The sequence below is a fragment of the Myotis nattereri genome (genome assembly GCF_964212035.1).
Source record: "Myotis nattereri genome assembly, chromosome: 5".
NCBI lineage: Eukaryota > Metazoa > Chordata > Mammalia > Chiroptera > Vespertilionidae > Myotis > Myotis nattereri.
This window is the reverse complement of record NC_138080.1, coordinates 81,841,672-82,087,487: the sequence shown is the minus strand read 5'-3', so window position 1 is coordinate 82,087,487 and position 245,816 is coordinate 81,841,672. Positions and strand designations below refer to the sequence as shown.

Sequence of the window (245,816 nt, the reverse complement as noted above, 5' to 3'; positions counted from 1 at the left end):
TTTCCCCATTTTACACTGAGGAAAATGAGACAAATATTGTTCTTTCACTGTTCTGTATAAAAGTGAGTTGCATTATTTTTAGAATAAAGTAATTCACCAAATTTTGACCGCCACTGATTTACTAGGTTCTGAGGAAACACTGGTGAGTTTTTTAAAAAAATTTTAATTGAATTTAGAGAGAGAGAGAGAGCAAAGGAGAGGGAGAAATAGAAACATCATGAGATACAGCATCAATCAACATCCATCTGAAGCCTCATGCACGCCCCCTACTGGCAATTGAGCTGGCAACCCGGGCATGTGCCCTGGCCAGGAATCAAACCAGTGACCTCTTGGTGTATGGGTCCACACTCAACCACTGAGCACACTGGCGGGGCCCAACATTGGTGAGTTTTAAAAGGTGTTCCTTGATCTGGCTGGTGTGGGTCAGCAGTTAGAGCAGAGGTTTGAGGGTTCAATTCCCGGTTAAGGGCATGTACCTGGGTTCTATACTGCCCGGTTGGGGCACGTGTGGTAGACAACCAGTCAATGTGTCTCTCTCACATTGATATTTCTCTCTCTCTCTCTCTCACTTTCTTCCCTCCCTTCCACTCTCTCTAAAAAGCAATGAAAACAAAAAATAGCAGAAGTTCATAAATTTGAGGCCCAGAAACTCGCCCGAGTCTGACAACCTCAGTGGATCTGGGATTCCATTCCTGGCTGTCTGAGCAGGGTGAGTGTCCTGCAGGGTTAGTGTATTTAACACTGAGCTACATTAACATCTTGGGGGCAGCGAGAACAGCACCAGGTGTTAGACCTGTGGGGTCAGATTGGTCCTGGGTTCAGCAACCTTGGTACTTGAGTTCTGGCTAAGAAAGAATTCAGGGCCAAGACTCAAACTATAAGAGAACATTCATTTAGAAAATCACAGAGGTAGAAGTAATTTGTAGAAGTGGGCTTAGGAAACAAGTTATAGAGGTAAAAGAAAGGGCCCTTAGAACTTAGAAGTGAGGAAGGTTAAGGTGACGTGCCTGGGGAATAGGCAGGAGAGTAGGAAGGGAAAGGCCCTGGCATGTTCCCAGGAGGGAGAGCGCACTGGGTCCTCCATCCTAAGGGTTTTAAGGATGAAGATTTTAGGGGAGGTCCCAGGGGAAGATCTCAATAGCATATTCAGTAGTTTTCCAGGTCTAGATCTCTACTGATTGATTGGTCAGTGCCAGGGCAGGAGGGTCATTATTCAATGCAGCTGGTCCTAAGGTTAGCCATGGCATTACTTGTCTGGTTTTGCTGTCTGGAGCTGAAATAAACCTGAGGCCTAGATGTTACCTCTAGAGAGGAAAGGTCAGGAGGTCCAAACCACATGGCCGGTGATACGATAAGGGGGAAAGATCATCCTGCAGATGAGGCCTCACCCTACCATTGCCCATTGCTAGGCACTGGGGCTTCCCACCCTATGGAGCTTTCTGTGCCTGGACCATACTCCTTGCTCTGCTCACATCTGTCTAACTGCCTACTACAACCTGGCCTGGCCTTGGGCATGGCTCAGGTAGCAGGGCATTTCCAACAGGACACACAGGGGGAAATGAAGCCTTCTTTTTTTGATTGGGGATGGATATGAAGCTATTTCTGGAAAATAAAAGAATTCAAACATTTTTCACATAAGCTCTTTCCCCAGAAATTTAGAGGTGGAGAACTGAAAGGGACATTGTAAAAGTGTTAACAAAATAACTTCCATGGCTGAAAGCTTTTTTATTTTATTTATTTTGTAAAGCGTTTTTAATATATTTTATTGATTCTTTACGGAGAGGAAGGGAGAGGGATAGAGAGTTGGAAACATCGATGAGAGAGAAACATCGATCAGTTGCCTCCTGGACACTCCCCACTGGGTATGTGCCTGCAACCAAAGTACATGCCCTTGACCAGAATCGAACCTGGGACCCTTGAGTCCGCAGGCCGATACTCTATCCACTGAGCCAAACCGGTCAGAGCAGTAAAGGGTTTTTAAAAAAATATTTTTTATTGATTTCAAAGAGGAAGGGGGAGGGAGACAGAGATAGAAACATCAATGATGAGAAAGATTGACTGCCTCCTTGTGCCTGCAACCCAGGCATGTGCCCTTGACTGGAATGGAACCTGGGACCCTTCAGTCCGCCAGCTGACGCTCTATCCACTGAGCCAAACCAGCTAGGACTGAAAGCTTTTTCAAAATAAAGGTGTTTATGCTAGCCAGAAAAGGACCAAGCCCTGAGGCATGAAGTCTAAACCACCAGCAGCATGGCTGGGTGGAGAAGGCAACATGTCCATTATCCTGGAGTTGACAGGCTCTTTTGTACATTATGTTTTGGGGAAGAAAGATGTAAGTTGTTTGAAAGAATTTACATTGGGCCCAACTAGTGTAGCTCAGTGGTTGAGAGTTGAACTAGGATTCCTGGTAAGGGCACGTGCCTGGGTTGGGCTCGATCCCCAGTAGGGGGCATGAAGGAAGTAGCCGATCAGGATGTTTCTCTCTGGTTGATGTTTATATCTCTCTGTCCCTCTCCCCACCCCCCACCCCCACCCTCAATCAATAAAAATAGTTATATATATATTTTTTTAAAAAATATATTTTATTGATTTTTTACAGAGAGGAAGGGAGAGGGATAGAGAGTTAGAAACATCAATGAGAGAGAAACATCGATCAGCTGCCTCCTGCACACTCCCCACCGTGGATGTGCCCGCAACCAAGGTACATGCCCTTGGCTGGAATTGAACCTGGGACCCTTCAGTCCGCAGGCCTACGCTCTATCCACTGAGCCAAACCGGTCAGGGCGAAAATATATTTTTTTAATAAAAGAATTTACATTGGTTATAGATAAGGGGAGGTGAGGAAAGGTGAAGTGGAAATAATTCTATGATAAGGTGCACAGTCTGTAAAAAAGAAATATTTATTGCTTTTAAAAAAAAAAAAATCCTCAGCCCTAGTTGGTTTGGCTAGTGGACAGAGCATCAGCCTGCGCACTAAAAGGTCCCAGGTTTGATTCTGGTCAAGGGCACATGCCTGGGTTGCAGGCTTGATTCCCAGTAGGGGGCATGCAGGAGGCATACAATTAGTGATTCTCTCTCATCACTGATGTTTCTATCTTTCTCTCCCTTCCTCTCTGAAATCAATAAAAATATACTTTAAAAATCTTCTAAATTTATAAAAGCCCAGTGACTGGAATGGTGGAATGACCAGAATGACCGGAATGACCAGTGGCTATGATGCACACTGCGGCAGCCAACCACCCTGATCCGGGGCCCCACCCCCACCTGGCCGGCCCGGCCCCCAACACCCCAATCAGGGTGGGGCTGGCCGGCCAACCACCTGCAGCCCCTCCCCCTGCCCAGCCCAGCTCAATGGGCCCCCATTGGGGTGGGCCAGCCGGACCCCACCCATGCACAAATTCATGCACTGGACCTCTAGTAAATAAATAAATCCTCACCTGAGGATATGTTTTGATTGATTTTGAGAATGAAAGAAAGAGAGAGAAACATCAATCAGGTTGCCTCTCCCACACGTCTCAACCAGGAATCAAACCCACAACCTAGGCATATGGCCTGACTGGGACTAAAGCCCATAACCTTTTGGTGTATGGGAAGATGCCCCAACTAACTGAGACACCCTGCCAGGGCAAAATATTTACTACTTTTGCTTGGTTACAAACCACAGTCCTAAGTGTTCATGTGTGGGCAGGGTGCAATGGTCTGCTGGTTGGATGAGCATCTGGAGGGAGGTGTATTCAAAACTCCAGCACACATTCAGGAATGTGAGCAGTCTTTTGTTATTTGGTCCATAGCTATTAATTGGTTAACTATTCCTGTCTCTTTCTCTCACTCTCTGGTCACTGTAGTTTTTAGTTAGAACATTTCAGAATTTTTCTCTTGTCAAAGGATAAACCCTATCCCACCCTCTGGGATACTTTTTCTTTTTCTTGTCAAAACAAGTGAATTACTAATTAATCCTCACTTAACATTCATCCAGCCCTTCCTTCCTAGGACACAGGAATTGTGTTGGGGGAAGGCAAGGGAGAACTAGGTGAAAGTGGGAAATCTATTATAATAAAAACATAATATGCTAATTAGACCGGACAGCCAACTGACCTTCTGGACATCATTCTGGAGGTGCTTCCGGATGAAGCCGCAGCAGTGGGGGCCTGGGCAGAGGTGGTTAGGGGAGGTCAGGCAGGCAGGCAAGCAGTTAGGGGTGATCAGGCAGGCAGGCAGACATCCCCCAAGGGATGCCAGATTGTGAGAGGGTGCAGGCCGGGCCAAGGGATCCCCACCCGTGTGCATGAATTTTGTGCACCAGGCCTCTAGTTGTATTATAAATATCTAGTTTCTCAATTTCAGAATGGGGAAATGAAAACTATAAGAGTACAAGTGGCTTGGCTAATGTGTTTCTATTAAACACCTCTACTTAGGAAAGCTATTAGTTTCAATTAAAAAACACATTTATTAGAGAGAGAGAGAGAGAGAGAGAGAGAGAGAGAAGCATTGATTTGTTGTTCCACTTATTTATGCCTTCATTTGTTGATTCTTGTATTGCCCTATCTCCAGGAACCTTGGCTTATCCAGATGATGTTTTAACGGAACTACTCAGCCAGAGCTTGAAACCTAGAACTGTATTATTTATTACTAGAGGCCCAGTGCACGAATTTATGCATGGGTGGGGTCCAGCCACCCACATCAGGGTGGGTGGGAGCTGATCAGGGGCGGGGCTGGTCAGGGGGAGGGGCTGCAGGCAGTTGGCCAGTGGGCCCCGCCCCCTGGTCAAACTCCCTGTTGAACTCCCAACAGAGGGGACAATTTGCATATTAGTCTTTTATTATATAGGATTATTTTTATTGATTTAAGAGGGAAAGGAAGGGAGAGGAAGAGAGAGAGAGAGAGAGAGAGAGAGAGAGAGAGAGAGAGAGAGGTGGGGAGTGACCAGAAAGAAACAACCAGTTGTCTCCCTCACCAGGGCAACCTGGGTATGTGCCCTGACCGGGAATCAAACTGGGGATGACACTCAACGAACTGGGCCACACCAGCCAGGGCAAAAGCTATAACTTTCTTAATCAACAAAGTTAAACAAAGAACAAGTCAGGAAATAAAAAGGGGGAAGGAGAGTTGTTCTTCAGATAAATTTCCTTCCTTGAATTTATTTCCAGTCCTTCGAGTCAATAGTTGAAGTTTGCAATCTCTTCAACAAAATATCCAGTTAAATATCCAACGATAATCAGGGGATTGGACTTGGATGACAGGAGGTTAATAGTAACCACCAAGACTAGGGAAAAGTCAAGGAAACTACCCAGATTGAGTCGTGGAACATAGGCAGGGGAGGCAAGAGTCCTGGTGGGCTGGGCCAGCCAGGCTCAGTGGTTGAGCATCCACCTATGAACCAGGACGTCAGGGCTGGATTCCCCCTCAGTGCACACCCCTGGGTTTCAGTCTTGATCCACAGACATGCAGGAGGCAGTTGATCAATGATCCTGTCTCATCATTGATGTTTTTTTAAAAATATATTTTATTGATTTTTTACAGAGAGGAAGGGAGAGGGATAGAGAGTTAGAAACATCGATGAGAGAGAAACATCGATCAGCTGCCTCCTGCACACTCCCCCCTGGGGATGTGCCCGCAACCAAGGTACATGCCCTTGGCTGGAATCGAACCCGGGACCTTTCAGTCCGCAGGCCGATGCTCTATCCACTGAGCCAAACCGGTCAGGCTCATCATTGATGTTTCAATCTTTCTCTTCCTCTCTGAAATATATATATATATATATATATATATATATATATATGTAATTTTTTTGAAGGGTCCTGGTGGGAAGCACCGGGGATCTTCCTTTCTCCAAACCCACCAGACAAGCCTGGGGCTCCTGAGTCATCAAGACTGCCTGGGGCAGAGCACACTAGAAGTCCTGCGGGGATCCTTCCTGTTAGGCCCCTCCTCCCAGCAACATCCTTCGTTGCAAAATTTCCGAGAAGGTTATAAAGAATGGACTGGCGAAGGGAGGTGGGGAGTGACCAAGGTTCACAGAGGAGGGAACACAGTGACGTTCCTGGGGTTACAAAAACCCTCAGAGGCTGCCAAAGGGTGTGTGGAGCTTGGAAGCCGCCATACAGGAAAGAAGCCAGAGCCCTGAGGACCTATCGACCATGGTGAGTGTACGGTCTTGGGGCCGAACAGGGGCTACTCGAGGAATCCCAGGGGCCGCTGGGGTCGCCCTGACCTCCGCTCTCTTCCCAGGCGCGGGCACCCTGTCGGCTGCTGCTGCTGCTGCTGCCGCCCCTGCTTCACGTCTGGGCGACCACGCCAGAGCCCTGCGCGGTGGACGACGACGATGTCCGCTGCGTCTGCAACTTCACGGATCCGGAGCCCGACTGGTCCAGCGCCTTCCAGTGCGTGGGTGCCACGGAGGTGGAGATCCGTGGCGGTGGCCGCAGCCTGAAAGAGTTTGTAAAGTTCGCCGGCATCAACCCGAAGCAGTATGCTGACGTGATCAGGGCTCTGCGCGTGCGGCGACTCACGGTGGGTGATGCGCAGGTTCCTGCTCTGCTTCTGTTCTCCCTCCTCCGTGGGCTTGGGTCCTCCCGCCTCAACCAACTAACCCTCGAGGACTTGGAAGTAATCGGCCCGACGCCGCCACCGCCTCTGGAAGTCACTGGACCTGCGCTTTCCAGCCTCAGTATCCGCAACGTGTCGTGGGCGACAGGGGGCGCCTGGCTGGCCGAACTGCAGCTGTGGCTCAAGCCCGGCCTCAAAGTACTGAACGTTGCGCAAGCACCCTCGCTCGCCTTTTCCTGCGCAGACCTCGGCGCCTTCCCCTCCCTCACCGCCCTAGACCTGTCTGACAATCCTGGCCTGGACGAGCGCGGGCTGACGGCGGCTCTCTGTCCGAACAAGTTCCCGGCCCTTCAGGAGCTAGCGCTCCGCAACACTGGGATGCAGACCCTCGGCGGCGTGTGCGCGGCGCTGGCGGCGGCAGGTGTGCAACCGCACCACTTGGACCTCAGCCACAACCCGCTGCGCGCCACCGCACCGGACGCTCCCAGGTGCATCTGGCCGAGCGCCCTGAGCTCCCTCAACCTGTCATTCGCTGGCCTGGAGCAGGTGCCTGCAGGACTGCCGGCCGAGCTCAGCGTGCTTGATCTCAGATGCAACAGGCTGAACAGAGAGCCGCAGCCAGATGAGCTGCCCAAGGTGAGGGACCTGATACTGGCCGGGAATCCCTATCTGGACCCGAAGAACTCTGGTGTGGTCACAGCCTGTGAGCGTTTGACTCAGGCCCTGGGGGTGTCAGGAAGTATCTTGCTGCTTCAAGGGGCCAGGTCCTTGGCCTAAGGCTCAGGAGAGAAGAATGGATTGGCTCAGATTGCCCTGGTTCCCGAGGAGCCTCCTCGGGACCTCTCAACCAACCACTTCTCTGCCCCCAATTCATTAAAATCTTAAACAACGGTCCTTGTCATTCACTGAACAGGTGTTTGCTGGGTGTCGGCTATGTGTTGGGTACAGTGCTGGGTAGGGAATCCATTATACTGAGACTTTTTTTTTATCCCAACTCCCCAGAAACCACACCTAGCTAAGTAAAGGACTTCAGGGGCAGAGAGGCAGGGAAACGTTGTCTATCTAGGACTGTGTAGAAGACATAATGAGTTTCTGTGCAATCCAGGCTTTCTGCGCAGAATACTGGTGCCTGTGTTAAAGGAAGTTGGAATAGTAAATAAACTAGGAAGATACATTCCTCCCTGTGCATTTTCCATGAGCCAGCTAGTCCCTTACAAAAACCCAGGGCCATTTGCTTTCTCTTTCTCACTCACTCTCTCTCTGTGTCTCTGAGAGAGGAGGGCAGCTATGCCAGCTTTTCTACATAAACTCTGAGTTTTATATTTTAAGATTTCTCTCCTGCCAAACCGGTTTGGCTCAGTGGATAGAGCATCGGCCTGCGGACTGAAAGGTCCCAGGTTCGATTCCGGTCAAGGGCATGTACCTTGGTTGTGGGCACATCTCCAGTAGGAGGTGTGCAGGACGCAGCTGGTTGATGTTTCTCTCCCATTGATGTTTCTAACTCTCTATCCCTCTCCCTTCCTCTCTGTAAAAAATCAATAAAATATATATATTTTTTAAAAATAGATTTCTCTCTTGCTGTGGCTTCCACTGTGACATCTGATGCGGAATTTGGGCAAGGGAAAGTGATGCAAGATGCTGTCATTAAACAGTCCATCTCAGAAACACAGGTTTTGTGATTGTGTTAGCATATGTGTGTGTTGGGTAACTGTTTCAGGCTGGCTTTTTGATTTGCAAATAGAATAACATCTTAGACCTTCACAGCTTCTTAGATCCATCACAAGGCAATTAACAAGATGTGCCCCTGATCCACATAATCTGAGACCCAGGACATCAACCAAGAGGTGCTGTTATTCTTTCTAAGAGTTCCTTCTTCATTAAATCTAGGAGGCTAGATACCTGCCTCATAGGGTGGGAGGAGGCTTGCAAGCACAGCTCTTCAGCTTGCCCCAGTGTCCAGAACCACACTGATAGGAATGGAAAATGAAAATTAACTTTGATGGGAGTGTTTCGTGGGTCACTCGACCACAGACTCAAAGAATCCTCGGAACAGCTAAATAAACTGCCAACCTCAGTCAGGAAAACCCACTGGCGTATCCTAAAGGGGACTTCATCCAGCCTGTTGGGACATTTCTAGTATCAGAGACTTAACTACGCTAAGCAGTATCTGACATTGAATAGCTCTTTACCAAACAGTTATCGAGCCCCTGTGCTGGGAGCCTGGTGTAGAAACATACATCAGAAACATCCGTGCCCTTGGAGAACTCTCAATCCAGTAAGGGAGACATAAAAGGCAGTTTTGATTCAATGAGTGGGAGGGATCAACTCTATGAGGGAAGGTGTGGTCCTCTGGAAGGCTGTACAGAAGGCAAGACATTTAATATGGGTCTTGAGAGGTGCATGCATTTTCTCAGGAAGGACAGCCCAAGCAAAAATGGGCAGCATGTTAAAAGGCTCAGAAACCTGAAATTATATGGCCAAATCTGGGAATTATAACTGATTAGGTAGGGCTGAAGATCATGGTGATGGAAGCTGAAGCACTCATTCAAGTGCTTATATGTGTCAGGCACTAGGTTAAACCCTGTGAATATTGTAGGAATAAAGCAGAAGTTCTTGTTTGTACAGAGTTCAGATTCTAGTTGGCTGGTGAGGGTGAGAGGAAGATAATAAACTTATCAGACTTTGATAAGTGCTATGAAGAGAAAGGAGACAGAATGTTGAGGATTGATATGTTATATAGGATTGTTAGGGAAGGCTTCTCTCTGATAGAGGATTTTTTACAGATATGCGAGTGAATTGGGAGAGAGAGCTTGAGAATATTGGGGGGAGAGGGGGAGGCGAAGCAAGTACAAACATTCTGAGGTCTTTGAAATGTTCAAGAACACTATAAGGAGGTCAGTGTGGCTGAAGGCGAGTAAGCAGAGGTGGTGGGGAGAATGGTAAGAGATTGGAGAGTAGCAGGGCCAGATCATGTAGGGCCTTGTAAAGCAATGCTACTCAAAATATGGTCCAAAGCAAGGGCAGCCTGCAAATTGTTTATTACTGCACTATGCGAGACAAGTAAAAAAGTCAAGAATAAGTATTATAAAACTTTATAAAATTTCACACTGCATATTTTATCATAGAAATATGATAAAAATATTTCTATTATATTTTACAAAAGTATCATCTGCAATGGATTGGAACTTTAAAACAAAAACTTGGTCTCCTTGGAACTTTAAAACAAAGAGAGTTTGAGAAACACTTAAATATGGAGCCATCTCTCTCCTCTGACTTTAGAGGGCAAGTTTTCAGTCTTTCACTATTGAGTATGTTATGTTCACTGGTTGGTTGGTTTTTAATTGATTTTTAGAGAGAGGAAGGGAGAGAGAGAGGAAGGGGGAGAGAGAGAGAAAAAAAAAGATGTTGATGTGAGAGTGAAACATCAATTGGCTGACTCCTGCACAACCCCTACCAGGGATCAAGCCCACAACCTGGGCAAGTGCCCTGACTGAAAATCAAAACAGGGCAAGCTTTCAGTACATGGGACAACACCCAACCAACGGAGCCACATCAGGCAGGGTATGTTCATTGGCTTTTGTTGTTATTGTTTTTGTTAATCCTCACTTGAGGATATTTTTCCATTGGTTTTTAGAGAGAGTGAAAGGAAGGGGGAGAGACAGAGAGAGAGAAACACTGATGTGAGAGAGACACATTGATTGGTTGCCTCCTGCACACCCCGACCAGGGCCAGGAGTCGAGATTACAACAGAGGTACATACCCTTGACTGGAATCGAACTCATGACCCTTCAGTCCACAGGCCGATGCTCTATCCATTGAGCCAAATGGGCTAGGGCTCATTGGTTTTTAAGATGAGAGAAATAGCATGGCTATATGCAGATGGGAATAATCTAGTAGAGAAGAAAAACTTGATGATTCAGGAGAAGGATGAGAGTCATGCTGGAGGACTGTCCTTTGAGCAGATAAAAGGGCCTGGTGCCTAATTCACCAGTGGAGGGGTTAGCCTTAGTGCCAGCCTAGAAGCAATCAACTTACAGTCCAGGCTGGAAGGCAGGATGTCTGGGCAGAGATATTGGTGGGTAATTGTGGTAGCAGGAGCGTGTGGAACTTCTATGAAACTGAAGCTCTAAATACAGATCTCCAAATAGCAGGCACCTTCTCATTATTCAGAAGTCAACTCAAATGTCACCTTATATGAAGGGGCCCCTCATACCTCATCATTTTCTTCATAGTTCTGATCTCACATGGAAATAATCTTCTGTATTTAAATCTTTTTGTTGTTGCGCAGTACTGTGCTGAAACCTCCACAAGAGCTGCAGTTCTGCCAGCGTTGTTCACTTCTGTGCCTGGCACATGGTAGGTGCTCCATAGACCTTTATAAAATAAATAGAAGCCCAATGCACTAAGATCCGTGCAAGAATAGGCTTTCCTTCCGCGCTGGCGCTCCCGGGGAGGCGCGGAGGGGAAGAGGCCAGGGGAGCCAGGCAGGCGGGAAGGACTGGAGAGGTTGGGTGCACTAGTGGCTAGTGTGTTTCACTTTCCCATTGTGAAAGTGGGATGCAACTGGCCCCCTTCCTCATCCTCTTCCTCCTCCACCCTCCTCCTCCTGCCCGCTGGCCCACCTCCATGCCCATCGCCCCTCCCCTCTTTATTTGATGAGATAGGGAGGAGGGAGATCTGATAATTTGGGTTACTGTGTAGGTGGCCCCTTTCATCTATTCAAAACAAAGCTGAGCTGCCTTCCACTGCCGCCATGGCTGCCACCATCGCCCCTTGGCTGGCCCTGGGCTCCTGGGGTGCACTAACTGTGCACCGAGCAAGCTCCCGCACACGTCAGCGCCTGTGGGGCTGCTCCAACACTAGGGTTTTGTTTACCAGAGCAGTGGGGTAGGGGTGGGGTAGAGGGAGATGGCAGACACCGGGAGCTATGACCTCAGGCACCAGAGGGTTGCCTCTGAGGCCAGGGGCTGGGCCACAGGGAGGCTGCAAGGATGGTTGACAGGTGTGGAGCATGGCAGAGAGCCCCTGAAGAGGTGCGCTGCTCAGAGGCCCGGTGAGCTGCTGTCATCTTTGTTGGGTTAATTTGCATACTCACTCCTGATTGGCTGTGGGTGTCGCAAAGTAATGGTCAATTTACATATCTCTCTTTTATTAGATAAGACTAGAAGCCTGGTGCACGAAACCCGTGCATGGGGGAGGGGGTGTCCCTCAGCCCAGCCTGCACCCTCTCCAATCTGGGACCCCTCGGGGGATATTCAACTGCCTAAACCAGCAGTTGGGCATCCCTCTCACAATCCGGGACTGCTGGCTCCTAACAACTTGCCTGACTGCCTGCCTGATTGCCACCTAACCGCTCCCCTGCTGGCATGATTGACACTTAACTGCTCTCTTGCAGGCCTGATTGCCCCCAACTGCCCTCCCCTGCAGGCCATCTTCTGACAATGTGGGGCGGCCATCTTGTGACAACATGGGGATGGCCATCTTGTGATGGTGTGGGGGTGGCCATCTTGTGGTGGCCATTTTTTCATGATGTGCAGGTGGACATCTTGTGACAACAAGGGGGTGGCCATCTTGTGATGTGAGGGCATGAGGGTCAATTTGCATATCACCTCTTTATTATATAGTATTGGTTGAATGAATGAGAGGAGTAGCCTGAGGGCTTTATTGCTGCCATGAGTTGAGAAAACAATGATGTACTTCACTAAAATCAAATAAAAAGATTTGCCTAAGCTGAGGTTGGAGGCCATAATGTACATGTCGTAGTTCCCGTTGCAAGGCATGTAGTGTTGTTTTTTTATCTGATAATGTACAGCAGCCTAAAGGCAGGATTCATTAAAAATTGGGGGTGGGTGCACAGGGCAACCCTAGTGAGGCCCAAAGATTGAGTAAGTTGTACTGCTAAGGGCAAGGCTGAAAATTGTGCCCTAGATGGGAAGGAAGTGAGACAAGGAGTGGTGATGAACTAAGAGGAGCAAGGCATCCACTTCCACATGGCACAATGAGATGGGATATCCGGTGTGGTGTAACACATTTTATACTTCAAGAGTAGAATTGGAGATCATAGGACTTTGTTTTCCGAGCCAAAATCAGTCTTCTTATAGCTTCCTCTTTTGTTCCTATCCTGTCATCTGGAACCGCCTAGACATCAGTTCATTTCCTCAGAAATCCTTGTGCCCAGAGTCAAGAGCTTTTGTTCCCTCCCATAGAGTCTTCTTTTCTGCAACACAACCTCCTCTGCCACTTCTTCTCATGCTCAGATCCCCCTCATTCTCTAGTTCACGAGAGGCCCTTTATGAGCCACTTAGAATGATCTGAGTTGAAAGTTGAACAATGACTTTGATATTTTAATATTTAAAATTTTTCCTAGTTTCCTTTTATAGTGTGGTATAGTGTATGATAGGTATGAAATTGTGGTTATGTATACTGTGGTTATGTATACTAGTAATAAGAAAGACTGCTTGATAAAGACATCCAAGAAAAGAAAATTTCAGTCCCATATCTCTCATGAATGTGGATGCAGGAACCCTCAACAAAATACTAGAAATCGACTCCTGCAATGCATAAGAAGAATTATATACCATGGCCAACTGAGATTTATTCCAGGAATGAAAAGTTGGTTTATATGTGTATATACTTGCAGTGAACAACCTGAAAATGAGCATTTAAAATTCTATTCACAATAACATAAAAAAAGAATTTATTTAGGATTAAATATAACAAAAGAAGAGCAAACTTACACTTCTAAAACTGCAAAATATTGTTGAAAGAAATTAAGGAAGATCTAAATAAATGGAATAACATTCCATGTTTTTGGATTTTAATATTGTTAAGATGTCAATTCTCTCTTAATTGATCTACACAGATTCAATAAAATTTTTATAAGAATCTAAGCTGAGCCCGGCTGGCATGGCTCAGTGGTTGAGTGTCAACCTATGAACCAGGAGGTTATAGTTCGATTCTCTGTCAGGGCACATGCCTGGGTTGCAGGTTTGATCCCCAGTGTGGGGCGTGCAGAAGGCAGCCGATTAATGATTCTCTCTCATCATTGATGTTTCTATCTTTCTCTCCTTCTTTCTTCCTCTCTGAAATCAATAAAAAAAATTTTTTTAAAGAATCTAAGCTGACTTTTTGTATAAATTGAAATGATGATTCTAAAGTTCATATGGATTTCCAAAGATGCTGAATAGATAAAACAATTTTATAAAAGAAGAACAAAGTTGGATTTCAAAACTTACTGTGAGGCAACAGTAATCAAGACAGTGTTGGCATGCCATCCTTGGGGCACACCCACTTGAATCTCCTTTTCGAGTGAATTTTCTTTCTCCTAAACTTTAAAGTCCCCACAAGACTTGCAACTAGGGGAACCATGGGTAGTGGCAGCTCATCCCATGCTAACCCCCTGAACCTGTCGCCAAAGCCCCCTTTTCTCTGACTTTTCAGTGAGCTGACAGCAGCCTCACTTTGGCTCACTTCTGCCCCATAATGTTTCTAGAGAGCCAAAGCAGACCTTTCTAGTCTCTCTCTTGTTGCTTTTCTATCCTTTTCATGGCCCCCAGATTTAATAAACGTACTCTCTCCAACACACACACACACACACACACACACACACACACACACACACACAGTGTTGTCCTGGAATAAGAACAGAAACCAGCAGAAGAGAAGTGGAGTCCAGAAATAAACCCATGTTTCTATGGGCAGCTGTTTGTTTGTTTCTTAAGCTCACCCGAGGATATTTTTCCATTGATTTTTAGAGTGGAAGAGAGAGGGAAAGACAGCGAAATATTGATGTGCGAGAAACACATCAATAGGTTGCCTCTTGCACGTGCCTGACCAGGGCCTCGGCTGGAGAGGAGCCTGCAACCACAGTATGTGCCCTTGACCGGAATCGAACCCGGTCCGCAGGCTGACGTTCTATTCACTGACCCAAACCAGCTAGGGCTGGACAGCTGATTTAGGCCAGGATGTCAAGAACATTCAGTGTGGAGAGGCTAATCTTTTTTTTTTTTTTTAATATATTTTATTGATTTTTTACAGAGAGGAAGGGAGAGAGATATAGAGAGTTAGAAACATCGATGAGAGAGAAACATCGATCAGCTGCCTCCTGCACACTCCCCACTGGGGATGTGCCCACAACCAAGGTACATGCCCTTGACCAGAATTGAACCTGGGACCCTTGAGTCCGCACGACGTGCTCTATCCACTGAGCCAAACCGGTTAGGGCGAGAGGCTAATCTTTTTAACAAATGGCACTGGGACACCTGGATATCCAGACACAGATGAATGAAGTTGGACCCTTACCTCAGACAATAATAAAAATCAACTCAAAATGGACCAAATAACTAAATATAAGACCTAAAACTGTAAAGCTCTTAGAAGAAAACACAGAACTTAATCTTCATGATCTCTGAAGAAAAAAAATTATAGACTGAATTTCGTCAAAATTAAAAACTTGTTTATCAAAATACATTATCAAAATGATGAAAAGACAACCTACAAAACTAGGAGAAAGTATTTGAAAATTATATACCTGATCAGGTCTAGTATCCATAATATATGTAGAGCTCCTACAACTCAGCAACAAAAAAGCCAATAATCCAAATAAAAAATGGGGAAAAGACTTGAATGAGCATTTTTCCAAAGAAGATATACAAAAGCCTGACAAGCACATGAAAACATGCTCAACATCATTATTCATTTGTGAAATGCTAAAAGACAAACAACAATTAAAAACTTGAGTAGATATTTCTATGAAGAAGCTATACAAATGGACAACAAGCATGTGAAAGAGGCTCAAAATCATTGTCCATTAAGGAAACACAAATAAAAAAAACTCAAGGAGGTACCACTTCCCACCTACAGTCTGACTCTAATAAAAATAGCAATAACTGTTGGCAAGGATGTGGAAAAATAAGAACCCTTACACATGGCTTGTGGGAATGCAAAATGGTGCAGCCACTGGGGAAACAGTTTGGTGGTTCATCGAAAGTTAAATATATAACTACTATGTGGCCCATCCATTCCATTCCTTAATATGAAATGAAAGACGGATGTTCACATAGAGCAGGGGTGGGGAATCTTTTTTCTGCCAAGAGCCATTTGGATATTTATAACATTATTCACGGACCATACAAAATTATCAACTTAAACATTAGCCTGCTATATTATATTTGGTCAAACATTTAATTAACTCACTCCTAATGCCTTACCAAGGCCAGATGATTTCTCTGGCCTTGTATGGCCCAAAGAGCCAGACATTCCCCACCCCTGACATAGAAAAATGAAAATAAGAAAAATAAAAATAGCCCTGGCCAGGTGGCTCAGTTGGTTGAAGCCTCATCCCCTACACCAAAAGGTTGCGGGTTTGATTCCAGGTCAGAGCACATACCTAGGCTGGGGTCCGATCCCTGGTCGGGGTGCATCTGGGAGGCAACCATTGATGTTTCTCATTCACAGTTATCTCTCTCTCTCTTCCTTTCTTTCTCTCTCTTAACAATAAAAAAAGAGAAACATAAGTTCACACAGAAACTTACATTTGTAACAGCATTATTCATAATAACTAAAAGGTGGAAGAAACCCAATGTCCATCAATGGATGATGGATAAACAAATTGTGGTATATACACACAACAGGATATTATTCAGCCAAAAGGGGCGTATGCTGATTTATGCCATAACTTTCACAGACATCAAAAATTAGTGCTAAGTGAAAGAAGCCGGATGCTAAACGTCACATATTGTACAATTTCTTTCAGATAGTATACCCAAAATAGGCAGATCTATAGCGACAGAAAGCTGATACCTGGAAAAGGGAGACAGGGAAATGGGAAGTGATTACTTCATGAATATGACTCATTTTTGGAGGGTGATGGAAAAGTTTTGAAACTAGAGAGAAGTGATGGTTGCACAACATTGCGAATACACTAAATGTCACTGAACTATACACTGTAAAATGGTTACTTGTATGTATTGTGAATTTCATCTCAATAAAAATAAATCCAGCCCTGGCCAGTGTGTTCAGTGGTTAGAGCCTCAGTCCACACACCGAGGGGTTGTGGGTTCAATTCTCTGTCAAGGGCACGTTACCTGGGTTGCAGATTCTTTCTGGTTCCTGTAGGGGCACCTGCTGGAGGCAACCAATCAATGTGTCTCTCTCACATTGATGCTTCTCTCTCTCTCTCCCTCTCCCTTCTTCTCTCTCTAAAATCAATTTTAAAAAAAGAAAAGAAAAAGTTAAATATAGAATTACCAAATGATTTAGCAGTTTCACTCCTAGGTATGAAAACATATGTCCACACAAAAAAAATTGTATGCAAAGCTCATAGCAAAATCTATATCTATAAAAGCCTAATATGCAAATTCTCCCCTCAGGAGTTCAACCAGGAGACCAGAAGTTCAATCACTTGCTATGACATGCGCTGACTACCAGGGGGCGAGGCGGAATGAAGGGAGGTCCTGCCTGGCAGCCAGAAGGCTCCTATTGGCCCTGAAAGCCAGTCAGGCCTAGGGATCCTACCCATGCATGAATTTCATGCACCAGGCCTCTAGCTGGAGTCAACCCAAATGTTCACCAATAGACGAATAAACAAAATGTTGTATGTCCATTTCTATATAATAAAGAATTTAGTCAGTTATTCATGGTGGTCCCTGATAGCCTATGAGTCTCTGCCTTTGGCTTCTTCAGATTTATACCTACAAATAAATGTTTTACTTTACTATAATAAAATGGTAGGTATAGGGACAATCCTGAGTTCTGTGAGTTGTTCTAGTGAATTATTGATCCGGAGGGAGTAGTGAAAACCTCCCTCCTCAGAGGGGCCTGGGGCCCCTCAAGCATGCAGCTGGTGCTTGGCATAAGAGCAGTCTTGCGGAGCTGTGCCCTTCACCTGTGAAGTTCGGTGCAACTCTACATAGTTGTTGTGAGGAGAAGTGGAATTTGCTAGAACAACTCTGACTCACTGAAATACTTGGTTTGGGAAGAGAAGGGATAAAGGGTGGGGAATAAGGAACCTTGATTCCTGGGTGTCCACAGGTAATCCATGGTACAGAACAGCAGCCTGAGCCCACACAGGTTGTTAATTTCCAACAGTATGACATGGAAGCCAGAGTGCCAGTAGGGACAAATTCTCTGTACAATAGCCCCGTGTGGAGCGCACACTGGAACTTAAAGCAAAAGCCCGTGAATGCCTCTCAGTGGTGATTGCTGGGACATTGGACCAAAGAATTTCCATTTGAGGGAATATTACTAGCTTGCAGTCACATTAACTGAAACTGCTCCTATACCTAAAACAGAAAATAATCTTAAACATGAAATACCCATGATATCCTCACACCCATGACCTTTTCTAATGGGTAGAACAGTGGCCATTAGGACAGTGCCCAGAAGAGTTCCATAATAAGATGCAAATTGTTTGTGTAGGAACATGCTATTGGGAGAATGCAAAGAAATATCAGGTTCCTCAGCAGGTATACCTTTTCTCCTAGGACTGACTTTGGAACCACCTGAGGAGCTACCAGATTCTATCACCACCTGGACAGTCTCCTATGAGCTGCTCTCTATTGACCAGCAAAGAGCTGCTTGGTTTATAATAGCAGTTTCAAAGCGAACTTATGTTTGTAAGGCCAGCACTCTGGTTGAAGAAGGTAAAAAATCAGCTCAGTAGGCTGAAATGCAGGCTGTTTGTCCCTTTGTTTGGGTTTTTTTCTGACCATGAAAAATAGTGTCATAAGTCAGTAAGAAATGGCCTGCTCATATGGTTAGGTAGAAGGGCAATGGAAAACTGGCCTACTAAGGGGATGCCCATATGGAGCATAACTCTATGGAAACCCCTATGGAAATTTGAAGGATGCATTAAAGTAAAACATGTCAATGTCTAACAGAAGAACAGTCTTCCAGGATTGGAAGGTGGTTGGAACCAGTGAGTGGATTTCCTAGTATCTCCCTTGAGGTGGTCACCTGGGTCCATGAAATGGGTGGACATGGGGCTGCTGCAGTAATGCAGAGATGGGCTGAACAAAGCACAAAATGCCAACAAGAACTGTTCTGTCTGCCAACGAGAGAGAGAGAGAGAGAGAGAGAGAGAGAGAGAGAGAGAGAGAGAGACGAAAGTGGCGCAGTGGTTGAGCATCGACATCGACCTATGAACCAGGAGGTCATGATTCGATTCTCAGTCAGGGCACATGCCCGGGTTGTGGGCTCAGTCCCCAGTAGTGGGTGTGTAGGAGGCAGCTGATCAATGACTCTCATCATTTATGTTTCTATCTCTCTACCTCTCCCTTCCCCTTTGAAATCAATAAAAAACATATTTTTAAAAAAGTAAAGTGGCTTTGGGGTAGATTCCCTAGGGGGAAGGCCGTACACATAATTGGCAAATGGATTACATTGACCCAAAGCCAGTAGCCCTGGGGGCTATAAGTGGATCCTGACAGGAACTGGGACTTTCATACCTAGTTGTAGTTGCAAATGTTTAGATGATTGGAGCAAAAATTACTGTATCAGTTGGGAACATCAAGTTACCCTTCTTCAGACCAAGAACCTCACTTTATAGCTCATAGTGTCCAGCAGTGAGCCAAGAGATAGCACATCAAATGGACATATTATGTTGTATATCATCCTCAGAGTAATGGTTTAATAGAGAATTGGAATGAGCAGTTGAAACATTTGTTGTTTAAGATGTGGGGGAGGAGAGGCGATAAAGTCAGGAAGGGCTTACATACATGCTTTCCTGAGGGTATGCTCACACTCAACATGAGAGTCCCCACTGGATAGATTTATCCACTTTGGGGGGGATCTGGGGAATAGAGGGTGAGGGAGGATGTTGACATGACTATAATATTCTTCCCCTTATCATCTCAACTTTCTTTTTTCCCACTTGAGTCCCAGGACCAGGAATGCATCTGCAGGTATCAGAAGCAGGATGATCCCTAAGCAAGAAACTGTGGCCATACCTTTAAGCCTGTATGCCAGAATTCCTAAGAGCATGATAAGATAGACTGTGATTTCAACCCATATGACAAAATTGGAGTTGACAGTGTATGTTGCTGTGTTGCCTAGATAGTGGTCTAGATAGCCCGTTAGTTCTGTATCTCTGTAACCCTACTTTTTTGTTGTTGTTGTTGTTAATCCTCACCCGAGGATATTTTTCCATTGATTTTTAGGGAGAGTGGAAGAGAGAGGGAAAGACAGCGAGAAACATCTCACGGTGTGTGAGAGGAACACATCGATTGGTTTCCTCCTGCACAAGTACGGACCAGGGCCTGACTGGGGAGGAGACTGCAACCAAGGTATCTGCCCTTGACCAGAATTGAATCGAATCGGGGACCCTTTGGTCCGCAGGCCCAGGCTCTATCCACTGAGCCAAACTGGCTAGGGCTGTAACCCTACTCTTTATGTACTGAGGAAAAGGCACTTACTAGACAGGTATTGTTGCCAGCAATTTGGACCAGCACTATAGCCAAACCTTACATTTCTTCCAAAGGTGGAAACGTTTGGGTAAAAATGGAAAAAATGAGAAATAGTAGTAGCTGCGGGTAAATGACTAAATAAGTGGGTTCTGCAATGAGGGAAATCCAGTATTGCGCTAACCCTTGGAAAGAGGCTCAGAACAAACCGGACAGGGCAAAGCTGTTAGTTTTTAAAGGGGTGATGACCTTTTATAAATATATACTGAAATAGCTATGGATAAAGTAATAAGATGTCTGGGCTTTGCTTCAAAAGAATCATTTTGGAGCCCTGGCCGGTTTGGCTCAGTGGATAGAGCGTCGGCCTGCCCACTCAAGGGTCCCGGGTTCGATTCCGGTCGAGGGCATGTACCTTGGTTTCGGGCACATCCCTAGTAGGGAGTGTGTAGGAGGCGGATGATTGATGTTTCTCTCTCATCGATGTTTCTGACTCTCTATCCCTCTCCCTTCCTCTCTGTAAAAAATCAATAAAAAAAAAAATATATATATATATATATATAAAGAATCCTTTGGGGGTGTAATGGTTTAATAGAGAATTTTGGGGGTGGCGAGGGAAAGAAAGGGAAGGAATAAAACTGGTCATTAGTTGATAACTGCCGAAGCTGGGGGCTTGGGGGTCATTATATTATTCTCTACACAGATATGTTGAACATTTTTTTGTAAGAGGAAAAAAGAAGAATCCCATGCAATGTTCTAACTCAGAAAAGAGGGGACTGTCACATCCTTTGATAGGTTATTACTTAGAGGCCTCGCCCAGAGATCCTCAGATCAGAGATGCATTATTGAGGGGAATCTGAGAGGCGTGGAAGCCATGGAGTATGGAGAGCTCAGGGGCTGGTTGGGGCCAAGGCAGTTCAGCCGCTGCAGCCGTCACCGACAACCCACAGGCCATGCTCACCGTGGTGGTGGAAGTGGAGAGGGGGAGAGAGTGTGGTAAGAAACCACACACTCATTATCAGAGGTAGTGCAGCTTGGGAGAGCCTCCTGGGAGAGGGAGAGGGCTAGACCATCTCAGGATAGGAAACTGAGGCAAAGGTTGAGGGCAGGACTCAGGAGTCCTGGGAGCTCAGTTTCCCTCATGAGAGTTGATATGAAGTCCACCTTTCTTAGGCCCTGAAGAGACCTGCCACCCCATACTCCCTTTGGAGGGGCCCAACAGCATCTGCCTGCTTCAGCCCGGGACTCTGAAGACACCGGTGGAGAGGGGATAAACTATGGGTGGGGCAGGGGAAGGAGGGAGGAACATTGCTGACCCCAGCTCTGCCCACAGGAACAATGCATCACCCTTGACAGAGTCCTGGGCTCTGATGCAGCCCAGGTAGGGGGGTCTGGTAGGGCGACGGGAGCAGGGTGGGAGCCCTCAGGCCCCTGGAGCCCAGGTTGCTGAGTGCTTCCAGAGCCCTTTGCTCAGGCCAGGCTGTGCCTGTGTCCCCCTGCAGGAGGCAGAGGAGGAGCTGCTAGCATGAGTCCAGCGCACACTGGGCTCTGTTGGTCGAGGATACAATATGGCCCTGCTGCTTCAGGGTCGGGAAACAGGGGCACCCCTGCTTGTGCCTCAGGTGAGTCCCAGAGGAGCCACAGATACAGGAGGCTGGGGTGTTGCCTCCTCTAGGGCACCTTTAAGAACCTTCCTTTCCCCACCATCTAGCTGAACTAGATGTCCCTCCTTGAGGCCCCTGTAGAGCCCTCACAGGATGCTTGGCCAGGGTCCAGTTATGCAGCTGTTGACAGGTCAGAGAAGGTAGGAGGCTGGGGCTGATGGAGTGAGGGACAGGAAGGAGTGGTGTGCAAAGATCAAATATCCAGGGAGGTCTAATTTTCACCGTTCTTGATAATACTAACAATGATAATAAACTTGAAAGTTTTGGGGTTCTTTTGGGACTTCATCAAAATGCCCCAAATCAAAATGGCTGCCTCAGAACCTCATGGGCCCTGCCTTAGCCCACTGAAGATGTCTGCTCAGTTGTCCAGCTTGCTGTGAACTGTGAGGCCTGGGCCTATTTCTGTTCTGGACACCATTTCCTCAACACCAAGCACAGGGCGCAACACAGATTTCATCCTCAGGAAATCTTGAAAGATGTTTCTTGGTCAATCTCTTTCTCAATTGCCATTGAACCCCCTTTTTTCCCCCCTTTAGCTGCTGCAGATGCTGTTTGAGGAAGCTCTGCCTCTTGGGAGCTCTGATCCTGTGCTTAGTACTCGTAACCTGGTGCAGTTGAGACCCTGGAGGAAAGCGAGACCTGGGGAGCCAAGGCTGGAGGGCAGTCGGAAGAGCCTGGGTCTAGCTCCATTCTGCTGTTCACCAGTGTGGGCTTACCTTTCTGGGGTCTCCCTTTTCCTGCCTGAAATGGCTGCATTTTGGTGCCTTGCTTGGCCCACAGAGCTCCAGCATGAGGATCAGGTGAGCTGAAGGCTGGGAAAAGGCTCGGTCTGTAACATCTGTTGTGTTTGTGTGATCCCAGCTCAGCCTTAGCGGGAGGACTCGGGGCCTTCCCGCTCCAGGGACAGAGAACCTGCTGGTGCTAGACGTGGCCCCTCTGCCCTTGAGAGTGACCAGGGCCCAACAGGGTCGAGAATGTTTGTCTTAAGGCAGTACTGACACCCACAAACCAGACCCTTGGAGGTTTCCCCCCACTGCCACCCCAGAGGAGAGAATCTCTGAGCTTGGGGTCTTGCATACAGGGCTCAAGTTTGCTCCCAGGGCTCCATCTCACCCTCTTCCCTTCATCCCATATCCCCATTCCTCTCACTCGTCTCACCCATCCACTTAGTAAGTATACCTCTTCAGCTCAACCATTATTATTCTGGGTGATTCAAGCATCTCTCTGAGCAGAACTTCAGTTTCTCCATCTGTACAATGGGAGCAATCCCAACTACCCTGTTTGCCTCACTCGGCAGATGACAGGACAAAAAATAAGGTCAAGAAGATGAGAGGCTTTTAGGGGCTATACTGAGCTTGGAGCCTTGGGGATGATTCTTACAAGCTCTTGGGATCCCCATGGGCTCCTCAGGCAGAGGTTCTGGGGAGCTCTGGTGCCTAAGAGTGAGCTCAGCCTCCCATTCCTCCAGGGTGGTAGAAGGTGCCCATGAGGTGGAGGTGTCTGACTCAAGAGCTGGCTCAGAACTGTATTTGCGGGCCACAGTGGGTGGAGGCAGGCGAGGACAAGAGGGTACCTGTCACCTCCCACCTCTTAGACATTTGGCCTGATCCTAGCCTCTCCTCCACAGGGCCTGCTCTCTGTTTAATGTCACTTTGTCCCACCCAGGGCCTGACCCTCCTAAGGGTTCTGGGACTCAGAGTGTATGGCGAGGGGCTTTGAGGATCTTGCAGCTCCCAGGAACCCTGTAAGTCTGACAGCTGTGGGGCTAGACAGTTGGGGTGACTGAAATATGAATGTCGAGATCCAGGGCAGCATCTGAGTCTTCTCCTTTCCTCACCTCCAACAAGCTGAACGACTCTCTTTAGCAATGGACCCCCTTAGCTTTTGCTGATCTGGGAATATCTTTTTTTTTAAATATGTTTTATTGATTTTTTTACAGAGAGGAAGGGAGAGGAATAAAGAAAAACATCGATGAGAGAGAAACATTGACCAGCTGCCTCCTGCACACCCCCCAATGGGGATGTGGCCGCAACCAAGGTACATGCCCTTGACCGGAATTGAACCCGGGACCCTGCAGCCCATAGGCCGGCACTCTATCCACTGAGCCAAACCGGTCAGGGCTGATCTGGGAATATCTTAATTTTTCTTACATTTTTGAAGGATAGTGTTGCCAGATATAGAATTCTTAGTTGACAGTTTTTTTTTTCTTTCAGCATTTTAAACATGTCACCTTATTGCCTTCTGGCCTCTATAGTTTTTGATGAGAAATTTGTTTTAATTTTATTGAGGATCTATTGTACATACAAATTGCTTCTCTCCTGCTGTTTTCAGGACTCTGAGTCTGGCTTTTGACAGTTTGATTGTAACATGTCTTGATGTGGATCTCTTGGAGTTTTTCCTCCTTGGAATTTTTTGAGCTTCTTGGATGTATAGATTCATCATGTCTTTCATAAAACTGGGGGGATTTTTGAGCAGTATTTCTCCAAATATTCTTTCTGCCCCTTTCTCTCTTCTTGCTCTGGGCTCCCATTATGCATATATTTGTATACTTGATGGCATTCCACAAGTTTATTAGGCTCATTTTCCTCAATCGTTTTTTCTTTCTGCTCCTCAAACTGGATAATTTGACCTCTCTTTAAGTTGGATGGGATTCTTTCTTGCGCCTGCTCAAATCTGCCCTCTAGTGGATTTTTAATTTGTTATGGTACTTTTTTTTTTTAATTGATTAAGATATTACATATGTGTACCCTCTACCCCCCCCCCCCCCGCTCATCCCCTCACCCCCCCGTTGTCCGTGTCCATTGGTTAGGCCTATATGCTTGCATATAAGTCCTTTGGTTGATCCTTCCCCCTTGCCCCCACCCTCCCCTACCTTCCCTCCAAGGCCCGACGGTCCAATCAAAGCCTCTCCATCTCTGGATCAGTCCTTGTTCATCAGTTTATGTTGTTCATTATATTCCACAAATAAGTGAGATCTTGTGGTATTTATCCGCTCTCCAGTTCCATCCATGCTGTGGCAAATGGTAAGAGTTCCTTTTTCTTCTTCCTCTTCTTAAAGAATACCTTTCAGCATTTCATATAATGCTGGTTTGGTGGTGATGAACTCCTTTAGCTTTTTCTTATCTGTGAAGCTCTTTATCTGACCTTCCATTCTGAATGATAGCTTTGCTGGATAAAGTAATCTTGGTTGCAGGTTCTTGCTATTCATCTCTTTGAATATTTCTTGCCACTCTCTTCTGGCCTGCATGATTTCTGTTGAGAAATCAGCTGACAGTCGGATGGGTACTCCCTTGTAGGTAACTGACTGTCTTTCTCTTGCTGCTTTTAAGATTCTCTCTTTATCTTTTGCTCTTGGCATTTTAATTATGATGTGTCTTGGTGTGGTCCTCTTTGGATTCCTTTTGTTTGGGGTTCTCTGCGCTTCCTGGACTTGTAAGTCCATTTCTTTCACCAGGTGGGGGAAGTTTTCTGTCATTATTTCTTCAAAAAGGTTTTCAATGTCTTTCCCTCTCTCTCCTTCTGGTACCCCTATAATTCTGATGTTGGTACGCTTGAAGTTGTCCCAGAGGTTCCTTACACTATCTTCATATTTTTTGAATCTCTTTTCTTTTTTCTTTTTCGGTTGGGTATTTTTTGTTTCTTTGTATTTCAAATCTTTGACTTGATTCTTGGGATCCTCTTGTCTGCTGTTGGATCTCTGTAAATTATTCTTTATTTCAGTCAGTGTATGCTTAATTTCTAGTTGGTCCTTTTTCATGTCCTCCATGGTCTCACTATACTCCTTGAGGGATTCATTAAATTTATCGGCGGTTTCCATAAAATTCTTGACAAACCTTATAAACGTGGCCTTGAACTCTATATCCAGTCGTCTGCCCTCCTCCGTTTCTGCCAATTGTGACCTGTTTCTTTGTCTCCGCATTTTGGCTGCTTCCCTGTGTTGATAGAGTGGCCCTGCGCGCCAGGTGTCCTGTAGGGCCCAGTGGCTCAGCCTCCCCAGTTACCTGGGGTGGACACTCTTGGTGCACTCTTGGTGCCTTGGTTGATGTAGGATCACTGGGAGGAATTGACCTCCAAGCCAATTGGCTGTGGGAAGCAGCTGTGTCTGAAGTGGGAGAATGGTCCCCCTCTGACCACTGGGTACAGTGGCTCCTGGATCTAAGGAGGTGCTAATTCAGCCCCTGCCTGAGGCCACACAGCCGGAGCCACGGAGAGGCTCAGCTGTGAAGCAATGCAAGCCGCTGCGGGGCCTTGGGCCTTCTCTTGGAAGTTCTGGGTCTGCTTGGCTGGGCTGTAGTTAGGTACATTCACATGCAAAAGCCTCTGCTGCAGCCTGGGTGGGGCGGGGTCTCAGGGAGTCAAAAGGGCGGAGAAAGAAGCTATGGCTGATTCTCCGCGCCCGGAGTCGCGCGTCTCAGTGTCCCGGTAACGGCTGCAAGCACCTCTGAGGGAAATCCGCCCTCAAGTTCGCCCGCTGCCGCCTGACAGAGCAGCCTCTCCCCGTATGAGTCCTGGGTCCCCAGAGACTTCCCAGAACCGGAGTTCAGAGCAGTCGGGAGCTTGTGATTCAAAAAGACAGCCGCGTCCTCAGGTGACCCCCCCTTTCTGCGCGCGCGAGCCGCCGCCATACCTCTGCACTCAGCCTCCGCAGCTCCTCTGGCTCTCAGCGTGCTTTTCTTGTCTTCTAGTTGTAGAAATTACACTCAGCCAGCCTTCCTGTTGTTCTGGACGATGTTTGCTCCGTCCTTTGGGATATTTATCAATTGTTGTGGGAGGCGACTATTTCCCGGTGTTTATCTATGCCGCCATCTTAGTTTTTCTGTTATGGTACTTTTTAGCTCTAGAATTTCTATTTTAAAAAATAATAATTGCTCTCCTTCTATTGATATTTTCTCTTCACTGAGGCATCATTTTCTTTAGTTTCCTGAGCATATACATATAAGATAGTTGAATTAAAGTCTTTGCCTAGTGAATTTAATGTCCATGCTTCCTCAGGGATAGTTCCTGTTAATTCCAATGTTTTCCCTATGAATGAGCCATATTTTCTTGTTTATTTGCATATCTCACACTTGTTCTGCGGGAGACTGGCCAATCTGAGTAAGGTTTTAAAGATGGTATTCTTCACTGTGTTGGTGTCTTAACTCTCCGTCCTTCCCCTTGGTGCTCTGAAATTTTGATTATGGTGATGTGGTGACTCTAAAAACCAGATTCACCTTCTCTCCAGGATATGCATTGTTGCTTGTTTTGGGATGGAGCCATCTGTTTGCTTAGTTACTTTTCCAAACAACTTTTGCAAAGACTGTATTCTTTGTGGTTCCTGAAGTCTCCATTCTAATATTAGTGGTGAGCCAGTGACCTGACACAATTCCTTAAACTCCTGGGAGAAAAACAGCAGCAGCAACAACAAAAACTAAAGGAAAAAAAGGAATAAAGAGAGAAAGAAAAGGGAAGAAAAAGGAGGAGGAGGGGTAGAGTTTGAAGGAGGACAAGGAAAAGAAAAAAAATTCCCTAGGTTTCTGCAGATTGCCTCTGTGTTGGGTCACTCCTATGCTTGCTTAGTCAGGCCATTTATAGTTCCTCCTTAGCCTCACTTCCTGCTTTCACTGAGCCTAAAAGTCAGCCAGAGGTGAAAGCGTAGGGTCTTTTCTGAGCATGCATCCTGCCCTGGGCGCCTGCATGGCTTTCTAGGTTCCCCAGTACACATGGGAACTTTTTAAAGACCCCCCCCCCCCCGAAATCTCACTCCCCAACTTTTCCTTTGAATCTTTCACGTATCTATTGTTTACCCCAACGATTATTTTTGCTTGTTCTTTCATCTTTCAATGTTTTGGGGGAGGGGTTATATTTTAAAAACAACGTTTTCAATGTTTTATGTTTGGTGTAACTGCTCTGCCCTGAAAGAGTTCCAGGATGAGAGAAGCAAAGGGAAGCCTCTTTTGTCAGACTTTTGGGGGAAAGCGCAACCAGTCAAAACAGACAAACACAATTCCTTGGGAACAAAACCGGCTCTGCTCCCTCCAGAAACAGGCAGCCCCACCAGAAATACAAGACCACCCCTGTGCTGGGGAGGAGGTTGGGGCTAGGTAAGTTAAGATGCCACAAAAATCTCTTACCATATTTAAGTTGCCTTTCTCCTGGATAAGCAGTCACTTGGTTGCTATAAATCTTTGACTGTTTCCCAGAGTGCTAGCAAAGTTGATTTTGGCCATTTTTGCCAGGTTTCTGGGGAGAGACCGACCCCCAGAGCTCCCTATTCTGCCATTTTTGTTGATATTATCTTGCTTTGCCATTTAAAAATTGGGTTATTTGTTTCTTTCTTATTGAGGTGTAAGAGCTCTTTATATATTCTGGATACAAGTGCATAGTCAGATAGTCATTGAACATTTTTTTTTTTTCTAAGAGAATGTATTATTTAAATCTGTCTGTTGGTGCACAAAAGTTACTGGAAATAGTCAAACTTTCCATCAGAGTGTGATTTGGGATAGTTTCTTCCTCCAGCCACTGGTGGATGGCTTTCTTCCTTCTGCCCTCTGGCAGAGACTGCCCCCTGCTGCAGGTGTGGGCTGGTATGGTTGTTCAAGAGGAGCTGGAGGTCTCTCTGCTCTGGATTATCTCATGGCTCCTGGAAGGAATTAACTACAAGGTATTTTTCTTTGCTTGGACCCTCAACGTGGCCTGGGGTTAGGGGAGGGAGAGTGTGGGGTTCTTTGGGAAGCTCTGAGATCTGGCCTTAGGCCTGCTCCACCCTCTCACCAACCAGCTAAAGCCCCAACACTAGCCCAGAGGGCGTCTGACTCTCTGGAAGGGACAGGATTCAGATAGGTCCTAGGGTGGCCAGCCTGCAGAAATCTGGAGAGGCAGGGCCAATAGTAAAAGCAACCCCTCATCCTTCAGAGGCCTTTAACAGTTTACCAAGCACTGACTAGTATGTTTGGTTCTTACTAAAATCCCATGAGGCAGATCTAATTTACAGATGAGGAAAGGGAGGATCAGAGAAGGAAAGGTACCCATTAAAAAAACCTACAAAACTCAGGCCCCTTGACTGTCTCTAAAATCAACAAACATACATTCAGTTGGCCAGCACATTCTCAGACCTCCCCCAGTGTGAGGCCCTGCGGACCGTGGAAGATCAGTTGGGCAGTTCACACCCTCAAGGATAAAGCAGTGAGAGACAGACCTATGTTTATAGGCCAGTCTGGTATCATGATTAAGGGCACAGACTTTAGTGTCAAACAGACCTGGGCTTGACTTTCAGCTCTGCCAGCCACCAGGAAGTAGCTGATCTCTCTGAGCCTTAGTTGCTTTGTCTGGAAACTGTGGGGGGAGGTGGGATAAAATTTTAGAGTTGTTGCCTCACTTGAGTGTTGTGTGGATAAAAAGAGGCACCCATAGAAAGCTTAGCACAGTGACATCAGGCACATGTAAAAAGCCTAATGGGTATTAGCTGTTTTGAGGTGTTAGCTGTTTTTATGAGTAGTGCAATTATTGAAAATTCAAAGTATTACAGGCAGTATGCTTTGGAGTCCAGAGGAAGGAGTGATTCACCCTGAGTGTCCTCTTACTAGGTAGCTCCCTAAGCTTGTTCCGGGCTGCGCTCTTGGGGGCTGCCAGAAGGAGGATGCAGGTGAAACAGGCGGAGCCCACCCTGTGGGATGCGGCAGAAGAGGCCCAAGCCCACCAGGCCGGCCTGAAGAGCCTGTGTTCAGGTCTCCTTGGGGACCCCCTGACAGATGGTGGGCTCAGCCAGCTGGGCAGGGCCCTGTGGGAGTTACAGGTGAGCAAGCAAGGTGAGCTCTGAAGGTGCCTGGGCCAGCAGTGGCCAGAGCCCACCTTGAACCATCTCTTCATAGGATTGTAAAAGTCTGGAGCCGGCACCCAGGAAGCCGTATGCTCAGAGGGGTTAAAGCTGAGGCTGTGATGCTCCCAGAACCACAGTGCATCTTTTTATCCAACATCTTAGGAGCCCCACTGATGTCTGTCTGCCTTCCTTCCCTCTGTTTACATAGTTCTATCAGGGAGCTCTTCCTTTACTCATTAATTAATTTTTTTCACATATTTTTATTGATTTCAGAAAGGAAGGAAGGGAGAGAGATAGAAACATCAATGATGAGAAAGAATCATTGGTCGGCTGCCTCCTGCATGCTCCACACTGGGGATCAAGCCCGCAACCCAGGCATATGCCCCGGCCAGGAAGCGAACCTGGTTCACAGGTTTACACTTACCCACTGAGTCACGCCAGCTGGGCCTCATTAATTTGTTGATTCCCAAACATTAATGACCACTCACCATGTGCTGGTCATGTAGGCCCTAGGAAATCCGGGTCCTCATGGAGTGTACAATCTGTCGGAGAGAAAGATTACAACATCATATCAGTTCTCTAAAGGGCTTGTCAGCATAGGGTTCTATGGGGCATCTAAATTAGTCTTGGCAAGAAAGGGAAGGAAGACTTCAGGGGAAGTTGATTGCTGGCGGAGGAGGTCAGCAATGAGTGAAGAACATTCCAGGCAGAGAAAATGACAAGAAAAGTCTCAGAGTAAATGAGTGCTTGATCTGTTTGGGGACTGCAAGCAGCTCAATCTTTTGAGAATAGAGTGTGATGAATAGAGTCAGGAGAGAGGGCTGGAGAGGGAAATAGGGGCTAGGTCATACAGGGCTTTGTAAATCTATTGAGATGTTTGGACTTTATCTTGAAAGTCAAAAGGAAACCACAGAAGTATTTCAAGCAGAGGACATTGCCCCCCATTTTCAGGTGAGCAAACTGATGCTCAGAGAAGGGAAGTGACGAGAGAACCAAAGACAGCGCAGGTGCAAATGCCAAGGACTTAGACTCAATGTGTGGTGCCTTCATCCTCCCAGGATGCATGCTCGCTCTTGTGCAGAAGGGGGCGCTCTCTCCCAAGATTTGCCACAGGGTGGCTGGAAGGCTGCTCCGTCCAGCTTTTCCTGTTTTTCTTTTTTCCTTTTTATGATTACTTACAACTTGTTTTTACAGCCCTGGGCCTTGGAATTAAGCATGTAAGCTCCCATTACTGCTCAGTGCTTTGGGTGCCTTATCCCATTTCATACTCTCTATAACTTTAATCAGCTCCATGTTATGGATGAGGAAAAATGGAGACTCAAAAGAGTATCACCTGCCTGAGGTCATGCAGCTAAGAAAGGGAGGGGCTGGGACCCTGACCAGTCTGATTTCAAAGCCCTGAGCTTAACTCAGCTGTCCTTCCCACTCCTAATATCTTCTCAGCAGGTGAGAAATTCAGAAGCAAGCCACAGCACAGGCCTCCTGGGGGAACCCCAAGGTGGGCCTGGGGCTTGGGGGTGGAATTGGGGGTCTTCACCTTTGATTTACTTAATTGCATTTTCCTCCAGTGGCAGGAAGGACAGCATCTCTAGGACCTGGGCTCCACCAAAAGCATCCTTTCAGGGACTCTGAGGAACAGGTTCCCTCACATACCCCACGAAGGTGTGCGGGGAGTGAAGAGCTGCAGTTGCAGAGCCCAGTTAATATGTCTCCGGCTTACCCTGCCCCCAACATTAGGGAGAAATATTGAACTTGTGGCAAATAAAGGACCTGAAGGTCTACTGGATCCCGAAGGGAGGGGCACGGGAAGGGACTGTTTTCCTACTGGATTAGGAGCATGCAATCTTTAGGGCCTCCGTGGCATCTATTGGAAGAGCCAATATTTTTCCTCTCCCCCCATGGCCTTCAAATCTCTGTCCAGACTACAGGCTCTTCCAGGGCCATTAGGTCTGGGATGTAGTTCTGGGAGAATCCCTGGGAATGGGATTCTGTTGGAAATGTTGGGCCCTATGTCCCAATGCCGTGTGCATACATGGCTTCTGGCTGAGCCTGGATTGATGCCACGTAGGCCTGACAGGCCCCAGATGTGGCCCTGCAGTTCTTCCTGGCCCAGGCCCCGAGTCAGAGGCTGCGGGCACAGCACCAACTTTAGATCCAAGAGGAATTAAAGCATTTGGGACAGGAGGAGGCAGGAGACCAGGTCAAAGTCCTGGTGGCTGGGGAAGGGGTAAGGAGGGTCATGTAGAGGATTTGAGTCTTCTAATTGGGCCAGGCACTATGCCGGTGCGCTGAGATCCGGTGTCAATCACAACAGGCTGGGCCATACCCTCTCTCCTGGACCTCACAGCTTTGCGGGGGATAGATGAGGCAATTCTTAGTGCTAAGTGCTATGATGAGGGGAGTAGGGGCTTGTGGGAACAAAGAGGTGTACCCGACCCAGGCGGAGTGAATCAGAGATGATGGCATCCAAGCTGAGAATTAAAGGACAAGTAAAGCAACCAGGGGGATCCACTAGGCTCTGAGCCCCACAGGGGCAGTCTGTGCTCATCACATAGAGGCACTCGGTAAATATAACTTGTTGGAACAAATTAAGAAACAAAATTTATGTGCATGGGGCATGGGGGCGGAGTGGAGAAACATATGTTCTAAGAGACGACAATACTGTATGAGGAAAGGTCCAGAGCCAAACAATGGAAAATGGGTTCTGGGTATTGCAAACTGGCTGGAGCCTGGCAGGTGCATGGTCAGAGGCGAGTGCCATGCCTCTGAATTTCGACTTTATCCCAGGATGGTGGTGAACCGTTGAAAGGCATGTCATCTCAGCTCTGCCCCTCGCTAGCCATGTGAATCTGGGCATTAAATCATTCCTCTGATCCAGTTTTCAAATCTGTAAAATGACAACTACCTCATAGGGTGGTCCTTGGATAAAATGAGATCATACACATGAAGTGCGTAGGCCAGAGTGGGCACACAGGCGGCACTCAAGAAAAAGTAAGTTGCCCCTTGGTATCCATGGCAGATAGGTTCTAGGACTTCCATGGATACCAAAATTCACGGGTGCTCAAATCCCTTATATGAAATGGCACAGTGTTTGCATGTAACCTACACATATCCTCCTGTAGACTTTAAATCACCTTTAGATTACTTATAATACCTAACACAATGTAAATGTTATGTAAGTAGTTGTTATACTGTATTGTTTAAGGAATAGTGACAAGAAGAAACACTTGGTACATGTTCAGTTCAGACATGCAGCCACTGTGGGCCTAACTACATAGTACAACATCAGCAATAATGGAACATTAAAAACAATATATTTTTTCAATCTGGGGTTGGTTGGATCCGTGAACGGGATGTGGATCCGAAAGGCTGTGTGACTGTGTTATCACTTAAGGCCTCCGAGAAGAGACAGCGGTGGCACCGGGAGCACACAGTGCTGAGGCTCCCGCGGGAGGCCTTCGGGCTCAGAGGGACACTGCGGAGCAGGACCCGACAGCCCTCTGTGACCTGCATGTGCAGGCCACCCGAGCACAGACATGCCACGTGTTACAGGTTAGTAGGGACGGAGGACGGGCCTTGAGCTGGTTACCATGCTGGCTAACTGACAGACACCTCTGAATCTGGGCACAGGTGTTGCAAGCCTGGCAGGAGCCGTGGGAGGAACAGACCATGGCCAGAGTATCACCACCGCAGCCTGCTGGCTGGCATCCTGCAGGACACCATAAACCTGGCTGCACAGAACCAGGAGCTCCGGCAGGTTGCAGACTAGGCTGGGGCAGTCATGCTGGACCCTTGCCCTGGGGAGAAATATGGTGATCAGGAATCCTTCAGGAGCAGTTTCCTCTCACCTTTTCTTTCTTTTTAAATTATTTACTGATATTAGAGAGAGATGAAGCAAGGGGACGGGGGTGGGAGGTGGGGGTGGGGAGAGAGAAACAGCGATTTGTTGTTCCACTTATTTATGCATTCATTGGTTGATTCTTGTATGTGTCCTGACTGGGGATTGAACCTGCAATCTTGGCGTATCAGGACAACGCTCTAATCAAAGGAGCTACCCAGGTAGGACCCGCTCTCCTTACTCTTTGTTGTTGTTAATCCTCACCCAAGGATATTTTTCCATTGATTTTTAGAGAGTGGAAGGGAGGGTGAGAGACAGAAACATCAACGTGAGAGAGACACATCCATTGGTTGGTGGCCTTCTGCACGTGCCCTGACCAGGGCCAGGGATTGAGCCTGCAACCCTGACTACCCTTGACTGGAATTGAACCTGGGACCCTTTAGTCCGCAGGTTGATGCTCTATCCACGAAGCCAAACTGGCTAGGGCTCTCCTTATTCTTATAAGTACCGCGCGCTAACCGATTGCGCCACTGGAGCTTCAGACTCTCCTTATTCTTAAGGATCCTAGAAGAGGAAGTTGGGACACAATAACCAAGCTAATCTTCATTATAATTAGTACCATCACTAACCACGTCTCATTGTACCAGTCCCTGCTAAGCACCTAATATCTATTGTTTCATTTAGCCTTTTCTACTACCCCAAATAATTGTAAGGCACCACTGACCCCCATTTCTGAGCTAAGGCAACTAAAGCTAGGAGAGGTTAAATATATGCCCAAGGGCAGTCAGTTAGTGACACAGAGTCCAAATTCAGGTCTAGTTTGCTATAGCTCTACACAGCAGATAGCAGTGGTTCACAAACGGCAGTGCATCCGTCACCTAGGAAGCTGCTTAAAAAAAAAAAAAAAAAGCCCGGCAGGTGTGGCTCAGTGGTTGAGCACCAACCTATGAACCAGGAGGTCACGGTTCGATTCCCGGTCAGGGCACATGCCTGAGTTGCAGGTTTGAGCCCCAGTGTGGGGTGTGCAGGCGGCCAATCAATGATTCTCTCTCATCATTGATATTTCTCTCTTTCCCTCTCCCTTCTTCTCTGAAATCAAGTACAAATAAATTTTTTTTAAAAGGAGGAAAAAAATAAAAAGATTCCCTAACCCCACTCACTAAGATTCTGCTTCACTATGTCTGAGACTTTCTAAAAACAAGTTTACCAGGTATTCTTCCATGGGAGCAGGGCCTGGCATTCCTCCAGCCAAGAGATCAGATGGCAGGCAGGAATATCAGTGAGGGGTCCAGAGGAAACAAGAATCGTAACCACATTGAGTCCTGAAGAGTTCTCTGGCCTAGAGTCTAGTTTGTCCTGCTGGGCTTGGTGTCTTCTAGTCCCAAGATGCTTCCAAATTCCCCCGCACCCAAGATTTATGCTTCAGGACAATTTCAAAAGTTCTGTGACCGAGAACAGTCTTGGCTCCATGGAACCCTCAGAGGAAATAATGCTTCTGGCAAGAGTGAGGGAGAAAACAGCCTTTTCTCCTAGTCTACCAGTATGTTATCCCAGGATTAAGATACTAAGGGCACCAGGGGAATGAAATTGTTGGAGAGGAGCTATGCAACACAGAAGACACAAGACAATCATGATTGACTGTAGGAATCGCCTACACTCCAGAATGATTTATTAAGACCTTATGTTATTGCTTATGCAGTCTGACATTGAGCTATACATGTTTCCCTGTGCTGGTCCCAGGTCACTCTGTGCAGAGCTTCTGTGGCTGTTGGGAGGTGGGACACTGCTAGGCAGGGGCAGGACCTAGAACAGTAACTCCTAGGAGCTGTAGAGGGGGCATTGGGCTTCAAGAGGGTCTTTGGGTGAGTAGAGAGATCAGGAGTATAAGCCAGAGCCCAGGGGAAACAGTTCCTGAGATGAGCCAAGCCCCAGCCCCTCTGGGGTTTCCAGAACAAAGGCTGGGTGTGGAGAGCAGCTCTGTGGAGGGAGCAGGGATGCACTGTCTCCAGGCGACCCTGGAGCTGCAGGAGCTCAGAATGGCCAAGGTGATGGGTGTGGAATCTGTGGCAATTGGGCTTTCCTGTAGGACAGGGGTGGGGAAGGGGGCAACTGCATTCATGCAGGATAAGACAGGGAACCTGTTCCATCAGAGACGGGGTCATTTCTCAGGTGTAGGTATGATGCTCCCTTAGTTCCCTAGTCTGGAAGAACTTGGGGGCGGGGGGGCGGGGACAGGGGAGGGTGATGTTTAAGAGTTTCCAGTTTCCTAACCAAACCCACTCTACAAGCCTCTCAGGGCTATACCTTCATCCACCCATCTGGTTGCTCTCACTTCCCCAGCTTTTCTCACAAGGCACTTGTAACAGGGCTGCTGAGGGAAAGGGAGCTGGGAGGTGGCTCTGATGGTAACGCCCAACCTCCAGGGTCAGGAGTCAAGGTGGTCAGGGGCTAGTGGCTGCCATAGTACAGGTGCACTGCCAGGCCAATGAGCAGAGTGGCCAGGAAGAAGGCGGCTGGGAGCTGCAGCCGCAGCAGAGCCGCTGAGAGCACGGCGTTGACCACCAGCGAGCAGGACACCACAAAGAGGCGTGTGATGCTGCTGCCGTGCTTCATGACAGCCGACATGAGCAGTCCATTCAGTGCCTGGCTGAGCACCACGAGCGCTGCCCATCCTGAGAAGCCCTCCAGGAGGCCTGGGCCGGGGCCGCCACCTGCATGCAGACCTAGATTCAGGAGCACACCGAACGTGTAAAGGAAGAGGTTCTGCAGTGCCAGGGGCAGCCGCTGTCGCTTCATGAGCAGCTCTGTGTACACGGAGGACAAGCCTGAGATGAGGCAGTACAGGATGAGGAGCAGCAGTCCTAGTGGAGTGATATGCAGGGGCATGGGGCCGGCCTTAGCTGCTGGAGGGGGCCCAGGGAGGGTGCTCCCAGGGTCCTGGAGGCCACCAGCTGCATAGCAGGCCCCCGCTGCCATCAGCAGCAGCAGTGCTAAGCCCTGGCGTGCAGAGAGGCGGCGCCGGAGGCAGAGGCAGTAGAACAGGGCCGTGCTTCCAATCTTGAGATTGCTCAGCACCTGGTAGGTGCTGGGGTCCATGTATCGTTGAAGATAGATCACCAGGTTATTGTTAGCGCCGTAGAGCAAGGCTGGTAGTGCAAAGGGGGCAGCCTGGCGCCAGGGCGGGGCCCCCCGGGGCCATGCTTGCCGGCCTACCAGGAGGGAGAAGGCGCACAACAGTAGCTTGGTCAGCTCGGTCAGCAGCACAGCTGAGGAGGGTCGGAAGGGCACGCGGCCATCCACATGGCACAGTGCCAGCAATGGTGCATGGGCACCGTACATAGCAGTGGACAGGAGTAGCATCAAAGTCCAGCGGGCCTGCCTGGGACGGCCCAGGCCTGGCACTCCCCCGTCCTCTACACTCATGCCCACATCAGGCCCTGGGTGGCCTGTGTAACGAACAAGGGGCAGTGAGGATGTGACACATTTGAGGAGAATCAAGATATGGAGTTGGCTCCCAGGAGGCAGGAGCTGTGGTACGTCAGCTGCAAACTCCACACTTAGGGTGGGAAAGGTCTGGTGGCCTTAGAAGCCACAGTCTTGGGATCAGTCCCATTGGGTCAGGGAGGGAAGGAGGTATGGAGGATACTGGCTGATGAGCCACTACCCACCCTCTGCAGGAAGGGAAACAAGGATGAAGGAGGCAGGAAACTTGGAGACAGTAATTGGGTGACAGCCAGGGAAGCCAGATATGGTGTCTGTGGTCGAAAGGCCTCCACCTGCAGGCCCCAGCTTCTCATCCTGCCTCCCCCACAGGATCCAGAGCTAGTCGGGCCCTTTCCGCAGCGACCGCAGATAGTCCCTTATTGTCTTCTCCACATTGGGCACAGCATATGCCTGAGCTGCATAAATGCCAGTGCAGGTGCCCACAGCAAAGCCCAATACCGCTGATGCCCTCAGTTTGGCCACCACATAGCCAGCCAGGAAGCCTTTGAGGAATGGGGAGGACAAGAGCGAGCCATCCTGTGGAAAAAGATTCAGGAGGAAACTCAGTAGGTTCTCCCCTTCTCTAACCAGGAGCTACTTGATCTGGGCTGCGAGCATCCCATCACCTGCTCCTTCTTACTCTGGAAAGTTGTAGTACGCTCTACAAAGATTTTCTCAAGGTTCTGGAGGCAGAAAAATAACCTAGGAGTTCTGATCACATAATCTCAGAACCCTGGGGCTAGGAGGCTCCACACACAGAACCCTACTGCCACAAGGCCACAGAGGAACCTGACCCTGCTTGCTTCTCATTTCCTAGCATGCTCACCCACTCCTGCGGCCAAACTGAACGGCTTTCACCTCCATGCTCATCATGCTACTTCACACCACAACAACACTGCATATGTTGTTCCATCTGCCTGGAATGTTCCCTCCTCCCCCTTCACCTAGTTAACCCCTATTTATGATCCCAGATCAAGTGCCATTTTCTCAGGGAAAATTTCCTTGAAGTCACAGAGAACAGGCCCTCAATAAGCATTTACTGAATAAATCTCTACCACCCATTCAAAAGCATACTGGGCAATGAAGCCTACAGGGGGTGGCGTCAGAGGCAGTGTTACCTGGCCCACACCACTTCTGACTTCGTCTTCCACACGCTGCTGAAGGCGCTCTAGCTGGTTCTTGAGAAAGGCCAGGTCCTTAAGCTTGGGCAAAGAGTCCTACGGAAAGGGAGAGACTGGCTCCAGCAGACTGACCTAGCCCCATCCCCTGCTCCAGTCTATCAGAGGCCGGGGAGGAGGTGGGATGGGTTGAGCCTGAGAAATCTCTTTACATAAATACCTTCCTCAGATGACACTGGTAAAGGAAAAAAGGGCATTGAAAAGGATGGAATTCACACTGGGGCCAGGGAGGGGGTGACAGATGGATGTGCATCAGTAACTTACAGGAACTTCATAGAGTAAGCAGTGTGTAGGGAAAGCGGGAAGGGCAGCTAATTAGATCAATCAGGAAAATACTAATGACTTGACTATAAGCTATGTGGAAGTGGAGACCAGTCTGTCTTGTCTACTGAGTCCCAAGTCCTAATGCAGGGACTAGCAAGTACTCAGTAAATGTGCGAGTGGTGCTGAGTTTCAGATCAAAGGTAAACAATGGCCCAAGGCAGCTCCCTGGACAGTTTGGAGGTAAATCTGGGTTCTGCCCGGGCTTCCCCCGCTTTCTCCCCCAAGGCCACCCCAAACTGAATGTGTGCCTCTGCATGCTCGCGGGAGGTGGCAGGGGCGGGGCACGGCTGTCTGGAGGAGTTTGGGTCAATGAACGGAGAGATTCTGACGCATAAAGTATGAACTTCAGTGTGTGCCAGCGAGTGTTTGAATGAGGGTGTGTCAGTATGAATCGGAAACAAGGTGTCTCTGGGAGGGCACATTCCCAGGGCTAGGGAATGGAGCAGAGTCAGGAGAGTGTCAGAGCGGACGGGTTTGAATGTGAGAAACCAGGTACTGCGATGGACCCGGAGGGGCACCCTGGCTCCTCAGCTGCTTGCCCCCCGGAGTGCTCCGCCCATCTACTCCACACTTCTGCCGCGGGCGTGAGCACAAGTCCACCCCCAGGGAAAGCAAGCGGCATCTCACCCACGCGTTGTCTTTCCCCGGGACTGAAAAGGTGTGGATACCACGCCGACTGCAGACCACCCCATGGTCACTCACCTTGTCATCCGCCATCTTCCCCCGTGGAGCTTGTTGCGCAGGCGCAGCCCCGCCTCCCCTCCCTCATACCAAGTGCCCATCATTACTGAGGGCGGAGGCACTTCCGGGAGATTTTTTTGAAAGGTTGGAGGCGCTTTCTTAAAAAAATTTTTTTAAAAATGTATATAGAAATATATTTTTATTTCAGCGAGGAAGAGAGAGATAGAAACATCAGTGATGAGAGAGAATCATTGATTGGCTGCCACCTACAGGCCCCACACTAGGGATGGAGCCTGCAACCCGGGCTTGTGCTCCGACCAGGAATCCGAGGGTAACCTCCTGTTTCCTAGGTCCACGCTCAGCCCTGAGCCGGGCCAGCTGGGTCGGAGGCGCTTTCTTGGCAGCGGAGCTCAGGCGGTCTTCTGCCCACAGGTACTCCCACGTGACTCCTCCTCTCGGGTCTCAGCTGCGCGTGCGCGCGCACGACCTGGGCGTGCTGCTGTCACCGGTGCGCGTGAGCGCCCCGCGCACTTTCGCCTGGTGGGTCACCCGCCGCTTGCTGAGCTCACAGTTGCGTGGTGGTGTCGGCTGGTGCGCTGGCCTCGGCGCTCCTCCCCCGGCGCCTACACCGAACCGCGCACCCACTTGGGGATCCAGACGCCTGTTTACGTGCGCCACCTCTCGGCGCGCGGCGCCGCTCCTCCCGTCATATTTCAACCCCGGGACGGCCCCTGCTCCGCCCCGTATTTGTGTGGCGTCCGCTGGCCCGGTGACTCCGGCGCAGAGGCTGGGCTTGTCGGCGCAGCAGCTCCAGAGGTCGAGCTGGGCTGAGAGTGCAGGCCGGCAGAGGCCGGCGGGGCCGCGGTCGGGGCTATGCTGGGCAAGGACTACATGCTGGCCATAATTCTGGTCAACTGCGATGGTGTGCACGGAGGGGTCCGATGGGAGGGAGGACCGGGAATTGAGAGGGGAAGAGGGAAGGTGAAGGGCTACCCCAAGGCTCAAACTCAGGGAGGAGGGTAGGTCCTGGGGTGAGAACCAGGGTACAAATGAACCCTGATCTTTGCACTGTAATAATATCCAAGATTGGGAGCCTGGACCGTCTGCCTGGACCTCCAGGATAAGGGTTGACAAGGTGTTATTCTGCATCCACAAATATGCCCTCCTTCTCCAATCCTGTGTTCCCCCTCCTCGTTCCGTGTTCCTGTAGATGACTTGTGGGGGGACCAGAGTCTGGAGGGAGAGCCGGGCCTGCCCCCTGGCTGGAGAAAGATCCACGATGCTGCAGGTACTTACTATTGGCACGTACCAAGCGGTAGTACCCAGTGGCAGCGCCCAACCTGGGAGCCAGGAGATGCAGAGGAGCCAGGCACGGTAGGTGGAGTGTGAGGAGGGGGCCTGAGCCCATGTGTGGACCTAGCCTGCTGCTACACTGACTTGGCCCCCTCTCTGCAGAGGCCGGAAGGGATTTGGGGACTTCGGCCCCCCAAGGGGAGATCCTTCTCCAGCCTGGAGAGCTCACTGGACCGGAGGTAACAGGGATAGGCCAGGCCGGCCAGGGGGTTCCATGGCCCTCAGAGATGCAGCTGGACCCACAGTCTGCTTTCCAGCCCAGGTTCTGAACTCTGACTCATGCTTTGGCTCAGTATTTTGAGTTTTGGTCTAGTTCCAAGCTCTTTTGCCACATGTTCTTTTCCGTATGCTGCGTCCTGACTTGCCATGTTCTGGACCTTGGGCACTGTCCTGTGTTCTAGGATCTCTTGTCCCCATTTGGAGCTCTGGTTCACATTTTGAACCCTGCTCTATGTTTACAACTTTTATTCTATGGCCTGTGCCCTGATTTTTTCCTCAGATTCTAAGTCATACTCTTTATGTTACATTTGTTCAATATGTCCTGGGGCCTCCCTGCTCTGGTTTTATATTTGGGACTTTATATTCTGGGTCTTATCCCACACGTTTTGCCTACTAAGTAGCCTGTGCCTCCCCAGTGTCCCTTCTGTAGGAAGTGTGGTCCCTTACCAGCTCTGCTCTGTTCCAGTAACTCTCTGTCCTGGTATGGTGAGGAATCCTACATCCAGAGCATGGAACCAGGGGCTAAGGTAGTGACTTGGGCCTGAGGGCCAGCCCATGGCATTGGGGAAGGCCCCAAGGGAAAGGTCAGGGGTGGGATTGGGCTGAGCAGAGATGATCAAGGGAGGGGGTATCAGAGGGTTTGTATGGGTGTAGCCTGTGGCATCTACCCTGCTCCACCTCTACTCACTTGGGGCCCTTCTGTCCTTTCTCCTCACCTGTCAGTGCTTTGCAGTCCGCTCTCTGGGCTGGGTAGAGGTACCCGAAGAGGACCTGGTACCAGGGAAGAGCAGTATTGCGGTCAGTAACTGCATCCAGCAGCTGGCCCAGACCCGCAGCCGGAGCCAGCCCCCAGCTGGTGCCTGGGGCGAGGTGAGCAAGCCAGCCCTTCAAGGATTCAGCTCAGGGTCCAGTAGAGGTGGTTGTCTCTGAATTGTCTGTTCCCATGGCAACCACCTTCATCTGAGCTCTGTGCTGCCCTCTGTCCCTGGCAGGGCCAGAACATGCTAATGATCCTGAAGAAGGATGCCATGAGCCTGGTGAATCCCCTGGACCACAGTCTGATCCACTGCCAGCCTCTGGTGCACATCCGTGTATGGGGTGTGGGCAGCTCCAAGGGCCGGTGAGGACCCCAACATCCCCTCAAGTGAAAGTTGCTCCTTGCGCCGACTGCAGGCTGTGCTCCCCACTGATGCTGATCCCTTGTACTTAAACCCTTGGACACAGATCCTCTGACATGGATCCAAGCTCTGCCTTCCCTGCCTGGTGCAGCCCTGGTTGGGGAGGGTGGGCCCAGCTCAGCGGGGACAGATGGGGGAGAGCCTGAGAGGCTGAGCTGATTCTCTCCTGTGCTCCCACATGCTTCCGGAACAGTGATAGGTGAGTGACAGCCAGGTGCCTTGAGCCCCAGCCCTGACTTCCCTGTCCATCCTTTCCATATCCCTTGCCTGACTTTCTAGCCTCTGCAGACTGCCCCTACCCAGTCTCTACCCCAGCCCCATCTCTGACCTGCCAGGGACTTCGCTTTTGTGGCGGGCGACAAAGACAGCTGTATGCTCAAGTGCCATGTGTTTCGCTGTGATGTCCCTGCCAAGGCCATTGCCAGTGCCCTACATGGGCTCTGTGCTCAGGTAAGGGCCAGGAGTGGGGTAGGGAATGTGGGATGGAGCTGGGTGTGAAGCTGCCAGGGGGGTTGGGACTCCCTTACCTCAACTCCCTTCTCCCTGTGCCTCAAGCCAGCTGCATTTTGTTGCAGATCTTGTCAGAGCGCGTTGGGGTCAGTGGTGATTCCCCTTGTTGTTCCCTGGACACCATCTCCCCTGAAGATCTGCCGAGGCAAGGTATGGGGAGGGAGGTCCTGTGTTGCAGCCACAGACTATTTTAGTGAAAGATGGGAGGGGGTCCTGGTTACTTAGTACTTCCTTGGAGATACGGGACTTTGGTTCCAGGAATCCAAGCCCTGGACTGGAGGCACGTCCATGGTCTTTTCTTCTGTCTCTGCTTGCTCCAGCTCTCTCAGAAGGCTGGGAGAGGGGTTGTTGAGAGAGCGTGCAGGCCAACAGGCTGTGTGTATTTCAGCGGAGCTGCTGGATGCGGTGAGCCAAGCTGCTCAGAAGTACCAGGCACTGTATATGGGGACCCTGCCAGTCACCAAAGCCATGGGTGAGGACTGAGGGGGCTGGAGGGAGTGGTGGGCCGCTAAGGCAAGGGGAAGGCGGGTGAGGCGGGATCTACGTTTCCCAGCGTGCTTCCATGGCCCTGTATGGCCTGGATGTACCACCTTTCCCAACTCGGGGTTCTAAGCCCAGCCCCAGGTGTTCTCTTCTCATCGCTCTGAATTCCAAGACAGGGAGAGGGGCCTAGACACTCCCTGCAGATTCCTTCCTTCTTATGTCTGGGAGACACCATAGTGGGTATGTCCCCCCAGGAATGGACGTGCTGAACGAGGCCATTGGTATCCTCACCACCCGAGGGGACCGGGATGCCTGGGTGCCCTCCATGCTCAGTGTGTCTGACTCTTTCATGACTGCACATCCCATTCAGGTACCAGAAGGTGACGTTGGGCTGTGCGGGGGTGGGGGGGCAGGGATGCTGGGTATCATGGCTTGCTCTAGGAAAGAGCTCAGTGGGTCCACCTGTGCCGAGCCCTCTAGTGACTAGGCCTGGTGTGGGCAGGCAGAGGCTGATGCGGAGGAGGAGCCGCTATGGCAGTGCCCTGTGCGCCTGGTGACCTTTATTGGTGTCGGCCGCGACCCGCACACCTTTGGCCTCATTGCTGACCTGGGCCGTCAGAGCTTCCAGTGCGCAGCCTTCTGGTGCCAGCCCCATGCAGGGGGACTCTCCGAAGCTGTGCAGGCTGCTTGCATGGTGAGTTAGGGGTGGGATGGTGGGTGGGGTGGCCCTGCAGCTGCTTTGTACTGGTGACTGGGGCTCAAGATTGGCAGCCTTTCCAGAATCACAAACCGTTGATACCAGGGTTGACCATGATTCTTAGTATTTTATTTGGCCCTCATGCTCTTCTGAATAAGTTTTAATGAGTTGCCAGGACATTTCACACAATAATTGCTATTCCTGTTTTTCTTAAACTGTCAGAATCGTGCATGCATTTCAACATTGGGCTGGAATTGTGTAGGGGCTGCCCTATCAGTTGGCATTGTCTTTCCTTTTTTTTTTCATTTAGGTTATTTCCTGGTATCTGTGGGCTTTTAAATGTGGAATGTTCTCACTCTTCATTTTACTCACTCAACAAATATATGAATGCCTGCAGGGATCATACCTGACCCTGGGAATTCAGTATTATAGAGGGCATGGCCTTAGGTTAAAGCAGAGACAGACCAGAAAGAAGTTGTACACTACAGGATAATGGAGGAGAAGGTCCGTTCAGGGGTTCAAGAAGTCTCCCTGTAAGAGGTGATAGGAAGTGGAGAGCTGAAGGTCCAAGGAAGAAGTTAGCTACGTGAGGAGGAGTAGGACAGAAGGTGTGCCAGGTACAGGGAACTCCAGCTGTGAAGGTGAGAGATGTTAGTTAGTGTATCTGAGAGACTAGTGTCTCTGGAGTGCTAGTGGGATGGAGTGACAGATGGGGGCAGAAAAAATGGCAGAAACCAGGTCATGGAAGAACTTATAGGTCAGGGGGATGAGTTCATTTTGCCCGGAGGCATTCTGAGCCATTAAAAAGTTTTGAACAGTTTTGGACAGTGAAATCAGGTTTGTAGATTAGGAAGACTGCTTAAGCTATAGTGTAGGTAAAAGATTTGGAAGACACAAGAAGTAGGAAGACCATTGAGGACCCTGCTGAATTCAAATGAGAGAAGATTGGGGCAGTTGCATGGGGAATGGAGTTTGAGTGGAAGACCTCCTTGACTAGGGAATCCACTCTGCTAGGGGCTAGTCCGAGAGAGAGAGAGAGAGAGAGAGAGAGAGAGAGAGAGAGAGAGAGAGAGAGCGCAAGCGAGCATAGTGGTAAGGTGACAACATAGTGGTAAGGTGTGGTTAAGAGCACAGGTCTGTAGTCAGACAGACTAGGTTTGAATCTCAATTCTACCATTTTTTGGCTAGGTGACCTCGAAGTCATGCATTCTTTCTAAATCTCAATTTCCTCATTTGTAAAATGAGGATAATAACACCTGATAAATAATTGGATTGTTACATTATACAAAGCATTTAGCACAGTGTCCAGCCCCCTTAAATGCTCAGTAAATGTCAAGTGTTGTTTTTGTTCTTGAGCTACCTGGGAATGCTGTAGATGTGGTGGACTACGAGCCTCATATCAAACTGAAACCTTGGCCAGTCCCCTGTCCTGCAGAAGCGCTCAGGGAGTCCGAGGCAGAAAGGAGCTGGATCCTCACATACCCATTCTCCCTAGGTTCAGTACCAGAAGTGTCTTGTGGCTTCTGCATCTCGAGGCAAGGCCTGGGGTGCCCAGGCCCGTGCCCGCCTGCGACTCAAGCGGACCAGCTCTGTGGACTCCCCAGGAGGTCCCCTGCCTCTCCCCCTACTCAAAGGTGGGGTTGGAGGTGCAGGGGCTGCCCCTCGAAAGCGGGGCATCTTCTCTTTTCTGGATGCCTTTCGAATGAAACCCTCTCTGCTCCATATGTCCTAAATGGATCTGGGAGGACCGGGGTAACGAGGCTCTGGGTCCATGCCCAACTCTGTACCCCTTCATTCCCCAGGGACATGTAGCCTCTCACCCTTTGGAACCTTCTCTGCCTGTCCCTCCAACCTTGTGCACCCTGTATATTTATTGCCCAATTTATTAATTGTTTATATGGATAACTGAGAGGCCCTGCACCACATCCTAGGACCCTGGCTCTCCTTTCCCTGGGTCCCTGTGTTCCTTGCCAGCTTTGGACAGTTGGCTCTACCTCAGCAACACTTTATAGCAAAATAAGTACAAATAAAAATCCCTCAGTGACCTCACTGAGTGTGAGTATACTGGGCCTGGGACAGGGTTGGGGGTTAACCTGTATGAAGTGGGTGTTTGTGTCTGTGCTTGGTGTTGGTGGCTGCCTATAGTCACATGAGGGCATGGGTGTGATGGAGATCTGACTTCATTCAATAAATATATTTGCTAATGTCTTCTCTATCCCAGGCACTAAACTAAGCATTGGGGATAAAATAGGGTTTCCACTTTCTGAGACTAACAAGGAGGAAGAAGAACAAAATAGAAGATAGTATATAGTACAACTAGGAAATCTCAGAGGGTTGTGGGAGCTCAGACGAGACACAACCTGGCCTGAAGCAGGATATACTAGGCTTCCTGATGAGTTGATATCTGAGTACTGAAGGAATTTTGTACTAGTAATCAAACCTAGAATATATGTGTAGAGGCAGTGGTCAGAGGTGAGGTTCTAGAGCAAGCATGTCAAACTCAAAGGCTAACATGGGCCAAATAAGTTTTAAGATTATGTGGGCTGCAAAAAAACAAAAGCTTCAATTTTCATAGAAACATAGGTTTATTTCGATAGACATGCAGACTACAAAGGGCTGAAATAAATGAGTAATTATTAACATAAAATAAGAATATTTTAAAAAAATTAATATTTTTCTTGAACATTAACTTACCAGACACTGAATAGCTGCACAAATTAATAAGCGTAATGCAAATAAACCTATTTTTCTTGTTCTCTGAAAGCAAAATATTTCCTGTTGCGCACACCAAACAAGTCAGTCAGTACAAGACTAATGTCGCGGCAATCTGCTGCTAAAATATTTGCTGCTAGTGTTAGTGGAGAGATGGTGCGCCGGCGCGTAAGGCGTGTAAGGGAAATGAATGCAACACAATTATAGTAATCAGTCATTAGCGGACGTTATAGTTCATTATTAATAACTAGAGGCCTGGTGCACGTGCACTGGTGGGGTCCCTTGGCCTGGCCTGTGGGAACTGGACGAAACCGGCTCTCTGACATCCCCCAAGGGGGTCCTGGATTGCGAGAGGGCAGTTCTCAGGTGAGGCATCCTGGAATCGGGCTCCCTCTCTGGTTCCGGCCAGTCGGAGGACAGTCGCTTGGGCTTTTGTATATATAGATTATGTATAACAGGATATTGTAAAAATTAAGTTATGAAATTTTTATCAAAACATTTCTTACATACCATTATAGTGGCTGGGCCGCCGCGAGTTTGACATGCTTGAGTCTACCTGCTGGGTCCCAGGGGAGCATGTGGGCGGGCTTCTGGCCGTTTAAACTTGCTCCTGAGAGCGCCCGTGGGTCCAGAGATTGAGGGTAGGCGGGCTCCGATAGCGCCGCCTCCTGGGAGACAACCGCATTAGGTGCCCTGAGTTCAAGGCTCGACCCTTAAAGAGCGGGTACCGGTGCCGCCGCGGCGGGTGCCGTCCAGAACGGCCGTCCTACCGGGAGGTCTCCCGCAGCCAGTCGGGAGGGGCGTGGCTCGGACGTGCGCCCGCCCCGGAAGTGACACCCTGCCACGCTGGCGGTGCGGAAGTGGAGATGGCGGAGCTTTACGTTAAGCCGGGTGAGCGGGGCAGCGGGCTGGGGGCGCTGAGTCTCCCATTGCCCGGGCCGGGGGCGGTGACGGCGTGGGGTGCGGGCCCTCCGGCTCCCCTGGGCTCGCTTTACACTCGCCCTCCCCCCTGCAGGCAACAAGGAGCGCGGCTGGAACGACCCGCCGCAGTTCTCCTATGGGCTGCAGACCCAGGCCGGCGGACCCAAGCGCACCCCGCTAACCAAGAGGGTCGCCGCTCCCCAGGATGGAGCCCCCAGAGGTGCGTGGGGGTCCAGGGCGCAGAGGCCGGCCGAGAATGGGCGGTGCCGGGGATAAGCTTGTCCCGCGGTGAGGAGAGGTTGGAGCCCCAGGAAGGGCCTCGGGGCAGGCCCTTTTCTGAGCCCCTTCTCTACTGCCCAGGTCAATAAATGGTACGTTGGTTTCAAATACTCTCTTTATGCTTACATCCAAGGTGATCTCATCAGACCTATGGTTTTGATGTAATTTTTATTGTCACATTATTTTCAAATTTTATTTCCTACCCTGATCTCTTCCCAGAACTCCATAGTGATATATCCATTTGTCTGTTCTACATCTTCACCTGGCTATATAATAAGCATCTCAGACTTGGCTTGTTATTCATTATCATCTACTGAGCACCAACTGTGAGCCAGGCATTGAAGAAGACAAAAAGGTTTCTGCTTTCATGGAGTCCACACTATAGCTTTGGAGATACACAAATGAATAGTGGCACTTCAGCTGAAATCTGAATGATGACCGAGAGCTATCTACCCAAAGATCAGGTGCCAGAGCATTCCAGGCATTGGAAACAGCTAGTCACGCAGGGGTGGGCAAACTTTTTGACCCGAGGGCCACAATGGGTTCTTAAACTGGACCGGAGGGCCGGAACAAAAGCATGGATGGAGTGTTTGTGTGAACTAATATAAATTCAAAGTAAACATCATTACATAAAAGGGTACGGTCTTTTTTTTTTTTTTTTCAGTTTTATTCGATCCCGCCTGCGGGCCGTAGTTTGCCCACGGCTGAGCTAGTGCAAAGGCCTGGAGAACACATTTGGCAAACTTGGAGACTGGCTAGAGCACAGTGGGTAGGGACAGAGAAAAGCAGGCAGGGGCCAGGTCATAGTTGGCTTTGTAAGCCAGGATAAGGAGTTTGTATTTTAATCTATGTAAAGGTGGAAGCCATTGAAAAGTGTAAAATAGAAGAGGGCTGCCTTTTCCCCTGAGCAGTTCCCATGCCAATAGGTGGGGGTGTGGCCCTGAGGAAGAGGCTCAGATTCAGCTGTTTCGGCACCCCTCTGTTTCCACATGTAACACTGGAGAGGAATGAGGTAAGCTAGGATTTCTTAACCTTGGCACTATTGACATTTGGGGCCATATAATTCTTTGTGGTGAGGGACTGTCCTTTTGCAGCATCCCTGGCCTCTACCCCCTAAATGCCAGCAGCACCCATCTAGTTGGGACAGCTATTGGCATCTTCAGACATTTACCCTGGAGGCAAAATCTTCCCAGACTGAGAAGCACCGACTAATTTACATTTAAAAAAATATCACTCTATCTGTTGTGTGGAAGATTTTAGGGAAGAAGTGGAAAATTTAGAGACTATTATGGTAACATAGGCAAGATTTAATGATGGGCAAGGATGGGAGTACTAGAGGTGGTCGGAACTAGATGGATATGGGATGTGTTGGAGAAAGTCAGTAGGAGTGAGTAGGTGAGGGAAAGAAGAATCAATGTAACTGAATTTTTGCTTGAGGAGTTGGCTGGTATTGTTCACTGACTAGAGAATAGTGGTTTGGGGGGCGTGGGAAGGGAAAGCAAGTTTTCTGTCTTGGCCATGTTCAGTTTGGGCTGCTGTTTTGGGGGAGAGGTATAGGCCAGAATTACAGAAATGAGTCACCATGATATGGATCAGATTTGATGTCATGGATTTGACTAAGTTACCTAGGGAAAGTGTGTGGATAGAGGCCTAAAGAGGATCTAAGAGCCCTAAGGCTCTGTAGCATTTCAAGATTGAGTAGAGAAGGAATTAGCAAAGGAGATTGAGAAACAGCCTAAGAAAAGTAAAATTTATTCTGGGAGAGAGTAAAATCTTTTTTGTGTGATTTTAATTATTTTAGAGAGGAAGGGAGAGGGTTATACACAGAAAAACATCAATTTGTTGTCTCCTGCATACCCCCTACAGGGATCAAGCCCACAACCTGGGCAAGTGCCCTCTTGGTTCATTGCTGGATGCTCAACCACTGAGCCAGGCCAGAGAGTAAAATTTTAACTGTGATGAATGCTGCTGAGAGATCAAGTAAGAGAAAAGGGACTGCTAGTTTTGATGTACATAGTGATGATTGATGACCCTAAGAGCAGTATGTGGAGTGATGAGAGCAGAGACCCTGCTGGGATGGGATGAGGAGAGAATGTGAGAAGAGCGAGAAGTAACTATAGCCCACTCATTCAAGAAATTCTGCTTGGCCCTAGCCGGTTTGGCTCAGTGGATAGCGCGCCAGCCTGTGGACTAAAGGGTCCCAGGTTCGATTCCAGCCAAGGGCACATGCCTGGGTTGTGGGCTCGATCCCCACAGCGGGGAGCATGCAGGAGGTGGCCAGTCGGTGATTCTCTCTCATCATTGATGTTTCTATGTCTATCACTTTCCCTTCCTCTCTGAAATCAATAAAAACATTTTTTTTTTTTTTAAATTCTGCTTGAAGCAGAGATGAGAAAGGGCGTGGGTACCTGAAGATGGAATTTGAGGTAAGGGAGGGTTTTTAAGGTAGTATACTTTGGTGTGTTTGTGTGCAGATGGGATGGTTCAGTTGAGAGGGAGAACTAATGGTGCAGGAGAAAGGGGATAATTGCAGAAGGCAAGAGAGGCTGGGTGCAGAGTTCAGCTAGAGAGATGGCCTCTGATAGGAGCAGAGACCTTTCATCTTTTGAAAGAGGAAGAAAGTAGCCCTAACTGGTTTGGCTCAGTGGATAGAGCGTTGGCCTGCGGACTGAAAGGTCCCAGGTTCGATTCCAGTCAAGGGCATGTACCTTGGTTGCGGGCACATCCCCAGTAGGAGGTGTGCAGGAGGCAGCTGATCAATGTTTCTCTCTCATCGATGTTTCTAACTCTCTATCCTTCTCCCTTCTTCTCTGTAAAATATCAATAAAAATATATTTAAAAAAAAAAGAAAAAAAAAGGAAGAAAGTGGCCACTAATGTGGTTGAGTTAGAACTGGTAGTGAGAATATGAGAGTTCCTGTTGAATGACTACTTTCTCAGTGAAATATGAGGCAGCATCATAAGTAGAGAGACAGCAGGGAAAGGTAAAGAAGGGGGCAGGCCGAAACCGGTTTGGCTCAGTGGATAGAGTGTCGGCCTGCGGATTGAAGGGTCCCGGGTTCGATTCCGGTCAAGGGCATGTACCTTGGTTGCGGGCACATCCCCAGTAGGAGATGTGCAGGAGGCAGCTGATCGATGTTTCTCTCTCATCGATGTTTCTAACTCTCTATCCCTCTCCCTTCCTCTCTGTAAAAAAATCAATAAAATATATATAAAAAAAAGAAGGGGGCAGGGTAGAAAGTTTAGAGGAGGTAAGATGTGAAAATACTTGTTCCAAAGAGTGGAAAAATGAGCAAAGTATAGGATTTCCAAGCAGCATTGGATACCTTTTGAAATCTGTAGCCGTGGATTTATTTATTTAAAAATTTTTTAAAAATATATTTTTGTTTCAGAAAGTGAGAGGGAGAGATAGAAACATCGATGAGAGAGAATCATTGATTGGCTTCCTTCTGAACGCCCCCCCACTTGGGATTGAGCCAGCAACCCAGGCATATGCCCTTGACTGGAATTGAACTCGGGACCCTTCAGTCCACAGGCCAACGCTTTATCCATTGAGACAACCAGCTAGGGCTGTAGTCATGGATTTAAAGTGGTAACTCCTCAGCATGGTTTTATTTTTCCTCCCAACAAGTGTAGGCAAGTTGTGTTTACCAGGAAAATGGGACAGTTAAGTGAGGTAAGAGTGTTTATAAGGCAGTGATTTTAATGTCTGGTTAAATCTGAGTAGCTGAGCTGGAAGGGTAGAAGGGGTGATCAGATTTTGGAGATGGTTCAATGCTGTTGGGAACACAGCAGAGGGGAATGAGGCCGAGGTAGGGTGGAAAAAATGATCACTGAAGGTGAGGAGGTCAAGAAACCGAGGCCAAATTATTCAGTCCCCACCTCAGAGATTTCTCCTGACCCTCCCCTCCTCCCCATGGGACCTCCACCCCCTTCATGTGGATGTTGATGCCTAAGACTAAATTCTTGGTCTTTCTCCTCTAGTCTTTTTCTGTAGTGGTTCCACCATCCCATTACTCAAGTCAGAAATCAGGTCATCTTTGACTCCTCTCCCTCACCCCCAATCCACCAAGTCCTGTTGTGTTTCCCTCCTAAGTAAATCGGACCACTCCATTTATCCTCATCTCTGGTCTTTCACACGAGTCCATGCCAGCTTCTTCTCTTTCCAGGACCACTACTCCATTAACCTCCCAATTGGTGTCCCCGCCTCCATTCTTAACCTATTCTCATCAATTTTTCAGAGCATACAGAATTAACATCTTGACTTTTCCTGCCTCTTGGGCACTGCCCTTACCTCTATCTAGTACTTGTTTCCTTTAACTTTTCATGGCTGCATCTATCTCATCCATTAGTTCTTAACTTTGTGAGTGCTTTTTGCTACACACTAATCTAGCAGTTGTATCTATATTCTTTTTGTAAAATATATTTTTATTTATTTCAGAAAGGGAGAGGGAGAGATAGAAACATCAGTGATAGAGAATAATTGATCAGCTGCCTCTTGCACACCCCCTACTGGGGATTGAGCCCTCAAACCTGGGGACCGTTCAGTCACAGGCTGATGCTCTATCCACTAACCGGCTAGGGCCTGTATCTATAGTCTTAATCATCACTGAAACTTTGTAAAGTCAGTGCTATTATGGTAATATCCCCATTTTATAGACGAGGAACCCAAGCTCAGAGGTTAAAAGTAACTTGCCAAATGTCACATTGTGGGTGGGCTGGAATAAAATTAGGTGCCCTTCTAGGTAGGTCCCTGTATTCCTCTTATTCACTTGATCCATTTTTTTTGTAGCATGCAACATAATTTGGTGATTTTTCTTGTCCCCCCTACCCCCCACTTCCTCTAGAATTTAAACTCTCTGATATCAGGAACATAATATGCCTGGTTTACTACTCTCGCTGGTGCCTCACACATTGTCTGGCACATAGTAGGGACTTCATAAATATGTATTTTTCAGTGAATGAGTTGTCTCAAGAGAGTTGAGCTTCTTACAAACTATTTCAGCAGCTATGCCTGTGTTTGTTTGATCCTGCTTTACCTTTTCAGTTCCTACCTCAGAGACTTCTCCTGGGCCCTCCCCAATGGGGCCTCCACCTCCTTCAAGTACAGCTTCTAGGCCCCCAGCTGTGGGGAGTTGTCCCGCCTCCACTGTGGATCCCATAGATTTTCCAGTCATTGAGTGTGAGACTCTGTTGGAAGATGTGCTGAGACCTTTGGAACAGGCATTGGATGATTGTCGTGGCCACACAAAGGTAAACCCTGGCACTCTGGTGGGATGATGGGTAGGGTTCCTATTGACAGCCAGATGCAGGTATGGCTCCCAAAGGTAGACCCTGTGATCCTATGGGCAGTGGCTCTTAACCCGTTCAAGTTATGGACTCCTTTGGAATCTAAGGCCTTCCCAGAAAAATAAACACAGGGTTTCAGGAGGGTTCAAGGCACTTCTCGAGACCAGTCAGAAGAGGCTTGTGGGTATGAAAGTTGAATTTAACTCCCATTAGTGATCAACAGCCTGATTATGATACCTCTAGGCCATTCAGAGCAGGCCTTGCTAATTTTGTGTTCAGGGAGGGAGGGAAACCCTCTTTTTCTGTCTATAGTGTTTAAGTTCTCTGGAGACAAGGGATTTGAGGAATCTTAAAGGAAAGTAGCATAGTAATTTTCACCTGTTTGGTTCTTAGTTTCCTTATTTGTAAAGTAGCACTATAAAATGAGTTTTTGAACGTCTAAGAAAGCTTAAAATTCTCACCTTACATGCATTTATCTTGAAAATAGATCTATAAGTTTCATCAAATTCTTAGTGGGCCTCTAATCTTTGGGTAAAGAACCAGAACGCTAAGATTAAGTGTTAAGTTCCTGGGCCAGAGAAAGCAGGTGCTTCCTATGTGGTGCTAGGTTTCCTTTGCCCCTGTTGTGGCAGCACTGACTTGCAGGGCTTTCTGTCTCTCAGAAGCAGGTATGTGATGACATCAGCCGACGCCTGGCTCTGCTGCAAGAACAGTGGGCTGGAGGGAAGCTGTCAACGCCTGTAAAGAAGAGGATGGCTCTGCTGGTGCAAGGTATCGGTTCCTTATCCTGCCGTAGTTGGCTAAGCTGGAATAGGTAGTGAGATTTTGAGGGGAGGAGTGGGAGCTGTCTGTTGCCCCAGACTGCTTGCTCAGCCTCTTTCTCTCCTCAGAGCTTTCAAGCCATCAGTGGGATGCAGCAGATGACATCCACCGCTCGCTCATGGTTGACCATGTGACTGAAGTCAGTCAGTGGATGGTGGGAGTTAAAAGATTAATTGCAGAAAAGAGGAGTCTGTCTTCAGAGGAGGAGGCTAATGAAGAGAAAGCTGCAGCCACATCTGAGAACCAGACCGTACCAGAACAGGATCCATAATCCTATGGGTTCCCCAGACTCACCTCACACCATCTCCTATGCCTTGGCATGGCAGGCCTTGTCTCCCTTGGCTCCCTCCTAGCACTTGGGAGACTGTCTGCCCTGTTGGGTTCCTTGGCCTGACCCACCTCTGGGGGAAGAGGTCCCATCTAGACCACAGGGTGGTCACTTGTCTTCTCTAACATATGTTTCAATAAAAACATCTCAATGTGGCCCCTGGTTAGGAGATAAACCCTTCTTATGCCAAACTGGTCACTTCTGGCTCGCGCTGCACCCTGCAAACTTCTGTTCTTCCTCCATTCATCATGAATGGCCTTACTGGGCATGACCAGATTACTGTCTTGACACTTTTTCCCAAATCAGAACTAAATGCATATCCCTTGCTGGGCTGAGTAACCCTATCTTTGTATGATTTCATTTCAGCATGAGAACAGAGGTTCAAATAGCATGGGAGGAATTTTCCCTCAAGAAAAGATTGCCTTGTTTGCACTGTATCACTCTTGAGTATGCAAGAGATTAGAATCAGATATTAGAACATAGCTAAATACATTGGAGGAGAAAAAGACCACATTCCTGAAATATGGGATCATGACTTTTCTTGGGAGAGGGGATATAATTATGACTCTATATGACTTAGAAATTAGCTGCTGCCTCAGTTTGGGCCTCAATGTGGGTTCTAAGGTCTATTCTTTGAAGATAAGAGTCAGGTTGAGGGGGCCTGTGAGAAGGTCTAGAGCAGGCTTTCAGTGCTGGAATAAGGAGATTGGAATTGGTATTTATAACTGGGAGGCAGAAGAGGCATGGGGAGAGATCAGAGGTGTCTAAAAGGTTAGAGCAGTGCCTCTTTTTTCCTGGTTTGGTATGGACGGAGGGAGGAGTAATGCGAGAGGCCTGATTTTAGGAAGGCTGCAACAGCCCTTGGCAGGGGTCAGGCTAGTGCTGTTTATGATTTGATAGCTTCTGTAGCTTGCCCCCATAGCCTGCCACAGGCTCTAATTGCTTCTGGAAGTGGGCTCAATCTGAATTGGGAAGTAACTGGACCTCTATTCCTAACCAGGTCTGCTGGGGCCCTCAGCTGTGTGGCTGGGATGGGAGGATTAGCATTGAGAACATTGGAGCCAAGGCATTTCTTTGAGTATTTTACTAAGCAGTGAGACAGTGACATACTCCATTCTCCCAATCCTCGCCTCAGCCTGAGAGTGGGAGGCTGGGGGTTGAGAGGAGTGCCTACAAACCGAACAGAAAGTAGAGTTAAGGGCTTGGCAAGGCGCCCACTCCTTATCCTTGGTCTAGCTGCCTCAGAACTAAGGGAGGCCCAGAGCCAAGCACTCCCAGATTAGATGAGGCCAGCTGGTCTTTGGATACCCCAGGAAGAGGTGGTGGCAGCGGCAGCATGAGGGATTCCTGTAACTCCACACACAGGTCATCTGCACTGGATTAGATGTCCATTTCAAATTGTGCGTCATCTGGAGAGAGAAAAGGCAGGAGGACTGGTTGCTGGGCTGAGGGTCTACACCAGGGGTCCTCAAACTTTTTAAACGGGGGGCCAGTTCACTGTCCCTCAGACCGTTGGAGGGCCGGACTATAGTTTAAAAAACTATGAACAAATTCCTATGCACACTGCACATATCTTGTTTTGAAGTAAAAAAACAAAACGGGAACAAATACAATATTTGTATTTGCATGTGGCCCGTGGGCCGCAGTTTGAGGACCCCTGGTCTACACACTCAGCTTTAGTGCAGAAACCACTCAGACTTGAACCCCCACTCTAAACCAGGGTATTTGGACTCAGCCATTTCTTAATTTTAAGTCAGTTCCTGCTTTCCTTACCGGGTATCTCTTCCTCTGTCTCCTTCTGTTCCTTCAGCTCCTCCAGCTTGGAGGATGGGGCTGTTGGAGGAGTTGTGACCCCGGGAATCTGAGGGAGGCAGCAGGGGGGTGTCCGGGCAATGGGCGAGTTCTTGCACTCCAGCAGGAACTTTCTGTCGTAGATGATCCTGGTGCCTGTCAAGGGGTAGGGGCTACGTAAGAGGCAGGAGCTTGGGTACAGAGCTGTCTGGGGCCCCAGAAAGGCCTTTTGGGGACCTTGGGGGTCACATTTCCTTGTGTTTTAAAGGGCTACAGCTCTGCAGTCCAGCCAGGATCTCAGGTGATTAGCATTCACAGCACTTAAAGGTTTCCAGTCCTAACCAGGATATGGCTAAGCAAGTGGGCCATCCCAGCTGGCCCAGGCAGGAGCTTTTGGTTTAGGCCAGTGGTCGGCAAGCTTATTAGTCAGCAGAGCCAAATATCAACAGTACAACGATTGAAATCTCTTTTGAAAGCCAAATTTTTTAAACTTAAACTATATAGGTAGGTACATTGTTATTAACTTAATTAAGGCTACTCCTAAGGCTTAGGAAGAGCCACACTCAAGGGGCCAAAGAGCCACAGTTTGCCGACCACGGGTTTAGGGGAGCTTCAGGTCTTGGCTCTAGGTGGAGAACCAAATTTGGAGCTCAGGTACTTCAGGCTGCTCTTTTCTGGCTCTGCAACTTCATTGCTGTTTCACACGGTGGGGCCTAGACTTTCAGCCTTAGTTGGATCAGGAAACCAAATAACAGATGTGAAGGCGGCTCACCCAGTGTCACCTGGGCTGATATCCTGCGGGGAGGAGCTGTGTTCCGAGTGAAACGGGGACATACTGTTCTTATCCTGACCCCTCCCAAGTCCTATCAGGCTCAGCCCAGCCTAGAGGAAATTGGCACCTAATCTTGTCCTCAAAGGGCCCTGCCCTTGTTCTCAGCCCTCCCCTCAGCCTCCACGTGGCAGGAAGCCCTGGGTGGGAAGCCCAGCAGCTCATAATCCCAGGCTGCTTGTCCAATCAAACAGCCGCCAGCCAGCCAGCCACAGATAAACCGAAGCCCAAGCCCCTGACGGCCCGATCTGGCAACTTCGCAAAACCTGGTGATTCCTGCTGAAGCCACCCTCAGTTGGGGCTTCGGCCTCCCAGGTGGCAAAGTCGGGAGAGGCGGGTAAGCAAAGCGCCCAGAACCCAGGCCAGTGAGGATTTCAGCCCGAGTCACCCGGAAACTAGGCTTGGGCTACACCCGCCCTCCTCCACCTTCCCCTAGCCACAACCAGCAGAGGGGCCTGCGCACGAGTGCAAGTCCGCACCGCCCCCACCCCTGCCCCCACCCCTGCCCTCCACAGCACACACGCGCTGTCCAGCCCGCTCCCTGAGGACCCCAGCCCGGCCTGCTGACCTCCCGGGGTAGTGGCGTATAGCGTGCCCCCCGGCGTGGTGCTGTAGCAGTCGGGCAGCCGGTCTCTGCCCCCGGGAATCGGGCAGCTCGTGAACGTGGACATAGCGAGCGAGATGAGCAGGAAGGCAAGCGGCTGAAGACGCGGAGCGCAGCAGTCTGAGGCGGACTCTGCCGACCACGTGCGGCCGCAGCCACAACATTCGGTCGACGTCACGCCCGGGGCGGGCCACCGGCCGTCACTCAACGTGAGGTTCCGCCCTCGAGGGAGCAAGCCCGTGGCTCAGTAAAAGTTGGAAGGAGTTCTTTTTTGGCCCAGCATTGATTGGCAAGCCACCCTCTGAGTCCTGCAATCGCTCAGTTATTTACTAGTCACTGTTTACAGCTGGGCGCTGGGGACAAGTGAGGCACACCTTACTGCCATATATTAATTCACCCATTCCTTTTAAACAGTTTAAGACAGTAAATCACATTTTACAGGGGAGGAAACTAAAATCCTGAGATTAAGTCACTGGTTCAAAGTCACATATCTTCTAGGAGCCCCAGGAAGCTGGGATGCAGACCTGACTGTATCTGATTCCAGTGCCTGTGCCTTTCAGCGCAGCTGAGTACTGCCTGCCATTAATCAATTACAGTACAGGGTGAAAAGTGCCTTGAAGGCCTGGTACACAGCTTGAAGGGGGGAGGGCAGGCATGGAGGGTGGGTTTTCTGGAAGGAGTGATACCTGGAAGGATGAATAAAGGTTGGGGGATAGGAGAGGCCTGCTCTTTGATCTGTCAGCCACAGCTAACCTAACCTGAGGAAACTAAGGAAGGGCAGGGGGCGAGTGACGAGTGCTTGTTCCTTCACTCTCTGGAAAGGAAGGCCAGAGAGTCAGGCCTTAGAAGGTTTTTTGATGCACACAGTGATATAAAAGGAGGAAGGAGAGGTGGTGGGAGAATAAGTCTAGTACCTATATACACTAAAAATCACTTCATCCAGTTGTTTTCTGGCTTCTTTAAAATCAGTGTACCTCCACACCCCCTACCCTCCAAATAAAGTACAGACCAACTGACTTCATGCATTTATCAATATTACTTCAGCTCTGGCTTCGTAAGATTTCCCCTTGGCTCTGATTCCTTCACTCATTAATTAAAAAAAGAAAGACTATTTTACAAGTCAGAGCTTCTCAAACTTTAGTGCACATAAATAACTGGAGAGCTTGTTAAAATGAGAATTCTGGCCCTATCTGGTTTGGCTCAATAGGTAGAGCGTAGGCCTGTGGACTGAAGGGTCCCTGGTTTGATTCCCGCCAAGGGCACATGCCTGGGTGGGGGCTTGATCGCCAGGAGGGGGCGTGCAGGAGACAGCCAATCAATGATTCTCTCTCATCATTGATGTTTCTATCTCTCTCTCCCTCTCTCTCTAAAATCAATATATTCTTTTAAAAAAAGAGAATTCTGAAAAAGGTCTGGGGTGGGACTTGAAATTCTGGGTTTTTAATAAGATCCTGGGTGATGCAGACCCTTGGTTCAGCAGGTCCTTAGAATCACACTTCAGGGATCAAGGATCTATATATTTTATGTTCTAAAGATGTTTTTAAACCTCTTACAAAGTAGTGTATACTTAAATAAAGTGTCTTAGCAGTGCTGGAGGGTAAAGCGTGGGAGCAGATTACGAGGAGCCATTTCTGACAACTAAGCTTTTAAGCAAGTAAGTAGTCTGGTGGGGGGAAGGAGGGATGGGATGGAGAACAGTGAGACTGAAGGTGAAGACTCCAGTCTAGTGAAATGGGGTAGGCAAAAGGGCAGTAACTGTGAGGATTGAGAGAAGTGGAAGGGATCCAGATAAACAGAGGAGGAATGATAAGGTGATTGATTAAGGGTAGGGTAAGGGGGAGGGAGATAAATGAGGATAAATCTCCCAATCTCCTGACTTGAGATCTTTGTAGCTAGTAATACCACTTAATATAACAGAGAACACAAGGGAAAGGTCTTATCTTATATTGGGGATGTCTGATGTGCATGGAATGGAGAAGCAGAGCAAGGAACTAGATACACTGGTCTGAAGTTCAGAGAACTTTGAGCCAATGATGCAGATTTGAGTGGAGTGAAATCCTAGAGCAAGGGGTAAGATATCATTTGGTGAGAAGATAAACGAAAGAGGCCTGGGCACATCAACATGTGGAGGAAGAGGATTCACCAAAAGAAGCTGAGAAAGATCAGCCAGAGGAGGAGAACTAGGAGAGAAGTGTAAGTGGCTTCCAAGAAGGATTAGTGTGGAAATGAGGTCTCCCTTCTGTTAATCCATACTACAAAATAGCAGCAGCAGGTACTACTATTATAAGACTGCTGGTAGAAGCTTACTTTTCTTGAGACACTGTGTGCTGTAAGGGCTAGGGAACTAGAGAATAGGTAGTGGCTTTAGAGAAAGCCAGATCATCATCTATGCAATATGGATCAATACTGATTACCTATTATAGAGTATGGGAACTTTAAAAAAACAAACACCTATACCTATGCCCCAAACCCAGAGATTGGCCTAAACCTACAAGGAAATATCAGGTCTCTGCCACCAGACAAATTACAGTTGACCCTTGAACTGTGCAGATTTTTTTCAATATACAGTCTGCCCTCCATATCCCCAGGTTTTGAATCCACAGGGCTAAACAGTATGCATTATTCGATGCCATTTTACATAAAGGACTTAATTAAGCATCTCAAATTTTGGTATCCAAAGGGAGTCCTGGAACCAATCTTCTGTTCATACACCAAGGGACAATACCATCAAGATAAAACGGGAGTTGAAAAGTAATCAGAAAACAGGTTTGCAATTGGATCATTAGATTCTTGATTTGTTTTCAAAATTAGGTCTTGAATCCCAGGCTCCTGCCCTTTTTTGGTAGTGGTCTTAACACACTTAAGTTGTGGATAATTAAAACCATCTTTTTCTCACCCATTTCCTAACAGGAGTTTGAAGGTAAAGGAACCTGCTTGTTGACAAATGGTGACAAATCTTTGAGAATGAATAGAAAATGCAGCATTATCAGAGCCCCTCACCCCAGGGCAGGGTCCACTGGAAGACGTCACAACCAGCCACACTTCTTGGTAGAAGACATCTAGGGCTAGTTAGAGAACAAGGTGTTCAGAAGCTGTTTTCCTACAGGCTTGTTTGCCTCTTCCTGGGATCACAATGTGGTCCAAAGGTCTTACTTAAAGAGTGGGACAGAACCATGTAAACAAAACGCGCCTCTCTGTTTGGCTTGAAACTATATGACCAGCCTTTCCCCTCTACAAGCTACCTCAAGCATACGATGACCCCCTCATATACTAATTTTGAGGTCTGAAGGAGGATTTGACCAGAATCTATAAGAACAGATAGAAGCTGTAGTTCCAAGTCCTGAGATTTCTTACCTCTGGTTAGGAGAGGGCACGATTGGCTGTCCAACTCTCTTCTTCACTCTGGTTAGCTGAGGTGGTGGGATTTCCCCTTTGAGAGCAGGGATTGAAGGAAGCAGACTGGCCTATAAAAGGGCAAGTCAGCACACTGTAGCCACAACAGGTTTATAGGGTCTTAAAACATCAGCAATTTTATTTTATTTTTACATTGGATTTTTTTTTTTTTTTTTTTACATTGAACACTACTCAAATAAGTGGGTCCAGAAACCTTGATCATATCATTTTATTCCTTGAAAGAGGTGTTATTCTCATAGGGTTTGATCTATGTCTCAGCAGGATGTTTCTTAATGACTTGAGGGCTCACTATTGATGTGCAAGGTTTTCTTCTTCCTCCACTAAAATCTCAAAATCAATAATGGACTCCACAACAGCAGGCTTTTATTCCATGTGAGAATCAATGGTAGGAGCTCTCAAACTTTAGCAATGTAAACACTTTACTGGCTTCCAATATTCTGGAATATACCATATATTCTCATTCACAGGAAAAGGGAGAGAATCTGTATTAGAACTAGGAGACTATTGGGTTCAATATGTTCAATTTCATTTTCAGATGAGGAAAGTGAAACCCAGAAATAAGAAATGATTTGCCTAAGGTCATATAGCTTCAAGTGGCAGAAATGGAAATAATTTAGGCTTCTGACTCTGGTTCCACTGTACCCAGGCTGCCTCCCCCAAAATCCCTTGTATATTTTGTATCATGGTATCTCCCCTACCAGGTAAGTATCCCCTTTGTATATTTTGAAAGTAATTAAGTCCTTACCTGAGCTAGGTTTAATCCAAGGTTCAGGTTGGTAAAATAGCAGTGAAGTAATACCAGGAAGAGGCAAGACAGAGGAAGAAGAGGTTATAGCAGGCAAAATGGGATGGGGAGTAGGCTACTGGGATCCAAATGGTCAGAAAGAAGGCAGTGCTGGTAAGAGGCAGGGAGGAGGATAAATAACTACTACTAACTACACAGCTTCTATTTCTTCCTCATTCTTCTAGGGGGTTTCTCATAATTGCCTCTCTTTCTCATGGGTTCCAGTTCCTGAGCTGAGATATAATTTTTCATTCTGTTGTTCTCAAGGTGCAGAAGATAGGGTAAAGGGCTCTTCCAGATAATTCAAATGTATTATAGATAGTTAAGATAGAACAAAACTCACCTTTTTGTCCCAAATAATAATTTACTTAATATCATCTCTCACTGGTATATGTTTCATCAAGAGTCATTTCATTCATTTCACTAATAATAGGTGATTTTTTTGTTATTGATAAATGGAAACAGCAGAATATGTAGGTGATCAAAGGGGTCTTTTACCCTCTTTAAGGTAAGGAGGTCTCTTGAGAACACGATGTAGTTTTCAAGCACGACAAAAGGCAAAATCTTCCAATACCAGTGATATATATGCTCCAAATCCACTCAAATTAGAAAATAAGGCATGAGCTTAAGGAAGTTCTCATATGTAAGATGATATGGAAGACAAAGAAGCAGGTATGTCCCACACAGAATAAACATGCTGTGTCTCATCTAGTGGTGGCTCTAGGAGCCAGGCAGAGAAGATTAAGAATAACTGTTGGTATAACAGTAGAAAAGTGCTGCTTGCATGGTTCTACCCCTAATGACTATTTTTCTGTGCATCCTTTTTTTTCTTTTTTTGGTTGATTTTTGTTGTTATTTTTTGTCTGTGCATCCTTCTTTGCCTTGATATGAGCTTTGGCTTCTCTATCAGCCTCAAACATTTTCTTGCTTGCTTGCTTGATTTATTTAGTTATAATTCTCACCCGAGGATATTTTCCCCATTGATATTGTTTTTTATTTTTAGAGAGGGTGGAAGGGATGGGAGAGACAGAGAGAAATATCGATGTGAGAGAGACATATCACACATTGATTGGTTGCTTCCCACACAAGCCCTGACCAGAGCCCGGGATCAACTCTACAATCAAGATACATGTCCTTGACCAGAATTGAACCAAGGACCCTTCAGGCCTCAGGCCAATGCTCCAATAACTGAGCCAAAACAGCTAGGGCAATGGTTCTTTTTTTTGAGAGAGAGAGAGAGGATAGGAGAGAGAGTGAGAGAGAAACACTGATTTGTTCTTTCACTTATGTGTGCATTCATTGGTTGCTTCTTGTATGTGCCCTGACTGGGGATAGAACCCACAACCTTGGCATATTGGGATGATGCTCTAACCAACTGAGCTATGCAACTCAGATCCTACTGCATCAGATTCTCGGCTTAGCCTATGGTTTGGCCAAAGCAGTAAATCCCAGTATTCCTACGGTTAGCTTGTTAAACATATTGGCTCTTCATACTTGGGACTAATTCTGAAACTAAGCCCAGAATTAGTCACATATTTATAAGCATTACTCAGCTGATTCAACAATACAACAGAATTATAGGAGCCATCTCTGACCCCTTCTATGTCCCAACCCAAACAAAACTTAAAAGACATAAAACCAAAATATTTAGATTAAAAAGTCAGGATGCACAAAAGGAGCCTGAAGTTGATAGTTGGGTGTAGTTTGTTCAGTATCATCTGATTGAAATCCTATTGTTCTTCATGACATATTCATGATCCATAAAGAGCTAAAACTTGTCAATGACCTATCAATCTGCTAATGTCTGATAAGAAACATTGCAGGGGCTTGAAACTTTTTCACTTATAAAATGATATGGAAGAGAAAGAACAAGGAATGTTTAATATAGAATAAGTAGATAACTAGTCTTAAAAGAGCGTTTTTCAAGGCAGTTTGAGAATGGACTCTAAAGTGTAAAATGTGAGAAGCCTCTTACAAATATAGTACTAACAACCTGGATTAATAAGACTGTGGATTGGGTGGTACCTGCATGACTACTGAAAGGATCACACCCCACTTCTAAACACTGTTCATCTTTTTATTGAATATTCTGGTAAATATTTCACATTAATACAGGCTACATTAAGTAGAGCCACTATATGACAAGAAATTTACTCAACTTTTTCCTTTTAAGTATGTAAACAACTGTACATGTATTTACCACCCTAAAAGGTAATCATCTAATTCTCTTCTTCATAAAAGTAGCATTCAGTATGTTTAGCCAAAGCACTAAGTTCAAAAATGGCTAAACTAACCACAGAACATAATCAGGTGGATAGGAAATCACTTTGTTCTTATACAATGGACAATCAAATTTCCATTGCTAAAGCCTCCGAGAAAATTTCTTAGTTAGGCACATTAAAAAAAAAAAAAATCCCCGGGGTTCTTCCAAGATCATAGGTTTCTCAAACAAGGCTAAAGAATAAGACCTTCTAACTTAGTTGACATATTTGAGATGCATGTTTCCAATATGAGGTGCCCACGTGCCAGGCCAAATCTGAAAAGGGGGAGGAAAAATTGGAATTTCTAATTAGGAATCTTTAGACATTTACAAAATGAATATATAAATGCAATGGCAATTCTGTTTCTGCCTAGGAAGAATACATACACATGAAATAAAATGCTGAGTAGCATCATCTTGATATTGAAAAACTTAATTCAGAACAAGGTAATCAGATGTCATGACTTGATATTTAGAACTTGTACTACCCAAAGAATGACATGAAAAATCTGAAAAAATAAAAGACTATTAAGTCAATTTTACCTGCTGGGCATCAGTGCATTCAGTTGAATTTTGAATAACTTTTATCATGGGATTCCAAGCAGGATCTGGGTTATGAAGTCCATTAAATAGAGGACCTCCTGGAACATCAGCAAGCTGAGGATGAGAGGGTATTATGGTGCCTCCATACATGGAAATTGGCAGACCCTAAAACAGCAGAATGAAAGGTTTAACCATCAAGTAATTATAAAAATGATTCCATAATACCAATCTCTTTAGTTTTCCTTCATTCAAAGAACTCCAGAGGATACTGTAAGTTCAGCACGATACAGTGTTGAGAAACCAAAAGTGGTTATCTGCATCATCAACACTTTTCAACAAGAAGAGAAAAAAACAACTAAATCCACTATCAAATCATTAGGAAATTTCCTATATTTGATGAACACATAATACCTCAATTTTACCATATTTTAGTTTCACTAATAAGCTTGTACTAAGAAGTAAGGTGGAACTCTATATGACTGCTTGCAGCCATAACCTGGCTTTATGGCAGGCAGAAAGCTCTCAGAGCAGACAAAAGGGCATTAGGAAGCTGGCAGCCAGCTTTTTGAGGGGGAGAGGCTGCCCTAAAGCTGTGGCAGCAAAATCCAATTTCTCAGACTTTCTGGGAAGATGGGGGCATCTTCAGGATAGTTTGAGGACAAACTACTGGAGACAACACAATCCACTCTTGAAATTGGATAAAGGATCTGGCAAAGTCATGGAAACAAACTAGTTCCACCAAAAGGGATAATTATTTCAATACAAATATTCCTTAACATGTGACTACATTGGCTGGCAAAGAATTGAACAAGTTACAATGATATTTGTCAACTCACTTTAGAAAAATCCACAAAACTGCTTGCCATAGGCTGATGAAAAATGTTAGAGGGGGCTACCATTCCAGAATCATCTCTTTCCATTGGCTGATGCTGGGAGAATGTGCTTGGGTCTGATAATTGTTGATGCATTGGATGGTTCCCTATCACAGACTGTGACCAACCTGATAAGCCTTCTGGAAAGAAGAATTGAAAACAGGGTTTGATATTTATTTGGGTAAAATAATAAACATTACCACTTGATATTTTTTCATACTAATTTTACCAAAATGATTCCCCTGAAGATCTCAGGGTATGTTCATAATAACCTCTTCAAATAAAAACAAACAAACACCCAGTTCCTGGAAAACTGGGTGAAGTCCTTTGAGTACCCAAACAGTCTACCTTGTCCAAAAGATTAGGTGCTTTGAGAAAGAACTCAAATGATTGTCCCATTTTACATGGAAAAACTTGAGAAAGAAAGGAAATACACTTTGAATCTTTTACTTCTAATCAATTCTCTATTTGTTATTTTATACAGATCACATATTATTATATATTACATATCCTATATAATAAAACCCTCATATGCAAATTGACTGAACAGTGGAACGACCAGTTGCTATGATGCACACTGACCACCAGGGGGCAAATGCTGACCGCAGGAGTGCTGCTCAGCCAGAAGCTGGCTCACGGCAGTGCTAAGAACCCCTCGGAGCATGTCCGACTGCCTCCCAAGAGGGCACAGGCCAGGCTGAGGGAGCCCCCCCACCTCCAGTGCACTAATGTTGTGCATCGGGCCTCTAGTATTATATAAAATATAACATAACATTCCAGACCCTGAGACTGGGTTGAATTCTTCAAAAGTATAAACACCACTACTGATTGTTAAGTGTTGAAAATATATATATTTTTAATTTTACTTTTAAGGAACTAAGTTTTAATGGCAAAATCCCACAATTTTCTTGAGATATCCCTCCAGACAGAGGGCAAGGTAACTGTACCTGACATGGCGTTGACACCAAATGACCAGATTCCACTGTGTCCAACAGGAGCGACAAAACTGGTCCCCACAGGGGCTTGTGCGACAGACCCTCCTTGCCGAATCCGGGCTAGTCTCTCTGTTCCAATGGGGGGAGGTATCTTTCGATCCTGACTGGCATTGCCTCCTTTTGGTTGGCCCAATGCTGGTGGGGCAGAAGCGGCTGAAAGAGGTGAAGATGATCCCGAAGAAACAGATGGAATAGGAGAGTCACCTGGTGGCAAAATATTTCTCTATTGTTTTATTACATATAAAAACTAATGATAAGAATATGAGAAACCTTGTTGGAAAGATCTATTCCAAAACATAGGTTCTGTAAAGAAAAATTCATAATTTTATAAGATCATTCAAATGAGAATATATAAGTTCTATAAACAATACCCTACACTACCTTCTGCCTATAGGAAGTATAAACAAATAGTCTAAAAAAAATTCCCAGATTTAACTGAGCAAGGTTAGGAAAGAAGGCTGTATTTATTCTTATTCTAGTTCTAAATTATCTTATCAAAATATATATTGTCATATTTTAAATTAACTTAAATGTGGCAATGTTTGCACAGTACCTAGCATACTGTCTGGAAAACAGCTGGTGGCCCTCTATACTTATTAGTTGTTTTTATTTATTTTTCCCTTTCTACAGTCCTTTTCTTTTCAATAAGGAAGAAAAGTTAAATATTAGCAAAGCATCAAAGGATTCAACTCATGGCTTTGTTTCTTAATGGGGCTGTCAGGTAATACGGGAAGGATTCCTCATCAAAAGGGCCAATACTCACTGTCTACCTCATGATGCTCATTAAAAAAATAAAAAATTAAAAAATCCTGTTCAAGCACTGTTAGAATTTCATCTATTCAAAATATTGAAATAAATAAGTCAGAATAGAGGTATACTTTTACTTATAAATTGCAATAATGCCTAAAGTGTAATATATAAATAAATGAGGAATCATACCATACTGACCAAATACATAAATTCAACTTCTTTTCAGACTTAAGAAATTATTTCACAATACTGTCCCCAAACGGTCCTTTTATAAAATTACTTTAACTACCTCTTTTCTTGATCCAAGTCCCAGTGTAAACATTTCTGGCTTGGAAGAAGAGCTTGACTCTTCTCAAGTTTCCTATCCTACAAATGACTGACGATTTTTGACATGACTACAGTACAAACCTTAGGTATTTGCATACTATTTAGAATACTAAAGTTAAAATATAGGGCTCCCTGAAACAAATGGTTTAATAACTTATTCAAGACTTTTTGGGAAGAGTTCCTCCAGGATCCCTACATGAGTTTGAGGCGCTTGTCCAAGGATGGGGAGAAAAATGTTGTCTGTTGAAACTAGGAGTCCCAACAGGAGCTGGCCCTTGCAGGAAAACGCGTGTTCCTGGTATGCCGGAAAAACTTGTCAGAGGAGCAGAAGAGGAAGATGGGGAGCTGCCTGATGGGTCAATGGATGGTAACCCTGAAATAAAACAGGCCCAAGACATCCAAATTAGCCAAGGCTTTAAAATGGAAAATTCAAGGTTCAATTAATTCCTTTTTAAAAAGGAGAAAGCATGTAGTTAATTTCATAGATCATAGCAAAAATAACCCATTTACTATGTGCTGTATGGCCCAAACCAATTTTTTTCTTGCATTCCAGAAGGATATCACTAAACAGCACTAGACATAGAAAAGTGATGCCAATGTTTAAGAATGGCAGTTACCAGCTAGATCAGTTTTCACTGGAGGGGACATGAAATGAGTGTATGTTGTGACTAAGTGGTACCCATCAATAACTTCTGCTTTTGGGGAAAATCTCAAAGCGCAGCTGTGCATCTATACTGTAGTCATTTTTTATGGAAGATGAATAACAAAACCTACTAATGTTTCGTTCCTAACAGGGAGGAAAAGCATACTATTAAAGATAATTCCAGTATGCCATCTGATAAATAAAAACCAGTTACAAATTATATGAAAGTTTTTATCTAGGTTGTATAAGTTTAAATTAACAGTCTTCTCAAATTCCATTTCTTTCTCTGGAGAAGGTATTTGGGAAAGGGGACAAGGGTATGGAAAAGGATTATAGGTGCTCATTTCAGGAAAAAGTAGTTAATATCAACAAAAAACTGTCAAAATTTCTTTCAAGCTGGTATTATTTATATTTAAAGTATATAATTCAGAGGTTTGTCTTTAAATTTTTTTTAAAAATATATACTTTATTGATTTTTTACAGAGAGAAAGGGAGAGGGACAGAGAGTTAGAAACATCGATGAGAGAGAAACATCGATCAGCTGCCTCCTGCACACCCCCTACTGGGGATGTGCCCGCAACCAAGGTACATGCCCTTGACCGGAATAGAACCTAGGACCCTTCAGTCTGCAAGCTGACGCTCTACCCACTGAGCCAAACCAGTTAGGGCGAGAGGTTTGTCTTTAAATTCTATAATTCACAGGATTGTGCAACCACCACAATCAATTTTAGAACAATTTTGCCTACCCTAAAAGAAACTCTGTATACATTACCTGTCAATCTCCATTGTCCTTTACCACATATCCCCACCTCTAAGTAGCCACTAATAAACTTTCTGTCTCTATAGATTGCCTGCCTATTCTAGAAATTTCATATAATTGGAATCATACAACATGTGTTTTTTGTGACTGGCTTCTTTCACTTAGCATACTGTTTTTAACGTTCATCCATGTTGTAGCATAAATCAGTACTTCCTTTCTTTTCTTTTCTTTTTTTAATCCTCATCTGAGGATATTTTTTCCATTGCTTTTCAGAGAGTGGAAGGAAGAGAGGGCAGGGGAGGAAGGGGGAGAGAAAGAGAGGAAGAAACAATGATGTGAGAGAGGACACATTGACTGGTTACCTCCCACAGGTGCCCCAACTGATGCTCTAACTACTGAGAAACATCAGCCAGGGCAGTACTTCCTTTCTCTCTATTATATCTATCTGATTATATAGAAACTAGAGGCCCGGTGCATGGATTCGTGCACTGGTGGGGTCCCTTGGCCTGGCCTGTGCCCTCTCGCAATCTGGGACCCCTCGGGGGATGTTGGAGAGCCAGTTTCGGCTGGATCCCCGCAGGCCAGGCTGAGGACCCCACCGGTGCGTGAATTTGTGCACTAGGCCAGTTTTGGCTTGATTCCCGCAGGCCAGGCTGAGGGACCCCACCAGTACATAAATACATGCACTGGGCCTCTAGTATGCATATAAGATTTTTGGCTAATCTCTTCTTGCCCTCCGCCCTTCCCTCTGAGATTCATCAGTCTGTTCCATGTTTCCATGCCTGTCCACTGTGCATTTGCCTCCTGATGGTCATTGCGCGTCATAACTACTGGATGGTTGGGTGGTCACTTAGGCTGCACCCTCTCACAGTTCGGGAGCTCTTGGGGGATGTCTGACTGCTGGCTTAGGCCTGTTCCAGCAGTCAGACATCCTTAGCACTGCCATGGAGGCGGGAGAGGCTCCCGCCACCGTCACTATGCTAGCCAGCCATGAGCCTGGCTCCCCACAGGGGGAGTGCACTGACCATCAGGGGGCAGCTCCTGCACTGAGTGTCTGTCCCCTGGTGGTCAGTGTGCATCATAGTGACCGGTCGTTCCGCCATTTGGTTGACTTGCATATTAGCCTTTTATCATATAGGATTATGATTATATCTAATGTATTATAATAAAAATAGTATCTCATTATATAGACACTAGAGGCCCAATGCACAAAATTCTCCCAGCTGCCGGCACTGGCTTCCTTCTGGCACCCAGGACCTGGGCTTCCCTCCGGCCGCTGTCAGGCACCTGGGAACTGGGCTTTCCTCGTAACCCTGGCTTTGTGTGGAAGGTTGTCCAATCTAATTAGCATATTATGCTTTTATTATTATAGATACTATACCACATTTCGTTTCTCCACTTATCATTAGAGGGGCAGTGGGTTGTTTCCACTTTTTGGCTATTATCAATAATGCTGTTACGAACATTTATGTACCAGTTTTTGCGCAGACATTTGTCTTCTCTTAGGTATACCTAGGAGTAGAATTACTAGAACATATGGTAACTGTTTAACTTTTTGAGGAAATGTCAAACTTTTTCCAGTGGCTGTACCATTTTAAATTTCCACCAGCAGTGTTTGAGGTTTCAAATTTTTCATATCCTTTCTCATCTTCCTAAATATTTTTATTTGTAAACTAGAAGAGTAAATTATCCATAGAGAAGAGCACCAGTAAAAGAAATAGTACAGGCAATTAAAAAATGTTGACCCCAGGATTAATGCTTGCTTTTTTATTATTATTTTAATTAGCAATAAGTTATTTTGATATTATGGATCTGAATAATTCAGGTCCCAAAACCAAACTAAATAGATGATTTCCTTTACCCCCCCCACCCCCCCGCTCCGAGACATTCATAATCTGTACATTTTCTGAGATGTAATATGTGAAGTCTAAAGGACTCAAACACTGGAAAATTAGAACTCTGAAGTCCAACTCTGGCTAAGGTACTATATAAATTCACGTATTAGTGGCAGTCAAGTCAAGAATTAATAATGCCTTCTATCACAGCCTGAGCATTGGCAATGAATTCTTTTATTCTGGGGCCTTTGAGAACCTCAGTTTCCCCAAAATGAAATGTTAAATATATAAAAAAGAAAAAAAAATCCTAAGATAATATTTTGGACCATAGATGGTCTCATGTAAGGTTGTATTTCTATTTGAAAGAAGATACAACAGCTACATTTTCCTAAAAAAACAAGTAAATGAAACATATCAGATATGAAAGCTAAGGCTCTACCATATCCATAAACTCACAAATTTTAAACAACATAGATCAATTCATAATTAGCAAAAAAGGAAGGATAGTGTATGGGACAGTTTTCCAACTGGAGTAAAAATGTTTAGTGGCAGTAATACTTACCCCTATTATATGTCTGCCACAGTTACTAATTGGTTTTTCAGAATAGTGCAGATTGGAGTAAAATTTGGCTTTTAGAATCCAGAAAATAGATTCTGGTTTTCCAAATATCTCCACGCCAACACTGGGCTTATATATTTCTTATAACTCCTCAGCAACTAATTTCTGATTTTGAGGAATGAATAGCTAAATCTAAGCTGGTCTTTTTAAAATAAAGAAAAATGAATGGATTCCTTCAACCAGCTCCATCTAATGTAAATAACAGAGTATTATTAAACAACATCATTTAATATTTGATCTGAATACCCAAGACTGGAAACAAAGAATGAAGATTATGGACTGGTACCTAAACACCTTTGTAACTCAAACGTTTTAAATCTGAGAAAAGTAAGCAATCGCTGTGAATTAAAAAGTCTGTAAACTTGGGAGTCCCTGAAGCATCCTATAAATCTTGTTTTATTAATATTATCTTATACCAATCCTAAGAAAATGGATTGACACAAGGTCACTGATATGAGGGACAGAGAGATCAGATAAAGAGCATAAGGCAGCTCATCATATGTGACTGACTGACTTACAGCTACTTTTTTGCCTAATCAGCAATCATTAAAGGGTCTTTACTATTTATGACACATTCTCATTTCTTTAAGATTATGCAATATTATGTACAAAATAAACTCTTTATTATTATTTTAGAATATTAGAATATGCTGTTAGAGCCACAACCTGAGCTGCAGTGATAGTTATAATAACTTACCAGCTGGGCTAGTAGAAACTCGCTGGGAAGGTGGTCTGAAGCCAGGTGCCTTAGAGTTGTCAGGATGCACATTTTCCAAGTGTCCAAGTACAGAGTTATTTAGGAACGCTGACTGAACAGTGAAAGAGGCATCTGCAGCAACTCGTGAGGATAGTGGAGCATCTCCCCATCCCTGGTTAGCTGGCACCTGACTACTATCAAAAAGACTACTGAAGTGATTGAAAAGTGTGGCTGGGCCAAATGTCGGCGGCAACGATTTATTTGCTGGGTTAATGTGCATCTGAGAACCATTCATAATGTTCATGGCTGAAGAAAGCTGCACTGCAGCTGGTGGGCCTTGAGGTGGTGTTAAAGGAACTGGATTTGTAACAAAAATAGACTGGGGATCCTGGTGTAGAGTAGCATTTGGAACCATGGAGTAAAAAGAACCTCTGGGCTGCATTCGATGAGAAACTCGAGGTGCTGGTACAGCTAATTGAGGTAAATTATTGTTATCCTGATTATCAGCAGCAACCAATCTTGGTGATGCCAAAGTCAATGGAGTAGGTTCTGAATTAGATGAAAATGGCATTGACATAGGACTTAATTCAGACACACTGGATGACGGGGCCTCCTCCTGGGTGTTGTTAGCAGGAGTGGGACTGTTGGATGGATGAGTTTCTGGAGCTCCTGGCGTGTCACTGGCAGAGCTAGTACAGCTATTTGCCGTTGAAGATGGCGTACACAGGTTTGCCGTGGGTTGGTCCTGTGTGGACACTTTTTCTTTTGGGGGTGGCATGGCAGAGAAAGACTCCATCTTTTGTGAAGAAAGTTGTGCTTGAGGAGCACTTGTAGGTAGAAATGTGGTGGGAACTTGTCCACTAGTGATCGGCGCAGAAGAGACTGAAGGCAGGGAACTACAAGTGCTTGTCACAGAAGAAATCACTGTTGCTGGAGGACTTGTCTTAGGCACACAGGCAAACAACTGCTTTCTGACTGAGGAAGGAGTCCGGGTGTTAGTCACACACAGTTGCTGACTGGCAGCAACTACAGAAGGGACAGTGATAGGACAACTGGCAGTGGCTAGTCCAGCAGACTCAGAGGGTAAAACAGTACCATTCTGGTTAGGTAGACGGCTTGTAGAATTATGCTTGGGAGAGCTATTTGCGTTGCCAGGATTCACAGGTCTCACTGGGAATGGTCCCCAAGTATTAGGAGAGGGTGAAAAGGTTCCTCCAAACTGGGCCATGGGTAAGCGAGGATGCCGAATCTGTTGCATAGTCTGAGCAGCCAGGAGAGCAAAATGAGGATGGGGATAGGCTAAGGGTAGAGAAACTGGGAAAGAAGAACGTACATTTGTTGGAACGTTCTTGTTAAGTTTATTAGTGGCCTGGAACGTAGATAATGTTGTTGCCTGTGAAGTTACAAGAGTTGGAGCACCTAAGGGAAATGCATTTTTACTGGAAGCTGCTGTGGTGCCTACTCCAGACGAGAAGTTTGCATGGATGGACTTGGTGCTGGTAGGTGTTCTGATATGATTTTTAGGAATCAAGTCTTCCAGTTCCTTAGCAGGATCTTGAATAAGTGCATTGATAAGTTGAACTGCATATCTTGTTGATTCTGTACCACCCCTGGGGAAAAAACAAAAACAAGATAAATAACATAAAAAAACAACAACAGGTAATCTTTGCCATGAAAGAAAATTCTTTATTCTACTATAACTAACAAAAGTATGCTTCTAATAAAATTTAATTTCTATATAGAACTAGCAATATACATTTTCTACAGTTACCTTATTGTGATCATTCTCTCGCCATTCTTATCTTTTTGCTTATCCACATCAATATGGGCACCAGTAACATCTTGTATTGCAGTGATGTTGCACCCTCCTCTTCCCATTATCCTGGAAACCACTGAAGCTGGAACAGATAATTTCTTTGACCTAAAAAACAAAGACTACACATGAGCTTAAGCGTTCAAATTTGCCTGAAATATCACACGTCAGCCAAACTGTAGTGACCATATGTATTGACTCTTTCTAAATTAAAATAATGCATACCATATTGTTAAACTTCATACTGAAAAACAGTGGCTAGCTTATCAATATCAACAAGTTATACTTAGCAGTAAAGAAGAAAGTCTCAGATCTGAACTACATAAAAAGCAATTCACAAGTGGAGCCTGGGACTTCCGCTTGTGTGTGAGATGAGTGGTTGCCAGAGAGAAGACTAGAGGCTGATAATGGGATCTGACAAGATGGCCCGATGGCCCTGCAGGGTTATCAACCCAGTGTTTGCTGGCACAACCAGATGAGAATAACACCCATTATTTTCAGGTGGTCATTGTAGACCCTAGAATTCCTCCTTTAAGGGAGAGACCTTTAAACTTGAACCTTCCTTCCAGAAGAATACCCAATGGCAGCTCCAAAATAATAAAAAATTATTATTTTAATGTAGACAAGTTGGGAAGAATATATTTAGATATTTTGAAAGCTAGAGCATGGAGTAGGCTATATGCCATGAATAATACTTAAATCTATCTGATCAAGTGTGCATCCTGTCTCCTGTTTTGACAAGACTTCTTCTTTGCATTTATGGACACAAAATCTTAGAAATATTACAGAATAAAAGCCCAGAAACTTCAGTCCTTTGGTGATTAAATGCACATCTGCAAATCTATGTCTGTCCTGATTCCCTGTTGTAAAGTGTGAACAGAGGCTAGAAGTATCATCTGGATTGTGTATGACATTTAAAAGCAGCGACCTTTCACTGCTTTTATTCATTCCGCCATCATGGCTTAAGTATAAGGCAGTGTGAAGGTAGTTATCAGGGTTAGCTGTAGGAGTGTGGGTGTTTTTCTTTTTTTGAGGAGGAAGTTAGTTTTAAATTTATAGGCTCCTTTCCCCCCTTTTTATGATGATCTAATTGCATTAAAAGCAGATAATCAGTTTTTCAGAATATGCTCTCTAGCCAAGTCTAACTTTATTTAAACGTTATAAATAGATAAGCTAGATGTCTGAATCAAAATGGGACCATTAAACAAACATCATAACCCTAATAACATTGTGATTTGCTGTCAAGTATAGAATCTTCCCTTTAAGAAGAAACTTGTGGCCATTTTGTAAACTACATCTTATGTTTTTAAAAAATTTTTGTTTTAATAAATACTTTTTGTTATTCTAAACCTAATGTTTGTTGTTTCCTATAAAATATGCATGCAAAATTTATACATTACTTCTAATTTTGCTTTAGCCTACAGCAGGGGTCCTCAAACTATGGCCTGCAGGCCACATGCAAATACAAATATTGTATTTGTTCCCGTTTTGTTTTTTTACTTCAAAATAAGATATGTGCAGTGTGCATAGGAATTTGTTCATAGTTTTTTTTAAAACTATAGTCCGGCCCTCCAATGGTCTGAGGGACAGTGAACTGGCCCCCTGTTTAAAAAGTTTGAGGACCCCTGGCCTGTAGTTTAAAATAATAACTACATTCAAATTATTCATTAATTAATTGGTCTATGTAAGTTAAAAAGATAAGACAAATTTTTCTTACCTTCGTACAACTTCTTTCCACCCTTCTTCTCTTTTTTGCCCCCTTTTAGGGCTAGTCAGATTCAGCTTTATGTTTGGAGAGTTTAATGGCAATGACACTGACTTATAGCTTGTTGATAAAGAACTAGAATTCACTTCACCTTCAGGTCTGAGAAGAGAGAAATAGCAAATCCAATAAAAGAAAAATTTTAAGTTAGAAAATCAAGAGATTATTATGGACATTATGCTAAAATACTTGAATTAAAATTTGGCACATCAAATTATCAACAATTCAGAAAAATAGAAATAGGACAAAGAGTCCAACATCTATTTTAGTATAAAAATGGACTTGGAAGTCAAAAGTTGTACTATCCTATATAATAAAACCCTAATATGCAAATCGACCGAATGGAGGAATGATCAGAGGAATGACTGGTCGCTATGGTGTGCACTGACCACCAAGGGGCAGATGCTCAACGCAGGAGCTGCCCTCTGGTGGTCAGTACGCTCCCACAGGGGGAGAGCCGCTCAGCCAGAAGACAGGCTCATGGCTGGCAAGCACAGTGGCGGTGGTGGGAGCCTCTCCTGCCTCCGCTGCAGGTGGGTGGTAAGGAGCAAGGGGTCTTGGACTGCGAGAGCCCAGGACTGTGAGAGGGATGTCTGACTGCCATAAGGGGATTGGGCCTAAGCCAGCAGGCGGACATCCCCTAAGAAGTCCCAGACTGTGAGAGAGGGTGCAGGCCAGACTGAGCCCGCTCCCCCCCCCACACACACAAATTTCATGCACTGGGCCTCTAGTAATCAATAAAAGTGACATAGTGAAAATCAAGATATTGCTAATATTTTCAACTTCAAAATGAAATCATAAAAATTTTTAATAATCTCATTTTATAATCAGCACATTAGGACATTGATAAATTTCACTTTTGAATACTGAAGACAGATAATGAGATGGATTTAAACTGTTAACACAACTTGTGCTTGAAGAATAAACCTCAACTTATTGTGCCAAGCATGGAAAAACAACAACAGGTGGATGTCGAGTTAACATATTAGAAAAATTTACCGTGTTTGAGTTTTAGAAGTGGCAGTACTTATTTTTTCTTCTTGGGAATGGAGTAGCAGTGAGGGGTATCTCCTATCACCAGAGGAATTCACATCCATACTGAAGTTTAATTCTTGGCTTTTACCACCACTGCTACTCTCACTGTTGCAATCTGTGCTGTCCAAGTTATCTGAATCACTGTTCCCTCCTGCACCACCACCTCTGGGTTCTCCATTTATTTTATTTTTGTCTGCCTTTTGCTGTGTTAAGGATATATGTTGTTCTGGTAATATTAAAGGTGCAGTGGGAGGGGTTTCTTTTGTTTTGTTCTTCTTATTTTTCCTATTGGTGCTGGGGGTTGTCACCACATTAGCCCTTTTTTTCCCAAACGCGTTTGTGAATGTTGCAGATGTTGCAGAGATTCCAATTGTGGTGGTGGTGGTTGCACTAGGAGGTTCTATGGGAACTTCTTGCTCCACTGAAATTATCAAAAAGAATAAAGATCACATTGAGAGCCACAGATCTCAAAATAAATTATTACATATATACCTGTAACATTTCATAGTAAGTTAGTCCTTTACTCATATTTTCCTTATACCTATATTTACTAGTAAATAAAGAAATCTTGCCCTTGCTCAGTGGTTAGAGTGTTAGCCCAAGGACTTAAGGGTCTTTGGTCTGATTCCAGTCAAGGACACATACATCAGTTGCAGGCTCGATCCCCGGCCTGGGTCAGGGTGTGTGCAGGAGGCAACCAATTGATGTGTCTCTCTCTGTCTCTCCCTCTCCCTTCCACTCTCTCTAAAAATCAATGCAAAAATTTCCTCAGGTGAGGATTAACAAAACAAACAAAAAAGAAATCTTTACTGTTGTTAGAACAAATATACTATATCTTATTTTGATGTCTAAACTGGTATAAAACATTCATACAGTTAACACTTTTAAGATCTGAAATGTTAGTCTCATGAACTAACCAAAAATCACAATATAGTTTAAATTTAGAAAAAATTTCAAATAGGATTTTAGAATTAGAATTCAAATATAGCAAGATTATTTGCTTACTACAAGCACTGTATAATAAACAACTCTTTGCGAATAATAAAACCCTAGTGCTGTAGAGCTTTGTGCCTGAACCTTAGCTAAAAATTTATTGAGGAAACAGACCTCTCCAATTTTCCAACAGGGGGTGAGGGGGAAGGAGAGAGCAGAGAGGAACCTGGCATACCTCTTTCACTGTATTGTTTTCAGGACATACACAATGTTTTACAGGGAGATTTAAATTACAATTGAACTTCCTCAATTAATATGTTTGTCTCCCCCCCTCCTATTTCTCTATATCACTTTACAATGTAAAATGTTTAGAAATATTTACTATGAGTCAATTGTCAATTTCAGATTAAAGTAATTGAATATTTAACTAGAATTAATTACATCAAAGGTATTCAAAATGAAGTTGCTAAACAGGAGAATTTTATCACTAATTTGATGGGTCATTTCTCACCATCTTCATCATTTTCCTCTTCATCTTCATCCTCTGGTAGTTCTGAATTCTCCTTAGGTTTGTTTTCTTCATCTTCTTCCTGCTTCCTTTTCTGCTCCTCTTTTTTCTTTTTTCTCTTTTCTTTTCTTTTCTCTCTTTTAGCTGCAAGAGCCTGCTTTCTGCTCTCCTCTCTTGACTGAAATAAAGATGTATCATATTATCAACAAAGCAATAATTTAAAATCAAGAATGAAATGATATTTCTGTTTATGATATGAGGAGTTTCCCATGAATATCAGTTTCAAAACACATTTACAAAAGCAACAAAAGAAAAAATATATCGCTTCTCGGCCTTTTGGCTAAGATCAAGTGCAAAAGAAAAAATAAATAAACCGGACTTCATGAGAAATAAAAGTTTTTGTGCTTCAAAGGAACCATCAAGAAAATAAAAAGACAACCCTTAAAAAGGAAAAAAAAATTTCAAATCATACATCTGGCAAAGGGCTATATCAAGTATACAGTAGTCTCCCCTTATCCATAGTTTCATTTTTTGCAGTTTCAGATTTTTGCATATGGCCTGCAAAGCCTAAAATATTTACTATGTGGCATTTTATAGAAAAATTTGCCGATCTCCTATGTTAATAAGAAAGGGGCTGAGGACTGAAAGAAAAGACTGTATTTTCAATTAAAAATCATTTCCTCACTCAGTTGCCATAAATCCAGTGGGCTATTTAGGGAATTGCTGACCATGTATGTCCCTGGGTAGTTACAAAAAAATAAAAATTAGGATGGGACCTTAGCTGTCATCTAACTTCAAACTTCTTTTTATTTAAAAATGAAGACAGCTTTTTTCCTTCTTATTTTAACTGTAATCAAGTTTATCATGAAAGTACTAGCCCTAGCTGGTTTGGCTCAGTGAAGTTTATCATGAAAGTACTAAAATTTAATTCCCTAATTATTAAGACTTTAACGTTTACAGTTTTTCCCCTATTATAAGCAATAGAACAATGAATGACCTTATATACATTCACATCTTTGAGCATTTGTCTATCTTAGATAAAATTTCTATAAGTGGAATGGCTAGAATAAGGGTATTCACTTTTTTAATTAATTAATTTGTCAAATACCTCTGTTAATAGTTATACTAATTTATACCATACATAAAGAAATCATACTAGAGTGCTAATTTCTCCATACCTTTGCCTCAACAGCTATTACCAGACCTTTAAATTTTGACAGTCTGGTAAAAAAAAACCTTAAATCACTCTTTTATAGTGCATTTCTTTATTTATAAAGTTAGGCATTCTCCATCTATTGACCATCTATATTTATTTTTCTCTGAATCATTCCTTATTCTGAGCAAGTTCTCTTTTTCTCATTGATTGGTAAGCAATCTTTCCTTCTGTTTTTAGCTTACAAGTTTTATTTTGTAATTTTTAAACTAAGAACTGGCATTTTCCAAAATGATTGTATCTTTTTTCTTCGTTTAATCAACAAAATATTTTCAGGTTAAGCTATCTCTTGCATTCCTAGAATGACTATTTGATCATGGAGTTTTTTCTTTTAATATAAATTCTGGATTTAATAACAAATCCTCATTTCCCTGGTAAACAGACTGAGCCTCAGAAAAGTGATCTTGTTTATTTAACTTTTTCCATTTTACCACACATTCTAGGCTACCTGACACTTAGTCTTTGAGGATATAATAAACCACTTATAGCCCAGATCTTATAATAAACAAATGACTTCCAATGTTTTACTAAATTTTTCTTAGACTAATATTAAAACCACTTAGGCAGTAAGTATCATTTGGTAAATTGTGATCTGATTGAAAACTAGACCTCACTTATATGGTTCAAAATATTTTTTATGAATGACAGGTTCAAATTAAAAATTAATCTACTAATCATTTCCTTTGAAAAATATTTTGTTCAAAATATTGGTCTATAGGTGGCAAATTTACCTTAGATTTTCAATATTTTTATAAGGAAAATTATTTTTCCCACTCACCTTTTCCAGATCAAGTTCCTTTAAAAGAATACTTGCATTCTTGTTTGCTTCCGCAGCCTGTTGGTCTTTAGCCTTCACAATTGTCTCAACACACTGATGACACTTTTTCAACAGTTCCTATAGTGAAAAATGGAATTATTTCAATGAAGGAACACGTAACATACTAGGCCAAATAAGACGAGCTGATTAGCATACCAAAATCCAGGGCTTAATTCAAATAAATAAATTAAATTATCCTTTGAGTCTAGTCATGAATCAATCTTCAATTAAAATAAGGAACTACTCCCTAAAAACTTTATATGTTCTCAGAAAACTTTCTAAATTGGGCTAATGGTCTAGTAATAAATTTTGGCTGCAGTCACTGTAATTATGGTTCAGAAAAGTAAGGGAATCATTTATCAGAAGTATTATACCCAGCCCTAACTGGTTTGGCTCAGCGGATAGAGAGTCGGCCTGCGGACTGAGGGGTCCTGGGTTCGATTCCGGTCAAGGGCATGTACCTGGGTTGCGGGCACATCCCCAGTGAGGGGTGTGCAGGAGGCAGCTGAATCGATGTTTCTCTTTCATCGATGTTTCTAACTCTCTATCCCTCTCCCTTCCTCTCTGTAAAAAATCAATAAAATATATTAAAAAAAAAAAAAGAAGTATTATACCCATTCTCTATTTATAAATGGAGAAACTAAAGTATAGAAAGACGAGGTGGTTAGTCTCATAGAGGACAAAAGAAAAGGTCTGTAACTGCACATTTTAGCACATAATTCCACAAAAAACAAAAATGTGCTCTAATAGCATATTAAACCTACCTTATCTGTAATTGTTGCTATGTATCTCATGCATTCTATATCAGAAGGGAACTGATTGACTTCTTTCACCAAATATTGAACAACTTTTACATGACCCTGTAAAGAGTACAACAGAAAGCACACCAAAAAATCTCTTAAAATTTATCCATATGCTTAAAAACTTAAGAGTAAAAGGTATATTAATACTTTAAGATAGTTTATTAAATTACAAATTGAAATTATAAAAATAAAATCAGTGTTGAGTTTATAAACAGAAAGATAAGTACAACATGCTCGGGAATATATGGTGGACCAAAAGACATTTCTCCTGAGTTTAATATGCCTATTTTCCATGGAAAGTAGAAAAGTTTTTGTAAATTAGTCCTAAAAACAAAGAGGATGTTCTAGATTCCAAAGCATTATTTTGGCTCTCACCTTACTAAACAAGGTAGATTGCCTACATTTATCTGAGTCCTATACCTTGACTCTAGAAAGAACACTTCCTAATTGTCATTATCAGAGAATGAATAATTTGTAATCAATTCTATTATAAAATAACCAAACTTGCATAGTTTCCCCTCCTATTAAGGTTCTAAGACATCCTCAAAAATTGGTCTGGTAGTGACACAAAACAGAAAAGTGGTTGCCTTCAAAGCAGGGAATTAATTGAACACAGGCACGATAAAACTTTCTAGAATGATGGAAATATTTTATATCTTTATGGGGTTTGAGTTACATGGGCATATGCATTTATCAAAACGCATTAAACTATGAACCTCAGACTTGTGCATTACACTGGATATAAATTATACCTCAATTAAAAGGAAAGAAAATTTTGTAAAAAGAATTAAGTCTAGAAAATATCTTAAGATATTTTTGTAAGACATATAACTTATACTACTCTCATTCAATAGCTATTTAGTTACCAGCTATTATGAGTTAGGCACTGTGCTAAACAACTGGGTATGAACAGTGGTGAAAAAGTAATGAATCTTATTGTTCATGGATCTTCCAGCCTAGTTGAGGAGATAGACATTAAAAAAGTAAACATGTAGCCTTGACTGGTTTGACTCAGTGGATAGAGCGTCGTCCTGCGGACTCAAGGGTCCTGGGTTCGATTCCAGTCAAGGGCATGTACCTTGGTTGCAGGCACCCAGTAGGGAGTGTGCGAGAGGCAGCTGATCAATGTTTCTCTCTCATCGATGTTTCTACCTGTCTCTCTCCCTTCCTCTCTGTAAAAAATCAATAAAATACATTTTTAAAAAAAGTAAATGTATTTGAACATATAAACTACACATTTGGATGAGGAAAATAATAGTGTACTATAAAAGAGAAGAGGGACCTTTTCAGATTGGGTGTTACAGAAGAACTCTTAACATTTAAAATGGGAGCTAAAGGGTAAGTAGAAGTGAGTCAGGTGATGCAAGGGAAAGACATTTTGGGAAAAGAAAACCAGTGAGAAAAAGACCTGAGGCAGTTAAAAATTTATTGCTGAAGTGTAGTGAGCCAAGGGGAAGGGTAGTATAAATGACTGGTCTGGGGAGGCTGGCATGAGCCATATCCTACAGGGCTTTGTAAGCCATGTTAAGTCATTTATAGTTTATCATAAATGTAATGGGAGGGCTTTTAAAAATATAACAGATAAGTGAGCCTTTATATATATATATATATATATATATATATATATATATATATATATATATTATAATAAGTTTTTATTAAAGAGTCCACTCATTTTTTTTCCTCCTGAGGTAGAGAAGACATCCATCTGCATATAATAACTGCCCTTAAATCTAATGCTTTATGTACAATGACATAACAAAACTAGTCTAGACACGAGTTAATCTAATAAAGTTGCTTGTAGTGAGCTACCATATAGCTATTAGATCTGGCTACAAAAAGTGAAAATATAGCAGTTATTTGTATATAGATTTATAGTCATTTATCCAAGGTCAATTTATCTTTCTTATATGGTTTTAACTTAGAATTGATTTAAAATTATTAAATTTCGCCGAAACCGGTTTGGCTCAGTGGATAGAGCGTCGGCCTGCGGACTGAAAGGTCCCAGGTTCGATTCCGGTCAAGGGCATGTACCTGGGTTGCGGGCACATCCCCGGTGGGGGATGTGCAGGAGGCAGCTGATCGATGTTTCTCTCTCATCGATGTTTCCAACTCTCTATCTCTCTCCCTTCCTCTCTGTGAAAAATCAATAAAATATATTTTAAAAAAAAAAATTATTAAATTTTATCCCCCCTCACCCATATCAAATTACCTTCCGAAATGCTGACATAAGAGGTGTGATTTTCCGGTTATCTGCAGCATCCACATCAGCACCTGCTTGCACCAGCAACTGCACCACATCAAAATGTCCACCATTGGATGCCAACCAAAGTGGTGTGTTTCCCTTCTTATTATGAACATCAATATGGGCTCCTCTATAAAATCAAAAGATGTTAATGTAGTTTGTTTCCTATGAGAAGAGGCAAACTTTTTCTATTTTTCTCTATTTGTCTTTTATCTGTTACAAAATATTATGTAAACAATCTGTTCTTTAAAATGTCAGTAAAGTAGAACAATTTTATTAGCTTTAATGGCTCTGGAAAGTGAAAGCAGAAAGTTCTATATATAAATAAAAAATTTACCCACCTACTAATGAGGAGCTCACAAAATTTATAGTGACCTTTGTCCGCTGCTATTGTTAAAGCAGTATCTCTTGAGGAAGGCACAGGGGGGGCATTGACGTCGGCTCCTTTATCAAGGAGAACTCTCCCAACCTCAGCATACCCTCCAGAAGCAGCTTCCATCAAGGGGGTAAGACCAGTCTGTTTAAACCAAAAATTATTCAAGTAAATTAATATAACTTTTCAAAAGGCTAAAACAATTGATTTGTGTTTTCTATTTGTTATTTTATCTCACAAAACAGCTAAGCAATATTCACAATCTTAAATTTCACTAAACAGCAAGTAAAAATTGTTAGATGCAATTAGACAAGCTAGAATGAATTAACTTATACAACCACATGCTAAATTAAAACAAACAAAACAATTTTATAACTTCTATACTGTTATAAATTTATGCATGAGACCTTAACTTCTCTGCACAACAAATAAAGATATTAAAAATGAATAAAAAGTAAGTAAAGCACAATGTTTAATGGGAAAACTTTTTTTAGATAATACTTTATCTGAGAACGCAGTTTGCTAAATACCTCAGGGTAAATTCTTTCAATCCTATTCAAATTTAGGTAAAATAGATTGAAATATCATATATTTTATTCATGTCTTTTGTTCATGACATTTTTGCCAAAAGATATTTCCTACTGGTAATATTTCTAAAGTAAGATGATTCATCTAGGACTTCTAATAATCAAGTGGGTCACACTGAGTATCTGTAATATAAAAGATAAACTGGATAGCAGGAAAGGCTCATCTCTCTTTGTGCAATGAAAAGTTTTAATGAAATTCAGGGAGAAAAAATGAGATTTTCATTCAAACCCTTCCAACTTGAAATGACTACCAGCTTAGCAATTGTCTGATTATTAAGAATTTTACACAAGTTACATTTTTCTAGAGTTCTAAGTACTTAATAGTTCTAAGCCAAAAAAGAATTCGAAACACTGACATACTCTTACTTTCTGAATGCTAAATAGTCATAAAATTGTCAGAATTTGGCTATCTTAAATTTATAATCTATGCAGTAATTTAAAAAAATTGATTTCAGAGAGAGGAAGGGAGCGAGAGAGAAACATCCATGTGAGAGAGAAACACTGATTATGATTAGTTGCCTCCCACACACACCCTGATCTGGGATTGAACTCACAACCTGGGTATGTGCCCCAACAGGGAATTGAACCCGCCACCTTTTGGTGTACAGGATGATGCTCCAACCAACTGAGTCACACTGGCTAGGGCTGTGCAGTAATTTTTTGGATTGGCGTTTTTACCATTGGTAAGCACATGCCTTATTAAGGCACATGCCTCTTTAAAAATCTACATTAATGGGCTCTATAAAATAATCTTACTACTCAAAAATATCTTACTATAAAATAATATTACTACATTCAAAAGCTGCAAATTAGAAGATTAAGAGAACCGCTCAAACCTGAGATTGAAAAAAATACTGATTCTATTTTCTTCACTGTCCTTAATAAAAGTCATGAATAGTGATAATGTGTTACCACTGTATAGCACAATTCTCCAATCTTGCATTAGGGCATCAGTTTTAAGTTATGACAATTTAAAACAGTACATCAATTTGAGTTGAAATGCTATTCTTCTTCTACTAGAAATATATCTGATGTAGTTGACAAATTATAAAGTGCTTACCTTTGCTCTATGCTCAACATTGGCTTTTCGGTCCAGAAGCAAACTCACTACTTCTGCTCGACCTTGAAAACAGGCCAAGGTGAGAGCTGTGTTCCGATTGGTCTCTATTTGGGCGTTAATGTCTGAACCCATATCAAGCAACAATTTCACTGCAGGAACATGTCCATTCATTGCAGCCAACATCAGGGGAGAAATACCTAGTTTACTCCCAGTCCTCAGGGGGGAAATTAGAAAATTAAAATATGTTACCTGTTGTTTTTTTAAAAAAGCATAGAGAACGTAAAGGATGAAAATGTTTCAGTAAAAAGAAACCAATGAATGATTTTATTTGTTTAGACTAATAATTAGAAGTAGGAAAATCTTACAATTTACAACATAATCCTTATTTAGAGTTATAAATTTTCAACTATACATAACCACGTACTTTCTGAAGGAGACCTCTTTAAAAATAGTCACCTTAGTTGAAATAATCTGTGATTATTTATAAGCACATTACAGGAAGAACTGTTGGCTCTTGTAACTTTAATACTATCTTAATTAAAAATGGTGTCTATCCAAATATTTAGGGGAAGACACTTATTCTAAGTAGTAACTTATTAATCATGAGTAAAAAACGAGATAGGTGATAGATACCTTGAATTAATTTCTGCCCCAGCATTAAGCAGAATCTTAATGATATTGACATATCCTCCAGATGCAGCTAGACTCAGTGGTGTATAATCAGACACATTCCTATGTTCTTTATTTGCACCTCGAGCCAGCAACAAATCTACCACCTACAAAGTAAAATGTGAACAGAGAATTCCAGTTTACACCAAGGGCTCAATTTATCATTAATTAGACTTTGTATATTCAAATATCAGCATTAGGGAAATGGATTCAATTTCACATCAAGGAATTCAGAGGTTTGAAATCCCAATTGTACTGAAATCAAAAGTTACTCTTTCTATTCGTCAATTGTTGAGTAACCATTTGCATTTCATATGTTTTAGGATTGTGGTTCACTCATCATAGGCATATTTAAAATATAAGGAAACATATTTACAAAATGAAAATTAACATTAACACACCTCCTGACGTCCACCAGAACATGCCAATGAAAGTGGAGTATCCTTAGTTCGTTCAGACTGTGCTTCTATATCTCCACCTTTATCCAAAAGGATTTCAACAACTCCAACATGCCCTGCTGTTGCCGCCAGGATCAGTGGTGTGAAGCCTAAATCAGAAAATAAAACTCTCAAACAAATTTGTGGTTTTTACTTATTAAGCCACTGCTTTTATTTCTTGATTATTTTAGTAGAGAAAGTCTTTAGGGCAGATACTTATAAGTATTTAACATAAAACTGCTCTAACCTCTAATTTGTTTGTGACAAAAATCCATAAACATCTATAAAAAGGAAATACTAAGTCAAAGATAACTATTACAGTTTATACTCATAGTGAACTTTGAAACCGCTGCATGCTCAACTTTTGGATTAAGGAGAAAGGAAACCTGTACTTCACTGATAATTTATAGTCAAATTTCTGGAGAATAATTAGGCTCTGTAGATGAACAAATCTGGAATTTCAAATTGAAATATGCTTATCCATCTTTTCACTGAGACAGTCTAGAAACTACATAATGACAGTGAAAAAACTTGATGTAACTACACTCAGACTATTTATTTATTTATTTATTATATATTTATTTATTTTATTTATAATTGACCTTAGAGAGGGAGGAAGGGAGATAGGAATATTGATGTGAGAGAGACACATTGATCAGTTGCCTCCCACATACATCCCAACTGGGAATCCAACCCATGACCGTACATAGGATGATGCTCTAACCAACTGAGCCACACTGGCCAGGGCCAGACTTTATTTTTTTTGACTGACATTCCTTACCTTTTTTGTCTCTGTGTTCGATTTTAGCATCTCGTGCAATGAGTACAGATACGAGTTCTTCATGGCCACCTGCACAAGCTAATGTTAATGCTGTGTCATGATTGCTCTCAGTCTAGAAGGGGAAAAAATAAATTAGATTTTGTTTTTTTACAACAGGGTTATCAATTGATGAGCAAATATTTTCACAATGAATATAAAATGATAATTTTCCTTTCCAAACAAAGAAAATAAAAATGTGCAAAATAAGTTTAAATAAAGCAATATACTCACATGTGCATCAATGTCAACTGAGGGATAGACAGGGGGCAATGACTGGGAAGCCACATTGCTTGGAGACTGTGAACAGGGTTCAGGTGTAAGACATTCTGTGGTCTGAGAGGAACTGTTTGAACCAGTGGGCACTCTGCTACTCACAGCTGAAAAACAATATCCATATTGCTGAATTCTACTAAAAGAGTAGTCATTTATAATATACAAAAAAATACAGAAAATATAAAATTCTGTATTAGTAATATAATGTAGTAACTAAATCCTAAGCTTTGGAGTCAGATGAACCTATTGGAGTTTCAATTTTTCTTAGGTGTAAAATGGGGAGAATAATAACAATACCTGCCTTGTAAGGCTGTTGGAAATACTCAGAATAATGCAGGTAAAATACTTAGTATAGTGTCTGTTATTGAGTGCAAATGTAACAAATGGTAGCCTTTTACATTGTTAATAGAGAAAAAATAGTTTCCTTTAAAAAAGTAAAGACTTTCTTAATTTATAAAAGGCAATTAGATAAAATATCCTGAGAACAATGCAAAAAAGGGGAGAACAAGTTAGAATATTTATCCCATTAATAGCAGAGAGCATTTTTTAAAATTCAATATTTGCTTTGAAAATTTGCCACAATGAATCAGTGTCTGAAAATCAAACTATTTTTCAACTGAACATTGAAACTTTTATTTTAGATCTCAAAATCTGGTGTTTGGAAACTTTGTTAATTGAAATGTTACCTTTATGTCTATATATTTCTTACATTTCATTAGAGATGAAGTTTGCCTCATAGAGAGGGAAATAGGACCTATCTGAGAGGGATGCTGTGAATTGTCTGTGAGATAATTTATAAAAACATTTAACACAGTGTTTGGCATATAGTAAGTACTCAATAAATGTAATTATCAGATATTTTATAGAACTTTCAGTACTATTATTCACTAATTTGAAAAACATTACTACTTAAGAAGGAAAAAAACTCAGAAAAACACACAATCATTAATAATATGGAAAAAGACAACAAGGCTTCAGTAATGTCAATAAACAAACTTCTATCACCCAGACTGAAAGTCAAGAAAACATATAAGTCTTAAAGGGAACTATAAGCATTTCAAATGTTAGAGAATATTTTCTCTCTAGAATTTTGATAGGACCCCAATCACTTGCTAAGGTGTCCACAAGTGTGAATGAGTTTAGTATATTACTTTTAAAAATAACAAATTTTAAAAATGTTCAGATATGTTTCCATATGAGCTGTCCTCCCCATCAATATATATAAAATTATCTTGGCAATATGAATTTCTGCAGATTGTCACCACATAAGTATACATAATTTAAACTATCCATTTACAAATAGGAACGATTATTATATATATTTGTTTCACCTACAAGAACATGCAAATGAAAAAAAGTTTAAAAATTTTTATCATTTAATGAAATAAAAGCAGATATTTGTTATTCCTCCTCAAAACAGTTGATATATTTGGAAAATAGCTCTAGTAAGCAAGATTCTAAAGATGATACATAGCACCTTTATAATAAAATTTTTACACTGGTCTCATAATTATTAACATACACCTTATTGAAGAACTACTTTTTAATCATTATTAATTTTATTTATTCATGTTACCTCTTGTTATATGAAAAACAGACATTTAAAAAATTTTAAACATTTGACTAGAGTGCTGTGCCAGAATGTGATGTTATAAAAAGACTTCTTTACAGAGTTGACTTTAAAAAAATACTTTTGTGCATTTAAAAACTATGACAAAAAATGTGTTGTCACACCAACTATTGTACATTTTCTACATCATTATTTTAGAAACATTTTTTCTACCTTGCAATAATGACAATCAGCAACATTTCATAGAAGTGACTTTAATAGGCTTAATTACATACAAAAGTTATAAAGATAAAAACTAGAAAGTAGCAAAGATTTAAAGGTACATGTGGAATAAAGGTTTTATTAAGATAAATTTACACCAAGACTATAACATTTTCATAAATCCTAAATTGTTTCCTACCTCTGAATAAAATGTCTCTGAAAATGACTATAATTACTATCACAAAAGTCACATAATTCAAATTAAATTTATGCACTACCCTAAAAAGGTGATAAAAGAACTAAGGATAATATTCTACCTAATTCTTTATAAAATTTAAGACAGTTTTGTAGGCAATATGGAAGATGATAATAAACCTTGCTATACAAAAACCTCAGATACTAGGTTTACATAAGCTATGTTGTAGGGTTTTAATAAATTAAATAACTATAAATTGTTTTATTTAATAGTAACTATTAGTTTCATATAAATAAATAAAAATCTATGAATAAAATATTAACATCTATTAGAGGAAATTATTATTTAAAGGCATTTCATTGTAAGTGCCCTAAAAAATAAGAGAGTTTCCTAATTACTCTTTTATTCTTAAGCCACATTGACTACCACAGTATTATTTAAAGTAAAATACTTTTGAATTGGAATTTGTTGTAAAGAGCCTATTAACATGCCAATAGCAATAACAATGTGCTAAAGTCACAAAAATACATTAGCCCTTATATGCACATCAAATCTTAATATAAAATAAGAAAATGTTATTTAATAGAATTTAGAAGTTTTGAGAAAATATCTTTAAGATAAATTGAGAACTTCAAGTTGAATCAGATGCAAGCATATTACATCTGTGGTTCTTAAACCTGGCTGAACTGACTTTTGACTCTTGTTACTTACTAGCAACTTAATTTCCATAAGCCTCAGTTTTTTAAAAGAAAAACAGGTGGGAAAAGTATTTTATAGGATTATTATAAATAGTTCACAAGACAATGTACATAAGCATTTAGCACAGAGCTTAGCGCATGGTAAGTACTCAATAAATTGAACAGATATTAGTTAATTTTTAGCCAATGTTTTTTATATATTCATAATGAAATTTTTACTAATGTTTCTAAAACTGCTCAATGGTCAAAGCTATTTTGAATTCTTTAAATTGCTTTGAATTCCCAGACCTCAGTTCTAGATATTTGAATCATGTAAAACTGAGGTCTGGACATGAAAATCACTTGTTATTATGATAAACTGTAAAAGTCCAATACTTTCAGAAGAAAAGGACTTGAAGAACCATGCTCCCAATCAAGATTTTACATACATTTTGTCTGGGACTAAATCAAATATGACACAAATAAGACTATATACTAAAAGACTAAGTTAGTCAGCTAATCAAGTTGTGACATTAATAAATTATGTATCTACCAACTCATCATGATAAATTTTGAGAATAAAACTGCATTAAAGAAAAAATACTCCTATATTTAAAGAGTAAATTTATTGCTATTATAAATGAATATTTTCTGGAGTATAATTGCAAGATGTACAGTATTCTCTCCTTTATTAAATACAAGGCTTGAGAACTAGATTTAATTTAGGTAAAATTAATCACATCTTTGGTCTCACATATAATCCTACCAATTTCAATGTATCATACACTTGTAGAATTAGGTATTCACCATTCATCCTTGTCTAATTTCTTTAACCTTCAAGTAAAAAAATTAAGAGAAACCTGGGCTTAATGGAAGTTTTTTTATATGAACATAATTTTTATATTTATTGGCTGATTTACAAGTTAAAGTTTATTAATAAAATAATATTACATAATATGGTGGACCAACTATCACTAGATATTAATGTCTAACAGAAATTAAATTTTATTAGTTTCTATTAACATTACATATCATTAAAAGATGTTTTCTAAATCAGCTTTTTGAAGTTTTATGTTAACTTTGTAAAAGACCACTTCAATTTAACAAATACTTTGGTGAAATAAAATTTAACCTCCCCTACAAAACTATCGGACCATCCATTTACCACCATAAAGTTCAAATCCAGAAGTTTACTTTTAGAGCTGTTTCTACAGTCTTTAAAAACAACAACCAAACAAGTCCTAAGTTACAACAATACTAGATCGATCAGTAATGTGGGTTTCATGATGTAAATTGAGTATTTAATTAGGAACATTACAATGCTATTTATAGAACCTTAAAAATGTTATTCCAGGATCACTAGTTTTATTATTATTATTCATAATCATACTGCACACTCCAATATATACTTTTTCCCAGATTAGAAATAAGAGCTATAAATAAACTCTGAGTTTATTTATAATTTATAACAACTCTCAATGCTAATGACACAGTTAATTTGAGTTAAATGGCTATGGGCTTAAGATATAAAAACCTAAATTAAATAATCCAACTCCTTAAAACATTTCCCAGCATTTTTATTTTCTTTACAAAAACTAAGATATTCCTCCTCTGCACAGTGGTACCTATATTTCATATTAGAGGAGCCTCACAGGCTGTATTACAATTCTATAACCACTGAAAGTCATACACATGCCCCCCAAAATTCCTGATTTAAGTAATCTTATTCCACATTTTTAAAGATTCAGTAAAGATTAGGAAGACTAAAGACTCACAAAAGAAGAAAACTGGGATAGCATAATTGGGATGGGAGGAGGGAAGGAGAATATGACAAGAGGAAACAGACAACAGTTAAGGAAAAAAATTTTGCAATCGAGACAGAGGACTGGCCTGCCTTTGAATATCACTCCAGCTACATCTTAGTTCTTGGTCTTCATCCACTGTCAACAGCCATTCTGGCTGCATTTCTGAACTGGGCTCTCATGGAGGTGATACATTCACCAGCCATCTTTAGGAAGGTAAATGATTAATTGCACTGTTTTCCCACTGCTGCAAGGACAATGAAAGGGAAAGTAAACTTGTGTACCTCATTTCATATCTAGTTGTAATTTTCCACAAAAAAAAAAAAAAAAAAGAAAAGAAACATACTTTAAGGTTACCAGGTCCTTTTTTATTTTTTATTTTTGTGTGTGTGTATTATGTCTGTCTGTGTGCTTTCATCAAGACAGTTAATATAAAAATCCCAATCTCCAAATCATCATCAAGTTGACAATAATTTCTAACTTTAAATATTCTAACCACAAATACTGTATCAACATGGAATGTTTATAGTTTTCTCTGAACATCCCTTTCAATTATAAATATTTAAATTGATCTAATAAAATTATAAATAAAGAAAAAACAATGTGATTTAGAATTCTGATTTCCAAACATAAAAATCACTAGCAGGAAAATTTAATGTATAATCTTTTGTGAATATCTCTAAAGCCTACAAAGGAATTCTATTTTGAGATCTCCTAACCAAGACACAACACAGGGTGATTTTGACACCAAAGGTCTAAAGTAAAGGATCATGGCAGCTTTATTTCTTTGCCTTTGTAAGTAACAAAAAGAAGAGGGGCAAACACACTTTTGTGTGTTAGAGCTTAATTAAAATCACTTCCAAAACACCTCAGGAAATAATTTTACAAAGATCATTCTAAAACATAAAAGTACAAAGTTGGTGTTTTTGGAGGGCTGTGTAAAGAAGTTGAGCACACAGATTAAAGAAAAATTATTACAGATATATTTCTTAACCCACCTGCTATCAGGTCATCAAGAGTGTCGGTAAGCGTCTGGGCTGGAGTTGCAACCATTAGTCCATCTGGTTCTTGAACTAACAGCCCCTGATCATGTCCAGTAATAGCAATCTGTGGCTGTCCTATAATCTGATGATTACCTGATATTTTGTGAAGTTCAAGAGAATTTGTCCCATTAGAACCTAAGTCACTGGAAAAGTTACACTGTGGAGATGATAAAGGCTGGACTGGGACAAAATCAATTTGTTCTGCCGATGGTGGAGACTGTTGCTCATCATCAACATCATTATCTTTAAATAAGATTGTGTCAACCTGAGGTAACTCTGAAAAGTGATCCTCTAGAAGACTACCATCTCCTTCCCCTTCTGGGAAGACTCCTCTATGAGAGCACTGCTGGTGTAGAGATACTGTGTCTTTCTGACCTTTGGTTTCCAAGTATTCTTTGGTAAATTGTTGCTGTGTTTTCATCTGCAACTGCCTTTCCACTTTCTGCAGCTCTTTCAGTATTTTCTTCTTCTTCTGGACTTGCTCTTCTCTGTTCTTTTTAAGTTCTTCTATCTTATCTTTGTTCAGAGGTTCACCTTGAATTAACTCCAATGACTTAAGCTGTGCTTTTTCAATAGCGCTAATTCTTTGTCCCAGTTCATTCAGCTTGCCTTCAGTCTCCTCTACTATGCACTCCAAAGGCTGGTATGGGTGAAAAGGTGGCAGTACGTCCTGATCTGCTACCTGCAGGGAACTGGACTTCTGCTTGGATGTACCTAAGCACATGAAAAATGTTTGAAAAAGTGCCATGCTAAAAAAAAAAAAAATCAGCTCCCCCTCCCACACACATGGACCTCCCTCCCCAAACCCTTATAACTAATGCTGTAGAATGAATGTTTAAAGATTCACACAGTGGTAGGTAAAGACTATACTCATCTATTTAACAGCACAAACTAGGATGTTGCCAATTAAAAAAATGAAATTTTTAATAAAAAGTTTAATCTTTAGAACAGGAGGATTTTGGAAATCAAGACAGGACAGGATGAAAATCAAATCAAAGAGGAAAAGAATCTCAAAATTCTGCTTATTTGACTAGACTTCTTAAAGAATATCAAATCTAAAGCATTATCAAAATAGAGTTAAGATACCATTAATATTAGCTTAACTGCTCAATTGTTCTTTGCACAATATTAACTGTGCAAGCAAAGATTACTATAAGAAACTATAACTTGTAGATGAAAGTAGTTTTTTTTCAAATTGCCAAAATGCTTCTCTTAATATATCAAAATATAATGTGAAATCAGTTTTTTCAAGATACATGGTTCTAAAATTTTCCATCATCTTTAATACTTTTGTACATGAACACTAATATTAAAAAGAGCAATTTTTTCTGAGTTTACATAAACTCTTAATGTAAGCATCTATCAGAGAAAAATGATGTTACCTAGGAGGAAAATCAGATTTCCCACATAAGAGTACTCATATTGACAATGTGTTTAAAAATAAAGTAAATGTACATTATTTTAAGGTTTTTGAATCACACCTAAATTAAGTTTCTCCTCTCATGACAAAATAATTATAAATATTAATAATCCTAACACCTGGACATAGAGTGGAGGATACATGTAATTACTGCTTTAATTCAAGGCTTAATCCTCTTATTTAGGAAGAACTGGGACTATCTATATATATACAAACCTAATATGCTAATTGTCCCACCAACCGTTCAACCAGTCACTATTATGTGCACTGACCACCAGGGGGCAGACGCTCTGACTGGCAGGTTAGCTTGCTGCTGGGGTCCAGCTGATTGGGACTTGGCAAGACGGGCCAGACACACCCTAGAGCCCTCTTGTGGTCCCTCCCCAGCCCCGATTGTGCACCAGTGGGGTCCCTCAGCCTGGCCTGTGCCCTCTCGCAATCTGGGACCCCTCAAGGGATGTTGAAGAGCTGGTTTTGCCCAATGCCCACAGGCCAGGCCAAAGGACCCCACTGGTGCATGAATCTGTGCACTGGGCCTCTAGTTCAGTAATAAAAAAGAACAAACTACTGATATATTCTACAACATGGATGAACTTTGAAAATATGCTAAGTCAGTGATTTTCAACTAGTGTGCCACCACAAGAATTTTAAAAACATGCAATACCTGACTCTTTAGTCAGGCGCACTGACCTCTTTTCCCTTAAATTGTCAAAAAAATAACAGCAACACAATAATAGCCATCGGTGTGAATGAATCAAAAGTATACCTGTTTTTTTGTCAGATCAGAAAAAATATTTTTTGATGTACTGCAGAGTTTTAGCAATTAGTTTATGTGTGTCACAAGATGAAAAAGGTTGAAAATCACTGTGGTAAGTGAAAGAAGACAGACACAAAAGACCATATATTGTGTAATTCCATTTATATCAATTCTATAGAGACAGAAAGGAAATTAGTGGCTGTTGTCTGAGGTTATGGTGGTGAGAATGGAGATTGATCACAGACAGTTATGAGAGATCTTTTTGGAGTAATGGAAATATGCTAAAATAGATGGTAGTGATGGTTGCACAACTCTGTAAGTTTATTAAAACTCACTGCATTTTACATTTAAAATGAGTGAACTTTATAGCATTTTGTGTGTGTGTGTGTGTGTGTGTGTTTTAATCCTCCCCCTAGGATATTTTTTCCGTTGATTTTTAGAGAAGGTGAAGGGAGGGGAGGTGGAGGAGGAGGGAGAGAAAGAGAGAAAAAGAGAGAGAGAGAAACATTTATGTATTGGACCCCAATCAGGGCCAGGGATAGAACCCACAACCAAGGTATGTGCCCTTGACCGGGAATTAAACCCGAGACCCTTTGGTCTGCAGGCTGATGCTCTAACCACTGAACAAAATGGCCAAGCCTACCCAGTTCTTTTTTAACAGCTTCATTGCTGTTTAATTTTAAATACCATAAAGTTGCCCTGGCCAGTGTTGCTAAGTGGTTAGAGTGTTGGACTTGGGTTCCATTCCCTGTCAAGGGCACATATCTCAGTTGTGGGTTCGATCTCTGGCCTCGGTCCAGGTGTGTTCCAGAGGCAACCAGTCAATGTGTCTCTCTCACATATCAATGTTTCTCTCTCTCTCTCCCCCTCCTCCCTCCCTTTACTCTCTCTCTAGAAATCAGTGGGAAAAATGTCCTTCGGTGAGGATTAAAAAAGAACTCAGAAAAAAAATTAGTTGTCCATTCTTTTGGACTGTAGTCAATATATATGAATAACATAAACATAGTTAACTTAAGAATTTAAAAAACAGATCATCCAATGCATTAAAAATGATTCTCAAATCCAAAGGAAAAAAGTCATCTATTAGATGTTAAAACATACTGAATTACAAGAGGTGACAAAACCACTGAAAAATAAAATCAGAGATTCAGCTGCTTCTTTGCTAGAATGGGAGATGTTAGAACTGCAGGTAGCTCTACTATCTGCAACATGTTTTATTACTGAAAAAGACTAACAGTTTTTCCACAAGAAACTGTCTTTAACAAGGTCAGAAGGCCACAGTTGCAAAATTACTGCCATCACTTTAAGAGACTTATTCTTTAAATGCAAGCTTAGCAAAATGTATTGTCTATATTCAATTTTACATTTCTACCTTAACAAAGTGGTGAAGAAATACTTTATTCTTTCAAAGCAATAGCCTTTAGATTTGTGAGATAATTTTATAAATATTTCCATAAGTTTATATAGGAATTCATGGTTTGATATATTTGTTCAAAGTACCTAATGACAATCAACAGATAAGAAAAGGAAGGATAACCAGCACAAAGAACAACAACCAAAACTCAGTTGTGTGATAAATTCAATGACTTTAGCATACTAAATTTAAAAATTCTGCAGACTGAAAACTCCTTTAAACACTTATTAATTTCAAAACACCCTTATATAGTTGATACATATTTTGTATATAAGATTAAGGAAATCCATGTAAGAGTTCAACACTAACCAGACTGGTAATTATATGAACTTAAAGATTCAAAAATTAAAAATCTAACAAATAATAAGATGATCCAAAATAAGGCTAGAATTTTGAGGACAGTAACAGTAGAAATGGCCCTTTCTTGTTAATAAATAAGATGCAAGAAGTTTAAAATACAAGATTACTAAAAGTAACTTAACTAAATATAGAAACTAAAAGCCCAGAATACTAGTAGATATAGCAATAAAAACAAAGGATGGTGAAAGTAATGAACAAAAAGCAGTTCTTCTCCAAAGAGGCTAGATACACATCAAAGCAGTAACACAAGCTGTAATATCAAAAGTAAACCAGGTTGGTAAAAAATAAATAATACAACCTAATCATTCCCAGAAGCTGAAGCAACACCTTCAATTTTGGGGAAAAGTAGAGAATGTGACAAGTGTTCTTTTAGCAACAAATTTTCAGTTAGCAGGAAGGTAGTAAGTAGTATATAAGATGCTAGAAAATAAGAGTTTCATCTCCTTCCAACATCTTCCACTGTCACATGTAAATAAATAAATCTATTCATTGGTAACATTGGATGACATTATAAAGTACTTTCTAGGAATTTAGGAAAAGTTACCATCTCATCTTTTTGGTTTGGTTTCCAGTAGAAAAACTTTGTAAACAGGAAACCATAATATAGAGACAGCTTTGAACGAGACCTTTTTTTTTTTTAAATTTTATTTTTTTTATGGGCAGTGAGGGAATGAGGTGGACATGTACATGCCAAATATTTAGTTTATTATTGAAATGAGTTAATTCTACCAATCATTTTTGTGTCTAAAATAATTAGTATACTGTGCAATAGAAAAATAATGGCTAAAGGACAAAACACATGACATGCCAGTAGATTTGGTTTCGTATTTCTTACTTGGTTTTGTCTAATCAGATATAAACTTTGTTGTGATCCCTTTGCTTTCTTATATCTCTACATAGCACCTTACTAGAATTATCTTTTTTAGAATCATTAAAAAAAATCTTTATTGATTTCAGAAAGGAAGGGAGAGGTAGAGGGAGAGAGATATATAAACATCAATGATGAGAGCGGATCATCGAGTGGCTGCTTTCTGCACACCCTCCTACTGGGATCAAGCCTGCAACCTGGGCATGTGCCCTTGACCGGAATTGAACCTGGGACCCTTCAGTCTGCAGGCTGACACTCTATCCATGGAGTAAAATAGGCTAGGGCTAGAATGATTTTTAAAAAAAATATTTTTATTGATTTCAGAGAGGAAGGGAGAGGGTGAGAGAGATAGAAACATTAATGATGAGAGAGAACCATTGATTGGCCACCTCCTGCACACCCCCTACGGGTATCGCCTGCAACCCGGGCATGTGCCCTTGACTGGAATCGAACCCGCAACTCTTCAGTCCGCAGGCCGACACTCTATTCACTGAGCCAAGCCGGCTAGGGCTAGAATGATTTTTAAACAGCTGGGTCTTAAATTGAAATAGAAAAAAAGGTTAATGAAGTAGTCTAGAAAATAACACAGTACATCAAATGTAATAGAGTATATATATTATCTAATGGAATTTGTGTTTGGATAAATAGATGTACAATGTGTCCTGGGTTTCATTGTTCTTATTGTGGTCATAGTGAAAAATGAAAGCCATTGGCCTGGAATTCATCATTTTTTCTTTATGTCTAAATACCTGTCACAAAATTTCCCAAAGTGGCAGGACACGCCTTTAACACTAGTAGCTCTGCACACGAATCCGTGCACCAGTAGCTCGCCGCCCTCCAGCAGCTCTCTGCTCGCTACCCTGCCCTCCTGTAGCTCCCCCCCCACCCCCGTCCCCTACTCCCCCCATAGCTTGCTGTCCTACCCGCTTCTGCAGCTCTCCACCCGCTGCCCCGCCCTCCTGTAGCTCCCTCGCCCCCCCCATAGCTTGCTGCCCTGCCCCCTCCTGTAGCTCTCTGCCATCCGATTTTAGCTCACTGCCCCACCCTCCTGCTGATCTGTGATCCAGTCGTTATGTGGTCAGTCAGTCATTACACTTCATGGTGTAATGACCATTTGCATATTACATCTTTATTATATAGGATAGTAAGGTTAACCAAGAGTGTTCAAAGACAGAGCATCTGTGTTACATGCTAAAAGATTAATTCAACCTTCTGCCTTCTAAGCAATTATATGTTAAAAGGCATTATTAAATTTGGGCATATGTAATCCATGTAAACATGAATACATAATAGAAATCTATTAAACTAGAGAATATCAGTAGTAAAAATTCCATAAGAACACTCAACTTCATTCACTATACATATATTTTTCTATACACTTTTTTTTTAAATCCTCACCTGAGGATATTTTTTCCATTGACTTTCAGAGAGAGTGGAAGGAGGGGAGGGAGGGAGGGAGAAAGAGAAAGAGAGAGAAATATCAATGTGAGAGAGACACATTGACTGGTTACCTCCTGAGCACCCTGACTGGGCTGGAATGAACCTGCAACTCAGGTGCATGCCCTTGACTGGGAATCAAACCCGCAACACTTTGGTACAAAAGCCGACGCTCTATCCACTGAGCAACACCAGCCAGGGCTCTCTGCACTTTTAATGATTTGATATAAAAATATGAGAACTTTTCAGGTGCCTATTCCAATAAACAACTCTGGGATATAAAAGCAGTATGTTAACTGAGTTCTTACTTTACATTTATATTGCTGTTTTCAATCTTTTCCCACCATTTTAGAATACTACTTCTTGATTAATTTTTTTAAAAACATCATTCTTTAATCACATCTCCCTTCTTAAAAATGTTTAATAATTTTCTTTTGCATTCAGAATGATATATATTCTTAGCCTGGTATTCATTAGTGTATTCAACAAATATTGGAACAAATAGAACAAGCAAGGCATAGTGGACTATACAAAGATAAACAACATAAACCCTGCCCTTGAGGAGCTTACAGTCTAAAAGAGGAGATAAAAGTATACAAGTCCAAATATAGGGATAAATCCAAGGATTGGCAGGCCTGGAATGGGGGTATAATATAGGAACCCTCATGCATTGCTGGTGGGAGTGTAAACTGTTCTAGCCATTATAGAGAGCAAATTTGTAATACTCTCAGATAAACAGGCAATTCTGCTCCTAAATTTATCCCAAATAAATTCTCACAAAGACCTACAAGGGGAGTATATAAGGATTTTCATCACAGCATTATCTGTGAGAAGTGAGAAGCAACTGGGTACCCATCACTGGGAGAAAGGACTGGTGAAAAAGGGAGGATATACAGGGTGAAGCACTGTGCTTTTGGCAGAAACAATATAGAGGCAGACACATAAATAGATCTTAAAAACAGTATCGAATGAAAAAAGTAAAAAACAAAATGGAATTCAGCACAATATCACTTGTTAAATTTAAAATACCCATTAAGTAGTAAACGTATTATGAGAATGTGTAAGAACAAAAGAATCTACACATCAACCCCCCCCCCAAAACAAAACAAAACAAAACCAACCCAGAATGATTGCCCACAGGGCAAGTAGGGGAATGAAAGAGGGATAAAGGGAGTAAGAGAGGAGCCACAATGTCAAAGCACCAGGAATTGAGTGTGATTAACCCAACCTTCTACACATGAGTTCCAAAAGGGGAGGAGGGGGCAGGAGTAGCAGTGACCTGAGCCAGAAGGAAGATCCAATAAAGTGCTGTAGGAGTTCAGAGCAAAGAAATTACTCCTCTAGAGGGCTTGAGGTGCACACAAAAGATAAAGGTTTTGTTTTATCCTGACATCATTTAAATGCTTTGTAACAGATTAAATTCTAAACTGTTAACCTGCATAGGATAATCCAGTCCTCTCTTTTAGAATCTCTGGAGAACCAGTTACAACAAATAAATCAGATGCGACAAATGGCTTCAAATGACAAATTTAAAAATTAATTTTGTAAGGCATGGGGTTGATACCACTTTTATATCCTTTCCCATCTGAGTATTCACAACTATACATAATATAGCTAAACAATGCTAGAAAACTGAGCATATCACTCTCTCCTAGTTTCACATTTTGTTCATAGAGTGATTCTGAGGTCTCTCAGATGCCGTCTAGAATTGTAAACAACAAATGAGATAAGTTGCCTATATCAGGAGATATGGGTCAAGATGAATGGAGCCTAGACAAATGGTGCAAAATGGGTCATGAAAGAAAAGAATATATAAGTAGTATATAATACCTGGGTAAGATTTAGGGCATGAATATATTTTAAAGGATGCAGGTATGAATAATAAAAAAGATTTAAAAAAGACAGGAACAAAATGTCATAAGAACTTGAAAAGATGATTGCTAGAAGAGGAAAATAAGAGTCTTAGAGAATAAGAAACCCTTCCTTTATCCCTAATCACATATGCAACACAGATGTTAGGAGAAACAAAAGCATCAAACATCAATTTCATCATTCAAAGGAACTTCTCTAGAGACATAAATGAGAAGTATTAAGGAGAAAAAGCCACCTTAAGAAGAAAAATATAACAACATATATTTAATAATTTAAGATAGAGTTTTTATTCCATTGATTCAGTGTGCACTCTGATATCAACTGATTTTTCCTAATTCATAGTGATATAACATTCTATGATGCACATGATTTATCCTAACATTACATCTTAACAAATACATGATCACAGTTTGATCCTGCATAAATATATATTAGGTTGGCAATGTCACTTGGCAGCTGGCAACAGCAAGTGCCCAAGTGTCTAGATATAAGTGTTAACTTTTTTCTTCCCTAATAATTTAGAAAAATGAAAGTTTCTTAAAAGGTTGATTTATTTTTATATTATTCAATTAGGTAGTAAGACATCAAAGTGAAGATAAATAAATACTCCATACAAGGAGGTATCTCAGTAAGCAAAAAATATGATTACTCACTTGAGTATCAACTTAAAAAATCATTATCCAAACATTTCATTTACTTACATATTAAATCTAAATTTAAAATGTTTTACTTGCTCTCTATACATACTTCATGTCCTTCCTAGTTTATTTCTTGGTTATTTTGTGGTATGTGTTAATAATATATATTTTTAAAAGATTTCTTATGTAGTACTGAATTTCCCTGGCCAAAGTCAGTACAGTCCTATATAGGGTTTTAGCCAAACAAGAAACAACAAAAATAGAGGCATTTAGGTTTCAGTATTTTATTAAAGGCTAGTTATGATGCTCAGATTCCTTAATAAGTACCTGCTTACTTTGCTTTTTATTCATTAAGATTAAAAATGACAGCTTTCATTTTCTTAAAAGTTTAAATAGCTATGTGTCCAATGGAAAGCTGCTAGAATTAGCATAAGTCAGAGACACTAGAGACATTTTATCTCTAAAATTAATAGTTTAGAAATGAAATAATCCTTGGCGAAGGCCCTCAAGACTCTAAATTACTAAAACTGGCATAATTTGAAAGAAGTTTCTGTTTGCTGCTGTAACAATTACCCCTAACCAACATTTCTTTTTTTTTCTTTTTTATTGTTTAAAGTATTACATGTCTCCTTTTTCCCTGATTGACCCCCCCCCCCCCCCACCAACTTTTCTTAAATCCCAGTATTAAAGAGGCTAATACATACTAACACACCTCATTGTGATTTAAAAAACCTAGGACTTGATTATCATATACGGAATGAAATATACTCATACATTTGTTTTTATGTGGTTTTTAATACCTTACAAAGTACCTATTTTCTTATTTCAAAGAACTCGGATATGACAACTATACATGATTATCAAATCAAGGTACTTTTTATATCTACAAGTGAAAAGATAGCAGAAAAATATCAGAGCTCATAAACTTGAGTCCTTTAAATAGTGTATATTCCTTCTTACTATTCACTTGGGTATTACTTATATACTTTTTGATAGTTATTTGTCCAGGTTCACATATTGACAGATGTTAACACACTGTATTTTGCATTATGTGAAAGAAACTAAATTTAGTAATTCTTAAAACTTCTCACTCACTGAATTGAATCACTGTTACTAAGACTTAACTAGACAAAAAATATACATTTTCCTTACTCATATTATACTACTGCTTAGCTAAAGAATTATCAAATGGGAAATGAATGCCTGATAAATTCGTGCTACTTTAATCAAAAACTTGGTTGCTTCTTCTTAAGTATCTTCATCTATGTCAGATAAAAATTATACCTAGCAGTATGTTAACAGGAAAATAAGAAGTCATTTTTCTTAGTATTTATGTATTTTCTATGTTATAGTCTGTAAGGCTATTAGCATTTTCAGAATTACCTACCTCAATTAATGTATGAATTAATATGGGATACATACTAATGAATTCATTAATTAGATAATAAAATACCCATTTTAAAGAAATAATTTAAAAACTAACCTTTTTGTACTCCTAAAAGGGCAGGGGAGTTCTCCTGTGAACTTCTGTCAGGCTCTTGGGGAGGTACAACCATGGCAAGTGTATGCATTGGTACACGTGGAACCTAAAAAGTCAACTCAGAAAAAAATAATCTCAGACCAAAGAGTAAAACAAAGACCCACAAATTAAACAGAGATCCTGTTTTAGATTTTTTTCATAAATAGATTCACTTTTTTGTTTCTTAAAAATTAAGAAAAAAAACAAGAACAGAACACCAAAAAATTCACCTATAGGGTATTATGCTAGAGAAATAAGCCAGTCAGAGAAAGATAAGTATCACATGATCTCTCTTATGTGCAATCCAATGAACCAAATAAACTGATGATCAAAAATAGACCCAGAGTCATAAAAGCATGAGCAGACTGTTGAACCTCAGAGGGAAGGCAAGGGAGGGTGGGTGAGAAGAGATCAACCAATGAATTTGTATGCATATATGCATAATGGGTGGACACAGACAATGGGGGTGGTGACAGCCTGGGGGTGGGGAGGAGACGGAAGAGGGCTGGAGGAGTTAATGGGGGGGAAAAGGAGGACCTATGTAATACTTTCAACAATAAAGATTAAAAAAAATTTCACTAAGGAATAATTTCTAAGAATATTGATTGGACAAACTCAGGCAATCTACAAGTAAATGATTTAAGCTAAATGGAATATTACTCTCTTGCTAAGAACAAAGCCTTTTTGGTTCCAATTACATAGCTAGGAGTACAATTCACATAATTACTGGCCAATTTACCCTTGTTCAAATTCCACATGGGTCAAAAGAAAGAAAAATTCCAAATGTCTCCTGAGTTGGAGTATTTTAGCAGTTCTCAGGATAATTTTGTAGACAAGAACTTAAGATTTCACTAAACTCTGTATGCTTAGTATATCCTCTATATTCTCTCCATATTTTTAGGTAGGTTTAAAAATTACTTTAATGAACTTTTGGTGTATATTTCCTGGTTAACTATACTTCGCTGGTTGACAAAATAGTTAACTCTAGAATAAATAATAGTGTCTTGGGAGGTATTAGGGAAAAGCTTTTTTTTGGTTCAAAATTATGCTTAATACATTCATTAAAAAACAAACAACCCCAAAACCTAGTTGCAGTAAGATGAGAATTTGGAATATTTATATTTGGTATTAAATATTTAATATATAAATATTAAATATTTATATTTGGTATTAAATATTTGGTATTAAATATTTTTTAAAAACACTATTTTTAGTAAATAAGATTAAAAAATTTCCATGAACTTTTGAATAAAAGAAACTTTAAGAACTTAGGATCATGTTTATCTCAATATGTAACAGAAAAAAGAAACAAGCCAATTTTGCTTAAAACAAATTTTAAACAAAAATTCCCAACTGAGCCCTAGCCGGTTTGGTTCACTGGATAGATAGAGCGTTGGCCCGGGGACTGAAGAGTTCCTGGTTCGATTCCGGTCAGGGGCATGTATCTTGGTTTCGGGCACATCCCCAGTAGGGGGTGTGCAGGAGGCAGCTGATCGATGCTTCTCTCTCATGGATGTTTCTAACTCTCTATCCCTAACCCCCTTCCTCTCTGTAAAAAATCAATAAAATATGTTTAAAAAAAAAAATTCCCAACTGGTAAGAATAGTTATCATTTCAAATAAGCTCTGTTTTACTTTACCTGAGATTGATCTTGAGAAGGTGGAGTGAGTATAGATACATCTGTAGTAGGAACTGATAGAACGTTGTTTGGATAATCCAATAGATAAGAAACAACATTAGTATGGCCACCTTTTGCAGCTTCGATGAGCATTGTTGAGCCATCCTGAGAAAAATTGACACCATAATTATTATTTGTAAATTTCTTCTTATATGATTACTATACACATTTAGTTTCTTAGCAACTCATATAAAATAAAAACTCATTAAAGAGTAATGAATATTAAACACTGAGAGATCAAACATTTTAATATATATATTATTTATTTATTCACTTATTTTTTAGTAGAATACCTTGAGTCGATGAGTAGGGTCAGCCCCATGAGCCAAGAGTAGTTCAACAACCGCCAGGTGACCTCCTGCGCATGCCAGCGACACCACTGTATGATCATTATTGGCTGTAGCCCTATTCACATTGGCACCTTAAAGTAGAAATAAATAGCAATCTTAGCAAAAGTTGGAATCAAGCCAATTCATAGACAATATCATTTTAAAGATCTTTTGAACTATAATACAGACACACAAAAATGCATCAATCATTATTGTATAGTTTGAAAAATTTTCAAAGTGAACACACCTGTGTCACCAGCACCGAGATCAAGAAATAGGACATTACCCACATACCAGAAGTTCCACCTTGTGCCCCCTTTCAGTCAGTACCCACCCCTCAATGGTATTACTATTCTGACTTCCAAACTGGTTTTAGTTTTTGATCTTTACATGAATGAAGTCATACAGTGTACTCTTTTGTTTGTGTCTGGCTTCTTTCGCTCAACATAATATTTGTGAGATTCATCCACATTGTTGCACGTAGTTGTAGTTCTTTCATTCAATATCACTTTTAAAATGGAAAATCTAGAAGACTAAGTAATAAATATATACGGGTTAACATAGCATCAAATAATACCATTTTATGTAACTTTCAAAATGTTTCAAAGACATTTTTTATCTATTTCTAGAACATGGCAATATAGCCAGGTCTCAAAGTAGAAATAACATATTTTTAAAAACCCTATTTAAGGGAAATATAATTCTTCATATTGTGTATTTTAAGAGTCAGAGGAATGTGGGTATGAAGAGAAGATTATCCAAATATATTATCAGAAAGATTATTTAGTAAGATGCTCAATAACTTTGTACAATATGACCTGAAGCAAACCTAAAGGCACAATCTTTTCTCAGCCTGTTTTTAAAATTTTGTTTTTGGAGAGAAACCAAGATGGCGGCATAGGTAAACACTGAAAATTGCTGCCTCACACAACCACTTCAAAAATACAACTAAAAGACAAAACGGACATCATCCAGAACCACAGGAAGGCTGGCTGAGTGGAAATTCTACAATGAGAAGGAAAGAGAAAAGCACACTGAGACTTAGAGGAGGTGCGGAAGTAAAGTGCAGAGGTATGGAGGCGCACGTGGAAAGGGCTGGCAACTGAGGACATGGCTGGCTTTTTCAATCAGGAGGGAGTCTCAAGCTCCTGACTGCTCTGAACTCCAGTTCCGGGTGAGTCTCTGGGGACCCAGACTCATATGGGGAGAAACTGGACTGTCTGGCAGCAGGTGGAACTCGAGGGCAGCTTTCTCTCAGAGGTGCTTGCAGCGATTACTGGGACACTGAGACGCGGGGTCTCTTAGGGTAGGACTGAGGAGCAGCCATAGCTGCTTGCTCCACCCTGTTGATCCCTGAGACCCCGCCCCACCCAAGCTGTGGCAGAGGCTTTTGCATATGAAAGGACTGGCCCATTGAAATCTGAAAATTACCTAACAAACTGCAGCAGAGTCAGAGAGACCCAGAACTTCCAAAAGAAGGCCCAAGGCGCCACAGCAGCTTGCATTGCTTCACAGCTGGGCCTCATCTGGGCACCTCCAAACCCCAAACAAAGAAGAGGAATCTGCAGATCTCTCCATATCTCCTGCTGGGTAGCCTCAGGAAGAGGCTAACTTTAGCACCTCCTTAGAGATCCAAGAGCCAGTGTACACAGTGGTCAGAGTGGGACCATCCAGATTACAACTCCTCAGATCCATAAGGGACACACTCAGGGGGCAGACTCAGTGAGCACCAAAGCCCCACTGAAGCAAGTCTTGCCCCAGAAGGGTGTCTCCAGCACAGAAGTTCTCCCACCATAGACACAGCTGATTCTCACAGCCAATTGGCCTGGAGGTCAATTCCTCTCACTGATACCTACAACAATTAAGGCTTACCTACAACAAGACTGTGCACACAGCCCACAAAGGGGTGCACCAAGAGTGTCCACCTCAGGTAATTGGGGAGGCTGAGCCACTGGGCCCTATCAACACAGGGAAGCATAAAAAATGCGGAGACAAATAAATAGGTCACAAATGACAGAAATGGAGGAAAGCAAACTACTGGATATAGAGTTCAAAACCACACTTATAAGGTTTTTCAAAAAATTTCTAGGAACCGCCGATAAATTTTGTGAGACCATCAAGAAATTTAGTGAGACCCTCGAGGTTATGAAAAAGGACCAACTAGAAATTAAGCACACACTGACTGAAATAAAGATAATATACAGAGTTCCAACAGCAGACTAGAGGATCACAAGAATCAAGTCAAAGATCTGAAATACGAAGAAGCAAAAAACACCCAACCGGAAAAACAAAAAGAAAAAAGAATCCAAAAATATGAAGATAGTGTAAGGAGCCTTTGGGAAAACTTCAAGCATACCAATATCCGAATTATAGGGGTGCCAGAAGAAGAGAGACAGCAAGATACTGAAAACCTATTTGAAGAAATAGTGACAGAAAACTTCCCCTACCTGGTCAAAGAAACAGACTTACAAGTCCAGGAAGTGCAAAGAACCCCAAACAAAGGAATTCAAAGAGGACCACACCAAGACACATCATAATTAAAATGCCAAGGGCAAAAGACAAATAGAGAATCTTAAAAGCAGCAAGAGAAAAACAGTTAGTTACCTACAAGGGCATACCCATATGACTGTCAGCTGATTTCTCAACAGAAACTATGCAGGCCAGAGGGAGTGGCAAGAAATATTCAAAGTGATGAATACCAAGAACCTACAACCAAGATTACTTTTCCCAGTAAAGCTATCATTCAGAATTGAAGGTCAGATAAAGAGCTTCACAGATAAGAAAAAGCTAAAGGAGTTCATCACCACTAAACCAGTATTATATGAAATGCTGAAAGGTATCCTTTAAGAAGAGGAAGAACAAAAAGGTAAAGATACAAATTATGAACAACAAATACTCATCTATCAACAAGTGAACCTGAAAATCAAGTGAATAAATAATCTGAAGAACAGAATAAACTGGCGAATATAATAGAATCAGGGGCATAGAAAAGGAGTGGACTGACTATTCTTGGTGGGGGAAAGGAGTGTGGGGGGTGCAGGAAGAGACTGGACAAAAATCGTACACCTATGGATGAGGACAGTGTGAGGGGGGTAAGGGCAGAGGGTGGTATGGGAACCAGGTGGAGGGGAGCTATGGGGGGAAAAAAGAGGAACAACTGTAATAATCTGAACAATAAAGATTTGATTAAAAAAAACTTTGTTTTTGGCCTCTGGAAAAAAAGAACTGTATTTAAGTTCAATCATCTTTTACAGACCCCAGAGGGCTAACCTAGATAGTTAAGACTATAGCAATAGTCATTCTTCCCTCTTCCTTAATTCCAAACTTACTTAATGAGGAGAAAAATAAATCTATGGGTGAAACTATTATTAATTTATTTAATTTTCAGAAATATCTAGCTGAACCTAATCCTTGGGAAAGGCAAGACACATCAATAAACATCCTCCATTAGCAACATGAGATTATTTTTAAAGTTGTTAATAATAAATTTATTTTATTTACTTTAAAAAATATATTTTTATTGATTTTAGAAAGGAAAGGAGAGGGAGAGAGACAGAAACATCAATGATGAGAAAGAATCATTTGATCGGCTGTCTCCTGCACACCCCAAACTGGGGACTGAGCTGCAACATGGGCATGTGCCCTGATGAGGAATCCAACAATGACCTCATGGTTCATAGGTTGATGCCACGCCTGCCAGGAGGTTAATAATACATTTAGATTGTAGACTATTTTGTAGTTACTACAGCCTAGAAAAACTATAATCAATGCATTCCTACTCCTGACAAGCCTAATTATATGCTTAGCAGGGTAGTTGGGTATGAAAGGAGCATGTGAGAACTTCCAAGGTTATCCATCTGTTTATACTTATGTGTGGTTGAGGTAAATAATTTTTACAGAGTATGTTATAGCATTATATAAAGACTAGAGGCCCAGTGCATGAATTTGTGCATGGGTGGGGTCCGGCCGGCCAGGCCCCAATTGGGGCAGATCGGGGCTGGGCCTGTCGGGAGGAGGAGACAGCAGGATGTTGGCCAGCCAGCCCACCCTGATTGGCCCGATCAGGGACCGGCTGGCTGGGGGGAGGGCCACGGGTGATTGGCTGGCAGGCCCTGCCCCCACTTGGGGTGGGGGGACTGAATGGGGATCAGTGGTGGGGGGAGGAGCCATGGGAGGTTGGCCAGCCAGCCCTGCCCCTGATTAGTGTGGTGGGGGTCCATTGGGGGTGGGGCCAGCAGGGGGGAGGTGCTGCAGTAGGTTGGCATGCCGGCCCCACCCGCTATTGGGGTAGGGGGGCAATCAGGGGCGGGCTGGCTGGGGGGAGGGGCTGTGGGCCAATCGGGTGGTGGGGGACCATCAGGGGCGGGCCAGCTGGCCCCACCCCTGATCAACCAGTTCGCTGGCCGCAGTTGGTGTCATACTGTATTCCAGTCATTACTGTATTCTTGTCACTGGCTTTTTGTATACACTGAGTGGCCAGATTATTATGACCTGACATTTGTAGGCAAATATATATATATATATATATATATCCCACGTTCAAATGCTGTTAAATCGCGTTGTTTACCCATATCTTCAGAAAAAAATCACTTCTACTGTCATGGTAAACAACTTGCTTCCCTATTTATAATGGTCTGGCCCTCTAGCAACTTCAGCACAAAATTATAGCTAATTTGCCTACAAACGTCAGATGGTCATAATAATCTGGCCACTCAGTGTATATAGACTAGAGGCCCGATGCATGAAATTCATGAAAGAGTAGGCCTTCCTTCCTCCAGCTGCCGGCACCGGCTTCCTTCTGGCACCCGTGACCCGGGCTTCCCTCTGGCACCTGGGACCCGGGCTTCCCACTGGCCGCTGGCAGGCACCAGGGACCTGGGCGTCCCTCACAGCCCCAACTTCGTCTGGAAGGTTGTCTGGAAGGATGTCCGGTCTAATTAGCATATTATGCTTTTATTATTATAGATCGGTCTTAGCCCTGACCAAGTAGCTCAGTTGGTTAGAGCATTGTCCTACTATGCCAAGGTTGTGGGTTTAATCTCTGGTCAGGACACATAAGAATCAACCAATGACTGTACAAATAAGTGAAACAACAAATTGATGTTTCTTTCTCTCCCTCTAGAATCAATAAATAGAAAAAGAAAAAGATAGGCCTTACTTGGTAGCAAAAATGTGATATAAAGAAAATAAACCTTGTTTTAACTAATTAAAGAAATATTTTATCTTTAAAATAATAAAATATTATACTGCATTCTTAATGGCACAAAATATGAGTTTTATTGGAATAGAGATAGAAAAATTTTTATTTTAATAATATGGCATCACCTGAGTGGACCTTCCTTGCATTTTGCCGTCCTATCCTAGAGTTTTTCATCAGATGCCCAAGTACCTCTAACACTATAATACACAAAGTTAGACTGAACCAAATGAAACTGCTGATATTATACACCATTTTTTGATGTATAAAATGACAATTTTATATGGTTCAACCTAACATGAGTTCAGAAGTGTTTCACTTTTCTACAGTAAACAGTATTGAACTACCTTGTCATGCATCATTTGAACTTCTTTGCTTAAATATAATCAAATAAATACAATAATAATAAATAATACCTTTGTATACTTGATTAATTTAACTGTCCCATATACAACAGTAGCACACTTCCCCCCTTCTACCTCCCCGTATTCCCAGCAGAACTGGCCTTATAATCATTAAGTGGTGAACAATATCTACTAAATATACCGACATTTACATTTGGCTTTTCCAACTTTTGGGAGTAACCACCTGCTATTTGGTTGACAAAAACTTCAAACTCAAAACTAATAAAGATTTCAGTAAGTATCCCACGAACTCTATGATTACCAAAAAAATATAGCAACACAGGACTAGAATATAGTACTTATGCTATAGGCAAAGTAGCTTTAATATAAATTGCAAGTTTAGGATTTTTTACCCCCAGAAATTGTAGCCTCTTGGAAATGATCACTTGTACTTTCTTTACCTTTGCTAATAAGAAACTGCACAGTGCACAAATGGCCAGCTCTTGCAGCTTTCATCAAAGGTGTTCTTCCACCTTCAGATTCATGTTCCTATTAAAGAAACAAAAATAATCCATCAATAATAACTCATTAAGCATCTATTTTAAATACTTAATATCAATGACATTAGACATAATGAAGATTTAATACTTACTCCATGTAGTCACTTAAACAACCTACCTCAATTCCTCCAAAATATAGGATTAATTTCAGTCCACACTAGGTGGTGTAACCTTTTAAGGTCAAGTTCAGTTTTGTATACCAAACTATAACCATTAAAGATAATATTTATGTTTAGTTTGAGCCCCAAAGAGAAATCTCTGCATTTTCCTAATCCTAAGATTAAAAAGATATTTTCCAAACTATTCATTTGAACTGTGATAAAGGAGCCTTAGTATTGTGAGGTGATTAGGAGGATCTTGATCTTATATCAGAATTCAGTAAGAACTCTATCATAGGATAGAAACCAATCCCTGAAGAAAAATACTGTTATTTCAGGAATAAAGGGAAAAAGAAAACAAAAAATATACCATGAGCAGATATTTCTTAAGAGTAGAAATTAAATATTTGAGTATCAAAGGCAAAAGAAACACTTTTATCATATAATAAGGACTGTTATTCTAGGAAGTTTGCCAGCAAGAGGAATGCATGACTAAACAGCTTCCAACCATCCTAATATCAAATGACACTACAAGGATTATACCTGTATGGTAAGTAGCACTATCTGCTGGTAGATCTGTGAACTCTTATTCACTCATCTAAATATTAAAATGTAGCTGATAACATCACTTCTATGAAAAGTTCTCTTACCTATCTACTTTTTCACTGTGTGCAAACAGTAATTTCTGTTATTCTGGTCTTCTTTTGTAACTAAGAAATACTTGCTAAAGAACAGTGATTAATCAAGCTTTATTTCAGCTCTGTTCTAATTGAGAATCCTTTAGCTACCTAATACATAGTAAATTTAAAAAATTGTTTGCTTTGCCAAAAAGATAGAATTTAATCTACTTACATAACTATCTAATCTACAACTCAGGCAAACTAATAATGAAAAATAAGAGTGGAGCCCAGCCACGCGGCCCAGTGGTTGAGTGTTGACCCATGAACCAGATCATGGCTCAATTTCTGGTCAGGGCACATGCCCAGATTGCGGGATTGATCCCCAGTGTGGGGCATGCAAGAGGCAGCCGATCAATGATTCTCTCTCATCATTGATGTTTCTATCTCTCTTCCTCTCCCTTCCCCTCTGAAATCAATACAAATATATTTTAAAAAAGAAAAATAAGAGTAGATTGTCAACCCAATGGAAACATTACATTGGCCTGTGGTGACAGGAACTGTCCTCTAAAATAGATTTTAAAAAATCTTTTTTAAAAAAAATATATTTTATTGATTTTTTACAGAGAGGAAGGGAGAGGGATAGAGAGCCAGAAACGATGAGAGAGAGACATCAATCAGCTGCCTCCTGCACACGCCGTACTGGGGATGTGCCCGCAACCAAGGTACATACATGCCCTTGACCGGAATCAAACCTGGGACCCTTCAGTCCGCAGGCCAACGCTCCACCCACTGAGCCAAACCAGACAGGGCAGATTTTTAAAAATCTTGGTGTAGAATCTTTCAACCTACTATAAAAATCAGTTTATGCTTTAACTTTTAATTATTATGTATATGGTGAGGCAAAAGTAGGCTTACAATTGTGAGTATGCGAAACAGAGTTTATTCTTGTATTATTATTTATTAATTATTGTATTATTTTCCGTATGGATGATTGTAAACCTACTTTACCCCACCGTGTATATTGATTACACAACAACCTTTAACTCTAAGGTATAGATAATGCCAACACATTTGGCTTTAGAATGTATTTTAAACCTAAAGTCAAATATAGGTAAATATAAGATTCTGGCAACTTCAAACAAAACAGAATATACACTGTGAAAATCTTACTCAGAATGAACTAGAAAGTTGTTTGTCCAATTTTTCACCTGACTTATTTCTGAAATATCATAACTAATAATACACTGGAAATAAATTACTCCTTTAGCAACTTATTTCCCCTCTTGCCTCAGGGGCTTTTTGCTCAAGCTGTTCTCTTTTCCCTATAGTATTTGTCTATTAGTTCTTTTTCATCCTTTACATCAAGTCAATAATCATTTCCTCAAGGAAGACCTCCCTGAACTTCTTGACTTATAGCTCTATGAACCGCTCCTTCAAAAGTTCCAATCATATATTAGTTTGTGCAACCATTTGGCTAACATGTCTCTGCTGCTAAAATGTAGGCTCCATGAGAACAGCAATTGCATCCATTTTTGTTTACCATTATAAACCTAACATCTAAAACAATGAAGGGCCTGAATACTGTTTACCAAGAAGGAACCTTAGCATAACTGACCTCTTAAATCTTCCCTTTCATAGTACTGAGGTTTGAAGTTTTAATTTTCTAAGTAAATAAGAGAAAGAAAAGTTAATTTAACAGGAAATTTAGAGTAGTAGTTAAACTTAGAGTAAGATGGTCATTATCTATATTATCTACATTATTACTAAAGCATGGGTGGGCAATAAAGTCACTTTTCCTTTTTCTTTCTTTCTTATCTCTTATACCTGACAGTGACATCCAACAACATTACTGGATCACAAAGCCAAAGATTTTGCCCTGCTTTAAATTTTTAATTAACTAATTCTATATACTTATAAATTACCATAGCTGATCAAAGAAATCAGAAAGTACTTGTCCCAAGATCAAATCAAATTTCAAAATTCAACATACTAACAAAAATTTCTGAAATGAACAGTATGAAAACTGCCTATTTTATTTTACTCCCTATAAATATAATTTCCTTTGTTTTTTTAATCCTCACCTGAGGATATTTTTCTATTGATTTTTAGAGAGAGTGGAAGAGAGAGGGAAAGACAGAAAGAAACATCGATGTGTCTCACATCAATTGGTTGCTTCCTGCATGGGGCCTGACCTGGCTGGGGCCAGGTAGGAACCTGCAACCATGGTACATGCCCTTGACGGGAATCAAACCCCTTCAGTCTGCAGGCCGACAATCTATCCACTGAGCCAAACCGCTAGGGCCATTTCTTTGGTTTTGAACAATATAATTATGTTTGAGAAACTGGCTGGTAAAACAATACTGAAACTTTAAAATGTATTAATATTTCATGTCCTAAAATTAATAATGTATGTCCCACATGTATCATTTGTACCAAAATATCTGACCAATAAATCCTTTTAAAATAGGAATCAAATTTGTATATATTACTTATGAATGTGGGGTTTATTAGTACAGCCAATTTTTGTTCAAGATCAATAAAATTTCAGGATATACATTATGATTTTCCTTTATAAACACAGAAAATTATTTTCTAAGGCTATAAACTTACATATTGTGCAGTTTAACATGTTTCTCTGTTCTTGGGAACAGCTACAATAATATAGGGATTATGTAGTCCTTGAACATTTGGCCTCTTACCTCCACTGGATGGCTGATTTAAAACTACTGATTTAATTTGTAATATGGTTATTGTTCTATTGAGGGTTCCTATTCTTTTTTTTTTTCTTTTTAATCCTCACCCAAGGATATTTTTTCCATTGATTTTTAGAGAGTGGAGGGGAGCGGGGGAGTGAGAGAGAAGGAGAGGAAGAGAGAGATGTGAGATACATCAATTGGTTACCTCTCCCACGCTCCCAGGGCATGCAACCCAGGAACATGTCCTTGACGAGAATCAAACCCACAACCCTTTGGTGCATGAGCTGACGCTTTAACCACTTGGACACAATGGCCAATGCAAGGGTTCCTATTCTGAGTCAATTTTGATAATTTTTAACTTATTTAACAGTATTAATTTCATCTAAGTACTCAAATTTATTGCTTGTTCATATGATTGGCTTGCAAATTTTAAAGATCTCTATCTTACCAAATAGTCCTAACTCCCTTTAAGTGTCTATGATTTACCTATGCCTTTCCTCATTTTGAAGTCTGGCTTATTTAATCTATCTCAGTCATTTTTAAAACTTAGCTTTTAATTTTGCTTTTCACAACTATTTTTTCCTTTTTATCCTTATTTTTATGATACTGCTTTTTACTCTATTAAGTTTTGCTTTTATCTTTATTTCCTTTTCTGTTGTTGTTCTATTATTAGCTTAATTTACTCTCATGTATATACACATAACATTTTCCTTCTGTGGACCACTTTAGTTGTATCCTCCTCTCACCCAAGTTTTGATGTGTAGTTTTTGTGATAATTTCCACTTCGTAATTTTTACTATGATTGCCTCTTTAACCCACAAATTGTGTAAAAGTATTTTTAATTTCCTAGGTGTATGGAATTTTTAAAAAAATGTTTTATTGTTGATTTGTACTTTTAAAGCAATAGAGATCAGAGAATGCAGTCCATCTGATTAAGTAGTTTTGTGTGATTTTTAAAAAATTAATCCTCATGAGAGGATATTTTTTCCATTGATTTTTAGAGATACTGGGAGGGGAAGAGACAGAGAGAAACAACAATGTGAGACAGTCACATCGATTGGTTGCCTCCAACTCCCGGCGCCCTGCTACACCCCCCGCCCCCCCCCCCCCGCCTTCCCTCCCCCCCCCCCCCCCACACACCCAGAGGTCAAAACCAAGGCACGAGCCCCGAGCCCCTGACCGGAATCTAGCCAGCATGTATTGTACTGGCTGACGCTCTATCCAATGGGCCAAAATGGCTAGGGCAAAGGAATTTGTTTTAAAGACTTTTTGTGGCCTAAAACATGGGCAATTTTTACACGTTCCATGTTGGAAAAGAGCACATAGCCTATTTATTTATAAGCGCAAACTTGATTTTCCTATTCTTAACAATAGTTTTATGTTTGATCATTTTCATAGAAGTCTGAAAAAATTTTATCACTACAAATTTTCTATTTTATCTGGAGAGTAGATTGTTAGTACTAATTAATGATTGTTGTATCAGTTGGAGGAACATTTATCTATCTCTAAAAATGCTTTTGGCCTAAAATTATATTTTGTCTGGCATTAATAATGCCTTACATACTTTTTCTATCACTTTTTCAATTTTCCCCTATCATTTTACTTTAGGTTTGTTTCTTGAAAAGACTTTTTAAAAATATATTTTATTGATTTTTTACAGAGAGGAAGGAAGATAGTTAGAAACATCATCGATCAGCTGCCTCCCGCACACCCCCTACTGGGGATGTGCCCGCAACCCAGGTACATGCCCCTGACCGGAATCGAACCCAGGACCTTTCAGTCTGCAGGCCGATGCTCTACCTACTGAGCCAAACCAGTTTCGGCAAGAGACTTTTATTTTGAATCTAATTCAAAAGTCTCTGCTCTTTGACATTGAGTCCAATAGATTTATATTTGTCCTGATTACCTGCTGTATGTTTTCTTTAAAAAATTCTAAAGTTATTTAGTGTTTGATCAACACAAGGCCCTAGAATGGCTTTTAATCTTCTAACACATCCTTCTAAATTTCATGTTATTGCTGTCCAGAATTTTGGTATTACTTTGTTCCTAAGCATAAAATTTTAGGGTTTAGGTCCTGGCCAGGTGGCTCCATTGGTTGTAGCATTATCCCATACACCCAAAGGCTGTAGGTTCAATTCCTGGTCAGGGCATACACCTGGGTTGTGGATTGGATCCCCAGTTGGGGTGTGTATGGGATTGATGCTTCTCTCTCACATCGATATTTCTCTCTCTCTCTCTCAAATCAATAAACATATCCTTAAGTTAGGATAAAAAAATGTAGCGTTTATACTAAAATTTTTATAATAGTTTTACCAATTTATTTGCTTACCGTAGCTTCTTGTATCCCAGGCTTTCCTCCAGAGTTCATTTTCCTCCTTATTGATGTACACATCTTTTAGTAGTTCTTTTAGCAAGGGTCTTAGGTGTTAAGCTCTTTTATTCTTTGTAGACCTGAAAATATGCTTATTTTTCCTCCTCTGGAATGGTAGTTAAGTACAAAATTCTATATTTTGCTATTTTCTCTTGATATTTTGAGAATATTAACCAGATTATCTTCTGTGGTTATTAGACAGCAAAAATGGCTTTATTAAGGCTCAGCGTTGGCATAGTCTGCCACACTTCATTTCTGGGCGACACTGAAGGTGGAGGCTGTTTGAGATTCTGAGCCACAATCTATTGAGCTGCAGCATATCCACCCTGCAGCTAACTTGGGAACCTCAGCAGGATGGGGCTGGTTCTAGCAAGCCCTGGGCTCAGGGTGGGTGGCAGGGTGTAATATTATTGATGAGAATCTGCTGTCAAAATGTTGATTATTGTTCCTTTATAAGTAATGCATTTTTCCTCCAGTAGCTTTTAAGATTTTTTGAAAATATATTTTTATTGATTTCAGAGAGGAAGGAAGAGGGAGAGACAGAAACATCCATGATGAGAGAGAATCATGGATCAGCTGACTCCTGCAAGTCCCCCACTGGGGATCGAGCCCACAACTTGGGCATGTGCCCTTGACCAGAATCGAACCTGGGACCTTTCAGTTCACAGGCAGATGCTCTATCCACTGAGCCAAACCGGGTAGGGCTTAAGATTTTTTTCTTTATCCTTAAAATTCTAGTTTCATTTGTTCTGTTCAGTGATTAATTTTTTAATAAAGGATTAATATTTGGCTTAAATTCTAGAAAATTCTACATCATTATTTCTTCAAACATTGTTTCCGCTTTCTATTTCTAACCTCTCCTTCAGGAACTTCAAATAGATGTATGTTGGAACTCCCCAATCTATCTTTTTACTCTCAATTTCTCTTCATATTTGTGCTATATTGTATTATTTGTTTTATCATCTGATTCACTAATTCTTTATTCAACTGTATTCAATATACTGTTTATTTAACATATCGTTTTTATTTCCCAATTTCCCCCTCAAAGTCTAAATTGCTTTATTTGATATCCACTTGTTTTTAATTATTAATTATCATTTTATTGCCTCACACTGTTTTACAATTATTGGGCATCGTTTAAAAGAAACATGTTAAAAAATTTTCAAGATTAAAGTCTTTTATTTCAGTTTCCTTGGGCATAAAGTCTCCTATTTTGCTGCTTTTTGTTTATGTACTTACATTTTGACTACCTCTGGACATAATTTTGCACTTGAGCTTTATAATTTTTTTATTTGAAGAAGCTCGTTTTGCATGAGAGTTGTTTTTTTTCTTTTATTTCCATCCACAAACTTATCCCTTCTAATCAGATAGTTTTGGCAGTTGCTTCAGTCTGGCCCTTTAAGTCCATTTCAGATCTTTTATTGGAACTTAAGTTTCTGGCCCCACAGAATTATTTAGTTCTGCTCACTAAATCAAAGAATGGTGCTCTCCAGGTTTTAGTTACTGCTCTCTTTGCTTCTCCCCTCTAACAAGAACTAATTTCCAACTACAACTGTGGGAAGCTGCTTGGAGCTTTTTTTCCCATCTTGGTTCACAGGTAGGTAAGACAGTAAGGTCCCACCCAGTTCATTGCTTCATTCACATAGACTAGATCTATTGGCCTGCTCCATGTGAGATGCGTTGGGTCCCTATGTCACAACAGAAGTTAAAACTCCAGTCCCATTGCCCATGTTTTTAAGCCTACATTCTTCTTGGGCCTATGGCTTCAACTGTAGATCCATAATCCATTTCTAGTCCAGAGAGTTAATTTTTGTTGCTGGGTATAGCAACATATTTTTTAATTTAGTTTGTTTTTCTCCCATATTTTATTTAATATGTCTGTGCTTGAAATGATAGAGAACAGAGAGGTTTCAAAAAGCTAAGTGAACTTGACTTCATGACTGGAAGTCATTTATACTTATGTTTAAGCAACTTTGAGATAGCTGAAAAGATGCATTCAACATACAATAACTTAGAAAAAAACAACTTGGCCTTAAAAAGAACACATTAGAAATTTTGTGTATTTTACAGATAGTTTTAGATTAAGAAAAAACTGGTAAGTTTTCCAGTTTTGAGTAGCAAAATTAAACAAGATGTATATATGTTATTCCTTAATTAACATTTAAAACGTGGTAGGTCATGCTGAGTCCCAGCCCTGGGTGGTGTTCTAGTGCTTCACTGTTACATATTTCAGAAGCTCTTAGCTGGAAATAAATATGCTTCATTGTAATAAAAAAAAGTGGGAGGTCATATTTAAAGTTTATTAAGGTTAGCTAATCACTAACAATGTAAATATAGTGATAAGTGGATAATTAGAGCTCATATGCCCCCTAAAAGCTTATCCATGTAAAATACACTACAAAGTTCTAGTTCTGATAAACACTATGAGAAAAAAGGTACAGTTTTTTATCTATTTGGTTTTATTTGTTTTTATTAAGTTTATTGGGGTGACATTTGGTTTTAGATTATAAAATTCAATTATACATTAAGTTTATTTTCTTCAAAATAAGTTGATTTCCTTTAAAATCATAGTCATGGGCACCCAAGGCATGCATATATATATTTTAACTATATCACAGAGGTAGAGTTTTCTTGGAGGTGGAGGAGAACTTTGTCTAGGGAGGAAGAATCAGAATCGCAGGAAAGGCAGGTAGACTGTTTTATACTACATATATACTAAAGGATTCTGATACTCTCCCCTGCAGGATATGTTCTTCCCACCCACCACTGTATATTCATCATTACCTTAGTGATCTACTGTTAACGATGAGATTTATAACCCTCGGGAGAATTGAGAAGGAAGAGATTAAGCGAGGCACTGTTTTAGGGTTTTCTGTTTAGCATCGTTTCTAAAAATCACAAGTAACAAAGAAAAACCAAGCTTCTTCAGTTTGAATGAAGGAAGAATGACTGATTATAAAGCAAAGATGGAAAGAGAACAGAACTCTACAATGATGCAGAATAATCTGTACAGACTCCAGCAATGTCTCAAAGTGTGGAGTATGGCGGACTTCTCATCAGAATCTCCTGGAATATTAGTTAAAATGCAAACTCCCATTTCAAATATGCTGAATCTGAGCCTCTAAATGTGGGGTTGCAAACCTCATTTTTAAAAAGTATCCCAAGTTTTGAGACTTATAGCTAGAGAGAGAGATTTATAACTACATTTCCTTTAACAAATCCAGGGAAAAAGAAATACCTTTTCTAAAATAATACTCAGCTTTACATTCTAGATAGGAGCCTGAGATACTACACAAACTGAGTAAAAATTCACATTTTCATATAATATTTTGTGAAATACATTAATTTACTTTGTTCAAATTAGAATATAACAACTTCTTATTCAACAAGCCATTAATGAAGATATTAATAAGCATTATAATTAAGAGTGGCTTGATACTGAAAATTTTATTTTAGATAGCCTAAGTTAATTGTGCTCAATCATAATTTATTCATAATTTATAAATTAAGCACTGCTCCTGAGTTTACACAAATCCCTCTGGATTACAACGGATGTTAACTTTGCTTGATTTTTAAAACTATTAGGCACAAATTCCACATTTTTTTTTTCCAAAGAAAAGGAATGTTTGCTTATAAATAAGTGTTCACCTTTTTAAAAATTAATTTCAGAATGAGGTAACAGGAGACAATTTTAAGAAGAAAAATTTTAATGTATATAAATTAGGGCATGAATAATATAGTAAATGTTATAACTAATTTTTTGTTTATCTGAGGATTATACATATATTTAAATATATTTTTATTGATTTCAGAGAGGAAGGAAAAGGGAGAGAGAGATAGAAACATCAGTGATGAGAGAGAATCATTGACTGGCTGCCTCCTGTACACCCCCAGGGGGGATCGAGCCCACAACCCAAGCATGTGCCGGACTGGGAATTGAACTGTGACCTCGATTCATAGGTTGACGCTCAACCACCAAGCCACACTGGACAGGCTGAGGGTTCTATTTTTAAAATCAAATATAGTACTCTAAATCTAAGTTTCAGATTTCTGATGAACAAAATTGAATGCAGGACTTTATAATTGAGACTTTTCCTCTGGGGTATCTTAACTCTCCCAATAGGGAGAATACGAAAGAACTAACTCTCTGAATAAGAAAATCTATTTCCACCTATGAGATTTGTTAGGAATACCATATAAAAAGAACACTAAGGAAGCAAATTACTAGTAATGTAAATCTTTTTTTTTATTTAAACTTTATAATCTGTTTCAATTGAAGAGGATTTCCTTTGTCACCCACCAGGGTCCTGGAACTTCTTGGTTGGAATTCAGATATCCAGAGTTCTGGTTACCTACAACATCTATTCTTTATGTAGTAGCTTACAAGCATCAAAGGCCACCCTCACCTGATGCTTGGCCGGATCTATGCCCTCCAAAATAGTCTTCGTGTCCTCCTGCTTGTCCTGTGAAAGGAAAAAGAACAACTCACGGATCTTATTCCAAAATGAAAATCACATTTGGCCATGAAGACCTTGTGACTGTCTGGTACTTCAGATGCTGGGCTTTATTAAACTCAGGCTCTTTAACGAGAAAGATTCTCATCAGTAGAGAATATAATCCAGGAGCAGAGATTTTTCATGCCTTTGTCTCCCAACAACTAAAGCCACAGAATCAAGAACAATATCTTTTAACATCTAACTAAAGAAAATAATTAAATGATTTGGGGATATCACAAGTTGAGAGAAAAAGTAAGGAAAACATTATAAGATAACTACATAGTTATTTTTAAATGCACGTAGTGCTCATACTTTTCAACTAAAACTTGAGAGGGAGAATATCTGTATTTTCTCTAGATATAGACTCCTAACAGAGAGAAAGTACTTGAAGGTGAGACAAGAATATAATTGAGGAAACAGTAATAAGCTTTGCAGTCACTAACCAGAGTTAACTAGTCTCCAAATAAAAGAAATGGAGCCTAGAGAAGGCTTTTTTTCTAAGTCACTCCTACCTCCTACCTCCTACCTGGGAGATGTGCTTACCTTAAGGGGATGCATGCTCCTATAGTAGAGATTTGGTGAGAGAATTGTGAAACAACTACATTTGTTAAGGCTCGCTTCCTCTCCCTGCCCCACCCCTATATGATTTGCAACAAATGGCAAGCCCCATTCAAATATGAATAATCACAAAGTATCCAACCTAGAACTTAAGAAGTTCCTACAAAAATAGAAACAATAAAAGTGAAATATTTCCCTACACTTTCAAAAAAAATTAAAGCACATAAATTCTTTAAATAGCTGAACAAAGTGATATAACAGTAAGAGGAGATTTAAAAGTGAGTTGGGCACGGCCAGTGTGGTTCAACCGTTGAGCATGGACCTATGAACCAGGAGGTCACAGTTCGATTCCTGGTCAGGGCACATGCCCCAGGATTTGATCCCCAGTGGGAGGCATGCAGGAGGCAGCTGATCAATGATTCTCTTTCATCATTGATGTTTTTATCTCTCTCTCCCTCTCCCTTCCTCTCTGAAATCAAGTTCAGGCACTCAGGGATTAAGAAACTATATCATATGAAAGACTAGTAAAATTAACACTGAATCAACCTAAACAACTGGGAGAAACAGGGTCATAAAACAGAATGTAAATGTTATACAACTAAAGTAATAATAAAATATAACTCCTGAAAACCTTATGGTGCAAGATACATTTCATTCCTCTTTCAGAATGAAGTCAATAGATACTGTCTAAATATTTGACTTTTTAAAAATAAATATGTTCTTTAAAAAGACTAACAGGTGAGAACCAAGATTACAGCATAGGGAAACACCTGTACTTGCTGCCTCCGACAACCACATCAAAATTACAACTAAAATACATAACTATCATCCAGAACCACAGGAAAGCTGGCTGAGTGGAAGTACTACAACTAGAGAGGTTAAGAAGAAAGCGCATTGAGACTGGTAGGAGGTGCGGAAGCGTGGCACGGGCTGGCACCCAGTTGTGCCGCTTTTTTAATTGGGAGGGAGATACAAGCTCCTGCTTGCTCTGAGCTCCAGGGCTGGGCAAGACTCGGGGGGGGGGGGGGGGAGCCAGACACATACGGGGAGAAACTGGTCTGGCATGGTCTGGCATCGGGGCAGGAATGCGGGAGCAGTTTTCTTCCAGACGGAGGTGCTCGCAACAGTCATTGTTCCTGTGTTGGGACCTCCCAGGTGTAGGGCTGACTGGCAGCATTGCTGTTTGCTCTGCCCTGCAGATTCTAAGACCCCACCTTACCCAATTTACAACCCCACCCAAGCTGTGTGGAAGCAGCTTTTGCATATGAATGGTCTGTCCTTTCTCAGCCTAAAACCTGTCAAACAAGCTGCAGCTGGGTCAGGGAGCCCCAAAGCTATCAAAAGAAGGCCCAAGGCCACACCAGCACCAGCCTGCCTTGCTTCTCAGCTGGGCCTCCTCTGGGCACTTGCAAACCCAATAAAGAGGAGGAATCTGCAGATTTCTCCGTAGCTCCTGCTGGGTGGCCCCAGGCAGTGGCTGATTTTGCACCTCCTTGGAGATCCAAGAGCCAGTGTATCCAATGGTCAGTGCAAGACCATACAAGATTACAACTCTTCACATCCATAAGTGACACACTCAAGGAGCAGACTCAGTGAGCACCAAAGCCCCACTGAAGCAAGTCCTGCCCCATAAGGGTGTCTCCTGCACAGCAGCTCTTCCATTATGGACACAGCCAATTGGCCTGGAGGTCAATTCCTCCCAGCGATATCAACAGCAATCAAGGCTCAACTATAACAAGTCTGTGCACACAGCCCACAAAGGGGTGCACCAAGAGTGTCCACCTCAGGTAACTGGGGAAGCTGAGCCACTGGGCCCGATAGCACACCTACTATACAAGGCCACTCTATCAACTCAAGGAGACTTAGGAGCTACCCAATACATAGAAACAAACACAGGGAAGCAGCCAAAATGTAGAGACAAAGAAACATGTCACAAATGAAAGAAAAGGAAGAAAGCAAAATACTGGATATAGAGTTCAAAACCACAGTTATAAGGTTACTCAAGAATCTTCTAGAAACCTCTCAGGAACTTACTGAGAACTTCAAGGATCTTAGTGAGAATGCCAAAAAAATGGAAAAGGACCAGTCAGAAATTAAGCATACACTGACTGAAATAAAGAATAATATACAGAGATTCAACAGTAGACTAGAGCATCCCAAGAATCAAGTCAAATACTTGAAATACAAGGAAACAACCGAAAGAGCAAAAAGAAAAAATAATCCAAAAATATGAAGATAGTGTAAGAAGCCGCTGAGACAACTTCAAGCGTACCAATATCTGAATTATGGGGTGCCAGAAGAAGAGAGACAGCAAGATATTAAAAACCTATTTGAAGAAATAGTGACAGAAAACTTCCCCTACCTGGTGAAAGAAACAGACCCACAAGTCCAGGAAGCGAAGAGAACCCCAAACAAGAGGAATCCAAAGAGGACCACACCAAGACACATCATAATTAAAATGCCAAGGGCAAAAGACAAAGAGAATCTTAAAAGCAGCAAGAGAAAAACAGTTAGTTACCTACAAGGGAGTATGCATACGACTGTCAGCTGATTTCTCAACAGAAACTATGCAGGCCAGAAGGGAGTGGTAGGAAATATTCAAAATGATGAATAGCAAGAACCTACAACCAAGATTACTTTACCCAGCAAAGCTATCATTCAGAATTGAAGCTCTATCATTTAGAGAAAGAGCTTCACAGACAAGAAAAAGCTAAAGGAGTTCATCACCACCAAACCAGTATTATATGAAATGCTGAAGGGTATTGTTTAAGAAGAGGAAGAAGAAAAAGGTAAAGATAAAAAATTATGAACAACAACGTGACAACAAATACAGATCTATTAACAAGTGAATCTAAAAATCAAATGAATAAAAAATCTGATGAACAGAATAAACTGGTGAATGTAATAGAATCAGGGGCATGGAAATGGAGCAGACACAATTCTCGGGGGAAGGTGAGGGGAGGTGCAGGAAGAGATTGGACAAAGATCTTATATGCATGTATGCAGTACCTATGGACGTGGACAGTAGGGTGGCGAGGGCCTGGGGTGGGGTGGGAACTGGGTGGAGTGGAGCTATGGGGGGGGGAAAAAGAGACACATCTGTATAATCTGAACAATAAAGATTTTAAAAAATTTAACAAAATATTTCAAAATTTGCATTTGGAAATGATGTCTAAGTATTCTTCCAGAAAGTAACTTTATACCTGTGTTTTATATAGTTCAACAAAGCTTTGGGAGCAAATAATAAGCAATTCCTAGGGCTACTTGGAACACAGGGAGACTTTTTAGTTAAAACAAACATGGAAAAAAAAGAAAAAAAAAAGAAAAACAAACCAACATGGTAACTAAGATCAAAGCTTAGAAAATTAAACCATCAAGGAAAAAAGAACAAAAGATCTAATTCATGTTAATGAGAATGAGGGAAATCAGGAAGTCTCAATTGTTAATGGAAGTATAGACTGATTTAGCACTTTTGACCAATTTGGCAGCAGCGATCAAAATTTTAGATGTGGGCCCTTTGATAACTAGAATATCACTTCTAGAAATTTATGTCTATAGATATATTCACAAAAGTAGAAAAGATATGTAAATGTGCTTAACAATATTTTAGTGTAACACCATTTGTAATACTTAAACCTAATAACCCAGATGTTTATGAATAAATAACTAAGAAATAAGTAACTGTGAAAAGAAATGAGAAATCCATAGGTACTGACAAAAAAATATTAAAAGGAAAAAGTTGCAGTAAAGCGTTATGTGATAAAAAATCCATCCTATAAAAAAAGACATAGATCCCACGTACACAGAATATACACATACTTGGGTATATAGAAATGCCAGAAGGACACACAACATAACTGCTTAAATAAAAAAAAATCTTATGAAAGAAGACTTGGTCCACATTTATATTTCATAAGATTTAATATAGATAACAAAGTGATCCTTCAAAATTTTTTCTTACTTTTAAGGGAAGTCCGTATCAAATCTCATTTTAAGAAAATAAATTCCAGGAGTAAGAACCAGAGGGTGCTAAGGTTCCCATTAGCTCAATTATTCTAGGAAAATGACCCCCAAAAGTTCATTTGGCTGGCAGAATACAGTCCAAGGAAAGCAATAAGGGTCAGAGAGCTTACTTTATGCTTAGGAAAGAAAATCAGTGATAGACCATTGTGACATATTCAAAGGGCCCAATTTCCTCAGTGTAAAAGTGTTTGAATTTTTAGTAAATCCTTCAACGCTATGGTCAACGCAAGAGAAAATCAATAATAATAACACCAAAATTCTATTTCAGTAAGAAATTATATGAATTAAACCTTAATAAGAATGTTTCTTTCAAAATATGTGACTTTTCATCATACATACATAAAATATCTCTGGAAGGATCCAAGAAATGAACAACACTGATTGTCAATAGGGATGGAAACTGAATAGCCATGAAACATTTTTACTAGTATACTTTGTGAATTCTGAATGATTTAAAGGTTACCTACTTAAAAAATTTAAAAACATATATTTTTCCAAATAATTTTAAGGTTTTGTTAAGCAAAAATTTAGCCACAACAATGAGGACAATAACTAAGTGACATAGGACCAACTATTATTCAATATAGCAAAGACTCCATAGTTAGTAACACTGTATGCCTACCATACTTCTTTAAGTTGGTTCCATTTATCTCTGATCCATTTCATCTAAAGCAGATTCATTATGAGCATAAAAAAAGAACTATGTTCTATCTCATGTTCATGGGTACCCTCTCCCTCTTCCACCCCTATCTTTAAGGTGACAAACATCCTAAAGTAAAATGGTATCTTTCTTGTTTTTCAGATCTCATGTATACTTGAAAGCCAAAGCTGATAAAAACAACAACAATCCTAAACAAAGGAAATTTTAAGAAGTTTTAAGACATTAAACATGAAAGGAAGATGATGTAACATAAGTTTATTCTGCTACTTGAAATAAACTTTACTTGCAAAAAAAAAAAAAAGAATAAATTTATAACTGAATAATACCAAAGATAACCAGAGAGACTATATTCTTGACTAACTTTAGAATTCCACAAGGGAGTAAGAAATAGTTTGCTTAAAACAAAAATCCATGTTGAGAAAAATCTTCCTACTTCTTTGACAATATTTAAATAGGATAAAATATTGATAGTAAAAAGACTGATAGTGGCCCAGCTGTGGTGGCTCAGTGGATTGAGCATCGTCCCTTGGACCAAAAGTTCCCCGGTTCTCGATCAGGGCATATGGTTGCGGGCTCAATCCCCAGTAGGGGGCATGTAAGAGGCAGCCGATCAATGATTTTCTCTCATCATTGATGTTCTATCTCCCTCTCCCTCTCCTTTCCTCTCTGAAATCAATAGAAATATATTTTAAAAGAAGACATAGTGGAAGAGATAATGATTTAGCATTATAATGCCAGATTATTCTTTATTGGGGTAACCTGACTAAATTAATTGTGCATTTTAAGGACTAATAACTTTTATCTATTAACATAATCTATAAAATGTTAAAATAAGCAAAGTTGGCTAATTATTAATTATAAGTAACTCAAAATAGTGGTTGGGGTCACATAAGTACATCAAGTATATACATAGATTTTAAGTGATATAATAATTTATATAACGGTTACACCATTATCATAATGATGATGTATATCTTAAGAATTCACTTTCTTAGAGGATCTCAGCCTTTTACACATTTTTTGGGCTAACAGAGCATTCAATATCATCTAGTCTATCTAAACAGGGAGTTGGTTAACTTGTTCTTTAGAAATAATGAAATTAGATTTCTTAAGCTAAAGTCATTAAAGATCATTTAGTCCAAACCCCTCATAAAAAGGGGTAGGAAAACAACAACAAAAGAAGCCTATAAGAATTTAAGAGATTTGCCTAAGGACACCCAACAGAGCCAACGTAAGAATATATTATACAACCATGGTAAAATAGTCCAGAAAATAATAGATTTCATTTCACAGATGAGAGTATTGAGGCAAACATTTGCTTATAGATCAGCGATTTGATGGCTATGATGAAAATTTAGGTGCCTCATCTAATGTCCGGTGGCATCAGTTCTTTTTGGATCTCCACTCAGATCTAGGATAATAAGATGCCTTTCATAGGCATTTCTTCCTTTAAGTAGATTTACTTTTGAATAGCAATTCAGGCCTACATAATGCTGAGCTGAGTCACAAAATCTCTTGGTAAGACATAATTAGCATGTATTTACCTTCTATAATATCTATGCTGGTTTTTTTTTTATAGGAAATTCTCCTTGCGTTCAGAACCTACTGATCAATTATACTATGGTATACATCTTCTAGTAATAAAAGACCAAGGAGCTAGACACAAGGAAGTATACTTATTTACCTAATTTATACACCACCCTCTCTCCCATTTCAACTTCAGCTTTGTTGGCAAATACATGTGAAGGAAATTCTAAAGATGACAAATATTTCTATCTTAACAAATGTATCAAAGTTTTCCTGAATTTAAAAGAAATATTTTTATTGATTTTAGAGAGAGAGAAAGGGAGAGGGAAAAGAGAGAGAAACATCAATCAGCTGCCTCCTGCACATCCCCTACTGGGGATTGAGCCCGCACCCTGGGCATGTGCCCTGATCGGGAATTGAACAGGTGACCTCTTAGTGCATGGGTCAACACTCAACCACAGAGCCACACTGGTTGAGCACAAATGTATCAAAGTTTTAATGCTGAAATTAATATGCCATGATGAAAAGAGAGATTCTACCATCTTCACAAATGGTTTGAAAAACACAAAAACTCACCAAATCAAAAAACCTTTGACATGTTGGCCAAGACAATGTTGTCATCTAAACATACTACATACCTATATTTTGCAGTGGTTCTCAACCTTCCTAATGCCGTGACCCTTTTATACAGTTCCTCATGTTGTGGTGACCCCAACCATAAAATTATTTTCGTTGCTACTTCGTAACCGTAATTTTGCTACTGTTGTGAATCGTAATGTAAATATCCGATATGCTATATGTGTTTTCCGATGGTCGCGACCCACAGGTTGAGAACCGCTGCATTAGGGTCTTTAGAAACTCTGACCCAGTGCAGTCATGTTTCATAGACAAGGATCATGTCTATAACAATAAAATGGTTGGGCATGGAAACCAGGAAAACAGACAACAAAGTAGATCAAAATTAAAAGCAAGCAAGAGAAAAAATAAAGTAGTGGTTTATAATCCAAATTATACTGTTCAATAGTTAACTATGCAAATTCTCCACCTTGAAATTGAGAAGTAAAACTGAAGGGGGGCTAGAAGACTGTGTAAAAGAAATCAAGCCGTAAGTGCTTGAACTGAATGAAGTAAGCTATAGAGATGAGAACAAGTATGAAATATTAAAACTTTCTCTTCTGGTCTAATGAACAGTTACTATTGAGAATGGTCTAGAGTTAGTATCATTCTAGACCAGTGATTAGCAAACTGTGGCCCCTTGAGTGTGGCTCTTCCACAAAATACCACGTGCGGGCACGCACATACAGTGCGATTGAAACTTCATGGCCACACTCAAGGGGTCAAAGAGCCGCATATGGCTTGCGAGCCACAGTTTGCCGACCACTGTTCTGGTCGGCAAACTCATTAGTCAACAGAGGCAAATATCAACAGTACAACGATTGAAATTTCTTTGGAGAGCCAAATTTTTTAAACTTAAACTATATAGGTAGGTACATTGTTATTAACTTAATTAGGGTACTCCTACGGCTTAGGAAGAGCCACACTGAAGGGGTCAAAGAGCCGCATTTGGCTCTCGAGCCGCAGTTTGCCGACCATGGTTCTAGACCATTAGTCATTGTTTTTAAAAATTCACATCAATATCTTAACTGATTCTGGTGCAGAATATTTTAAATAATGGAAAACAACAGTTTTTAAGCTCCTTTTAAAAAATTATAATATCAAAACCTTGAATTATGGCAAAAGTTGAACTCTAAAATCTAATTAAGGCTTGAGGGTTGGTCCAAATTATGTTCCAAAGGTTTACTTACTTGTACATCCTTATTTGAAACTAAGCATGAAAATAGTTCTCCAAAACGAAGGTGCCCAACCAACCCACAATAACATCTATTTAACTTAAAGAACTAGCAAACCTAGATATCAAGAACACACCTATGGAATGTTCAAATGGACTATATCTCCATTCCAAGCAATGGGAGAGGAAAGTCTTCCATCTGCAAACCACTGGAGGAAATTACTATAGCACAAAACAGATACTAGGAGATAGCATCAAAGAATAAAGGACAAGAAAGATGCTACTGCCTTGCAAGGTCCAGCTAGTAAGAATTAGCAATCATTTTTCTCAGGACTCAGGAACTGATAATGCCTGCTTTACTCACTTCTTATATTTGACTAGGTTTTTTTCACCCCTCTCTGGCTTATAGTAAAGTCTGAAATTACAAAGTTTATTTATAGGTTTTAAATACCAACTTACTATGCTTTCCTACACTTTCCACATCTTCTATAAAGAATATAACTAGTAAAAGAACTAATATTAAAATTGAAATGTCTGTCCACAGACTGCAAAAGCATGTGATAAGCAATATATTTTTAAAAGTTAAAATCAATATATAAAATAACTGAAAAGGAGGAAAAGAAGAAAAAGTTACGCATATAAAATTATTAAACCTAACAGTATTTATAACAGTGAGAAATGAAAAGCAAGTCAAACTTCAATAGTAAGTGGTTATGGTTCATTAACTTGATGAAATATTATGAAAGAATTATAAAGATAGAGTATATAATAATATGAAGATTATGCAAAAATAGTGGAAAAAATAAAAAAAACGGTATTATAATTACATGTAAATATGAAATGCAAAGACAGATTGCAAAATAGAAAAATAATTGTTAAAATAACAGTATTACCTTTGTATTTAATTAAGATATGTATTTATCTGAGCCATTTTTAAATCTAATATTTTAAATGTAAAACATTAAATTCAAATCTATTTGTTCATTTAATGCAAATCTTCTCAAGAACTCTAATCACAAACACTACATAATTCCAGAAGACTATACAAATAAAACATTTGAAAATCTATGTATATAAAAACCTAAGCGACTGAACAACTGCCTGACCATGTGACCGGTAGCTATGACGTGCACTGACCACCAGGGGGCAGATGCTCAACACATGGATTCATGCACCTGCGGGGGTCAATCCGACATCCCCTGAGAAGTTCCGGATAGCACAGGCCAGGTTGAGGGACCCCAACAGTGCACATGCACCAGGCCTCTAGTATTTCATAATAGATTTCTAACTCAAATCAATCAAAATGAGTAAGATTACGCTATACACTAGAATACATTTAACAGTTTATCTTTTTCCTATTTAATATTTTCAGAAAAACTCTCAACAAACAGGCTGAGAAAGTGACTTTGTTGCAGAAAAATGGAAGAGAGAATTCAGGTAAGAATTTGGAGGATACGAATATTACATATCTTTATAGTATCTAAGCTTTTATGTTCGACCCTATTTCTTTTTTTTCCTACTCTATTTCTTTATTTCAAGTGGTGAAATATGACAATTCTTAATTTTTACAGATGTCCCAAAGCAACTTTAAAAAAGGAAAAAGATATAGAAAGAAGGCAGAAGATTGAGGTCTATTTAACATGTCTCTCTGTCATAATCCTATATAATAAAAGGATAATATGCAAATCGACTGAACGATGGAATGACCGGTAGCTAAGACGTGCACTGACCACCAGAGGTCAGACACTCAATGCAGGAGCTGTCCCCTGGTGGTCAGTGCACTCCCACAGGGGGAGCACCACTCAGCCAGAAGCCAGGCTCACGGGTGGCGAGCACAGCAGTGCTGGCAGGAGCCTTTCCTGCCTCTGCGGCAGCGCTAAGGATGTTCAACTGTGGGGAGCAGGCCTAAGCCGTCAGCTGGACATCCCCCGAGGTCTCCCAGACTGTGAGAGGGTGCAGGCCGGGTTGAGGGAGTGCACAAATTTCATGCACCAGGCCTCTAATTCTCAAATAAATATTAGTAAGTACACCTCAGAAATTCTAACTGATGGGGAAGATCCTAATTAATAATAATGAATGCTAGTGTTATTATAATATTTAGTATTAGTAGAAATAGTAGTAAATGGCATAATTATACTATACATTTACTTTAGTCAATAATTATTTTCCAATAATCTCAGGCATCTATTTGGGAATGTCTGTTATTAGAAATGGTTTAAAAGACAATACTTGCACAGTTTTTTCCAAATAACTAAAACTAATAAATTTGATTCATTATAACATGTCTCATACATTTTTATGAAATATATAAGGGAATTTTGTGAGAAACCAGAAAGCAGTTTAAAGAACCCTTACAAAATAAAAATGAATCAAAGCACACATTTCAGCAAGAAGCATAAACCTTTAAGTGGGATATGATTTACAATTCCCACAGTTGTAAGGAATATTACACACATAAATCTGCCATCTAATTTAAAACTTTGAAAAGCCAAACTGAAAAATACTAAAAGAACAGAAAAATAATAGAATACTTTAATAATGTTAGAAAGATGATAGCTTTATTCTTAAAGTCAAATTAGAGAAACAAAAGAAATCAAAGTGATTTGACAGGTTATTCTATTCTGTAAACATATCATTGAATTTATAATATGTCTAATAAAGGGCAGTTTAAAAAGTGTAAGGATGTCAATTGGGACTGGGTGAGAAGAAAAAACTAAGTTATTTTTAAATATTGTTATTAAATGCAATAAAACTACAGTGGGGCCTTGACTTACGAGTTTAATTTGTTCCGAGACGGAGCTCGTTAAGGAGCTCGTTAAGGAGCTCATTAACTCAAATTACTCTGTCAACTCAATGCAAAAAATTGGCAGAGAGACAGCTGGTATCTCAAAAAACTCGTTAGTCGGGACACTCGTAAGTCAAGGCCCCACTGTAGAACAAATAGCCAAGTGTTTTTTAAAGTTATTTTATATAAAGCATGCAAACTATTGAACTTTATTAGCTTTTTCTAAATGTTAAAAAGAAATAAATGAGAATTAAAACAAAAATATTTGAAATTAAAAATATCTTACTAAATCAGCCCCTGCTTGAAGTAAAACATCTGCAACATCTGTATGTCCATTTTCACAAGCATAGGTTAAGGCTGTGTCTCCTGTTGCTGTTGTAGCATGAACATTAGCACCTAGCAAACAAAAAACAATCATAAATTTACTTTGTGAATTATACATTATATTAAATAGTTTAATTTAGCAATTTGGTGAAACTGATAAGTATGAAGCCTCGCCAGTATGGCACAGGGGTTGAGCATTGACCCATGAACCAGGAGGTCACAGTTCAATTCCTGGTGGGGCACATGCCCAGATTTTGGGCTCAATTCCTAGGAGGAGGCATGTAGGAGGCAGCCGATCAATGATTCTCTCTCATCATTGATATTTCTATCTCTTTTTCCCTCTCTTTTCCTCTCTGAAACCAATAAAAACATATTTTTAAAAATTAAATTTGATATGGATACTATTATGAGAGCTTTTACTATGATGGCTTTTACTTCACAATAGTCCTAAATGTTAAAAACAAAACAGAACAAAAAAACCAACAAAAAAAACCTGATGAAATTATTGGTATGTATTTTAAATATCCTAATTTTCCTTTAAACATACTTTGTAAAAATGCTTTTAGTCACACAGAAACTATACCAAATGATTTTAAAGCACAGTAAAATCTGCCTTCACATCCTCATAAGAAATACCCTAAGAAATGAAAGAGCTACAAAAACAAAAAAATACCAGTTTTCAGAAATCATATTGGTGGTAGTGTTGGATTGTATTCTGAGACAGTTCTATAGATATTGTGATAAAAATAAAATGAGTAATCCTTTGGCAAGAAGTGAAATTTTTTGGCATTAAGAGAAAACACAGATATGACATTGCTGAGGTTAGTATTAGAAGTATTGACATGAACTCATGATGTATTTTATCTATAAGAAAAATAAATATTTCCTAAATCTGACCAACTATAAAGACCAGAGACAATGATAGACCAAGCAGAAACAGCACTTTTAACTTAGACTGTGGTCTCTAAGTATCATTTCCTACTAAGTGGAATGAGTGCTTCTTAGAAAAAATGATTGGTTCCAAGATTGGGGCAAAAGCTGCAAAGATGAGCATATCAGAAAGCAAAGAAACCTCGCACTAGCTGGTTTGGCTCAGTGGATAGAACAGTGGTTCTCAACCTTCCTAATGCCGCGACCCTTTAATAGTTCCTCATGTTGTGGTGACCCCCAACCATAAAATTATTTTCATTGCTACTTCATAACTGTAATTTTGCTACTGTTATGAATTGTAACGTAAATACTGATATGCAGGATGTATTTTCATGGTTACAAATTGAACATAATTAAAGCATAGTGATTAATCACAAAAACAATATGTAATTATATATGTGTTTTCCGATGGTCTTAGGCGACCCCTGTGAAAGGGTCGTTCGACCCCCAAAGGGGTCGCAACCCACAGATTGAGAACCGCTGGGATAGAGTGTCGGCCCGCAGACTGAAGGGCCCCAGGTTCAATTCCAGTCGAGGGCATGTACCTGGGTTGCAGGTTTGATCCCGTGTGTGCTGAGGCAACCACACTGATATGTCTCTCACACAGCGATCTTTCTCTCTGTCTCTCCCTTTCCTTTCCACTCTCAAAAAATCAGTGAAAAAACGTCCTCGGGTGAGGATGAACAACAAAAAAGCAAAGAAACCTCAAAGACTATAATGAGATCATATCAAAAGAATTTAGGAGATAATCTTATTGACCAAAGATAGTCAAATTGCCAGTACCTTGTGACAATTTTTACATTAAAAACAAAAATGAGGACTGTGGTGAGGTAAAAGCCATCATAGATGTTTAAATCCAAAAGTTCAAAATAATGTCCATATCAAAACATAAAAACACTTGCCCAGCAGGAGTGGCTCAGTTGGTTTAGCGTCATCCTGTACACCAAAAGGTTGGCGATTCGATTCCTGGCCAGGGCACATACCTGGGGTGTGGGTTTGATCCCCAGTTGGACACATATGGAAAGCAACCGATCAATGTTTCTGTCTCACACTGATGTTTCTCTTTCTCTCTCTTCCTCCCTCTTTTTTTTTCCTCTCTCTATGCATGTCCTGGAGTGAGGACTAAATAAGTAAACAAATAAATAAAATACTTTATTGGTCATTACTGAAGGATGCTAGAGGACCACCTCATTATTTTGGAAATGTTAATCCTATATAATAAAAGCCAGCGACCCGAATGGCTGAACAAGTAGAATGACCGGTCAACCAGTCGCTATGATGCACACTGACCACCAGGGGCAGACGCTCAACGCAGGAGCTGCCCCCTGGTGGTCAGTGTGGTACCACAGTGGGAGCAACGCTTGGCTGACCGGGATGAATGGCTGCTCCTGCTGCAAACCCTGGGCCGATGGGCAGGAACCCAGGCTGCGATCATCACCTCCTCTTCCCAGGCTCCTCCTCCTCACTCCCTGCCGCCTTCTCTGGATGCCCGCAGGCTGTGTAGCACTGCTGCAGCCACTAGGCTCGCAGAGCTGACCCCAGAGGCTGGGAGGCAGGTTTGTGGCCACCATGGGACTGAGGCCTACCCCACTGCCTCTCAGTGCTATTGTCCCTGGGCCCGGCCCCAACTGGGTCCCCTTGAGAGGCGAGTGCTCTGGCTCCATGGAAGATGCCAGACCAGGGAGCAGCCTCTCAGAGGGCAAGTCCACAGCCGCTCGGCTGACCAGGATGAGCGGCACTCCCACAGCGGGCCGATCCCTGCAGGCCATGCCCCCATCAGTGCACGAATCCTATGCACCGAGCCTCTAGTAAAGGGTGAAAAAAACCCTGGCCAGATGGCTGGGTTGGTTGGAGCATCTGGTTGGATCATGTCCCGGTGCAACAATGGGTCGAGGGTTCAATTCTGGTCAGGGGATGTGCCTGGGTTGCAGGTTCGATCCCCAGTTGGGTGCATGTGGTAGACAACCGATGATGTTTCTCTCTCTCCCTTTCTCTCTCTAGAATTGGTGTAACATGTCCTCAGGTGAGGATTAAAAAAGAGAAAGACCCTTGTGGGAACTTAAAAAAAAAAAATCAAACATTTATACTGCTATTCATATATTATTTACACCTAAGAGTAATCAAATAGTTCATGAGGGGAAGTTTCTCTTTATAGACATAGTCTAGCTAATAAACAAGAAAAGAAGAAACAGTCGACTTTACAACATCACCACATTGCAACCCTACTGAATTAATGGATCTAAGCAATGATCATCAATGGCTGATAATATTACAAAAAGAGACATCAAACATTTATTATCTCCTCAAGATAATAAATACTATAAATAACAAATACTACCTATAAAATAGTCTAGTAAACACACACACACACATCTAATTCAGTCAAGTTTTTAGATCTAACTATTACTTTATAGGAAATCCAAGGGACAGAAAAACAAATTAAATGAAATGGAAATGTAATTAACAAAATCTGTACTATAGAGAGCCTAAAACATAAGCATTCCTTTAAAAAAAATATATACTTTTATTGATTTCAGAGAGGAAGGAAGAGGGAGAGAGACAGAAACTTCAATGATGAAAGAGATAATCATTGATTGGCTGCCTCCTGCATGCCCCCCACTGGGGATCGAGCCCACAACCCGGGCATGTGCCCCTGACCAGAATCAAACCAGGGATCGAACCCGGGACCCTTCAGTCTGCAGGCCCACGCTCTATCCACTGAGCCAAACCGGCTAGGACAACATTCCATTTCTTTAACCAAAACTTAGAAGGAATAAGAAAAGAAAGATGGAAGGGGAGCCTACAGATTAAGAGAGATTTAAGAGACATATTTACCAATAGTTATTATATGAATCTTATTTGAATACTGATTCACAAAAGGCATTACACAAACATACACATTTATAGGACTATCAGGAAATTATGAAAACTCCTTGGATATTTAATTATACTAAAAAATTTAGGTAGGAAATAGTATTTTTACTTTTTAAAAATATATTTTTATTGATTTTTAGAAAGAGAAGAAGGGAAAGCAAGAGAGGCAGCAGAGAGAGAGAGAGCGAGAGTGAGAGCGAAGAGAGAGAGAGAGAGAGCGAGAGAGAGAGAGAGGGAGAGAGAAATATCAATCTGAGAGTGAAGCATCAATTGGCTGCCTCCTGCACACCTTCAGCTGGGGAATGGAGCTCGCAACCTGGGCATATGCCCCGACTAGGAATCCAACCGGCAACCTTTTGGTGCACGGAATGATGCCCAACCAACTGAGCCACACCAGCCAGGGTACACTGTTATTTTTTGAAATATTATGTTTTAGAGATACATATTGAAATATTTTTATAATTAATTTATAAAAATAAGCTTATTTTAAAAATAATTTACTTTCACATTTAAAAATTAAAATTTTAATTTAAAAATATTTTTGTAACTATGTATGGTGACAGATGTTAGCTACACTTATTATGGTAAGCATTTCACAATATAATTTTATCTCAGCAAAAATTTTTTAAATGTTTATTTTAAATCAAAATAATTTTATAAAAATAATGGGGGATTGAAGGACATATAGATGAAATGAGATTAGCCATAAATTAAAAATTGCTAATGCTGATAATGGGTTCTTAGGATTCATTAAATTACATTGCCTATATGGTGTGGAAAAATGCCATAAAAAAACGTTTTTCATTTTTAGAAAATTGTGTAGGCAATGTATTAAAAGACATATTAGGGGCAGAGGCGGGCTAGAAGGAGTCAATGGGGGAAAAATGGGAGACATCTGTAATACTTTCAACAATAAAGATTTTTTTTAAAAAATATATTTTATTGATTTTTTACAGAGAGGAAGGGAGAGAGATAGTTAGAAACATCGATGAGAGAGAAACATCGATCAGCTGCCTCCTGCACATCTCCTACTGGGGATATGCCCGCAACCCAGGTAAATGCCCTTGACCGGAATCGAACCTGTGACCTTTTAGTCCGCAGGCCGACGCTCTATCTACTGAGCCAAACCGGTTTCGGCCAATAAAGATTTTTTTAAAAGACCTATTGGATTTTTCTTTAGTGCTAAAAGAACTTTATGTAAATAAATCATACTTTAATCTAGAAAAAAAATTTTTTAGGTAGTGATCATATAAAAAAGTGATTCTCAAATATCTAAGATAATTCTGGAAACTATGCTTCAAATTAGCAAAAGTAGCTCAATACGAGAATCAATGGTGATGTAATAAAAAATGTTAGGAGTTCTAAGTATTGACTCTGTCACTGATTAGCTGGGATACATTAGGGAAATTATGAAACATGATTGTGCATCAGTTTCTATATCTATAATAATGTGTTTAATAATTTACGATACAGGGACCAGGGGTAATTAATAATTAGCAGAATGTTGGACATTCAATAATTTTTTTAAAAAATATATTTTTATTGATTTTAGAGAGGAAGGGAGAGAAAGAGACAGATAGAAACATCAATGATGAGAGAGAATCATTGATCAGCTGCCTCCTACATGCCCCACACCAGGGATCAAGCCTGTAATCTGAGCATGTGCCCTAAGCAGGAATCGAACCATGACCTCCTGGTTCAGAGGTCAAAGCTCAACCACCGAGCCACACCAGCCAGGCAGAAAGACTATTTTTTAATTGAGGTGTAACTAACATGAGAAAGACACTTGAATGGGACATAGTTACTGAAAATGATGAAGGAACAGTGACTGAATAATGTATATACTAATTATAGTGATTAATAGTATTTGAGTCAGGGAAGAGATCTGCTTGTATGGTCAGTTTGTGCACTAATTCAAAATCTAAATAATCATCTGAACTATTAACCATCTGGATTAAGAAATTATTTCAGCTGAAACCGGTTTGGCTCAGTGGATAGAGCGTCGGCCTGCGTACTGAAAGGTCCCAGGTTCGATTCCGGTCAGGGGCGTGTGCCTGGGTTGCGGGCACATCCCCAGTAGGAGATGTGCAGGAGGCGGCTGATCGATGTTTCTCTCCCATCGATGTTTCTAACTCTCTATCTCTCTCCCTTCCTCTCTGTATAAAATTAATAAAATATATTTAAAAAAAAAAAAGAAATTATTTCAATAGTAATTCAAAAGAAAAATTGAGGCTGGGCTATATTCAAATTAATGTTTAACAGTGCAAGTCCAAAAAGGATGAATCAAATTTTGCTAAATATTTTCCTTTACATAGTTTTAAACAAATATAACATATGTGGATAATTATATTATATAAAGGTTTACATCTACCTGAATCAATTCATTTGCTATATTCTTTTTTTTTTTTTTTTTAAGGAAGTAAGTCTCAGAGGTCATTCCTTCCATGAATACGTTATAGTTTGTAACTCTAAGAGTTAAGAACTTTATTTTTTTAAATATATTTTATTGATTTTTCACAGAGAGAAAGGGAGAGGGATAGAGAGTTAGAAACATCGATGAGAGAGAAACATCAATCAGCCGCCCCCTGCACACTCCTACTGGGGATGTGCCCGCAACCAAGGTACATGCCCTTGACCGGAATTGAACCTGGGACCCTTCAGTACGCAGGCGGATGCTCTATCCCCTGAGCCAAACCGGTTAGGGACCATTTGGTATATTCTTACTTTGCTGTATTATTGCTTAACAATGTATAAAGGCAAATTATTTTAATAGTAAGTACTTTTGCAAAAAATAAAACTCCCGTGTGTGTGTGTGTGTGTGTGTGTGTGTGTGTGTGTGTGTGTGAAAACCCAGAAATGTCAAGAAATGAGCAGGCTTAAAGGTACCAAATTATCTCTATAATGTCATCCCCACCTCCTCTTAGTAGCAGAAAGATTAGATGTTAGTCTCTCTTTTCCAGAAGCCACAAACCATTCACTGGAGAGAAAAGGCCAATAAGAAGCCAATGGCCCTGGCTGGTGTGGCTCAGTTGGTTGAGCAGTGTCCTGTGCACCAAAAGGTAAGGGGTTCAATTGCTGGTCACAGCAACCAATTGATGTTTCTCTCTCACATCGATGTTTCTCTCACTTTCTTTCTCTCTCCTCCCTCCCCCTCTTCCTCTCTAAAATCAATAAAAATTTACTTTTTTAAAGTTAAGTCCTGGCTGGTGTGCTCAATGGTTAGAGTGTTCGCCCACACACCAATGGGTCTCGGGTTCAATTTTGGGCAAGGGCACATATCTGGGTTGTGGGTTTGCTCTCCTGCCCTGGTCGGGGTACCTACAAGAGGCAACTGGCCAATGTGGTTCTCTCATATTGATGTATTTTTTTTTTGTAAGAGAACATTTATTGGGTAAACTACAGAGGCAGAAAAAGTAATTTCTAGAAAAAACGGGCTTAGGAAATAAGTTATAGAAGTAAAGGAAGGGCTCTTGGAGCTTGAATGAGGAAGCTAATAGTAATGTGCCTGGGGGGATGGGGGATGGGGAGTGGGCACGGGAGGGGAGGGAAATAGAAAGGCGTGCTCCAGGGAAAGGAAAGCGCCTCTCACATCAATGTTTCTGTCTCTCTTTCCACCTCCCTTCCACTTTCCCTGAAAAGCAAGGGGAAAAAAAATATCTTCAGGTGAGAATTAACAACAAGAAAAAGTTCAGTCTTAAAAAAACAAACAGAAGAAGCCTATGGTCACTAAGCAGCCATTAGTAACAATAAGAAAAAATTTATTGAATGACATTTTTAGAGCCCTACCCGGTTTGGCTCAGTGGATAGAGTGTCGGCCTGGGGACTGAAAGGTCCCGGGTTCAGTTCCAGTCAAGGGCACATGCCCAGGTTTTGGGCTCAGTCCCAGTAGGGGGCATGTAGGAGGCAGCCGATCAGCGATTCTGTCACATTATTGAAGTTTCTCTCTCTCCCTCTCTCTTCCTCTCTGAAATCTATAAAAATATATTTTAAAAAAAAAGTTTTACAAAAATGACATTTTTAGAGAGTTAGGAACCTAAGAATAGCAGTTAAATTGTGGCACAGCTGTCCTTCAACTTTGGAAGTTATGAAAAAGTTAAGTCTAATTGTTAAACTTATGAAAGCAACATAAAAATCTTTTTCTAAAAGGCATTTTTAAAGCCACGTACCGGCAGCCAGTAAATATTTAACCAACTCCAGGTGTCCTTCCTGAGAAGCCTCCATGAGAGGTGTGGAGCAGCCAAGTTCTATATCAGCCCCTGCCTTAATCAGGAAGTCTGCAACTTCAGAAAATCCTCCACAGCAAGCCAAAGTCAAAGCTGTTTCTTGGGTTTCTTCTGTCTGGGCATTTATATTTGCTCCTGGGGAGAGCATAAAAATAGACAAAACTAGTTACAAAATAATTAAAGTAATTGTTTTGAATTATAATAATCATCTCTATCATCTCTGCTTTTGGGGTTCAGTCCATCGGTGCAAAAAAATATTTTAGTTATAGTAAACTTCATTGATACTGACACAAAACATCAAAAAGAAATTAATTTTTTTATTAAAGAAGTAAATCTACTTTACCTTGTGCTAAAAGTAGTGCCACCATCTCCTCATGTCCTTCCCGAGCAGCTTCCATCAAGGGAGTATATCCTTCATCATTAACTTCTTCAAGATTTGCTCCCCTTTCAATAAGTAGAGCTGCCAATTCAACATGTCCTCCACAGGCAGCTAGTGTTAACGGAGACTCGAATGAATCTGCAGGCATGTTCACTTGAGCACCACTATCCAAAAGCAAACGTGCTACTTCTACATGTCCATCCTGCAGATTTTAAAAAGTAAAACAAGAGGAAGAAAATTATTTGGAGATTTTTAAAGTGCCAAAAGAGATTGAGAAAACACAGAAAGATGCAGTTTAGATGCATATACATTATCATGCCCATCTGAGCAATTTAAGATCTATCAAAAGCCCATTAAAATTATTTTACTTTACTTTTAAACAAACCCAAAATTTTCTAAAATAATCATACTTGTGACATACAGTGACAATTCCAAATAATTTTGAATTTCTATCTTTTTTGAAGTGCAAAAAAACTGTTACATCTATAGTAGATGGTACCTCAAAATAATGTTTCTACTACTGCCAGGTCAAATACAGTTATACCCTCAAACTTAGGTGTCATGTTTAAGTGTAGAAATTAAGTTAGATCTATTTAAGAAACAAAGACTTGGCAAAAAAATAACAACAAATTCTGTGAGGTCATTACCACTTGGGATTATGTCATCAAGGTAAACCCCTAAGGACTGATATTACCCTATATTTTTCCTCATCACTAGCTTGCTGCAATGAAGCAATGAATTTTACAAAGACGTAAAACTAAGTATCATAGTAAGGCCATTAAATAGTCTCATAGAGGGTATTCATTCTATACCTCTCTATCATAAATACCCTCTGTCAGTTTAAAATTCTTTAATTAAAAAATTTATGTAGGCCTTAATTCTTGTTGTGGCATATAAAGTCAGATGCCATGTTGTTTAATATTTTTTAAATGACCAAAATATTGCTAATAAAAAGTAAAGACTGAGTACAAAACTAAGGTTTTATAAAGTTGGGCAATTCTTTTATTAAAGAAATAATTAAAGAAGCCTTACTTAAATGTCAGATTTCGGCAACCATCAAGTGTTTCATTATACTTAACTAAATGACTAGCCTAGCTTTAATAATTTTTGATACAATGTCAAAGACAAATGACTTCACATTAAAATTTTAGTTTTACTAATTTACTTTTTTTTTTTTTTTTTGGTTTAACTAATTCTTCAAATATATGTAAAATAAAATATATTTTAACCAAATCACTGTATTGAGTTATTTGGTGTTTGAAATACATTTCTAATAGAAAAGAAAATAAGGATTTATAAGTGTTTCCAGATCAGGGAACTACTGACTGTGCCAAGCTCCTGGAGGCTCCTAATAAATTGTTTTGCTTGAACTTATGTGAATTTTTAAAGATCCTTTATGGATTCTGTTAACATATCTTGAGTACATATATTAAAAGAGAAACTATACTAAGCACTTTTTGATATTAATGAACAATATTAATTTTGCCAAAAGAATAATAAAATAAATAATCTACTCTTAAAGGTCTAATATCATTATTTTAAAAAGTTTTTTTAATTCTAAGCCTTTAAATATCCTAGCCATATAACAATAGCTGGTATTGGACTTAACTATAAAAATTAGAAAAAAAATAGATAAAGCAATGGGAGGCATTGGGCAGCAACCAAGCTAGGGGCTAGTGTAACGATCATTGAAAGAAAGGAGCAATGAGATGAACTGTACATTCACTTCAGTTTTTTTGGTTTCTTTCCAACCATGGCCAAAGTAAATAGAGCCTAAACAAAGAGTGAACATTTCTGTGGGTAAAGGGAACAAAACCAGAACACAAGTCAGCCAAATACTTAGGACTTAGGGAGTGTGAGCAGGATAACTGAGAAAAAGAAGATATGGAGAAGGAGTCCCAAAAACTATATAAAATCATCCTCAGATACTTGGACAACTCCTGCGTTAGAAACACATCAAAGATGAGCCTCCAGGATACATAGCAGAGAAGGCTCCTGAAAGGTGGGAGACTTTGAGAGTTCAGACTCAGCTACAATGAAAAGACCTTGGTGAGCCCTGGCCAGATAGCTCAGTTGATTAGAGCGGTGTCCGTACACCAAGAGGTTGGGGGTTCGATCCCCGATTGGGGTGTGTATATACAAGACAACAGATTGATGTTTCTCTCTCATATCAATGTCTCTCCCTCCGTCCTCTCTAAAATCAAGAAAATAAACATGTCCTCAGTGAGGATTAAAAAAAAAAAAAAAAAGACCTTGGTGAATATCCCAGGCTATCAGTTGAGATCACAGAAGGCCATACAGTAGAAGTAGGACCTAGAATCCCTTACTCTAGGATCAAAGAGTAAGGACTACGGAGTAAGAGTAAAGCTGGAATTAAGCCTCAATAGGATCAGAGTGATCCACTGGTAATTTAACTGCCTGCTAGAACAAAACTTAACAGTCTTAAAAATACAGAATAATCCAGAACATAAAAGGTATCATTCACAGCATATGGTTTACAATTGAAATACTAGACATATTAAGAGGCAGGAAAAAGTGACTAATCATCAAGATATAAAATAACCAATAAAAGTAGATCCAGAACTGAATCAAAGATAGGAGTTAACAGAAAAAGACTTCAAAATAACTATTAATGATAAATTACAGAAAATAGATTTTAAAAATGGAGAAAACAGATAAAAAAATAAATTTCAAAAAAAAAAAAATTTCAACATAGAGCCAGAATATAAAAACACCAGAACAATATTTATATTTAAATATAAATGGTCTAAACAAACTAATTAAGAAATTCACTTCAGTATAATAATAGAGGCAGATCAAACATATCAAAGTTAGGAAAAAAAATTTAGTGGGCAAACATTAATCAAAGGGAAGCAGGCATAGCTACTATTAATAATCAGATAAAGCAGACCTCAGAACAAAGAAAATTACCAGAGATACAGAATTTATAAATAATAAAAGGATTAATCCATGAAGAAGACATAGTTAAGATGGTAAATTTTATGTTGTGTATTTTACCACATTAAAAAAAAATGGGGGGAAAAATAAAAAAAGTGTATCAGTGAGTTGGAAATAACAGAGTCAAGACTGACTTTTGTACTGTTTCCTAAATTGAGAGATTTACTATCAAAAGGTAAATAAAATAGATATTTCCCTTTCCCTCTTTAGTATTGTCAAAATTTAAAAAATCTACTGATGGCATAATAAATATTTTTCTAAAAATATAAAATTAATCCTTAAAGACTTAAACAAACATGACCTTTTCTTCCCCCCAAATCTTAAGTGAGTGCACTTTAAAATTACCATGCAAGCCTCCATTAAGGCAGTGTGCATCTCATCTGTTTTGTGCTCTTGATCTGCACCAGCATCAAGTAGAAAGCGAACCATATCCAAATGGCCTTCAAAAAAGAACACAAATTTTAAAGCTATATTTCTAAAGAACTGAGTATCAATTTAATATAAAGTATTAAAATGGGAACTCTTTTTCTTTCAGATGTCTATACAAAAATTTTGCATTGAATAAATCAAAGACAGTCTTACAAAACTAATCCAAAATAATAAGCAGCCTTTCAGCAAGGTATTTCGGTTTTTAAAAGCAAATTAGTCCAAAGCACATAATTCAAATGAAGTAATAATACTTATTCTTTTATTTAATCTATATAAACTATCAAATCAAAACACTGAAATCGAATAAAATGCCAGCTCAAGTATGTTTGGATCATTTTTCAGAAAAACAGTTTTAAAATAATAACCATAAACTCACTTTGGGAATGAAAACTCCATCAAAATAATTTCAACCTTCTTGATACATTTAATATTAAAAAAACCTTAATAGTCAATAAGAAAAAGACAAACATTCCAGTAGGAAAATGGACATAAAATGGTAATGTAAAATAATGCAAATTAGTATCAAACTTCATGAATATTAAACTTGATGAAAAAATATTAAACCTTCCTATTAAACAAATGCAAATTAAGACGACACACCATTTTTTACTACCAAAATGGCAAATATTAAGAAGAATGATAATACCCAGTGTTGGTGAGGGTATAGGATAAGGAAAAGGGAATTCTCAAACACCGCTGGTGGGAGTATAAAACTGGTTCAACCTTTCTAGAAAGCAATTTGGCAATATGTATCAAAAGCCTTAACCCTTTTCGGTCCAACGTCGAGGCTGACTCGACAGACCAGGCGCTAGTAGCAGGTCCAACATCGAGGCTGAGGTCGACACCACAAACCGGTTCAACATTCAATCCCGTCAATTAATTTGGACCAGATTGTTTGCATTCCAAAAATAAAATTGGACCGCAAAGGGTTAAAAATGCCCATACCCTTTGACCCAGTAATTCCACTTCCAGGAATTTAGCCTAAGGAAATAATCAGAGATTAGGCAAAGATGTCTGCACAAGGATGTTATCTCAGCGTTTTTAATAGTAGTGAAAAACTGGGAACAATTCATATGTCCAAAAATAGGCAATTATGGTGCATCCATTGGATGTATTTGACAGAGACTGCTAGTTCCCTACTCAATATCCATTCTCTCAAATATTTCTTAGTAACAGAACTCTGATTTTTATCTGAGTGGCAATTTGCCTGACTAAAAGACTACATTTCCCAGCCTCCCTTGTTGCTATGTGTGGCCAGTGAAATGTAAGTGGGAGCTAGCTATATGGAAGAACTGCTAGGAAAATTTCTTAAAGGTAGCTTAATAAATTGGAAGGCATCCCCAATTTGCCCTTATCCTCTTCCTCCTTCCTAGACTATGTATTGCTGGGGCCATAGCTACCATCTTGGCAAGATTGAGGATAAAAACCAGATACTAGGATGGTGAAACAGAAAATGAGAATGCTGAGATCTAGATAATAATAAAACTGCCATACTAGTCCTAGACAGCCCACCCCTAGATTTGTTTTAAATAAAAGAGAAAAGGCTTCTCTTTTGTTCAGATTACTATTAATTTAGGTTTTGCAGCCAAATCCACTACTAAATGCAATCGTGAAATACAATGTAACCATCAAAAGTTGTATTACAAAAATATTGATATGGCAAAATGTTCATGATGTACTGCTAAATAAAATAAGCGGACTACAAAATAGTGTTAGAGTATGATTGTTTAATTTAAAAATACAGGCATACCATGTCTTACTGCGCTTCACAGATGTTACATTTTTTTTTTTTTTTTATAAATTAAAGGCAAGACCCTCCACCTGTAAAAAGATTACAGCTTACTTTATTGAGAGACTGCTTCATTACGGTTGTCTGAAATGGAATATCACCGAGGTATGCCTGTATATATACATTTGCTTACAAATATACTTGCCATTATAAAATTTCTTTTCTTTATGCTATTCTGTGTGTTTCAGGTTTTTGAATCAAGTGTGATTATTATATTATTTGAGTGTGAATTATCTGTTAAATAAAGGCTGGGAAAATCATATAAAACAAAAGTCATTAAAGAATGGAAACCCTCTAAATCTGTGCTAAGAGTTGGTTGACTTTATAGCTAATTGAATAAATTTGAATTAAAATACAAAAGAAACATACATTGTAAAGCTAAACTTCAGGAAATAAAGGCTAAAATGTACTTCCTATATAATCTGGTGTAAGCTAGATAATTTTATAGTACAGGGAAAACATAAGCAATATAAAATTAAATCAAATACTCAATACTCAAATATTCAAAGTTGTTATTTTAAAAAACCCTAGTCATACATATATAGAGTACCTTTGTAGCAGGCAAGTGTAAGAGCACTTTCTTTGAATTCATTAGAATGAGTGTTGATGCCTGCCCCATGATCTAGAAGAACTCTTGCAACTTCCACATGACCTGCACTGGCTGCTTCCATTAAGGGGGTATGTCCATTTTCATTATGATCTTCTATATTTGCACCTTCATTAAGTAGCACTTTCACAATGTCAACAAATCCTCCAGCACAGGCATAAGTCAATGCAGTGTTTCCTAACAAAGAACCAAAGATATACAAAATTATGATAGAATGGATAAAATTATGCTACTGCTTTAGTTCTACCTCTTCCATTTTTTTTGCATAAGGAATAAACTATCATCTCAAGTTTTTCTGTTGTACTAGTTAGAAACATCATCTTATAAACAGATCAATTTACCACTCTTCACATTTCCTTAGCTCAAGATTAAGAACCATCTTGAAAAATCACTTTCAAAATATTTTTATCTAAAATATTCTATTATATCATTTATAATTATTCCTTTTTCTCTCAAAACTGTACAACTTAGAAACAATTTTATTTCTATGTATATTCATTTCTTATAGCTCTTCTTTATCTTTACAGATTTGTTCATAAGACAATTCATTGTTTTAGGTACATTTTCTTCTGAAACATATCTTCAATCTATATTTAGTAACCTAGTGAGACAGATATAAATAGCCCTCAGCATAACTCCTTCAAAAGAAAAATATATTTAAAAGGTCATTATCCCTTGGTTTACCACTTATTTCTTTCCTGATTTTGTTTTGAGGATTTATTTATTTATTTATTCCTTAAAATATATTTTTTAAATTGATTTCAGAGAGGAAGGGAGAGAGAGAGAAAGAAATATCAATGATAAGAGATAATCATTGCCCAGCTGCCTCCTGCAAATCCCACACTGGGGATCGAGCCTGCAACCTGGGCATGTGCCTTGACTGGGAATTGAACTGTGACCTTCTGGTTCATAGGTTGATGCCCAGCCACTGAGATACGCTGGCTGGGCTTGAGGATTTTTATTTATTAAAGGGGGTGGGGAGAGGGTTTAACTATCCATCAGAATGAGACTAGAGAAGATTATTTTAAAGGTTCAGCAAGAAAACTATCATTTCAAAACTCAATTTGTTCAGAATTCAGCCATTTCACCATCTCAGACATTATACGCATTAATATTACTACAACTTGGGCAGCAAAATTACCTAGAATCCCTTCTATGAAGTCTTGTTCATTTAAAAAATAAACTAGGTTACATTTAATATTTACTTAATTGCATGGAACTCTAAATCCAAGGAATCTCACTACTAAAACTACCCTATAACTCAAGAGATACGACCAAGGCTCTTCCTGTCTATGAGTCTGGAAAGCATCTACTTATATAAAAACCCTGGATGTAACATCATGACCTCAGGCACAACCAACTGGAAGGAAGTCAGTTCTGCAGGGGTTGTCTTGGAAATGGCTGCGCCCTCCCCCAGCTGTTTCCTGGTGGGCGAGGTTTCAGGCAGGAACCTGCCCTCCGAGCGGAGAGTGGAAGCACTGAGTCCTGGGTTGCCTTGCCAAGGGCTGTGCCCTCCCCGAGCTGTTTCCTGTGAGGCCTGAGGGAAGAACCCACCCTTGCAGCACCAGGAGCGCCCAGCAACAGTCAGCCCTGGGTTGCTGAGGTGGAGGCCACAGCGTGGTAGAACTCTCGGTCTGGCCCAACAGGGGGCGTGGCCAGCCTTCGAACCAGACCCAGAAAGTAGGGAGGAGGCAGCCCCATTCCTCACAGAATCTGCTGTTGGATAGCTTCCTGTCAGTGGCTTGCCAGCCAAGAACCCCATTCACCTGCACCCTGGACCCTGACAGGAGGGAGGAGGGAGCCCCATTCCTCACGGAATCGACAGGTGGCCAGCTTGCTGTCAGGGGCCTGCCAGCTAGGAATCCTATTCACCTGCATATGTGTATAAAGTTTTAATACATTATATGAGGTCGTGGTGGTATTGTTTTACCCACAGCGTCTACAGGAATTGCTGCAAATTTACTTCTCGGTGTAAGCACCTTTCATTCCCAATATAAATTACCGATTCCATTAAATGAAACTTCAATTTCTAGACTCGATATAAACAGTGAAGTTGCTAAAACTATTAAAAAGGCCCAACTTCTCATTATTGATGAATGCACCATGGCATGCAGTCATGCTATAAATGCCATAGACAGATTACTAAGAGAAATTATGAGTCTGAATGTTGTATTTGGTGGGAAAGTTCTCCTTCTTGGAGGGGATTTTTGACAATGTCTCAGTATTGTACCGCATGCTATAGGATCGGCCATAGTACAAACGAGTTTAAAGTACTGCAATGTTTGGGGATGTTTCAGAGAGTTGTCTCTTACAACAAATATGAGATCAGAGGATTCTGCTTATAGTAGATGGTTAGTAAAACTTGGAGATGGCAAACTTAATAGCAGTTTTCATTTAGGAATGGGTATTACTGAAATCCCCTGTGAAATGATTTGTAATGGATCTATTATTGAAGCTACCTTTGGAAATACCATATCTATGGATAATATTAAAAATATATCTATACATGCAATTCTTTGTCCAAAAAATGAGCATGTTCAAAAATTAAATGAAGAAATTTTGGATATACTCGGTGGAGATTTTCACACATATTTTAGTGATGATTCCACAGATGATGCTGAAAAGGAAAATTTTCCCATCAAATTTCTTAATAGTATTACTCCTTCGGGAATGCCGTGTCATAAATTAAAATTGAAAGTGGGTGCAATCATCATGCTATTGAGAAATCTCAATAGTAAATGGGGTCTTTGTAATGGTACCAGATTTATTATCAAAAGATTATGACCTAACATTATCGAAGCTGAAGTATTAACAGGATCTTCAGAGGGAGAGGTTGTTCTGATTCCAAGAATTAATTTGTCCCCATCTGACACTGGCCTCCCATTTAAATTGATTCAATGATGGTTTCCCGTGATGCCAGCATTTGTGATGACTATTAATAAGTCACAAGGACAAACTCTAGACAGAGTAGGCATATTCCTACCTGAACCCGTTTTTGCACATGGTCAGTATATGTTGCTTCTCTCCAGTTTGAAGACCATGTGACGTTATAGTTAAAGTTCTAAATACTTCATCACAAGGGAAATTAGTCAAGTACTCTGAAAATGTTTTCAATCTTAATGTGGTGTACAGGGAGATATTAGAATAAGTTTAATCACTTTATCAGTCATTGTTTGCATCACTGTTGTTTTTATATCATGTTTTTGTTGTTTTCATATCATGTTTTTATATCATGCCTCTGTTGTTGTTATATCCTTTTGTTACTGTTTATTTATTAACTAGAGGCCCAATGCATGAAAATTCATGCACTGGAGGGGGGGGGTCCCTCAGCCAGACCTGCCCCCTCTCACAGTCTGGAAGCCCTCAGGGACAGGAGGCGACTTGGAGATCAGGGGAAGGCAACGCTCCATCACACCTGTGCTGCTGCCACTGCAGGCAGTGCAAGCCTCGGCCAGCCCTGGTTACCTGAGCCTTGGGCGGCTCTGGGAGGCTGGGCAGCTGCCATCTGAGGCTTGCCTGCATCTCGGGCCGGCCCTGGGTGGCTGGGGGGCTGAGGGGACTGGGGGACTCCATAGGCAGGTGCACGGAGCGGGCCCGGCCTTGCTGCCCCAGCAGGGCTGAGGGGACTGGGCACCGCCATCTTGCGGCTGTGGGTGCTGCCATCTCTGAGGGCGGGGCAGTCAATTAACATATTCCCTCTTTATTGGCTGTGGGTGTCGCCGACTTTGTGATGGTGTGAGGGTCAATTAGCATATCCCCTCTTTATTAGATAGGATAAATGTATATATTATTTTCATACACATTTTACTAATTTCCTTTCATCTCTCACACTTCTATTACAGAGAAAGGGCAAATAGCAATATTAAAATATCTCTGCTAATTAATTCCCTTTTTAAAAAATATATATTTTATTGATTTTTTACAGAGAGGAAGGGAGAGGGATAGAGAATTAGAAACATCAATGAGAGAGAAACATCGATCAGCTGCATCCTGCACACTTCCTACTGGGGATGTGCCTGCAACCAAGGTACATGCCCTTGACCGGAATCGAACTCAGGACCCTTGAGTCCATAGGCCGATGCTCTATCCACTGAGCCAAACCGGTTAGGGCAATTAATTTCCTTTTATTGTGCATGAATTTCGTGCACCAGGCTTCGTGCACCAGGTTAGTAGTTAATAAATAAAAGAGTAGTCCTTACTAGAGGAGTTTTCATGCTGCCATTAGAATATCTTATTAGTAAATGCATTCAGTACATGTGTCATGAAAAAATCTTATGGATAAAAAAATACTCTCAGGTGCCCTGGCCAGTTTGGCTCAGTGGATGGAGTGTCGGCCTGCAGACTGAAGGGTCCTGGGTTCGATTCCGGTCAAGGGCATATGCCCAGGTTGCGGGCTCGATCCCCAGTGGGGGGCGTGCAGGAGGCAGCCAATCAATGGTCCTCTCTCATCATCAATGTTTCTATCTCTCTCCCTCTCCCTTCCTCTCTAAAAGCAATAAAAATATCTTATAAAAAAAATAGTCTCAGGTTAATCTATAATCTAAAGTCAAGGGAGCTGTACTAAATGAGATAAAGAAATTATAAGACATACAGTCCATAATTTTGCCTCTTTAAACAATGCATATAATTGTGGTAGAAAAAAATTGTCCCCTACAGAAAAACTTACCAAATAGAATCTAAGTATGGTTTAAAGGCTTTTGAAGATATCAAATTAATCTGTGTTTTAGTCAGATTCTAAACAAGGGCTAAGGTTTTTTTGTAGGTTTACAACTGGTTTTCCCTAAGAGTCAAATTTTTATCTCTCAGGTTATAATTAATTTTATCAACTTTTTCAAATTCACACATAATTTTCTATATACCTGTTGCAGACTGGGAGTTGACATTTGCATCATGAAGAAGTAATAATTTCACAATATCTAAATAACCTCCACTGGATGCTGCCATTAGGGGAGTTATGTCTCCTTTAGTCCCTCGATCTTCAACATCAGCATGCATAGCAAGCAATACCTTTAAAACACATACACACAGAGAAATTATCAATTCTTACTATTAACATTATTTCCAGAGAATATACTAAATCTGGGAAAATACTCTTTTAGAGTGTGTGTAGGGGGATAATAAAAAATAAAAAATAATCACCTTTGGGAAAATATGCCAGCATTCGGTGCTCAAAACACCAAGTTAGATGCTATATTTTTACAATACCATTACATATTAATCTTTAAGTATGTAATCACATTACCCATCCTATTATATAATGGAACTGCTCTTGTCAAAGAATTGGTATTATGCTTGGGATTATCTAGTAAGAGAACAGCAAAACTACACTCACAAGATAGAAACTGATAAACATATGGCTATTTCCCAATATTGCTCCAACAGGAGGAAAAATTTAAAAGAATTGGGGTAATCTGGCAAAATGAAAATAAATCATCACTTTCTATTATAGCTGCATATTATTTCCAAAGTTTAAAATATTATTATTTCTAAATGTTTATTCATTAGGTCTAGTTTTGAGTAAGTGGTAGAAAAATGGACCCATGCCTAGTTGCATGTACAGGCAACAAATTAATTATGTATCAGTTTCTATTTTACCTACGCCAAGAAGGAAAGACTTTGTCTTATAATTATAATTTTTTTTATTAATGATAAAATAAAACATCAAAACCCTTCAATAATTTTAATCACCAAAGATTACTTCTGCTTACTTGTGCTAATTCATAATACCCTGCTGAACAAGCCAAACACAGCAGGCTCTCTCCTTCTTCTGTATGTTCATTTACACTTCTGCCTTCGTCTAGTAATTTACGAACAGCGTTTACATCACCATCCGAACAAGCTTCTGCCAGACTGCGACTGAAAATAAAATCATCAACAATTAAGCAACCCAGAAAGACTCAGGGTTCCATGATCATAAATTACATTAAGTATAAATAGTCATACATAGAAAATATTGATATAGTAAAAAACAAAACTGTATGAATACCTTGTTTACTGAGCATCTTGTTTGCAATACTTATTCATGGATATCAACTAAGCCAGAATAAGTGAATATGAAATAGTTGTCATTTTTGTATTTTAAAATATCCTAACATATTGTCATATTAAATTTTAAATAAAGCTTTTTAAAGCTATTAGGATGCACAAGTTTTTCTTTTTAATTTTTATTTGTTGATTTAGAGACAGAGGGAGAGAGAGAGAGAGAAACATCAATTTGTTGTTCCATTTATCTAGGATTGAACCCACATCCTTAGTGTACCAGGATTATGCTCTAACAAACTAAGCTATCCGGTTGGACTCGATGCACAAGTTTTTAAATAATACTGTATTAGTGTAATGATTCTCAAAGATATTTGGGATATAATCCTATGGTTTAAAATTTTATTCGGTAATAGAAGGTAAAAATCTAAGTAAAAATTTTATTGCAGAATGATTACTAACAAAATCCGTGAATTTCAAACTTAATGTGCATACAAATCACCAGTATTTCTTATTAAAATGCAGATTCTGAGTCAGTAGATCCAAATTCTGTTTTTCTAATAAGCTGTGAGGTGATGCTGATACTGCTAGTACATGGACCATGTTTGAGTAGCAAGCACCTAGATTATTGCATTAACAAACCATTTCATTTATTATTTTCCCCCAATTTTATTGAGCTATAATTGGCATACAGCACAGTACATGTTTGAGGTGACTTGACTTACATTTATGAAATGACTACAATAAGTTTAGTTAACATCCATCATCTCATTTAGATACCAAAAAAGTAGGTTTTTTCTTTTGTTGTGCTGAGAACTCTCAAGATTTACTCTCTTAGCAATTTTCAACCAATTTATTTATTACTATTCAAAGCAGTTAATTTAAAGTTTACTCCTGTAACTATTAGGAAAAGTAACTTCCTTAGAAATGGAAACCAGATCTTATTCAGGTTGTTTTCTCACACTCTAGTATAATACATTCCACAAGGACGCTCAATGAATATGAGTAGAATGTAAGGATAAAAATATAATATCCATTTTTACATCCATATTTATATACACATTTATATATCAACTTAAAATACAAAAGTGGGCAAAAGTAGGTTACAGTTGTTCATACACAAAGACATGCAGGTTATGATTATTACAATGGCTTTATTAATTCAAAAGAATATCACAATGGCACAGTAAACCTACTTATGTCCACCCTGTATAATATCCACTTGACTAAAATTTATAAGCCCCTCCAAAAGATATATTTAACCAAAATTTACCACTCAAGAAAACATCTAACATCCAGGAGAGTCATTAAATACATACGTGTCTATTTGTCCTGCATTGTGGCCGTTTTCTGCTTTCATTCGTGTCAGTGCAGCAGCAGCTTCATCCAGCGCACAACTTACTGAGGATGTTAATCTCCGGAGTACCTCAGGATCTGCAAAAGCTTTACCATCAGCAGTTGACAATTTGCCAATTCCTTCAGTGTGCGTCAAGTAATCAGAAGCGCAGGGAAAGAAAACCATAAAAGTGCAAATTGTAATTACATTTCTAAACAAGAAAGATTAGGCTGATAATTTCAATTTTGCCACTAATGTCAAAAGACCATCATAATCACCTATGTTTTAGTCTTTCCATCTTTACAATCAGTGCATATAATATTAATTTGTTCCCTACTTAACTCCAAATGTAACTTAATAGGATTCGTATTTTAGCAAATAAATGAGATTTCCTTCAAAGTATATAGTCATACCATAAGATCTCTAGGACAGAAGTGTATTTGTTTATAGACTGTTTTCAGTAGCAACAAAGGGGATATTCTGTAATGTTCAACAAACAATCTAATAGTTTCTTCCTCTGGCCAAATAGCCACTTAGAACCATCTTCTAGGGCCACATTTTAAATTAAAATAAATTCATTCTTGCCCGACCAGTGCAGCTCAGTGGCTGAGTGTCAACCTATGAACCAGGAGGACACAGTTTGATTTGTAGTCATAGTGCATGCCTGGGTTGCAGGCTCGATCCCCAGTAGAGGATATGCAGGAGGCAGCCAATCAATGATTCTCTCTCATCACTGATGTTTCTCTCACTCCCTCTCCCTTCTTCTCTAAAATCAAAAAAAATGTTAATTAAAAAATTCATTTTTATTTTTAAATTTATTATTTGCTTATGATGTGCCAGACACAAGGGAGACAAAAAGGAGTAAGACATAGTTCCTGTCCTCACAGCACTCACAGTCAAGTAGGACTATCAGATGTCTAAGTTGGCAATAAATTGTTTTATCTAGAATCAGTGACTACTGTAAGCAAAAATTTTGTTGACAGTATCACTGCCTGTTACTACTAAAAGTGAGAGAAAAATAGTAAAAAAAAATTTGGAGAACAACAACAAAAAATGGGAAAACTTGCCCAATAGGATAGAAAATGACCCTAGCTGGTTTTGCTCAGTGGATAGAGTGTCAGCCCACAGACTGAAGGGTCTCAAGTTCGATTCCAGTCAAGGCACATACCTAGGTTGCAAGCTTGATCACAGGCCCTGGTCAGGGCACATGCAGGAGGCAACCAATCGCCGTCTCTCTCTCACATTTATGTTTCTCTCTCTCTGTGTCTCCCCCTCCGTTCCACACTCTCTAAAAATCAATGGAAAAATAGCCTTGGGTGAGGATTAACAACAAAAAAGAACATCAAGAATACAAAAACAAAAATTGCTTAATGTACCAGAAAAGAGGCAGTCCTGAGTGAGAATCATGAGAATCAGAAAAAAGAGAAATGAATTTAAAACCCTTAATTTGAGATCTGAAGTAGTACTCACAACATGAGTGAAGTGTCAGCCTAAACCAAGGGGTAAAGATGTACTACCACTAAAAAAACTTGGTCTGGAAAAGGAAAGGAAATTAGTCCAGAAAATATTTGGAAAATAGGAATGCCTTTTCTCCACATTTCTTTCTGTTCTAAGTAAAATGTAAGGTTCCAAAGCACAGGAAAAAAAAAGGTGGCTAGGGGCATTCCCATTTTAGAAATATTATACACTATACCCCTAAATCACAACCAGGAAACTCATAAAAAATCAGACTAAAAGGGAGGGATGCCTAGTATAATTACTAATGTGATCTTCATTCCTTTTTTTCTTGTTGTTGTTGCTATAATTACTAGTCCTGCCCTAAATTAAACAGTCTTCTGCTGGATACTTACATGTTTTGTTCAATATATTTTTAAGTGTGTATCAATTCCAAAAAGAGACATTAAATGGAGTAAAAGTCAATCACTAAAAATTGTACCTATGCTTTCATAACAGGATAAAATTAAAGGAATAACAAGAGAATAGCAAGTAAATACATTCCTAACATACTATTTATGTCTTTCTAAGAATAATATAGAAAAACTCAATTTCTTTTAGCTCCTACTTTTCCCCTAGTCATTATTTGGTCAAATGTATCATTGCTTATTTCCTTCAATATCAAATGTGTTAAAAGGTTGCTGTAATTTTTCTGAATACCTAACTTTAATATTATGTTTATTAAAGGACAATTGACCCTTAAAGAAAACGGGTTTAAACTGCACGAGATCACTTACACACGAATTTTTTTCAATATACAGTTGGCCCTACATTTCCCTGGGGTTTCATATCCACAAATGTGGAGGGCCAATTGCATGCATTGTTCTACGCCATTTTATATAAGGAATTTGAACATCCATGGACTTGATATCCTCAGAGGGTCCTGGAACCAAACCCCTTAAATACTGAGAAATAACTGAGTTTTGGGGGAGTTAAAAGTTATATGTGAATTTTTTATTGCATGGATGTTGACAACCCTAACCTCCTGTGTTGTTCTAGAATCAATTGTACTCAGAAGCTTAATGACATTCCCCATACTTTTTTAAACTTTTATTTTTTATTTTCCGTATTTTAATAGCTGTAACATGGCCTAACATATATATCGCTGTAAAAACACATATATCTCCATAAGAAGTGTCTAGGTGCTATTTTAAAAAATAAGCTGTAAATTCTTCCAGATTAAATTCTTACATATGTGTAATGTGCGCATATATTTATATTAACACATTGCGGACGGATCACGAGAATTCTCACTTCATATTAGAGTGTTTTACAAGTATCATACTTTAAAAAGATATTAGCTTGTAAGAACATGTAATAAATAACTTCAAAATGCAATAGGTATTTAATTTTAAAGTGTGCCTTTAACATTTATGTAAAATGTTTTTGTACTTGTTCAATAGAAACTTACCTGGCCGCTGGGTAAAGCTAGCAATAAAACTACTGGTCCGCAATGTGTTAAGTAAATAAAGGAAGTGTCATACAAAGTGAACATTCAAAAGCAATATACAAATATCAGAAAAAAGTTAACTTCCTTCTCAAAATATAATTTTAGGAGATAAAAGGTTTTCATTAAAGTATAATGGAAATTTTGTGTAGCAAATAATGAAGCAGGTTGAAAAATAAAACAGTGATAAGTACATATTATTTTGAGAAAGCATGCTTATCACAGATTTTCTTTTCTGCTAGTTCAGAATAAGTTGATATAGCTTGGTATATTTGACTAGAGCTGATCCAATTTTGTGTTCAATTTTTATTTAAGATCTTCTAAGTAAAAAAAAAAAAGCAATCTATTATTGATACATAGACTAAAATAATCATAGAATTCCCTAAATCAGTTAAAAGATTCATAATTTGATGAACTAAATTTAAGTTTACCTTTCACAGTTTTATTTTATAATATAATTAGTAATAAATTTTCCTTGATAACTAGGTTATTATCTAATACCTTAAATATGTTAGTGCAGAGCCCAGAAACCACTCACAGAAAACTTTCAACCAAGAATTTTTAAAATATAAAATGTGAATGTTTTCTTTAGGGAAAAAAAAATAATATATTGTATAGAGATTTCAAATTTCACATAATCCTATTTAATAAAAGGCCAATATGCAAATCAACCGAACAGCAGAATGACCGGTTGCTATGACACGCACTGACCACCAGGGGGCAGATGCTCAATGCAGGAGCTGTCCCTTGGTGGTCAGTGTGCTCCCACAAGGGGAGCATTGCTCAGTCAGAAGCCGGGCTCATGGGTGGCTAGCGCAGCACCAGTGGGGGGAGCCTCTTCCGCCTCTGAGGCAGCGCTAAGAATGTCCGACTGATGGCTTAGGCCTGCTCCCAGACTGTGAGAGGGTGCAGTCCTGGCTGAGGGACACCCCCCCCCCCCAACCACCAGTGCACGAATTTCGTGCACCAGGCCTCTAGTCCTATATAATAAAAGGGTAATATGCAAATCGACCAAATGGCTGAATGACCAGTCACTATGATGCGCACTGATCACCAGGGGGAAGACACTCAATGCAGGAGCTGCCCGCTGGTGGTCAGTGCGCTCCCACAGGGGGAGCACCGCTCAGCCAGAAGCCACGCTGACTGGCTGGGGAGCGCAGCAGCGGTGGCGGGAGCCTCTCTCACCTCCACGGCTGCGCTAAGCTGTCAGCTGGACATCCCCTGAGGGCTCCCAGACTGCGAAAGGGCACAGGCCAGGCTGAGCCCCCCGCCACCCTCCCCGCCGAGTGCACGAATGTTGTGCTCCGGGCCTCTAGTGTTATATAATTCAGGGGTAATCTTGTATAACTTTGTATAACAATCTAGACTTTTAAAGAGTTGAAGAAGAGAAAACAAAAATTACGCACCTGCTGCTTCTAGCAATGCTTCTAGTCGTGCCTGTGTCTCTGGATCCACAGTGCGTAAGTCTGCTCCTTCTGCAGTGCTTGATAAGAATATCTCTGATGTTGTTTTAAGCACTGGGTTATCCAGGTCTTCTTGGTCCAAAATAAATGATTCAACCTGTTTATGAATTAAAGATGCAATATCCATTAAACTGATCTCAATATTGTTAGAATAACTGCAATTTAAGGTAATATGACTTCTGATTTGGAATTTAAGTATAACCAGATAAATTACTGCAGAAATATGGGACTATGGGAAGAGACTTTGAGGGAGCCTCTCAACTATCTCCTATCTTTAGCTCTGATTACAAATATAACATAGACATACCAAATTCAAGTTTTCTAGAGAGCATTGTATCTTCTGTGCCTAACACAGAGCTGAAAAGCAGCATTTTTTCAATGAAGCAAGTCTATGAACATAGCCCCCCAATATAATGTATACAGGACTACATAGTAAAAAGACTAGATAGCATAGATAAGTCATTCAGGCACAACTTTTCCTTGCTTCTAATTAATTTACTCAATTCTAACTCTTTAAAATAATGTAATCCACTGCCAAATATCTGCAGTCCTAGAGACAAGCAAGCTCCATGAGATTAGGAACCATACCTATTTGTTCATTGATCCTCTGGGTCTAAAATACCTTGCAAATAGTAGATATTCAATACATATTCATTGAAATAAATGATATAGCAAAATCAACTTATGAAAATAAAAACAACCCACTAATTTCAAATAAAGTTCATTTTAAATAAATTCTCTTAAATAAAATATGCACAACTTTTCCGGAAAGCAATTTGGAAATGCGTCAAAATGCCTTAAAAAGCTCATGCCCTTCTCCACTGTGTGGCTCAGTGGTTGAGCGCCAACCTATGAATCAGGAGGTCAAGGTTCGATTTCCAGTCAGAGCACATGCCTGGGTGTGGGCTTGATCCCCAACAGGTGGCAGGCACGAGGCAGCCAATCAATGATTCTCATCACTGATGTTTCTATCTCCCTTCCTCTCTGAAATCAATAAAAATATATTTTTTAAAAGTTCATGCTCTTTGTCCTCGTAATTCTATTTTAAGGAATCTATTAAAAATTTACCAGGTGTACCAGTTAATAATGCGGACTTTTTTCAATAGATGGAGTTACACATATGTTGATATACCTTATCTGAAAGCCAGACAAAAATATGCAAGGATGTTCACTGCAGCATTAATTAAAATTCCAAAAAGAAAAAGAAAAAACTACAATGGGGAATTTGGTAAATACATTTTGAACATTCACAGGATGGACTACTATGCAGTCACTATACACAGTGTTTCTGAAGCATACTGAATGGCATGAGAAACCATCAAGCTAAGTGAAAGCCACAAGATTCAAAACAGTATGGTCGTTATTTTGCTAAAAGTATATATGTACATGTAAGTAAACATGAACATGAGTACTCATAGTATATAATCATGAGTACATATGTACATACCTATATATGTCTATCTAAAATTTAAAAAAGCATAATATGCAAATCAACCAAACAGCCAAACAGCGGAATGACCATCCGGACAACCTTCTGGACAAAGCCGGGGCTGCAAGGGCCAAGGCAGCCAAGACAGCTGGGGCTGCGAAGACATACTCTTGCACGAATTTCATGCATCAGGCCTCTAGTAATATATAAATATGTATACCTGGGGAAGTTAACAGTTTTTGTAGACAAATAGAAAAACTGGAATAGAAAGGTTAAGTAGTTCTTCCGAGTCACACAGCTAATAAATGGCAAAGCTAGGTTTCAAACTCAGGCCACCAAGCTACAGAATCTGTGCGCTTAATCACTAGGCCATACTATATCACAAATTTATAAACAAAGCACCTCCGTATTTGGACTACATTATTTGGCATATTTAGCTAGTTGATTATAGTTTCCACAATGGACACCAAATAAAGATATCCTAATAAAGACAGTAAAGAAAGAATGATTTGGATGTAATTTATTACCTAGTATACTATAATTTTACAAAATAAATTTTTAACTTCAGACCTAATAACATTGAGCAATGAACTATGTACTAGTATGTACTTAGTACTGTATAATACAACACAGCTTCATTAATATGTAATTACAAAGATGGCATTATAGATACATGCCAATAGATAAATGTAGAATATTAGTTGTCAGATTATATCAAAAGGTAACTGTACAACTAAGAACTTGTTATAAGCCCACAACATTAGGTATTTGCAGATACATATACTTGCCAGTTTGTAAGGATAGATAAAATCATGATTCCAAATTCTGGAATGTTTTTACTGAAGATGGTATTTAGATGTTAACATTTCAATTTTATAAAAAGTATTGGTCTGATGTGGTATTATATATTGCTATAGAGCCAAATACAGAGTCTATGTATCATATAACATTTTAAAAATCCAAGTTAAGGATTTTCAATCCTCTCCCATTTGTTTCTCCAATATTTACTGAAGTCCTGTTTTATACAAAGCACCATGAAAGCACAAAAATATGGTAGAAGAAATAAGTCAAAGACTCAAACAATGATTACAAAAAGGCTTAAAAGAGAAATAAATGCTACAACTATACACAATAGAAAGAAGTTACTTCTAGCCTCAGTAATCTAAGAAGACATCGCACAAGTAGTATTTGAGTTTGGTTTTTAAGGAAGCATAGAATTTCAACAGTTGGTCAGATGGGGGAAGCGGGGATAGAGGTGGAAGGGAATGAAATAAAAAACAGGCTTGAAGATGCATTTGAAAAATGATGACTGGTCCACACAAAAAACATAAGGTCCTCTTCATACATTGCTAATGATGCAGCCACTGTGAGAAACAGTTTGACAGTTCTTCAAATATCAAACATACAATTATCATATGACCCAGCAATTCTACTTCTATGCATATGTATATATGAGAATTGAAAACATATATACATGTTCACACAAAAACTTGTACACAGAAGTTCATAGCTGCATTATGATATAATACAGACATAGAAATGGAAATGTCCATCAATTGATAAATGGATAAACAAAATGTGGTATATCCATACAATGGAATATTATTTAGCCATAAAAAGGAATAAGTACTGACACATGCCAGAATAAAAAGTTATATGAAAGGTCCAGCGTAAGCAAATCCATATAGACAGCAAAGAAATTAATGGTTGACTGAAGAGTCAGGGAGGGAAGAATAGATGTGATTGCTAACAAGTCTGAGATTTCTTTCTGGAATGATGAAAATGTCTGAAATTAGATAGTGATGAATACTGCATAATCTTGTAAATGTACCATAAACCACTGAATTGTACACTTTAAAATGTTAAATTTTATTATATGTGATTATATCTCAATTTAAGAGTAGAATTGTGGCTTTAGAAAGAATAACTGGGGATAGATTTGAGTAAGATCATGTAAAAGGTGATAGACTGCTCATTGCCTACCGGTCACCACCAGTAAGAAGACAGAGAACCAGTAGCAATATCATTCTGGGTGTCAAAAACGTTAGTATCACATACACATGACAGCATATTCTTAAGTACTTGGGAAGGATCAAGTTCAGAAGAAAAACATAAAAGTTATGTGCCCCTTGCATTCTGAGAGCTTATAAACACTGAGTTTAATTCTCCATCAAATGTCTTAGAGTGCATATAAATTCATTTCAATCAGCAATAAAATATAATGGAATAAATACTGCAGTAGAGATCAGGAGAAATAGGTTCAAGTGCTAGTTCCATGAGGCATATCACTCAACTTTTCTGATATTCTGTTTCTTTCTCAATAAACAAAGACAATACCTGCCTCACCTACCTTACAGTGCTATTGAAATGATGAAATAAGGTAAAAACACTCTGAGGATAGTAAACACTATATAAATGTAATTTTTAGGATATAATTCTATTTAATTCTAACTCTTTTGTTCTGTCTCTCACCAGTGTTTATCCTTTATTTATGCCTTTAAATTTTTTTTAAAAAAAATATATTTTTATTTATTAACTAGAGCAGGGGTGGGCAAACTTTTTGACTTGAGGGCCACAATGGGTTCTTAAAATGGACCGGAGGGCCGGAACAAAAGCATGGATGGAGTGTTTGTGTGAACTAATACAAATTCAAAGTAAACATCATTACATAAAGGGGTACGGTCTTTTTTTTTTAGTTTTATTCATTTCAAACGGGCCGGATCCGGCCCGCAGGCTGCAGTTTGCCCACGGTTGAACTAGAGGCTTGGTGCACAAAATTCATGCACGGGGGTGGGGGTATCCCTCAGCCTGGCCTGCACCATCTCACAGTCTGGGACCCCATGGGGAATGTCCACCTGCTGGCTTAGGCCCACTACCCATAGGGATCAGGCCTAAGCTGTCAGTTGGAAATTTCTCTGGCAGTCCTGGACCCCTTGCTTCTTACTGCCCGCCTGCACACTGCTCCTTGGCACTCAGATGGCTCCCGCCACTGCTGCTGCGCTCACCAGCCATGAGCCCGGCTTCTAGCTGAGCAGTGCTCCCCCTGTGGGAGCACACTGACCACCAGGAGGTAGCTCTTGTGTTGAGTGTCTGCCCCCTGGTGGTTAGTGTGCATCATAGGAACTGGTTGTTCCACCATATGGTTGCTTAGGCTTTTATTATATAGATTGATTTCAGAGAGGAAGGGAGAGATAGATAGAAACATCAAAGATGAGAGCGAATCATTAATCAGCTGCTTCCTGCACACCACCACTGGTTGGGATTGAGCCCACAACCCGGGCATGTGCCCTTGACCGGAATAGAACTCAGGACCCTTCAGTCTGCAGGTCGACGATCTATCCACTTAGCCAAATCACTAGGGCTATCCACTAATGCTATCTTTTATGCCTTTTGAAACTGGAAGAATGACACTCACTGAGAATCAGCATTCACTTGAATTTTCTTTTTCCCCCCATTCATTTTTTCCAGTTTTCTTGAGATATCATTGACATCAATATTGTATAAATTTAAGGTGTACAACATAATGATTTCATATTGCAAAATGATTACCAAAGTAAGTTTAGTTAACACCATCAATTCAGTTACAATTTCTTTTTCTTGTGATGACCACGTAAATTGTCAAATGTAGTTTTAGCCATTTTATATTTAAATTTTGACCCACGTGATCAAAAAACTTGAAATATCTAGAACACTTGGGAAAATCTTAAGTTCCCAGGATTTTATAGTCACATATAACTAAACACATAAGTGATTTAAAGATATCTGTGTCAACCAGATGTGTCAAAAGCACTTAATTCTATTATTATTTTATCCTATCTCCTCTAAAATTTTATAATGTGGAATCAATTTTTTAAAAACCCAGTTATGCCTATTACTTTGGGACTATTTGGGGATTACTTTTAGCAGTTCATAAATATCTTACTGATAAACCCACTGAAACACATACTCTTGAAATTCAGAGTGACATAGCATCACCTCAATATATATCTGGCCAGCAAAAGTGGAAACCATTTACAACTACATGAAAATAGTAAATAAGACCAATTCTGTACATTTAATAAAGGCTTGGTGACATAGTACCAAAAAAAGTCTATAAAATGGGTAAGTCCAAATTTATGACATATCTAATGAAATTACTCTTCATTATGCAAAGGAATATAAAGTCTCATAGTTTCTTATATATTGCTGAAGGATTACAGAAATTCCCCTTATTGGCTGATGATACATGTACACAGCTCATCTCTATTCATCAGCTTCATTCAGCAGCAAACATGAAATACCCACCTAATAGTGGTATTTGCCAATGGCAAAACTGTTTATTTCAAGTCTTAAATGTTGCAGATTTTTCTTCTACCTCTGATAAGGTACAAAAATAAAAGGTGGAAAAAAAAAGACAAGAGGGAATCTGGCGCTGCCACACACACACACACACACACACACACACACAAACAACTACCTGTTTTTGTCTTGTAGGTAATCTTTTCTTAAATGCTAAAGGCAAAAATTTTGTCTTTCTTCTCAAAAGTCTTGTTTTAAATCTGTGTTTAAAAAAATGAGCGTGGTTTGTAGCTTCAACTAGAATTTAAACAAAGGGGTGGAAGAAAACAGGAAAAGCATTTTTTATCCCACTTGACATTTCAGAAATGAACCACTGGATGGCAACAGTTACTAGGGAGATTAACCACAGAATCTGCTTTTATCGTCTTAAAAACAAACAAACAAAAAAACAGTCACCCTGGCCAAAATCTAGTTAGAAAAATCACTTATCAATCTAATTATGATTTGGCCAAAACATGCTTCCACTAAAAAAAACAATTTATATCGCCCAGCAGGCGTGGCTCAGAGGTTGAGCATTGACCTATGAACCAGGAGGTGATGGTTCAATTCCTGGTCAGGGCACATGACCAGGTTGTGGGCTTGATCCCAGTAGGGGGCATGTAGGAGGCAGCCATTCAATGATTCTCTCTCATCACTGATGTTTCTTTCTCTCTCTCCCTCCCTCCTTTCCTCCCTGAAATTAATAAAAATGTATTTTTTAAAAACCAAATAACTTATATCAAGTGTAAGGAAACAGTATAATTAAATTTTCAATAAGATTAATATATTTTAAGTCATATAATAGTAAAAATCTCACTCTACATTTGTCAATAACCAATTATTACCTTCTCTAACACTATATTTCTGGAATAGCAATTGCTAGTTAAAAGAGAAAAGAACTCAGTAAAAATGAATTATCTATCATAAAACATGTACATTATACATTTTTTTCTCTAGATAGGTGGTCATATCATGCAATTAGCATGATACCACCACCAAACTCTCAAATATAAGTAGAAAATACACTGTTTTACATAGAATAACTTTTAACAGACAAGCAGAGTATATAATTTTTATTTTTAACAAGTTAATTTGTATTTTATGTTAGGGACTAAAATATTAGTAGCCACAAATTTTGTTTCCACTAACCTCTATAAAAGAATTTATTTTTAATGATTTCAGAGAGGAAGGGAGAAGGGAAGGGGAGAGAGGGGAGGGGGGGAGAGAGAGAGAGAGAGATCAATGATGAGAGAGAATCATTGATTAGCTGCCTCCTGCATGAACCCTACTGGGGACTGAGTCCCCAACCTGGGCATGTGTACTGACTGGGAATAGAACTGTGACCTCTTGGTTCATAGGATGACGCTCAACCATTGAGCAGCACTGGCCGGGCTCTACTAACTTTTAAGAATAATCATCACTCCCATGAATTCCACGTGGAGCTATAAGAAAGCTAAAGGGAAGGCTAAATATTTTACACCACCACTCTTCACAAACCTTCAAAAATGAAGATCCTGCCCAACTGAAGCCCTCTTAAGAAATTCAGATTTGAAAATTAAAAATAAGCTAAATAAAACATTTTAAACTTCTAAAATACACATTTTTAAAAAATGTACTTGCTATTTCTCCTCTCTTATTTAGTCTATCTATAGGATAGACCAACATGTCTTGCCTTTCCCCACCTAAATTAAGCCCTCCCTCTTCTTTAAGTCACTTACACCAATTTTAGAATGCATTGGTTTACTATTGATTCCTAGTTGGAGCAGCAAAAAGGCTGGGTTAGTATTCCAAGAAATAATTACTGAAGGATACAGAAATTCCTTTTTGCAAAACACACAGTACTCTAAAAGTTCAACAGTAGCATCCATCACAAACATGCTCCAAGAATCACTCAAAGGGAGAAAGTAACATAGTTACAATTCAGGCCCAAATAATGATAAATTTAGGAGTGAATTTTGCTGATACATAAGGCCCAATATAATAAGCAATAACATCCTGAAATACTAGAATGAAAAGGCTATATTCCCTAACATAAATACTTCTTAAATTTCTTTCTACAAGGAAAACTGTATTCCCAATTTCAGACCTACAATTCTCTTTTCACAAAACATAAATGGTATTTTGGGATTTCTTTAGCTTTACACAGCACAGAAGAGAACATCATGTTTTTCCTAAGTTAAAACTGGATAAAGTTAACTCTGCTCAACTATAAAAATTTCATTTCTAAACTATAGTTTATATAAAATCTATTATTTTCTGAAGTCTGTAATTAAAAATGGGAGAAAGGAAAATCTTTTACAAAATAATTACCATTAAGAATTTAAAAACTAGGTCAACATTAATAAAAGGCCTCATATTTATCAGCATATTCCATTTATTATTCCATACAATCATCTTACCTATTCAATGAAATAGAGAACTAATCTTTATTTTAGTTATTTATTTATAATATATATTTATTGATTTCAGAGAGGAAGGGAGAGGGAGAAGAGATGCATTGGTCAGCTGTCTCCTACACACCCCACACTTAGGATGGAGCCTGCAACCCAGACATATACCTTGACTGGAATTGACCCCAGGATCCTTCAGTCTGTGGGCCGACGCTCTATCCACTGAGCCAAATCGGCTAGGGCCTAATCTTCATTTAATGTAACAAACTCAGAAAAGGTAAGTGGCTTGCCCAAGATCACATAACTATGCAGGTATCTGAAGCCATGTATTTCAGATTCCAAAGCGCATAACCTTTCACCAGATCAAACTGTATTAAGAGAATCTCCTAAACAATGAAGTATAAGTAAAACAAATACTAAGCAATGAAGAAAGCAGAGAATCTAAAAGGACTGCAATGTTTCAGTTTAACAGTAATAGTAATGTCAGGAAAAAAATTATTTAAATTACATTAAATGTAATAAATTATCAAGCCAACTAACTCCTCTATGCCAGAGTTCTTAAACAGACAAATTCTGTTTTCACTTAGTAATTTCTGGCAGCTACATCTACATTATTTCTAATCAGCACATGTATGATAACATTTGTGCCACAATAAGTTTTTAAAAAGAAGATTGCTTACATATTCATTAGAAAAGCCACAGGAATCAAGTATCTGGCAATTAAGAACAAGAAAATCTTATTGTTGAAGGGAAAAAATATTACTCTATATTTTCCCTATTATAATAAATGGGTAAGACTGAAGTTAGAAAGAAGTCCTGGCTTCTGCTCATTATTCTAAACTGAGGCCCGGTGCATGAAATTTGTGCATGGGGGAAGGGAGGGTTCCTCAGCCCCGCCTGCACTCTCTCCAATACGGGACCCCTTGGGGGATGTCCGACTGCTGGTTTAGGCCCCAAACCAGCAGTTGGACATCCCTCTCACAATCCAGAACCGTGGGCTCCTAACCACTCATCTGCCTGCCGGCCTGATCCCCCTAACTGCTCTCCCCTGCTGGCCTGGTCCCCCTAACTGCTCTCCCCTGCTGGTCTGATCCCCCTAACTGCTCTCCCCTGCCAGCCTGATCACCCCAACAGCCTCTGCCCCACCACAATGGCTTTGTCCAGAAGGACGTACGGAAGACGTCTGGTCTAATTAGCATATTACCCTTTTATTAGTATAGACAACAGGCATTGAACACTCAAAAGGAATACTCAATTTTAATAAGTTAAAAGAACTCAAACACCCATAAACTTCCAATTAATACCTATAAGGGGAGGACAGCATAATTACTAAGAGCAAGAACTTGTAGAATACCAGCCCACACAACTCACAGTATGATCTTAGATAACTTGTTTTACCTCTCAGCTATAAAATAAAGACAACAACTATATCACAGAGTTGATGATGATTAAAACAGTATCTCTAAACTTGCACAACAGTGCTGAACACACGGTAATTGCTCAACAAATATTGTTATTATTACTATTAATATTACTACTACTACTATTATTAAGGTCAGTTTCTATATTCTTATTTTCTACTCCACAAAAATAATATAGAATTCATTATACTTGTTTTAGACTAACAAATAACCTGAGCATATTAAGCACTACATATACATTCATTCAACATTTATTAAGCATCTACTATGTGCCAGACATTCTATTATATACTGGGAACATAAGACATGCCCTGGCTGGTGTGGCTCAGTTGATTGTTGTTCCGTGCACTGAAAGGTCACCAGTTCGATTCCCAGTCAAGGCACATGCCCAGGTTGTGGGCTTCCAACCCCAATGGAAAAGGGGCATGCAGGAGGCAGCCCATCGATGTTTCTCCCTCTCCCTTCTTCTCTCTCTAAACAAGAAATAAAAACATATTTTTAAATAAATGATTCCTGCTCATTAAGACAGATAATCAAATAAACGCAATAACAGACACTATATCATATACATAACATCAGAGCACAGAGGAAGGAATGAATGGTCAATTCCAAATTAGATAGTAATGAAGAAAATCAGAAATGACAACTCTGAAACAAAAAGGTATCCAATAGGATGGGAAAGAGTGACAACAGTGACAGCAGCAGTCTATAGTAGTAGTAGTTACGAACATCGGCTTTACAGAAAGAAGATACCTGGACTCAAATCCTGGCTCCATCATTACTAGATGAATAACTTTGTATATGCTACATAATATCTCTAAGCTTCAGCTTCCTTACCGGTAAATTGGGAATAATATCACTTTCTTCATATGGCAGTTGTAAAATTTGAGAACATATAAGTAAGCATTTGGCCCCACAGACAATAAGCACTCAGCATTATAGTAGTTATTATGATTCTAAAAGCCAAAGCAGTGAAAGCGAATGTACCAGGGCATATAATAGCTTGATAGGTTCAGAAAACTACAGCAATTTGGTATAGATGGAATATAAAAAGCAAATAAAGTAGGGTGCAGCAAGGATAGGGTTGGGAAAACAGACAGAAGCAAAAATCCTAAATAACCTCTTATGGCATAGCAAGGAATTTGAATTTACTCTTTATCTAAGGCAGTGGTTCTCAACCTTCCTAATGCCGCGACCCTCATGTTGTGGTGACCCCCAATTTCATTGTTACAAATTGAACATGATGAAAGCATAGTGATTAATCACAAAACAATATGTAATTATATATGTGTTTTCCGATGGTCTTAGGCGACCCCTGTGAAAGGGTTGTTCGACACCCAAAGGGGTCGCGACCCACAGGTTGAGAACTGCTGATCTAAGGAATGAGAAGGCTTTTTGCCAAAGGAGTGACATGATTGAACTGGCATTAGAGAAGTTACTCTGATAACACAATAGAGGAAAAAGTAGAGAAGTATAATCTTGGAAGTAGATAGAGCCCAGGATTACTGCAATAAGTGCAGGTGAAAGATGATGGTTTGATTTACAGCAGAAGCAGTGAGGATACAGCAATAAGGGACATACAAACAAGATTTAAAATATATATATATATATATATATATATATATATATATATGAAGACTGCTAAGAATAAATTGCAAATGCCAAAGGTCCTGAACTAGAACATGCTTGGAGAGTTTACGGAGCATAATGAAGCAGTTGTGATTTTGCTCAAACATGAGCATAAGACAATCTTATGCCGATGGGCTTTGTAGCCTTTCATGTAAAAAATCACTGCCCCTTTAAATCTTCTGCTTGAACCCCATCAAACTACTGAAGACACCCAAACATCAAACTTTACAGTGATCATCCAACCAACATAGAGCAATGATTCATTCATTAGTTTAGAATCTTGGACTGTCACAAGACCATGAGAAAATGAGGTGATGTAATTAAAGTGCACAATGCCTAGAACAAACACTCAAATATAATTTGTTAATATCTGAAAGGAGTTTACAAAGGCAAATATAATTTGAATTTTAAAAATGACCTTGTTTTCACATTCCCTGAAATGTTTAGTTCCTGAAAAGACTGATGTCTTTAATAATCAGGGACCACATTTTTCCATCTTTATAATTCCAAAGCCTAGCACAAAGCTTAACAAACAGTAGGCTTCAGATAAATTATTGTGGAATAAATAAATCCACTCTACAATACTAATCAGAATTTTCAAACAGACTGCCAAGGATTCTAATCTCTGAAAGATATAATTTTATTATGCAAGACGTGAGTTCATTAAGAAGGCCTACCCAAAACTAGACTCTAATTTTCTTCTGTAGAGAATAAGTGAATAATAATTGTAACAAATTAGCAACAAGAAGATCATACACAACAGTAAGTACCTTTGATACTGTATTATTGTATTATTCTAAATTTTGTTAGAGTGGTAGGTTATAGGTCAAATCCATGTACCTGATTTAAGTAATCCTATATAATAAAACCCTAATATGCAAATCAACCAAACAGTGGAACAACCGGTCACTATGATGTGCACTGATCACCAGGGGACAGACAGTCAACACAGGAGCTGCCCCCTGGAGGTCAGTGTGCTCCCACAGGGGCAGCGCCACTCAGCCAGAAGCCAGGCTCATGGTTGGCGATCGCAGTGGCAGTGACGAAAGCCTCTCCCACCTCCGCTGCAGGTGGGCGGTAAGGAGCAAGGGGTCCCAAACTGTGAGAGCCCCAGACTGTGAGAGGGATGTCTGACTGCTGGCTTAGGCCCGATCTTCAGGGAGATCTGGTCTAAGCCAGCAGGTAAACATCCCCCAAGGGGCCCTGAACTGTGAGAGGGTGCAGGCCAGGCTAAAGGACCCCTGCCTCCAGTGCATGAATTTTGTGCACCAGGTCTCTAGTCTTAAATAACGGTCTCTTCAAATTAAAAGAAAATAAACTTTTCTTTATTAACTTGTCAGTCAAGTCCTAAGTAAAATGGATACTAAAATATAGTACAGACTTTTACTGTTCATGGAATTAAAATAACTAGTAATTTAACATAACTGGAACCATTTGAGCAATGACACCCAAGATTTATTTTTGCAGTTTAATCACAAAGGTGATAACACTGGCTTGGGTGTCAAGCAAATTGTATGCTACTTAAATATTGAATTCACACCTCTTATGCAGTTGTTAGAAGATACCAGATGCAAAAACTCGATAACTGCTGTTTGATGTTATTTGTTTACTATCGTGGAAAAAGAAATTCTGTCCATATTCTTCTGGCAGACTATAGTCCACAATAGATGGACTCAGACTACAACTATCCAAACCAACCATCTCCTCCCATTTCATCTTTATCTCCTCTCAAGCATTTTTCCAGGCTTTGTCAGGGAGAAGATGCAAGAAAATAAACACTAATACTATGACAACTTGCTCTTCTGGTAGCATGACAAACACAGATTTAAATCACATGAGTTTCCCCCTCACACATATATACCTGTAGCATATACAAAAGGAGCAGAAACTTCAAGAGCTGGAATATTATTACTAGGGGTGGGGAGAAGGTCTTTTGTATGTGACCACAAATTCTGCAGCATATTAAATACCCCCCATTGAATTTCTTTTGAAGACCAAATCAAGAGAACAAGAACAAGCCAATAACCTGTAGTAGCCAAAACAATCTCGAAAAAGAACAAAATTGGAGGACTTACACTTCCCAATTTCAAAATTTACTGGGGAAAAAAAACTATAGTATCAAGACAGTATGAAACTGGAATAAGAAGACATGTAAATCAATAGAACAGAAAAAAACCCTCACATTTATAGTCAATTGGTTTTTGACAAGGATGACAAGAAAATGCAATGAAGAAAGAGTCTTTTCAAAAAATGATGTTGAGGAAAACTGTATACCCACATTCAAAAGAATAACGCTGAGCCTCTACCTCACACCTTATATAAAAATTAACTTGAAATGGACCAAAGACCTAGGTGTAAAAGCTAAAACTATAACTCTTAGAAGAAAACAGACATAAATCTTCCACTTTGGATTACGCATTATTTCTTAGACATGACACCAAAGCACAACAAAAGAAAAATAAATACTGGTACATATAAAAATTGGGCTTCACCAAAATTCAAAAATATTAATGACATAATCAAGAAAGTGAAGAGCCCTAGCCAGTTTTTCTCAGTGGTTAGAGCGTCAGACTGCAGACCAAATCCCGAGTTTGATTCCAGTCAAGGGCGCGCACCTCAGTTGCAGGCTACTCCCAGCCTGGGCACTCTTTGGGGCGTGTGTAGGAGGCAACCAATCGATGTGTTTCTCTCACATCAATATTTATCTCTATCTTTCCCTCTCTCTTCCACTCTCTCTGAAAAATCAATGGAAAAATATCCTCGGGTGAGGAGAGAGAGAGAGGAAGAAGAAGGAAGGAAGGAAGGAAGGAAGGAAGGAAGGAAGGAAGGAAGGAAGGAAGGAAGGAAGAAGACAACCCACAGAATGGGAGAATATATTTGCAAATTATACATATAAGGGACTAGTACCCCAAATAAACAATCTTTTTTCTAAAAAAACCCAAAAAACCCGATTCAACAATAAAAAGACAAGTAACCCAATCAAGATATGGGGGAAATATCTGAATAGACATTTCTCCAAAGATATACTAATGGCCAACAAGTACATGAAAATATGACCAACTTAATTAGTCACAGAGGAAATGCAAATCAAAACCACAATGAAATACCACTCTAAGCCCTAGCTGGTTTGGCTCAGTGGACAGAGAATCTGCCTGCGGACTGAAGGGTCCTGGGTTTAATTCCAGTTAAGGGGACCATGCCTAGTTGCAGGCTCGATCCCCAGTAGGGAGCATGCAGGGGGCACCCAATCAATGATTCTCTCTCATCACTGATGTTTCTATCTCCCTCTCTGAAGTCAATAAAAAATATATTTTTTAAAAAATACCACTCTATACCCCCGGGGATGACTTAAATAAATAAATAACAAATGTTAGCAAGGATGTGGAGAAACTGGGACATTCATACATTGTTGGTGTAATGTAAAATGTTGCATCTACTGTAGAAAACACCTTGGTAGTTTCTCAGAAAGTTAAACAGACTTATCATATAACCAAGCAATTCCACTCCTAGGTATATACACAAAAGAACTGAAAAGATATGTTCATGAAAAACTTGTACACAAATATCCACAGCATCATTTATAATAGCCAATACATGTAAATAACCTAAATGTCATCAAAAACTATCAATCAACAAAAAGTAGTATGTCCACAAAATAGAATATTATTCCAATGATACATGTAGAAACCTTGAAAATAATATGCTACGTGAAAGAAGGCACAAGACTACATATTGTATGATTCTATTTATATAAAATGCCCAGACAAAACAAATCCAGGGAGAAAGTAGGTAGATGATTACCAGTGGCTGCAGGGAGTGGGGAATGGGAAATGACTGCTAATGGGTACAAGGTTTTATTTGGGGGTGATAAAAATGTTTAAACCACTGAATTGTATACCTTAAAGAGTAAATTTAAATTCTATGTGTGAATTATATTTCAATTTTTAAAACTTTGGGAATTTGAACTTGAAGAATACTTCAGAAATTTGTTGAATTTCCTATTTTGATAAATATACTATAGTTATGTAAGAAAATGTCTTTGGTGAATGTACACTGAAGAATTTAAGGGTAAAGCAGCATGATATATGCAACCTACTTTCAAATGATCTCAAAAATAAAGTATTACTTTTTTATTTATGGAGAGAGAGAGAGAATGGAACAAAATGAACGTAATTGGTGAATCTAGGTAAAGAGTACATGGGAGGAATGCCTTGTACTATTCTTGCAGCTTTCCAGTAAATTTGAAATTATATCAAAATAAAAAGTAACAACAAAAAAAGAATGGGATATGCTCTTTAATGATAACGTTTCACATTACTAAATTTAGCCATTGTAAACTTTTAAAAGACAAAAATAAAATGTAGAGACTTAGCAGAAAATAAGTAAAAGCATAGAAGAAAAAATAATTAAAAGCTGTTAAGAGCTGAAAGTCCTTTTAAAGTGTATCAGTCAAAGTTATCAATTGATATGGCCAAAACTTTACCTCTGAATAAGATGTTATAAAATGCCTATGTGAAAACTTTTAAAATTCTGTATCATTAAAGAAATACTATAGGTTCATTCATCTAGGTTTAATATCATATTGAGATAATTTTTCCAAAACTCAACTCATCTCTAATCATATAAAGGATTAAAAACTATTCCTCTGAGATCAACCAAAGAACTTGTATACATATATACGTAACCCATGGACACAGATAATAGGGGGGTGAAGGCCTGAGGTGGGGACAGGTTATAAGTGGTCCATGGGAGAAAAAGGGAGATATATGTAATACTTTTGACAATAAAGATTTAAAAAAGAGAAAAAAGAAAACCAAGTATTCTTCCTAGCATTTAACCAATATATGAAGCATCATAATCAATCACGAATACTCAATAAGAGGACAAATCAGGAAAAAATATGGGTTATATTTCAGAAACATCTACTCATTCATGGAGGGCATCAGTAAGTGCTCAATCTCTCCTTTTCAGTATTTTGTCAATATGCTGATTTGCTAATATCTATTGTGATGAAATAATTACATAAGATTTGTACCAAAACTTGTTCTCACCCATACGAATTTACAGATTCAAAGCAATTCCTATCAAAAGCCCAATAGCATATTTTTGCAGAAATAGAAAGACCCATCCTAAAATGTATGTGGAATCTCATGGTACCCTGAACGGCCAAAACAATCTAGGATGTGGGGGGACAAAGTTGGAAGACTAACACTTCCTGATATCTAAACTTACTACAGCTCTAGCTGGTTTTGCTCAGTGGATAGAGCGTCGGTCTTGGACTGAAGGGTCCCTGGTTCGATTCCAGTTAAGGGCAGATGCCTGGGTTGCAGGCTTGATCCCCAGTGGGGGGCGTGCAGGAGGCAGCCAGTCAACGATTCTCTCTCATCAATGAAGTTTCTATCTCCCTCTTCCTCTCTCCCTCTCTGAAGTCAATAAAAATAAATATATATTTTTAAAAATTTACTACAAAAGCTACAGTAATCAAAACAGTGTGATACTGGCATAAAGACTGATATATAGACCAATGAAATAGACCCCAGAGCCCAGAAATGAACCCTCTCATATATGGTCAATCAATTTTCAACAAAGATGCCAAAACAATTTGATGTCAGAAAAGAGTCTTTTCAACAACTAGTGCTGGAAAAACTAGACATCCACATGCAAAAGAATAAAGTTGGACCCTTATCTTACACAATATACAAAATTTAACTCAAAATGGATCAAAGACCTAAATAGGAGCTAAAACTATAAAATTCTTAGAAGAAAACTTAAAAAAAAATCTTCATAATATTGGATTTGGCAGTGACTTCATGGATAGACCACCAAAAGTATAGACAATAAAAGAAAAAGTAGATAAACTGGACTTCATTAAAATTAAAAACTTAAGCATGGAAGGACAATTTCAAGACTTGAAAAGGCAATCCATGAATGGGAGAAAATCTGCAAAAATTCACATATCTGATATGGGGTTAATACCCAGAATACATAAAGGACTCCTACAATTAAACAATTTAAAAAACCACAATTAAAAAATGGGCAAAGGACTTGAATAGACATTTCTCCAAAGAAGATATACAATGGCCAATAAGCACATGAAAAGATGCTCAACATACCCTAGCCGGGCGGGTCAGTTGTTGGAGCCTCGTCCCATACACCAAAAAGTTTCGAGTTGTTTCCCACTGAGGCACAACCTGGGTTGTGGGTTCCATCCCAGGTCAGACACAAATGGGAGACAACCATCGATATTTCTCTTGTTTCTCTCTCAAATCAATAAACATATCTTTGAGTAAGGATTTTTATTTTTAAAAGATGCTCAACATCACTAATCATCAGGGAAATTCCAATCCAAACCCCAATGAGATAAAATTTCATACCTATTAGGATGACTATTATTTAAAACAAAACAAAGCAGCCCTCGCCAGGTAACTCAGTTGGTTAGTATCATCTCAATAGGCCAAGGTTGCAAGTTCCATCCCCAGTCAGGGTACATACAAGAATCAACCAATTAATGCATAAATAAGTGGTACAACAAATTGATGTTTCCTTCTCTCTCAAAATACATACATACAGAAAATAACAAGCACTAGCTAGAATGTGGAGAAATTGGAACCCTTGTGCAATGCTCGTGGGAAGGTAAAGCTGCTGTAAAGAACAGTATGGTGGTTCCTCAAGAAATTAAATTAAATTAAATCATATGATCCAGCAATTCCACTTCTGGATATATACCCAAAGAACTGAGAGCAGGGACTCGAACAGATATCTGTACACCCATGTTCACAGTAGCATATTCACAACAGTAAAAAGGTAGAAGCAATCCAATTCCTCAATAATGGATAGACAAAATGTATAAATATACAGAATGGTATTCAGCCTTTAAAAGGAAAGAAATTCTAACACATGCTACAAGTATGAACCTTGAAGACATTATGCTAAGTGAAATAAGCTAGTCACAAAAATAGAAATACTGTATGATTCCACTTATTTGATATACCTAGATTAGTCAAATTCACCACAAAAAAAGTAGAAATGTGGTTACTACGTGTTGGGGAAGGAAAGCTGGGATATTACTGTTTAATGGATACAGAGTTTCCATTTGGGCAGACCAGAGTTCTAGAGATGGTTGGTGATGATGGTTACACAACAATGTCAATGTACTTAATGCCATTCAATGTACACTTTCAAATGGTAAATATTATCTTACATATATCTTAACACAACTTTAAAAAAATGGTTAAAATGGTCATTTTTATGTGATGTGTATTTTACCACAATTAAAAAAAAAAAAAGGAAACTTGCTGTCAATCTAACTGTCCTCACTACAAACTGTTAAACATATCAAACTTACCTTGGCAACTTAATAAACTGTTTCTCCTGTGCAATTCTTTAGTTCTTAGGGCTAATCCCTGAGGACACACTTGGCCTTTCTCTTTTCAAAATTGCACACTAATGCCGGTGAATCAAACCACTAGGATACAATGGGATATCTACTTTTTAAAAAATTGATTTCAGAGAGGGAAAGAGGAAAACAAGGATGTGAGATAGATACATTGATCATTGCCTCCTGAAGGAGTCCCAACTGGGGATCTAACTCACATCGTAGATATGTGGCCTGACAGGGAATCAAATCCACAACCTTTTGGTGCACAGAATGATGCTCCAACCAACTGAGCTACACCGACCAGGGTGGGTATCTACTTTAAAAACAAAACAAAACCACCCTTTCTAATACTGAAAACAGAATCCATTAAGTTGGGGGGAAAAAGAGAGAGAATTGGAGTATGTGTAGTGGAGAAAGAACAAAACGTGCTCTTTGACAAAATAGTTGCTATATTTCAGCCTAGCAAACAAAAAAGAGCCTTATATACAACTTTCTGTTCTTCCTAGTTTAGGTAAAGTTGGCCAGAAGAAAAGTAAACCAGTCAGTCAACATAAGGAAATCAACTTCATTCACAGGAACCATACACTGTCAGTAACTACTAATAGAATAGCATACATTAATTTTTACAAAATAATTAAAGTGTAACAATATTGCAAAACAAGTGTTTCCATATTGGCGAAGTTGCAAATGTTGGTGTAAAGTTGGGTATATGCCTTTCTTTGTTAGTGGTTTTAATATTTCTAATTCTTTAAAAATGAATAATGACAAGGCCTGAACTTTTCAAGTAAGTTCAATTACAAAATTATGTTCTATGCTCATTGGTACACCTTTGGTTTCCTTAATATATTGATCTTCATGACATCACCAATTTTATTAATTAATATAAAACTTTTCCAACAAGGTCAGGAATGCATTATATGGATTATATACAGATTAAATGCCTAGAGAAAGGCATTTCTTAAGCAACTAATTAATTCATTGGTACAATGCATCAGAAGAGAAACAGTAAACAGAACAAGCTAGCAGGTAGGATTAACTAGAATGGGAGTCATGAGCCTATTTTCTATTACAAATTAGCTGTGTGATCCTGGGTAAGTCATTTAGCTCACTGGTTCTCAAACTTCTGAGGCTTTACCTAGGGTCCTGACATGAAGTTTCCAAATTTGATATTTTGTCAAATACAGATATGGTAAAAATTCATTTTGCAATAGTAGGAAGGAAATTAAAATAGAAAACAAGTGGGGAAAAAACAGCTTTATAAGATATTCACTATACTGTCCTTAATTTTTTTTTTTTTTTTTTGAGAGAGAGAGAGAGAGATCGATCTAATTTGTTGTTCCACTTATTTATGCATTCATTTGCTGAGTCTCGTATGTGCCCTGACCGGGGATCAAACCTGCAAACGTGGCCTATCAGGATGACACTCTAACCAAATGAACTACCTGGCCAGGGCCTCCTTGCTTTTCTCATTTCACTTTATATCTATGAAAACTTCAACAGGGACTAAGCAAACATGTACTGGAGAAACAGCATTCTGTAACCAAAACCTTTGCCTATTTCTTAATCTGAGGAAGCAAAATAGCATGGCTTCTGGATTCAGTATTGAATTCAAATCCTAGTTTTACCACTACTAGCTGTGTAACAGTTTAACATTTTTTTGGTCTCTTTTTTTATTCATCACTTCTCTGAGCCTACATTTATTTGTCTATAAAAATGTAGATAATATACCTACCTCAAAGGGATGTTGAAACGATTAAATAAAATAACGAAAGTATCTAGTACGATACAGGCATTTAATAAGCACTCAATAAATGGTAGCAGTTACCTAAAAATGAGATGAGATAGAATTATCACCAAGATTCTATGACTTTATAGACAAGCAACAGGAGAGGAAAATTATAAATAAATAAGGTCCAAGAAAACAGATATATTGAAATAGTTCACTTATAGTGGGTTAAAAAAATAATTTTTTTATTTCTTACGACTGGATTCTGAAGGAAGGTAAAATTGGACACACACAAAAAATTGGTAGACTCATTTCTTTATACTTGCCAACTCAAGACTTATACTTTTAAAAACTGTTTTGCTTTCTTTAAAGCAACATATTTTATCTTCTCTTCATCACTGAATCAGAAGGCTAGAATTGATTTTTAGAGGGCATCCAGTACATCATCACTCTACTACCAGATAGACTCAGAAAGAAATGTCTTTAAACTCATCCCAAATACTTCATTCTTAACACGTTTTATCACTTTGTTTGCATAAAAAATCTAAATCCTTCTCAAATTTACCATTTAAAAATCTCATATGAATAGTATGTAATCTTTTGTGTAACAATGAGAAAAATAAAAATACATACTTGTATTTCCATAAAGAATTTCTGAAAGAATATATAAGACATTAAAGGTGTAGCAGGCAGGATACTTGGGAGCAGGGATAAGATCAAGACTTTTAACTGTATTTGTCTTAATTTTACTTTGACTTATGAACTATATGAATGTAATCATTTATCAAAATGTACTAAATAACCACCAAAAAAACAACCACCTCAAAACACACCTGTATACTTCAAGTTTCACAATAAGGTTTTCCTCCACCCATACCAATCAAGTGTTTTGACCCACCATTCATGTAACCATACTCATCAACATATCATTTGATATGTAAAGTCTTTAGGCTTTACAGAATGAAATTTGTGCAAGGTTGATACTCATGCTATAACAAATCATTATAGTTAATAACATGCAACTTTTCCTTCAATAAACATCTCCAATCTCTCAAATATTTGCTCACTAGAATATAAAATTCTATTTCCTATTTCTCATTTCTGATGATAATTTATGGAATAAAGCCCTTCTGCCTTGAACAAAGTCCCCCATAAAGATTTTTTAGAAATTCACTTTCCTGGACAATAAATAAAATTTTCAAAAATAATATAGTATTGCCGTTTGGAGTGACTCAATTGGTTGAGCATCGTCCTGTGCATGGAAGGGTCACCAGTTTGATTCCTGATTAGGGCACATTGATGTTTTATCTCTTTCTCCCTCTCCCTTCCTCTCTGAAATCAATAAAAATATAAATAAATAAAACATCTATGAAAGATGAAAATAAAGATTTTGGTATTATTCATCAAATGCCAGTTCAGTGAGTGCTTCTTGGAGATCATTATTTATAGTCTTCACACTGGAATTTCAAAGGCAGTAATAAGGGAGAAGACAGCTCATCTTGTCAGGCAGAAAAAAGGTAAGAAATTCGCTTGGGCAAATTTCACTCACAAAGGCATAGACGATACAGTGGATACTAGATACTCCAGGAATTTCTTCTTTATGGGATATGGGAGAAACAGGACGTAGCAAAATTTCCTTTCTCCACAGGTTAAGAAAGAATCTATATATACACTGGGCATCATTTTAGACCAGTCTCTGGGTATCCAGAAAGCTCCACTCCAAAAATGAGGTCTATATATATACTTAATACCTAAATCCTTTTGAAGCACAGAAAACTGAAGTAAACAGGAGACTAAGGGGTTCTTCTACCATTAGCCTAAATGGGTATAAGAATCATAAATAAATAATTTCTATAATAAACATAAAAACAAGACAAAAGGCATCCAGCAAGTGTGGCTCAGTGGTTGAGCAGTGACCTATGAACCAGGAGGTCACAGTTTGATTCCCGGTCATGGCACATACCCGGGTTGTAGGCTCAATCCCCAGTGACGGGAGTGCAGCCGATCAATGATTCTCTCTCATCACTGATGTTTCTATCTCTCTCTCCCCCTCTCCCTTCCTCTTTCTGAAAAACAAAAACAAAAACAAAAAAAACATATTAAAAAAATAACAATTTCACCTCAGGAAATCTGGGGGATAAGGTTGCATAAAGCAATACCCATAAATATAGCTTGTTCAAAAAGAATGAATAATGGAATTCTTTCTGAAACAATTGGTGATCTCTGTTTGTGCTAAACATTGAAATTCAGTGCTCACACACACACACAGACACACACACACACAGACAAAAGGTGTGGATTCTGCTCATAGCTTTAACCACATGGTATGCAGACTCCACATGAAATTGTGTCTGAGTGTGTGTGTGTACAAGCCTCACAGAAATGGTAGAAATGGTTACTTCAAAAGCTCATTTCCCAGATATAACACATGAGCCCAAAGAGTTAGAGATTTACAACTTTGGAGGCTCACTAGCGCTCTACCTCTGAAATTTAAGAATACCACTTATTATGTAAAAGCTAATGAGTGATCTTTTATCTCACCTGTGATAATTTAAAAATAGTCCAGAAAATCAAGAACATCATCTTTCTATCACTCTTAGACCAAACCAAACCTTTCTATCACTTTTAGACCAAAGAAACTTCTTTTAAAGTTTCAAAGAAAAACAGAGTCTAAACATGTTCCCACTTTATTTTATAGATAAAAAGTGTACATGTTCTAGGCTCACCTCTTGTCAAGTTTCATCAAAGATACAGACATTCAAGGGACTAGCTCCCTTACAACGCACACAGTGTTTCTTCCAAAGCAAAATGTTGGGGTCAGAATGTATGAAGGTTTTGAATCTAAAGGAATCCCTGCTTAGATCTAGAATGTAAAATAGTGAACTAACTGTATTCGGCAACCCACAAATACAGTTTCTCCTATTCCTCTCAAATACAACAGCCACGATACTTGTCCACAGAGAAATCCCTGTACTTTAGCACCAAGAACAGAGGTTAAAATAACTGGTCATAAGGGATGAACTAGGCATCTTAGAACCCAAATAGAACACTCTGAGCACTTAGAACAATAGTCATCACAGTGCTATGCGATAGCCAAGCCATAATCAAGGGGGAAAGTACATATATAAAATATCTCCTTTTCCCCTAGAGCCCCAAAACTGATGCCTTATCATCCTAGGTTGCTCAGACCTAAAACGGCCCGGTACACACGCAAGAGTCAAAAGAAGGACCTGATTACTAATTTCCCTCACTTCAAAAGATGTCCATAGGATGCCTCACTTTCTCCAAGCCTAAAAATCTCGGGTTCAGCTCTCCTGCTCCTCTGTAGTTGCACGGGAACTTCCTTCTCCTAATTTCATAGAAGGTCCCAGGTGCAAGGCTCACGTGATTGCTCGGGGTAAAGCCAGGAAGCTCCTTCACACTCACCTGTCTCCAACTAAAGAAGGGAATCAAGAACCCGACTTCCATACACAGGTAAAGCAGAAGGTAAATAATTGTCCAATCCCTCAACTTCAGCGAGCCCTGCCTCCCTGGCCTGTCTCAGTCTCTCTGTCTCGCTCTCAGTACCAAGGGCAGAGACTCTGGCAAGACCCCGCCCCCCCCCCACCCCCCCAACTCCAAAGCGGGGTAGGCGGGAGGGAGAGGGAAGCCTGGCCTGGCGAGTCCTCGTTCCCGCGCGAAGCTCAGAGACCACAGGACTCCCCATTGTGGGTCTACGATGGTAACGGGAACCGGTCCGGCTCGAACCACGGGCTGAAGAGTCAAGCTGAGGGAGCACTAGGCCCGCACCGCGGCCACTGCCGCCTTGGAGCCCATCGCTGTCAGCGGACTCCGCCCGGGCAGCGGGAGGGTGGCCCCAGCCCTGCACCAGCCCACGAGCTTTCATGCCCCACGTTGTGTGGGAAGTGGGGGGGTCCTGGAACCGTACCTCTGACACTTCGTCCTCGTCGCTGCCAGAGGCACCACCTCCACCCCCGGTCCTCAGCACAGCAGCCGCCAACTTGAAATCCAGCGCCGCGTCCCCTACGCCCGCACCACTGCCGCCGCCACCGACTCCCGGGGCAGGCCCAGCCTCCCCAAAGAGTCTCACGGTGCGGATCCCCAGCCCGACCCCTCCCGGCGGAGGCGGCTCCGAGGCCCCGGCTGGGGCGGAACGCGGAGCCACAGAGTCCAAGTCCTCCTCAAAGGAGGTGCCGCCGCCTCCGCCGTCGGTCAGCATGCTTCGCACGCGGAGCCGGAGACACTGCAGAGTCACTCGCGGCCACCGCCGCCGCCAATCCCGGGAGCGAGAGAAGCAGCAGAAGGAAGAAGCGTCTCCTTCCCCCCGTCCCAGTAGCGCCACTAACTTCTCACTGCCTAACCTGCTGCCTCCCGCCCCCGACACTCGCCACTGGCTACAGCTCCAAAGAGGCTGCAGATCATTGGCCAAAGTTACCCGTCGCTCAGGCTCTTCGTCACGCGCCGCTCGCTGGCTCGGGGCCCCCAAGCTGCGTTGACCCGCGCAGGCCTAGGCGGTTGCGAACACCCGCCTTCTATTCCGCGCGCCCTGACTTCCGGTCTTTTTCTACGTCTATTGGTCAAATTCTCTGACTATCGCGTCACGACCTTAAAGTGGATTAGTTGGCCTTGTGGTCAGTCATAGTGACGCCTGACAGTGGGAGACTTTATTGGCGCCGTAAAGTGTCGGTCACTGTGTCACAGGACGTCGCGTGGTACAATTGGTCGGGAAGAGTAATATTCATCCTGCCCCCATCTGAGGTGACGGGAAAGGGTTGGGGAATTTCCACTTTTGATAAAAATGAAGGCTGAGGTGACGACTTGCAAGAATTGGTGAGATTTGGAGTAGAATTCGCCATGCGCGCGGGAAGCTTCTACATCAAGTAAGCAAGAGACGCGGAGATAACGCAGCTCCCACCTGTCGCTCTGCGCCAGGCGCGGAGACTGCGACCCGGAGGTTTGCTGCACCGCGATTGGCGGGAAAAGTAGTCAGTCTCAGCTAGGCCCCACCTTCCCGCCAGGCCCTGGTTGGAGGAGCAGAGCGTCAGTCACTAGAGCAGTCGCTCTTCTGGGACAGGTGAGGCTGCAGCCTCTGAACTATCTGCCTCAGGCTCTTTGGGCCGGAGTAGGGTAGGGGGTTGCGAGAGGTGAGGGTCAGGGACGGTCCTGCCGCGCGCCCCCGGCCTTTCGGAACGGAGCGCAGAGCGAGGATTTCAGGAGACTTTGAAGGCTGCTCGGGGTGGCCGCCTGCGGACGATTCGGCCCACGCGCGTGCCGGGACGTGGCAGTTCTACAACCTGCGGGCGGGATCGCCCCGCGGGGCCGCGTTCTCTGGCTGGTGGAAGGCAGCGGGCCCGAGGGCTGGACAGCGCCAGGCCTCAGTACTGGGAACTGTCCCACGAAATGAGGGGAAAGGCACCGCGTTGAGCGCGGAATCAGACCGCGGGGCCGAACGCTGTGGTTAAAAGGCTGCGAGCGCTGGAACCGTTTCGAGCTCTGGTGCCGCCACTAGTCTGCTGTGTGACCTCCGGGCGTTTGTTGTTTAATCTCAGTGACTTACAGTGCGTCCATCAGTAAAATGCGGGTCATTTTAATACCTCCCTCATCGGGTGCTGTGAATAAATTAGATAATGACATGAGGCGCTTAGCAAAGTGCCAAACACACAGTAAAAACTCATTCTTGTTAGCTACGCTCCAGTTCTCCACCTGCCCCCGAGTCCTGCCAACCGTGCTGATTCTTGTCGGAGCTCTGCGATGCAATGGAAGGCTGGCGACGGGGGTCTCGTCCCCTCTAGGGAGCTCTGCCTCTATTGTTTTTTATCTCCTTTGCCAGTAAAGAGGGGCTTAAAAATGCTCCTGCTCCAGCCAATCCTATGATCAAAGATCACCAGAAAGACCCTTGGTGAAATTCGTATTTGTATGGCAACTGTCCTTTGACCCAGAGAATGTCTGCATGATACTTAGCCAGCGGAGACTGGCTAAAAGCAAACGATTTGGCGTTGTCGCCTCTTTTGCAACTTTAACAAAGTACTTTGTATTGATTGTGCAATATTTAATATTTCACTCCCCCCCCCTCCCGACCTGGAATCTGAAAATTCTGTAAAGAATATAATGATTTTTTAAAAATGACTTTTAAAAAGATTCTGCCTAACATTTATTTAAAGAACGTTTTGAAGATTGTAAAAATCGCTTTGGTTTAGTCATTGCTCATTTGGCATTTCACATGCAAAAAAAAAAAAAAGGACAGTGTTTCCTATGAGCAGAACATGTTAGGTAAATGTTCTTCTTAGTTAATAAGTTGTGGAAAAAAAAATGGGAAAAGAGCCTTGTACCTTTTCTAGAAAACTATTTTGATGTAAATGCCAAGTACACACTGGCTGTAGTTAGAATTTGTGGCACTTAATTAGCCCATATGCTCAGTGCTGTTTAAGTTTTAAGGCCATGTGTGACTAGGTCACAGCCCAAACTAATAACACCAACCAAAGAAACCCAGCACTGCCCATCCCACTTCAAAGCTGGATTATCCAGAATTGGCATGGATATATCCTTAGGCAAAAACAGGTATTGACTGGTGCAACATCACAAAGGAACTATTTGTCATTCCTACCACCAATACAAAAATAATTTCTGATGCAACTCCCTGAACAAATTCATTAAATTCTTTAAACAAATGTAATGGAACTCAAGGACAGAGGAAATTTAGGTATATACACCTTTTTCCAGTATGAGACAAAAATATTCTCTCAGTATATAAAAATAATATTCCTCAATACCTAGCAACCAACCCTGCTGTTAGCCAGGAAAATACGATTGAGCAATAATCTTTTTTTTTCTCCTGGACCTTTACCTAAGTCACTGTCAGTAGTTTGACAGTAAGTATGGGAGTTAGGAACTCTCAATCTCCTAGACTTAGTGACTGCTATATAAGGTCTGTATTTAAAATCATTTAATATTTCCGTATAAACCACATTCATGTGGTTTTACAAATGTGAGAACTAACTGGTGAATATATAAATTCTCACTCAATGTATTCAATGTAAAATATCAATAAGTATTAGTGTGATTTGGTGGGTAATCTTAGTTCCAATATGTTATCTCTTAAGATGATATTTCCTAATAAAAAAAGGTAATACACTGATTTTTCAAATGTTTAATAAGCTGTAGAAAGAAAAATCTTTCTTAAAAGTATTTTTGTTAGAAAAGAGCATTAGAATAAATGTTTTCCCTTAGAAAATGAGTAGGAATATGTATTGGGGTAGAATTGTACTTGGTTTCCAAAACACTCTCTTCCACCCTGGTGGGTATGGCTCTATTGGTTGGGCGTGGTCCCGTTCACAGAAAGGTCGGAAGTTCAATTCCCAGCCCAAGTTGTGGGTTAGGTCCCCAGTCAGGAGGCAACCCATCAGTGTTTCTCTCTCTCCATCAGTGTTTCTCTCTGTGTCTCTCCCTCTCTCTTCCTCCCCTTAAAATCAATTAAAATATATTTTAAAGGGAGATGAATTCCTGAAAACATTAAAAAAACAACAATACCCTTTTCTAACCATCTTTCACACAGGGAAGGAAAAGGAAAGGGGAAACATTGTATAGACCAAGAATTTTTAAAACTTTTGAGGTAATAAAAGACTAAATTCCTCATAAGAAATATGAGGTTGCCCTGGCCGGTGTGGGTCAGTGGGGGGAGCCTCGGCCTGCAGACTGAAGGGTCCCGGGTTTGATTCCGGTCAGGGCACATGCCTGGGTTGTGGGCTCAATCCCCAGTAGGGAGCGTGCAGGAGGCAGCCAATCCATGATTCTCCCTCATCATTGATGTTTCTCTCTATCTCGCTCCCTTCCTGTCTGAAATCAATAAAAATAATTTTTAAAAAAAGTTTGCTCATTTTGCCCTAGCTGGCTTGGCTCAGTGGATAGAGCGTCAGCCTGCGGACTGAAGGGTCCCAGGTTCGATTCCGGCCAAGGGCACATGCCTGGGTTGCGGGCTCAATCCCCAGTGGGGAGTGTGCAGGAGGCAACCGATCAATGATTCTCTCTCATCATTGATGTTTCTATCTCTCCTTCTCCCTTCCTCTCTGAAACCAATAAAGAAATATATTTAAAAAAAAAAAAGTTTGCTCATTTTTCTATTAAATCATCAGTCTTTTAAAATTAAAAAAATATATATGAGGTTGACACACTAGATTGTACATACAGGGACTTTCCTACAGATAGGTCTCTCATTCCAATCTGCATTTCCTCAAGATATTTGATTTCTGCATGTCAGTCGAGGCCATTATATGGAATAGTTAGGATTTGAATTTAGTTCTGCCTCACCTCAAAACACATGCTCTTCCCACTTATCATGTTGATTTCATGTTACCATCCATGGCAGAGGAACTTTGTCAGTCATTAATCTGGTATAATACTCCAAGCATTATAGCCTTCTTATGAACCCGCTAATTAACTGTGTAGTTGGAGTTATCCCTAACTATCACCCACCACATTTGCTATCTTTCTCCCTTTTTAACAGTTGGAAACATTTAACTTATCTTCTCATTTCTCCAACTATATTGTTTCTTAGACCATGTAATTTCATGTCTAAAAATCTAAATAGTTGCCCTAGCCGGTTTGGCTCAGTGGATAGGCCGTCAGCCTGTGGACTGAAGGGTCCCAGATTCGATTCCGGCCAAGGGCACATACCCAGGTTGCGGGCTGGATCCCCAGTGTGGGGTGTGTAGGAGGCAGCTAATCAATGATTCTCTCTCATCATTGATGTTTCTATCGCCCTCTCCCTCCCCCTTCCTCTCTAAAATCAATAAAAATATATATATAAAAAATAAAAAATATAAGTAGTTAATATTTTTACATGGTTCAAATTTTAAGAATTATTTTAAGAATATGATAAAAGGAGTCTTTTACATTGCCCACTAAACACCCAGATTCCCTTTCACAAGAAAACTATATTATTAGGCTATTAAATATCATTCTAGAGATTTTATACATATATAAGCAATTCTATACATGTCAACTTATTTTTTGCCTTTTTAACACAAGCAACAGCATACTATACACACTTTTGTATCTTGCTTTTTGTCACCTAATTTATTCTAGAGGTATTCCATGTTAGTATTTAGAGAACTCTGTCATTCTTGTTTTCTGCTTCATAATATTCTGTTGACTGATTATGCCATTTATTTGTCCAGTTCTGTAATGATGGACAGTTAGATTGTTTCTCCTTTTTTGGGGGGTGGTATAACAAACAATGCTACAGATGTCTAACTTTCTAACCTACTGTCTATCCTCCAGGAAGCACTTGTGGTAATTAATTGCTTTTCTCTTACTGCTTTTAAGATTCTGTCTCTGTCTTTAACTTTTTGCATTTTAATTATGATGTGTTTGGTGTGGGCCTTTTGGGTTCATCTTGTTTGGGACTCTGTACTTCCTGGACTTGTATGTCTGTTTCCTTCATTAGGTTAGGGAAGTTTTCTATCATTATTTTTCAAATAGGTCTTCAATTTCTTGCTCTCTCTCTTCTCCTTATGGCATCCTTATGATATGAATGTTGGTACAATTGAAGTTATCCCAGAGGCTTCTTACACTATCTTCATTTTGAGGGGATAATTTTTTTGCTCTTCGGATTGGGTATTTTTTTGCTTCCTCATGTTCCAAATCGCTGATTTGATTCTCAGCATTCTCTACTCCATTGTTGATTCCCTGTAAATTATTCTTCATTTTAGTTAGTATATCTGTAATTTCTGACTAATTCTTTTTTATGGTTTCTATGTCCTTTTCCATGCTGTTGAAATTCTCACTAAGTTCCTTGAGCATCCTTATAACCATTGCTTTTTGCTTTGTTTTGATATGTTTTTTATTGATTTTTTTAGAGAGAGAGGAAGGGAGAGGGATAGAGACACAGAAACATTGATGAGAGAGAAACATCATCAACTGGCTGCCTCCTGCACGCCCCCCACAGGGGACCAAGCCCACAACCTATGCATGTGCCCTGACTGGGAATCAAACCAGTGGCCTCCTGGTTCCTGAGCCAACGCTCAACCAATGAGCCACACCAGTGGGGCATAGCTATTGTTTTGAACTCTATATCAGGTAGTTTCCTTGCCTCCATTTCATTTAATTCTTTTTCTGGAGATTTCTCCTGTCCTTTCATTTGGGACCTGTTTCTTTGTCTCTGTATTTTGGCTGCTTCTCTATGTTTGTTTCTCTGTATTAGATAGAACTGCTATGTCTCCCATATTTGGTAGAGTAGGTATCCTGTAGGGCCCAGTGGCACAGCCTCCCCAGTCACCCACACTGGGTATTACAGATGCCCCCTGTGTGGGCTGTGTGCACTGTCCTTGATTGCTGTTGGCATCAATGGGAGGGATTGACCCTGTAGGGAAATAGCTGTGCAGACCATCTGCAACTACAATGAGGGAGCTGCTGTGCAAGAGTCGACTCTACAGAGGAAGACTTGCTTCAGTGGGGCTTTGGTGCTCACCGAGTCCACCCATTGAATGTGTTGCTTGTGGAGGTGGTATGGTGGTAATCTTGCATGGTCTGAAGCTACCTACTGGGTACACTGGCTTTGAGCCTCCTGGGAAGTGCAAGGTCAGCCACTGTCTATGCCAGTGATGGCGAACCTATGACACGCGTGTCAGAGGTGACACGTGAACTCATTTTTTTGGTTGCTTTCTCTTTGTTAAATGGCATTTAAATATATAAAATATCAAAAATATAAGTCTTTGTTTTACTATGGTTGCAAATGTAAAAAAATTTCTATATGTGACACGGCAGCAGAGTTAAGTTAGGGTTTTTCAAAACGCTGACACGCCGAGCTCAAAAGGTTCGCCATCACTGGCCTATGCCCTGCCTCGGGCCACCTGGCACAAGCTAAAGAGCAATCTGCAGATCATTGCTATTTGTGCTGGGCTCAGAAGTGCCCAGGAGAGGCCAAGCTGCAAACCAAGGCTGGCTGCCACTATTGCCGGGCCTGGGGCCACTTACCAAGAGGTATAGGGTATGTAGAGGCTGGATGCTCTTTGTCTGAGAGATTTTAGGAAGTCTGAAGCATGAGACAAGAGAGGCCAGTTTTATGGAAAAGCCCCTAGAAATGGCTTGGGTAGGCCTGCAAGTTGAGTAGGGTGGGGTCTTAGAATCACCAGGGCAGGGGCCTGAACAATGTGAGCCAGGTTGATGGAGATTCAGATATGGTACCCACCTGTCAGCTCTGTTGGGAGAGCTCAGAAAAGGACAATGGCCTCTGCCAGCACTATTGTCTAGCTCTCTCCATAATGCCAGACAATTTAGTTCTAACACCATGTGTCCCTAGTTCCTTATGAGCTACTGCCCCAGCACTGGAGCTCAGAGGGAGTGAGTCCAAGTAAGTCCGTGCACGGGCCCTTTGAGAGGAACTGCCTGGGACCCGAGCACCCTCCATCTTAGCCACAATCCCCACTAGTTTTAACAGCCAGAAATTATGGGGACTTCTTTCCCTTGGCACTGGAACCCTGGGCTGGGGGCCTGGTGTGGATGTGGAACCAGCTTGTTCTGAGTCTCTGCCCCTCCTACCAATCTCAGTGTGGCTTCTTTAAATCCCTAGTTGTAGGATTTCCATTCATCTAGATTTCAGGTGGTTCTGAGTGACGACTATTCTGTAGTTTAGTTATAATTTTGATGTGGTCGTGGGAGGGTTCCAGTACCACATTTACCTATGCCACTATCTTGATTGGAAGTCCAGTTGTGCAATTTTTAAATCTGTTAATCCAACTAGCATTTATTCAATTCCTGCACTGTGTCAAGAGCTTTAGAGAAAATGTAAAAGAATCAGAATATTTCACGTATTTCTTTTCCGTTACATTGATGAATGTACTTATTGACTGATGGTTAGATTGAAAGAATGCACATGAATAATAGAGAACAGTCTTAAGTAACAGAAAATCTAATTCAAGACAGTATAACTTTTTACAGTATTGAATAAATGGGACCTAAAAGAGAAATCAAAATGGAGTGAGTTTGTTTAGGAAAAAGCTTTGATTATGATCATTTTGAGCTAGGACACTGACTGAGGGAAATAGAAGAGACAAAGCATTCCAAATGGAAAGGAATGTTAGGAATGATGACAAAGAATGGAAAGTCTTCAAATTCTGTGTCAGGTAAAAAGACTAAGTTGGTTAGTGTGGAGAAATTGGAAATGGGATTAAAGAGAAATTTAGTTACATAAATGTTGAATAATGGACTGAAGGCTTTCAGTTTGGTTCAGTAGGCCACCCACTGTAGGTCTTGGAAAGCAAAGTTACCAAGATAAAAATTGTTAAAAGAAGATTATAATTTTTTGTTGTTTTGACTATGTTGTGTGAGTCGGGTTGGAATAGGAGATACTGGAGTCTAGGAAACAAGCAATCTTGCTATTGCACTTAGTCCAGGTGTGAGGTAATGAAGGCCTGGATCAGAACAGTGGCTATCACAATGCAGAAAAAGGAACTGTCAGCAAGTATAAAGAATCAGCATGACTTGGTGCCTGATTAAATGTGGGGAACAAAGGAGCATAAGAACAAAAGTTTCTCCAGAGAAATCAATACAAACTTTCTGAAGAGAAATGTAGCTTTGTATATCAAGATCCTTTCTTTAAATTTTTATTTCCACCTATTAGAATGGCTAAAATCCAAATAAATGACAATATCAATTGCTGGCAAGGATGCAAAGCAATAGAAACTCTCTCATTGCTAGTGAGAATACAAAATGGTGCAGCCACTATAGAAGAGAGGTTGGAAATTTTATTTTATTTTATTTGTTTATTTTTATTTCAGAGAGTAAGGGAAAGGGAGAGAAATAGAAACAACAATGATGAGAGAGAATCATTGCTTGGCTGCCTCCTGCACACCCCACACTGGGCATAGAGCCCAAAACCTGGGCATATGGCCTGACCAGGAATTGAACCGTGACCTCCGGGTCCATAGGTCAATGCACAACCACTGAGCCACAGTGGCCAACCTGGAAATATTTTATAAAGCTAAACATAGTCTTACTATACAATTCACAATTGCACTCCTAGGTATTTACCCACTGATTTGAAAACTTATATCTATATAATATCGTGCATATGAATGTTTATAGCAGCTCTATTCTTAATCACCAAAACCTGGAAGCAACTAAGATATTCTTCAATAAGTGAATAAACAAATTGTATGGCAGCCACACAATGGAATATTATTCAGTAATTAAAAGGAATGAATTATCAAGCTATGCAAAGGTATAGATAAATTTTATTTTATTTTTAAATCTTTATTATTGATAGTATTACATATGTCCCCTTTGTCCCCCATTGACCACTTCTAGCCCACCCCTGCCCCCCACCCCAGGCTTTATTGTCTGTGTCCATGGGTTATATGCTTACAAGTTCTTTGTTTGATCTCTTCCCACTCACCCAACCCTACCTTCCCTCTGAGATTAAATTTTATTTTTTAATTCAATTTATTGGTGTGACATTGATTAATAAAACTGTATGTTTCAAGTGTACAATTCTATGATACATCGTACTCTAGTCTCCCTTAGTTACCATATATTAACCCCCTTTGCCCTCTTCATCCGTTCTCTTTTGACATGTTTCATGCTGTTGTGACATAGATGAATTTTAAACATATATTGCTAAAATGGAAGAGGTCAGTCTGAAAAGGCTACATATTGTATGGTTCTGTTTATATGATGTTCTGGAAAAGGCACAGCCATGGAGTTGATGAACACATCAGTGACTGCAGGAGTCTGGGTGGGGGGAGGGTTGAATAGGTGAAACACAGAAGATTTTTTTTGGGGGGGGGTGATAAAATTCTATATGGTATTGTATTTTGTAGGATACAGTAATGATAAGTACATGATACTATGTATTTGTCAAAAATCCATAGAACTTTATATACAGAGTTTACTATAATGTATGAAAAAAATTAAATAATTTAGTAGATCAGGGAATTCCAGAATGGAATGCAGACTATGAGAAAAGAATCTAATTGTATTATATAAATGCGTGAAACAACTTCACTGAAGGGCGTAAAGGAAAAAGGTGCTGACCTATGTAACTTTGAAAATGAGTGGTGGCTCTAAGACCAAAGGCAAAAGGAGCAGCACTAAGAACTGTGCCGGAGTTGACAACATTGTGTCCCATAGGGATATGTATTAACACATCAGAAATCACTTTGTATGTGTACTAGAATTGAACAGTTTTCAACTAATTTCAAAGTAATATTCATAGATACATCATCTTTTAGTGAACGTGTCTATAAAATTGCTGAATTTTTTAGAAAAAGTCAATCAGACATGGGCACAAAATATTGCATAGGAAAAAAATATTACAACCTAAATACCTAACAGGAAAATGCTTAACTTAATTATAGTTTGCAATTTGAGTCTATAGTCATTAATATATATGTTTTATTTCAGGGAGGAAGGGAGAGGGAGAGAGAGAGAAATGTTAATGATGAGAGAGAATCATTGATGAACTGCCTCCTGCACATCCCACACAGGGGATCGAGCCACAACCCAGGTATGTGCCCTGACTGGGAATCAAACCATGACCTCCTGCTTCACAAGTCGATGCTCAACCATTGAGTCACGCCAGACAGACAAATCTTTCTTATAAACGTTTATTTTTTAAAATTTCTATTCCTCTGGACTTCTAGAAATTTATCTTTACGAGTTAATCATCAAATGGTGGGGGCAGAGGGTGAAGTGGGCTAGAAGAAATGGAGGGAGAAGGGAACATCTGTAATACTTTCAACAATAAAGATTTTTTTTAAGTTATTCATTGAGCCCTGGCCAGTGTTTCTCAGTGGTGTCGGCCCAAGGACCAAAAGGTCATGGATCGGATTCCCAGTCAAGAGCCAGTACCTGTGTTGCAGGTTCACTCCCCAACCCCAGTTGTGTGAGGGAGGCAACCAGTTGATGTATCTCTTTCATGTTGATGTCTCTCTCTCTCTCTCTCATTCTCTCTCCCCCCACACTTGCACTCTCTCTGAAAAGAACATAGGTACATCTCTATTGTAATTGGGGGAAACATTTTTTTAACACCTCAAGTTGTAACAGAAGGAAGCATCTCTCTGAAGAAAGGTCATGTTAAGTCACTGTTCGCTCAGGTGAATCCTTGGCGAATATATATATATATGGTATTGCCTCCACAGAAAGATGCATAATGAAAATATGAGTATTAGCAGCAATTCTGTAAGCTTCCCTCCACCTCTCAGTACTAATTAAAAGGGAAAGCCAAGAATCACATTGAAGAATAAGTACCAGGAGGTGTATAAGAGTTTAGCCCAGAAGACCTAGTCCATAGCTATATATGCTCTTTGATAAGAATAAAGTTTTAAGAATCTGAGATCAGTAGACCCTTTGGAGAAACCCAGAAGCTTACCACGTACATCACAATGAAGTTCCCACCTCCTGTCCCACACTTGGGAAACCTAAGACTAACCACTCCAAACACCCTGCTTCATATGTCCTCTTGTACCCTGCCACTTAGAACACACCCACCTTCTAAGGTCTGTGACAGAATGTCACAGTACCTCCTTGACTGGTACCATGGCATTCTATCACAGACTTTAGAAGGTTTCAGGACTGGCAAAAGTTTGGAATCTCATGGTTTGATGAGAGAACAGTTAAACAATAACCCCCACAACAAAAATCAGCTTATTTTCCAGGTCCTGGTGATCTGGCATGTAGTGAATCAGGACCCCCATTTTTAATAAAGGAATAACTAGAGGGCTGGTCATTAGGATCAGGAAAATCTCTGAGGTGACCTACATAATTCCATTTATTACCCTCTGATGTTTCCTATTAGAATTAAAGTACATCATTGCTTACCAATGTGAGGAGAGAGCAAGCCCAGGATTCCAACTCAGGAAGCAATTTTGGCTTATAAGTGAGAACTGAGTCACTCTGAAGGCTGATCTTGGAGACTCATGTGGAGTGTTTGGACTCAATTTAGTTTACCACACCTCTTGCTCATCAAGGCAGACCCATAAATCAGGAGACGCAGCATGGCGTTCACCTGCAGGGCAGGTAACAGTGCCATTTCCCAGATGTTCTTCCCCAAGGAAGTGGCATGGTGTCTGCTATGGCCCCAAAAGAACACATAGAGAGTCTAGTTGAGACATGAGTCTGGACAAGATCATAAAAACTATAAGAAAAATTGTGATCAGGTCTCTAGGTGAAACTTATTGCCCAGAGGGCCCTCTTAAACTCTGGCAGATAAAATCTAGGGATTATATTTAACGTACAGAAATGTGAACTTAAGGGGAAAATATTTTACATATATTTCAACATATACATACATACACACACATGTATATTGCCAGAGTTCTCAAAGTATGGTCTGTAGGCTTCTGGAAGCTACAAGGCTTTTTTAGGGAGTCCATGAAATCAAAATTGGTTTTATTATCATTCTAAGGTATTACTTTTCACTGTGTTGACTTTTGTACTGATAGTACAAAAGCAATGGGGGTAAAAATTGCTGGTGCATTAGGCAATGGTATCAAACTATATAGTAGTTAATGTAGTCTTCCCCACTGAGCATTCAAAGCAAGGGGGGGAGCCAATTTTACTCAGGATGAAGCAGGAAAAATTAATTTTATTAAAACTTTACCCTTGAGTACATGTATTTTAAATATTCAATGTCAGGCGTGGCCAGTGTTGCTCAGTGGTTGAGCATCAGTCTATGAACCAGGAGGTCACAGTTCGATTCCCAATCAGGGCACATGCCCTGATTGTGAGCTCGATCCCCAATAGGGGGGCATGCAGGAGGCAGCCAATCAATGATTCTCTCTAATCATTGATGTTTCTATCTCTCTTCCCCTTTCCCTCTCTGAAATCAATTTTACACACACACACACACACACACACACACACACTCTGAGTGGCCAGATTATTATGACCACCTGACTTTTGTAGGCAAATTAGTTATAATTTTGCCCTGAAGTTGCTAGAGGGCCAGACCATTATAAATAGGGAAGCAGGTTGTTTACCACGACAGTAGAAGTGATTTTTCTCTGACGATATGGGTAAACAATGTGATTTAACAGCCTTTGAATGTGGGATATATATATATATATATATAGTTATATTAGAGGCCTGGTGCATGAAATTCATGCACTGGGGGTGGGGGTGTCCCTCAGCTCAGCCTGCACCCTCTCCAATCTGGGACCCCTTGGGGGATGTCCGACTGCCAGTTTAGGCCCTATCCCACCTAAACCGGCAGTCAGACATCCCTCTCACAATACGGGACTGCTGGCTCCCAACTGCTTGCCTGCCTGCCTGATTACCCCTAACCACTTCTGCCTGCCAGCCTGATCACCCCCTAACCCAGCCGTGGGCAAACTACGGCCCGCTTGAAATGAATAAAACTAAAAAAAAAAAAAGACCGTACCCTTTTATGTAATGATGTTTACTTTGAATTTATATTAGTTCACACAAACACTCCATCCATGCTTTTGTTCCGGCCCTCCGGTCCAGTTTAAGAACCCATTGTGTCCCTCGAGTCAAAAAGTTTGCCCACCCCATCCTAACCACTCCCCTGACAACCCGATTGACGCCTAACTGCTCCCTGCCAGCCCAGTCGCCCCCACTGCCCTCCCCTGCCAGCCCAGTGACCCCCAACTGCCCTCCCCTGCTGGCCTGGTCACCCCTAACTACCCTCCCCTGCTGGCCTGATCACTCATAGCTGCCCTCCCCTGCCAGCCATCTTGTGGCTGTAGGTGCCGCCATCTTTGAGGGCATGGCAGTTGATTAGCATATTCCCTCCTTATTAGCTGTGGGTGCCGCCATCTTTGTGATGGTGTGAAGGTCAATTAGCATATTCCCTCTTTATTAGATAGGATTAAAGCTCTGCACCCTTCTAAAAAAGATTCAGTGTGAAGAAATGGGAAGTGTACATAGAACACTTCTGCTGTACCTTGGCTGTTTTCAGGTACATTGATTGTCTCAAATACATTGAGTGATTGTCTCAGAAAACCACTTGTGAAACTATTCTAGTTTCAAGCTGAACTAACCACTTTTTCATGAAACACCATTTTTACTTGAAAGCATGACTAACATGAATTTTGGTAAGTCAGATATGTGTATTGGCAGACATTTTCTGGAGGCTGCCACTTGAAGGAAAATAGTATTTGTTTCCAATTATAAAATTCAAGTGTTGGGGCAAAAATGAGGATTTGTAAAATTGTATTCATTGCCATTGGTTGACAGTTTCCCAAAATGTAAAGATTTTCTTGATAAGATAGGTGATGTTATTGACAAATGTGGTTCTTTATATTATACTAGAGGCTGGATGCATGAAATTCATGCAAGAGTAGGCCTTCCTTCACCCGGCTGCTGGTACTAGCTTCCCTCTGGCACCCAGGACCCTGGGCTTCCCTCACAGCCTCGACTTCCTCTGGAAGGTTGTCTGGAAGGATGTCCAGTCTAATTAGCATATTATGCTTTTGTTATTATAGATAATATGTCAATATTTTCAAGATCTGCATAATTCATTGAACCAAGATTTCCCAAATGACTAATGCATGATTTTAAAAAAGCATGCATGAGTAAAAGAATCATCCAAAGATAGACCAACAGATTTTAATATAACAGAATAAAGTGTTCTTTATATATTCTAGATACTAATAGTTGTTTAATTTTGGTGTGATATTAAAGGGGAATAACCAAAATTATCTGAAAAAGCCATTAAAATTTTCCTCACTTTTCCAACTATGAATCTGTATGAGTCCAGATTTCTTTGTATTCTTAAACTAAAACACTATATTACAGTTGACTAAATACTGAAGCAGATATGGGAATCCGTCTGTCTTTTATTAAGCCAGGCATTAAAAATTCCACTCTTCTTATTAATGTTTTTGCTTTGGAAAATATTTTTTCATAAAAATGTTACTTATGCTGACATTTATGAAATGAACTTGCAGATCTTTTTTAAATTCATGATACAGTAAATATCGATAAAGCCCAGGTACATAAACAAGAGCTCTTTGATTCTTAAATAAAAGCTCTTTGGGTCTTTAATAATTTTTAAGAGTGTATAGGGGTTCTGAGACCAAAAAAGTTTCAGAACTGCCCGGCCGGTGTGATTCAGTGGTTGAGTATCAACCTATGAACCAGAAGGTCATGGTTTGATTCCCAGTCCAGGCACCAGGTTGGGGGCTCGATCCCCAGTGGGGGGGGGGGTGTGCAGGAGGCAGCCCATCAATGGTTCTCTCTCATCATTGATGTTTCTAGCTCACTCTCCCTCTCCCTTCTCTGCAATCAATTTTTTTAAAAATTATATTTTTAAGAGAAAGACTTGGAAAGGGCAGGTGAGGGTAAGGGAACTTCCCAACCGTGAAGAAGTTCATTTAGAAACCGTGAAGTCAGAGTGCGCAGCAGGAGTGGGAGACCACGGCATGCTCAGTGGTAGCATCCTCCTGTGTGTGAACTGCTTGGAGAAGCCCAAGTACTGCTGCCCCGCCTGGCCTGCCGAGTGCTCTACGCTCCGTGACCTGTTTCCGGTAGCACAGAGAGCAGTGCATGCCGAAACTCGTCTTGTTGAGGAAAAAATACCAGCTTTTACTGCAAAAAACTATAAAGCCCAAGGAAAAGAAAGATTATGATGATGATTCTGTAGCTGATTGTCTCAATAGTGACGAAGAAGAGGACAGTTTCTTTGCACAATTTAAAGAATTTAGGGGAGTCTGCAGCATTAAGCTTGCTGCTCAACCCACACCTTAGACAGCTGATGGTCAGCCTTGCTCAGGGAGATGACAAGGGCAAGCTCATGAGAGCCTGCATGCAGGAGCCCTTGTTTGTGAAATTTGCCAACTGCTGTTTAAGGACCATGGAACCATCCCAGAATAAGGACCCTTAAAATGGATTATGGTGCTGCTTGCTCCTTCTCCCAGGAGACCAGTTAATGTGGGGCCCTAAGCAAGAGCAGTGATTTCCAGGAGGAAGACTTGCTGATGTAGGGTAGGTCACTCCCATCTTCACCTCCATTTCTGTGGGCTTAGGTGTCAGGCAGATGGGGGCGCTCAAGTGGCACACATTCAAATGGTTGTTTTTAAGTTATTTATTTTTAGTACATTTAAGGTAGCTATTGTAAGATAATTTATCAGGTTCCACACTTGTTTGAGTGAAAACTTGCTCAGTATTACTAAGTAAAATCAAGATGTGGTTTTGTGTTAGAAGAAGGAGGAGGAGGAGGAGGAAAACATGAAGTTATATGGTAAGGACAAGCTGTCAGAGGCCACAGCAGGTCCACTCCACACTCCAGCAGAGGAGCCAGGGCCATCCCCCAAAACAGCAATACTCATATTCCCTTCCTCCTGCTCTGGCCCATTTCTTAAAATGGCCTAAACGCTTTAATAACCTTTAAGAACCAACAATTCTTCTAGGCCACAAAACCACATGGTTAACTAGAAAAGGCCAACATGGAAAGAAATCAAGCTTAAAGAGAAAAAATGGCCCTAACTGGTTTGGCTCAGTGGATAGAGCGTCGGCCTGGGGACTGAAGGGTCCCAGGTTCGATTCCAGTCAAGGGCATGTACCTTGGTTTCGGGCACATCCCCAGTAGGGGGTGTGCAGGAGGCAGCTGGTCGATGTTTCTCTCTCATTGATGTTTCTAACTCTCTATCCCTCTCCCTTCCTCTCTGTAAAAAATCAATAAAATATATTTTTTTAAAAAGAGAAAAAATGTATGTACTTTTCCACATACCTCCCCTTCTACCTCCATCTCCACCTACGCTCTTCCTTTGCCTCCTCCCATCCATCCCCTCCCCCTGACTTGAGCCCTGGCCTTCTTAGGCTATTACTGACTCACTGGGGATATGGTCACTAGCATGGGGAATTTTCAGGAATGATTTCAGTCTCCTCTATGACATTTACTGGCTGTGTGATTGAGCAGGTAACTCTCCTTTGGACCCTACTTTCTGCATCTTAGAGATGAGGTGATCTTCCAGCTCTGTGAGCCTATGGTTATTAATAAACAGGAAATATGTCCATATTGGAGCTAAGCTCTGAAATTAATGCATTATCATTGGAAAGAACAGAGGACCAAGAGAGGGAACAACTGTATCACTATACAGTGTCCCCTTTGGACATGGATATATTCATGGGAGGTGAACAAACACAGGTTCTGAAAACAACCCGGATAAATCTCCCAAGGCCATGGTTCTTCCCTTGGGTTCACTTAGCTGGTTGGTTCCTGGAGTTGGTATTAGAAAATTACCCAGTTCTTGCCCAGCAGTGGCAATTCCTTTGGTCTTGAAGGCCCTAGAGATTTTCAACCTCTTTGCTGTGCCCTGCTAATTAGATAACAGGCTCTGCCCCCTACCTTTAAAAAAAAATTTAACGGCTTTAATGAAATATAATTCACATACTGCACAATTCAAAGTGTGCAATTCAGTGGCTTTTGTTATGTTTGTGTTGGTTTACAGAGTTATATAACTATCACATCTATTTTAGAACATTTTTATCACTCCTAAAAAGATCCTCTACCCCTTAGCTATTTTCTCTCAATCCCCCAGGTCCCCAAACCCAGGCAACCACTAGTCTACTTTCTGTCTTTATAGATTTGCCTATTCTGAGTATTTCATATAAGTGGAATTATATAACATGTGGTCCTTTGTGACTAGCTTCTTTTGCTTGGAATGATATATTTAAGGTTCATACATATGGTAGCATGAATCAGTGTTTCATTCCATTTTGTGGCTGAGAAATATTTCACTGTATGGATATAATACATTTTTTTATTCATCAGTTTGAGTTATTGGGTCATTTGGATTGCTTCCACCTTTTGACTATTGTGAACAATGCCTCTATGAACATTGGTATACAAGTATCTGTTTGAGTCCCTGCTTTCAATTTTTTTTGGGCATGTACCTAGAAGTGGAATTACTGAACCATATGGTAATTCTATATTTAACTTTTGGAGGAACACAAACTGTTTTCCAGCACTGCTGCACCATTTTACATTCCCATCAATGATGTATGGTGGTTCCAAATTCTCTACATCCTCACCAATACTTATTATTTATAGCCATCCTAGTGGGTGTGAATGGTATCTCATTGTGGTTTGATTTGCAATCCCTGATGGCTAATGATGTTGAGCATCTCTTCATGTGTTCATTGTCTATATATATTCAGATCAATATTTATTCAATATCCATTTTTAAATTGGGTTGTCTTTTTATTGAGTGGTAAGTGTTCCTTATATATTCTAGATATAAGATCCTTATCAGATATATGACTGCAAATATTTTCTCCCATTTTGTAGGTTGTCTTTTCACTTTCTAGATAGTATCATTTAGAGCACAGAAGTTTTGACAATGTCCAATTTATTTTTTTATTTTTGTTGCTTGTGCTTTTGGTATCATATAAGAAACCATTGTCAAATCCAAGGTCATGAAGATCTATACCTATGTTTTCTTCCAATAAGTGGTTTAGCCCTTACATTTATGTTTTTTATCCAATTTGAGTTAATTTTTGCATATGATATGAGGTAGGGGTCCAGCTTCATTCTTTTGCATATAAATATCCAGTTTTCCCAACACCATTTATTGAAAAGACTATTCTTGAATTGTCTTGACACTCTCATCAAAATTTAATTGACCTCCGAAGCTGGTTTGGCTCAGTGGATAGAGCGTCGGCCTGCAGGCTGAAGGGTCCTGGGTTCGATTCCAGTCAAGGGCACATGCCCGGCTTGCTGGCTCGATCTCCAGTTGGGGACATGTAGGAGGCAGCTAATCAATGATTCCCTTTCATCATTGATGTTTCTCTCTCTCTCTCTCTCTCTCTCTCTCTCTCTCTCTATATATATATATATATATATATATATATATACCGAAAGTATGAAGGTTTGTTTCTGGACTGTCAATTCTATAGGCCTTTCCTTATGACATTACCACACTGTCTTGATTACTATAGTTTTGTAAATAAGAAACTGAGTACTCCAAGTTAGTTCTTTACTTTCAAAATTGTTTTGACTATTCTGGGTTGGCCTCTACTGTTCTAACCCCAGGGGACAAGGCCTCACCCACACTGTCTCTTCCAAGGTATTCATTATGGTAGCCTACAACCCTAATCCTCATCCTCTCCAACCTCATCTTGCAATATTCTCTCCTTCTCTCCTCCACTCTAGCTACATGGGCCTCCTCTCTGTTTCTTAAACATTGTAAAATCCTTCCTGCCTGAGAGCCTTTGAACTGATATTCCCTTTGCCAAAACTGCTTCCACTCCATTCCCTCTTCCCTATTCCTATGACTAACTTCTTTTTGTCATTCAGGACTTTGCTTATGTATTATCTTTTCAGAAAAGCCCTCACTAACCCCCAATCTAAAGTAATTACTCACCAAATCCTCCCCCTTTATCACATTAGCAGATATTATTACATGACTAGAGGACCGATGCATGAAAATTCGTGCAAGAGTAGGCCTTCCTTCCCCCGGCTGCTGGCACCGGCTTCCCTCGGCACCTGGGACCTGGGCTTCCCTCCAGCCCCAGCTTTGTCCGGAAGGACATCTGGTCTAATTAGCATATTACCCTTTTATTATTTCAGATATTATTATTATTATATCACTGTCTGAAGTTATTTTGTGTATATATTGTTATATTTATTTATTTTCTGCATCCCCCTATTAGAATGGAAACTCCAGGAAATCAGAGATTTTGTCTCACTTGAAACTAAATTCCTCCACATAAAACACCGCCTTGCATATAATAGATATTAAATATGTATTCAATGAATGAATGAATCAATCAATCAATCAATCAAATATTTGTTCAAACCCTAGACAGTCCCTATAGGAGGGATTCAGCACCAAGAAGAGAGGTAAGGAGCAGTGAACTGGCCCTCAATCCAGGATTACTTTCTTTGTACTCGCCTTCTCCTATTTTGCACCAGTCAGCAATTCCTCCATCCTTTTATTCAAAAGTTTTCCCCAAACCCTCCTAGCATCTGTCAACATTTGAGAAGTAGATACAGGCACATTCCTGCCTCCTTCAATCTGTGCTCTGGATTGCTCTTGGGAAAAATGATCAAAGATGTCTCTGACCATAGTATATATGCACAAGGCCCATTTGCAAATACAAAAATCTACATGCTGGAAAACATGAGGCAGTGGATAAGGGGACTGAAGAACACAGAACTAAGAAGCTAAGAACCCAGAATCTCAAAGAGCCTAAGAATTCATATTATAACAACTGCTGATTCTAATGCCCACAAAAGTTTGAGAACCATTGTCCAACAGTTACAGACTAGACAGGAGAGGGCCTAGGTTACTGATGGAGAGATTTTCAATGGGTTTGGGAGGCTCTAATAACCCTCTGTACAGCCCTGAGTCTTTTAATTAAAGATCTTAAAGAATGTTACAAGCATCAATTAACTCTAGCAGTACCCTAGAATCTAGGCTTTTGGTCCTGTTTTACTGACAGAAAACTGAAGCCTATGGGTTAGTGCCAGGAAAGAAATAGCTCAGGCTCACATGGCCTGGACAGAGCAAGGGCTAAGTTTGAAGCCAGTACTGACCTCAAAAAACTTTTCCTTATGGAAGGGGTTCCCAATCCATATGTACCATGCTTTTACTGCAGGCAGATTTATCTGGTTTCTTGTCACTCAGGTCTCAACTTAAAGGTCACCTCCCCAGAGAGACCTTCCCTGAACATCCATCGTAAGTAATGTCTTCCCCCATTTCCTATCATATCACCCTGTTTTGTTTTCTTCTTTTGTTAATCCTCACCCAAGGATATTTTCCATTGATTTTTAGAGTAGAAGAGAGAGGGAAAAACAGAGAGAAACATCCTTGTGGGAGAAATACATTGATTGGTTGCCTCCTGCACGAGCCTTGACCAGGGTCTGAGCCAGAGAGGAGCCTGCAACCTAGGTATGTGCCCTTGACCAGAATTGAACCCAGGACCCTTTGGTCCACAGGCCGACACTCTCCACTAAGCCAAACCGGCCAGGGCTATTTTATTTTCTTTAGAGTACTTGCCAGTATCTTATTTTTTGCTTATTACTTTTCTCCTTCACTATAATATAAATTCCATGAAGTCAGAAACCTTATCTGATACAACATCGTCCATGTTGAGTATTTGTTGACTATATAAATAAGTAAATCTAAATGAAGATTTTCCAACAATATGTAGATGCTATTGAAATAAGTAAATATGCAAATCTAAATTTAAATGATACTTTGGAGATGTATTTCTTTTAGTAAGTAGATACTTAGACTATCGTGTTAGGATCCTTCTTTATAACATTAAAAAGGGCCATCAGAATTTCCATTTTTGTCATTGTATGTATTCAAATTTCTGAACAATCTCCTAACTAAAACAATTAAAGTGCTAGGTTAAATGTAATTTTTAATTTTAAAATTCCCAAATGAGCCCTAACCAGTTTGGCTCAGTGGATAAAGCGTCGGCCTGCGGATTCAAGGGTCCCAGGTTCGTTTCCGGCCAAGGGCATGTACCTTGGTTGTGGGCACATCCCCAGTAGGGGACATGCAGGAGGCAGCTGATCGATGTTTCTAACTCTCTATCCCTCTCCCTTCCTCTCTGTAAAAAATCAATAAAATATATATTTTTAAAAAAATTCCCAAATGAACTAGCAAAAAAGTAAGGAGTTAGAATGACCCCAATATAAACTGTAACCAGAAACACTTCTCCTTGAAACATTTCTTTATTTCAAGAATGACACCATGTTCTCCTGGTTTGGGCTTCCATGTCACTACCCTGTCCTCAGGCTCCTCCTTTCCTGATTGCTTCTCAACCTCTTACCTCTTAATACTGGAATGTTCCAAGATTTGATCCCTGGGTCTCTAACTTAATCCACAACCTTCAAAATCTTATCTAGTCTGTTTTAAGTATAACTTAGATACTAATAAACTTACAAATTTTTATATCTGATTCAGATCTCTCCCATGAACTTCAGATTTGCATGTTCAGCTGCCTATTTGACATCTCTACTTGATTGTCTAAAAGTCATCAGACTGCCGTAGCTGGTTTGGCTCAGTGGACAGAGAGTAGGCTTTTGGACTGAAGGGTCCCAGGTTCAATCCCTGTCAAGGGCACATGCCCAGGTCGTGGGCTCAATCCCCAGTAGGGGGCATGCAGGAGGCAGCCGATCAATGATTCTCTCTCATCATTATATTTCTATCTCTCTCTAAATCAATAAAGATATATTTAAAAATTGAAAATGAAAAAATTAAAAGCCATCATACTTAAAATGCCCAAATGTGAACTTAGTGAATGGCAATTCCATTTTTCCTGTTGTGTAGGCCAAAAACATTGGAGTCATTCTTGACTTCTCTTTTTCTCAGATCCCAAATGCGTAGAGGGAAGGAAATGGAAAAGAAAAAATAGACAAAAATAGCTCAATCAATCCAAAATAAGGTCAGAAAAATATAAAAGGGAAAAGAAACCAAAAAACAGAACAATAGAAAGCCAAACAAAACAAAACATATTAGCCCTAGCCGGTTTGGCCCAGTGGATGGGGCGTTGGCCTGCGGACTGAAAGGTTCCAGGTTTGATTCTGGTCAAGGGCATGTACCTGGGTTGCGGGCACATCCCCAGTAGGAGGTGTGCAGGAGGCAGCTGATCGATGATGTTTCTCTCTCATCGATGTTTCTAACTCTCTATTCCTCTCCCTTCTTCTCTGTAAAAAATCAATAAAATATATTTAAAAAACAAACAAACAAAAAACAAAACATATTAGTAATTGTTCTAAATGTACTTATTTCTCTAATTAAAAGCTGGATTGTTAAATTGGATTAAAAAAAATCTAGGGTGGGAGGAGGGCTTGCAGGAAGCAGCCAATCAATGATTCTCTCGTTATTTATGTTTCTATCTATCTCTCTCTCTCTCTCTCTCTCTCCCTTCCTCTCTGAAATCAATAAAAATATTTTTTTTTAAAAGAAAAGTCATGAAAGCCCGGCCTGCATGGCTCAGTGGTTGAGCACCAACCTATAAACCAGGAGAACACTGTTCGATTTCCGGTTGGGGCATATGCCTGGGTTGTGGGCTCCATCCCCAGTGTGGAGTGTGCAGGATCCTCATCATTGATGTTTCTATCTCTCTCTCCCTCTCCCTTCCTGTCTGAAATCAATAAAAAAATATATATTTTTTAAAAAGTCATGAAATATATAGAATATTTTAAACAACACAATTAGTAGGTTAGCCTAATAGAAGAGTAGAAAATTATTCAAAAAATTGGATTATAAACATTTTTAAGCATACATGGAACATTTATTTAAAACATGACCACATGTGAGACCATAAAGTTAGCCCCACAAATCTTTAAATGCAATTAAGTTAGAAATCAGTTACAAAAAAGATAATTAAGGGGGAAAACATATCTTTGGAATTTTTAGGAATGCACTTAACTTTTGGGTCAAAGAGAAAATCATGTAAAAATTAAAAAATACTTAGAAATGGCAATGATAATAATGTATCAAAATTGTGGGATGCTGATAAAGGAGTATTTTGAAGGAAATGTATAGCAGTAGTAATTACTGCTATAGATTTAGGAAATAACTAAGGCTCAAAATAGTGAGCTAGATTTTGGAAAAACAGAATAAACCTAAAGAAAAATTATAGGGATTACTAAAAAGCAGAAATTAGTAAAGTAGAAAAATATTCATTAGAGGAGATCAACAAAGCTAGAAGTTAGCTATTTGAAACTACTAGTGAAATAGACTGACTTCTAGCAAGAGTAACCAAGAACAAAAAAGAGAATGTACAATAATATTAAGAATGATAAGGGAACCACATCTAAATAGCTAAATGGGCTACATAGATTAACTAGATAAATAATATAATAACTTTATGCCAATAAATATGAAAAATGAAATTAATAGATTTCTAGAAAAATGCAATTTACCAAAACTGGCTAAAAAAGAAATAAAGAGCCTGAGAATCCTATAACTTGAACCTAAAACTGCTCTAAGAAAAATAATGTCTTTAATTAAAAAAAAAAAATCCACCCTAGCTGGTTTGGCTCAGTGGATAGAGAGCATTGGCCTGTGGACCAAAGGGTCCCGGGTTCGATTCTGTCAAGAGCACGTACCTTGGTTGGGTTGCAGGCTCCTCCCTGGCCCGGGCCATGGTCAGGGTTCATGCAGGAGGCAACCAATCAATGTGTTTCTCTCACACTGATGTTTCTCTCTGTCTTTCCCTCTCTCTTCCACTTTCCCTAAAAAGCAATGGGAAAATATCCTCGAATGAAGATTAACACCAAAAAAATAAAAAATAAAAAAAATTCTATAACTGTCAAAGAATTTGAATCAGCTTAAACTTCTACAAAGCAAGTATCAGGTTCAGATGGTTTCACCAATGAGTCAATAGAAAAAATGGGTAATTGAACTGTGGTAGAATCATACAACACAGCAATGGAAATAAACAAACTATAACTGCCTACATCCACATGTTTGGTTCACAAAACAATGTTGAGTGAAAGAAGCAGTCACAAAAGAATTCATATACTATGATTCCATTTATATAACATTCAAAAATAGGCTAAAGAAATAAATGCATAGAAATACATAAATGTAGCCCTGGCCAGTGTGGCTCTCGGTTGGTTGAGTGTTGTCCTGATTGATGTTTCTCACATCAATGTTTGTCTCTCTCTCTCCCTTGCACTCTCTCTAAAATCAATAAAAGCATATTTTAAGAAAAATACATTAATGGGTTTGTAACTATAAAGAAAAGCAAGAAAATAATTACCATAAAATTTAGATAGTGTTTACCTGGAATTGGGGATGGAATCTGGGAGGAACAGAAGGGCTTCTGAAGGGCTAGAAATAATCCTGTTTTATAACATGAGTGTTGGATACAGAGGTGTGCTTTTATCATTACTCTTTAGATTCATAACTAGGTATATACTCTGGAGAAATTCTTGGATTTGCCAAAAATATTTATCTAGATACCATATATATATATATATATATATATATATATATATATATTAGAGGCCCGGTGCATGAAAATTCATGCACTGGAGATGGGGTCCCTCAGCCCGGCCTGCCCCCTCTCACAGTCCGGGAGCCCTTAGGGGCAGGAGGTGACCCGGTGATCAGGGGAAGGCGATGCCCCTATCACACCTCTGCTGCTGCCACTGCCAGTAGCGCAAGCCTTGGCCAGCCTGGATACCTGAGCCTCTGGCACCCCTGGGCAGCTGGGCAGCTGCCATCCGAGGCTTGCCTGCGCCTCAAGCCGGCTCTGGATGGCTGGGGGAATGAGAGTGGGCCCAGCTGCACTGTGCACCTGCCGCCCCCCCCAGCTGGGCTGAAAGGACTGTGGGATTCCGGCAGGGCAGAGGGGACTGGGTGCCGCTGTCTTGTGGCTATGGGCACCGCCATCTTTGTGATGGTGTGACAGTCAATTTGCATATTCCCTCTTTATTAGATAGGATATAAAATAAAATATCTAGATAAATGTTTTATATATATATTTATATTATATTTATATATATGTATTATATTGGCTGTTTATAAATATATATAAAATGTCTAGATATATATGTGTATATATATATATATATATATATATATATATATGATACCTTTTTCAATTTAAAGGTTATTATTCTATGCAGATAACTAAAAAAGAATGAAGTATATATGTATATGACATGGGGAAAATATATAATGCATATTCAGTAACAAGCATGTTAAGGAACTCAGCAGTGTAATCCCATTTTAATAAAAATAGTAATGTGTCCATTGAAATAAATCTGAAAAATATACACTAAAGTGTGAATACTGGTTATCTCTAGAATGGTTTCCATTTCAAAATTGTACAGTTCTGTGGTATTTCTATATTTTTTAGTAATCTCATTTACTTTTGTGGTTAAAAAAATAGCATTGTGTTTTTATTGATTTTAGAGAGAGAGGAAGGGATAGGGATAGAGATAGAAACATCGAAGAGAGAAACATGAATTGGCTGCCTCCTGCACGCCCCCTACTGGGAATCAAGCTGCAACCCTGGCATGTGCCCTGACTGGGAATCAAACCAGTGACCTCTTAGTTCATGAGTAGACACTCAACTGCTGAGTCATACTGGTTGGGCAAGAGCGTTATTTTTTTAAAATATATTTTTATTGATTTCAGAGAGGAAGAGAGAGGGAAAGATAGAAACATCAATGATGAAAGAGAAATATTGATCGGCTGCCTCCTATACACCCCACATTGGGGATTGAGCCAGCAACCTGGGCATATGCCCTAACTGGGCATCAAACTGTGACTTCTTAATTCATAGGTTGATGCTCAACCACTGAGCCACACAGGCTGGGTAAGAACAGTATTTTTATACTACAGGCCTGGTGCCGATGAGAGCCGATTGGGGGTGGGGCCGGCCGGAGTGAGGGGCTGCAGTTGTCCTGGTCGTTCCAGTCATTCTGCCATTTGGTTGCTGGGCTTTTATTATATAGGATGTTTTAAAAAACCTGTTTAAAATAGGAGGAATACTTATTTTAGAAAGAGGGACTTTGTCTCTCTTTTTTCAAGCAGAGAAGAATTCCCTGACAACCTACCAATTCTATAAAAGAGAATCTGTGAGGACAGAAAGTTCAAAATGGGAAAGACTTCTGGACTCAGGTCCCTGTAATGGGTAGAGCGTGAATGGGGCCTGGTCAGTTCCTCCGGCTTACAAGCCTCTCCTAACCACAAAGCAAACCTGCTTGTTCCCTGACACTCTCCAGCTCAGCTCAGGAGGGTGACTGAGGTCTTGGCCAGCTGCCTTTTAGTCGTGACCCATTGTTCCAGGTTCCCAGCTGACTGAGCATCTGGCAGTTAAGCCAAAGGCCAACAATGTCCTGACTTCCTGAGTAAACACCTGTGAACTGAGAGAGGACGTGGTAGGGTCAGAGCAAGTGTTCAGGGACATAGTAGGGCAAAGAACAAAGCAAAGCCTTGATAGGGCATAAGGAAAGCCCATGAGATCTTATTCTGGGCCAGTCATTGAATCTCCCTGGAACCCCAGAATTTTCTGTTGCGTGTGGTAGGCTTTGGAGCTCTGAGAGGCATGGAAAGGAGGGTGTTCTTTGGCCCAAAAGAGAGTTCAGCTTGTGGGGAGAAGTGGGGGGTATTCCAGGCTTTGTACATGTTGTGCCTCAGCTTGTCCTGGCTAGCTTCTGTTCATTTTTCAGATTTCAAATTATAGACCACTTCCTCTTAGAAGTCTTCCCCAACTCCCACCACCCCCCCTTTACCACCCTCCAAGAAGGACGTAGAGGCCTCTGCTCACACCGCCCTTGCTTTCCCTCACCCAGCACTATCCCACTCTAACAGTTACCTGTTTGTTTTTCTCGCTGGGATTTTAACTTCCTGAGGTCATGGACCATGATTGTCTTAACTACTGTATCTCTAGCACCTAGATACTCCATAGGTACTCAGAAAATGTTGTGGGGTGTGTTTTATTCAATTTGACTTGAGAGAGAGAGATTTGTTGTTCTACTTATTCATCCATTGGTTGCTTCCCGTGTGTGCCTTGAACAGAGAGCAAACCTGCAACCTTTGCATAGGGTTGGGATGCTGTTGTAACCAATTGAGCTACCTGGCCAGGGCAGAAAATATTTTGATAATGGATGAATATAATGAAGGAATGGCAGAGAGGGCAAGTGATAGAATCCTTCCACTTGTCTGAAGTGTGGTTCTCAGCAGCCTAGGAAAGAGCCTCCAAAGGCAAAGGGGAGTTTCAGGGAAATTTATCCTCCCTTTTCTCCTCTCCTCTCCTTTCCATTCTTGGGACATTGCAGCCCTCCCTTCCCCACCTCCCAACGCCACATCCAGTTTGGTGTGAGCTTGAGCTCCCTCTACTGGCCATACTTTAGTGGCCGCAGGGAGCCAAGCCCAGGTAACCTCATTTGTTTTTCCTTCCCTCTACCCACTTCTAGACTCTGGGGTTCATGAGCGATTGGAGCATGAAGAGGAAACAGGGCTAGTCAACAACACACTGAAGGTTTCTTTGGTCTGAGCTCTCATTCCCACCCCCATTCTCATTCTTGACACCAAGGGGACTTCCCTCACACCCTCACCTCATGCTCAGTTTCCTGGAGTCTCCACTCCCAGATTCCTACTCCAGCTAATTCACAGAGATATTGATTTCCGGAGCTTTTGGTTGATACATCAGCTCTGACTGTGGAACAGAGATCTCAAGATGAGTTGGGAATAGACAAAAAAAGGCAGAGACAACAGAAAGAAAGGGACCCTGAGAGTGAAAGGATATAAACCCACATTGAGACAACACAAAGATCAGGGTTGTATCCCCAGCCCTTTCCACCCCCATGGGCTTATAAACCAGGGCCCTGCCTTAAGAAGGAAGATTTCCCTCGCCTCTTCAGTGTGCCTATGTCAATACAGAGCTAAGGGGAGTGACTGTATTGACCAGATCTTCAGGCTTAATAGGGATATTGGACTTTAGGGACACCTCCTGGACGACAGTGCATCCCCCACCCCTGCCCCCTGCTCCTGAGAGGGCCCATCCTGGAGCTCACATCTTCACTGTCACTTCCACTGAACGAGTACTCTGGCTCCAGCCCCTTCTCAGGGGTGCTCCTTTCCTTCTCTGGCATCAGCTCATCAAGCCAGAGAAGTTCTTGTGGTGAGAAGACCCACTCCAGTGCCTTTCGGACCCCCACCAGGCCCAGCAACTGCAGGGATAGAAACAAAACCCAGGGCTGTCAGCAACAACAGGAGGAACATGAACAACAGTAACATTTATTCAGCATTTCCAATGTGCTAGGCATTGTGTGTTGTTTAACTGAATGCTAAGACACTCCTCTGAGTAGATATAATAATTACGCTGCCGTTGTGCGGAGAAGGAAACTGAGGCCCTGAAAGTTTAGAGACTGGTAACCAGATTGGTCCTATCCAAAGGACCAACAGTGCTAGCGTCTCCTTTCCCAGGGCTCTCTACCTCTCCCTGTGGTTGCTAAGCCCAAAGAGGCTGGGAAAGGAGTTGAATCAGGTATCCCAGGGCCCATCTGTTGGCATCCCTCGGCCATCTTTATTTGTCCGAGGATTCCCAACCAGGCACAGCCAGGGGAAAAGGAAAGAGGGAAGAGTCTTCCTCTTATGGAAGCCTTGGCCACCCTCCCAGGCTCAGAGTCTCTCAGGAACCCCCCAGGATGCCACCCAACCCTGAGTCACCATGATGGGAAAGATGATGGCTGCAGGTGTAGACTTGATTATCCAAAGCAGACCCAGGCAGGCAAGCTGGATGGCTGTGAAGAGGTGGACCCTGCTCAGAGGCACATGCCTCAAAAGCAGGAGGTCTGGCTGGTGTTTTGCTGGCATCAATAAAAGCTGCACCCTCTTGGTGAACTGGGGGAACAAGAGGAGGAAGAGAGCAGGGTGTTTAGGTAGCCTGGAGAGTGTCACTGTTAGCCATGAAAGCTCAGCACTGGGGCAGTCAGAAGACTCCCTTGGCCCCCTCCTCACCCAGAGCATGGCAGCAGAATCCTCTGCCCAGAAGGAACAGGAAGAGGACTGGGGTGGGGTGGGGCGGGGGGAGAATTGGCAAGTGCAAGCAAGAAGTACCAGCAGGAAAGGAAAGGAGGAGTGGGGTTTCATGGTGATTTTAGGGGGCTCACCTGAATGCTGCTAATTGCTGCCACCCCCATGTACAGGAAGATGCCATAGAGCACAGGCATTGGGATGAACTGGTAGAAAGAAGTGGAGAGCCAGCAAAGGAGTTGAGCTCTGCCAGCAGCCCAGGTGTCCCCCTTGGGCTCCAACCCCGGCCTCTAGCACCCAGCATCTAAGCCTATCCAGGTTTATCTCTTTCTTTCCCACTTTATGTGCCTGATTAATGAGAATCTTCACATAAGTCAGATGCGGTAAATTCTGTAATTGTCTCCATTTTACAGATGGGAAAATTGGGTTTCAGAGAGATTTGGTAACTTACCCATTACCTAGCTGACCTCTCCAATCTTATCCATCACTTTCCTCTCTGCTTTCTCTGTTCCTGCTATGCTGACCTCCTTTCCTTCCCTCAACACGCCCAAGTTTATTTCTACCCCTTGCAAGGCCTTTTGCTTTGCTATTTTCCTCCACCTAAAAATGCCCTGACTTCCTTCTCACTACTCATGACCCACCAGAAAGGTCCTCCCTGATCATTTAAAGTAGAGCCCTGGCACGCAATCACCTTATTCTCTTTTACTTCTCAAAGAAGTGATCACTATCTGAAATTATCCTGTTTTATTGTTGTTTTTCATGTCTCCTCTCACCAGACTGCAAGGGTTGGAGGATCTCTTTCGATCACCACTCTATCTCCAGTCCTGAGACTGTGCTTGGCATAGGGCTTATGCTCGGTAAATAGCTGCTGAATGAGAGTCACCTCGTTAGTAAGCTGCTGATCTGGTCCTTCTGGTTCTTTCAACTACTCCACTCTCACCCAGCCTCGGTGACCTTTCCCTTCCCTAACCTCTTGTGGTCCTGCCAGTGACTCTTGTGGGCCAGTCTCCACACCCTCCTGACTGCTTCGCTGTCTTGGCTTGTTGAACCTTTCTGCTATTACTCGTTAACTTTTGTTTGTGTGTGGGTGTTGCTGGCAGGTGCTTGGTTCTACATTCCTTTTCAAGGCTCTCCTCTCCCCCCCTTCTCCCAGGTGCCTAGCACAGCCTTGCACACAGAAGGTGTTCTTTAAACATATGGTTCTGGTGAGGAAGAAGTGAAGTGCTTTTGCCGCAAAGTTTTTGTGGGGTGTGATGATCATACTCTGAATCTAAGGCTTGTTGGGAGGCTGGAGCGAGGGCAGCGCTTGGCCTTTGTGTGTGTGTGGGGGGGGGGGGTGCTGGGGGGGACCTTCCTACACCCTGTACACTGGGTAGAAAGCCTACTTGGTAAGAGTTTGGGTTCTCAGATCCGAGAAACTAGCTCTCTTAGTGACCTACGTGAGCTACTAAACTTCAGGCTCCTCATTTGTAAAAGCCACATGCATCTCAGGGTTAATGTGAGGATTGAATGAGGCCAGGTATGGAGAAACATGCACTAAGTGTTCAGCCCATGTCAGCTCTTGTATTTATGATTACTACCCTGCCCCTGACGCCAGCCTGCCTAACAAATGTACCTTGAGTATAGGTGCCAGGAAGATGGAGATTCCTGTAAGGATGAACACCACCAGGCCTGTCAGCCTCTGCTCCCTGTGGGGGGAGGGAAGAGTTAGCCAGGGCCTGGGGGAGCCCCTGGGGTGCCCAGGCTGGAGACCCAAGCCAGACACCACTATAGACCCTGGCAGGGGGGAAATGGAGGGATCCTACAACTGTCGCCTTAGCTTGGGGTGAAAAACTGGAGAGGAAGGGGCAGGGCACCTCAGTATGGGGGCCCCAGGCCTCTCCATCAGTTCAAGCTCATAGTTGCTCTTTCTTTTCTTTTTCTTCCTTTTCTTTTTCTTTGTTGTTGTTGTTGAAAAATTAGCAATTTCTACACTGCCATAAAGACTTTCATTTCAGTGTACAAAGTTGATTTCACATACTTTGGACAGATTGTGTCTCCAGCAGTTACAAAATTGTTTTTGTGGTGTTTTACCTTATAACATCAATGAGGTGCTTCCATATTGAGTGGGTTCATTAGGTGGCACCTCACCCTTGCTCAGCCCTGGCTGCCTCCACCCTTACTTCAATGATGCTCCTCTTGAGGCCCTCCCAGTCCCATGGCTGAAGGAGGAGAGGGAAGATCTGACACACCCATCTCAGAGCCCATTCACCCCTCCCCATTCACCCCACTGCGATGATCCTGGGCAGTGAGAGAGCCCTCTGGAGCTACCAGCTTAGAACTTAAGCTGCCCGAATAACTCTGCCTTGTCCCTTGCTCCCCCACCGTGCTGCCCACCTCTCATTCCAGCCCCCTGAATACCGGCCTCACCTGATGCCCAGGAAGCGGGGGGGCTCCCCCAGAGCACAGGCTCTGCTCTCTCTCCGAAGGCTGTCCATGTGGGCCAGGGAAATGACAGTGGCTGAGACATACCAGGGAAGCCCAAGCGCTGATGTGAGCAGCATCAGCAAAGCCACACAGAAGAGGTCCAGGTGGAAGCCAGCTCCCTTCTGCAGGTGGTGGTGGGGCAATTGGGATGAAACTAGCCCTCTGGGGTGGGAGAGGGAAAACCTGGAACCCACCCTGGGGCTTCTGTCCCTTGGTCCAGGGGTCCAGGGTGTTCCCGGCAGGCCTCACCCGCAGTCTATATTCCGCACGATTGAGAATGACCGCTGTGATCTGCTGGTCCATGAAGATGAGAATAGACAGCAGCAGGGCAGGCAGAGCGGCTGCCACACTCAGCCACCAGGGGTTGGTTCCAAAAGGTGACACCAGCCAGTCACGCCCAGGTAGTGTGGGCTGGGGGGAGGACGGTCCATGGACATATTGGAGAGGGTCTCCCAAGAGCACCTCGCCTGTACACTCCAGCCTTGGCATTCTTCCACAACCTCCCTTACCACAGCCCCTCCCCACCAAGGCCCTGGATGCTATGTGGGAGCAGTGTGTGTGTGCATAGCTGGTTCAAAGCATCCCAGTACCTTAAGAGAGGGCAGAAGGAGGGGAACCAGCTAGGGGGTTGGGCTGGAGCCAGGGGCTCTGGACTTTGTTTCTCTTGGGCCCTCCCTCCCTGCAAGAGGAGGAGGGCGTAGCGAAGGCCTGCCCATCCTTCTTAGTGTACCGAGCTCTCCTCCCTGGGCACCCCCTCTCAGCATCCAGGGTGGGGCAACTCAGGCTCAGACCTGCCTTGATCTGGGGCAGGGGCAGGGCTGGGTGTGTCTGTGTCTGCTCTGATTATAAGCGTCTGTGTGGGGGACAGGGCCCCAGATGTTGTCTTGGGTTCTGAGTCCCTGAGGCTGCCTGAGTTGGAGTCCCGCTGCTGTCCTGTCTTATGGGAAGCTGGAAGGGAAGGTTCCAAATGCACAGAGTGTAGGTGCCAAGGTGCTAAGCCCTGATCTGTGCACTGTTATGCCTAGAGAGGGAGCCCCAACTTCACTGGATCAGGGCAGGCAACCTGGGGTCAAAATAGAGAGTGGGGAGTAGTGGAATGGGTAGGACCGTGCCCAGGGTAGGGAAAACCATGACAATAGTGAGGTCTGGGTATGTGTCAGTCCCAGCATTGTGATAAGTGCTTTACACTATTATCTGTAAACCTCAAAACACCTATGAGTGGGAACTATTGTTATTTATTTCCATTTTATAGATGAATAAATTGAAGATCAGAAATGTGGGTTAACTTGCCTAAGGTCACACAGCCAAGAAGTGGCAGAACCAGAACTCAAACCCAGGCCAGCTGACTGGAAGGAACCCATCCTCTTAACGCCATACTATAATAGCTACTGAGTATTCTCTGCTTATTATGTGTCTAGAGCAGCAACTCATTCATCCTCACAACTCTGTGAGGCCATTATTATTACTATTTCTATTTTACAAGGGCAAACAGAAACTTAGAGGAGGTGAAATGTGGAATTTATTCATCTTCCCCCTCCAAGGTCCTGTCTGCTGGCCCTGCTTCTCCCTCCCCCAGCTCTCACCTTGAACTCTCTGGGCACCGTGAGCTTTGGCGTGGCTAGGCCCAGGAAGGCATCAAGGCCACAGCCCAGCAGGATGGCCAGGACCGAGGAGAAGTCGCTGAGTACCTTGCGCACCTGGCCACACAGTGGACACTCAGTCAGGTTCAGGCCTGCCATCACCCGTCCCATTCACAGGCAGGGCCCAAGGCCAAGAGCTAGTCCTCTCCCACAGAAAGAGAGGTGACACTCACCACAGATGGGAAGAAGCGGCTTGTCTTGATATGCTTGAAGGCCATGGCAAAGAGGAAGGAGGCAAGGAAGAGGAGGAGGGAGAAGAAGGCGATGTCTGGGACTGTATGACAGCCAGGGCCACGAGGGTGGCCTCCCTGCCGGACACACTCAGGTGGAGGCAGCAAGGACGCATTGACCAGGCCTAGGTCCTATATGGAGTGGTGGTCAGGGGTGAGGCTATGGGCACAGGCAGCACAAGCATCCACTGATGCCCCGTGAGACACCGAGGGCCAAGGACAGGGGGTTCCCCAGCCATAGCAAATGGCTGGGGCTCAAGTGATCTCTGAGGGTTTCTCTAGCCCAGTGATGGCGAACCTTTTGAGCTCGGCGTGTCAGCATTTTGAAAAACCCTAACTTAACTCTGGTGCCGTGTCACATATAGAAATTTTTTTGATATTTGCAACCATAGTAAAACAAAGATTTATATTTTTGATATTTATTTTATATATTTAAATGCCATTTAAAAAAGGAAAATCGACCAAAAACATGAGTTCGCGTGTCACCTCTGACACGCGTGTCATAGGTTCACCATCACTGCTCTAGCCTGTGGGATGGAAAGAGCCTGGAACCACTGACTTATTCTTCCCAGGAACAGGTCTCACCGTGCTTAAGAGGTCCTCTCTGTCTTTTGTCTTTGTCCTTGTCCACTGAGACTCATTTCCTGGGAAGCAGAGAAGAATTTGGGTGTGTGCTCCGCCCCCGGGAACCTTCTCCAGCCCCTCCGGAGCCTAATCTCATGGATCCAGCGGAACCAGAAAGTTCTGGCTCATTTGTCTGCTGACTCCAAGAGCTACCATGTCTGCTTCTCAGGACACTGCCTCATGCCCTGGCTCCTTCAAATTCTCTACTTATCTGTATCCCTGGTGCCCAGCACAGGACTGGCCAGAGCAGACGCCCAGCAAACATTTGCTCAAGGGGTGAGCATACAAATCCACCAGGGGCGGAACTGGTCTTGTTCACGCCTGGCGCAGAGACTGGCACTCTTGAGGGGACACCTCTTCTCCAGTCCTGCTGTTCCCGTCATGTGGAGGGATATAGGCAAGTGTAATCCCCTGAGCTTCTCTCCACTAGGTCAGCCCCTCGGTCCAAGGGGAAGAGCAGCCATTTATTTGATTGGTGAGCTTGGGATTAGAAACTGGGCGTGCCTGGCCCGCCCTTTCCTCCCCTGCTCTTGGGAGTAAGCTGCCTGCACTTGCACCTAACTGCTCCTCTGGAGCAAGACAGTCCCTTTTCCAGTGTGGCCATGACCAAGCGGGTAAGTCTGCCTAATGTGGGTTTTATTGTTAGGAAGCTCATTCACCCATAGATATCACCATGTTCTTCGATCAGCATCGTCAGAAATAAAGACGGTATTGGGCCTGCTCTGTGACTTATTTTCACCTGATTTAGAATCGTGGTGGGGGAGGTGCTGCGGTTGTCGGGTAAGTACTCAGATTTTTGCTGAATGTAACCGGGGAGGGGGGACAGCAAGGAGACACCCTCTCCCTCCTTATCCTCCCTTATCTTGCCAAGCTCCCTATTTCCCTCACCCACCTCCAGGGTCTGGGTACTGGCAGAAGCAGCCGTAGGCGGGAGAGCCAGGCCTCTGGATGGGATAGGCACGGGTCAAGCTCAGCATTTTGCCCACGGCGTCATAGATGAAGATGAGGCTGATGAGGGCACAGAAGCCTTCCTCGGTGAATCGAGTAAAGTAGCGCACCAGCACACTGGCCTCTGTGGCCACCAACACCAGGCAAAAGGTGGCCACCCAAATGCCCACCCATAGGCGGAAGGGCAGGTAGTCCAGGCTGTAATCTCTGGGGGGTGAGAGACAGGCAGGGCTTGGCAGGGCCATTCTGCTCCCCGCTTAACCCAGGTCAGGTGCCCCTAGAGCCAGACAGTTCCACCCTCCCCTTCTGACTCAGCCAGGATCAGGCCAGTGAGGTGAGGGAGTCCCACCTGCTGAAGGAGAAGAGCAGGCGTTCAAAGACCAGCACTGGCCCCGTGCTGCTGAGGATGGTGAGGGGCTGGCCGGCCATCAGGCAGAAGGCAGCTCCTGCCACCGCTGTGCCCAGGAAGCTTTCCAGCACCCCCTAGGGGCCAACATGGGGCCTTGTCAGCACAGGACCCTGGAGTCCTCAACACAGGAACCCAAGCTCCCAGGGGCATCCACACCCACCCATAGTCCCAGGGAAGGGCGAAGGGCATGGCTGCAGGAACACCAAAGCTTGTGCGTGTCCCCCTTCCACATCCCTACCCACCTGAGCACCATCGGTGGCTTCTCCCAGCAGCCCCCCAAAAGTGATGGCGTTAGTGATGGTGGCCAGGTAAATGTAGAGCACGGCGGAGAAGCACTGAGGGTGCAGGGCGTCCAAGAAGTCACTGGGGTACCACAAGGCCTTCCTCCGGACGTCCTGGACAAGGCCCCCAAACAGCCTCCCGCCCATTGGTCGTCAATGATACCGGTTTACACACCCCACGCTCCTCTCCCCACTACTGCCCCTGAGCCCCTGTCAGTGAGCACACACCTCTATGCTCCTGGGACCCCTTCCCCCGCCCTGGACACCGATCCTTACTCCTACCCCAGCTCGCCTCACCTGCCCATCCGCTGCAACTCCGGGCTGGGTGCCTGCGGCGGGTGGCCGTGCCTGTCCTCGGCCGGAGACCCACGCCGGGCAGAGGGGCCCTTGACCTCCTGCATTTGCGAGGGGACCCTGAAGGGAAGGGGACTGAGGTCTCCAACTAGCCGCCGACTGGGAGCCAAGTTCATGGCGCCCTGCCCCCTAGTGGCTGCTCGTATCCCTGCGGGCAGCCTCCAAATTCCAAGGTAAGTAAGTCCCGGATACTTTCCTGGAATCCCATCCCCTCCTCAACAGCGGAACTGGACCCAAGACTGTGGGGAGAGAAGGATCTATATGGGATGGCTACCCCGGATACCTTTTGTGTTGAGAGGGCAGACATTTAGGCGGGGGAATCCGGGCTGTGGGGTCCCACCGGCCTGGGGGGAGCACTGTCACCTCCTCTAGGAAGGCATCCAGGGCTGCCAGAAGGTCATAAAGGTTGCAGGCCCGTCGAACTGACCACTGGAATTGCTGGGGACAGGCACAGAGAGGCAGCAAATGCATATCTGAGTTCCCACATCCATTTTCACAGTCTCAAAACTAGACACGCGCGTCACCTAGGCAGACCAGTCGTTCAAGCATTCGTCCACTAATGCAGGCTTTCAGTATCTGCGGGGTGCCTATTGTGCTCGGGAAGGGGGCGACAGGGGTAGCCAAGGAAACTCCAGTCCTCGTGCTCACACACACACAGCCACTCTCTGCCTCATTGCTGTACTTAATACACACAGAGTCCACACACACACGTGCACACGTACACACACAGGCCTGCCCCTCACCGGGTCACTGAGGAGGACCGCCATCGCCCGGCCCATTTCATGGTAGCTCCTTCCCAGTGTGGGGGGACCGAGGAGGAGGCAGAAAAACCTGAGGAAGGAACCGCGCCCCAGGGAGGGCCAGAGGCTAATATGCCATAGGGCAGTCCTGACTTCTGACCCCCCTAAAAGCCCCCATACACACACTTACCTGCACACCCACTTTGCTGCCCTGACCACTAACCCCTCCCCCGGCCCTGAGCACCATCCCCCACACACCCCAAGAGAACTGGACCAGAGATCTCGCCATCCCCTCCCCAGTAACGGCCCTTCTCTGGGCTCCAGGATCCCTCACCCCCACTCCGCAGCCTCACCTGCTGGGGAGGGGCACCTCAGTAATGGGCCCCAGCACCACTGGATCCCGCAGTCGCACAAAGGCCCCCAGTGGCTGTGCCAGGAAGCCCAGCTCTCCTGCCAGCACAGCCCCGGCCTCAGCCCCTGGAGGCAGCTTCTGTCTCAGGGAGTTCAGACGCTGATGGGGGTTCAGGGAGACACAGAGGGTGAGAGCTTATTTGGGGAGGGGATGTTGGCTGATGAGGAGTCCAGTGGAGGGTGGGCCCCTGGTAACCCTGGCCCCTGGCCCCTGGCCCAGCCCTGCCCTAGGAAGCGCCGCAAACCTGCTCCTTCAGGGGGGCTTCCTCATCGCGGGAAGACTGTCTTGGACGGGCAGACCCTTTAAGACAAGGTTTTGCAGTGATTAAGAGCATGGGCTTTGGGAATGGACCCGCCAGGACTCCCTGACCAGCTCCACTGACAAGCTCTGAAAAAGAACACATCCCCCCTCTGAAACTCAGTTTCTCATCACGAAAATGGACATTATTGTGGTACTACCGAAAGGGTGCTTGTAAATATTAAATGAGAAGCTCCCAGTGCAGTGCCTACCAAGAACACCCTTTCACAAAGCTCTGGCTGTTATGATTCTAGCCCAGCCGTGGGCAAACTACGGCCCGCGGGCCGCATCCGGCCCGTTTGAAATGAATAAAACTATTGAAAAAAAAGACCGTACCCTTTTATGTAATGATGTTTACTTTGAATTTATATTAGTTCACACAAACACTCCATCCATGCTTTTGTTCCGGCCCTCCGGTCCAGTTTAAGAACCCATTGTGGCCCTCGAGTCAAAAAGTTTGCCCACCCCTGTTCTAGCCCCTCCGTTCTCCCCTCATCATTATTCCCGCTCTCTCTCACCCCTGAGTCCTGGGTGGAGGGTGGAGGTCTAAGCCAAGGCTAGGCCACTCCTGGTCCAGGAAGGTGCAAGGGGGATCTGGGAACCTCCCATCCTAGGATTTGTGGTTCTGGGCCCAGGGATGGGCCTCTTACCCCAGCAGGGCCTGGTGCTTGTGGTCTGGATGAGGTGCTGGGGTCTCTGCAGCAACAAGGACTGCAGCTGCCCTCTCAGCTCCGGGCTCAGCGACTCCACTCTGGTCACCTGCTCTGGGAAGCAGAGGTGGGGCTCCAACCCTTTCCTGAGAGCTCCCTGCCCCCCAATTCTTCCCCTGTCCCCTCTGCCCAGGTCACTTTCCCTCCTGGGAGTCTCAGGGAGTGGAGGAGCCAGGGAACTTCTCCTTCACTCTGCTTTTCCATCTCTTCCTTGTGACAGGGATGGGTAATCCCTAAGGTGGGTGTGGTGGGCCCTGCAAAATTCCAATACTTTGGGGGGAAATCTGAGGGAAATGATGGCATGTCTACCCGGGTCCTCCCTACAGAGAGCCCCAGCGTACCCACGAGCTCCAGGAGGCTCTGAGCCGGGCAGTCCAGCAGGACAAGGCCCTCCATGAGAAGCCTGCGGAGCTTCTGCAGGCTGGGCAGCGCCAGGGTGGGCACATGGGGGGCACTCCACCGGCCCCCACCCATCTCCAGCTTCTCTTCAAACAGCACCCACCTGCAGTGGAGAAGGGTGGACAGTGTTACTGGGGGCACCTCCCCAGGTCCAGGTGGGGACACAGGAGAGCCAAGGAAGGTAAGTTGACGAGGGAGACGTGACCCCAGTGGTGCAGAGTATGCCCTCCTTTCGCAGTCACCTCTCACCTGGGGTCTTGGGAAACTCAAAACTAGACCGAGGAGAAGCTGAGCATCAGAGAGGGTGGGGACCTGACATGTGGGCAGAGAGGAGCTTCTGATTGGGGGTAAGAGCACCCCCTACAGGAAGAGCTGGGGTCATGGAGGAGGCCCCAGCTGAGGAGGGGGAGGACCCCATAAAACTGGCCTGGGTTTCACTCACCTGCCTGTCTCTCTCCACTCTAGCGCCTGGGGCCAGCCAAGCAGCTCATTCAGCTGAATGAAGAGCAGAGGGTCCTTGGGTACCCCAGTGTCTGAGGAGCCATCCGGGCTGGGGCCAGAGCCTGGGCCGCTGTCCAGCTCTCCTGTGGGCCCATTTTCCTGAGCACTGTAGACATCAGACTCCTCCTGGCCCGGCAGCTTCATCTCGGCGAGGCTTGCGCAGCCTTTTGGAACTGGTACAGTCTGGGGTTCTGAGTCCAGGAGCCCCTGGACTGGCTGCATTTATAATGTACCCCCCAAGCAACACAATACAAACACAGCAAGGCCTGCTGACTCCAGAGCCAACCGGGTTGCCTCCTCCCCTGCTTGCTTTCCCCATCCCTGAATGGCCTGAGAGTGTTTGTTAGGGTAGCCTGAACTCTCCCAGGCGCTCCAGAAACGTCCTAGCTGGGGCCAAAAGTATTGTGTGCATTTTTTGTGGGATCACGCCTGACTTCACAGTATTTTGTGTAAATAAATAGGAGTAAATTGTTGGCCTGGGTCTGAGAATTGACAGGGCCAGATTATGCTGCCCCCTATTTTGTATCAAATAAAAACACCAAATACTCAGAACTGTTTTGGTTGTCACCAACACTCCCTGAGGGCACTCAATAGGACAAACAGAGACCTAACTAATAACTGGGTCTATAGAAGCCAGGCAGGGTAAAGGAAAGAGCAGGTAGAAGCCCTGCCCATTAAGTGGACTAATGGTGGAAAGTGGAAGCAGTTCATGAAGAGCATAGCGGCTGAGTCTTACATTCTTTTGTCAAATAACACCTGGATACTCCACAATTTAACTATGTCCTTGGGGTCTGCCCTGATAACTGAACCCCCTGGTGAAGATGGAGGAGCCAGCTAGGGTGTGTGTGTGTTTGAAGGTGTTCCTGGAGCTGAATGAGCAAAGGAGAATGTGGGATATTGTCAAGTTTTGTTGGCTCTACCTTCAGGCACAGCATCCAACCACATCGCCCATCTCCAACACGACTCCTCTGATCCAAGCTGCTAACATTTCTCCCCTGAATTTTTTTAATAGCTTTTTAATCTCTTGCAATAATCTCCCTGCTCCCACTCTTTCTTCCTTGCCCAAAGTCCATTTTCTTTTTTTTTTTAATGTATTTTTATTGATTTCAGAGAGGAAGAGAGAGATAGAAACATCAATGATGAGAACGAATCATCGAGCGGCTGCTTCCTGCACTCCCCGCACTGGGGATTGAGCCTGCAACCCGGGCATGTGCCCTTGACCGGAATCAAACCTAGGACCCTTCAGTCCGCAGGCCGACACTCTGTCCCCTGAGCCAAACCAGCTAGGGCCTAAAGTCCATTTTCTACACAGCAGCCATAGGGGTCCTTTCAAAAGCCAATCTAGCCACATGAGTCTTGTACTCAAAACTCACCCAATGCCTTCCCATTACTCCTAGAGGAATTAAAGTCTGTCATGGCCTACAAGTTCTGGCCCCAGCCTACCTTCCTGGCCATATCTCATACCACTCTCCCTTTGCTCTCTGCTTTCCAACCACACTGACCTTTGTTTGTTTTGCAAAGCCTGTGCCTGCCTGAGGGCCTTTGCGTGGCTCTTTTCTCTGCAAGGAAAGCTTTCCCCCAAACCCTCACATGACTGGATCCCTGTCATCTGAGTCTCATCTCAGATGGTATCTATTCAAGGAAACTTTACTTTTCCATCCTGTCCTGAGTTTCCCTCTTGAGTCACTCTTCACATTTCTCTGTTTTATTTTCTTCCTAGCAGTTACCACTGTAATAACTGCCCCGGTCATTTATTTGTTTATCGTTTATTGCCTGCCCCTCAACGCGCACACACTGGACTGTACCATCCACAGAGCAGGTATTTTATCTGTAATCTCTACCGCTACCCCTAGAGCACCTAGTGGCTGGCCCTCAATATATACTTGTTCAATGAGCGCATAGAAAGGGTGGGGCTGGGGAATGAGATGCGTTTCTCGTGGAGGCCACACGAGGGCGCTATTCCCCGTTGACCGGATCCGTAGGGTCGGAAGTGGGGTGGGGGGGGGGGGGGGCGAGCAGGGGCGGAGAAGGCCAGAGGACAAGGGAGGGGTCCTGGACCTCCAGGGACCCTGGCCCACAGCTGACTGACCTGATGGGATGGAATGGGGTGTTGGGGGAGCGCAACAGGGATGGGGAGAGAGAGCTGAGCAGGCTCAACTGAATGTGGTGGGCAAAACCCCCACTAGATACCTGGGACCCATCTCCTCCCTGAGAAATGGGACTCACGTTAGCCCTCCCACCACCCCAGTCTGGACTTGGAGAGATTTGCCCCAAGTCCAAGGAGCTCACAGGGCAAGAATGAGAGGCGTGAGTCACTATGATCATTGCCAGTTGGGGACAGGGTGCTGAGTCTGAGGGGGGAGTTGGTTTCAGTCTCCGGAGGAATAGAAACTGGTTTAGGGCCTGGAATCCTGGGACCACCCCCTTCAGGAATGTGCCCCAAGCTCAGGGGCGACTCAAGGAAGTCTGAGGGGGACAGGAGCATGGGCTTGGTGTGAATACCCCCTCACACACACCCCCTCCCTTCCCACTCCCCTACTCTTGCCAGAGTTCAGAGGGTCTGTCTTTGCCCTCTCTGCGGCCCCAACTACCCTGGCTCCCAAGAATGCCCGTGGGTAGAGGGCCACCATGCCTCCACTCTCCCCAGATACCACTGCCACTTCCAGGGCCCTGAGTGCCCTGAGACGGGGAGGTTGGTGAGGGATGCAAGGAGGAACCCAGAGGTCTGCCTGGGCACCAGCAGTCTCCCAGGCAGGGAAGGTGTGCTGTGTGGGCAAGCAGACCTGGGTATGGGCACCGGAAAATAGCCTGACCCAGGAGTTTTAAGACTGGGGCCTCCTCCTGGCTCAGTCACAGACTTACTGGGTATCCTTGAGCAGAGCCCTTCCTGAGTTTTCTTATCAGCAAAAGAGGAATAATAAAAGTACTTACTTCATAGGCTTTATTGAATGAAATAATGCACATAAAACAGACCTTGTACATAGAGTGACGAAGAAAGAAAATATCCCACACTGAAATGCCATTGTGCCCAACCACTGTCCTAGGCACATATCTTATGTAATCCTTAGAACGGCCTTAAAAAGGCTTTTAATTTTTAAAACTTATTTAACTTATTTTAAAATGATTTCTGTGAGTCTAATTATAGAAGAAGAAATATAGAAGTTGCAAAAAAAAAAAAAGTACAGAGGAGTCTCCAGCTGGTACTTTCCATCCAGCCCCCCCCATCGTATATAAGGACAGCACAATATCAAGCCCAGGAAAACGACATTGGTACGATTCTGTCAACCAGACTATAGGTCTTATTCAGACTTCCTGAGTTTCTACATGCACTCACTTGTGTGCGAGTGTCTATAGCTTTTTGAAATTTTATCACGTGTATCGACCACTTACAAGAAGCTCGGCCTTGGTGCTCTCGTCTATAAAATGGGGTGAAAATACTGTCTTCCTCCGAGGACTGTTGTGAGAATTAAATGAGATAATATATGTAAAGTGCTCAGAGTAATGCCTAAAATGTAGTGAGGGCGCACGATAAATTTAAATGCTTATTTAGAAAAAGCGTTTTGAAAAGTGATTTAAAATACATAAATAATTCAGATTTGTTCTAGAAAACACAGAAAATGTCCATTAGAGTAAAAAGAACATGAAATAAAATTTTCATAATGTCCTTACCCCCAAAATAACCACCGTTAAGAATTTTACCACAAATTTGAGGTAGATTTTGCTATTCCCATTTTATTGTAAGAACTGAGGCTCAGAAAGGTTAAGTAATTTGCTACAGTCACTGAGCTTATGAGTGAGGAACTGAGATTTATTTTTTCCCACCCATTTTAAACAACTTTATTAAGATATAATTCACATTTCACATAATTCACCCATTTAGTATATACAATTCAATGTTTTAAGATATATTAACAGAGTGCGCAACCATAATTGCAATCTAATTTTAGAACATTATAATAGGCACCTCTGACCTAGACTTTCAGACTGAGGAGGTGTTGGGAAGGCGACGGCAGGTACATACAGTGTGGCCACATACGTATGTGGCTTTTGAGTTTTACACTAATTACACTCTCCTTACTTCCAGAAAAGATTTAAAGATAACAAGAGGCATAGATACAAGTAAACGTTAAAGAACGATTAAATACACCCATTATGAAATCAAATTGGAGAAGAAAGAAATGATGGTCTTCAAAATGCTGGGCTAGGGATAATCACCGCAAATGAGCACTGAAACGTAACTGTGATCTTCCTGGCAGTGAGTTCATCAAGGGAACACAAGAATTCCACGCCTGTCATTCGTTAGTAAAAGGAAGTGTCTATATCAGATAATCATGAGTCAAACTTCTTAACCCTGACCTACATGAAGAATTTATTACACTTTATTCAGGCACTGATCAGGGACCTTATGTGTAATAGCATCTAGCACAGCATTTTTACAAAGGATACAGGAAGGCTTTTCATGTGAATATCTCTTGTGTGAGTGGTTCTCAATCCTTTCACAATCAATATTTTCTTTTTAGACATGTTGTTAATACTTGCTTACTATCCTGAAATAAAGTTCACAGATAATATCCTATCTGCACATTTACTCTGTAAAGAAAGTCAATGCCCTAGTTAATATAAAAGAGAAAATGATTTAAAATGTTTGAATATGCAAAGGCTTGGTCACGACTACTCTAGAAATCTCAATGAAGTAGCCCACTGCTTGCATCTGCACAGACTTATTGTGAATGTGACAGCTACAAATACTGACTGCTACAGCTGTGTTGTGTGGCCATTCATATAACACCAAAATGAACGATTCACATCAATTTAATTCCTGGAAAACTCAGTGCAAAAGCTTTTTTTTTTTTACATTAGAGATAATTCTCAGTGCAAGTAATTAAAATCACATTTTTCATCCATTTAAATGACTGAGGGGACACTTAAAAGCAGTGTGGAATGCGGGACAATTCTTAATTCTGTGGGCCTGACAGCTTTTCCACCCCCAAATGCCTCTGAGGACTGCCCAATCAGTGACAACCAAAAACTCCCCCAGATTCCTAAATGTCCTCTAGGGGTCAGTATCACTTCCTTTGTGAACCACTGTCTTAGATCAACCCTCAATTATTATTCTTATTAATTCTCACCAGAGGATATTTTTCCACTGATCTTTTTAGAGCGAGGGAAAGACAAAGAGAAACGTTGATGTGAGAGAAACACATCGATTGGTTGCCTTCTGCACGAGCTGACCAGGGCCCAGGCCGGGGAGGAGCCTGCAACCACGGTATGTTGCCCTTGACCTGAATCCAACCTGGGACCCTTTGGTCCGCAAGCCAATGCTCTATTCACTGAGTCAAACCGACTAGGGAATCCTCAGTTATTAAAAAGAGCAGATGGATAATGCTAAACTATTAAACTGCAGCTCTGTGACCACATTCTTAAGAGAAACTGAACTTACACATTCTTGGTTCAGGATGTGTTGTGACCTCATTCCAAGGTTGAGCCCCAGAGACGTTAATAATAGTACTGACCTATTTACGTAGAGCTTTCCATTTTGCCAAGCATTTTCTCCTTCAATTGTCACAAGAACCTTTTAGGTGATGGTTAGTCTCCCCACTTACAGAGGAAGAAGCTGAGGCGCAGAGAAAAAAGGCTATCATGTCCTGTAGTAGATCAGCCACTGCTGATGGACATAAGATTGCTTCAGCAAGCTTTCTGACAGAGCATGACTGCAAACTATTCGTGATGGATGGCACCCACCGGCCAGTGCCCCAAACAGAACAATTGTTTCAACCCCTCATTTTACATATGAGGAACCTGAAGCTTGAAGAGGGAGATGGGTTGTGTGATGGGTGAGTGGGGGGTCACTTGCTCCCTCCCAGCTGACAGAGAGCCATCAGTGCTAGGGCAAGTGGCCAAGTCCTGGCACTGGAGTTGTTGATTCCTCACAGTCACAGAATGGGCCCCAAAATGGAAGAGGATGGCTTAGACTCCAGGCCTAAGCCAAGTACATTATTATACATGGCCCTTCTTCAACATCCTCTGGGGATGACAGAGTTCCTGAACCTCTCAACTCTCCCCACCTCATCCACTCCTACTCTTCATTCTATTCAAATAGATCCTGACCCTAGGCAATCAGACATGAGAGCCTGTCCGACCCCAAGTATGCATGAAGTGTTACCTGGTTCTACCGCCAGGCAGCGTAGGAGGTTCATAGGGACTCCAAAGGGCAAGCCTGAGCTCATCTCCAAAATTGCCTGAGAGAGCAGGGGTCAGAGAAGTCCACTTGGGGCAAGGAGCAATGACCTCTTACCTTGAACTTCCAAGTTTGGGTGACTCTGGCTTATGGCCACCTGGTAATAGAGGTATCCTCAATGGAAGCATTACCCCTCTCCCCAGTCAGCAGAGCTCTGTGTCTGCCTAGGATTCACTCCTCCTGGTTAGTGGAAGAAGGCAGCTGACTCAGCTCCCTCAGGGAGCACATGCTTCTCTCTGAGCTCTGAGCCAGGGTAGCTTCATATATATATATATATTGATTTCATAGAGAAAGAGAGATAGAAACATCAATAATGAGAGGAATCATTGATCAGCTGCTTCCTGCACACCCTCTACTGGGGTTGGAGCCTGCAACCTGGGCATGTGCCCTGACCGGGAATCGAACTGTGACCTCCTGGTCCATAGATCATGCTCAACCACTGAGCCACGCCGTGGGGCAGGGTTGCTTTCTTGGGTGGAGGTTTCCAAAACTCTGAGTTGCCTTGCAGATCCCCATCTCACCGGTCAGCATGGCCATCTATCTGCAGAGAGGACCACTTCAGTTCTGAGGCCCAGGGTAATACAGAACCTTATTTAAGTTCCCACTGGAAGGAAGGAAAGAAGGAAGGAAGGAAGGAAGGAAGGAAGGAAGGAAGGAAGGAAGGAAGGAAGGAAGGGAGGAAGGAAAGGGAAAGGAGAGGAGAGGAGGAAGAAGGAAGGGAGGGGAGCGCAGGGGAGGGGAGGAAAGGGGAAAAGAGGAAAGAAGAAAGAAAGAAAGGAAGAGAGAGAGAGAGAGAGAGAGAGAGAGAGAGAGAGAGAGAGAGAGAGAAAGAAAGAAAGGAAGGAAGGAAGGAAGAAAGGAAGGAAAGAAGCATTTGTTTTTAATAACAGCTGTCACTGAGTAAGCAACTACGATGGGCCAGACATCATATTCTGCTTTATGCACATGATCTGATTTAATCATACAAGAGTCCTATAATAATAGTTACTATTATCTTCATTTTGCAGATGAGCAAACTGTAGGTCAGAGAAGCTGAATAACATATCCAAAGTTAGAAAGCTAAAAGAATAGCAGAAACAAAATTTGAGCCCATGGCTGTCTGGCTTCTGAGAGTGTACCCATTTCACTGGCTGCCCTGCTGCCCTGACCTAATCCTCATTCCAGCCTGTGAGACAGATTCTTACCCTCATCCCCAGGATAGATGGAGCACGGAGCCTCAGTAAAGCTGATGATGTTACTGCTGCTAGAAGCAGGGGGAGGGTGGCTGTCGCTTCATCCATTTATTCAGGGTAATGTTGAGCTTAAGAGCACAAGCCCAAGAGAAATCGAGGCTGAGATTCTTACTAGTAGGGTGACCTTGGTATTCACCCCTTTGAGTTTCGACCCTTTAAAATGGGGAGGGTTGTCTAGTTGTAGGACAGTTGGGAGGACCACACAAGATAATGCATGTGAAGTGCTGAGCACGTGGGAAGTGTCTTTACTTAAAGCTCCCCTACCTCTGCCGTAGAGATTCAGATTTTGTTCAGATGCCTGACACATTATGCTGGTTAACTATGCAGACCGATTAGCTTCTGAGCCTGGCCAATGGAAGAGTTACTTGCCCAAAGTATAAATGCTTGGGCCCCGCCCCACGAGGTCTTGAATTAGGAGGACTGAGCTGGGGCTCAGGCTTTCTTATCTTTAATAAATTCCCAGGTGATTATGATGCACAGCCACGTGTGGGGGAACCAACCTACTAGAGTAGACATCTCAGCCACAGTGGGGAAGAGACTCCGACTGGTTCCTCTCCGAGTTCCCTCTGAAAGGGTTCTTGTCACCAGCACCTCTTTTGTCTAGTTCCTCCCACTGGCTTCTGAGTGCTCTCCCCAAATCAAGGTCCACATGGCTGAGCAGGGAGTCAGTTAGTGGCTCTCGGAGTATCATGGACCTGGCTCTCCAGAGGCCTGGGAACCAGTGCAGGGCTGGGAGGCAGGTGCCAGGGTTTCTAACGCCTTCAGCTCACCAGTGCCCCATGGCCAGTAAGTCTCCACGTTTCAGTTTTCTCCTGGTCAATAGGCAAGGAAAGTAGAGGGGCCCATCTGGACTCGGCTTCCTCAGAAGTGTATCCCCGGCACCTGACAGCCAGAGAGCAGGCAGGGGAAGACATGAAAGAATTCTGCCTAACTGTACTTCCCCACTGACATCTCACTTGATGGTCACAATGATAGGGCATGAAATCCAATGTCTACCTTGCTCTGTGACAGCCACTGTTATCTGTCCCTAGCCTTTGCTCCAAGGTTATCTTCTGTTCCTCCTCCCTTTCTGGCCTGCTTGCTGTTCCTTGAATGCTCCACACTTGTTCCCACCTAGCTTTTGCACTATTTGCATGGCTTGGACTGCTTTTGCCAGGGATGACAACAAATCTGGTTCCTTCTTCTTATTCATGCTTCAGCTGACATGTTACCTGCTCAGAGAAGCTTTTGCCTAATCAGTCACCGAATCTAAATTGTCATCCCAAGCATTGGGACACATCGTTTTGTTGTACATACATAATTGTATTTTTCTGTTGTTGTTAATCCTCACCAGAGGATATTTTTTCCATTGATTTTTAGAAAGAGTGGAAGGGAGGGAGGGAGGAAGGGAGAGAGCGAGAGCGAGGGGGTGGGCAGGGAAAGAAAGAGAGAGAGAGAGAGAGAGAGAAAACCATCTATGTGAGAGAGGCACATTGATTGACTGCCTTCCGCATGCGCCCACATAGGGGCGGGGGCTAGAATCTGCAACCCAGGTATGTGCCCTTGACCGGAAATCAAACCTGAGACTCTTTGGTCCTCGAGCTGATGCTCTAACCACTTATACACACCGGCCAGGGCCATTATTGTATTTTAGCGTTCATCTTGGCACTTGTCATCATAGCATCTATTTTTCCTTCTTTATTGACTTTGTCCTGCCTGTCTCCCCTATTATAGAATGTAAGCTCCTTGAAAGCACACCCGTGGCTGTCTGGTTTATTGCTGTGTCCCTGGTGCCTGAAAAGCATTCAGCAAATATTGGGAATAAACAAGTTAATGAGATTGTCCCTGCATTAACTGCAATTTCTTTTTTGGTCATTGGATGCTCAATGTTCTGAGAGGGGAAGTGACTGTCCCCAATACATTCCAGGCCTTTTGTCTTCTTTCCCAGGCCCTTCCGGTAAAACCTGGCTGACACACAAACCTAGCCGGGGTGAGGCTTCCAGGTGTGATGAAAGCTTGGAGTTGCCCTGTGAATGGGACTAAGGCTGATGTGGGGGTGAGAAGGCGGAAGAGCACGCAAAGGGAGAGGCAGGCTGGAACAGGACAGCAGGGTGTGAACCTGGCCTTGGGTCAGGGAAAGGGTGGGTGCCTTGGCTGTGTGTCTGGAAGTATTTCCCTCCCCCCGCCCCCGGGGAGAGCCCTGACCCCAAGGTGGCTTTGTTTGGGGGAAGCAGGTGATCAGACAGCTGCTGAGGGAGAAAAAAAAAAGGTGCGGCCTTCATGGTGACCATCCACGGAGGTCCTAGGCCCAATACCTATCACCCAAAGGAGTAATTCTACAGTGGCACTTGGCCAAATAGGTGACAGGTTAAGCTTCCACCTGAAACCAGTCCAACCACAGCATGGCACCACATACAGCGGAGCAAAGGGAGAAAAGAGGCCTCTAAGGGAATGGAGTGATCAAGGTGGCATGCTTAGTGATGATGATGATGATGATGATGATGATGATGATGATAATGTCACAGTTATTGAGAGTTTATAATATGCCTGGCACTATACTAACTGCTTTATATGTGTTCCCTTGTTCAATCTTCAAAAACCTCCTCTCCAAAGTAGGTGCTAATATTATTACTGTTATCCCCTTTTCAGAGGTGTGGAAACTGAGGCTCAGTGAGATTAAATAACTTGTCCAAAGTCAGAAAGTAGAGAAGGCAGGATTCCAATTTAGGGCTGTAGTAATTCCAGTGCCCCTTAGAACCTAGGCTGGGAGGGCTGCCCGGGGCAGGTTGAGAGGGCAGAGCCTGATTGACCCCTGCAAAAGTGGGGATGGAGAGGGACAGTCGGATAGACGATGTATAAATAGCAGGCCTGTTTTTATCCCTACACATGGGCGGAAGCAGCGCATTCTGGCACAATTTGAGGGCTCTGAATGCCAACCCAGCCCAGTGTCATACAAATCCCTTCCCAGCACGTCCCTACGAGCTGAATTACCTACTGAGAGTCATTTCTTTGGGTCAGGACATTGACTTCAGAAGACCCTAGTCACAGTAAAAAGGTTGGAAGTGAAACACATCAATCTCCTGGCACCTATTGAACAAAGCAACCCTAGGCTAGCTAGCTTGGTCCTGCAGGAGTGGGCTCAATTTTTATGTTGGGGAAGAAGGTGATATTCAAAGGCAAGGAAAAGTATGAGGCTTGTTTCATAGCCTGTGTTGTCCAATCCCAGAAGCCTGGGAATTATAACCCATAGTTCAAAAATCCTAATGGATACTGTGTCCTCTAGGGGAAAGATGCCGGGAGCCGCTCCCTGGCTGGAAGAGTCCTAACCTCCTTTGCTTTGGCTGGATTGACACCAAGCGCCTGCAATTGCAACTCCGGTTACTCTGGGGCTCATGAGATCTGCTGGCATTGATGTGTCTACTTTTTAAATGATAAATCAATGTATTATTACTTACTACTTACAGTGTTAGTAGGCAAAGAAGCGAGTTTCCAAAACTCAGAAGCTGACATGGCGGGGAGCCCTGGTTTGGAGCAGGGAGGCCTTAGGGACTGGGCCTGGGAGAAGGGAAGGAAAGAGGGGTGTCCAGCAACAGAACTCAGCTCAGCGGTGACAAGGCTGCAGCGCGGCAAGGGTTCGGGGAAAGGTAGGAACTGGTTCCCGCCACCTGCCGGTCACCAGTCTTACCCACAGTCAGGCCCTGGCTGCCCTGGCCTGGTCTCAAAAAATGTGAGCGCCGCCCCTACTCCCGCCCCCTTCCCCGTCGCGCCCGCCGGGTCGGGGGCTCCTCTGCAGGCGCCGGGAGCCGGGCGATGTCCCAGCGCGGGAGGGGGAGGGGAGGGCATGGCGCGGGCGGGGCGGGGCGGAGCGTCGGCGCCTCCCCGAGCCTTATTCCCGGCCGCGCGCTGGCAGCGCTCAGTCGACCGAAGGAGCCGCACGCATCACGTTGCAGGCCACCCTGACCGAAGCGCAGGGGCACGGGCGGACGGACGCGCGGACTGACCGAGGGAGCAGACCGAAGCCCAGCGGCCGCTAGCTCCGCGCAGGTTCCCGCAAGGCTTGCACCCAAAGGCCGGCGGCGACCGTGCCCCACGGAATCTCCTGCGCTCCTCCCGCCCCAGTTCCTGTGCCAGCGCCCAGGGGCCGCTGCCTCCAAAGTGATTGTTGCCTCGTAGCCTCCGCTGGGTCCGGGAACATGAAGCTGCTGCCGTCGGTGGTGCTGAAGCTCTTTCTAGCTGCAGGTAAGAGGGCTGCCGACGCCCCCGGAGGTCTGGGGGCGGGGGGATGGGGACGCTCTGCTGGGGGTACCGGGGGAAGGTCGCTGCAGCGTCCCCGGCGTGGGCCACTTGGTGGGGCCCGTGCACCCTGGCAGGCGGGCGCTGGCATCGTGTGGCGACCCGGGGTCTGGGCGGAGGGTCTGATGCGGCCTCGCCCCTTCCCTCGCAGTGCTCTCGGCGTTGGTGACCGGAGAGAGCCTGGAGCGGCTTCGGAGAGGGCTGGCGGGTGGAACCAGCAACCTGGGATCTCCCACTGACTCTACGGACCAGCTGCTGCCCCCCGGAGGCGTCAGAGGCCGGGAAGTCCTGGACTTAGAAGGGGCCGACCTGGATCTTTTCAGAGGTGGGTGTGGGAGCTGCCCATCCTCAAACCCTGGTGGGCAGGTGAAGAATAAGCAGACCCAGGATTCTTGTTGTTTGGGCACCTGTGGGTTTGGGGTATTTATGGAAGACTTCAAGGAAAAGCTGCTCGGCCTGGCAAGCTTACTGATGGATCCTGGAATATGGACCCCTCTCTTTCTTGCTCTTGGTTCCCATATTCCAAGTTGCTGTTCTTCTGGGTACCTTGAAACAGGCAAGGTGTTTGGGGTCTGTCCATTCCTCTGAGGTATGCCGGGTGGTAGGCACAAGAAATGATTGAGATGCTTTCCCTAGAGTTTCTATGTAAAAATGGGCATAAGCCCTAATTCCCACATCCAATGACTATTACTGTAGAAAATAACAGGTGTGGAGATGGTAGGCACATAGTAGGTGTGCAGTGTGACGCTCCTCCATCCACCTGTCTCCAGGCTGGGGAAACAGCGGGGAATGAGAAACTGTTGGTCTCCCGGGGTGAAGCCAGCACCTCCTGGGGAGGCTATGAGTGAGGAGCACTGGGTCCCTAGGGAGCTGTATTGAAATGCTTAGTGCCTACAAATCCTCCCCCAAACCTGGAGACTTCCTGGCCACCTTGAGTCCCTGAGAGAAACTCCAAGGGAGGAAGGGCCCAGTGGGATCCTCCAAACAGCAGATGTGGCTGTGGCTGAGTATTGGTGCAGATGGGGCAGAATCCAGAGCCTCTGACATTGCCCACATCCCGGACCCAGCCACCTGCAGCAATTCTTGAGGGCGGAGCAGGGACTGAGCCCTGGAGGACCGGAATGACTATATATGGTTGGAAAGATACCCACCTGCTCTAGCCCCGCCCTGAGCCACCCTCCTCCCTCCTTATCCAGCGCTTCCCTTAGGTGCTGTATCTGCGTTGTCTAAATCAAGGGTCTGCTGCAAAGCTGAACCTGGACTCCCACTCTTCATCCTCTCACAGTGGACCTTTCTGGTCACCCCTGAATGCTCCTGGCCCTCACCTCCTAGGCTGGGTGAGCTGGGCTGTGACTCACCCTCCACCCACATGCCTGCTCCTCATACCTCTGCAGACCTGACTCATGGCTCCCTCTGCCTGGCAGGAGACAGGTTGTCACCCTGTCACTCTTTCCTTCGCCTCTCTGATTGGCTTGGGTTATCTGCCTCAATTTCACCACAGCTCTGGTCACTGGGTTGTCTGGGCATCTTTTATTAAGTGCGTACTGTGTTCTAGGCACTCAACATGTCATTGTGGGTTAATTAATCCTTATAACAATCCTCTGAGATGGGAACTCTTACTGTTCACTTTTTATCAAGAATCCCAAGAATCAGAGAGATTAAGTGATTTACCTGAGTTCACATGGCTGAAATTAGAGCACAGGCCTGCTGGCGTCAGAGCCCATTTATTGTCTCATTCCTGGCTCAGCATCCCAGGTGCTCTAGACTTGTCTGGGGGAGGGGACAGGAGTGTGTGAGGCAGCTTGGTGTATTGGGAAGGAGCCCTGGGTACGGAGTCCAGAGATTATGCTTCTAATTCAAACCCTATATGACTTTGTATGATCTTGGGCAAGTCACTGCCTTTGGGAACCTCAAGTTTTTCACTTGAAATGGAAAGCCATGATATTCTTTTTTTTCCCCTTTAAAGTGTTTTTATTGATTTTAGAGAGATAAGAAGGGAGAGAGAGAGAGAGAAAGAGAGAGAGAGAGAGAAGAGAATGAATTGATGTGAGAGAAAAACATTGATCAATTGCCCCGTGTACACCATCTGACTGGGATCAAACCTGCAACCTGGGCACATGCTCTGGTGGGGAATTGAACTGCTTGCCCTTCAGTGCATAGGATGACGCTCAACCAACTGAGCCACACCAGCCAGTGTGGAAAGCCATAATATTCTTTGACGTCATTTCCAGCTTGAGTATCCTGGATCTCCAGTCTCACGTTTGATGCTCACCTGTCTGCCAGATACTTAGCTACAGCCATGGACAGTGGGCACCTTTTTTCCAGCTGGGGGCAGGGAAGAGGGGGGACTGGTGTCAGACCCCTGGGCTGATGGGCGTAGGGAAGAGGGGGGACTGGTGTCAGTCCCAGCTGGATGTCTGTGTGAGGTGGTTTTTCCCTTTTGAAGTGTGAAAGAATGGGAGAATCATCGTTGTTTCAGTTCCTTCTGGATAGTCCCTTACTTTTTATCTTTCTATCCCTTCTACACACTGTCCTCCCTATCCTAGAGAGCCAGGGCATTTGGAGATAAATGTAAATGGGCCTATGAGAGAAGTGGTGAGCTGCAAAGGGCACAGAGCAGGACAGATATTTTGCTTGAAGTAAAAACAGCAAGGCCCTGAACAGGGATGGCTTACTTGCTAAGCTCATGGTACCCCGGTGCTAACAGGTACCCTAGAGGAGTCCACCTGGACATGGGCACTGTTCTTATTTTAGGAACCCCCCCCCCGCCCCCCAAAAAAACAACCCTCCAAGAACCTTCTCCAGAAGCAGTTTTATCTCTGACATGGTCTTCCTGCAAGTGAGCGCTGAGCGCAGCATCAGGAAATGAGGTTGATTTAAGGCCAACAGAGAACCAGGTTGGCATGGGACAATAGGAGATGGGGATGGACAGTGGGATGGGGGCGAGGTTGGTAGAATTGTCCCATCAGTTGCAGTTACTCAACAGAAGCTAGCATCCTTCTTGGAATGAAGTTCTTAAACGGAAGTTGTGAAATGCCTTCCTTGGGACCCCATGAGACTCTACTTCTTCCACCACTTTCTGGTTTTTCTGCCCACTCTTTTCTTCAGCTCTTGGGAGGTTCTGAGCCAATGGGCCTCCCCAGGCTTCTGACTTCAGGTGGGATCAAAGAGTACATTCTCCTTCCAGATGCTGTGCTATTCTGATTCTTTCTCTGTAGGGGTTGGTGGGGGGAGGTCAAAGACTTAACAGAGTACTTTTCTCCTGCAGCTCCTTTCTCCTCCAAGCCACAAGCTCTGGCCACACCCAGCAAGGAAGAGCGTGGGAAAAGAAAGAAGAAAGGCAAAAAGGGGTTGGGAAAGAAGAGAGACCCGTGTCTTAGGAAATACAAGGACTTCTGCATCCATGGAGAATGCAAATATGTGAAGGAGCTCCGGGCTCCATCCTGCATGTGAGTTCCTGCCCCCAGGCTGATGCTCAGCCCGCTCTTGTCAGCCACGTGGCTGTTCCTAGTTGTCACTGTTCCTTGAATTCATAATTCCACCCAGTTTCTTCTCAACCTTGGGGCGGAAGTTGGGAGGAAGGGAAATATTTTTAGTTAGAGGAAGGGGCATCCCCCGCATAGGATGCAATTTCCTGTGGTGTGGGTCTGTGACGTTCTTTCATCCTTGGGGTCATTTCCTGCTTGCTCAGAAATAAGCATGTGGCTAGGAGAGCCGACACCTGAAGACAGGTCCTTCATTCCCTGCCTCATGCCTACTCCAGATGGGGTATTTCTGGGTGGAGCAGTGCTCCTGTAGCCTCCTTTCCTAGGCCCTGCAGGCAGGTATACGGTACATTTGGACACATGCTGTGCAGGCATGTGTGCCCTTGAACACGTGTGCACATGAATGAGCTAATGTGGGTTGAGTCTAAGGCATGGTAGGACTGCACAGAGAGTGATCCTCATGGGAGTGGGGAGAAACCTCGCCTCCCCTTTTTCTCCCCCTTCCCCCAGCAAGGGCCAGGAGGTAGGGCACATGGTGGGTATTGGCCTTTGGTCATGGGGTGGGAGAACACTTCCTTTGTGCAAGATTAACAGGAAGTGGAGCCCAATCCAGTAGACATCAGCCCCCAGTCAGGCAGCACCACCCTTCCCTAGGCAGGGTTGTGGGTGGAGGGGCCATGGGTTCCCCAGCTGATCTGTCAGGCCATGCCCAGAAAACGGCTGTCTTGGCAACCCCTCAGGGATGACGGCACTGCCATGCTCTCTGGCAGGCATAATGTCGCCAGTGTGCCTGAGGCCAACACCCGCGTCAGGCAGTAAACATCCACTCTCTCCTGCTGGGCATGAGGCCCTATGGGGAGGCAGGCTCTGTGACCGAGGAGACTCTGGACAGGGCCAGGAGACTGCTGGGTGCACACCACCTCCCAACCTGTCAAGAAGCCTGGCTGCCTGGCATCTTGGTGAAGATCCCTTGGCTTTTTAAAACTTCCTCATCCCGTCTGATCTCACATAGCCATGCTGCCCTGTACTTGGCAAGTGGCAGACAGACTTACTCCCCACCTTGTCCACAGTCACTTGTGTGTCCTCTCCTATAACATCCTTGTCAGGAGCTTGGTATTGGAGGGGGTTGCTTAAGAATGACATAGACAGTCTCCACATTATACTTCCCAAGGCCTTGCGACAGGGCAGGAAATGTTTGTCTTAAATTTTTAAAATGGCATCATTAACACAGGGTGGAGGCAGTGACTCTGAGGGTAGTCAAGAGGGATTGAGGCCAGGAATCTGTCTGGGCCAGATGGGACCAGGGCGTTGGTGGATGGACTTCCACTGCTCAGCTGAGAACCCTTGTAAGATTGCTCTCCTGGACAGCTGGCCTCAGCCGGCCACCTAAAGCCAGAGAACCTAAAGGGTGCGCAGGGCCCCGGTGGCCCTAGGGATGGTGATGATAACCATGATGATGCTTCTCTCCTTTGCCCTGAAGTTTATATTTAACTTGAATTGAGCCCAACAGGTGTATGTTGCACGCCTACATGATGCCAGTTGAGCATGTATGTGATGCCAGCTGTTCTAGGGGGTGGGAAGATAGAGTCCGGTCATGGGATTCTCAAAAGCTCTCTGCTGGGTAGGCATTGCTTACTATCTCTACTTGGAAGATGAAGAAACTGGAGCCAGGAAGTAGGAAGTGATTTGCCTGAGATCAGCAGCTAAATAAGTGGATGGAAACAGGACAGGGACTCAGGTGCCTGCCTTCCAGTCCAACATGCTTTTTATGTCCCCGGGCTGCCCTGGGTGTTGGCTGGCATCCTTCTTCCCTGTCTATCCTTACAGAGTTTGAGCCGGATTTTAAAGAGGGCAGCTGTTAGCCTAGAGGTCTTTAAGACTTTTACTAGGCGAAGAGAATGGCAATCTGATTTGAAGACTTCCTAGGCATATTTTCAAGGGGCTGGATTCTGGTTGACTGTCTCCTGCCTCCAGCCCTTGGTATACAGGGCAGAAGGCACCAAGAAGACGCAGAGCTCTTGGTTTGGGGGAATGTGACATCTGGGCACCTATATCTGGGGCCCTTTGTGGCTCCTCCTTGCCTCCAGACCAGGAACCACCACAGGATGTGTCCAGGCTGCTGTGGTGAGCTTGAGGCTAGCTGGCTTCCTAAGCCAGCCCTCCCCGGCCTTCATCCACAGGAAAACTCTTTTGTGTCACCAGCCAAATGTTACCCTCAAAGAGCAGTTTCCTGGGGCTCCTGACTGGCTGCTGACCCAGATACTGGCTGCAAAGTTTCCTGTGGCTGGAGGAAACCTGGGAGCAGCTGGGTTGAGGGCTCCGAGCTGGCTTGGGGACAGGCCTGAGGGCTCTACTTGCCTCACTGCCAGGTGCTGAGAAGGAATGGCAAACCCCTTCTCTTTGGATCCTCTGACTTTGGTGCCCCCTTCCTCAGCTATGGGCAGTACCCTCTGGAGTCTGACTATATAATAATGCACACATACATGGGACTTAGCCTCTTATCAAGTGCTTTTATCTATATTATTTGATCTTCTCAATACTCTAGTGAAGTAGGCATTTATTATTCTTGTATTTTTTAAAAAAATATTTTTATTGCCCTAGCTGGTTTGGCTCACTGGGTAGAGCATTGGCCTGGGGACTGAAGGGTCCCAGGTTCGATTCCGGTCAAGGACATATACCTGGGTTGCAGGCTCATCCCCAGTAGGGCGTGTGCAGGAGGCAGCTGATCGATGCTTCTCTCTCATCGATGTTTCTAACTCTCTATCTCTCTCCCTTCCTCTCTGTAAAAAATCAATAAATACATTAAAAAAATATTTTTATTGATTTCAGAGAGGAAGCAAGAGGGAGAGGGAGAGAGATAGAAACATCAATGATGAGAGAGAATTATTGATCTGCTGCCTCTTGCATGTCCCACACTGGGGATTAGCCCACAACCCAGGCTTGTGCCCTGACTAGGAATCGAACCATGACCTCCTGATTCATAGGTCGACGCTCAACCACTGAGCCATGCCAGCTGGGCATTATTCCTGTATTTTACATGAGAAAACCAATGCTCTGAAAGGTAAACGTAACTGCCCAAGATTGCCTGGGTAGAAGTAGCAGCAGAGCCAGTCTGGAACTCAGGTATTCTGAGCCCCCTGCACCAATGGTGCCCCCTCCACCTCCTGGAGTAGAGGTGGAGAAACCCAGTTTGGAAGATGTCTCTGGACCCTAGGGGGTTCTTGCTTGTGTTGTAATACAAGCTCTGAAATGGGTCACAGACATGGGTAGGAGGGTCATGTCCCAGTCTGATGGAGCACCCACTCTCTGGCTCTGGAGAAGACACACAATCTTGCCCCCACCCTGGGGTGTTTGGAATGCACTCATCCTCCCTCCTTCCCTGGGGAAGCCAGGAGTCTGCAGCCAAGGGAGGGGGAGGTCGGTAATAGGATGTTTACATTATTATCCTTTTGACTCAGGGTGGTGGGAGGGGTGGAAGGATTATGTAACTGGATTGCAGGACCCTGAGGCCAAGCTTTATTTCTATCATCTGAGTAACTACCTGTGGGGTTTGAATGATAGGCTGCAAGTGAAAAACAGGCTCAACTTCAGCTTTCCTCCCTCTGGGAGAGCAAGTATCTGAAGTCATCCAAACTGCTGGATTGAATCCTGCCTTTACCACTCTCTAGCTGTGTAACCTTAGCTAAGAAGTTAAGCCTCAGTCTCGTCATCTTTAAAATGGAGAGAGTAATTCCTACTTCATAGAGATGTTTTTAAGGTTAAATGAAATGATCCTTGTAAAGAAATTAGCAGAGCACCTGGCTTATTTATTATTTAAGTTAATAATAACAATAACAGCAACAGTAATAATAACAGTAACAGTCAGAGAGCAGGGCCCAACAGCCCTAGGAACCCATCAACCCATCACATGTGTATTTTCCTGGGGTAACTTGCACTGTTTATGAATTTGGAATCTGCCAAGACTGGTTTCTCGTCTTAGCTCTCCTGCATGCTAGTTGTTTAACTTTTGGCAGCACACGGAGCTCAGAGTCAGACCATCTAGTCCACACCTCTGCCCTCTGCAGCCCATGGGGAAAGCAGCTCTGCCCTGCTGCGTGCCATGGCATTCCTACCTACATCAAAGGATCTCCCGGTGCTCAGAGTAAGGAAGGGACGGAAACGTGCTTGTTCAATTGTAAGCGCTTCCGAGTCTTCCTAAGAGCTTCCAGGAAATGCTTTGTGTTAGAAGAAGCAGTTGCCATCTGATTTATTTCTAAAGTGAGAAGAGCCAGGGGTTTGTTTTTGACATTCTTCCACGCTCTGGCAGGACAGCTGGGCACAATGTTACCTTGGTTTGTTTGCTTTGTCCCCATAGCCCAGTGTTCAGAGGCCAAAGGCCTCTCAAGTTGGACTCTGCACCCAGGGAGAGCTGGGAGTTAATTGAAGAGAACTTGAGAAAAGTGACTCCTGGCAAAGGCATGGGACCTATTAATAGGCTGGGCAGTGGCTGAGAGGGACTGAACTCGGGAAGCATTGATGGGGAAGGCCGGGTTTATTTCTGGGTCAGAGTGTTGAGGGGCCTCCCTAGAGGGAGCGATACTGAATCTCCTCGGTTCAACCCACCGGCTCTGATGATTAAGTCCTCTTGACCGGCTTAAACAGGCCATCTTCCACACGTGCAATAAATCATCCACACGTGGAACACATCTAGCTGAGAGCTTGAAGTCCTCCCTCCTTTTTCCCTGCCTGGAGCAGGAATCTCAGGCCAGGGAATCGGAGGGATTGGTGAAGGGGGGTGCGAAGCGGGGGAGGAAAGCGATGGAGCCCCCAGAGGGGCCTGTAAAGAGTCCGTACTGGAGAAGGATAGAGGGCAGGGATAATGGTTAGGGACCATGAGGGTGTGAGGAGTGGGATTTGGCTCATGCAGGTGGGCCGTTGACAAAAGTGAAAGGCCAAACTAATAACCTCATCTGTGCTTTGTTCTGTCTTGAACCAGTTGCCACCTGGGTTACCACGGGGAGAGGTGCCATGGGCTGAGTCTCCCGGTGGAAAATCGCTTGTCTACTTATGACCACACAACCATCCTGGCTGTGGTGGCTGTGGTGCTGTCATCTGTCTGTCTGCTCGTCATTGTGGGGCTTCTCATGTTTAGGTGAGTATTGGGGGCCCCTGCAGGCTGTTTCTGCAAATCACTTCCATTCCTTGTCTTCCTCCCAGGTCTTCTGCCTGGTGACCACATAAGCCCTCCAACCTCCCCAAATTCTGGGCTAGGATTCTGATTGCATTCCAAGGACAGGTTCTCCAAGGACCTGACTTCTCTGGTTTGACACGAGTCCAGTGTCTACAGCCAAGGGCAAAACTCACCAGGCCATAGCAGGTCCTGCTGCTCACAGCAGACCTGGTAACCCACCCATGGAGCCACCTCTCCACACAGTTCTTTCTCCTGGCTTTGTTCTAGTGTGTGGTTTGGCATGGGTAGTGCTATTGGTATATCCTGCAAGCCTGAGGCATTTGGCCCTCAGGCCATGCTTCCAATCCAGGTTATGTTCTCGGTTGGGGGAGACCTACCAAGCACTCTGTGCTCATTTTCAAGCAGCATAACTCATTTGTTGTGAGACCTGGACCAATGTAGAGGGTTGTAGTCTTTGAGTGATTGTAATCTCTGTCCACCTACCTCACAGGGTGCTGTGAGGATTATATAAGAGAAGAGTAAATTTCTTAGCAAGTTGTAGCCTGCTGCTGTTAGTGTCAGTTTGGGTTCCTTGGCATAGTTGGACCTTTGATCAGACGCCTGTAGGGCTGCCATCCCTCTGGGCTTTTCCAAGTAGTGGGTGGAACCACCATGACAGCACCCTTCAGAAGGACTCTTTCTGGGACCTGCGTCCTGTTGTAGCGGCAGAGGTTGCTCACAAAACTTAACCTTCCTCAGGTACCATAGGAGAGGAGGTTATGATGTGGAAAATGAAGAGAAAGTGAAGTTGGGCATGACTACTTCCCACTGAGAGAGACCTGTGCTCAAGGTAATGGTCCATTCTTTGCCCCATGGCACCATCACCACCTTCCCTGGATCTGTTTCAAGGCATACTGAATTCTTCTCTTGACCTGGGAGGGCAGGCTACTGTAGAGTTAGTGTCCCATTGCAGAATTGTTGTCAAAAAGGCTGTCAGTAGTTCATCTCCACTAAGGGTGAAAGTTGCTAGAGAGAGACCCAAGAGAGATGCCTGAGAGGACAGCATTTCCAGCCCTCATCCCCTCTCCTCACCACCCTCCCCACCCTCTCCCAGAGGATCTTTCCACTTATTAAGACTGGATCTAGGAGACTCTTAAGAACCTTTAAGACTGGATCCAGCTTTAAAGTTCTTCCTCTTGTTCTTTAGGAATCAGCTGGGGACTGCTACCTCTGAGAAGACACAAGCTGATCACAGACTCTGCAGAGGGGAAGGACTTCACAACCAGCCATGAAGACTCCCTCATCCCCAGTTGCCGTCCAGATTGGGCCTCCCAGTATTGCTTTATCAGAGCCTTCAAGTGCCAAACAGAATATGTCCAATGGGATCTGGGTCAGAAGGAAGCAAAAGTGAGGGACCTTCATGCTCTTCTGATTCCCCTTCACCAAACCCCACTTAACCCTATAAAGTTTGTTTAACCACTTGTCTTCTGGATTAAGATGCCAGTTAATTCCATATGCTCCAGGATCTTTGACTGAAAGAAAAAAAAAAGGAGAGGAAGAAGGAAAGATTTGTGGACTGGAAGAAAGTAACAAAGATTGAAAAGCCACGGACTCAAGTAGTCACCAAGGGATCTGCCATTTGGACCCTACAGCGCTGGATTTGATGAGCTAACTGTGAAATACCACAAGCCTGAGAACTCTGAATTTTGGGACTTCTACCCAAATGGAAAAATAACAACTATTTTTTGTTTGTTTGTTTGTAAAATGCCTCTTAAATTATATATTTATTTTATTCTATGTATGTTAATTTATTTAGTTTTTAACAATCTAACAATAATATTTCAAGTGCCTAGACTGTTAACGTTGGCAATTTCCTGGCCTTCTACCCCGCATCCCCCTACCACTTGGCTCAGCATCACTATCTTCTGCCACAAATCTGAGGTGGCTCTATGACCCATCTGTCATCCATTGTCTGTCCACATTTCCACAGATCTTCCACGATCAGAGTGCCACAGGGGGCGGTCTGTATGGTCAGGATGTAGGAGTTAACTTTGTCAGCTCCACTCTATGAGTTGGACTGCAGTCTTGCCTAGGCGATTTTGTCTACCGTTTGTGTTCTGAAAGCCCAAGGTGCTGATGTCAAAGTGTAACAGATATCGGTGTTTCCCCGTGTTCTCTCCCTGCCAAATCTCAGAAGAGGTTGGGCTTCCATGCTTGCAGCTTTCCTAACCCCCTACCCTCTATAACCTCAGGCCCACAGAGTGGGATCTCACTCTCCCTTGTGTCAAGACATTTCTCTTACTCCTGCCATTCTTCTGGTGCTACTCCAAGAAGGGGTCAGTGCAGCAGGTGATAATCGAAAGAGGTATTAGTGGGAAAAAAGGCTGAGGAGGAACAGGAAACATTGGAGCTGACTGTTCTTGGTAATTGATAACCTATCAATTGCTACAGAGAAGATTGGAGGTGAGGATGGCTTTTGTGTGAACCCACCCACCTCACCAAAACTACAAACGTATGCTTTCATGGTCCCTTCTGGAAGTTTCTGGTGCCATTTCTGAACTGTTACAACTATATTTCCAAAACTGGTTCATATTTGTACTTTGCAATTCAAATAAAGATAACCCTTATTCCATAGTCTTCTGTCTGCTTGTTTTAACTGGGAATTAGTTTGACATAGGTATTTTCTAAGTCCTGATTCAATATTAGATCTACACTAGGCCTGTTTATGTATACTATCTTAGTATCCCCCACAACCCTGTGATGGAGGTACTACTATTGTCCCATTTTTGCAAAAGGGGGTTCAGAGAGGTTATGTAACTTGCCTAATGATACACAGTTTTTAAATGACAGCCGGGATGGATAGTCTGAATCCAATTATTTGTCTAAATAACTTATATTACACTACCTTTGACATGAAAGAGAATAGATCTTTCACATAGGCTGTAACCAGGAAAGACATCTGCCCATTCAATCAATAGACCCTGGACCCAGGGCCTGATCCTTGGTTGTATATACAAGCAGGCATTGCTCTTGGTGGAAGGTAGGCACCTTTGATTCCCCTCTCCTGCTCTACAACCAATCCATCAGCAAGTCTTACAATCCCTACCTTTAGAATATATGCCAAATGAAGCCACTTCTCATCACTGCCACTGCCATCACCCTAGTCCCATGGTCAGCAAACTGTGGCTCGCGAGCCACATGCGGCTCTTTGGCCCCTC

The 245,816-nt window shown here is 42.0% G+C and overlaps 10 protein-coding genes across 18 annotated transcripts; 5 read left to right on the top strand and 5 right to left on the bottom strand.

The window, feature by feature from the left end:
* Window positions 1-5,983: 5,983 nt before the first annotated feature.
* Window positions 5,984-8,097, top strand: CD14 (CD14 molecule). Its single transcript, XM_081093051.1, has 2 exons — window positions 5,984-6,140; window positions 6,229-8,097. The coding sequence occupies exons 1-2, from the start codon at window positions 6,138-6,140 to the stop codon at window positions 7,321-7,323; spliced, it is 1,098 nt and encodes a 365-aa protein (XP_080949177.1). The 5' UTR covers window positions 5,984-6,137; the 3' UTR covers window positions 7,324-8,097.
* A 12,727-nt stretch (window positions 8,098-20,824) lies between these two features.
* LOC308520288 (uncharacterized protein) lies at window positions 20,825-33,171 on the top strand (the record flags this gene model as incomplete). The annotated part of the gene is given in 12 exon segments (XM_081092784.1): window positions 20,825-20,939; window positions 21,474-21,565; window positions 22,144-22,259; window positions 23,076-23,162; window positions 28,142-28,284; window positions 29,170-29,378; window positions 31,480-31,551; window positions 31,555-31,629; window positions 32,190-32,211; window positions 32,797-32,954; window positions 33,033-33,076; window positions 33,078-33,171. Coding segments are annotated over 12 exon segments (1,227 nt in total).
* Window positions 33,172-34,876: 1,705 nt separating this feature from the next.
* Window positions 34,877-38,949, bottom strand: LOC308519054 (SLC35A4 upstream microprotein). Its single transcript, XM_081090979.1, has 3 exons — window positions 38,928-38,949; window positions 37,842-37,940; window positions 34,877-37,260 (listed from the first exon to the last, which is right to left on the bottom strand). Exons 1-3 carry the CDS (start codon window positions 38,940-38,942, stop codon window positions 37,063-37,065), a joined length of 312 nt encoding a protein of 103 aa, XP_080947105.1. The 5' UTR covers window positions 38,943-38,949; the 3' UTR covers window positions 34,877-37,062.
* On the bottom strand, window positions 34,879-37,161 carry SLC35A4 (solute carrier family 35 member A4). The gene has a single exon (XM_081090977.1). The coding sequence runs from the start codon at window positions 36,661-36,663 to the stop codon at window positions 35,689-35,691; it is 975 nt and encodes a 324-aa protein (XP_080947103.1). The 5' UTR covers window positions 36,664-37,161; the 3' UTR covers window positions 34,879-35,688.
* Window positions 38,950-39,533: 584 nt separating the features above from the next.
* Window positions 39,534-45,395, top strand: APBB3 (amyloid beta precursor protein binding family B member 3). Its single transcript, XM_081090976.1, has 12 exons — window positions 39,534-39,828; window positions 40,117-40,280; window positions 40,362-40,438; window positions 40,945-41,005; window positions 41,202-41,348; window positions 41,471-41,598; window positions 41,992-42,106; window positions 42,232-42,316; window positions 42,555-42,638; window positions 42,904-43,019; window positions 43,152-43,343; window positions 44,842-45,395. Exons 1-12 carry the CDS (start codon window positions 39,780-39,782, stop codon window positions 45,076-45,078), a joined length of 1,455 nt encoding a protein of 484 aa, XP_080947102.1. The 5' UTR covers window positions 39,534-39,779; the 3' UTR covers window positions 45,079-45,395.
* Window positions 45,396-45,799: 404 nt separating this feature from the next.
* On the top strand, window positions 45,800-53,851 carry SRA1 (steroid receptor RNA activator 1). The gene is made up of 5 exons (XM_081090978.1): window positions 45,800-46,949; window positions 47,074-47,199; window positions 52,305-52,510; window positions 53,209-53,317; window positions 53,437-53,851. The coding sequence occupies exons 1-5, from the start codon at window positions 46,925-46,927 to the stop codon at window positions 53,637-53,639; spliced, it is 669 nt and encodes a 222-aa protein (XP_080947104.1). The 5' UTR covers window positions 45,800-46,924; the 3' UTR covers window positions 53,640-53,851.
* A 921-nt stretch (window positions 53,852-54,772) lies between these two features.
* EIF4EBP3 (eukaryotic translation initiation factor 4E binding protein 3) lies at window positions 54,773-58,183 on the bottom strand. Its single transcript, XM_081090819.1, has 3 exons — window positions 56,885-58,183; window positions 55,470-55,643; window positions 54,773-55,105 (listed from the first exon to the last, which is right to left on the bottom strand). The coding sequence occupies exons 1-3, from the start codon at window positions 56,985-56,987 to the stop codon at window positions 55,077-55,079; spliced, it is 306 nt and encodes a 101-aa protein (XP_080946945.1). The 5' UTR covers window positions 56,988-58,183; the 3' UTR covers window positions 54,773-55,076.
* A 1,629-nt stretch (window positions 58,184-59,812) lies between these two features.
* LOC308518964 (ankyrin repeat and KH domain-containing protein 1) lies at window positions 59,813-183,161 on the bottom strand (the record flags this gene model as incomplete). Of its 6 annotated transcripts, XM_081090794.1 has the most annotated exons (36): window positions 182,724-183,161; window positions 158,449-158,602; window positions 154,085-154,241; window positions 152,495-152,642; window positions 151,646-151,793; window positions 146,730-146,963; window positions 144,307-144,401; window positions 140,968-141,205; window positions 140,568-140,759; window positions 132,560-132,669; window positions 120,841-120,897; window positions 110,551-110,638; window positions 104,513-104,640; window positions 104,181-104,324; window positions 102,506-102,608; window positions 92,212-92,970; window positions 86,726-86,871; window positions 86,456-86,567; window positions 85,639-85,784; window positions 85,202-85,344; window positions 84,569-84,782; window positions 82,890-83,065; window positions 82,516-82,678; window positions 80,265-80,360; window positions 79,462-79,578; window positions 77,474-77,648; window positions 75,994-76,450; window positions 74,950-75,096; window positions 73,191-73,340; window positions 71,420-73,029; window positions 67,062-67,238; window positions 65,741-65,992; window positions 64,758-64,933; window positions 63,922-64,086; window positions 60,275-60,384; window positions 59,813-59,985 (listed from the first exon to the last, which is right to left on the bottom strand). In XM_081090794.1, exons 1-36 carry the CDS (start codon window positions 183,012-183,014, stop codon window positions 59,907-59,909), a joined length of 7,857 nt encoding a protein of 2,618 aa, XP_080946920.1. In that variant the 5' UTR covers window positions 183,015-183,161. The 6 variants fall into 6 exon arrangements, with proteins under 6 accessions (XP_080946920.1, XP_080946916.1, XP_080946917.1 ...); XM_081090790.1 differs by lacking the exon at window positions 59,813-59,985 and having other exon boundaries at window positions 60,175-60,384; XM_081090791.1 differs by lacking the exons at window positions 59,813-59,985; window positions 60,275-60,384 and adding an exon at window positions 61,980-63,654.
* Window positions 183,162-210,838: 27,677 nt separating this feature from the next.
* SLC4A9 (solute carrier family 4 member 9) lies at window positions 210,839-222,444 on the bottom strand (the record flags this gene model as incomplete). 3 transcript variants are annotated; one of them, XM_081091101.1, is made up of 21 exons in its annotated part: window positions 210,839-210,892; window positions 211,251-211,406; window positions 211,906-212,079; window positions 212,349-212,417; window positions 213,827-213,899; window positions 214,621-214,799; window positions 214,927-215,088; window positions 216,261-216,374; window positions 216,491-216,679; window positions 217,133-217,191; window positions 218,064-218,326; window positions 218,469-218,602; window positions 218,771-218,945; window positions 219,107-219,223; window positions 219,447-219,601; window positions 219,907-219,994; window positions 220,257-220,414; window positions 220,560-220,615; window positions 221,263-221,376; window positions 221,664-221,824; window positions 222,164-222,444. In XM_081091101.1, 21 exons carry the CDS (start codon window positions 222,442-222,444, stop codon window positions 210,839-210,841), a joined length of 2,931 nt encoding a protein of 976 aa, XP_080947227.1. The 3 variants fall into 3 exon arrangements, with proteins under 3 accessions (XP_080947227.1, XP_080947228.1, XP_080947229.1); XM_081091102.1 differs by having other exon boundaries at window positions 217,142-217,191; window positions 218,771-218,912; XM_081091103.1 differs by lacking the exon at window positions 216,491-216,679.
* An 11,142-nt stretch (window positions 222,445-233,586) lies between these two features.
* HBEGF (heparin binding EGF like growth factor) lies at window positions 233,587-245,231 on the top strand. 2 transcript variants are annotated; one of them, XM_081093019.1, is made up of 6 exons: window positions 233,587-233,910; window positions 234,116-234,289; window positions 237,233-237,413; window positions 242,425-242,580; window positions 243,358-243,448; window positions 243,806-245,231. In XM_081093019.1, exons 1-5 carry the CDS (start codon window positions 233,865-233,867, stop codon window positions 243,428-243,430), a joined length of 630 nt encoding a protein of 209 aa, XP_080949145.1. In that variant the 5' UTR covers window positions 233,587-233,864; the 3' UTR covers window positions 243,431-243,448; window positions 243,806-245,231. The 2 variants fall into 2 exon arrangements, with proteins under 2 accessions (XP_080949145.1, XP_080949144.1); XM_081093018.1 differs by lacking the exon at window positions 243,358-243,448.
* Window positions 245,232-245,816: the final 585 nt, after the last annotated feature.

Excerpts from the sequence above, each read along its gene's own strand:
- SLC35A4 (XM_081090977.1), bottom strand. The coding sequence starts at position 36,663 with ATGAGTGTAGAGGACGGGGGAGTGCCAGGCCTGGGCCGTCCCAGGCAG.
- LOC308519054 (XM_081090979.1), bottom strand. Across the intron at positions 37,261-37,841 it reads TCAGAAGTGGTGTGGGCCAG|GATGGCTCGCTCTTGTCCTC; the intron begins GTAACACTGCCT and ends CTTTTTCCACAG.
- APBB3 (XM_081090976.1), top strand. The coding sequence starts at position 39,780 with ATGCTGGGCAAGGACTACATGCTGGCCATAATTCTGGTCAACTGCGAT. Across the intron at positions 42,107-42,231 it reads TACATGGGCTCTGTGCTCAG|ATCTTGTCAGAGCGCGTTGG; the intron begins GTAAGGGCCAGG and ends ATTTTGTTGCAG. Across the intron at positions 42,639-42,903 it reads GCCAGTCACCAAAGCCATGG|GAATGGACGTGCTGAACGAG; the intron begins GTGAGGACTGAG and ends ATGTCCCCCCAG.
- SRA1 (XM_081090978.1), top strand. The coding sequence starts at position 46,925 with ATGGCGGAGCTTTACGTTAAGCCGG. Across the intron at positions 47,200-52,304 it reads CCAGGATGGAGCCCCCAGAG|TTCCTACCTCAGAGACTTCT; the intron begins GTGCGTGGGGGT and ends TTACCTTTTCAG. Across the intron at positions 53,318-53,436 it reads GATGGCTCTGCTGGTGCAAG|AGCTTTCAAGCCATCAGTGG; the intron begins GTATCGGTTCCT and ends TTCTCTCCTCAG.
- EIF4EBP3 (XM_081090819.1), bottom strand. The coding sequence starts at position 56,987 with ATGTCCACGTTCACGAGCTGCCCGATTCCCGGGGGCAGAGACCGGCTG. Across the intron at positions 55,644-56,884 it reads ATACGCCACTACCCCGGGAG|GCACCAGGATCATCTACGAC; the intron begins GTCAGCAGGCCG and ends ACCCCTTGACAG. Across the intron at positions 55,106-55,469 it reads GACAGAGGAAGAGATACCCG|ATGACGCACAATTTGAAATG; the intron begins GTAAGGAAAGCA and ends TTCTCTCTCCAG.
- HBEGF (XM_081093018.1), top strand. The coding sequence starts at position 233,865 with ATGAAGCTGCTGCCGTCGGTGGTGCTGAAGCTCTTTCTAGCTGCAG. Across the intron at positions 234,290-237,232 it reads CGACCTGGATCTTTTCAGAG|CTCCTTTCTCCTCCAAGCCA; the intron begins GTGGGTGTGGGA and ends TTTCTCCTGCAG. Across the intron at positions 242,581-243,805 it reads GTGGGGCTTCTCATGTTTAG|GAATCAGCTGGGGACTGCTA; the intron begins GTGAGTATTGGG and ends CTTGTTCTTTAG.